General features: G+C 47.4%; 1 protein-coding gene across 2 annotated transcripts; it reads left to right on the plus strand.

Moving 5' to 3' along the window:
- The first annotated feature begins 2,664 nt into the window (after positions 1 to 2,664).
- On the plus strand, positions 2,665 to 197,503 carry LOC134933179 (organic cation/carnitine transporter 2-like). Of its 2 annotated transcripts, XM_063928191.1 has the most exons (10): positions 2,665 to 3,355; positions 89,148 to 89,251; positions 92,989 to 93,143; positions 128,642 to 128,813; positions 163,626 to 163,752; positions 191,502 to 191,602; positions 193,038 to 193,252; positions 193,565 to 193,747; positions 194,343 to 194,478; positions 196,066 to 197,503. In XM_063928191.1, the coding sequence occupies exons 1-10, from the start codon at positions 2,963 to 2,965 to the stop codon at positions 196,145 to 196,147; spliced, it is 1,668 nt and encodes a 555-aa protein (XP_063784261.1). In that variant the 5' UTR covers positions 2,665 to 2,962; the 3' UTR covers positions 196,148 to 197,503. The 2 variants fall into 2 exon arrangements, with proteins under 2 accessions (XP_063784261.1, XP_063784262.1); XM_063928192.1 differs by lacking the exon at positions 193,565 to 193,747.
- Positions 197,504 to 288,358: the final 90,855 nt, after the last annotated feature.

The following is a 288,358-nucleotide window of genomic DNA, read 5'->3' on the forward strand; positions in this document are numbered from 1 at the left end:
CTATACCTCTGTCACTGTCCCTGCTGTCACCGCTGTCACTGTCCCTCTGTCACTGTCCCTGCTGTCACTATACCTCTGTCACTGTCCCTGCTGTCACTATACCTCTGTCACTGTCCCTGCTGTCACCGCTGTCACTGTCCCTCTGTCACTGCACCTCTGTCACTGTCCCTGCTGTCAGTATACCTCTGTCACTGTCCCTGCTGTCACTATACCTCTGTCACTGTCCCTGCTGTCACCGCTGTCACTGTCCCTCTGTCACTGCACCTCTGTCACTGTCCCTGCTGTCAGTATACCTCTGTCACTGTCCCTGCTGTCACTATACCTCTGTCACTGCTGTCACCGCTGTCACTGTCCCTCTGTCACTGCACCTCTGTCACTGTCCCTGCTGTCACTGTCCCTCTGTCACTGTCCCTCTGTCACTGTCCCTGCTGTCACTCTCCCTGTCCCTGAATTTTGGATAATACTGTGTGCTTTAATGTGAATTTTGGCTCAGTCAGTGTGCTACAATGTTAGTTTCGGCTCATTCAGTGTGCTACAATGTGAATTTCGGATCATTCAGTGTGTTACAATGTGAATTTCGGCTCATTCAGAGTGCTACAATGTGAATTTCGGATCATTCAGTGTGTTACAATGTGAATGTCAGCTCATTCAGTGTGCTACAATGTGAGTTTCGGCTCATTCAGTGTGCTACAATGTGAATGTCGGCTCATTCAGTGTGCTATAATGTGAATTTTGGATCATTCAGTGTGCTACAATGTGAATTTCGGCTCATTCAGTGTGCTACAATGTGAGTTTCGGCTCATTCAGTGTGCAACAATGTGAGTTTCGGCTCATTCAGTGTGCTATAATGTGAGTTTCGGCTCATTCAGTGTGCTATAATGTGAATTTCGGCTCATTCAGAGTGTTACAATGTGAATTTCGGCTCATTCAGTGTGCTATAATGTGAATTTCGGCTCATTCAGTGTGCTACAATGTGAATTTCGGATCATTCAGTGTGTTACAATGTGAATTTCGGCTCATTCAGAGTGCTACAATGTGAATTTCGGATCATTCAGTGTGCTATAATGTGAATTTTGGATCATTCTGTGTTCTATGATGTGAATTTCGGCTCATTCAGTGTGCTACAATATGAATTTCGGATCATTCAGTGTGTTACAATGTGAATTTCGGCTCATTCAGAGTGCTACAATGTGAATTTCGGATCATTCAGTGTGCTATAATGTGAATTTTGGATCATTCTGTGTTCTATGATGTGAATTTCGGCTCATTCAGTGTGCTACAATATGAATTTCGGATCATTCAGTGTGCTATAATGTGAATTTCGGCTCATTCAGTGTGCTATTATGTGAATTTCGGATCAATCTGTGTTCTATGATGTGAATTTCGGCTCATTCTGTGTTGTATAATGTGAATTTCGGCTCATACTCAATTATGGACATTATTCTGGTTGCATTTAATTTTAGCAATAAAATTGCTAAAATGCGCCACGCTGACAGTGAGCATGCAATCAAAGTGCGGTCGCATCCCTGAGGGACTGCACTTTCATTGGGGGCCGGCGTAGCAGGGTGTGGTTGGGAAAGGGGATCAGAGCTTTTTTGGGGCGGCTATGTGACATCACACGCACCCACTGCAACCCGAAAAATGGCGGTGCATTGCCTGCATACGCAGCCTAGCTACGTCTGCAGGGGGTCATCCTTCGTATCTGCTTCAGCGATGTGATCGCAAAATAATTGAAATCGCATCGCTGGATGCCAATTAGCATCCTGGACGGACCCCAGCATGCTACAGAAACGATTGCAGATTCTGCTTTTAAGCAGAATATGCAAACCAACCTAAATAGGGTCCTATGTCACTACTATTGCCATCGCATTCAGTGATATACAGGAATTATGACTTACAAGTAAAACTAGTACAAAAACATTTCTAAGGATTGCGTGTGGTGTGATATGGGAGAAGGTCCATGGGGGGGTGACACCATGAGTTACCACACCGGGTGACACCAACCCTAGTGACGCCTCTGCCCCAGCCCACCTATAAAATTTGTTGAATTAACTTCTGTCAATTGGGACGGTTTTTATTAAATATTTATAATTCTAATGCAGCAAAGTTAGGTATTGAAATCAATTGTTTCATTATTTATACACAGTATATCAACTTTGTTTTTATATTAACTTGTTATTTATCAGAGGGTGTCTACATTACACCTGTTCTTTTGCTACATGCTAAATGTTGCATTTATTTTGTTTTATGAGTAAGAATAAATATTTTTAATAAGACCGGTGTTGAATACATTTAATTGGTTCTATAGCGCGACCCCGTACAAACCTATTGCAATTTGTTTCTTTTTGAAGCCACTACAGATAGGCTTCTGGGGTCAGACGAAATAGAACCATTTAATGATTTTTAATTGGTTATGAGATGACAGTAGTTAAAGACTTACTATGTACATCAACTTGCGCCATCAGGCATTTTCATTCTGCGTATGTAATTATTTTTCAAACACAGCAAACACGTACACGTATGTTGTATCACATGGGAATAACTGTTTCTCTCTGTGCAGCGGAATGAGAGGCGGAAGCACTACAAGGCGCATATGAACCTGTCACATGTAGCATGTTATAGTGCACTCAGCTGAGGCTGTGACGCGCAGTGTGTGTGTGTACAGTAGCAGCAGTAGCTATGGGAGGGAGGTGTGTGCAGTACACACACAGCGTCACCCGGCACCGACCGCCCTGCTGCTGCCTGCGCCAGTCCCCGCAGCTCCCCTCCTCCAGCCTCCAAGCGGTCACAGCGGCCCATGTCACCTCTGTGTAAGCGGCGGCCGGGAGCTGCTGCCCGGTGACTGGGAGGAGACCTACTTCCCCGGCTACCGTGTGTCCCGTCCCCATCCGAGCACCCAGCTCCCGCCGCCAGGCACCTCCCCTCCTCCCCCGCCCGGCAGCAGCGTCACCCAGCACCGGCCATGCGCGACTATGATGAGGCGACCTCCTTCCTGGGGGACTGGGGACCCTTCCAGCTCACCATCTTCTTCCTGCTCAGCGCCAGCATCATCCCCAATGGCTTTACCGGCCTCTCCGCTGTTTTCCTAGCTGCCACCCCCGAGCACCGGTGCCTGGTGCCCGACAATGGCACCCTCAGCCTGGCCTGGAGGAATGTCAGCATCCCCTGGGAGGAGAGGGACGGGCAGCAGGTGGAGAGCAGGTGCTGGCGGTACAGGCTGGAGACCCTGAGGACTTACTCTGCCCTGGGGCTGGTGCCCGGGGTGGATGTCAATGTGAGCGGTATACAGAGGGAGAGATGCCTGGATGGCTGGGAGTACAGCAGGGACATCTATCACTCCACCATTGTCACAGAGGTGAGTGGCAGCCAGGACATGGTACAGCATTACTAGGTGTCACCTACAGCTGTGGCTCAAGAGCTTGCACTTTAATACGTGCCGGCCAGTATCAGGCTCTACAACGTGACTCCTTTCATCAGGTATACAATGCTCTGCTCCTGCTACTACTACTGTATGATGGCACTGCAGCCACCACCTGTGCTTAAATGATGACTTGATGAGAAAAGTGCTTACACACAGGTCACTGCAATCAGATATGAAGTGGGACGTCCAGGAGCAGAGCATCATGTATCTGATGGAAGGGGTTATGTTGGAAGATCTGCAGTATCAGGGTCACTGCAGCCACCAACTCGCTGAGAGCAGGATGTACTAAGCATCGCTTCTGCAATGCGGTACATCCCTCCACTTACTGCAACTATACTAATCACATATATGCAATTGTAACGCAAAAGACAGTTCTCCTAATAAGGGCTCTCCTCTGTTATGACATGACTTCTGGGTTTCTGCGCTGGGAGTCCCTCTGCGCATGCGCAATGAGACGCAGCAGCCGCGGAGGTGCTAGGAGGAATTCAATTGGATCCCCCTCAGGGCAGAATGCGGAAAGAAGCCCATAGGTTTCTATAGGGTGCGTTACTCTCTGCATGAAAGTGCGGGATTCCTGGGCTTAGTACATATGGGAAATGTGAATTTTCGGTATCATCATTCAGTTTTCGGTTATCATCATTGGAAGTGAACAAGCCCATTTTGACGGGTGAAACGCGTTTCCCACCGCGGCACTGTTACTCTCGTGGACTCACGGGACGTGTTTCACTCTGACAGGATTAGACCTCTATGGTACCATTGGGTACAGCGGTAACCATATCTTGTCATTGTGAATTTAAATATGACCTCCACTATCTGTATAAATGCGTTTGGGGACTGACAATGGTATATAATTTTGTGCAATAATACTTAGGAGCTTCTATCTTCCCTGCTACACCTAATATATACATCTACTGAATTTATGAGAACAATCTCTTCTCTCTATTTTGGGGATCCCCTCCTATACATGTGAGGTACAATACTGGGGTGTATTCTATCAGAGATTTACACACCTGATTTGTGGTGTAACAACATTGCAGGAGCTGTCTATTTCCCCCTGATTAACAATTATGCATATTTGCTTTGATTATATGAAAGGTATTTTCCTCTGTCAGGCTCTGTTTCTTGCACCTCTTCACTTTTGTATGGTGTAACTATACCAAATATTGTTTTTCTTCCAATACGCTGACATACATAGTCACATGTGCTGAAAAATCTTTTTCTATATATATACAACCTGTCTGAAGCTAAAACCGTACCAACTTGGAGATATGTGATCCACTCAAGATACATACTCATATTTAATGAAATTTTTACAATCACATCAACGTTACCTCCTTTCTCTTACGTGCTAGAGGATACTGGGAATCCATTTAGTACCATTCGATATAGACAGGTCCACTAGGAGCCTTGGGCACCTAGGGCTCCTCCCTCTATGCCCCTCCTACCAGGCTCCATTTAGTAAATGTGCCCGGAGGAGCCGGTCACGTCGCTGGAAGCTCCTGAAGAGTTTTCTGCATTTATTTTATCTATTTGTTATTTCTCTAACGTCCTAAGTGGATGCTGGGGACTCCGTCAGGACCATGGGGTTTAGCGGCTCCGCAGGAGACAGGGCACAATAATAAAAGCTTTAGGATCAGGTGGTGTGCACTGGCTCCTCCCCCTATGACCCTCCTCCAAGCCTCAGTTAGATCTTTGTGCCCGGCCGAGAAGGGTGCAATCTAGGTGGCTCTCCTGAGCTGCTTAGAATAAAAGTTTAAGTTAGGTTTTTTATTTTCAGTGAGTCCTGCTGGCAACAGGCTCACTGCTACGAGGGACTTAGGGGAGAGAAGTAAACTCACCTGCGTGCAGGATGGATTTGCTTCTTAGGCTACTGGACACCATTAGCTCCAGAGGGAGTCGAAACACAGGTCTCACCCTGGGGTTCGTCCCGGAGCCGTGCCGCCGACCCCCCTTGCAGATGCCGAAGTTGAAGAGGTCCAGAGGTCCAGAAACAGGCGGCAGAAGACTTTCAGTCTTCATAAGGTAGCGCACAGCACTGCAGCTGTGCGCCATTGTTGTCAGCACACTTCATACCAGCGGTCACTGAGGGTGCAGGGCGCTGGGGGGGGCGCCCTGGGCAGCAATGTATTATACCTTTTTTATGGCTAAAATACATCACATATAGCCCTTGAGGCTATATGGATGTATTTAACCCCTGCCAGATCTCACAAACTCCGGGAGAAGAGCCCGCCGTTTTAGGGGGCGGGGCCTATTCTCCTCAGCACACGGCGCCATTTTCCTGCTCAGCTCTGCTGTGAGGAAGGCTCCCAGGCTCTCCCCTGCACTGCACTACAGAAACAGGGTTAAAACAGAGAGGGGGGGCACTTATTTGGCGATATGATTACATATGTAAAAATGCTATAAGGGAGAACACTTGTATAAGGGGTTGTCCCTGTATAATTATAGCGTTTTTGGTGTGTGCTGGCAAACTCTCCCTCTGTCTCCCCAAAGGGCTAGTGGGGTCCTGTCCTCTATCAGAGCATTCCCTGTGTGTGTGCTGTGTGTCGGTACGTGTGTGTCGACATGTAGGAGGACGATGTTGGTGAGGAGGCGGAGCAAATTGCCTGTACTGGTGATGTCACTCTCTAGGGAGTCGACACCGGAATGGATGGCTTATTTAGGAATTACGTGATAATGTCAACACGATGCAAGGTCGGTTGACGACATGAGACGGCCGGCAAACAAATTAGTACCTGTCCAGGCGTCTCAGACACCGTCAGGGGCTTGTAAAAACGCCCATTTACCTCAGTTGGTCGACACAGACACAGACACGGACACTGACTTCAGTGTCGACGGTGAAGAAACAAACGTATTTTCCTTTAGGGCCACACGTTACATGTTAAGGGCAATGAAGGAGGTGTTACATATTTCTGATACTACAAGTACCACAAATAAGGGTATTATGTAGGGTGGGAATAATCTACTTGTAGTTTTTCCTGAATCAGATAAATTAAAGTGTGTGATGATACGTGGGTTTCCTCCGATAGAAAATTATTGGAGGTATACCCTTTCCCGCCAGAAGTGAGGGCGAGTTGGGAAACACACCTTAGGGTGGATAAGGCGCTCACACGCTTATAAAAACAAGTGGCGTTACCGTCTCCAGATACGGCCGCCCTCAAAGAGCCAGCTGATAGGAAGCTGAAAAATATCCTAAAAAGTATATACACACATACTGGTGTTATACTACGACCAGCAACCGCCTCAGCCTGGATGTGCAGCGCTGGGGGGGCTTGGTCGGATTTCCTGACTGAAAATATTGATACCCTTGACAGGAACAATATTTTATTGACTATAGAACATTTTAAGGATGCATTTCTATATATGCGAGATGCGCAGAGGGATATTTGCATTCTGGCATCAAGAGTAGATGTGATGTCCATATCTGCCAGACGATGTTTATAGACACGACAGTGGTCAGGTGATGCAGATTCCAGATGGCACATGGAAGTATTGCCGTATAAAGGGGCGGTCCATGGGACCTGGTGGCCATGGCAACAGCTGGAAAATCCACTTTTGTTACCCCAAGTCACATCTCAGCAGAAAAGGACACAGTCTTTTCAGTCTCAGTCCTTTCGTACCCATAAAGGCAGGCGGGCAAAAGGCCAGTCATATCTGCCCAGGGTTAGAGGAAAGGGAAGAAGACTGCAGCAGGCAGCCCATTCCCAGGAACAGAAGTCCTCCACAGCTTCTGCCAAGTCCGCAGCATGACGCTGGGGCCATACAAGCGGACTCAGGTGCGGTGGGGGGTCATCTCAAGAGTTTCAGCACGCAGTGGGCTCACTCGCAAGTGGACTCCTGGATCCTACACGTAGTATCCCAGGTGTACATTGGAAATTCGAGACGTCTTCCCCTCACAAGTTCCTGAAGTCTGATTTACCAACGTCTCCCTCCGACAGGGAGGCAGTATTGGAAAAAAATTCACAGGCTGTATTCCCAGCAGGTGATAATCAAAGTACCCCTCCTACAACAAGGGAAGGGGTATTATTCCACACTATATTGTGGTACTGAAACCAAACGGCTCGGTGAGATCTAAAAGATTTGAACAATTACATACAAGGGTTCAAATCAAGATGGAGTCACTCAGAGCAGTGATAGCGAACCAGGACGATATGGTGTCACTGGATATCAGGGACGCTTACCTACATGTCCAAATTTTGCCCTTCTCACCAAGGGTATCTCAGGTTCGTGGTACAGAACTGTCACTATCAGTTCAGACGCTGCCGTTTGGATTGTCCACGGCACCCCGGGTCTTTACCATGGTAATGGCCGAAATGATGATTCTTCCTAAAAGAAATATGGACGCTTTCCTGATAAGGGCAAGGTCCAGAGAACAGTTGGCGGTCGGAGTAGCACTATCTCAAGTAGTTCTACGACAGCACGAGTGGATTCTAAATATTCCAAAATCGCAGCTTTTTCCGACGACACGTCTAATGTTCCTAGGAATGATTCTGGACACAGTCCAGAAAAGGATGTTTTCTCCCGGAGAAGAAGATCAGGGTGTTATCCGAGCTAGTCAGGAACCTCCTAAAACCAGGAAAAGTATCAGTGCATCATTGCACAAGGGTCCTGTAAAAAATGGTGGTTTCTTACAAAGCGATCCCATTCGGTAGATTTCACGCAAGAACCTTTCAGTGGAATCTGCTGGGAAAATGGTCCGGATCGCATCTTCAGATGCATCAGCGGACAACCCTGTCTCCAAGGACAAGGGTGTTTTCTTCTGCGGTGGCTGCAGAGTGCTCATCTATGAAAGGGCCGCAGATTCGACATTCAGGACTGGGTCCTGGTGACCACGGATGCCAGCCTGAGTGGCTGGGGAGCAGTCACACAAGGAAAAAATTTCCAGGGAGTGTGATCAAGTCTGGAGACTTCTCTCCACATAAATATACTGGAGCTAAGGGCAATTTACAAGGCTCTAAGCTTAGCAAGACCTCTGCTTCAAGGTCAGCCGGTATTGATCCAGTGGGACAACATCACGGCAGTCGCCCACGTAAACAGACAGGGCGGCACATGAAGCAGGAGGGAAATGGCAGAAACTGCAAGGATTCTTCGCTGGGCGAAAAATCATGTGATAACACTCTCAGCAGTGTTAATTCCGGGAGTGGAAAACTGGGAAGCAAACTTCCTCAGCAGGCATAACCTCCACCCGGGAGAGTGGGGACTTCAGCGGGAAGTCTTCCACATGATTGTAAACCGTTGGGAAAAACCAAAGGTGGACATGATGGCGTCCCGCCTGAACAAAAAACTAGACAAATATTGCGCCAGGTCAAGGGACCCTCAGGCAATAGCGGTGGACGCTCTGGTAACACTGTGGGTGTACCAGTCAGGGTATGTGTTCCCTCCTATGCATCTCATACCAAAAGTACTGAGAATCATAAGAAGGAGATGAGTAAGAACGATACTCGTGGTTCCGGATGGGTCAAGAAGGACTTGGTACCCGGAACTTCAAGAGATGCTCACGGAAGAACCGTGGCCTCTACCTTTAAGAAAGGACCTGCTCCAGCAGGGGCCTTGTCTGTTCCAAGACTTACTGCGGCTGCGTTTGACGGCATGGCAGTTGAACGCCGGATCCTGAAAGGGCATTCCAGATGAAGTCATCCCTACCCTGGTCGAAGCCAGGAAGGATGTAACCGCAAAACATTTTCACCGCATTTGGCGAAAATATGTTGCGTGGTGTGAGGCCAAGAAGGTCCCTACAGAGGAATTCCAACTGGGTCGTTTCCTACATTTCCTGAAAACAGGACTGTCTATGGGCCTAAAATTAGGGTCCATTAAGGTTCAAATTTCGACCCTGTCAAATTTCTTCCAGAAAGAACTGGCTTCAGTGCCTGAAGTTCAGACGTTTGTAAAAGGGGTACTGCATATACAGCCTCCTTTTGTGCCCCCAGTGGCACCTTGGGATCTCAATGTTGTTTTGAGTTTCCTAAAGTCACATTGGTGATCCACTCACCACTGTGGAATTAAAATATTTCACATGGAAGGTGAAGATTCTATTAGCCCTGGCTTCAGCCAGGCGTGTGTCAGAATGGGCGGCTTTATCATATAAAAGCCCTTACTTAATTTTTCATTCTGACAGGGCAGAATTGAGGACTCGTCCTCAATTTCTCCTTATGGTGTTTTCTGTTTTTCACATGAACCAACCTATTGTGGTACCTGCGGCTACTAGGGACTTGGAGGACTCCAAGTTACTTGACGTTGTCAGGGCCCTGAAAATATGTTTCCAGGACGACTGGAGTCAGAAAATCTGACTCGCTGTTTAGCCTGTATGCACGCAACAAGATGGGTGTTCCTGCTTCTAAGCAGACGATTGCTCGCTGGATTTGTAGTACAATTCAGCTTGCACATTCTGTGGCAGGCTTGCCACAGCCAAAATCAGTAAAAGCCCATTCCACAAGGAAGTGGGCTCATCTTGGGCGGCTGCCCGAGGGGTCTCGGCTTTACAACTTTGCCGAGCTGCTACTTGGTCAGGGGCACACCCTGACTGAGGAGGACCTGGAGTTCTCTCATTCGGTGCTGCAGAGTCATCCGCACTCTCCCGCCCGTTTGGGAGCTTTGGTATAATCCCCATGGTCCTGACGGAGTCCCCAGCATCCACTTAGGACGTTAGAGAAAATAAGAATTTACTTACCGATAATTCTATTTCTCGTAGTCCGTAGTGGATGCTGGGCGCCCATCCCAAGTGCGGATTGTCTGCAATACTTGTACATAGTTATTGTTACAAAAATCGGGTTATTCTTGTTGTGAGCCATCTTTTCAGAGGCTCCTTCGTTGTTATCATACTGTTAACTGGGTTCAGATCACAGGTTGTACGGTGTGATTGGTGTGGCTGGTATGAGTCTTACCCGGGATTCAATATCCTTCCTTATTATGCACGCTCGTCCGGGCACAGTATCCTAACTGAGGCTTGGAGGAGGGTCATAGGGGGAGGAGCCAGTGCACACCACCTGATCCTAAAGCTTTTATTATTGTGCCCTGTCTCCTGCGGAGCCGCTAAACCCCATGGTCCTGACGGAGTCCCCAGCATCCACTACGGACTACGAGAAATAGAATTATCGGTAAGTAAATTCTTATTTTTCAGGCAGGTCTGGATGGCACCAGCCTGCCTGCTTCGTGGGACTTAGCCTCTCTAACGCCGCTACCCCTAACAGAGCCAGAAGATAGAACAGTGGTGAGAACTAAGCCGGAGTCCCGGTTAGCGGGTAGCCGGCCATTATGGCGGCATGAGGGTACGGAGACGCACGGCTTCTACGGGGGCGGAGTCGTCTCCAGACTCAGTACATAGTGTGGACGCACCGCTTCTGAGGGAGCGAACTGAGTCTCACCAGCGCCATTTTCCCTCTGCAGTGGACACAGACGCTGACAGGGACGTGCAGCTCCTGCGGAGAGACACCAGATTACCTCAGCGGTACCAGGTGGGTTCATAGCAGGGTGGTAGCACTTACTAGTGTACTAAGTCCTCAATCTGGGTACTTAGTCTGCGACCCGGCTAAGCTTGGCATTAGCAGTAAGGGCGCTGTGTGCTGGCTCCAGGCTATCTGTGTCTCTCTTGAAGGGCTCTTTGTGGGTTAATTGTGCATTTAACCTTTTCGAGTGTGTGTGTGCTGTCACTGTCACAGTATGTCAGACAGAGTGTGTTTCATGTAAGGCACAGTGTTCCTCTTCTTCGGGGGGGTTCACTGCAGTGTACTCAGTGCAGTGTTCCTTCCCAAGCTAGCGGGGCGGAGCCAGCTTGGCTGGATTCCATTAGGGGAATGATTTCCAATATTTCTACTAAATTGTCCCGCAATGAGAAAGAGACGCAATACTTGAGAAAATAGATGACTGAGTTTATGAACAGAGACTCAGTACCCAAACTAGCGTCTCAGTCCCCTACCATTTGTCTGCAAAATGTTCTTTGGCCCATATCCTGCCGTCTGACTTGGATGAGGAGTCAGACATGGAGGAGGGGGAGGTGAACTCAGAGGTGGGGGAGGCTACTCTGTCACAGGGAATAGAGGCTCTCATAGAAGCTATCAGAGAAGTTCTCCATATCCCTGATAAGGTAACAGAGGAGACTGAGGAATCTTATTTTAATATAGAAAAGAAATCCTGTGCCACTTTTCCTGTGTCAAAGGAACTAAATATCCTGTTTGAAGAACCGTGGGTTAATCCTGATAGGAAATTTCAAATGCCTTTAAAGGTTGATATAATTTTTTCCATTTCCTCCTGAGGATATGAAAAAATTGGAAAATCCACCGATAGTGGATGCATCAGTATCTAGGCTGTCATAGAAAATTGTATTACCTGTCCTGGGTGCAGCCTCCCTAAAAGACACGGCTGATTGTAGAATTGAGAATACACTCAAATCTTTGTATACAGCTGCTGGGGTGGCCCAGAAACCCACTATAGCATGTGGGTGGATTACTAAGGCCATCGCCAAATGGTCGGGTAACCTAATTGAGGGGTTAGGTACCTTGCCTCAGGGGTGAGATTATTTTACTCCTGCAACATATACAGGACTCTGCAAATTTTATGGTGGAAGCCATTAAAGAAATAGGATAATGCACGCACACCTGCTATGGCAGTGTCAGCACACAGAGGCGTATGGTTACGCCAGTAGACTGCTCACGCGGACTCCAGAAAAGGCGTGGAAGGCCTACCCTTCACAGGAGAGGCCTTATTTGGAGATGAACTAGACAAATGGATCTCCAAAGCTACTGTGGGTAAGTCCACGTATAATTTCTTCTGCAGCTCCCCCAGCCAGGAAGGCCTATTCAGGACCTTACGGACTGCCAAGTTTAAGGGCAAAACCAGAGGTTCTTTTATAGCCACCAGAGGCGCTCGTGGTAAACCACGAAAACCAGCAACTGCCGGTTCACAGAAACAGAACTCAGGCTCTGGTTCCTCAAAGCCTTCAGCATAGCGGTGGACCCGCGATAACAGTAAAATGAAACAGCGCTAAATATATACTTAAAACAATTTAATTCACATTAGCATAAAACAGTTGTCAATAGGAAAACATATCTGTTAAAAAACACACACAGGTAATTAATGGATCTCAGGACTTATCCACCAATAATTGCACTTCTTTGGGAAGCAAATGTCCAATGTTTATGTGGTAATTACTCACACATGGCCATGTTTTACCAGCAGTAGGATATTTCAGCTAGAAGATGTTTCCAAACTGTGTTCCAAATGGAGGAGTCCAATTGATTAAGCTTGTTCGGCGACGGCAGTGGCAGTATTGGATCCTGGTTCACAGAGTGCTTTCGTTACTAGTGCTGGTTAGCTGGAAGTTTCCAATTCAAATGAATGGTGCTAGGTGGAACAGTCCAGTACCTGGTGTTTGAAGATCTGACGCGTTTCGCCGCTCTTGGCAGCTTTTTCAAAGGTGTAATGGCCCCTCCAACTGGCTTCCCTTATAAAGGGTAACTGATGTCATCAATCAGGGACCATAATTAGCTAATTGGCATATACAAATCCTAATTAAATTAAAATAACCAATAAATGAATATAGAAACAGTAGCATAAATGATACCAAAAAGAGCTGTATTAGTTAATCTCTATTATTCCACATAATTGGAAAGTGTAGTGACGCTGGAGACAAAGAATCTATATTGTTTGTTTACATAAATCCGATCACATGATCGGGGTAATGGTCACATGGGCCTATCACAGTGTGACCCCATTGTGACTACTTCCTGTCATGTAATCGGACTTTAAGCTAGAATGCAATAAGACTAATTACAAGTTCATTATATTGAGCTAGACCTTATTTTCAGGCTGCCTAGCTGTGTTTACTAAGATGCAGCCACACTTAAAACCAATATCCTGTATAGGAACCTGGGAGCGCTGATCGGAGCGCCCAATCTCTGGTCACGTGATCGGCACCACGACCACGTGACCGGAAGAATATAGCATCATATATGTTTGTGCCTTTAATAATAGTGTCCCTTTAGGAGCTGGAACGCGCTGATCGTAGAGCCCAGTCCCCGGTCACGTGATTGATATCGTGACCACGTGACCGGAATACTTAGCAAACACATATGCAGGTGCCTCGGATGACTACTTCCGAATCCTTGGTTGGCAACTCTGCATATGGTTGGCAAGCCCTATAGTAAACGGGCTGTTTCTATTTAACACAGAGATGGTCATTTAATTACAAATTATAATTATATACACAAGACAGAAATAGAGATTGTGCAGAATATATATATAAATATAAATCCTCTTAGTAATTTAATGTAACTTCACCATTATTCAACATGCATATATATAGCTCCCTGAGAGTATAATTTAAGGTGCACAAAGGAGTTTAAACCATCAGAACTTATAATTTATTTTATCAACAAGCACAATCAGGATAGTGTGTTAATGAGGATCTAACTTATTTATTTACACACACAGATATATAGTTTACTTATGAGTATATTGTATGATATTTTATTAATCATTTCTATAATATACATTATTAGTAAATATAAGCTGGCAGATAACAAATGGCTATATCAAACGACAGATGAAAACAATGGTTTATAACATATATAATGGAAACCAGACGAACACAATATTATGTTAGAATTTCTATAGCAATATTAGCTGCCCTACAAAATCACATTAAGTTCCAAAGCTTCGTTTAAACCTTCTGGGTGTAATGAATTAAGCTGAAAGGTCCAGCAAATCTCCTTCTTACAAAGTTTTGCAAACCTATCTCCACCCCATTTTGTTGTGGACCCGCGATGCCTGGAGGACCGGCAGGTGGTGGCCCGACTGAAATTTTTCAGTCACATCTGGACAACATCTTGCCAGGATCCCTGGGTCATAGATCTTATTTCCCAGGGCTACAGACTGGAGTTTCAGGAGCTCCCACCTCACAGATTCTTCAAATCAGTTTCACAGGAAGCAAGTATAACTTTGCAGGACGCCATTCAAAAACTGGTGCAGACTCAGGTCATTGTTCCAGTTCCACCACATCTGCAAAACAAGGGATATTATTCCAACTTGTTTGTAGTACCGAAACCGGATAGTTCGGTAAGACCGATTTTTAGCCTCAAGTCGTTGAACCCGTACTTACGAGTGTTCAAATTCAAGATGGAGTCTCTGAGAGCGGTGATCTCAGGTCTGGAGGAAGGGGAATTCCTAGTGTCTCTGGATATCAAGGATGCGTACCTTCACATTCCGATCTGGCCGCCTCATCAGGCTTATCTACGGTTTGCATTGCAGGACTGCCACTACCAGTTCCAGGCCCTGCCATTTGGTTTCTCCACAACACAGAGAGTGCTCACCAAGGTGATGGCAGAGATGATGTTTCTACTCCGCAAACAGGGAGTGAACATAATTCCGTACCTGGATGATCTTCTGATAAAGGCACCGTCCAGGGAGTGGTTGTTGGACAGCATTGGCCTCTCAACCAGACTACGCCTGGATCACGGGTGGATTCTGAATTTACCAAAATCTCACCTAGAACCGACGCAGAGGCTCTCCTTCCTCGGAATGATACTGGACACAGAGTCTCAGAGAGTGTTCCTTCCCTTGGAGAAGGCTATGGAAATCAGTCGATGGTTCGGGCTGTCCTGAAGCCAACCCGGATCTTGGTGCATCTGTGCATTTGCCTTCTGGGGGAAATGGTGGCCTCTTACGAGGCACTTCAGTACGGAAGGTTTCATGCAATCCCTTCCAGCTCGATCTGTTGGACAAATGGTCCGGATCGCATCTTCACATGCACCAGAGGATCTGTCTGTCGCCAAAAGCCAGAATCTCCCTTCTGTGGTGGCTACAGACTTCTCACCTCTTCGAGGGTTGGAGGTTCGGGATTCAGAATTGGATTCTGCTAACCACAGATGTAAGTCTCAGAGGTTGGGGAGCAGTCACCTAGTGGGTGCAGTTTCAAGGAAGATGATCAAGTCGGGAAGTCATCCTTCCAACAAACATCTTGGAACTCAGGGCAATCTACAACGCCCTTCTGCAGGCCTCATCTCTACTTTGGAATCAGACCATTCAGGTCCAGTCGGACAATGTAATGGCGGTAATGTACATAAACCGACAGGGCGAGCAGCAATGTCAGAGGTGTCAAGAATTCTCCTCTGGGCGGAAAAACATGCCATGGCATTGTTGGCGGTCTTCATTCCGGGAGTAGACAACTGGGAAGCAGACTTCCTCAGCAGACACAACCTGCACCCGGAGGAGTGGGGCCTCCACCCGGAGGTGTTCAGGTTGTTGACACATCTGTGGGGATATCCACAGATCGACATGATGGCCTCTCGACTCAACAAGAAGCTCAAGCGGTATTGTTCCAGGTCGAGAGACTCACAAGCAGTGGTGGTAGACGCCCTGACAACTCCGTGGATCTACCAACTGATGTACGTGTTTCCTCCACTTCGTCTGATCCCAAAAATTCTAAAAAGAATAAAAAGGGAAAAGCTTCAAGCAAGCCTCGTTGCTCTGGACTGGCCTCAAAGGGCCTGGTACGTGGATCTTCTCGAGATGCTGATAAAAGATCCGTGGCCTCTACCTCTTCACGAGGATCTTCTGCAACAGGGCCCGTTCGTCTATCAAGACTTACCGCGGCTACGTTTAACGGCATGGAAGTTGAACTGCTCATTCTAGCCATGAAAGGGATTCCTGACAATGTCATTCCGACTATGATCCAAGCCAGAAAGGGGGTAACGTCAAAACATTACCACCGTATATGGAAGAATTACGTCTCTTGGTGTGAGAGCAGACTATATTCTGCGGTGGAATTTCATCTGGGACTTTTTCTGCAGTCGGGAGTGGATGTGGGCCTACGTCTAGGCTCTATTAATATCCAGATTTTGGCTTTGTCTATTTTCTTTAACAAACAATTGGCTTCTCTCCCTGAGGTCCAGACGTTCTTGAAAGGTGTTCCGCACATCCAGCCTCCCTTTGTGCCTCCCACGGCACCTTGGGATCTCAATTTGGTGCTGCAGTTCCTCCAATCGGACTGGTTTGAACCGTTACAGGAGGTTGACGTAAAGTACCTTACGTGGAAGTCTGTCATACTATTGGCCTTGGCCTCAGCAAGACGTGTGTCTGAGCTAGGGGCATTGTCTCACAAGAGTCCGTACTTGATTTTCCATGAGGACAGATCTGAACTCCAGAACTCTTCAGCAATTTCTTCCTAAGGTGGTGTCCGCTTTTCACATCAACCAACCTATTGTGGTTCCGGCTGTGACGGACACCTCTGCTACTTCAAAGTCTTTGGATATTGTGAGGGCTTTGAAGGTGTATGTAAAGAGAACAGCTTGTCACAAAAAATCGCTGTTCGTTCTCTATGATCCAAATAAAATTGGGTGTCCTGCTTCAAAGCAGTCTGTTGCATGCTGGATAAAGCTCACTATCCAGCATGCTTATTCCACTGCACTGTTACTTGGTTAAGTATTCTGGTTTGTTCAGCTGTTGCTGTTCATGTTTCAAGTTTGGTTAGCATGGCTTTCCTATTGTTCTATGTGCTGGTACGTAATCTCACCACTTTCCTTATCTATCCTTCTCTCAAAGTATGTCCATCTGCTCGGGCACAGTTTCCTAGACTGAGTCTGGTAGGAGGGGCGTAGAGGGAGGAGCCATTGCACACTATTAAATTCTTAAAGTGCCCAAGGCTCCTAGTGGACCCGTCTATACCCCATGGTACTAAATCTATTCCCAGTATCCAGTCTACGGACTATGAGAAAAGGATTTACCGGTAGGTAATTAAAATCCTATTTTCGTGGACTCTTACTCCTATCTTACTTCTGCCTAATATTGGCAGCAGATCCACCTTTTGCTTTTTCCTACTATTTCTCTAAAGGCCCGTACACACTGGCCGATATATCGGCCGTTCTCTTGAACGGCCGATATATCGCGGGTCCGTCGGCCAGTGTGTACGGCCGATACATCTGTGAACTCCGTGTGTGTGTACGGGGCGGTCGGGTACACATGTTGCGGTGGCCGGCGGTGATTGACAGCTGAACTGGCACACGCCCGCCCAATTCATGACTTCAGTCCCCATCGGATCGGGCAGTGTATATACACAGCACACTGCCCGATCCGTCCATAGATATATCTGCAGATCAATTGATCTGCAGATATATCTGTCCAGTGTGTACTCACCTTTAGAAACCTTTTACTATAAGGTGATCTCTCATCAATGATCCAAGGAGTGGCTGCGTCAACTATAATCTACTACCATACCACACTGAAGACGTCCAATACCGTCCGATCTTGGAAGCTAAACAGTGTTGGGCTTGGTCCAGTGGCGGATCTAGACTTTACTTTTAGGGGGGGGGGGGGGGGGCGGTTTAAGAAGTCGGACACCTCCCCTCTACTCATAGCTCCTCCCACTTAGTTATGCCCCTCACATTTTCAAGATTGAAGAAGTAAAAAAAAACTCCCACAATATCAAGCAGTCCAGCATTTGATATAGTACCCTTACCATGGCCATGCTGGGATGTTATTAGCTTACGTTTACACAAAAGCCAAACCTTGCTTGTTGTCCTTTAAGCTGGGTACACACCTACAGATATATCTGCAGATCAATTAATCTGTAGATATATCTATTGGTGACTATACACTTGTGCGCTGCCACACGACGCAACATCGCGGGGCTTCGCACCGGCAGTTCATGAACTGCCAAAGTGATTACCATGTGATCATGTGATAAATCGCATGGTAATCACGTGATGGGCACGTCACCTCCGAGTGGGAGCGGCCTCCGTACGCTCCCGGCGGGTGCCGATCGCGCATCGCAGTGCGATATATCGCATGTGTTTTTAAAACACGTGATCGCACTGCGATTCGAGAAATATTAAGTGCAGTACATACTATCTTGAGACGCGAGATTCGACCGGCGTGCCCGCGATTCATGTCACAAGGTACCTAAAATGTGCATACAATCCTTCGATTTATCTCACAGATTCGGTCGAAATCGAAGGTTAGCACCTATTATCTCACAAGTGTATGGGCACCATAAAGCTGGATCGGGCAGTGTGCTGTGCATACAATACCATTTGTTTCAAAGATACTGTACACAACTTTGGTAACACAAAATCAAATTTCATGACTGATTATATGCTCATGCTTGTTCCCAGACAGCCTGTCTTGTAAGACGTGTAGAAAAAGGAAGAAAGGATCTGTTTATGGTGCACAGGGTAATTAATTCTTTAAATAAAATCTAACTATTATGTCATATCTTAAAAAATTGTATATATATTGGCATGTTCTGTTTCATGTCAATATATATACATGTGAAATAGAACATGTCAATATATATATACAATTTTTTAAAGATATGAAATTAAAGTTATATTTTATTTAAAGAATTCATTACCCTGTGCACCATAAACAGATCCTTTCTTCCTTTTTCTGCTACAGTATATGTACTATTACATGATCTGTGGTAGCACCCCATTATCTGTATGACTAATTGATACAGTATCAAGATTTGGGGTACATCGTTATATACATTTACATGAGACAGATACGATCATTCCTGTGCAACAGTTCCTTCCACTTTCCCCTTTGTTGATATTGTAAGACGTGTATACAGATGGGGGTTATGCAAGCATACCTCGATATTTATGCAGAGTTGAAAACAAGGCACACAAATGTCACACACAGCTAAGACTTAAACCCTTGTAAAAACCCTCTCTCCTTCCCAAAACACACACCTTTTTAAGGGGTGTAGTATGGCTGACCAGCGGTCTCCTGACCGCCGGTCAGCTTACCGACGCTGGGATCCCGGCAGCATACCGACGCCGGGATCCCGGCGGGGAGGGGCGAGTGCAGAAAGCCCCTTGCGGGCTTGGTGGCGACCTGCGCTCACCACGGGTTCTATTCCCACTCTATGGGTGTCGTGGACACCCACGAGTGGAAATAGTCCCTGTTGGTCGGCATGCCGACCATCGGGATACTGAGCCGGCGGGATGGTGGAGAACGTCATGTGACTGTCGGTCAGCAGACCGCCGGTCACATGAATACCACCCTTTTTAAGGGTCTGGGCCCGCTCTGCTGCTTTGAAAATGGCGCCTGCCCCTGAATGAGTCTCTCATGTTGGCATCCTCTAATGCCTACTGCGCATGACATTGTTTGTCATCGCGCAGAGGCATGATGACAGAGAGGAGGAGGAGCGGAAAAGGCCATGGGATGGGAGCCGTGCGCGGAGAAGATAGTGAGTTACACACTGCCCCAGCCCGGCCCCCAGCGCTTTGCAAGTTAAGACTCTCAGTGGCGGCGGGCTGTCAGTGGGCTGCCTGCGGCTGCCGCATATCATGATCACCGTGCTGACACACACTGCCCCGGCTCAGCCCCCGGCGCCGCGCCTTCCGAGTTCAGACTCTCAGCAGTGGCCTGTCAGTGCTCCCTGCGGCTGGCTGCAGCCTGCCGCAGATCATGATCAGCGCAGCCACTGCTGGCGCTGGGTGGAAGTACTGTACGGGAACGGATCCCAGCGCCAGCTTTTCAAATGTGCCGGGTCATGTTTAGGGGGGACGATTGCCCTTTCCGCCCCTGTCTGTATCTGCCACTGGCTTGGTCAGTACTTGGATAGGGAGACCACCTTGGAATACCAAGTTTAGTAATACAGGTTGAGTCTCCCTTATCCAAAATGCTTGGGACCAGAGGTATTTTGGATATGGGATTTTTCCGTATTTTGGAATAATTGCATACCATAATGAGAGATCATGGTGATGGGACCCAAGTCTAAGCACAGAATACATTTATGTTACATATACACCTTATACACACAGCCTAAAGGTAATTTTAGCCAATATTTTTTATAACTTTTTGCATTAAACAAAGTGTGTGTACATTCACACAATTCATTTATGTTACATATACACTTTATACACACAGCCTGAAGGTTATTTAATACAGTATTATTAATAACTTGTGTATTAAACAAAGTTTGTGTACATTGAGCCATCAGAAAACAAAGGTTTCACTATCTCACTCTCACTCAAAAAAGTCTGTATTTCGGAATATTCCGTATTTCGGAATATTTGGATATGGGATACTCAACCTGTATAGAGATCTGGTCCAAGACTCCATGCTTAACATTGACCGCATATTCATCGCTCATTTTCCTTCTCCTCTACCTTGAGTAGTGTACACGGTCCTTACAGCAGCCATCCTTCTAACTCATTATATACAATTTAATATTAGACAACACATGTTGACCACAAAGGTTTTTGATGTAATTATCAGTCTGCAGGTGAAGCGGCTTTGGTCCCAATAGTTCAATAGACTAACATATCCAGGGATGGTTGTTTCTATGTTCCCTTCGTGATCAGGACCCGGAAGTGACATAACGAGAGGGCAGGAGAGAACTTCCGCCCTTACGGCACCTAAATGTTTTCTCCGTTCTCCGTTCGTTTGAGGTTATTATTTGCTTTGCTCGCCACAGGTTACTAATCCAAATAGTTTGAGACATGGACCCAGGGGCTTATGAGAAAAGTCCTCTTCACGAAGGGAAACTAGACGCTACCATCCAGGGATCATACACGACTATAAAACCTCAGGCGAAGATATTTCCTAGATAACAGTTATTGTTTGTCCTCATTTTTTTGGATTCACTTATTTTAAACGATATCTATTAAAATGTATGTTTTAATCTGCTAATACATTCAGAACTTTCTATATCTATATTCATTTTTATTTGTGTGCTCATATCTCAGTGACCCTGCAATATGGACACAGTGTATTGATAACTGCGTAATGAGGACAGTGTGAATTAGAGACATGAGGTCCCATTAACACGAAAAGTTCTTAAGACCAATCTAGGTCTCATTAATACAAGCACTGCTTGTACTGGTGTGGCAAGATACGAATGTAGTGCTGTTGGTGTCTACATTTTCCAGCCAATCTATCATTGATATGGACCAAACCAGAACATTTCTTCACCTATTCCTTATTTATGTATGTTGACTCTGCTTTCCCGTCCGTTGAATGCAAAATTGGTATTATGTGCAAAAATAACAAAAGCTACCTCTTAATAATATAATACAATACTTACCTTTGTTTATTGTTAAGCAAATAAGAGTGCGCCCACACAAGAGTCTTCTTTCTCTCTTGAAAAACGTGCTCTTATTTATTATCCTGTGGGAGCGCTGGTGGTTCTGCAGTTCGGCATCAGCAGGAAGACTGCACATAACTAAAAAGCTGACTCTTGTATTTTATAAAAAAAAAATTATTTCTTCTGTTTAAGAAATAGCGAATTACACTTTCTCTGTTTACACTGAAGAGAGGTCTATAAAGAGAGGTGCAGACTGTGCATGGCAGTAGCCTTCCCCATGCAAAGCATAGTAAAACCTACTTAACCAGGATCAAGGTGTTATCATCATTATCAGTGGCGGAACTAGCGAGCGGTGGGCCCAGGTGCGACAAAATGCTTTGGGCCCACACACACACACACACACACACACACACACACACACACACACACACACACACACACACACACACACACACATCCCATCCAAGTCCACCCCCTCACCCCTGGAGAGGATCTGGTGAGGGGGACCTGCTCAGGACCAGAGAAATGGATACCTAGCAACAGTGCCGTAACTAGACATTTTAGCACTGTGTGCAAGAAACGGCATCGGAGCCCCACCCTTGCATGCAAAACAGGGGCAGTGCGCGCCGTAGGCGCGCGCAAAAATACATAGTGGCGTGGCTTCGTGGGGAAGGGGTGTGGCCACAAAATAATACCAAATCATAAAACGGTACACAGTAGTCTCCATTATTCAAATTACGCCGCACAGTAGCACCACTACACCAGGTAGAGACCCTTTTACACCTTACAGCGGACAGATTCCTCTTTTTACACATTACAGCAGACAGCGTCCCCTTTTTACACATAACGGCAGACAGCGTCCCCTTTTTACACATAACGGCAGACAGCGTGCACTTTTTACACATAACGGCAGACAGCGTGCCCTTTTTACACATAACGGCAGACAGCGTGCCCTTTTTACACATAACGGCAGACCGCGTGCCCTTGTTACACATAGCGGCAGACAGCGCACACTTTTTACACATAACGGCAGACAGCATGCCCTTGTTACACATTACGGCAGACAGCATCCCCTTTTTACACATAACGGCAGAGAGCGTCCCCTTTTTACACATTACGGCAGACAGCGTGCCCTTGTTACACATTACGGCAGACAGCGTCCCCATTTTTACACATTACGGCAGGCAGATTCCCCATTTTTACACATTGCGGCAGGCAGATTACCCCTTTTTACACATAGCGGCTGGCAGTCCCCCATTTTTACACATTGCGGCAGGCTGATTCCCCCTTTTTACACATTACGTCAGGCAGTCCCCCCTTTTTACACATTGCGGCAGGCTGATTCCCCCTTTTTACACATTACGTCAGGCAGTCCCCCCTTTTTACACATTGCGGCAGGCTGATTCCCCTTTTTACACATAGCGGCAGGCAGTCCCCCATTTTTACACATAGCTGCAGGCAGTCCCCCATTTTTACACATAGCGGCAGGCAGGCCCAAGAAAAAAGAAAGAGAAAGAAAGAAAGAAAAAGAGAAAAAGAAAGAAAGAAGAATTATACTTACCCTCTCCGCCGGCTCAGGCTCCTCGGTGCAGCCGCGTCAGACGATTCCCGGGCAGTAGAGGAGGTGGAGGACGGAGGTGAAGAAGGGAGCAGCAGCAGCGCTTTGTTACTGGTGGAGGCGCTGCTGCTGCTGCCCCTCTGCTTCCCTATAGGCTGTTCTCGGAACAGAACCTCCCTCCTTCACCTCCCTCCTCCTCCTTCCCCCGTCCGTGCCACTGCTCCTCTCCTCTCCGGGCGGCTGTGCGCTGCGGGCAGCGGTTGCCTGCAGCGCACAGCGGCATGTAATGAATCAGTTTGACTCATTACATGCTTGGGCCCCTGGACAGAGGCGGGCCCCAGTGCAACGCACTGCTTGCACTGCCGGTAGTTCCACCTCTGATCATTATAGCAGAAGGTATTGCTAGATAAAATAAAACTTTTTCTGAGATAGATGCAATTTAATTTTATATATCGTTTTTTTCCCTCCAGTTTATTTTTTAGTAACAAGTGGTTATGGAAACCCAAGTCAGTGTTTCTGATTCTACTGTTCATGTAGGGACCAACGAGACTGGCCGTGGAATGGATTGCAGCGCAGTCTGATAGGGGCCAGTTGAAATCATCCAGGTCGAGCGACCCGGTATTTCAACTTTGGTAGTTTAGCATGGTTGAACACAGGTTCAACCTGGCTTGTGGTGTGGTGTGAACGCGTTAGCCGGGTCGATTCGACCCTTGACCCATTCACACCATAGGAAGTGGTGGAAACTGGAGATCATCTCCAAGTTCCACCACTGGAGGCGTCGGCGATGACATCGCCAACCTGGCTGTAAGACTGGTCGGGCCTCCTGTCTGAAAGAGGTCTTGCTGAGTCACACCTGTAAAGAAGCCCTGTACAAATCTTAAGTGTGACTTGGCTTTAGTGGTGTGAAAGTGGTATTAGTAGCTTGTAGCGATAGCAGATTTTCAGCAGTAGAAAACTTTCTCTAACGTCCTAGTGGATGCTGGGGACTCCGTAAGGACCATGGGGAATAGACGGGCTCCGCAGGAGACTGGGCACTCTAAGAAAGATTTAGTACTACTGGTGTGCACTGGCTCCTCCCTCTATGCCCCTCCTCCAGACCTCAGTTAGAATCTGTGCCCGGACAGAGCTGGGTGCATTTTAGTGAGCTCTCCTGAGCTTGCTAATAAGAAAGTATTTTAATTAGGTTTTTTATTTTCAGAGAGCTTCTGCTCGCAACAGACTCTCTGCTACGTGGGACTGAGGGGAGAGAAGCAAACCTACTAACTGCGGCTAGGTTGCGCTTCTTAGGCTACTGGACACCATTAGCTCCAGAGGGATCGAACACAGAACCTGACCTTGTCGTCCGTTCCCGGAGCCGCGCCGCCGTCCCCCTCGCAGAGCCAGAAGTCAGAAGCCAGCGAGTTGAAACAAGAAGACGTCAAAATCGGCGCCCTGGGCAGCAATTGATTACCTCCTGGCAAAAAGCAGCATATATACAGTTGGACACTGTTATATGCATGAGCCCCCGCCATTCATTTTACACAAAATCGCGGGAGAAGCCCGCCGTTGAGGGGGCGGGGCCTTCTTCCTCAGCACTCACCAGCGCCATTTTCTCTCCACAGCTCCGCTGAGAGGAAGCTCCCCAGGCTCTCTCCTGCAGAAGCACGATAGAGAGGGTGAAAAAGAGAGGGGGGGCACATAAATTTGGCGTAAAAATAATAAACACTGATATCGACACGGAGTTTGACTCCAGTGTCGACTACGATAATGCAAAGTTACAGCCAAAATGGCTGAAAGGTATTCAATATATGATTATTGTAATAAAAGATGATTTGCATATCACTGATGACTCATTTGTCCCTGACACAAGGGTACACATGTTAAGGGGAAGAAAGCTGAGGTAAATTTCCCTCCTCTCATGAGGAAAAAGAGCGGGAATCTCCAGACAAGAGACTGCAGCTTCCCACAAAAAATTCTCAGGCAGTATCCTTTCCCCACTAGGGCCAGGATGTGATGGGAATCTTCCCCTAGGGTGTCACGTTTGCACAGAAGGTAGCACTAGCTATTCTCAGGGATCCTGCAGATAGCGTGCACATTCTAGTACACTACTCAGACCGGCGATTGTGTCGGCATGGGTTTATAGCGCTGTGGCAGCGTGGACAGGTACCTTATCAGCAGAGATTGACACCCTAGTATGCATATAGATATATATATATGTATATATATATATATATATTAAAGATGCTGTCTTAAGAGATAGGTATATATATATATATATATATATATATATATATATATATATAAAACATGCTCAAAGAGACATGAGTATACTGGGTCCTAGAGTCAAAGCTATGTCGATTTCTGCTTGACGTGTCCTGTAGAATGTGCAATGGACAGATGATGCCGACTTAAGAGGCATATGGAAGGCTGAGGATTGTGTGGAGAAGGGTTCTCGGACCTGGTCTCCACAGCTATAGCTGGTCATTCTGATATTTTGCCTTATATTCCTGCACAGCCTAGGAAAGCACGACATTATCAAATGCAGCCTTTCGAATAAAGAAACAAGAAAGTCCGAGGTGCGTGCTTTCTTGCCAGAGGCGGGGGCAGAGGAAAGGAGCTGCACAACACAGCTAGTTCCCAGGAACAGGAGTCCTCCCCGGCCTCTACAAAGATCCACCGCATGTCGCTGGGGCTCCACAGGCGGAGCTAGGCCCGGTGGGGGCACGCCTTCGTAAGTTCAGCCACAAGTGGGTTCACTCCCTGTTAGATCCCTGGGCAATAGATATTGTGTCTCAGGGATACAAGCTGGACTTTGAGAAGATGCCCCCTCACCGACGGCCTTGCCGGCTTCCCCCCACGAGAGGGAAACAGTGTTAACTGCAATTCACAAATTGTATCTTCAACAGGTGGTGGTCAAGGTTCCCCTCCTTCAGCAAGGATGGGGTTATTATTCGACCATGTTGTAGTCCCGAAACCAGACGGTTCGGTCGGACCCATATTGAATTTAAAATCCCTGAACATATACCTAAAAAGGTTCAAGTTCAAGATGGAATCGCTAAGAGCGGTTATTGCAAGCCTGAAAGGGGGAGATTTTATGGTGACTCGGGACATAAAGGATGCATACCTTCATGTCCCCATTTATCCACCTCATCAGGCGTACCTCAGAATTGCGGTACGGGATTGTCATTACCAAATTTCAGACGTTGCCGTTTGGTCTCTCCACGGCCTTGAGAATATTCACCAAGGTAATGGCGGAAATGATGGTGCTCCTGCCGGAAGCAAGGTGTCACTATTATCACGTACTTGGACGATCTCCTCATAAAAGCGAGATCAAGAGAGCAGTTGCTGAACAGCGTATAACTTTCTCTGGAAGTGTAACGGCAACACGGCTGGATTTTATATATTCCAAAGTCGCAGTTGGTTCTTACAGCTCATCTGCCTCTCCTATGCATGATCCTAGACACAGACCAGAAAAAGGTTTATCTCCCGATAGAGAGAGCTCAGGAGCTCGTGACACTGGTCAGGAATCTATTAAAACCAAAACAGGTGTCAGTGCATCACTGCACTCGGGTCCTGGGAAGGAGGGTGGCATCATACGAGGCCATTCCCTTCGGCAGGTTCCATACGAGGACCTTCCAATGGGACTTACTGGACAAGTGGTCCGGATCACATCTTCAGATGCATCGGTTAATCACCCTATTCCCCAGAGCCAGGGTGTCTCTCCTGTGGTGGCTGCAGAGTGCTCACCTTCTCGAAGGCCGCAGATTCGGCATTCAGGACTGGGTCCTGGTGACCACGGATGCAAGCCTCCGAGGGTGGGGGGCAGTCACACAGGGAAGAAATTTCCAAGGGCTGTGGTCAAGGCAGGAAACTTGCCTTCACATCAATATCCTGGACCTAAGGGCCATATACAACGCCCTAAGTCAAGCGGAGACCCTGCTTCGCGACCAACCGGTTCTGGTTCAGTCAGACGATATCACCGCAGTGGCTCATGTAAACCGCCTAGGCGGCACAAGGAGCAGGGTGGCGATGGTAGAAGCCACCAGAATTCTTCGCTGGGTGGAGAATCACGTAAGTGCAGTGTCAGCAGTGTTCATTCCGGGAGTGGACAACTGGGAAGCAGACTTCCTCAGCAGGCACGACCTCCGCCCGGGAGAGTGGGGACTTCATCAAGAAGTCTTCGCGCAGCTTGTAGGTCGGTGGGAACTGCCACAGGGGGACATGATGGCATCCCGCCTCAACAAAAAGCTACAGAGGTATTGCGCCAGTTCAAGAGACTCTCAGGCGATAGCTGTAGACGCACTGGTGACACCGTGGAGGTTCCAGTCGGTTTATGTGTTTCCTCCTTTTCCTCTCTTACCCAAGGTGCCTAAGAATCATAAGGAAAAGAAGAGTGAGAACAATACTCATTGTTCCGGATTGGCCAAGAAGGACTTGGTATACAGAGCTGCAAGAAATGCTCACAGAGGACCCATGGCCTCTGCCTCTAGGGCAGGATCTGTTGCAGCAGGGACCTTGTATGTTCCAAGACTTACCGCAGCTGCGTTTGACGGCATGGCGGTTGGACGCCGGATCCTAGTAGAAAAGAGGGATTCCGGATGAGGTTATTCCTACGCTGATAAGGGCTAGGAAGGACGTAACGGCTAAACATTATCACCGTATACGGCGAAAATATGTTGCTGGGTGTGAGGCCAGGAATGCCTCTACAGAGGAAGTCCAGCTGGGCCGTTTCCTTCACTTCCTACACTCGGGAGTGACTTTGGGCCTAGAATTGGGGTCCATTAAGGTCCAGATTTCGGCCCGATCCATTTTCTTCATACAAAAACTAGCTTCTCTACCTGAAGTTCAGACGTTTGTAAAGGGAGTGCTGCATATTTAGCCCCTTTTTTGTGCCACCAGTGGCACCTTGGGATCTTAACGTGGTGTTGAGTTTCCTGAAATCTCACTGGTCTGAGCCGCTTAAGACCGTGGAGTTAAAATATCTCACGTTGGGTCAACCCCTTCCCGCTCGCTGGGACGGGCAGGGGCCCTACTTTACCTCTAGTATATTTTTTCTTGCATTCCCAACCATCGGTATAGGCTGATATAGCTGACCCTGCTCCTACTCCCCCCGCCGCCGCGGAAGATACCCCACTCCTTGCCTTCAATATAGTATCATGGAATGTGGAGGGCCTTAACGCTCCAGTGAAGCGTAAGAAAGTGCTCTCCCACCTCCACCGTTTGACCCCTCACATCACCTTCTTACAGGAAACACATTGGCTGGACGATCCCCGTAACACTCTACGTGCCCCCTGGATCGGGGATTGTATCTCGGCCCCTTACTCTAATAAGACCAGGGGAGTTGCCATCCTTTTTCACAAGTCCCTACAATATTCGATACGCAGAAAATTTCTCGATCCTAATGGGAGATTTATTTTGCTAGATGTGATTATTGATAATGTCTTGTATACTCTCCTTAATCTATATGCCCCAAATGTCTCTCAACAGGATTTTTTTGCAGTTGTCCTACAGAAACTTTCCTCTTGGGGGAGCTCTAATCTAATCCTAGGAGGAGATTTCAACACGGTCATCGATCCGTCCATGGACAGGTCTGGGGTGAGTACTTCATCCTCCAAATCCGGCTATGATCTTCTTTCTTCCCTCTGTTCACAACTTGCTCTCTCTGACCCTTGGCGTATCCATCACCCTCTTCTTCGTGATTACTCTTTCTACTCTCACCCCCACTCCACACACTCCCGTATTGATTATATTTTCTTATCCCGACACCTCTTTCCTAAAGTCACTCACACATCGATTCAAAATATTATTATCTCAGACCATGCCCCTATTATGATCTCTCTTAAGCTTGCGTTGCCCCAATGCTTTTCCAAATGCTGGCGATTCCCTGCCTATCTTACTCACTCTGAGGATTTTCTCCTACACCTTAGACACACTTGGCACACCTACGTTTCTGATAATTTGACCCAGGCGGAGGATGTCTCACTGTTCTGGAGCGCCTCTAAAGCTGTTATCCGGGGCCACATTATCTCATACGTAAATTCCAAACGCAAAGCATTTAACTCCCGCCTCCATGAACTGAGCTCCCTTCTCACCTCAACTTATAGAACGTATAAGCGTTCCGACACTCCCGCACATAAAGAGGCTTACCTGACTGCTAAACAAGTATATGATACCTTCCTAACAGAGCAGGCCCAGACACGATATGATTACCAGCGGAACAAATTTTTTAGATGGGGTAATAAATCGGGCAGACTCTTGGCAAACCTCGCTCGGGGACCCCGGACGCGCACATGGGTTGAGGTGGTTAAATCTTCAGACACTATTATATCAGATCCGACAGCCATTTGCGCCGAATTTATGCAGTTTTACAAATCCCTATATACAGCAGAGCCAGATAACGTGGAGACAGGTAAATCCTTTCTGTATGACGCTCAGCTTCCTGTCCTCTCTCGAGATGACAGGGACCTTCTCGAGATGTCTATAACTGAGGAAGAGATACTCACAACTATCAAATCTTTACCAAACGGCAAGAGCCCAGGCCCTGATGGCTTTGGGGCTGAATATTATAAATTACTTAATGCTGAAATCACACCCACTCTAGCCAAATTATATAATCATATCTTTACCTCCAGAACTATACCCTTATACTTCAATGAGGCACGGATAATCGTAATACCCAAGCCGGGTAAAGATCCCTCCCTTGTGGGTTCTTATCGCCCTATCTCACTTCTTAACCAAGACTTCAAATTGCTTACCAAACTAATGGCCAACCGTCTACAGTCTTGTCTGCCTCATCTCATTTCCCCGGCCCAACTAGGCTTTATTAAAGGCAGACAATCTGTACAAGGTATTAGATCGGCGATAGCTGCTATTTCCCATACCCGCCTTCATAATTTGGAAGACAATATTCTTATCAATCTAGACGCCGAAAAGGCCTTCGATAAAATCGCTTGGCCACACCTTTTTAGAGTGCTCTCCCATCAGCAATCTGGCACTAATTTCTGTAGTCTAATGCGGACCCTCTGCACTGCTCCGATGGCCCAGGTGGTAGTTAATAATGTGGCCTCCTCTTCCTTTTTTCTTGAGAGAGGCACCAGACAAGGATGCCCTCTCTCCCCTCTGCTTTTTAATTTGGCCTTGGAACCTTTTATTCGTTATATCCAACTACTACCTGGGTTTAGAGGCATTGTTATTGGGGATCGCGAACTCAAAGTTATAGCCTTCGCAGATGACCTACTTATATGTACCTCTGACCCTAAACGCTCCCTTCCTGTATTGGTAGAGGCAATTGACAGATTTTCGTCTTTTGCTGGCTTCTCCATTAACTTTGCCAAGTCTGAAGCCCTGGCCATATTTGGCCAGGCGAGACTGGGTTGGATTAGACCCTTCCCGTTTAGATGGGCCCCCTCGCATATCACCTTTTTAGGAGTGGCTCTACCACAACATCTCTCCACCCTCTATGCACGTAATATTACCCCGATCATACATAAAATACAGACTGAACTTAGCCTATGGCAAAACCTTCCCCTTAATATGTTAGGGAGATGCAACCTGTTTAAGATGGCAAGCTTCCCGAAACTCCTGTATATTCTCCAAATGACTCCCATTCTTCTCACTAACTCCGACTTTTCTTTACTTAATACCTTGCTTTCCAAGTTTATATGGAACCGTAAGCGCCCCAGGATAAGCCTAAAAAAAATGACGCAATCGGTGCGCCAAGGGGGTGTAAACCTACCAAACATTAAACAATACAATCTAGCGTGCTTACTACGTTTCGCTATGGATTGGCTCAGTGGCAACGATGTATTCACAGATACCAAGTTAGAATCTCAGCTTTGTGCTCCTCTCTCTCTTGCTTACCTCCTACATGCCCGGCCCTCTCAAATAAAATCTTCCCAATTTGATAACCCGCTATTGTCTTCCACTATTAAGGCGTGGAAAATGGCTAGGAAAGCCCTTGGTCTCAAATATTATTACTCAGTATCTCTACCTTTGCTTGGAAACCTGGAGTTCCAAAATGGTACTGCCTCTTTGCCTTTTGGTGCTTGGTGCTCCTCTGGTTTAAAGACTCTACGTAATCTGATGACACCTACTCACACTCCTTTGCCATTCCAGGAGGCTATTGAGAAATATGCAATTTCACCCCTGCATGGATTTTACTACTCCCAGGCTATACATTATCTTACATCCGTTCTCCCTCACCTCACGGGAAAAGACTTTGTTAACCCCTTAGACTCCCTTTTACGCTCCAACACATACTCCATATCTTCTATCTATGCACGCATCCGCACTGAACTGGACCCCCACACTGATTTTCCTGATCTGGCTAAATGGATCTCCCAAGTTCCTACACTCACAGTAGACACCCTACTAGATACTTTTTTTATGACCCTTAAACTAATACCGGCTAGTATATATCAGGAAATGGCCTATAAACTGCTACACAGGGCATATATTTCGCCCAAACAAGGTTTTCTAATGGGTATATCAGATAGGGCCGGATGTAATAAATGCTCAACGGTAGAAGCTGACCTTTTCCATTGTCTCTGGGCCTGCCCTGTCATCCAAAAATTCTGGCATACCTTACACCACTATGGCACCTCAACGCTAGGCATCCCCTTTCAATGCACTGCTCCCTGGGCCCTCTTTGGTCATCTGTCGGACCAACCTGGAATTCCACGCACTGATAAAAAATTGATAGTGCTACTTTCAGCAGTGGGGAAAAAAGCTATATTGCAACAGTGGATCCATCCTACCTCTCCTACTCTCCCTATGGCTACTTCTAGGCTACTCTTCTTATTTAATATGGACTGGCTGGAGGCCTCTATCCACAAGGAAACCCTGACTCCTGCACTCTTTAAGTGCTGGGATAAATACATTTGTACCCTCCCTGCCCACACTAAACTAGCAATACATAAATGTTTCCAATCTAACTTTTGGTACTCTCTCCGACAACTTGATAGCCAACTTTCTCTAACTGACTGAGCCTCCTATCTTCCCCTCCCCCTCTTCTTCTTCATCCGTACTTCCCTCTCCACACACTTCTTCTTTTCTTTCCCCTTTCTTCTTATTTCTCCTGTTTCTTCCCTGGCGGATTGGTTGGACACTTCTATGGACGGATCGGTGGCCTGTGGCTCTTGGTAGGTGTTTTTGCCTATTTTTGTTCTAACGTTTTTGTGATGTTCTTTTTTACCTCCCCTTTTTTTTTTTTTTTGTTATTTGAACTGCCGGAATTGAGTGTCAGTTTTTAGTCAGTCATATTCAGTCCCATTCTCAATATATTATAGCCTGACCGCCGCTCTTCTGGTGGTTTACAGTTTGTTCTTGTTGATTGTTTTGGAAAATTGGAAAATTTCCTCCACCTACTCATATATGCTGTGTACTTTTACCTTTCTTATTTGCCTACTTTGATGTAGATATGTTTGATATGTATGCGGTTTTTTCCTTACTTCTGTACCATGTTTTGGAGGTATTTAATAAACATATTTGGAAAAAATATCTCACGTGGAAAGTGGTCAAAAATTGGCGGCTTTGTCATGTAAAAGCCCCTATCTGGTTTTCCATATGGACAGGGCAGAATTACGGACTCGTCCGCAATTTCTGCAAAAGGTGGTGTCATCTTTTCATGTGAACCAACCTATTGTGGTGTCTGCAGCTACTCGTGACTCGGAGGATTCCAAGTTACTAGATGTAGTCAGGGCTTTGAAGATTTATGTAGCCAGATCGGCTGGTGTCAGGAAACCTGACTCGCTGTTTATCCTGTATGCATCCAACAAGCTGGGTGCTCCTGCTTCAAAGCAAACTATTGCTCGCTGGATCTGTAACACGATTCAGCAGGCTCATTCTGCGGCTGGCTTGCCGCCTCCAAAATCAGTAAAAGCCCATTCCACAAGGAAGGTGGGCTCTTCTTGGGCGGCTGCCCGAGGGATCTCGGCATTACAACTTTGCCGAGCAGCTACTTGGTCGGGTTCAAACACTTTTGCAAAGTTCTACAAGTTTGATACCCTGGCTGAGGAGGACCTTGTGTTTGCTCATTCGGTGCTGCAGAGTCATCCGCACTCTCCCGCCCGTTTGGGAGCTTTGGTATAATCCCCATGGTCCTTTACGGAGTCTCCAGCATCCACTAGGACGTCAGAGAAAATAAGATTTTACTCACCGGTAAATCTATTTCTCGTAGTCCGTAGTGGATGCTGGGCGCCCATCCCAAGTGCGGACTTCTTTTGCAATACTGGTATATAGTTATTGCTTACATAAGGGTTATGTAATGGTTGCATCAGGTTTGTCTGATGCTCTGTTGTTGTTCATACTGTTGACTGGGTATGTTATCACAAGTTATACGGTGTGATTGGTGTGGCTGGTATGAGTCTTACCCTGGATTCCAAAATCCTTTCCTTGTAATGTCAGCTCTTCCGGGCACAGTTTCCTTAACTGAGGTCTGGAGGAGGGACATAGAGGGAGGAGCCAGTGCCCACCAGTAGTACTAAATCTTTCTTAGAGTGCCCAGTCTCCTGCGGAGCCGCTATTCCCCATGGTCCTTACGGAGTCCCAGCATCCACTACGGACTACGAGAAATAGAATTACCGGTGAGTAAATTCTTATTTTTTAACACCGTATAATAGTAAATCGTGGTCCACTTAGATCACTGATATTTGCAGTTTACAAATGATTGAATGTTCCTTTTGAATAGACATTGCCCATATATGATGTTTTATGTCATGACACATAGGGCCTGATTCAGAGTTGGGCGCTGGACCGATTTGGTCGAAGCTGTCCAAGTTTTGTTTCACTGTGCAGATGTGCCGGGATGCTGCTGTGGCTTCAATATCGTTCTAGTGATTGCCTCCCTACAAGACATAGATATCATATTTCTGTCATTCATATTGGCTTCAAAACTTAGAAAGCAAAAGTGGGGTGTTTTTATCAGTGGAGTCATTCCTGTTGGAGAATCCCTCCTCTATGGACTTTTCAAGTGGTGGCTTCCTTTTAGTATTAATGGGCACTCCCTTTTTGTTCAACACATTGGTAAATTAGCATTACCGCCAACATGCAAAGGGCCTCATTTACAGCCTGACGCAATACCTGCAAAAAACTCTGACAATGACAGTTTGAGTCACGGGTATCTTGAGATACATTGGGGCCGATCCAATTGTTTTGTGGGCGCCCAAACGTATTGGGCTCCCACTGGGGCTATTCAATTGTTGTCCCAACCATTGAATTGCTACATTGGCTGCCATCTAATGGCAGAGGAGACAAATAATTGAATCGCCCCCAATTCATCTAGGTAATGGACTCCGTTACCTGGCTTGTATATAAATTATGGGGAAAATGCGCTGTTAGTGTGTCCTGAAGACTGGATTTGAGAAACACTGTTTTAGACTCTTACATATTAGAAGATCATATTTACAAAAGCCAACAGCTAGCTAGAATTATAACAAGCATTGGTCAACCTGTAAATATTTTAGTCTAAAGCTAGGTACACACTTGAGCGACGGGGATTCGTTCTGACATTGAAACGAATACCCGTCAGTCTAGATTGTGTGTACACACTGGACAGATCATGTTCCGTCCTTCATAAGCATACTACAGGACGCTAGCAATATCATCAGGTTTAATGTTCAGCACATCAAACCTGACGACGTCGCTAGCGATCGCGGGAGCGCGCATATAGTGCACATCAAATCTGACGACGTCGCCAGCGATCGCGGGAGCGCGCATATAGTGCATTCACACTGAGCGATATGTTGTTCCAGTTTCGCATATTGGGCCGATATTGCTCCAGTGTGTACCCAGCTTTATGATAATAATGAGAAATATATTATATTATAAATTATGAATGTGCAGTATATTATATTCAACATATAACACAGTGCCTCCACTAAAATATGTATCTACTGTGCACCTTATTCAATAAAGAACAAAATTATTAAATATATCCTTGCTTGCGGCATCAGCAGTTGATTTACAGTGTAAAGCAGAAGTATATTAGTTATGACTAGAATTGCCATAATATTGCTTTAATCTCGGACACCTATGATTTACACAGGTTCCGTGACTAATTAAAACCAGGTGAAATACAGTCTTGGGTTTTGCCAGCCACAGAACCTGTGTAAATCATAGTTGTCCCAGATTAAAGGGATATTATGGCAAGCCTAATTGAAACCCATTGTAAAGTAAATCTAAAATACAGCTTTCAGATAGGAGAGGAGTTTAAATAAAAGTCTATGGGGCAGATTTATTAAGCTCGGTGAAGGGATGAAGTGGAAGGTGATAAAGGACCAGCCAATCAGATCCTAACTACCATGTCACAGGCTGGGTTTGAAAAATGACAGGAGCTGACTGGCTGGTGCGTTATCACCTTCCACTTTATCACTTCACCAGGTTTAATAAATCTGCCCCAATGTTTTTTGCCCCTTAATAGTTCATAAGTGCCTGCTATGATTCCCTATTATTTCCATTTATCTACTATATAAAGTGAAAATTTGTCCTTCTGTCTGTATTTCTATACAAATCCACAGTTTACAAGCGAAGATCGTGAAATTTGACATACAAGCGTATTAAAACACGGCGGAGGCAACTAAAAAAATTAGAAATCCCTAGTACCCCTAGGGGGGCAGACAGCAGCACAGAGTATATCAGGAGACAGCATAACTCCAGAATTGCTGGAGCAATGTACTCAGAGATTGGTACACATATGCCTTACAATCTGGGAACAAACACTGTGGGGGTCAGACACCCCTAGCACCCCTAGGGGTGGGACAGCAGCACAGAGTACGTCAGCAGACAGCATAACTGTGGAAGGCTTGGAGCAATGTACACCAAACTTGGTACACATCTGACTTACAATCTGGAAACAAACTCTGTGGGGGTTAGGCACCACTAGCACCCGTAGGGGTGGGACAGCAGCACTGAGTATTTCAGCAGACAGCATAATTTTGGAATGCCTGCAGCAGTTTACAACAAACTTGGTACACTTATGACTTACACTCTGGCAACAAACACTGTGGGGGTCAGACACCCCTAGCTCCCCTAGGGGTGGGACAGCAGCACAGAGTATGTCAGCAGACAGCATAACTGTGGAAGGGCTGGCACAATGTACACCAAACTTGGTACACATCTGACTTACAATCTGGAAACAAACTCTGTGGGGGTTAGACACCCCTAGCGGTGGGCCAGCAGCACAGAGTATTTCAGGAGACCGCATAACTCCCGAATGCCTGGACCTATTTACAACAAACTTGGTACACATATGACTTACAGGCTGGGAACAAACACTGTGGGGGTAAGACACCCCTAGCCCCCCTAGGGGTGAGGCAGCAGCACAGAGTTTTCTCTGACGTCCTAAGTGGATGCTGGGACTCCGTAAGGACCATGGGGAATAGCGGCTCCGCAGGAGACTGGGCACAACTAAAAGAAAGCTTTTGGTCTAACTGGTGTGCACTGGCTCCTCCCTCTATGACCCTCCTCCAGACCTCAGTTAGAATCTTGTGCCCGGCTGAGCTGGATGCACACTAGGGGCTCTCCTGAGCTCCTAGAAAAGAAAGTATATTTTAGGTTTTTTATTTTCAGTTAGATCTGCTGGCAACAGACTCACTGCTACTAGGGACTAAGGGGAGAAGAAGCGAACCTACCTGATTGGAGATAGTTTGGGCTTCTTAGGCTACTGGACACCATTAGCTCCAGAGGGATCGAACACAGGACCCGACCTCGATCGTTCGGTCCCGGAGCCGCGCCGCCGTCCCCCTTACAGAGCCAGAAGCATGAAGATGGTCCTGGAAATCGGCGGCAGAAGACTTCGGTCTTCAACAAGGTAGCGCACAGCACTGCAGCTGTGCGCCATTGCTCCTCATGCACACCTCACACTCCGGTCACTGATGGGTGCAGGGCGCTGGGGGGGGGGGGCGCCCTGAGCAGCAATATTCATACCTTGGCTGGCAAAAAATCACAATATATAGTCCCAGAGGCTATATATGTGATAAATTCCCCCGCCAGAATCCATAAAAAAAGCGGGAGAAAAGTCAGCCGAAAAAGGGGCGGCGCTATCTCCCTCAGCACACTGGCGCCATTTTTCCCTCACAGCTCCGCTGGAAGGATCGCTCCCTGGCTCTCCCCTGCAGTTTCAAGCATCAAAAGGGTAAAAAAGAGAGGGGGGGCACTAAATTTAGGCGCAGCAATATATATATAAGCAGCTATAAGGGAAAACACTCAGTTATAGTGTTAATCCCTGTGTTATATAGCGCTCTGGTGTGTGCTGGCATACTCTCTCTCTGTCTCCCCAAAGGGCTTTGTGGGGTCCTGTCCTCTGTCAGAGCATTCCCTGTGTGTGTGCGGTGTGTCGGTACGGCTGTGTCGACATGTTTGATGAGGAGGCTTACGTGGAGGCGGAGCAGATGCCGATAAATGTGATGTCACCCCCTGCGGGGTCGACACCTGAGTGGATGGTTATGTGGAAGGAATTACGCGACAGTGTCGACTCCTTACATAAAAGGTTTGACAACATACCAAATATGGGACAGCCGGCTTCTCAGCCTGTGCCTGCCCAGGCGTCTCAAAAGCCATCAGGGGCTCTAAAACGCCCGCTACCTCAGATGGCAGACACAGATGTCGACACGGATACTGACTCCAGTGTCGACGACGATGAGACTAATGTAACTTCCAATAGGGCCACACGTTACATGATTGAGGCAATGAAAAATGTGTTGCATATTTCTGATGTTACCCCAGGTACCACAAAAAAGGGTATTATGTTTGGAGAGAAAAAACTACCAGTAGTTTTTCCTCCATCTGAGGATTTAAATGAAGTGTGTGAAGAAGCGTGGGCTTCCCCCGATAAGAAACTGGTAATTTCTAAAAGGTTACTAATGACGTACCCTTTCCCGCCAGAGGATAGGTCACGTTGGGAAACATCCCCTAGGGTGGATAAAGCGCTCACACGCTTGTCAAAGAAGGTGGCACTACCGTCTCCGGATACGGCCGCCCTAAAGGAACCTGCTGATAGAAAGCAGGAGGCTATCCTGAAGTCTGTATATACACACACAGGTATTATACTGAGACCAGCTATTGCTTCAGCATGGATGTGCAGTGCTGCAGCTGCGTGGTCAGATTCCCTGTCGGAAAATATTGATACCCTAGACAGGGACACTATATTGCTAACCGTAGAGCATATTAAAGACGCAGTCTTATACATGAGAGATGCACAGAGGGATATTTGCCGGCTGGCATCTAAAATAAGTGCAATGTCCATTTCTGCCAGGAGAGGGTTATGGACTCGGCAGTGGACAGGTGATGCAGATTCTAAAAGGCACATGGAAGTTTTGCCTTATAAGGGTGAGGAGTTGTTCGGGGATGGTCTTTCGGACCTAGTTTCCACAGCAACAGCTGGGAAGTCTGCATTTTTACCCCATGTTCCCTCACAGCCAAAGAAAGCACCGTATTATCAGGTACAGTCCTTTCGGCCCCATAAGGGCAAGCGGGTTAAAAACTTCAGCAATCAGTGTGCTCGCTCACGGGTGGATCCCTGGATCCTTCAAGTAGTATCTCAGGGGTACAAGCTGGAATTCGAGACGTCTTCCCCCCCCGCCGTTTCCTCAAATCTGTCTTGCCAACAACTCCCTCAGGCAGGGAGGCAGTGTTAGAGGCAATTCACAAGCTGTATTCCCAGCAGGTGATAGTCAAAGTGCCCCTACTTCAACAAGGACGGGGTTACTATTCCACAATGTTTGTGGTACCGAAACCGGACGGTTCGGTGAGACCCATTTTAAATTTGAAATCCTTGAACACATATATAAAAAAATTCAAGTTCAAGATGGAATCGCTCAGGGCGGTTATTGCAAGCCTGAACGAGGGGGATTACATGGTATCACTGGACATCAAGGATGCTTACCTGCATGTCCCCATTTACCATCCTCACCAGGAGTACCTCAGATTTGTGGTACAGGATTGTCATTACCAATTCCACACGTTGCCGTTTGGTCTATCCACGGCTCCGAGGGTATTTACTAGAGATGAGCGCCGGAAATTTTTCGGGTTTTGTGTTTTGGTTTTGGGTTCGGTTCCGCGGCCGTGTTTTGGGTTCGACCGCGTTTTGGCAAAACCTCACCGAATTTTTTTTGTCGGATTCGGGTGTGTTTTGGATTCGGGTGTTTTTTTCAAAAAACCCTAAAAAACAGCTTAAATCATAGAATTTGGGGGTAATTTTGATCCCAAAGTATTATTAACCTCAAAAAACATAATTTACACTCATTTTCAGCCTATTCTGAACACATCACACCTCACAATATTATTTTTAGTCCTAAAATTTGCACCGAGGTCGCTGTGTGAGTAAGATAAGCGACCCTAGTGGCCGACACAAACACCGGGCCCATCTAGGAGTGGCACTGCAGTGTCACGCAGGATGTCCCTTCCAAAAAACCCTCCCCAAACAGCACATGACGCAAAGAAAAAAAGAGGCGCAATGAGGTAGCTGTGTGAGTAAGATTAGCGACCCTAGTGGCCGACACAAACACCGGGCCCATCTAGGAGTGGCACTGCAGTGTCACGCAGGATGTCCCTTCCAAAAAACCCTCCCCAAACAGCACATGACGCAAAGAAAAAAAGAGGCGCAATGAGGTAGCTGACTGTGTGAGAAAGATAAGCGACCCTAGTGGCCGACACAAACACCGGGCCCATCTAGGAGTGGCACTGCAGTGTCACGCAGGATGTCCCTTCCAAAAAACCCTCCCCAAACCACATGACGCAAAGAAAAAAAGAGGCGCAATGAGGTAGCTGACTGTGTGAGAAAGATAAGCGACCCTAGTGGCCGACACAAACACCGGGCCCATCTAGGAGTGGCACTGCAGTGTCACGCAGGATGTCCCTTCCAAAAAACCCTCCCCAAACAGCACATGACGCAAAGAAAAAAAGAGGCGCAATGAGGTAGCTGACTGTGTGAGAAAGATAAGCGACCCTAGTGGCCGACACAAACACCGGGCCCATCTAGGAGTGGCACTGCAGTGTCACGCAGGATGTCCCTTCCAAAAAACCCTCCCCAAACAGCACATGACGCAAAGAAAAAAAGAGGCGCAATGAGGTAGCTGTGTGAGAAAGATAAGCGACCCTAGTGGCCGACACAAACACCGGGCCCATCTAGGAGTGGCACTGCAGTGTCACGCAGGATGTCCCTTCCAAAAAACCCTCCCCAAACAGCACATGACGCAAAGAAAAAAAGAGGCGCAATGAGGTAGCTGTGTGAGTAAGATTAGCGACCCTAGTGGCCGACACAAACACCGGGCCCATCTAGGAGTGGCACTGCAGTGTCACGCAGGATGGCCCTTCCAAAAAACCCTCCCCAAACAGCACATGACGCAAAGAAAAAAAGAGGCGCAATGAGGTAGCTGACTGTGTGAGTAAGATTAGCGACCCTAGTGGCCGACACAAACACCGGGCACATCTAGGAGTGGCACTGCAGTGTCACGCAGGATGTCCCTTCCAAAAAACCCTCCCCAAACAGCACATGACGCAAAGAAAAAAAGAGGCGCAATGAGGTAGCTGTGTGAGTAAGATTAGCGACCCTAGTGGCCGACACAAACACCGGGCCCATCTAGGAGTGGCACTGCAGTGTCACGCAGGATGTCCCTTCCAAAAAACCCTCCCCAATCAGCACATGATGCAAAGAAAAAGAAAAGAAAAAAGAGGTGCAAGATGGAATTATCCTTGGGCCCTCCCACCCACCCTTATGTTGTATAAACAAAACAGGACATGCACACTTTAACCAACCCATCATTTCAGTGACAGGGTCTGCCACACGACTGTGACTGATATGACGGGTTGGTTTGGACCCCCCCCAAAAAAGAAGCAATTAATCTCTCCTTGCACAAACTGGCTCTACAGAGGCAAGATGTCCACCTCATCTTCACCCTCCGATATATCACCGTGTACATCCCCCTCCTCACAGATTATCAATTCGTCCCCACTGGAATCCACCATCTCAGCTCCCTGTGTACTTTGTGGAGGCAATTGCTGCTGGTCAATGTCTCCGCGGAGGAATTGATTATAATTCATTTTAATGAACATCATCTTCTCCACATTTTCTGGATGTAACCTCGTACGCCGATTGCTGACAAGGTGAGCGGCGGCACTAAACACTCTTTCGGAGTACACACTTGTGGGAGGGCAACTTAGGTAGAATAAAGCCAGTTTGTGCAAGGGCCTCCAAATTGCCTCTTTTTCCTGCCAGTATAAGTACGGACTGTGTGACGTGCCTACTTGGATGCGGTCACTCATATAATCCTCCACCATTCTATCAATGTTGAGAGAATCATATGCAGTGACAGTAGACGACATGTCCGTAATCGTTGTCAGGTCCTTCAGTCCGGACCAGATGTCAGCATCAGCAGTCGCTCCAGACTGCCCTGCATCACCGCCAGCGGGTGGGCTCGGAATTCTGAGCCTTTTCCTCGCACCCCCAGTTGCGGGAGAATGTGAAGGAGGAGATGTTGACAGGTCGCGTTCCGCTTGACTTGACAATTTTGTCACCAGCAGGTCTTTCAACCCCAGCAGACCTGTGTCTGCCGGAAAGAGAGATCCAAGGTAGGCTTTAAATCTAGGATCGAGCACGGTGGCCAAAATGTAGTGCTCTGATTTCAACAGATTGACCACCCGTGAATCCTTGTTAAGCGAATTAAGGGCTGCATCCACAAGTCCCACATGCCTAGCGGAATCGCTCCGTGTTAGCTCCTTCTTCAATGCCTCCAGCTTCTTCTGCAAAAGCCTGATGAGGGGAATGACCTGACTCAGGCTGGCAGTGTCTGAACTGACTTCACGTGTGGCAAGTTCAAAGGGCATCAGAACCTTGCACAACGTTGAAATCATTCTCCACTGCACTTGAGACAGGTGCATTCCATCTCCTATATCGTGCTCAATTGTATAGGCTTGAATGGCCTTTTGCTGCTCCTCCAACCTCTGAAGCATATAGAGGGTTGAATTCCACCTCGTTACCACTTCTTGCTTCAGATGATGGCAGGGCAGGTTCAGTAGTTTTTGGTGGTGCTCCAGTCTTCTGTACGTGGTGCCTGTACGCCGAAAGTGTCCCGCAATTTTTCTGGCCACCGACAGCATCTCTTGCACGCCCCTGTCGTTTTTTAAAAAATTCTGCACCACCAAATTCAAGGTATGTGCAAAACATGGGACGTGCTGGAATTTGCCCATATTTAATGCACACACAATATTGCTGGCGTTGTCCGATGCCACAAATCCACAGGAGAGTCCAATTGGGGTAAGCCATTCCGCGATGATCTTCCTCAGTTGCCGTAAGAGGTTTTCAGCTGTGTGCGTATTCTGGAAAGCGGTGATACAAAGCGTAGCCTGCCTAGGAAAGAGTTGGCGTTTGCGAGATGCTGCTACTGGTGCCGCCGCTGCTGTTCTTGCGGCGGGAGTCCATACATCTACCCAGTGGGCTGTCACAGTCATATAGTCCTGACCCTGCCCTGCTCCACTTGTCCACATGTCCGTGGTTAAGTGGACATTGGGTACAACTGCATTTTTTAGGACACTGGTGAGTCTTTTTCTGACGTCCGTGTACATTCTCGGTATCGCCTGCCTAGAGAAGTGGAACCTAGATGGTATTTGGTAACGGGGGCACACTGCCTCAATAAATTGTCTAGTTCCCTGTGAACTAACGGCGGATACCGGACGCACGTCTAACACCAACATAGTTGTCAAGGACTCAGTTATCCGCTTTGCAGTAGGATGACTGCTGTGATATTTCATCTTCCTCGCAAAGGACTGTTGAACAGTCAATTGCTTACTGGAAGTAGTACAAGTGGGCTTACGACTTCCCCTCTGGGATGACCATCGACTCCCAGCGGCAACAACAGCAGCGCCAGCAGCAGTAGGCGTTACACGCAAGGATGCATCGGAGGAATCCCAGGCAGGAGAGGACTCGTCAGACTTGCCAGTGACATGGCCTGCAGGACTATTGGCATTCCTGGGGAAGGAGGAAATTGACACTGAGGGAGTTGGTGGGGTGGTTTGCGTGAGCTTGGTTACAAGAGGAAGGGATTTACTGGTCAGTGGACTGCTTCCGCTGTCACCCAAAGTTTTTGAACTTGTCACTGACTTATTATGAATGCGCTGCAGGTGACGTATAAGGGAGGATGTTCCGAGGTGGTTAACGTCCTTACCCCTACTTATTACAGCTTGACAAAGGGAACACACGGCTTGACACCTGTTGTCCGCATTTCTGGTGAAATACCTCCACACCGAAGAGCTGATTTTTTTGGTATTTTCACCTGGCATGTCAACGGCCATATTCCTCCCACGGACAACAGGTGTCTCCCCGGGTGCCTGACTTAAACAAACCACCTCACCATCAGAATCCTCCTGGTCAATTTCCTCCCCAGCGCCAGCAACACCCATATCCTCCTCATCCTGGTGTACTTCAACACTGACATCTTCAATCTGACTATCAGGAACTGGACTGCGGGTGCTCCTTCCAGCACTTGCACGGGGCATGCAAATAGTGGAAGGCGCATGCTCTTCACGTCCAGTGTTGGGAAGGTCAGGCATCGCAAACGACACAATTGGACTCTCCTTGTGGATTTGGGATTTCAAAGAACGCACAGTTCTTTGCGGTGCTTTTGCCAGCTTGAGTCTTTTCAGTTTTCTAGCGAGAGGCTGAGTGCTTCCATCCTCATGTGAAGCTGAACCACTAGCCATGAACATAGGCCAGGGCCTCAGCCATTCCTTGCCACTCCGTGTGGTAAATGGCATATTGGCAAGTTTACGCTTCTCCTCCGACAATTTTATTTTAGGTTTTGGAGTCCTTTTTTTTCTGATATTTGGTGTTTTGGATTTGACATGCTCTGTACTATGACATTGGGCATCGGCCTTGGCAGACGACGTTGCTGGCATTTCATCGTCTCGGCCATGACTAGTGGCAGCAGCTTCAGCACGAGGTGGAAGTGGATCTTGATCTTTCCCTAATTTTGGAACCTCAACTTTTTTGTTCTCCATATTTTATAGGCAGAACTAAAAGGCACCTCAGGTAAACAATGGAGATGGATGGATTGGATACTAGTATACAATTATGGACGGACTGCCACGGTTAGGTGGTATAAAAAAACCACGGTTAGGTGGTATATATTATAATAATAATACAATTATGGATGGACGGACTGCCTGCCGACTGCCGACACAGAGGTAGCCACAGCCGTGAACTACCGCACTGTACACTGGTTGATAAAGAGATAGTAGTATACTCGTAACAACTAGTATGACACTATGACGACGGTATAAAGAATGAAAAAAAAACCACGGTTAGGTGGTATATATTATAATAATAATACAATTATGGATGGACGGACTGCCTGCCGACTGCCGACACAGAGGTAGCCACAGCCGTGAACTACCGCACTGTACACTGGTTGATAAAGAGATAGTAGTATACTCGTAACAACTAGTATGACACTATGATGACGGTATAAAGAATGAAAAAAAAACCACGGTTAGGTGGTATATATTATAATAATAATACAATTATGGATGGACGGACTGCCTGCCGACTGCCGACACAGAGGTAGCCACAGCCGTGAACTACCGCACTGTACACTGGTTGATAAAGAGATAGTAGTATACTCGTAACAACTAGTATGACACTATGACGACGGTATAAAGAATGAAAAAAAAACCACGGTTAGGTGGTATATATTATAATAATAATAATACAATTATGGATGGACGGACTGCCTGCCGACTGCCGACACAGAGGTAGCCACAGCCGTGAACTACCGCACTGTACACTGGTTGATAAAGAGATAGTAGTATACTCGTAACAACTAGTATGACACTATGACGACGGTATAAAGAAAGAAAAAAAAATACCACAGTTAGGTGGTATATATTATAATAATAATACAATTATGGATGGACGGACTGCCTGCCGACTGCCGACACAGAGGTAGCCACAGCCGTGAACTACCGCACTGTACACTGGTTGATAAAGAGATAGTAGTATACTCGTAACAACTAGTATGACACTATGACGACGGTATAAAGAATGAAAAAAAAACCACGGTTAGGTGGTATATATTATAATAATAATACAATTATGGATGGACGGACTGCCTGCCGACTGCCGACACAGAGGTAGCCACAGCCGTGAACTACCGCACTGTACACTGGTTGATAAAGAGATAGTAGTATACTCGTAACAACTAGTATGACACTATGACGACGGTATAAAGAATGAAAAAAAAACCACGGTTAGGTGGTATATATTATAATAATAATACAATTATGGATGGACGGACTGCCTGCCGACTGCCGACACAGAGGTAGCCACAGCCGTGAACTACCGCACTGTACACTGGTTGATAAAGAGATAGTAGTATACTCGTAACAACTAGTATGACACTATGACGACGGTATAAAGAATGAAAAAAAAACCACGGTTAGGTGGTATATATTATAATAATAATACAATTATGGATGGACGGACTGCCTGCCGACTGCCGACACAGAGGTAGCCACAGCCGTGAACTACCGCACTGTACACTGGTTGATAAAGAGATAGTAGTATACTCGTAACAACTAGTATGACACTATGACGGTATAAAGAATGAAAAAAAAACCACGGTTAGGTGGTATATATTATAATAATAATACAATTATGGATGGACGGACTGCCTGCCGACTGCCGACACAGAGGTAGCCACAGCCGTGAACTACCGCACTGTACACTGGTTGATAAAGAGATAGTAGTATACTCGTAACAACTAGTATGACACTATGACGACGGTATAAAGAAAGAAAAAAAAATACCACGGTTAGGTGGTATATATTGTAATACAATTATGGATGGACGGACTGCCTGCCGAGTTCCGACTGCCGACACAGAGGTAGCCACAGCCGTGAACTACCGCACTGTACTGTGTCTGCTGCTAATATAGACTGGTTGATAAAGAGATAGTATACAATACATACAACAATATACTACTATACTGGTGGTCAGGCACTGGTCACCACTAGTCACACTGGCAGTGGCACTCCTGCAGCAAAAGTGTGCACTGTTTAATTTTAAATTAATATAATATTATGTACTCCTGGGGGCTCCTGCTATAACAACCTGCAGTGCTCCCCAGTCTCCCCCACAATTATTATAAGCTTTGCCTTTTATACATTGATGTGCAGCACACTGGGCTGAGCTGAGTGCACACAGACTGAGTCACACTGTGTGACTGGCTGCTGCTGTGTATCGTTTTTTTTCAGGCAGAGAACGGATATAGCAGAGAACGGATATATTATATTAAAATAAATAAAAGTTAACTAACAACAACTGCACTGGTCACTGTGGTAAACTCTGTCTGACTCTGCACAATCTCTCTCTCTCTTCTAATCTAATTTCTAATGGAGAGGACGCCAGCCACGTCCTCTCCCTATCAATCTCAATGCACGTGTGAAAATGGCGGCGACGCGCGGCTCCTTATATAGAATCCGAGTCTCGCGAGAATCCGACAGCGTCATGATGACGTTCGGGCGCGCTCGGGTTAACCGAGCAAGGCGGGAGGATCCGAGTCTGCTCGGACCCGTGAAAAAAACATGAAGTTCGTGCGGGTTCGGTTTCAGAGAAACCGAACCCGCTCATCTCTAGTATTTACATAGGTAATGGCCGAAATGATGATACTCCTTCGAAAGAAGGGAGTTTTAATTATCCCGTACTTGGACGATCTCCTGATAAAGGCGAGGTCCAGGGAGCAGTTGTTGGTCGGGGTAGCACTATCTCGGGAGGTGCTACAACAGCACGGCTGGATTCTGAATATTCCAAAGTCACAGCTGGTCCCTACGACACGTCTACTGTTCCTGGGGATGGTTCTGGACACAGAACAGAAAAAAGTGTTTCTCCCGGAGGAGAAGGCCAAGGAGCTGTCATCTCTAGTCAGAGGCCTCCTAAAACCAAAACAGGTGTCGGTGCATCACTGCTCGCGGATCCTGGGAAAGATGGTAGCTTCCTACGAAGCAATTCCATTCGGCAGGTTCCATGCAAGAACCTTTCAGTGGGACCTGTTGGACAAGTGGTCCGGATCGCATCTTCAGATGCATCGGCTGATAACCCTGTCTCCAAGGACCAGGGTGTCTCTGCTGTGGTGGCTGCAAAGTGCTCATCTTCAAGAGAGCCGCAGATTCGGCATACAGGACTGGGTCCTGGTGACCACGGATGCCAGCCTTCGAGGCTGGGGGGCAGTCACACAGGGAAGAAACTTCCAAGGACTATGGTCAAGTCAGGAGACTTCCCTACACATAAATATTCTGGAACTGAGGGCCATTTTCAATGCCCTAAGTCAGGCAAAACCCCTGCTTCAAAACCAGCCGGTACTGATCCAGTCAGACAACATCACGGCAGTCGCCCATGTAAACCGACAGGGCGGCACAAGAAGCAGGACGGCGATGGCAGAAGCCACAAGGATTCTCCGATGGGCGGAAAATCACGTGTTAGCACTGTCAGCAGTGTTCATTCCGGGAGTGGACAACTGGGAAGCAGACTTCCTCAGCAGACACGACCTCCACCCGGGAGAGTGGGGACTTCATCCGGAAGTCTTCCAACTGATTGTAAACCGTTGGGAAAAGCCACAGGTGGACATGATGGCGTCCCGCCTCAACAAAAAGCTAGAAAGATATTGCGCCAGGTCGAGAGACCCTCAGGCGATAGCTGTGGACGCTCTAGTGACACCGTGGGTGTACCGGTCGGTTTATGTGTTCCCTCCTCTTCCTCTCATACCAAAGGTACTGAGGATAATAAGGAGAAGAGGAGTAAGAACTATACTCATTGTTCCGGATTGGCCAAGAAGAGCTTGGTACCCGGAACTTCAAGAAATGATCTCAGAGGACCCATGGCCTCTGCCGCTCAGACAGGACCTGCTGCAGCAGGGACCCTGTCTGTTCCAAGACTTACCGCGTCTGCGTTTGACGGCATGGCGATTGAACACCGGATCCTGAAGGAAAAGGGCATTCCGGAGGAAGTCATTCCTACGCTGATTAAAGCTAGGAAAGAAGTGACCGCAAACCATTATCACCGCATTTGGCGAAAATATGTTGCGTGGTGTGAGGCCAGGAAGGCCCCAACGGAGGAATTTCAGCTGGGCCGTTTTCTGCACTTCCTACAGTCAGGGGTGACTATGGGCCTCAAATTGGGTTCCATTAAGGTCCAGATTTCGGCTCTATCGATTTTCTTCCAGAGAGAACTGGCTTCACTACCTGAAGTTCAGACTTTTGTTAAGGGAGTGCTGCATATTCAGCCCCCTTTTGTGCCTCCAGTGGCACCTTGGGATCTCAACGTGGTGTTGGATTTCCTAAAGTCACATTGGTTTGAGCCACTTAAAACCGTGGAATTGAAATATCTCACGTGGAAAGTGGTCATGTTGTTGGCCTTGGCCTCGGCCAGGCGTGTATCAGAATTGGCGGCTTTGTCATGTAAAAGCCCTTATCTGATTTTTCCATATGGATAGGGCAGAATTGAGGACTCGTCCCCAGTTTCTCCCTAAGGTGGTATCAGCTTTTCATCTGAACCAACCTATCGTGGTGCCTGCGGCTACAAAAGACTTGGAGGCTTCCAAGTTGTTGGACGTAGTCAGGGCCCTGAAAATTTATGTTTCCAGGACAGCTGGAGTCAGAAAGACTGACTCGCTATTTATCCTGTATGCGCCCAACAAGTTGGGTTCACCTGCTTCAAAGCAGACTATTGCTCGCTGGATCTGTAGTACGATTCAGCTTGCACATTCTGCGGCTGGACTGCCGCATCCTAAATCAGTGAAAGCCCATTCCACGAGGAAGGTGGGCTCTTCTTGGGCGGCTGCCCGAGGGGTCTCGGCTCTACAACTTTGCCGAGCAGCTACTTGGTCGGGGTCAAACACATTTGCTAAATTCTACAAGTTTGACACCCTGGCTGAGGAGGACCTAGAGTTTGCCCATTCGGTGCTGCAGAGTCATCCGCACTCTCCCGCCCGTTTGGGAGCTTTGGTATAATCCCCATGGTCCTTACGGAGTCCCAGCATCCACTTAGGACGTCAGAGAAAATAAGAATTTACTCACCGGTAATTCTATTTCTCGTAGTCCGTAGTGGATGCTGGGCGCCCATCCCAAGTGCGGATTGTCTGCAATACTTGTATATAGTTATTGTTTAACTAAAGGGTTATTGTTGAGCTATCTGTTGAGAGGCTCAGTTGTTGTCATACTGTTAACTGGGTATTGTATCACGAGTTATACGGTGTGATTGGTGTGGCTGGTATGAGTCTTACCCGGGATTCAAAATCCTTCCTTATTGTGTCAGCTCTTCCGGGCACAGTATCCTAACTGAGGTCTGGAGGAGGGTCATAGAGGGAGGAGCCAGTGCACACCAGTTAGACCAAAAGCTTTCTTTTAGTTGTGCCCAGTCTCCTGCGGAGCCGCTATTCCCCATGGTCCTTACGGAGTCCCAGCATCCACTACGGACTACGAGAAATAGAATTACCGGTGAGTAAATTCTTATTTTTTAGCATACAGCATAACTCTGAAATGCCTGGAGCAATTTACACCATACTTGGTACACAAATGACTTACACTCTGCGAACAAACACTGTGGGGTTAACACACCACTAGCACCCCTAGGGGTGGACCAGCAGCACAGATTATATCAGGACATGCATGATATGTCAGTTATGACAGGGCTGCATGGGACAGGGGCAGTGACATGATGTGAGGAGGGGAATGGAGGTAGCACGAACCCACATACGGACAGTTATATAGTGGAAGTAGCACGGTCCCCCAGCAGCACAGAGTATATCAGGAGACACATAATGTGCTGCGCTATATAATAAACTATGAAAAAATCTATAATTTCACAGGGGCACTAACATGATGTGAGGAGGGGAATGGAGGCAGCAGGAGGCCACAGACTGAGAGTTGTATAGTGGGAAGAGCAGGGTTCCTTGGTGGACCAAAAAGGGGTCCGGCCACTACACAAAGTGCGTCAGGGAAGCAAGATGTATATATATATCTGACTGTGCTCAGCTCACACAGCTTATAATTGTGGGGGAGACTGGGGAGCACTGCAGTGCCAGTTATAGGTTATAGCAGGAGCCAGGAGTACATAATATTATATTAAAATTAAACAGTGCACACTTTTGCTGCAGGAGTGCCACTGCCAGTGTGACTAGTGACCAGTGACCTGACCACCAGTATATATAATATTAGTAGTATACTATCTCTTTATCAACCAGTCTATATTAGCAGCAGACACAGTACAGTGCGGTAGTTCACGGCTGTGGCTACCTCTGTGTCGGCACTCGGCAGCCCGTCCATAATTGTATATACCACCTAACCGTGGTTTTTTTTTCTTTCTTTATACATACATACTAGTTACGAGTATACTATCTCTTTATCAACCAGTCTATATATTAGCAGCAGACACAGTACAGTGCGGTAGTTCACGGCTGTGGCTACCTCTGTGTCGGCACTCGGCAGCCCGTCCATAATTGTATATACCACCTAACCGTGGTTTTTTTTTCTTTCTTTATAGTCATACTAGTTACGAGTATACTATCTCTTTATCAACCAGTCTATATTAGCAGCAGACACAGTACAGTGCGGTAGTTCACGGCTGTGGCTACCTCTGTGTCGGCACTCGGCAGCCCGTCCATAATTGTATATACCACCTAACCGTGATTTTTTTTTCTTTCTTTATACATACATACTAGTTACGAGTATACTATCTCTTTATCAACCAGTCTATATTAGCAGCAGACACAGTACAGTGCGGTAGTTCACGGCTGTGGCTACCTCTGTGTCGGCACTCGGCAGCCCGTCCATAATTGTATATACCACCTAACCGTGGTTTTTTTTTCTTTCTTTATACATACATACTAGTTACGAGTATACTATCTCTTTATCAACCAGTCTATATTAGCAGCAGACACAGTACAGTGCGGTAGTTCACGGCTGTGGCTACCTCTGTGTCGGCACTCGGCAGCCCGTCCATAATTGTATATACCACCTAACCGTGGTTTTTTTTTCTTTCTTTATACATACATACTAGTTACGAGTATACTATCTCTTTATCAACCAGTCTATATATTAGCAGCAGACACAGTACAGTGCGGTAGTTCACGGCTGTGGCTACCTCTGTGTCGGCACTCGGCAGCCCGTCCATAATTGTATATACCACCTAACCGTGATTTTTTTTTCTTTCTTTATACATACATACTAGTTACGAGTATACTATCTCTTTATCAACCAGTCTATATTAGCAGCAGACACAGTACAGTGCGGTAGTTCACGGCTGTGGCTACCTCTGTGTCGGCACTCGGCAGCCCGTCCATAATTGTATATACCACCTAACCGTGATTTTTTTTTCTTTCTTTATACATACATACTAGTTACGAGTATACTATCTCTTTATCAACCAGTCTATATTAGCAGCAGACACAGTACAGTGCGGTAGTTCACGGCTGTGGCTACCTCTGTGTCGGCACTCGGCAGCCCGTCCATAATTGTATATACCACCTAACCGTGGTTTTTTTTTCTTTCTTTATAGTCATACTAGTTACGAGTATACTATCTCTTTATCAACCAGTCTATATTAGCAGCAGACACAGTACAGTGCGGTAGTTCACGGCTGTGGCTACCTCTGTGTCGGCACTCGGCAGCCCGTCCATAATTGTATACTAGTATCCAATCCATCCATCTCCATTGTTTACCTGAGGTGCCTTTTAGTTGTGCCTATTAAAATATGGAGAACAAAAATGTTGAGGTTCCAAAATTAGGGAAAGATCAAGATCCACTTCCACCTCGTGCTGAAGCTGCTGCCACTAGTCATGGCCGAGACGATGAAATGCCAGCAACGTCGTCTGCCAAGGCCGATGCCCAATGTCATAGTACAGAGCATGTCAAATCCAAAACACCAAATATCAGTAAAAAAAGGACTCCAAAACCTAAAATAAAATTGTCGTCGGAGAAGCGTAAACTTGCCAATATGCCATTTACCACACGGAGTGGCAAGGAACGGCTGAGGCCCTGGCCTATGTTCATGGCTAGTGGTTCAGCTTCACATGAGGATGGAAGCACTCAGCCTCTCGCTAGAAAAATGAAAAGACTAAAGCTGGCAAAAGCAGTAGCACCGCAAAGAACTGTGCGTTCTTCGAAATCCCAAATCCACAAGGAGAGTCCGACTCCAATTGTGTCGGTTGCGATGCCTGACCTTCCCAACACTGGACGTGAAGAGCATGCGCCTTCCACCATTTGCACGCCCCCTGCCAGTGATGGAAGGAGCACCCGCAGTCCAGTTCCTGATAGTCAGATTGAAGATGTCAGTGTTGAAGTACACCAGGATGAGGAGGATATGGGTGTTGCTGGCGCTGGGGAGGAAATTGACCAGGAGGATTCTGATGGTGAGGTGGTTTGTTTAAGTCAGGCACCCGGGGAGACACCTGTTGTCCGTGGTAGGAATATGGCCGTTGACATGCCTGGTGAAAATACCAAAAAAATCAGCTCTTCGGTGTGGAAGTATTTCACCAGAAATGCGGACAACAGGTGTCAAGCCGTGTGTTCCCTTTGTCAAGCTGTAATAAGTAGGGGTAAGGACGTTAACCACCTCTGAACATCCTCCCTTATACGTCACCTGCAGCGCATTCATAATAAGTCAGTGACAAGTTCAAAAACTTTGGGTGACAGCGGAAGCAGTCCACTGACCAGTAAATCCCTTCCTCTTGTAACCAAGCTCACGCAAACCACCCCACCAACTCCCTCAGTGTCAATTTCCTCCTTCCCCAGGAATGCCAATAGTCCTGCAGGCAATGTCACTGGCAATTCTGACGAGTCCTCTCCTGCCTGGGATTTCTCCGATGCATCCTTGCGTGTAACGCCTACTGCTGCTGGCGCTGCTGTTGTTGCTGCTGGGAGTCGATGGTCATCCCAGAGGGGAAGTCGTAAGCCCACTTGTACTACTTCCAGTAAGCAATTGACTGTTCAACAGTCCTTTGCGAGGAAGATGAAATATCACAGCAGTCATCCTGCTGCAAAGCGGATAACTGAGGCCTTGACAACTATGTTGGTGTTAGACGTGCGTCCGGTATCCGCCGTTAGTTCACAGGGAACTAGACAATTTATTGAGGCAGTGTGCCCCCGTTACCAAATACCATCTAGGTTCCACTTCTCTAGGCAGGCGATACCGAGAATGTACACGGACGTCAGAAAAAGACTCACCAGTGTCCTAAAATATGCAGTTGTACCCAATGTCCACTTAACCACGGACATGTGGACAAGTGGAGCAGGGCAGACTGAGGACTATATGACTGTGACAGCCCACTGGGTAGATGTATGGACTCCCGCCGCAAGAACAGCAGCGGCGGCACCAGTAGCAGCATCTCGCAAACGCCAACTCTTTCCTAGGCAGGCTACGCTTTGTATCACCGCTTTCCAGAATACGCACACAGCTGAAAACCTCTTACGGCAACTGAGGAAGATCATCGCGGAATGGCTTACCCCAATTGGACTCTCCTGTGGATTTGTGGCATCGGACAACGCCAGCAATATTGTGTGTGCATTAAATATGGGCAAATTCCAGCACGTCCCATGTTTTGCACATACCTTGAATTTGGTGGTGCAGAATTTTTTAAAAAACGACAGGGGCGTGCAAGAGATGCTGTCGGTGGCCAGAAGAATTGCGGGACACTTTCGGCGTACAGGCACCACGTACAGAAGACTGGAGCACCACCAAAAACTACTGAACCTGCCCTGCCATCATCTGAAGCAAGAAGTGGTAACGAGGTGGAATTCATCCCTCTATATGCTTCAGAGGTTGGAGGAGCAGCAAAAGGCCATTCAAGCCTATACAATTGAGCACGATATAGTAGGTGGAATGCACCTGTCTCAAGCGCAGTGGAGAATGATTTCAACGTTGTGCAAGGTTCTGATGCCCTTTGAACTTGCCACACGTGAAGTCAGTTCAGACACTGCCAGCCTGAGTCAGGTCATTCCCCTCATCAGGCTTTTGCAGAAGAAGCTGGAGACATTGAAGGAGGAGCTAACACGGAGCGATTCCGCTAGGCATGTGGGACTTGTGGATGGAGCCCTTAATTCGCTTAACAAGGATTCACGGGTGGTCAATCTGTTGAAATCAGAGCACTACATTTTGGCCACCGTGCTCGATCCTAGATTTAAAGCCTACCTTGGATCTCTCTTTCCGGCAGACACAAGTCTGCTGGGGTTGAAAGACCTGCTGGTGACAAAATTGTCAAGTCAAGCGGAACGCGACCTGTCAACATCTCCTCCTTCACATTCTCCCGCAACTGGGGGTGCGAGGAAAAGGCTCAGAATTCCGAGCCCACCCGCTGGCGGTGATGCAGGGCAGTCTGGAGCGACTGCTGATGCTGACATCTGGTCCGGACTGAAGGACCTGACAACGATTACGGACATGTCGTCTACTGTCACTGCATATGATTCTCTCAACATTGATAGAATGGTGGAGGATTATATGAGTGACCGCATCCAAGTAGGCACGTCACACAGTCCGTACTTATACTGGCAGGAAAAAGAGGCAATTTGGAGGCCCTTGCACAAACTGGCTTTATTCTACCTAAGTTGCCCTCCCACAAGTGTGTACTCCGAAAGAGTGTTTAGTGCCGCCGCTCACCTTGTCAGCAATCGGCGTACGAGGTTACATCCAGAAAATGTGGAGAAGATGATGTTCATTAAAATGAATTATAATCAATTCCTCCGCGGAGACATTGACCAGCAGCAATTGCCTCCACAAAGTACACAGGGAGCTGAGATGGTGGATTCCAGTGGGGACGAATTGATAATCTGTGAGGAGGGGGATGTACACGGTGATATATGAGGTGGACATCTTGCCTCTGTAGAGCCAGTTTGTGCAAGGAGAGATTAATTGCTTCTTTTTTGGGGGGGGTCCAAACCAACCCGTCATATCAGTCACAGTCGTGTGGCAGACCCTGTCACTGAAATGATGGGTTGGTTAAAGTGTGCATGTCCTGTTTTGTTTATACAACATAAGGGTGGGTGGGAGGGCCCAAGGACAATTCCATCTTGCACCTCTTTTTTCTTTTCTTTTTCTTTGCGTCATGTGCTGTTTGGGGAGGGTTTTTTGGAAGGGACATCCTGCGTGACACTGCAGTGCCACTCCTAGATGGGCCCGGTGTTTGTGTCGGCCACTAGGGTCGCTTATCTTACTCACACAGCTACCTCATTGCGCCTCTTTTTTTCTTTGCGTCATGTGCTGTTTGGGGAGGGTTTTTTGGAAGGGACATCCTGCGTGACACTGCAGTGACACTCCTAGATGGGCCCGGTGTTTGTGTCGGCCACTAGGGTCGCTTATCTTACTCACACAGCTACCTCATTGCGCCTCTTTTTTTCTTTGCGTCATGTGCTGTTTGGGGAGGGTTTTTTGGAAGGGACATCCTGCGTGACACTGCAGTGCCACTCCTAGATGGGCCCGGTGTTTGTGTCTGCCACTAGGGTCGCTAATCTTACTCACACAGCTACCTCATTGCGCCTCTTTTTTTCTTTGCGTCATGTGCTGTTTGGGGAGGGTTTTTTGGAAGGGCCATCCTGCGTGACACTGCAGTGCCACTCCTAGATGGGCCCGGTGTTTGTGTCGGCCACTAGGGTCGCTTATCTTACTCACACAGCGACCTCGGTGCAAATTTTAGGACTAAAAATAATATTGTGAGGTGTGAGGTATTCAGAATAGACTGAAAATGAGTGGAAATTATGGTTTTTGAGGTTAATAATACTTTGGGATCAAAATGACCGCCAAATTCTATGATTTAAGCTGTTTTTTAGGTTTTTTGGAAAAAAACACCCGAATCCAAAACACACCCGAATCCGACAAAAAAAATTCGGTGAGGTTTTGCCAAAACGCGGTCGAACCCAAAACACGGCCGCGGAACCGAACCCAAAACCAAAACACAAAACCCGAAAAATTTCCGGCGCTCATCTCTACTAAGGATATATGATTGACAATTTCATCTATATTATATAAAAAAAAATAGTTTTTTTAGATGTCTGAATTACATTTCACAAGTCTTACCACTTTCACACATTACTCTCTTCACTAGCTTTTAAGTGTAGCTTCATATTACACTATGCTCTGCTAAACTGGCTTTACGAAGAAGGGTAAAGCACAACCTAGTGACAGTGTATCTTCTATTACTGTGTTCTGTATTATCTACCTAGGTCACTGGTTCTCAACTCCCAGTCTTGTCCTCAAGTACCCCCAGCAGGTCATGTTCTGTGGATTTCCACATGTGAGTTAATCTAGTTTGTTGGGCCAGTACTTTATCTCACCTGCTTCCACAGACAGAACTCCTCAAGTTAGGACCTGTTGGAGTTGAGATCCACAAGCTAGGTCATCCCCAACTGCTACCAATTTTTAGTATGTTATGGTAATATGATAGCAGTTCCTGTGTTTCCCTTTCACGTGTAATGACCATTTATGACCTCGTGTGGAAGTGCACTGGTGTAAGTAATAAGGGTGTGGTATGGGTCGACAAGAGTTAGGTCAACAGTGTCTAGGTTGACCACTATCGGTCGACAGTAAGTAGGTCGACAGGAACTCTAGGTCAAACAACAGACAGAGAGGGGGGAGGTGCAAATCCCCAGACCTAAATTTCCCTTCAGCACACTTAATATTACCTGTAACCATACCTGAACCTATCTGGTAATAGAAATTCAGAGAATTAGTCACACATGTTTGCAAACACGTTTAGCTGCTAAGCCACTTCGCTGCTTCTCCGATATCAGCAGTCATAACACTACATAATAGCAGTGCCCACATAGGGCCATGTAATTTGTCACAGTAGGCCTCATGATAAAGGCTACTGTATTTCTAAAACACATCCAGGAACTCTAGGTCGACATGACATAAGGTCTACATGTTTTTTTCCCACTTTTTTGGTGTCGTGTTCTCCGTACAGTGACCGGGAACCCCAATTAGTGCACCGTGTCCCCTCGCATGGCTCACCTCGCTCTGCTACCGCTGCGCTCGGCACAGGTTACCGATCCCAGTTGTAGTCCACGTGAACCGTAGAGTATGAAAAAGTTCAAAGAATGAGGAAAAAATATGTGAAGAACTCATGTCGACCTTTTGTCATGTCGACATAGAAACCATGTTGACCTATTTACTGTCGACCAATAGTGGTCGACCTAGGCACTCGACCTAAGTCTTGTCGACCTATAGACCGGATACCACTAATAATGTTTGAACACTGCATCACATACTACATTTGTGTTCTTAATTATAAGTATTGATGGATTTGTAAGTTTAATAGACACAATTCAGAAATAGTCTGAAAGCCACTTATACAGCTAGCGCTTGGCGGACAAGTGAGGCACATCTAATTATTAGACCAGAGGTTCTCAAACGCTGTCCTCAAGGCACCCCAACGGTCAATACATGCTTAGCCACAGGTGACTTAAGAGGCACCTCAGTCAATTTGATTTAACCTTCTGTGCTGAGCCATGGATATATAACCTGGACCGTTGGAGAGCCTTGAGGAATGCGTTTGAGAACCTCTGGATTAGACTACAATTCCTTGTATTATAGCATTCCTCCCAACATGACCCTCTCCAGGAGGGACAATATGCTCTGCTTCTGTACTTTTCACTTAATCTATGATTGCCGGCACCTGTGTTGAGCAGGTTAATGCAGGCATTCCCAACCACAGTCCTCAAGGCACAGCAACAGGGCAGGTTTTAGTGATATCCAGGCTGCAGCAAAGATGGTTAAATCAAAATAACTGAGCTACTAATTAAGTCACCTGTGCTGAAGCCTGGATATCACTAAAACCTGCACTGTTAGTGTGCCTTGAGGACCGTGGTTGGGAATTCCTGGGTTAATGGATAAGAAAGGTGTTTCAGCACAGGTGATGGCGATCATAAATTAAGATAAAAGGCAAGGAGCAGCGCATTGTGTCCCTCCTGGAGAGGGTCATGTAAGAAAGGTATGTTATAGTAAAGCCAGAGTTGGCAGATTATGTTACTTGCTGAGTCTTAACTATGTAATCCTGCAAATTGGTGATAGGAAAATATTTACTACTAAAAGGGGTTACTGGTACCACTGTCCAAGATCCAGCACCCTAATGTATAAAGTTTGAATCTTCGTAGCCAGTATACAGTTCTCCACAAGGTGAAAAAGACAAAACCAAACATATTTCATTCTATATTTAAATGAAAACATAATGATAGCACCAGCTGTCCTCTATAAGACATTTGTTCCCTCTCCACTCTGGCACTGTCTTGTAGCACAAACCTCTCCACCTTCTCTGTCGCTCATGTTCTCCTATTGGTAGTCACTACTGCTGTACTTCTGTCCCTAGTAGTATATGACATGTGGCCAAGTATCGCATGCATTACTCATTGTACTTGTGGTGTTGTTCCTGTTAAATAATGGCTGTGTGCACTCTCACCTACTTCCCGGGGTTCTCTGTGCAATCAGCTTTTCCTGAGTCTAAAGTGCACAGTAATTGTGATGTTCAGAACTTGAACTTGTACATATTGATGGATTTCTAGTATTTACAGTACTTCGCACTGATTTTTGTGGCACAGTCAAAAGCGAATACAATATAACACACACAAATTATATAAAAAATAAACAAAATCAATAGATCCTCCTGGACTGTCAGGTAAAAGTTTCTTGTTCTGAAGCACATGCAGTTTTTTTTCTCTAACGTCATAGTGGATACTGGGGATTTCTCTGACGTCCTAGTGGATGCTGGGACTTCCGTAAGGACCATGGGGAATAGCGGCTCCGCAGGAGACTGGGCACAAAAAGTAAAAGCTTTAGACTAGCTGGTGTGCACTGGCTCCTCCCCCTATGACCCTCCTCCAAGCCTCAGTTAGATTTTTGTGCCGAACGAGAAGGGTACATGCTAGGTGGCTCTCCTGAGCTGCTTAGAAGTAAAAGTTTAAATAGGTTTTTTATTTTCAGTGAGTCCTGCTGGCAACAGGCTCACTGCATCGTGGGACTAAGGGGAGAAGAAGCGAACTCACCTGCGTGCAGAGTGGATTGGGCTTCTTGGCTACTGGACATTAGCTCCAGAGGGACGATCACAGGTTCAGCCTGGATGGGTCCCGGAGCCGCGCCGCCGGCCCCCTTACAGAGCCAGAAGAGCGAAGAGGTCCGGAGAAATCGGCGGCAGAAGACGTTCCTGTCTTCAGATAAGGTAGCGCACAGCACTGCAGCTGTGCGCCATTGCTCTCAGCACACTTCACACTCCGGTCACTGAGGGTGCAGGGCGCTGGGGGGGAGCGCCCTGAGACGCAATAAAACATGTTTAAACCTTATATGGCTAAAGAAATACATCACATATAGCTCCTGGGCTATATGGATGCATTTCACCCCTGCCAGTTTTCCTAAAAAAAGCGGGAGAAAAGGCCGCCGTGAAGGGGGCGGAGCCTATCTCCTCAGCACACAAGCGCCATTTTCCCTCACAGTTCCGCTGGAAGGAAGGCTCCCAGACTCTCCCCTGCAGTCCTGCTACAGAATCAGGGTAAAACAAGAGAGGGGGGGCACTATTGGCAGCTAATATAAAACAGCAGCTATAAAGGGAGTAACACTTACATAAGGTTATCCCTGTATATATATATATATATATATATATATATATAGCGCTCTGGTGTGTGCTGGCAAACTCTCCCTCTGTCTCCCCAAAGGGCTCGTGGGGTCCTGTCCTCTTTCAGAGCATTCCCTGTGTGTGTGCTGGGTGTCGGTACGATTGTGTCGACATGTATGAGGAGGAAAATGATGTGGAAGCAGAGCAATTGCCTGTGTTAGTGATGTCACCCCCTAGGGAGTCGACACCTGACTGGATGGTCGTATTTAAAGACTTACGTGACAGTGTCAGCACTTTGCAAAAAACTGTTGACGACATGAGACAGCCGGCAAATCAATTAGTGCCTGTTCAGGCGTCTCAGACACCGTCGGGGGCGCTAAAACGCCCGTTACCTCAGATGGTCGACACAGACCCAGACACGGATACTGAATCCAGTGTCGACGGTGAGGAGACAAACGTAATGTCCAGTAGGGCCACACGTTACATGATCACGGCAATGAAGGAGGCATTGAATATTTCTGACACTACAAGTACCACAAAAAAGGGTATTATGTGGGGTGTGAAAAAAACTACCAGTAGTTTTTCCTGAATCAGATGAATTAAATGAGGTGTGTGATAAAGCGTGGTTTTCCCCCGATAAAAAACTGCTGATTTCTAATAAATTATTGGCACTATACCCTTTCCCGCCAGAGGTTAGGGCGCGTTGGGAAACACCCCCTAGGGTAGATAAGGCGCTCACACGCTTATCAAAACAAGTGGCGTTACCGTCTCCCGATACGGCCGCCCTTAATGAACCAGCTGATAGAAGGCTGGAAAATATCCTAAAAGGTATATACACACATACTGGTGTTATACTGCGACCAGCAATCGCCTCAGCCTGGATGTGCAGTGCTGGAGTGGCTTGGTCGGATTCCCTGACTGAAAATATTGATACCCTGGATAGGGACAGTATATTATTAACTATAGAGCATTTAAAGGATGCATTACTATATATGCGAGATGCACAGAGGGATATTTGCACCCTGGCATCTAGAGTGAGTGCGATGTCCATTTCTGCCAGAAGAGCGTTATGGACGCGACAGTGGTCAGGTGATGCGGATTCCAAACGACATATGGAAGTATTGCCGTATAAAGGGGAGGAGTTATTTGGGGTCGGTCTATCGGACCTGGTGGCCACAGCAACGGCTGGAAAATCCACCTTTTTACCCCAGGTCACCTCTCAGCAGAAAAAGACACCGTCTTTTCAAACTCAGTCCTTTCGTTCCCATAAGGGCAAGCGGGCAAAAGGCCACTCATTTCTGCCCCGGGGCAGAGGAAGGGGAAAAAGACTGCACCAGGCAGCCTCTTCCCAGGAGCAGAAGCCCTCCCCCGCTTCTGCCAAGTCTTCAGCATGACGCTGGGGCCTTACAAGCGGACTCAGGCACGGTGGGGGGCCGTCTCAAGAATTTCAGCGCGCAGTGGGCTCACTCGCAAGTGGACCCCTGGATCCTGCAGGTAGTATCACAGGGGTACAAATTGGAATTCGAGACGTCTCCCCCTCGCCGGTTCCTGAAGTCTGCTCTACCAACGTCTCCCTCCGACAGGGAGGCGGTAGTGGAAGCTATTCACAAGCTGTATTCCCAGCAGGTGATAATCAAGGTACCCCTCCTACAACAGGGAAAGGGGTATTATTCCACGCTGTTTGTGGTACCGAAGCCGGACGGCTCGGTGAGACCAATTTTAAATCTAAAATCCTTGAACACTTACATAAAAAGGTTCAAATTCAAGATGGAGTCACTCAGAGCAGTGATAGCGAACCTGGAAGAAGGGGACTATATGGTGTCTCTGGACATCAAAGATGCTTATCTCCATGTCCCAATCTACCCTTCTCACCAAGGGTACCTCAGGTTTGTGGTACAAAACTGTCATTATCAGTTTCAGACGCTGCCGTTTGGATTGTCCACGGCACCACGGGTCTTTACCAAGGTAATGGCCGAAATGATGATTCTTCTTCGAAGAAAAGGCGTCTTAATTATCCCTTACTTGGACGATCTCCTGATAAGGGCAAGGTCCAGGGAACAGTTAGAGGTCGGAGTAGCACTATCTCAGGTAGTGCTACGTCAGCACGGGTGGATCCTAAATATCCCAAAATCACAGCTGATTCCAACAACACGTCTACTGTTCCTGGGGATGATTCTGGACACAGTCCAGAAAAAGGTTTTTCTCCCGGAGGAGAAGGCCAGGGAGTTATCCGATCTAGTCAGGAAACTCCTAAAACCAGGCCAAGTGTCAGTGCATCAATGCACGAGAGTCCTGGGAAAAATGGTGGCTTCTTACGAAGCGATTCCATTCGGAAGATTCCATGCAAGAACTTTTCAGTGGGATCTGCTGGACAAATGGTCCGGATCGCATCTTCAGATGCATCAGCGGATAACCCTATCTCCAAGGACAAGGGTGTCTCTCCTGTGGTGGTTACAGAGTGCTCATCTTCTAGAGGGCCGCAGATTCGGCATTCAGGATTGGATGCTGGTGACCACCGATGCCAGCCTGAGAGGCTGGGGAGCAGTCACACAGGGAAGAAATTTCCAGGGCTTGTGGTCAAGCATGGAAACGTCTCTTCACATAAATATCCTGGAACTAAGGGCCATTTACAATGCCCTAAGTCAAGCAAGGCCTCTGCTTCAGGGTCAGTCGGTATTGATCCAATCGGACAACATCACGGCAGTCGCCCACGTCAACAGACAGGGCGGCACAAGAAGCAGGAGGGCAATGGCAGAAGCTGCAAGGATTCTTCGCTAGGCGGAAAATCATGTGGTGGCACTGTCAGCAGTGTTCATTCCGGGAGTGGACAACTGGGAAGCAGACTTCCTCAGCAGACACGACCTCCACCCGGGGGAGTGGGGACTTCACCCAGAAGTCTTTCAAGTGATTGTAAACCGTTGGGAAAAACCAAAGGTGGACATGATGGCGTCCCGTCTCAACAAAAAACTGGACAGATATTGCGCCAGGTCAAGGGACCCTCAGGCAATAGCGGTGGACGCTCTGGTAACACCGTGGGTGTACCAGTCGGTGTATGTGTTCCCTCCTCTGCCTCTCATTCCAAAAGTACTGAGAATCATAAGAAGGAGAGGAGTGAAGACTATACTCGTGGCTCCGGATTGGCCAAGAAGAACTTGGTACCCGGAACTGCAAGAGATGCTCACGGAGGACCCGTGGCCTCTACCTCTAAGAAAGGACCTGCTCCAGCAGGGACCTTGTCTGTTCCAAGACTTACCGCGGCTGCGTTTGACGGCATGGCGGTTGAACGCCGGATCCTGATGGAAAAAGGCATTCCAGATGAAGTCATCCCTACCCTGATCAAAGCCAGGAAGGATGTAACTGCGAAACATTATCACCGCATTTGGCGAAAATATGTTTCCTGGTGTGAGGCTAAGAAGGCCCCCACAGAGGAATTTCAACTGGGTCGTTTCCTGCACTTCCTGCAAGCAGGACTGTCTATGGGCCTAAAATTAGGATCCATTAAGGTTCAAATTTCGGCCCTGTCGATCTTCTTCCAGAAAGAACTGGCTTCATTGCCTGAAGTTCAGACGTTTGTCAAGGGGGTACTGCATATACAACCTCCTTTTGTGCCACCAGTGGCACCTTGGGATCTCAATGTAGTTTTAGGGTTCCTAAAATCACATTGGTTTGAACCACTCACCACTGTGGAATTAAAATATCTCACATGGAAGGTGGTCATGCTGTTAGCTCTGGCGTCAGCCAGGCGTGTCTCAGAAATGGCGGCTTTGTCATATAAAAGCCCTTACCTAATTTTTCATTCAGACAGGGCAGAATTGAGGACTCGTCCTCAATTTCTCCCTAAGGTGGTTTCAGCGTTTCACATGAACCAACCTATTGTGGTGCCTGTGGCTACTAGGGACTTGGAGGACTCCAAGTTGTTGGACGTAGTCAGGGCCCTGAAAATATATGTTTCCAGGACGGCTGGAGTCAGAAAATCTGACTCGCTGTTTATCCTGTATGCACCCAACAAGCTGGGTGCTCCTGCTTCTAAGCAGACGATTGCTCGTTGGACTTGTAGTACAATTCAGCTTGCACATTCTGTGGCAAGACTGCCACAGCCAAAATCTGTTAAAGCCCATTCCACAAGAAAAGTGGGCTCATCTTGGGCGGCTGCCCGAGGGGTCTCGGCTTTACAACTTTGCCGAGCAGCTACTTGGTCAGGGGCAAACACGTTTGCAAAATTTTACAAATTCGATACCCTGGCTGAGGAGGACCTGGAGTTCTCTCATTCGGTGCTGCAGAGTCATCCGCACTCTCCCGCCCGTTTGGGAGCTTTGGTATAATCCCCATGGTCCTTACGGAAGTCCCAGCATCCACTAGGACGTCAGAGAAAATAAGAATTTACTTACCGATAATTCTATTTCTCATAGTCCGTAGTGGATGCTGGGCACCCATCCCAAGTGCGGATTGTCTGCAATACTTGTATATAGTTATTGTTACAAAAAATCGGGTTGTTTATTGTTGTGAGCCATCTTTTCAGAGGCTCCTACGTTTATCATACTGTTAACTGGGTTCAGATCACAGGTTGTACAGTGTGATTGGTGTGGCTGGTATGAGTCTTACCCGGGATTCAAAATCCTTCCTTATTATGTACGCTCGTCCGGGCACAGTATCCTAATTGAGGCTTGGAGGAGGGTCATAGGGGGAGGAGCCAGTGCACACCAGCTAGTCTAAAGCTTTTACTTTTTGTGCCCAGTCTCCTGCGGAGCCGCTATTCCCCATGGTCCTTACGGAAGTCCCAGCATCCACTACGGACTATGAGAAATACAATTATCGGTAAGTAAATTCTTATTTTCTACTTTAGTACCATGGGGTATAGATCGGGTCCACTGGAGCCTGGCACTTAAAACCTTTAGTGTGTGTATGTGTGGGCTGGCTCCTCCCCTCTATGCCCCTCCTACCAGACTCAGTTTAGAAAAATGTGCCCAGATGTGTTCCATTTCTCTGGAGCTCCAGAGAGTTTCCTTTAATTTCTCTAACGTCCTAGTGGATGCTGGGGACTCCGTAAGGACCATGGGGAATAGACGGGCTCCGCAGGAGACAGGGCACTTTAAGAAAGAATTTGGATTCTGGTGTGCTCTGGCTCCTCCCTCTATGTCCCTCCTCCAGACCTCAGTTTGAATCTGTGCCCGGACGAGCTGGGTGCTGTTTAGTGAGCTCTCCTGAGCTTGCTATAAGAAAGTATTTTGTTAGGTTTTTTTATTTTCAGAGAGATCTGCTGGCAACAGACTCCCTGCATCGTGGGACTGAGGGGAGAGAAGCAGACCTACTCTCTGAAGCTAGGTCCTGCTTCTTAGGCTACTTGACACCATTAGCTCCAGAGGGATCGTACACAGGATCTCACCCTTTGTCGTCCGATCCCGGAGCAGCGCCGCCGTCCCCCTCGCAGAGCCGGAAGACAGAAGCCGGGTGAAAGAAGCAAGAAGACTTCAAAATCGGCGGCAGAAGACTCCAGTCTTCAAACTGAGGTAGCGCACAGCACTGCAGCTGTGCGCCATTGCTCCCACACTACACCCACATACTCCGGTCACTGTAGGGTGCAGGGCGCAGGGGGGGGGGGGCGCCCTGGGCAGCAATTAGGACCTCTTGGCAAAAGTTGGGCATATATACAGTTGGGCACTGTATATATGCATGAGCCCCTGCCATTATATTGTACAGAAACGCGGGACAGAAGCCCGCCGCTGAGGGGGCGGGGCTTCTTCCTCAGCACTCACCAGCGCTATTTTTTCTCTGACGTCCTAGTGGATGCTGGGAACTCCGTAAGGACCATGGGGAATAGCGGCTCCGCAGGAGACTGGGCACAACTATAGAAAGCTTTAGGACTACCTGGTGTGCACTGGCTCCTCCCTCTATGACCCTACTCCAGACCTCAGTTAGAATTTTGTGCCCGGCTGAGCTGGATGCACACTAGGGGCTCTCCTGAGCTCTTAGAAAAAGAAAGTTCATTTTAGGTTTTTTATTTTCAGTGAGATCTGCTGGCAACAGACTCACTGCTACGAGGGACTAAGGGGAGAGAAGCGAACCTACCTGCTTGCAGCTAGCTTGGGCTTCTAGGCTACTGGACACCATTAGCTCCAGAGGGATCGAACACAGGCCCAGCCTCGGTCGTCCGGTCCCGGAGCCACGCCGCCGTCCCCCTTACAGAGCCAGAAGCAAGAAGAGGGTCCTGAAAATCGGTGGCAGAAGACTTCGGTCTTCATCAAGGTAGCGCACAGCACTGCAGCTGTGCGCCATTGCTTCCCATGCACACCTCACACTCCGGTCACTGATGGGTGCAGGGCGCTGGGGGGGGGGGGGGGGGGGTGCCCTGGGCTGCAATATTGAGTACCTTGGCTGGCATATAACACATAATATAGTCATAGAGACTATATATGTGTAAAATACCCCTGCCAGATATACATAGAAAAAAGCGGGAGAAGTTCGCCGAAAAAGGGGCGGGGCTATCTCCCTCAGCACACTGGCGCCATTTTCCCTCACAGCTCCGCTGGAAGGATCGCTCCCAGGCTCTCCCCTGCAGTTTCAAGACTACATAGGGTAAAAAAGAGAGGGGGGGGGGCACTAAATTTAGGCGCAATATTGTGTATACAAGCAGCTATTGGGAAAAATCACTCAGTTATAGTGTTAATCCCTGTGTTATATAGCGCTGTTGGTGTGTGCTGGCATACTCTCTCTCTGTCTCCCCAAAGGGCTTTGTGGGGTCCTGTCCTCAGTCAGAGCATTCCATGTGTGTGTGCGGTGTGTCGGTACGGCTGTGTCGACATGTTTGATGAGGAGGCTTATGTGGAGGCGGAGCAGGTGCCGATAAATGTGATGTCACCCCCTGCGGGGTCGACACCTGAGTGGATGGTTATGTGGAAGGAATTACGCGACAGTGTCGACTCCTTACATAAAAGGTTTGACGACATAGCAGATGTGGGACAGCCGGCTTCTCAGCCTGTGCCTGCCCAGACGTCTCTAAAGCCATCAGGGGCTCTAAAACGCCCGCTACCTCAGATGGCAGACACAGATGTCGACACGGATACTGACTGCAGTGTCGACGATGATGAGACTAGTGTACATTCCAATAGAGCCACCCGTTACATGATTACGGCAATGAAAAATGTGTTGCATATTTCTGATATTACCCCAGGTACCACAAAAAAGGGTATTATGTTTGGGGAGAAAAAACTACCAGTGGTTTTTCCCCCATCTGATGAATTAAATGAAGTGTGTGAAGAAGCGTGGGCTTCCCCCGATAAGAAACTGGTAATTTCTAAAAGGTTTCTAATGGCATACCCTTTCCCGCCAGAGGACAGGTCACGTTGGGAGACATCCCCTAGGGTGGATAAAGCGCTCACACGTCTGTCAAAAAAGGTGGCACTACCGTCTCCGGACACGGCCGCCCTAAAGGAGCCTGCAGATAGAAAGCAGGAGGCTATCCTGAAGTCTGTATATACACACTCAGGTATTATACTGAGACCGGCTATTGCTTCAGCATGGATGTGCAGTGCTGCAGCTGCGTGGTCAGATTCCCTGTCTGAAAACATTGATACCCTAGACAGGGACACTATATTGCTAACCGTAGAGCATATTAAAGACGCTGTCTTGTACATGAGAGATGCACAGAGGGATATTTGCCGGCTGGCATCTAAAATAAACGCAATGTCCATTTCTGCCAGGAGAGGATTGTGGACTCGGCAGTGGACAGGAGATGCAGATTCTAAAAGGCACATGGAAGTATTGCCTTACAAGGGTGAGGAGTTGTTTGAGGATGGTCTCTCGGACCTCGTTTCCACAGCGACAGCTGGGAAGTCAGCATTTTTACCCCATGTTCCCTCACAGCCAAAGAAAGCACCGTATTATCAGGTACAGTCTTTTCGGCCCCAGAAAGGCAAGCGGGTTAGAGGCGCGTCCTTTCTGCCCAGAGGCAGATGTAGAGGGAAAAAGCTGCAACATACAGCCAGTTCCCAGGCACAAAAGTCCTCCCCCGCTTCCTCTAAGTCCACCGCATGACGCTGGGGCTCCACAGGCGGAGCCAGGTACGGTGGGGGCCCGTCTCAAGAACTTCAGCGACCAGTGGGCTCGCTCACGGGTGGATCCCTGGATTCTACAAGTAGTATCTCAGGGGTACAAGCTGGAATTCGAGACGTCTCCCCCTCGCCGTTTCCTCAAATCTGCCTTGCCGACAGCTCCCCCGGACAGGGAGGCAGTGCTGGAGGCGATTCACAAGCTGTATTCTCAGCAGGTGATAATCAAGGTACCCCTCCTTCAACAAGGACGGGGTTACTATTCCACAATGTTTGTGGTACCGAAACCGGACGGTTCGGTGAGACCCATTTTAAATTTAAAATCCTTGAACACTTATATAAGAAGGTTCAAGTTCCAGATGGAATCGCTTAGGGCGGTGATTGCAAGCCTGGACGAGGGGGATTCCATGGTATCACTGGACATCAAGGATGCTTACCTGCATGTCCCCAGTTACCCTCCTCACCAGGAGTACCTCAGATTTGTGGTACAGGACTGTCATTACCAATTCCAGACGTTGCCGTTTGGTCTGTCCACGGCACCGAGGGTATTTACCAAGGTAATGGCCGAAATGATGATACTCCTTCGGAGAAAGGGAGTTTTAATTATCCCGTACTTGGACGATCTCCTTATAAAGGCGAGGTCCAGGGAACAGTTGTTGATCGGTGTAGCACTAGCTCGGGAAGTGCTACAACAGCACGGCTGGATCCTGAATATTTCAAAGTCGCAGCTGGTTCCTACAACGCGTCTACTGTTCCTGGGGATGGTTCTGGACACAGAACAGAAAAAAGTGTTTCTCCCGGAGGAGAAGGCCAAGGAGTTGTCATCTCTAGTCAGAGACCTCCTAAAACCAAAACAGGTGTCGGTGCACCACTGCACGCGAGTCCTGGGAAAGATGGTGGCTTCTTACGAAGCAATTCCATTCGGAAGGTTCCATGCAAGGATCTTTCAGTGGGATCTGTTGGACAAGTGGTCCGGATCGCATCTTCAGATGGCAGTTTCGGCACGCAGAGCTCTGTGGTCGCGTCAATGGTCAGCGGATGCTGATTCAAAAAAGGGTGTAGAAAGTCATCCTTTTACAGGTGATGCCTTGTTTGGCATTGAATTAAATAAATGGCTTTCCCAGGCTACGGCAGGTAACTCTACCTATCTGCCGTCGGCTGCGCCACCTGCTAGACGTTCTTACACAGTATCCTCCTTGCAGTCCTTTCGTGTGGCAAGGTTCAGAGGCAGGGGCCGGGGAGTCTCCACCACTCCGAGAGGATCTCGTGGTAAGTCCCGTAAACTTGCAACTGCTGCATCCCTGGACCAGACCACCGGATCCCCTGCTGCTAAGCCTTCCACGTGACGGTTGGCCCCAGCAGCAAGGCGACTTTCAGGTGGGCGCTCGCCTTCAACACTTCGCCCACGTGTGTTCTGCCGGGATCCTTGGGTGAGGGATCTCATTTCCCAAGGATACCAGCTGGAATTACAATCCCTTCCTCCTCCCAGATTTTTAAAATTGGTTTTACCAGTTTTGCCCACTGCAAAAGTTACCTTGCAAGAGGCAATTCAAAAACTTTTGCAGACAGGCGTGGTGGTTCCAGTACCTCCTCCGATACACAAAAGGGGGTTTTACTCCAGTTTTTTAGTTGTTCCAAAACCGGATGGTTCGGTGCGACCCATCTTAAACCTGAAGTCTCTAAACCCGTATCTGCGGGTGTTCAAATTCAAGATGGAATCACTATGGGCAGTGGTGTCCGGTCTTGACGTCAGGGATGCTTACCTACATATTCCCATGTGGCTCCCTCCTCAGGCTTACCTCAGGTTTGCCATCTTGGACGACCATTTCCAGTTTCAGGCCTTGCCCTTTGGCCTATCCACAGCTCCGAGGGTCTTCACCAAAGTCATGGCGGAGATGATGCTGCAACTGCGCAGGATGGGAGTCAACATAGTCCCCTACTTGGACGATCTCCTGATAAAGGCTATGTCCAGGTAGAATCTATTGCACAGCATCGATCTAACAACTCGCCTGCTTACGGATCATGAGTGGATTCTAAACTTCCAGAAGTCTCACCTGGAACCGACCCAACATCTCCAATTCCTGGGAATGATACTGGATACAGTGTCTCAAAAGGTGTTTCTTCCGATGGACAAGGCCTTGGCTATTCAGGCTGTGGTCTGCTCAGTGCTACGACCACACATCTTTGCATACGCTTTGCTGGGCAAGATGGTTGCTGCTTTACGAGGCAATCCAATATGGCAGATTTCATGCCGGGCCATTTCAGCTGGATCTGCCGGACAAATGGTCGGGGTCTCACCTTCACATGCATCAGGAAGTGACCTTATCGCCGAAAGCCTTGATTTCTCTATTATGGTTGCTACAAGTTCCTCTCCTGGTAGAAGGCAGGAATTTCAATATCCAATCATGGATTCTACTGACAACTGATGCCAGCCCCTGGGGTTGGGGGGCTGTGACCCAACGGGCCTAATTCCAGGGGATATGGTCAAGTCAGGAATTTACTCTGCCAATAAACGTTCTGGAAGTCAGGGCAGTTTACCCTGCTAGCGTCCCATCTCCTGAGGGTATCAGGCGATCCAGGTTCAATCGGACAACGCCACGGTGGTGGCGTACATAAACCAACAAGGGGGTCCAAGAAGCAGAGCAGTGATGCAAGAGGTGTCAAAAATCCTCCTCTGGGTGGAGGCCAACGCAAGGGCCCTCTCAGCCATATTCATTCCAGGAGTGGAGAATTGGGAAGCGGACTTCCTCAGCAGACACGACATCCATCCGGGGAATGGGACCTACATCCCCAGGTGTTTCAACAGTTAATTCACCGGTGGGGCTGTCCGCAGATAGACCTGAGGGCTTCTCGTCTCAACAAGAAGCTATGCTGTTACTGTTCCAGAACGAGGGATCAGCAGGCTGTAGCAGGGGACGCGCTGACGACACCTTGGACGTACCAGTTTGTGTACCCTGTTCCCTCCTCTACCGCTAATCCCAAAGGTTCTAAAAAGACGAAGAAGGGAAAGCGTTCAAGCAATTCTAATTGCCCCTGATTGGCCTCGACAGGCGTGGTACTTGGACCTCCTAACCATGGCTCTGGAGGATCCCTGGCTTCTACCGCTCCAAAAGGATCTTCTTCAACAAGGTCCGTTCATCTATCCAGATTTACAGCGGCTACGTTTGACGGCTCGGAAGTTGAGAGGGAGATTCTAGCAAGGAAAGGTCTTCCCTCACGGGTTATTTCCACCATTGTCCAATCCTGGAAGATGGTGACGTCAAAACATTATCACCGTATCTGGAAAAAGTATGTTTCCTGGTGTGAAAGTAGAAAGGTGTCTCCCGTGGAATTTAGAATCGTTGTTTTCTACTTTTCCTGCAAGAGGGAGCGGATATTGGCCTACGTTTAGGCTCCATCAAAGTCCAGATTTTGGCGCTCTTTATCTTCTTCCAGAAACAACTTGTCATGTTGCCGGAAGTACATACTTCCCTGAAAGGAGTGCTTCATATGCAACCACCCTTCGTGCCTCTCATGGCTCTGTGGGATCTCAATGTGTGTCACGATCCTGACTGTAGTTCTCGTATTTGGTGACTTACCCCTGCCATCTGTCCTGGATCCTGTGCCGTTTTGCTCACTGAGATAAACATCTTGTCAGCATCATGAGTTTCCCGAGTCCTGAGTTCTCTGCCTGGAAGGTAATGGTTAACGAGCTTTACCTGTGATTAATCTTTGGTGTGAGTCTGAATTCAGCAATCTGAAGTTTAGGCCTAAAAGCCAGCATCCTCTGTTTGTTTGCAGAAGTTCAGGCTTCAGTGTTCTTTCGGCCTGCTAGGCCTCGCTCCACTTCACAGCCTAGTCTAGAGTACTCACATGGCAGTGACTGTTCACCTGACCCAGAGCTGTCCAATCCTGTGCCAGCTCTGAATCACCTGACACTGCTCACCAATCACCAAGGACCAGGAAGTATAAGTCTGAAGGCTGGAGTTGGAAACTCTGCCAGTTCCTCGTGTCACACACAGCTCTGTGTGAGCTTTGAAGCTGAGCTCCCTAAAGGTAACCCTTGTACTTTAGTTCCTTTGTTACCCAGTTTGGATTACATTTGTGTTGCCATTGATATCCAGTATTTCCACCAGTCTCAACTTAAAGGCACAGTTGCAGTGTTTCATCTTAAAGGCACAGTACAGTATTCCACAGTCTCAACTTAAAGGCACAGTTGCAGTGTTTCATCTTAAAGGCACAGTACAGTATTCCACAGTCTCAACTTAAAGGCACAGTTGCAGTGTTTCATCTTAAAGGCACAGTACAGTATTCCACAGTCTCAACTTAAAGACACAGCTGCAGTGTGTCATCTTAAAGGCACAGTACAGTATTCCACAGTCCCAACTTAAAGGCACAGTTGCAGTCGCAGTATTCCAGTCTCAACTGAAAACCACAGCTGCAGTATTCTACCATCACAGCCGCAGGGTTCTTCAGCCTCGTACTAGAGTTATAGCCACAGTCATCGCTCTACTTTCAGTTGCGTTTCCAGTTATTTCCGGTCCCAGCCTGCATTACAGTTGCATCCCAGTCTCACCAGTAACCAGTCCGTCTTACTATCTTGCCAGTAACCTTGAGTACATAAGCACCTACTTCTGTGACACTATATCCAGTACAGTCTCACCTATACATTCATCATCCTGCTATCAAAGTCCCTGGTGATCCAGTGGTCAGGATACGGTTCCCTCTGCCGAGGCCCGCGTTCGATCCCTGGTCAGGGATTGCTCCTTCTTCTCACTGATTCCTACAGACCAGCCTAATATTTACATAGTCCTCCAGTTGCCCGCACAGACTTCACTAACACCGGGTTCACAAAACCACAGTCATGACAGTAGGAACTGGCCTGATGGACCCGGCCGAAAGTGTTTGTCTGACGCAGGACCTCCTTAGCAATATTGCAGGACGTTTGGAGGGTTTAGAGTCGACTCCGCATCAACTGGCACCGTGTCTGCAGCGGAATTCGTTCTCCAGAGATTCTCTGACCTTCTGCACTAAGACTCCTGACCAACTGCAGATTTTCTACCAGATGTTATTACAGTTACAAGAACTTTTGTCTGGTATTCTTTCTGTGATGCCTGATCTCTTCAGGAATACTACCAATGTTGTTGATCCTGTTTTGTCCCATCCAGTTAATAGAGTCTCTTCCTCTGTGCAAGGAAACGTTTTTCATCAGAGCTATCCACGGCCTAAGCTCTCTGAAGCTGAACGTCAGCGGCGTAGGGAGCTACACCTCTGTCTTTACTGTGGAAATTCCGGTCATTTTGTTAAAGACTGCATTCTTCGCAAGCCAGGGAATGGTGACAAATCTCAGTATCATAGTGCTCATGTCTACAAGTCATCCACAGTAGCCGATCCTGCTACTGCTGACGGGGGTATCAAGAAGGCTACTCTGAAAGAGACTCAAATTTATGACTGGCGTCCGTGATTAAAAGACCTTATCCCAAGTTAGGTGTCCAGAGAAGAATGTTCAAGCCATTTAGAGTCACAGAGGAGTCCGTGTCTACAGCCCAAGGAGGGGCATCCGTGTCTACAGCCCAAGGAGGGGCGTCCGTGTCTACAGCCCAAGGAGGGGCGTCCGTTTCTACAGCCCAAGGAGGGGCGTCCGTGTCTACAGCCCCAGGAGGGGCGTCCGTGTCTACAGCCCCAGGAGGGGCGTCCGTGTCTACAGCCCCAGGAGGGGCGTCCGTGTCTACAGCCCCAGGAGGGGGTTCTTCAGAGTGTCCAGCCCCAGGAGGGGTTTCTTCAGAGTGTCCAGCCCCAGGAGGGGGTTCTTCAGGGAGGGGGTTCTTCAGAGCGTCCAGCCCCAGGAGGGGGTTCAGAGCGTGCAGCCCCAGGAGGGTTATCCAGTGTTCAGGCTCTAGTAGGGGCATACGAGTCTTCTACTCAGGAAGGAGTGTCTGATCTGTCAACCCCAGGAGGGGTGCTGGAGATAGCAACCCTGAGAGAGGTGTCTGATTCGTCAACCCCAGGAGGGGTCACCACAGTTTCAGCCCCAAGGGAAGTATCCAGAGTCAAGTTTCCAGATGCGAATCTTTGTGCTACAGATATAGTTATGAACTCCTGTTTGCCATCTTCTGAGAGCACCACCATGTTGGCATCCAGCATGGTTCAGGTCCAGGATGGACCATCTGAACACTTGGATTCTACTCACTCCGGTTCCAGCCGGAATCCGTCTCCCCCGGTTCCAGCAGGTTCAGCAATACTCCAGGCCCAGCCTGGTCAGTCCGTCCCGGTTCCAGCCGGTCCAGCAATACTCCATGTTCCACCTGGTCAGCCCGTCCCGGTTCCAGCCGGTCCAGCAATACTCCAGGCTCCACCTGGTCAGTCCGTCCCGGTTCCAGCCGGTTCAGCAATACTCCAGGCCCAGCCTGGTCAGTCCATCCCTTTTCCAGCCGGTCCAGCAATACTCCAGGCCCTGCCTGGTCAGTCCGTCCCGGTTCCAGCCGGTCCAGTATACCCCAGGCCCAGCCTGGTCATTCCGTCCCGGTTCCAGCCGGTTCAGCAATACTCCAGGCTCCACTTGGTCAGTCCGTCCCGGTTCCAGCCGGTCCAGCAATACTCCAGGCTCCACCTGGTCAGTCCGTCCCGGTTCCAGCCGGTCCAGCAATACTCCAGGCCCAGCCTGGTCAGTCCATCCCGGTTCCAACCGGTCCATCAATACTCCAGGCTCCACCTGGTCAGCCCGTCCCGGCTCCTGCCGGTCCAGCAATACTCCAGGACCAGCCTGGTCAGCCCGTCCCGGTTCCAGCTGGTCCAGTAATACTCCAGGACCAGCCTGGTCAGTCTCCTTTGGTTCCAGCCAATTCAAGTGTCCTCGGATCCAATCCGGTCCTACTTGTCCAGCCCAAGATTTCTCCAGTTTTAGTCAGTTCAAGCTCATCTGGACTCAAACCGATTCCAAGCATTGGTCCGAGTAAAGAACTTTTGTCAGTTGGTCCCAGTAAAGGACTTCCACCATCTATTTCTAAAATTAGTCTTCAGTCTGTCTCTGATTCTGTTTCCTTGTCTTCCAGCACTGAGTCCACAGCTTCCGCTGGGAATTCTAATACCTCATCTCCTCGATGTTGGGATAATTCTGCTGTAGCATCGAAAGTCAAGAGAAATACCAAGGCTATTGACCTAATGTCTGAATGTGTACCTCAGTCTAATGTTGTTTCAGTGGCATCTGTTTCCTTGAGTCCAATTTTATCCTCCACTTAGTCTTCAGAACATTCAGCCGATGCTCCGTTTTCTGACCCATCGCTTTATGAGCAAGATAATGCCTTGATGAACCAATACATTAGGAATTTCAGGAATGCCAAGAATTGGAAAACAGTACAAAGACAACAGCCTGTTGATTTAAGAGTTGGTTATGTTTCCATTGATTCCACTCCAAGTTCCTTGTGTTGTTCTGAACTTGTTAATGCAGCTTACAAAACGGATGTAGCTACTCCCAAAGTAGACTGGTATCTTCCAATAGACTTGGACTCAGACTCTGAATTTGATCCAGTTTATGATGCTACTCCTTTCCTGGGAGGTCCCGTTCGTTCCTGTTATGCTTTAACGCATGAAGAGGTTCCAGAATTACCAAAAAACTCTACAGGTCTCTGTATGAAAAGTCCTCGTTATAGAACAAGAATTAATGTAAGCCTCAGTGGAGTGCTAGCTTCAAAAGCACAATCCTCTCGTACTACTAATCTAGGAAAGGAACCTTCTACAGTTTATTCCTCAGTCCTTTCAGATGAAGGAAATTCCAGTTTTGTCAATGATGGATGGTCTACCTGTTCAGAAGATGAAGATCAGGAAGACTTCTGAAGAATCCAGCTTAAGTTTTGTTTCTGGACCCTCTGGTTTCCACTTTTCTGAATCTTTGTGTACAAGTTATTCATCAAGTACCTCTAAGACCAAAGATGGGTGTTCGGAGTCCACCCTTGAAGAGAGGGGTACTGTCACGATCCTGACTGTAGTTCTCGTATTTGGTGACTTACTCCTGCCATCTGTCCTGGATCCTGTGCCGTTTTGCTCACTGAGATAAACAGCTTGTCAGCATCATGAGTTTCCCGAGTCCTGAGTTCTCTGCCTGGAAGGTAATGGTTAACGAGCTCTACCTGTGATTAATCTTTGGTGTGAGTCTGAATTCAGCAATCTGAAGTTTTGCAGAAGTTCAGGCTTCAGTGTTCTCTCGGCCTGCTAGGCCTCGCTCCACTTCACAGCCTAGTCTAGAGTACTCACATGACAGTGACTGTTCACCTGACCCAGAGCTGTCCAATCCTGTGCCAGCTCTGAATCACCTGACACTGCTCACCAATCACCAAGGACCAGGAAGTATAAGTCTGAAGGCTGGAGTTGGAAACTCTGCCAGTTCCTCGTGTCACACACAGCTCTGTGTGAGCTTTGAAGCTGAGCTCCCTAAAGGTAACCCTTGTACTTTAGTTCCTTTGTTACCCAGTTTGGATTACATTTGTGTTGCCATTGATATCCAGTATTTCCACCAGTCTCAACTTAAAGGCACAGTTGCAGTGTTTCATCTTAAAGGCACAGTACAGTATTCCACAGTCTCAACTTAAAGGCACAGTTGCAGTGTTTCATCTTAAAGGCACAGTACAGTATTCTACAGTCTCAACTTAAAGACACAGCTGCAGTGTGTCATCTTAAAGGCACAGTACAGTATTCCACAGTCTCAACTTAAAGACACAGCTGCAGTGTGTCATCTTAAAGGCACAGTACAGTATTCCACAGTTCCAACTTAAAGGCACAGTTGCAGTCGCAGTATTCCAGTATCAACTGAAAACCACAGCTGCAGTATTCTACCATCACAGCCGCAGGGTTCTTCAGCCTCGTACTAGAGTTATAGCCACAGTCATCGCTCTTTCAGTTGCGTTTCCAGTTATATCCGGTCCCAGCCTGCATTACAGTTGCATCCCAGTCTCACCAGTAACCAGTCCGTCTTACTATCTTGCCAGTAACCTTGAGTACATAAGCACCTATTCCTGTGACACTATATCCAGTACAGTCTCACCTATACATTCATCATCCTGCTATCAAAGTCCCTGGTGATCCAGTGGTCAGGATACGGCTTCCTCTTCCGAGGCCCGGGTTCGATCCCCGGTCAGGGATTGCTCCTTCTTCTCACTGATTCCTACAGACCAGCCTAATATTTACATAGTCCTCCAGTTGCCCGCACAGACTTCACTAACACCGGGTTCACAAAACCACAGTCATAACAATGTGGTTCTGTTCTTTCTTCAATCGTACTGGTTTGAACCGTTACATAGGGTGGAGTTAAAATTTGGTGTTTAAAATTTAGCATTGGCGTCTGCAAAACGTGTCTCTGAATTGGGGGCATTATCCTGTAAGAACCCTTATTTGCGTTTTCATGAAGACAGGGCGGAACTCAGGACCCGTCCTCAGTTTTTTGCCAAAAGTGGTTTCAGCTTTTCATGTCAATCAACCCATTGTGGTTCCGGTGTTGTCTGAGGCTACCATTGGGCCAGAGTCCTTGGATTTGGTGAGGGCTCTGAAGATTTATGTCAAGAGGACGGCTCGTCATTGGAAATCTGATTTGCCGTTTGTCCTTTATGATGCCACCAAGATTGGTCGTCCAGCTTTACAAGCAATCCATTGCTCGTTGGCTCAGGTTGACCATTCAACAGGCCTATACTTCGGCGGCACTGCCTTTGCCGACGTCTATTCAGGCCCACTCAACGAGGTTGGTGGGCTCTTCCTGGGCGGCTGCCCGGGGTGTATCGACCTTACAGTTGTGCTACTTGCTCTGGTTTGAACACTTGTGAAATTCTATCGGTTCGACACTTTGGCCGAGGATTACCTTCAGTTTGGTCAGGCGGTTTTACAGGGTTCTCAGCACTCTCCCACCCATTTGGGAGCTTTGGGACTTCCCCATGGTACTAAAGTACAGATCCCCAGTATCCACTAGGACGTTAGAGAAAATAGGAATTTAATACCTACCGGTAATTCCTTTTCTCGTAGTCCATAGTGGATACTGGGCGCCCACCTCAGTGCTTCGATTCCTGCTTACCTGAGTAAGTTTTTGGTTGGCCGCCGTTGCGGTCCCGTTATGTTGTTGGGATAGCTGTGCTATCCTGGTTGGGTTGGTGTTGCTACCCTCCGTTCTGGTTAGCACCCTCCTTTTGGTTATGGTTGTGTGTTGGCTTGTTGCCTCACCGCTGTTGTATTTATTCCTTCTCTCATGGTATGTCCGTCTCCTCGAGCACAGTTTTCCTAGACTGAGTCTGGTAGGAGGGGCATAGAGGGGAGGAGCCAGCACACATATACACACACTAAAGGTTTTAAAGTGCCTGGCTCCAGTGGACCCGATCTATACCCCATGGTACTAAAATACAGATCCCCAGTATCCACCACAGACTACGATGAAAAAGAATTACCGGTTGGTATTAAATTCCTATATCTTTACAGGAATAAGTATATCTTATCGGTATCCGGTCTCTAGGTCAACCACAGTTAGGTCTACAATGTCTGTCGACCACTATTGGTTGACAGTAACTGTCGACATGCTCTAGGTCGACATGAGTTTTAAAAAATCTTTTTTTTAAAACTTTTTCATACTTAACAATCCACATGGATTACGACTGGGAATAGTAACTTGTGCCGAGCGCAGCGGAGCGAGACACCTTGCCCATTGCTCACCATGTGAGGGGACACAGTGCACTAATTAGGGTTCCCAGGCACTGTATGGAGAAAACGACACCAAAAAAAACAAAAAAAAACTCATGTCGACCTTTTGACCTGATGACCTAGTACGTGCTGACCTAGAAACCCTGTTGACCTAGAATCCCTGTCGACCTAGTTACTGTTGACCAATAGTAGTCGACCTAAACACGGTCAACTTAAATGTGGTTGACCCTCCATACCACACCCATCTTATTTATGGGAATAGTCCACTATGATCTCAAACCTTGGGAAGACACAGTACAGATTTCACGTGATGTTCGATATAACAGCACTTGCAACGGAATTAGAATCTTAAGGGGGTATCCAATTATCAGCGGTTAATTACCGCGGCTAATTGTCTCTCCGGGGGCTATCCAATTAGCCCCAATCAGCCGGCGTGAGCTGCGACTTATCAGGGATTTTGGTCCACCTGTCTCAGGCAGGCAAAACCAAATCCCTGGAAACACTCCCATTTTCACCCACAAATGGGGCTGTTTCTACCGAAAATACAGTGTCTCTCCCAAAAACACACAGGTTTAGTGAAATCTGTGTGCTTTCAAACCTACCTCTGTGCATTTTAATGTGTGTGTGTTCCATACAACTAGTATCCTGGGATGTCCTCTTGGTCAGGTGGAAACTACTGTAGTGGCACTAGTGATAAGAAAATTAATGATTTTAAAGACAGTCTACAGACAACATAGGCGGGATGTAATGGAGTCCGAGCTCCATGCCTTGTAAGTGATTGCCCCTTTGAAAAAAAGTCAGAGATTGGCTGGCATGCCGCACCTCCAGCGATCTCGGACTTCATTACATCCTGCCGTATTAGTTTAAAGGTCCTTATAATTGTTAGTTTATTTTTGGTCTCCATTTGAGCTTTTAAATGTGAACATCTTGAGATATGTAAAAAAAATAAAATAAAAAATAATGTAACTGTGATGAGATTTCTTGTGCCTTTTGCAATTGTTAATAGAGCTGCTTGCAGATTTTGCTATTTCTTTATAGCAGACTCCTAAAGCCACCCTGACCATCTTTTATGTGTTTGTAAAATCACAATAAAATAACAACTGTTCCGCCTGTCATCAAGCAATCCAGATTTCCTCCACTGGTCAGAAGGGAAGGGGAAGAGCAATTTTCTAACGATAATGTCTGTAATTGGCCTATGTGTGCAGACGTCTTCTGGCCATGCTAACACAACAATATGCTGGGATAGATCCATTTACTCGTTTCACATGCCAGGCTACCAGATCTTGTCCAGTTTATCAGTTTCCTGGTGGTGTGCAATGCATAGCTAAGAGGGGTACACACAGAGCGATGTTCAGCTAATTTCTAAGCAATCTGACGAGATTGCTTAGAAATTAGCTGAACATCGCTCCGTATGTAGGGGTGCCAGCGACAGCGAGCTATCGCTGGTGCTAGATTGGCCTGCATGTAGGCACAATCTAGCAGGTCACTCATTTCACCGCTGGGTGAAATGAGCGGCCCCCGTGTCCGTTTCCCCCCCCCCCCCTCGCTCAGCACATCGCGCTGTGCAGAGCGGGGGGAGAGATGTGTGCTGAGAGGTCTGTGCTAGACCGCTCAGCACACATCTCTGGGAAAATCTCCCCGTCAGTACGGCCCTGTAAAGTAGACACAATGTGACTGGTTGTGAAATTTAATTTCTCTAACGTCCTAGTGGATGCTGGGGACTCCGAAAGGACCATGGGGAATAGCGGCTCCGCAGGAGACTGGGCACAAAAGTAAAAAGCTTTAGGACTACCTGGTGTGCACTGGCTCCTCCCCCTATGACCCTCCTCCAAGCCTCAGTTAGATTTTTGTGCCCGAACGAGACGGGTGCAGGCTAAGGGGCTCTCCTGAGCTGCTTAGTGTAAAAGTTTAAAGTAGGTTTTTTATTTTCAGTGAGACCTGCTGGCAACAGGCTCACTGCACCGAGGGACTAAGGGGAGAAGAAGCGAACTCACCTGCGTGCAGAGTGGATTGGGCTTCTTAGGCTACTGGACATTAGCTCCAGAGGGACGATCACAGGCCCAGCCATGGATGGGTCCCGGAGCCGCGCCGCCGGCCCCCTTACAGAGCCAGAAGAGTGAAGAGGTCCGGAAAATCGGCGGCAGAAGACATCCTGTCTTCAATAAGGTAGCGCACAGCACCGCAGCTGTGCGCCATTGCTCTCAGCACACTTCACACTCCGGTCACTGAGGGTGCAGGGCGCTGGGGGGGGGCGCCCTGAGACGCAATAAAAAACCTTTTTTTTGGCAAAAAATACATCACATATAGCTCCTGGGCTATATGGATGCATTTAACCCCTGCCAATTTTTCCATTAAAAAGCGGGAGAAAGGCTCCGCCCCCTTCACGGCGGCCTATCTCCTCAGCACACTGGCGCCATTTTTTCCTCACAGCTCCGTTGGAGGAAGGCTCCCTGACTCTCCCCTGCAGTCCTGCACTACAGAAACAGGGTAAAACAAGAGAGGGGGGGCACTAAATTGGCATATTAATATATACAGCAGCTATATTAGGGAAAAACACTTATATAAGGTTATCCCTATATATATATATATAGCGCTCTGGTGTGTGCTGGCAAACTCTCCCTCTGTCTCCCCAAAGGGCTAGTGGGGTCCTGTCCTCTATCAGAGCATTCCCTGTGTGTGTGCTGTGTCGGTACGCTGTGTCGACATGTATGAGGAGGAAAATGGTGTGGAGGCGGAGCAATTGCCTGTGTTAGTGATGTCACCCCCTAGGGAGTCGACACCTGACTGGATGGTCTTATGGAAAGAATTACGTGATCGTGTCGGCACTTTACAAAAGACTGTTGACGACATGAGACAGCCGGCAAATCAGTTAATACCTGTACAGGCGTCTCAAACACCGTCAGGGGCTATAAAACGCCCGTTACCTCAGGTCGATACAGACACTGACACGGACACTGACTCCAGTGTCGACGGTGAGGAAACAAACGTATTTTCCAGTAGGGCCACACGTTACATGATCACGGCAATGAAGGAGGTTTTGAACATTTCTGATACTACAAGTACCACAAAAAAGGGTATTATGTGGGGTGTGAAAAAACTACCCGTAGTTTTTCCTGAATCGGATGAATTAAATGAGGTGTGTGATGAAGCGTGGGTTTCCCCCGATAAAAAACTGCTAATTTCTAAAAAATTATTGGCATTATACCCTTTCCCGCCAGAGGTTAGGGCGCGTTGGGAAACACCCCCTAGAGTGGATAAGGCGCTCACACGCTTATCAAAACAAGTGGCGTTACCGTCTCCTGATACGGCCGCCCTCAAGGAACCAGCTGATAGGAAGCTGGAAAATATCCTAAAAAGTATATACACACATACTGGTATTATACTGCGACCAGCAATCGCCTCAGCCTGGATGTGCAGTGCTGGGGTGGCTTGGTCGGATTCCCTGACTGAAAATATTGATACCCTGGACAGGGACAATATATTATTGACTATAGAGCATTTAAAGGATGCATTTCTATATATGCGTGATGCACAGAGGGATATTTGCACTCTGGCATCAAGAGTAAGTGCGATGTCCATTTCTGCCAGAAGAGGGTTATGGACGCGACAGTGGTCAGGTGATGCGGATTCCAAACGGCATATGGAAGTATTGCCGTATAAAGGGGAGGAGTTATTTGGGGTCGGTCTATCGGACCTGGTGGCCACGGCAACGGCTGGGAAATCCACCTTTTTACCCCAAGTCACCTCACAGCAGAAAAAGATACCGTCTTTTCAGGCTCAGTCCTTTCGTCCCCATAAGGGCAAGCGGGCAAAAGGCCACTCATATCTGCCCCGGGGCAGAGGAAGGGGAAAAAGACTGCAGCAGACAGCCTCTTCCCACGAACAGAAGCCCTCCCCCGCTTCTGCCAAGTCCTCAGCATGACGCTGGGGCCTTACAAGCGGACTCAGGCAAGACGGTGGGGGCCCGTCTCAAGAATTTCAGCGCGCAGTGGGCTCACTCACAAGTGGACCCCTGGATCCTGCAGGTAGTATCTCAGGGGTACAAATTGGAATTCGAGACATCTCCCCCTCGCCGGTTCCTGAAGTCTGCTTTACCAACGTCTCCCCCCGACAGGGAGGCGGTATTGGAAGCCATTCACAAGCTGTATTCCCAGCAAGTGATAATCAAGGTACCCCTCCTACAACAGGGAAAGGGGTATTATTCCACGCTGTTTGTGGTACCGAAGCCGGACGGCTCGGTGAGACCCATTTTAAATCTGAAATCCTTGAACACTTACATAAAAATGTTCAAGTTCAAGATGGAGTCACTCAGAGCAGTGATAGCGAACCTGGAAGAAGGGGACTATATGGTGTCTCTGGACATCAAGGATGCTTACCTCCATGTCCCAATTTGCCCTTCTCACCAAGGGTACCTCAGGTTTGTGGTACAGAACTGTCACTATCAGTTTCAGACGCTGCCGTTTGGATTGTCCACGGCACCCCGGGTCTTTACCAAGGTAATGGCCGAAATGATGATTCTTCTTCGAAGAAAAGGCGTCTTAATTATCCCTTACTTGGACGATCTCCTGATAAGGGCAAGGTCCAGAGAACAGTTAGAGGTCGGAGTAGCACTATCTCAAGTAGTACTACGACAGCACGGATGGATTCTAAATATTCCAAAATCGCAGCTGATTCCGACGACACGTCTGCTGTTCCTAGGAATGATTCTGAACACAGTACAGAAAAAGGTGTTTCTCCCGGAAGAGAAAGCCAGGGAGTTATCCGACCTAGTCAGGAACCTCCTAAGACCAGGCCAAGTGTCAGTACACCAATGCACAAGGGTCCTGGGAAAGATGGTGGCTTCTTACGAAGCGATTCCATTCGGCAGATTCCACGCAAGAACTTTTCAGTGGGATCTGCTGGACAAATGGTCCGGATCGCATCTTCAAATGCATCAGCGGATAACCCTGTCTCCAAGGACAAGGGTGTCTCTCCTGTGGTGGTTACAGAGTGCTCATCTCCTAGAGGGCCGCAGATTCTGCATTCAGGATTGGGTCCTGGTGACCACGGATGCCAGCCTGAGGGGCTGGGGAGCAGTCACACAGGGAAGAAATTTCCAGGGCTTGTGGTCAAGCATGGAAACGTCACTTCACATAAATATCCTGGAACTCAGGGCCATTTACAATGCCCTAAGTCAGGCAAGACCTCTGCTTCAGGGTCAGCCGGTGTTGATCCAGTCGGACAACATCACGGCAGTCGCCCACGTAAACAGACAGGGCGGCACAAGAAGCAGGAGGGCAATGACGGAAGTGGCAAGGATTCTTCGCTGGGCGGAAAATCATGTGATAGCACTGTCAGCAGTGTTCATTCCGGGAGTGGACAACTGGGAAGCAGACTTCCTCAGCAGACACGATCTTCACCCGGGGGAGTGGGGACTTCACCCAGAAGTCTTCCACATGATTGTGAACCGTTGGGAAAAACCAAAGGTGGACATGATGGCGTCCCGCCTCAACAAAAAACTGGACAGATATTGCGCCAGGTCAAGTGACCCTCAGGCAATAGCTGTGGACGCTCTGGTAACACCGTGGGTGTACCAGTCAGTGTATGTGTTCCCTCATCTTCCTCTCATACCAAAAGTACTGAGAATCATAAGAAGGAGATAAGTAAAGACTATACTCGTGGCTCCGGATTGGCCAAGAAGGACTTGGTACCCGGAAATTCAAGAGATGCTCACGGAAGACCCGTGGCCTCTACCTCTAAGAAAGGACCTGCTCCAGCAGGGACCATGTCTGTTCCAAGACTTACCGCGGCTGCGTTTGACGGCATGGCGGTTGAACGGATCCTGAAGGAAAAAGGCATTCCGGATGAAGTCATCCCTACCCTGATCAAAGCCAGGAAGGATGTGACCGTACAACATTATCACCGTATTTGGCGAAAATATGTTGCGTGGTGCGAGGCCAGGAAGGCCCCTACAGAGGAATTTCAACTGGGTCGATTCCTGCATTTCCTGCAAACAGGACTGTCTATGGGCCTAAAATTAGGGTCCATTAAGGTTCAAATTTCGGCCCTGTCAATATTCTTCCAAAAAGAACTAGCTTCTGTTCCTGAAGTTCAGACGTTTGTCAAGGGAGTACTGCATATACAGCCTCCTTTTGTGCCTCCAGTGGCACCTTGGGATCTCAATGTAGTTTTGGGGTTCCTAAAATCACATTGGTTTGAACCACTCACCACTGTGGACTTAAAATATCTCACATGGAAAGTGGTAATGCTGTTAGCCCTGGCTTCAGCCAGGCGTGTCTCAGAATTGGCGGCTTTATCCTATAAAAGCCCTTACCTAATTTTTCATACGGACAGGGCAGAATTGAGGACTCGTCCTCCATTTCTCCCTAAGGTGGTTTCAGCTTTTCACTTAAACCAGCCTATTGTAGTGCCTGCGGCTACTAGGGACTTGGAGGATTCCAAGTTGCTGGACGTAGTCAGGGCCCTGAAAATATATGTTTCCAGGACGGCTGGAGTCAGAAAATCTGATTCGCTGTTTATCCTGTATGCACCCAACAAGCTGGGTGCTCCTGCTTCTAAGCAGACGATTGCTCGTTGGATTTGTAGTACAATTCAGCTTGCACATTCTGTGGCAGGCCTGCCACAGCCAAAATCTGTAAAAGCCCATTCCACACGGAAAGTGGGCTCATCTTGGGCGGCTGCCCGAGGGGTCTCGGCTTTACAACTTTGCCGAGCAGCTACTTGGTCAGGGGCAAACACGTTTGCTAAATTCTACAAATTTGATACCCTGGCTGAGGAGGACCTGGAGTTCTCTCATTCGGTGCTGCAGAGTCATCCGCACTCTCCCGCCCGTTTGGGAGCTTTGGTATAATCCCCATGGTCCTTTCGGAGTCCCCAGCATCCACTAGGACGTTAGAGAAAATAAGAATTTACTTACCGATAATTCTATTTCTCATAGTCCGTAGTGGATGCTGGGCGCCCATCCCAAGTGCGGATTGTCTGCATTACTTGTACATAGTTATTGTTACAAAAATCGGGTTATTGTTGTTGTGAGCCATCTTTTCAGAGGCTCCTTCTGTTATCATGCTGTTAACTGGGTTCAGATCACAAGTTGTACGGTGTGATTGGTGTGGCTGGTATGAGTCTTACCCGGGATTCAAAATCCTTCCTTATTGTGTACGCTCGTCCGGGCACAGTATCCTAACTGAGGCTTGGAGGAGGGTCATAGGGGGAGGAGCCAGTGCACACCAGGTAGTCCTAAAGCTTTTTACTTTTGTGCCCAGTCTCCTGCGGAGCCGCTATTCCCCATGTACTTTCGGAGTCCCCAGCATCCACTACGGACTATGAGAAATAGAATTATCGGTAAGTAAATTCTTATTTTATTATTACCAGTTATTTATATAGCGCACACATATTCCGCAGCGCTTTACAGAGACTAAAGTTCTTGTGTAATGTCAAGGCACAGAAGCGTATATAAGATACACTGCACACCGAAGATGTCACCATGTTCACTTCCTTCATGAACTCATTATGGAGCTCAACAGAAGCCACTGGAGAGCCATGATCTTCTACGACTACAAGAGTTGTCTGCGACAGCAGGAGAATTTTGACTTACTGCAAGCTGCTTTTGGGAAGAAGCACTGTCACCAAACCAATGTGTTTGAGTGTATTTTGGTGCAAGAGACGGAGACGGCTTCTGGAAGACATGGGATGCTGTGGCCACCATCACTAAGGACAATGGGCCTAATTCAGACCTGATCGCTAGCAGGCAATTTTTTGGACTGCTGCGATCAGATAGTCACCGTCTACAGAGGAATGTATGTTAGCTTTGCAGGTGTGCGATCGCATGTGTAGCAGAGCTGTTCAAACAGATCTTGTGCAGTCTCTGCGCAGCCGAGGACTGACTTAGCCGCTGCGATCACTTCAGCCTGTCAGGGGCCGGAATTGACGTCAGGAGCCCTCCCTGCAAACGCTTGGGAACGCCTGTGTTTTTCCAACCACTCCCTGAAAATGGTCAGTTGCCACCCACAAACGCCTTCTTCCTGTCAATCGCCGTTCGAACGGATCCGTTGGACAAAACCATCGATGAGCGGCGATCTGCTTTGTACCCGTGCGTGTCGCTTTGCATATGCATGCGCAGTTTAGACCTGAACGCAGGCTGTATGAAAACGCAGCCTAGCGATCAGGTCTGAATTAGGCCCAATGTTGCTTCCATACAGACCCTAGTTTAGGTGGATGCCAGGGTTACCGTGGCCTAGTTAGAGAAGGCAATGGGTATCTCATGGGGATCAAGCCGCTTGATCCTTCTGAAAAGCCTGAACAAGGTTTCTGAATTCTGGGGGCTCCATCAGCTTACACGAGAGCAGAAGGAGGCTCGGGTTACTTGGTGTCTCAACATGCTGGCCAGGTTTGTTGGCGGTTGCTCCGCCTCTGCCTGGGAGATCACAGTGGCAATGAATTCTGAATCTACAGTTTCGACCCCAATGACGAACAACAGTTGGCCCGGTGGACCCCAGTTGGAGGTGCGTCGCCACAGAAGTTTCAATGTGAGTGCAGTGTGGCCAAGACTGGTCATGTAGCTACCATACTACTGGTGCAGCAGGCAACAGTCACTGTAGACTGGTATGCCAACCAGATCCTAAGTGGTGGATTTTCTTTACCATGAACGTATGCAGGAGCTTGGTCATCCACCGTAAAGACCAGACCTAGCCCCTTGCGACTTCTTCGTATTTCCACAAATCAAGTTCAAGCTGGCAGAGGCAGAGTAGAGACCTTCATACAGCATTTAGCAGACATACCTGGACTGGTCTAGCTGTTTCACCAAGTGGTTTGAGTGCATGCAACTGTGCAAAGACTCCTCTGTTGAATACTTTGAAAAAAAAATAATGTTCACTTGGTTTGTAACTATAATATTTTTTATGCATTTAGAAACTTATTGCACACCCCTCGTAGATGTGTAAAGTCTTACGCTGTTCCTGTTCAATCCAAGCAGTAGGATTGGTCCAATGTGTCTCACCGCTTTGGTGACTTCTCTTATGTCGCTCAGTAAGGTCACAGACATGCATTTCAGTCTTTTGATCAATGAAGTATAAATCTAGCCAAATCAAACGGATATATACTTTTATTGTTGCTGCAGTCACGTTAAACAGCTCTTCTAGTTGCGCTTAGTCATGAGCGTCTTGCGCTGGGCGTCTTTTTGTGCATTTTTCCCACATCTGATTTGCATCGTTATGTGAATAAGACGTACAAGCAGACTATGCTGATTAAAATGATATGCAGAATGCCTATATTCTGTGTGCGACTGCAGCTCAAACTGTATATGAAATGCTACGTTAATGTTTTCCATTTTGTATGCAGATACCACCGCAGTCGCACACAGCGATGCAAATAATACGCATTATCGGCAAGAAAAAGACACCTGACATTAGAGTTGTACGTGAACTGCCAGCTCACTCATGCCAGGCATCTGAAGGCGCAAGTCTTGGAGAAAAATCTTAGAAGTAATGTACTTGTCTAATGTCTCTTTGAAGGTTTGGCAGGAAGAAAGTTCTGTTTTTTTTACTACGGCTGTTTAGACCGGCTTCAGCTTAGTACAAGTCTTCTCCATCAACTGGGAAATGTTTACAGTGTTGTTTCTCATTATTGGAATGGGAATGAGGGTTAAAGGGAGAGAGGGGGAAATCTGTTGCACAAGAAAAGAGATGTTTATGTCTATGTCTATATCTATATCGTATAGATTTGTCTAAACATACCCCTAATATTAATCGAATATCAGTTAATCAATCAGGTACAGATCATATAATAAATAAAAAACATCATATAATAATAAAAAACATGTATGACAATAATGTCATACAATTATTGTCATACATGTTTTTTTAATATTTCGCATAGGTCTTTTTGGCAGCCATGAGACATTAAAACATGTCACCGATTGTTAAAGCATGAATAGAAGGTTATATTTTATATATAAAATCAAAAATTCCTTTTGTGCACCACGAAACAGATCCTTTTCTTTTTTCCTTTCCATTATTGGAATGAGGCAGATCTCCAATTATGTAGCAGCTTTCATACTTTGTAAGAATGCAGCATGAATCCCATTTACCTCTACCAACCATTACAAGCTCTGGCTAATAAGAATACATGCTATATATAAGTATTATTATTGGCAGTAATTTGCACCACAGTACTCCACAGTGCAGTGTCCTCATTGCTAGTTGATGCATAAACAAAGACGATCCTTGTTTTTTAGAAATTACAATCTAGTGCAGGCCTGGCCAACCTGTGGCTCTCCAGCTGCTGCTAACCTACAAGTCCCACCTGCCAGCTCACTCTCACCAGGCATATCAGGGCGCATGGCTTACTGAGGCTAGATGTATGCGGACACGTCTGTATATAATAATGCACAGTAGATACAATTGCCCCTTGAAGCAGTTTTTGGTGCTGAGGTGTGTCCTAGTCTAGATCTGTAAGTGCGATATTTTCTATTCCTACAGTTCCCTAGAAGCACTGTAACAAATAAATTGTAGAGTTTATATGGTTTGAACAAGCTGCATATAATACAGGTGTTTACAGTATTTCTATCACTTCAAAATACAGTATTTGTGTTCTTTAGACACACAGGGAACTGCAGTCTGGTCATGTAAATCATGGGAATAAGCATTTCATTTTGGGACTTGTAGACCTGTCAGGTTAGCTTTGTTTAAAGGATACTGCAGTTCAAATATCAGCTTTCTTAGCAGCAGCACCAACGCTGGCAATAACCTGTGGTAGCACTGATTATATTGTATGATTACGTTTTCTACTGGAGTCCTGCACCTTGTGCAATACAGAGCCCAGGCATCTGGGTTTCCGTACTCGTGTAGAGGAACAAGAACAAAACAACTTATGCCTGGAAAGGTTCATTCTTGTCACTTATTTCTTTCAGTGGGATCTGATCTGCGATAATGACTGGAAAGGGCCATTAACTACCTCACTCTTCTTTTTGGGAGTGCTCCTTGGCTCCTTTGTGTCGGGACAGATGTCAGACAGGTATAGTATATTCTCTCTAATATTCTTCCCCACAGTGCATTACATCCGTAACCGCTCAGCACAACCTCTACATCATACTGTGCACACCTGCTCTTCACTACAAACATGCTTTTCATCCTTTTTACAACTTCAAATAGGATTTTGCTGGTACAGTGGGGGGTCATTCCGAGTTGTTCGCTCGCAAGCGGATTTTAGCAGATTTGCTCATGCTAAGCCGCCGCCTACTGGGAGTGAATCTTCGCATCTTAAAATTGCGAACGATGTATTCGCAATATTGCGATTACACACCTCGTAGCAGTTTGAGTAGCTCCAGACTTACTCGGCTTCTGCGATCAGTTCAGTGCTTGTCGTTCCTGGTTTGACGTCACAAACACACCCAGCGTTCGCCCATACACTCCCCCGTTTCTCCGGCCACTCCTGCGTTTTTTCCGGAAACGGTAGCGTTTTTTCCCACACGCCCATAAAACGGCCTGTTTCCGCCCAGTAACACCCATTTCCTGTCAATCACATTACGATCGCCAGAACGATGAAAATGCCGTGAGTAAAATTCCTAAGTGCATAGCAAATTTACTTGGCGCAGTCGCAGTGCGGACATTGCGCATGCGCATTAAGCGGAAAATCGCTGCGATGCGAAGATTTTTACCGAGCGGACAACTTGGAATGACCCCCAGTGATAGATGAACCGGAATAGAGATCCCAACAAAGTGGGGTTTAGTAAATGGTGCATGACACAATTTGTGTCTCACAGTGTAGTGTAGTGTATTTGTAGTAACACAGAACTGTAAATAGGGTTATGGGTTGTGGTCAAACGAAACAAAACCCGTATAAGAACGCCCCCTTGTGCTCATGTGACCCTGCGTATTGCATCATATGACAGAAGCGTAATCTGCCACAGAGCAAGTCTCCGTTACATGTCATTTGTGCTTGTTTCATGACAGCAATGTGAATTGCTTATGCCCTGACACTCCATCTCTCATATCCTGCTGTTAATGGACAGTAACTAACCTCACCCTAAGCATGTACATCCGTATCCATAGTCATTATTATTGATCAAATAAAATAGAGGGATAATGTGCAATAGAAAACACATTTGCTTTTTCTGTTTGTTTTGCGCTTGTGTTTCATATTCCAGGTTGTGTTGGCGTCAGTGCCCTCTTTAGGGAGAAATGTTTTCACTTCATGCCCCCTGACTGCATTTTCTGCTTCATGGTAACAGAAATTGTCCACTTTTGTAAAACCCCTTTTCAAAAACTGATGAGCCCTTAATACAATGAATGATAGGCATTTGAGAAGGTAATAAGTGGCTGGTGCTGCATGGCTCGTCGGTGGCATGCTAAGGTCCTGATTCAGAGCTGCACACTAATGTACTACTGGCTGCAATCCCGCAAATATGCTAAAATATGCAAATGACACAGATGCCTGGACTTAAGTTGAGATTCCCATTGGCGGCTTTGCAGAACCAAGCAGCTGCATACAAATACACAGCAGCGGTTGCAGATCCTATGACTAGCAACTCCTTGAGTAACCCCATGTTTGCACAGAACTGCTATGCTGGCACCATGGGGTTCATTCCGACCCATTCGCATGCTGCTGTTTTTCGCAGTGGTGCGAACGGGTTGGTTCTGCGCATGCGCGGCGGCCGCAATGTGCAGGCGTGTCGTCGCCCGCGACGGCCGTCGCTGGGCAACGACAAGAACGAAGAAAGAGATCGCTGCCGCGATCGCAAGAATATTGACAGGAGGAAGGCGTTCCGGGGCGTCAACTGACCATTTTCTGGGAGTGGTGCGGCGAATGCAGGCATGTCCAGGCGTTTGCAGGGTGGGTGTCTGACATCAATTCCGGGACCTGACAGGCTGAAGACATCACAGCGGGTAAGTAACTCCAGAGCTACTCAGAAACTGCACAAAATGTTTTTGCATTGATCGGCTGCACAAGCGTTCGCAGTCTTGCTATGCAAAAAAACCCTCCCCCATAGGCGATGTCTAGTTGATCGCACGGGCAGAAAAAAGTTGCTACGTGCGATCAACTCTGAATAACCCCCCATGTTTTGTGTGTATGGGATCGCAGTTGCAGACTGAGACACGGCATGAAAGCGATTGCGACACACCTGTGTTTTTGCCAGCAGTCCCAGTCACCTCCCCCAAAACGGTCCCTGGCTGTCAATGACTTTGTGAATAAATCCTCTCTGTGAGCGACATCGCTAATGTACCTTGGTGCATGCACCGTGCAGCCATGACGCATGTGCAGTGGGACAATGGGGGTCATTCCGAGTTGCTCGCTAGCAGTTTTTAGCAGCCGTGCAAACGCTATGCCGCCGCCCACTGGGAGTGTATCTTAGCTTAGCAGAAGTGCGAACGAAAGGATCGCAGAGCGGCTACAAAAAATATTGTGCCGTTTCAGACCTACTCAGCGCTTGCGATCACTTCAGACCATTCAGTTCTGGATTTGACGTCACAAACACGCCCTGCGTTTGGCCAGCCACGCCTGCATTTTTCCTGGCACGCCTGCGTTTTTTTCGAACACTCCCTGAAAACGGTCAGTTGACACCCAGAAACGCCCACTTCATGTCAATCACTCTGCGGCGGCCATTGCGACTGAAAAGGTTCGCTAGACCTTGTGTAAAAATACATCGGCTGTTGTGAAAGTACGTCGCGCGTGCGCATTGCGCCGCATGCGCAGAAGTGCCGCTTTTTCACTTAAGCGCTGCAAACATTTTTATCTAGCAATCAATTTGGAATGACCCCCAATAATCGCTCAACTCCATAAACATCGACATTGCAAGCAGCTCTGAATCAGGTTCCATAACTCACCACAGAGCTCTGTTGTTGCACTATGCGCAATATGTAATTCACGTGTTGTCTTGCAGTGGTCCAGCACCTACCTTCCAGTAATGGCATAAATCATAGCATGTTTTTCTTTTGAGAATAGGTTGCGTAAAAATGGACAATCCCCAACTTTTTTCCAAGTGAAAAGAAAAAAAAACATTTCTGAGTAATCTTTGCAGTACTAAGCGCTGTCATGCAGACTGCAGCAAGATTGTATTCTTACAATAAGAAACACTAACTGTTGGGCCACATTAGTGGTAGACTCACTTGTGTGTGCAAGCCACGGGAATGTCTCTGATTCTGCTCGCAGCTTATGGACGTAAGAGGAGAATCCGCTTACCGGCATCTCACTTGCAAATGATTCTGTCCCTAGTGTTCTGCAACCAGTTTTGGGTCAGAATTTTCCTTAAAATCGAAGCCAGCAAAAGTCAGGTGACAGGTGTCAGGTGATTTCTGAAATCTCAGACTTGTAACATCATTATTAATACACTTCTGCTGAATTATCCAACAAACAAGAAGGTATCATAACTCGCTTTATGACATGCTCATTGTTTCACTAGGAGGCAGCGGAAACATTGTAGCACTGATTTAAGTAATAATAATAATAATAATAATAATAATAATAAAAAACTGGGGGATGTAAAAGAAAAATTCTTTGTATAAATATATATAAAATACATAGATTTCTTATTTCAATTTATAAATATATAGAGTTCCTTTAATGCTTACTACAGTTAGAATTGAAGCTTACAATGAGTGACAAGCAATGTCTCATATACCTGCCTGCGTGTGAATGGTAATGTAAAACTCGAAAAAGTGCGATTAGGACGATTCTGTTTCTTATATAACCACTAGGTCAAGTCTTGATGCAAAATCTTAGAAGTAATGTACTTGTCTAACTTCTCTTTGAAGGTTTGGCAGGAAGAAAGTCCTGTTTTTTACTATGGCTGTTCAGACCGGCTTCAGCTTAGTACAAGTCTTCTCCATCAACTGGGAAATGTTTACAGTGTTGTTCCTCATTGTTGGAATGGGCCAGATCTCAAATTATGTGGCAGCTTTCATACTTGGTAAGAATGCAGCATGAATCCCATTCACCTCTACCATTCATTACAAGCGCTGGCTAATAAGAGTACATGCTATACAAGTATTAGTATTGTCAGTATTTTGCACTACAGTACTCCACAGCGCAGTGTCCTCATTACTAGCTGATGCATAAACAAAGACGCTCCTTGTTCTGGAGAAATTACAATCTAGTGCATGGATGGGGAACCTGCGGCCCTCCAGCTGTTGTTGAGCAACACATCCCAGCATGCCCTGCAACAGTTTTTAGCATGGCCAAATAGCAAAACTGTAGTAGGGCATGCTGGTATGTGTAGTTCAACAACAGCTGGAGGGCAAAAGGTTCCCCATCCCTGATCTAGTGGTAGAAAGGGCAGAGTTGAGAAAAGCAAGTGTGACGTTGAGTGGAAATTGGGGCAGCAGTGGGGTATCTGTGTGAGTACTGTAGGTTGGCGTAGTTTCAGAGAGGATGTAGTTAAAATCTTGGCAGTCACCAGCCCGACTGTCAGAATGCAGACAGTGGAATGCTAACGGTAAGTACTGAGCTTACTTGTAGGCACTGGGAGGAGTGTTAGGCTGCAGGAGGGGTGGATTAGGATTAGAATGCTAAGGTAATAATAGGGGAAGGGTTAAAATGCTAGCTCTGGGAGGAAGAAGGATGCCCTATATTGTAGTCTTTTTAAGACTTAAGCAGTTTTAGGATATTTTTATGGAAAAAATAATGGGGACAGTTGGTCGGACAATGTAGTGGAAAGGAGGAGAGGTTAAGGGAGAAGAGAGATTGGGTGTCATCAGTGTTGAGATGGTCCTAAAGGAATAATTTCACCAATAGCTATGGTATACAGTGGGAAAATTAGAGAGCAGAGATCAGTGCCTTGTGTGATCCACAATGGGAGTAAAGAGAACATGTGCCAGGTGTAGAGACACTAAAGGAGTGTTTGGATTGGTGGTAAATTGACCCGGAGGATAGCTGTGCCATAAAGGCCAATAAAGTGCCTAGAGTTGAAGAGAGTGTGCTGTACAGCTTTATCGAGTCCGGGTTGGGTAATTATGGTAAAGTAGATTGTGTTGAGTGTATTGAAGGTGAGACTGAAATTAAGGAGGTTGTGGCTAGGTAGTTTGGTGGATGAGTTGTAGAAGCTACAGGTGTATTAAGGAGAGGTAAAATGCAAAGTCTTGATACAGTCTGTCAGTGAATGAATGAAAGGTAAAGCCCATTGTGTCCAAAGAAGAACATACAGAAAGTTTTGTTGCTGCAGAGACAGTGGGGTTCTTAGAACAAATGGAAATTACTCTGCGCTATGAAACACTCTATAAATTACATATGTGTGGTCTGTCATGGAGAATAATTGACTCAGTGGGACTCAATATAGATAAAAATTAGTTGTTTTATCCAAAATATTTATAAACAACATATAACATGTAACAAGACACACAATTAGTAGCAAATTAGAAACTCTTAAGCAAGAGATGGCAAGTTAATAATGAACATGCAGATTAAAGCTGATAAATAAGCAGTTAGAGCTATTCAGTTTCTCTTAAGTAAGAGATAATGGTGGTCATTCCGAGTTGTTTGCTCGCTGCTATTTTTAGCAGAATTGCTAATAGGCTAAAATCCGGCAGTTCTGCACATGCGTATGCACCGCAGGGCGCACGCGCTAAGCAATTTTACACAAAACTATGCTATTTTACTCACAGGCGAACACAGCTTTTCAGTCGCTCTGTTAATCGGAGAATGATTGACAGGAAGTGGGTGTTTCTGGGTGGTAATTGAGCGTTTTCCGGGAGTGTGCTAAAAAATGCAGACGTGCCAGCAGAAAACGCAGGAGTGGCTGGAGAAACGGAGGAGTGGCTGGGCGTGTTTGTGACGTCAAACCAGGAACTAAACGGACTGAGGTGATCGCAATCTAGGAGTAGGTCTGGAGCTACTCAGAAACTGCAAGGAAATACTTAATAGCAGAATTGCTAATCTTTCGTTAGCAATTCTGCTATGCTAAAATACACTCCCAGAGGGCGGCGGCTTTGTGTTTGCATTTCTGCTAAAAGTAGCTAGCGAGCGAACAACTCGGAATGACCACCGATGATATATAGATATTTGCAAAGCATGCAGTAAAATCAAACTGAAAATAATGCTCTCTCAATTGGTATCAAAATCATTACACTGGCGTCCCAGTGTGTTTATGAGATAAATGTCCCGCAAAGAGTTCACAGTAATTTCAATATGATGGAAACAACGTGTGCTTAGATAATATTTACCCACGTGTTGGTTCCTGATTTGATGCAGGGTCCCGTTAGCAATATTGCACGTGGTGTAGCTGTTATAGTATAATTACTGCTTAATAGCACTGAGAGTGACAGCCCCGCTGGGAGATTTGATACGTCCCTGCTCTCTGGTGAGCGCTGCCCGCTGGTACGCTGTGCGGCTGTCAGTAATTAAGCTGTATGTTCTGGACCTCACGGCGGAGGTCAAATGAAGCTCAGCCGATGTACAGCAATGAATTCTTGCAGCGGTGTATGAGAGCGCTGCCCGCTGATGTGCTGTGTGGCCACCGGCAATTGCACTGGATAGTCTGGACCTCACAGCAAGGGTCAGGCAAAGTTTCAGCCGATTGACAGCCGTGTGTACTTACAGCGGTGTGCGGGAGCTGTCAGAAACTGTGGATGGTTGATGTGGCGGTTTAAACCAAATGGAGAGCACAATTGGAAGAGGTGGGCGTATCAAATCTCCCAGCGGGGCTGTCACTCTCAGTGCTATTAAGCAGTAGTTATACTATAACAGCTACACCACGTGCAATATTGCTAACGGGACCCTGCATCAAATCAGGAACCAACACGTGGGTAAATATTATCTAAGCACACGTTGTTTCCATCATATTGAAATTACTGTGAACTGTTTGCGGGACATTTATCTCATAAACACACTGGGACGCCAGTGTAATGATTTTGATACTAATTGAGAGAGCATTATTTTCAATTTGATTTTACTGCATGCTTTGCAAATATCTATGTATCATTATCTCTTACTTAAGAGAATCTGAATAGCTCTAACTGCTTTTCTCTAACGTCCTAGTGGATGCTGGGACTCCGTCAGGACCATGGGAATAGCGGGCTCCGCAGGAGACAGGGCACATCTAAATAAAGCTTTTAGGATCACATGGTGCGTACTGGCTCCTCCCCCTATGACCCTCCTCCAAGCCTCAGTTAGGTTTTTGTGCCCGTCCGAGAAGGGTGCAATCTAGGTGGCTCTCCTAAAGAGCTGCTTAGAAAAAGTTTTTTTAGGTTTAAATCTCAGTGAATCCTGCTGGCAACAGGATCACTGCATCGAGGGACTTAGGGGAGAGATTTCCAACTCACCTGCGTGCAGGATGGATTGGAGTCTTAGGCTACTGGACACTTAGCTCCAGAGGGAGTCGGAACACAGGTCCTCCTGGGGTTCGTCCCGGAGCCGCGCCGCCGATCCCCCTTACAGACGCTGAAGACGGAGGTCCGGAAAGCAGGCGGCAGAAGACTCCTCAGTCTTCATGAAGGTAGCGCACAGCACTGCAGCTGTGCGCCATTGTTGCTGCACGTCTCACTGATTCAGTCACGGAGGGTGCAGGGCGCTGCTGGGGGCGCCCTGGGCAGCAATATTAAATACCTTTAGTGGCAAAATAAATACATCACATATAGCCATTAAGGCTATATGTATGTATTTAACCCAGGCCAGTTTTCTTAAAACCCGGGAGAAAAGCCCGCCGAAAAAGGGGCGGCGCTTATTCTCCTCAGCACTCAGCGCCATTTTCCTGCTCAGCTCCGCTGGTGAGGAAGGCTCCCAGGACTCTCCCCTGCACTGCACTACAGAAACAGGGTAACAAAGAGAAGGGGGGCATAATTTGGCGATATTGATATATTAAAAGCGCTTATATCAAAAACAACACCTTCTAGGGTTGTTTATATACATTTATAGCGCTTTTGGTGTGTGCTGGCAAACTCTCCCTCTGTCTCCCCAAAGGGCTAAGAGGGTCCTGTCTTGGATTAGAGCATTCCCTGTGTGGCTGCTGTGTGTCGGTACGTGTGTGTCGACATGTATGAGGACGATGTTGGTGTGGAGGCAGAGCAATTGCCGGTAATGGTGATGTCACCCCCTAGGGAGTCGACACCGGAATGGATGGCTTTAGTTATGGAATTACGTGATAATGTTAGCACATTACAAAAGTCAGTTGACGAAATGAGACGGCCGGAAAACCAGTTAGTACCGGCTCAGGCGTCTCAGACACCGTCAGGGGCTGTAAAACGTCCCTTACCTCAGTCAGTCGACACGGGTACCGACACAGATGAATCTAGTGTCGACGGTGAAGAAACAAACGTATTTTCCAATAGGGCCACACGTTATATGATCACGGCAATGAAGGAGGCTTTGCAGATCTCTGATACTGCTGGTACCTCAAAAAGGGGTATTATGTGGGGGGTGAAAAAACTACCTGTAGCTTTTCCAGAATCAGAGGAATTGAATGACGTGTGTGACGAAGCGTGGGTTAACCCAGATAGAAAACTGCTAATTTCCAAGAAGTTATTGGCATTATACCCTTTCCCACCAGAGGTTAGGGCGCGCTGGGAAACACCCCCTAGGGTGGATAAGGCGCTCACACGTTTATCAAAGCAAGTGGCGTTGCCGTCTCCTGATACGGCCGCCCTCAAGGATCCAGCAGATAGGAGGCTGGAAACTACACTGAAGAGTATATACACACATACTGGTGTTATACTGCGACCGGCAGTAGCCTCAGCCTGGATGTGCAGTGCTGGGGTAGTGTGGTTGGATTCTCTGACTGAAAATATTGATACCCTGGATAGGGACAGTATTTTATTGACTCTAGAGCAATTAAAGGATGCTTTTCTTTATATGCGAGATGCTCAGAGGGATATTTGCACTCTAGCATCAAGAGTAAGCGCGATGTCCATATCTGCCAGAAGAAGTTTATGGACGCGACAGTGGTCAGGTGATGCGGATTCCAAAAGGCATATGGAAGTATTGCCATATAAAGGAGAGGAATTATTTGGGGTCGGTCTTTCGGACCTGGTGGCCACGGCAACTGCCGGCAAATCCACTTTTTTACCTCAGACCCCCTCCCAACAGAAAAAGACACCGTCTTTTCAGCCGCAGTCCTTTCGCTCCTATAAAAACAAGCGACCAAAAGGACAGTCTTATCTGCCGCGAGGCAGAGGAAAGGGTAAGAGAGGGCAGCAAGCAGCCCCTGCCCAGGACCAGAAGCCCGCCCCGGGTTCTACAAAGCCATCAGCATGACGCTGGGGCTTTACAAGCGGACTCAGGAGCGGTGGGGGGTCGACTCAAGATTTTCAGCAATCAGTGGGCTCGCTCACAAGTGGACCCGTGGATCCTGCAGATAATATCTCAGGGTTACATGTTGGAGTTAGAAAGGTCTCCCCCTCGCCGGTTCCTAAAGTCTGCTTTACCAACGTCTCCCTCAGAAAGGACGTCGGTTTTGGAAGCCATTCACAAGCTGTATTCTCAGCAGGTGATAGTCAAGGTACCCCTCCTACAACAGGGAAAGGGGTATTATTCCACACTATTTGTGGTACCGAAGCCGGACGGTTCGGTAAGACCTATTCTAAACCTGAAATCCTTGAACCTGTACATACAGAAATTCAAGTTCAAGATGGAGTCACTCAGAGCAGTGATAGCGAATCTGGAAGAAGGGGACTTCATGGTGTCCCTGGACATAAAAGATGCTTATCTGCATGTCCCAATTTACCCCTCACACCAAGGGTATCTCAGGTTCGTGATACAAGACTGTCATTATCAGTTTCAAACGCTGCCGTTTGGTTTGTCCACGGCCCCTCGGGTCTTTACCAAGGTAATGACCGAAATGATGGTTCTTCTACGAAGAAAAGGCGTATTAATTATCCCTTACTTGGACGATCTCCTGATAAGGGCAAAGTCCAGAGAACAGCTGGAAGTCGGTGTAGCACTAACCCAGGTAGTGCTTCAGCAACACGGGTGGATTCTGAATCTTCCAAAATCTCAATTGACCCCGACAACTCGTCTGCTGTTCCTGGGAATGATTCTGGACACGGTTCAGAAAAAGGTGTTTCTCCCGGAGGAGAAAGCAAGGGAGTTATCCGAACTTGTCAGGAACCTCCTAAAACCAGGAACTGTGTCAGTACATCAATGCACAAGAGTCCTGGGAAAGATGGTGGCTTCTTACGAAGCGATTCCATTCGGCAGATTCCATGCACGGACATTTCAGTGGGATCTGCTGGACAAATGGTCCGGATCGCATCTGCACATGCATCAGCGGATAACACTGTCACCAAGAACAAGGTTGTCTCTCCTGTGGTGGTTGCAGAGTGCCCATCTGTTAGAGGGCCGCAGATTCGGCATACAGGACTGGGTCCTGGTGACTACGGATGCCAGCCTACGAGGCTGGGGAGCAGTCACACAGGGAAGAAACTTCCAGGGCGTGTGGTCAAACCTGGAGACGTCCCTTCACATAAATATACTGGAGCTAAGAGCGATCTACAATGCTCTAAGCCTGGCAAAATCGCTGCTTCAGGGTCAGCCGGTGTTGATCCAGTCGGACAACATCACGGCAGTCGCCCACGTAAACCGACAAGGCGGCACGAGAAGCAGAAGAGCAATGACAGAAGCTGCAAGGATTCTGCGCTGGGCGGAGAATCATGTCATAGCACTGTCAGCAGTGTTCATCCCGGGAGTGGACAACTGGGAAGCAGACTTCCTCAGCAGACACGACCTTCACCCGGGAGAGTGGGGACTTCATCCAGAAGTCTTCCACATGATTGTGAACCGTTGGGAAAGACCAAAGGTGGACATGATGGCGTCTCGCCTCAACAAAAAATTGGACAGATATTGCGCCAGGTCAAGAGACCCTCAGGCAATAGCTGTGGACGCTCTGGTAACACCGTGGGTGTACCAGTCAGTGTATGTGTTCCCTCCTCTGCCTCTCATACCAAAGGTACTGAGAATTATACGGAAAAGAGGAGTAAGAACAATACTGGTGGCTCCGGACTGGCCAAGAAGAACTTGGTATCCGGAACTTCAAGAGATGCTCACGGAGGATCCATGGCCTCTACCTCTAAGAAGGGATCTGCTTCAGCAGGGACCTTGTATGTTCCAAGACTTACCGCGTCTGCGTTTGACGGCATGGCGGTTGAACGCCGGATTCTAAAAGAAAAGGGCATTCCAGAGGAAGTTATTCCTACCTTGATTAAGGCTAGAAAGGAAGTGACTGTACAACATTATCACCGCATTTGGCGAAAATATGTTGCGTGGTGTGAGGCCAAGAAGGCTCCAACGGAAGAATTTCAATTGGGTCGATTCTTACATTTCCTGCAAGCAGGATTGTCTATGGGCCTAAAATTGGGGTCCATTAAAGTTCAAATTTCGGCCTTATCAATCTTCTTCCAGAAGGAATTGGCATCAGTGCCTGAAGTACAAACTTTTGTCAAAGGTGTACTACATATACAACCCCCAATAGTGCCTCCAGTGGCACCGTGGGATTTGAACGTAGTTTTGAATTTTCTCAAATCTCATTGGTTTGAGCCTCTAAAATCGGTAGATTTAAAATACCTTACATGGAAGGTAACCATGCTATTGGCCTTGGCTTCAGCCAGGAGAGTTTCAGAGTTGGCGGCTTTATCATACAAAAGCCCATATCTGATTTTCCATTCGGACAGGGCAGAACTGCGGACACGTCCTCATTTTCTCCCTAAGGTGGTTTCGGCTTTTCACTTGAACCAGCCTATTGTGGTGCCTGCGGCTACTAGCGACTTGGAGGACTCCAAGTTACTGGACGTTGTCAGAGCATTAAAAATATATATTTCAAGGACAGCTGGAGTCAGAAAATCTGACTCGTTGTTTATATTGTATGCACCCAACAAGATGGGTGCTCCTGCGTCTAAACAGACGATTGCACGTTGGATCTGTAGCACAATCCAACTTGCACATTCTGTGGCAGGCCTGCCACAGCCTAAATCTGTAAAGGCCCACTCCACAAGGAAAGTGGGCTCATCTTGGGCGGCTGCCCGAGGGGTCTCGGCATTACAACTTTGCCGAGCAGCTACGTGGTCAGGGGAGAACACGTTTGTAAAATTTTACAAATTTGATACTCTGGCTAAGGAGGACCTGGAGTTCTCTCATTCGGTGCTGCAGAGTCATCCGCACTCTCCCGCCCGTTTGGGAGCTTTGGTATAATCCCCATGGTCCTGACGGAGTCCCAGCATCCACTAGGACGTTAGAGAAAATAAGAATTTACTTACCGATAATTCTATTTCTCATAGTCCGTAGTGGATGCTGGGCGCCCATCCCAAGTGCGGATTGTCTGCAATACTTGTACATAGTTATTGTTACAAAGATCGGGTTATTACTATTGTTGTGAGCCATCTTTTCAGAGGCTACTTCGTTTTTTGTTATCATTCTGTTAACTGGGTTCAGATCACAAGTTGTACGGTGTGATTGGTGTGGCTGGTATGAGTCTTACCCGGGATTCAAGATCCTTCCTTATTGTGTACGCTCGTCCGGGCACAGTACCTAACTGAGGCTTGGAGGAGGGTCATAGGGGGAGGAGCCAGTACGCACCATGTGATCCTAAAAGCTTTATTTAGATGTGCCCTGTCTCCTGCGGAGCCCGCTATTCCCATGGTCCTGACGGAGTCCCAGCATCCACTACGGACTATGAGAAATAGAATTATCGGTAAGTAAATTCTTATTATTAATAAGCTTTTATCTGCATGTTCATTATTAACTTGCCATAACTATATAACAATATATAACTATATTGAGTCCCACTGAGTCAATAATTCTCCATGACAGACCACACATATGTAATTTATAGAGCGTTTCATAGCGCAGTGTAATTTCCATTTGTTCTAAGAGTCTCTGGGGTATTTTTACGAAGCTCCCGATTTTGACCGAGATGGTGTTTTTTCTTCAAAGTGTCATCTCGGGAATTTACTAAACACAAATCTCGGCAGTGATGAGGGCATTCGTATTTTTTTTGAAGTAAAAGGTAAAAAATACGAATGAATACACCATCGGTCAAATACGCCTGTTATTTGGTAGAACTCGGTAATTTACTAAAAATTGTAATTCACAAACACTGCCGGCAATAGCCAAACACTGCCGTGAAAAAATACAATTCGTAAAAAAAAGCAGTTTTAAAACAGACCTGCTTTTTTTTACCGTGTTCTGATAGGCATGCACGGATCCGTGAGATCCGTGCATGTTTATCAGTGGGAAGGGGTGGGAAAGTGATAAATTTGGATAAAAAAATGCGTGGGGTCCCCCCTCCTAAGCAAAACCAGCCTCGGGCTCTTTGAGCCGGTTCTGGTTGAAAAAATATGAGAAAAAAAATGACTAGGGTTCCCCCATATTTAATCAACCAGCACCGGGCTCTGGTCCTGGTTCAAAAAATACGGGGGACAAAAAGCGTAGGGGTCCCCCGTATTTTTTAAACCAGCACTGGGCTCCACTAGCCAGGTACATAATGCCACAGCCGGGGGACACTTTTATTGTGGTCTCGGCGGCCCTGGCATTACAAACCCAACTAGTCACCCCTGGCCGGGGTACCCTGGAGAAGTGGGAACCCCTTAAATCAAGGGGTCCCCCCCTCCAGCCACCCAAGGGCCAGGTGTGAAGCCCGAGGCTGTCCCCTCCCCTCCCCCCCATCCAAGGGCGGCGGATGGGGGGCTGATAGCCTTGTGAAAAAAAAGAGAATTTTGTTTTTAGTAGCAGTACTACAACTCCCAGCAAGCCTCCCCCGCAAGCTGGTACTTGGAGAACCACAAGTACCAGCATGCGGTGGAAAACCGGGCCCGCTGGTACCTGTAGTACTACTACTAAAAAAATACCCAACAAAAAACAGGAGACACACACCGTGACAGTATAAGTTTATTACATACATGCACACCTCCAAACATACATACTTACCTATGTTCACACGAGGCTCGGTCCTCTTCTCCATGTAGAATCCTCGGGGTACCTGTGAAAAAAATTATACTCACATAATCCAGTGTATCTTCTGTTCTTTGTATAATCCACGTATTTGGCAAAATAAAAAAACGGAAACCCGACCACGCACTGAAAGGGGTCCCATGTTTGCACATGGGACCCCTTTCCCCGACTGCCAGGACCCCCCCTGACTCCTGTCAAAGAGGGTACCTTCTGCCAATCAGGGAGCGCCACGTCGTGGCACTCTCCTGATTGGCTGTGTGCTCCTGTAGTGTCTGTGAGGCTGCACACGGCAGAGATACAATGTAGCGCCTATGCGCTCCATTGTATCCAATGGTGGGAACTTTGCGGTCAGCGGTTGACCGAAAGTAACCTCACCGCTGACCGCAAAGTTCCCACCATTGCCCTGATTGCGCCCATATAGGTCGGCTTTAGCTGCTTAAAGGGGCTAAACCCGATCAAAGTGCTGTTTCAGTGCCTTTTTGCGCATTTTAGCTTGCCCCCCCCAGGGGGAGCGAGCTGAAATGCAGACGCAGGTAGCCATCGCACCCGAGCTACAATTGAATAGCTCCGTTGGGCACCATCTAATGGCTACTGGCGAGAAAAATAATTGAATCTTGCCCATAGAGTCTGTAGACCTGTCTATTAGGGGGGAATAGAAAAAGCAATGTCCATTTTCCCTGTGCACTGTATATAAGGGTTAGAAACACCCCTTTTAAAATTAAAAGACACTTTCACTGAATGCAGACAAATATAATCATGCAGACAATTCCAGTATAATATCCAGCAGACAGGAGATTGTTACCCAGTCACTGAATCAATGAGCCGTGCAGTCCCTGCTTGCAAGAAGTCCTCGCTCCAGTGTTGCAGGAAAACAGTGAATCTGGGATGGAGAATGCCCTCCAAAAGTTGGTGCTGTTGAAGTGCCCACATCTTCTTTAGGAGCTGTAAAATGACAGGAGCTGATTAGCTGGTACCTTATCTCTCTCCAAGTTTTGATAAATCTCCCTCTGGGACATTTACATTTGTCCTTAGTGGGTACAACATTGGACAGCAATGATATTTGCGGTCAGTGGGTCCAACAGCTGCTCAAAGATGATAGAACAGTAGATCCCTGAAACAACCTTGTTTTTGGTGTAATGACTTTCTCAGCATTACTTTTACATTTCTTGTAGTTTTGTTTTCTCTTCCGTCCCAGAGGCTCAGATGCTGGGGTCCATATTAGTACCATGGGTATAGGCGGGTCCACCAGGAGCCATTGGAACTTTAAGAGTTTAATAGTGTGGGCTGGCTCCTCCCTCTATGCCCCTCCTACCAGACTCAGTTTAGAAAATGTGCCTGGAGGAGCCGGTCACAGCTAGGGGAGCTCTACAGAGCTTTTCTAGTAAAGTTTATATTTAGAGTTATTTTTTTTTACAGGAGGCTGTTGGCAACAGCCTGCCTGCAACGAGGGACTGAGGGGGGGAGCAGTGTCCTCCCTGCGGGGTCTGAGCCACTGTCTCAGCTGACTGGACATTGAGCTCCAGAGGGGATAGATCGCGCCCCGCCACACGGGAACGCTCACCCCAGCAGCATGCCGCCACCCCCTTGCAGAGCTGAAGTGTGGCGAGTAAGTCCACGTCCCCCCTAACAAGCGGGGGGTCGGTGTGAAGATGGCGGCTTCAGGGTAGGAGCGCAGTATTAACTGCGCTTCCGGACGGCTCAGCGGTACTTCGGTGCGGCGCTGTGAGGGACGCACTGAGCAAGCACCTGACCCTACACTGACCTAACAAGCCTGTCGGGGTCTGCGGATCTCAGCCAGCACAAAATCCTCAGGCCAGTATAATCTCAGAAGAGCGGGAAGTCAGCGCCATTAAAGGGGCGGAGCTTCTCCTCAGAGCGGAAGCAGCGTTTCAGTGCCATTTTCCTGCCTGCAGTCAGATGCAAATGGAAGATCAGTCCCTCCAGTGCAACTCCAGCTATTTGTACGGTACCAGGGGGTTGTAGAAGGGAGGCTGTGTAAAGACTGTGTCGCCTATTAAGGGACACAGTCAGCGCTGGTTTAGGGTCTCCCTATACCTATAATAGCGCTGTCTGTGGGTTGGCTCCAATCTCTTTGTCTCTCTGCCATTCTTGGAGGGGAAACTGTCTGCCCAGTACCCCCCTGTGTGTATGTAGGGTGATTGGTGTGTATTTGCAAACATGTCTACAGACTCTGTTTCATATGCTGCAGAGGATTTATCTTCCCAGGAAGACTCCATACCATGTAATCAGGATTGCACTGTTGTAGCGCAGATCCCTGCTAGAGAGCCGGAGTGGTTAGCCTCTCTTACGGGGATTATTTCTCAGATTTCTGAAAGGGTTGCTAGAACTGAGCATGCCACTCAGGTACTGCAATCCTCTATGGTTGTATGGTCTGATACTGCTCCCTCAAGGTCCCCTGCGGTACATTCTCACAAACGTGCACTTGCCATTATGCAGGATGACACGGACACCGATTCTGACACTGCAGGCGGTGATGGGGATGTGTCGAGGGGGACGGCATTACTTGCTAAGGGGGTGCAGTTGATGATTGAGGCCGTACGGGATGTGTTGCACATTTCTGACACAACTACTGAGCAGGTTGAGGAGGCCCTTTACACGGATAGTAAAAAGCCCCCCCTCACCTTCCCAGCATCTAAGGAATTAAATGCTATCTTTGAAAAAGCCAGGGAAAAAATTCCAGATCCCTAAGAGGGTCCTAGTTGCTTTTCCCTTCCCAGAGGAAGATAGAAAAAAGTGGGAGTCTCCGCCGATAGTTGACGCCTCTGTCTCTAGACTGTCAAAACAGGTGGTTCTACCAGTCCCGGGATCTACCGCGTTGAAGGACCCGGCAGATCGCAAGGTGGATGCTACGCTCAAATCCATTTACACGGCTTCAGGGGCTATACTGCGGCCTACTATTGCCTGTGCATGGATTTCTAAAGCTATTGCCAGGTGGTCAATCACTCTGCAGGAGGACTTGACTACGATGGATACGTAATATTCAGGATTCTGCAGGGTTCCTGGTAGATATGAAGGACCTGGGTTCCATGGCTGCGGGGATCTTCTCAATGTCCATCTCGGATCGCAGGGGTCTCTGGCTGCGCCAATGGTCTGCGTACGCGGAATCCAGGAAAAGTGTGGAGGGCCTTCCATATACGGGTCAGGCTCTATATGGGGAGGCGCTGGATGCGTGGATTGCCACGGCTACCGCGAGTAAGTCTCCTTTTCTCCCCTCAGCTGCACCGGCTACGAAGAAGCCTTTTACACCAGCCACGTCACACTCCTTTCGGCCCGCTAGGCCTAGAAAGAACAAGCCTTCTCACACCTTCTTCAGAGGTGGTCGTGCTAAAGGAAAGAAGCCTGCTCCCGCAGGTTCCCAAGACCAGAAGCCTGCTTCTGGTACCCCAAAGTCCTCCACATGACGGTGGACAGCTCAGCCTGGAGGAAGGTCAGGTGGGGGCAAGACTCCGGCATTTCCGCCGCGTCTGGATTTCGTCTGGCCTGGATCCTTGGGTACAAGATATTGTGTCCAGGGGATACAGGCTGGAGTTTCGAACTCTCCCACCTCACCGTTTCTTCAAATCAGGCTTGCCAGCTCTGCCGGCAGACAGAACAATTCTTCTGGAAGCTATCCAAAAATTGGTAGTGTCCGAGGTCATGTTTCCAGTTCCGCCTCATCTGTGGAACAAGGGTTACTATTCAAACCTTTTCGTGGTACCCAAGCCGGATGGTTAGTAGTCCAATTCTGAACTTAAAATCTTTGAACCCTTATCTCAAGGAGTTCAAATTCAAGATGGAGTCTCTGAGAGCTGTCATCTCAGGACTGACGGAGGGGGAGTTCCTGGTGTCCCTGGACATCAAGGATGCGTACCTCCACATTCCCATTTGGTCGCCACATCAGGCATATCTCAGGTTTGCACTGTTAGATGATCACTATCGGTTTCAGGCGCTGCCGTTTGGCCTCTCCACAGCATCAAGGGTCTTCACCAAGGTGATGGCAGAGATGATGGTTCTCCGCATCCAAGGGGTGAACATAATTCTGTATCTGGACGATCTCCTGATCAACGTGTCGTCCAGGGAGAAGTTGTTAAGATCCATTGCTCTCACGACACAACTGCTCAAGGAGCACGGTTGGATCCTAAACCTTCCAAAGTCTCATCTGGAGCCGACAAGGAGGCTGTCTTTCCTGGGGATGATCCTAGAGACGGAAGTGCAGAGGGTGTTTCTACCGGTGGATAAAGCATTGGTGATTCAAACAATGGTACGGGATGTCTTGAAGCCTACCCGGTTATCGGTTCATCTGTGCATCCGCCTTCTGGGGAAGATGGTTGCCTCCTACGAGGCTCTGCAGTACGGAAGGTTTCATGCTCGCTCCTTTCAGCTGGATCTCTTGGACCAGTGGTCGGGATTTCACCTACATATGCACCAGAGGATACGTCTGTCACCGAAAGCCTGGATTTCGCTCCTCTGGTGGCTACAACTACCACACCTTCTGGAAGGCCGAAGGTTCGGAGTTCAGGACTGGATCCTTCTAACCACAGATGCAAGTCTAAGGGGTTGGGGAGCAGTCGCTCAGGGGAAAACCTTCCAAGGAAGGTGGTCGAATCAAGAATCCCTTCTCCCAATAAACATCCTGGATCTAAGAGCCGTGTACAACGGCCTTCTGCAAGCAGCACACCTTCTACAGGATCGGGCTGTTCAGGTGCAGTCGGACAGCATGACCACAGTGGCCTACATAAACCGACAAGACGGAACGAAGAGCAGGGCTGCAATGTCAGAGGTGTTGAGAATCCTCCACTGGGCAGAAAGACACGCGGTGGCGATGTCAGCAATCTTCATTCCGGGAGTAGACATCTGGGAAGCAGACTTCCTCAGCAGACACGATCTCCATCCAGGAGAGTTGGGAACTCCACCCGGAGGTGTTCGAGGAGGTAACCGGTTGGTGGGGGGTTCCTCACATAGACATGATGGCCTTCTGCCTCAACAAGAAGCTGCGGAGGTACTGTTCCAGGTCGAGAGACCTGCAGGCAGTGGCGGTGGATGCACTGGTAACACCGTCGGTGTTCACATCAGTGTATGTGTTCCCTCCACTTCCTTTGATACAAAAAGATATTCAACTGGTAAGGAGAACAAAGGTTCTAGCAATCCTCATTGCTCCGGACTGGCCAAGGAGGGCTTGGCACGCGGATCTGCTGGATCTTCTGCTGGAAGATCCAAGGCCCTTACCTCTTCGGGAGGATCTGCTACTGCAGGAGCCGTTTTCTTATCAAGACTTACGGCTACGTTTGACGGCATGGCGGTTGAACGCCAGATCTTAGCTCGGAAAGGTATCCCGAGTGAGGTTATTTCTACCCTGATACAGGCTAGGAAGGGGGTAACGTCTAAACTAAATTTGGAAAACATTTGTTTCTTGGTGTGAATCCAAGAAATTTTCTGCGGTGGAGTTTCAACTTGGACGTTTTCTCCTTTTCCTGCAAGCAGGTGCAGATATGGGCCTGGGATTGGGCTCCATCAAGGTCCAGATCTCTGATTTGTCCATTTTCTTCCAAAAACAATTGGCTGTCCTCCCTGAGGTTCAGACCTTTTTGAAAGGGGCTCTGCACATTCAGCCTCCCTTTGTGACGCCAATGGCACCCTGGGATCTTGATGTGGTGTTGCAGTTCCTACAATCAGCTTGGTTTGAGCCTCTACAGAAGGCTGACATCAAGTTTCTCAAGTGGAAGGCGCCGACTTTGTTGGCCTTAGCTTCTGCTTGACGCATGTCGGAATTGGGGGCTTTGTCTTGTATAAGTCCCTATCTTCTCTTCCATGAAGATAGGACGGAACTTAGGACTTGTCCGCAGTTCCTGCCTAAGGTTGTATCGGCTTTAAATATCAACCAACCTATTGTGGTGCCAGTGGCTACTGACTCCTCATTTGCTCCAAAGGCCTTGGATGTTGTGAGGGCTTTGAAGATTTATGTGAAGAGGACGGCTCGTCATAGGAAATCTGACTCTCTGTTTGTCCTCTATGATCCCAAGACACTTGGGTGTCCTGCTTCTAAGCATTCAATTTCACGCTGGATCAGGTTCACCATCCAGCATGCATATTCTACGGCAGTATTGCCGTGTCCAAAATCTATTAAGGCCCACTCTACTTGTAAGGTGGGCTCTTCCTGGGCGGCTGCCTGGGGTGTCTCGGCTGTACAGCTTTGCCGAGCAGCTACTTGATCTGGGTCGAACACGTTTGCTAAGTTTTACAAGTTCGATACTTTGGCCTCTGATGACCTCAAGTTTGGTCAAGCAGTGTTGCAGGAGCGTCCGCGCTCTCCTTCCCGTTCTGGAAGCTTTGGTACATCCCCATGGTACTAATATGGATCCCAACATCCTCTAGGACGTAAGAGAAAATAGGATTTTAATTACCTACCGGTAAATCCTTTTCTCGTAGTCCGTAGAGGATGCTGGGCGCCCACCCCGCGCTTCGTTTTCCTGCATTGGTTTTATAGTTCAGTACTGCCTGGTTCCTAGGTAAGTTCTGCATTGTTACTGTTTCAGTACTGTTTCAGCTGTTGCTGAGTTTTCCGGTATGTTAGCCGGATTTGCCTGTTGTGTGAGCTGGTATGAATCTCGACACTATCTGTGTATTTCCTTCTCTCGAAGTATGTCGTCTCCTCGGGCACAGTTTCTAGACTGAGTCTGGTAGGAGGGGCATAGAGGGAGGAGTCAGCCCACACTATTACACTCTTAAAGTGCCAATGGCTCCTGGTGGACCCGTCTATACCCATGGTACTAATATGGACCACAGCATCCTCTACGGACTACGAGAAAAGGATTTACCGGTAGGTAATTAAAATCCTATTTTTCACACATCTTTCTCTGTCCACTGATTGCATACCACAAATGGTAACATGTATGCATTTTAATAATACTTTTGAATACATTATTACATCATTCTGCTTATACATTCATAATTTTTACATTTTAAAGAGGCTTTACATCTTTTTGGATAGTTCCTGCTATATAGGTACGTCTCCCTATTGTGTCTTCAGTCGGGCCTATGGGAACCCACCATTAAGCAAGTTCAGTCTTCAGTCCAGTATTCTTACAGCAGGCACAGTATAAGAGTTGGCATGGGTGTATGTAGTAAATTCAGACTGTTGACAGATTTGTAAGAAGAGACTTATCAACACTGACAGTGCTGTTCTTTTCCCTGTAAGTCATTTAGAGGGCAGTAGGTGCCTTTTATGTACCACAGCTCGTGCTCTTCTGTGGCGTCACACGCATACTTTCCAGTCTGCTTTACAGGGAAGTTATAGATAGCATCTGCATGAATGGGAACATTTGCACCAGCTGATGTGAGGAGTTAGGCGGATCAGAGCATCCTGTGGGGTGTAAGGCATAGGTGCATATGTGTGTGTACTGTACTTCTGCAACAACTGAGATGGTTTTGTGGGACTAGATTATATCAATTAGGTGGAATACCTGCATTTACAGAGGCGTTCCCTCCTTTATGGGTGGGCGGGAACCACCACCCGAAAAAAAGGATTGGGCAAGAGGCTTTTGCTTCATCCTACAGTATACTTGATGGGGCAGATTTTGTCCCTTACTGTTACACTTTAGTCACTGTACAGATCACAGAAGCGACACATCTATATAGTAATCCTCTAAGTGTCTGTCCAGTCTCCTACATGCATTCACACCATCCATCCAACAGCTCCCACTGCCAGTGTGACGGGACTGACTGTAGCGGAGAGCACCCACTGTGAACGGGTAAGTTAGATATGCAGCCATGCGAGGAAGGGGGGTGGGGGGTTAGTATGTGAGGGATGGAGCGAGGCACAGGATTGGGTAGAGCAGTGGGCAGAGCAGGATGGAACAGAGCAGCAGATAGGGGGGGGGGGGGGGCGCAGCAGGCAGATTGAGGTTTCTGTTTACTAGCAATAAATAGTCTTATGCCCCTCATGCAAATGATTAAGTTATTACTTATTACTTAAATGAGCAGTATTTTAGGGGCCAAATGTAAAATATTGTAGAAATAAAGTGTAATTCGGTTGAACTTTAAAGTGATTTTTCCACCTGTGCATTTTAGCCCACACAGCTGGATTCAGAAAGTTTTTTTTTTTTTTTTTTTTTGCATTGGGCAGGTCCGTGGACTGTGACATGAGTATGTACCTGGAATTGTGCTAAGCAGTTGTGCACACAGAGAACCATTGTGAGCCAATACATAATTTCTCCTGACTAAATTTGTCTTGAAATGATCAGGATAAAATGCGAGGAATAGGATGCGGTAGTATAAATAGAGCCCTCTTGGCTCATTGGAAAAAGGTGCTTATGAGCCAGCGACACAAAGCTGTAAATGTTGCAAATAGGGAAGCTACCCCCGGGATTCCAGACTCCATGATTCCAGATATTTTTGAGTCCCCAATATACCTAAATTTATAATCCTTAAATTCCAGGTATTACAGGATTCAAAACGCCCTGTGTACTGTGCCTGGAGCTGCTGGATAATACTTAACTTCTCAGTTTCCATTGCATCATTTGGTCCTCTCAGGTTCTCCCAAGTGCCCGTAGAGTTCCATGATGTAGCTGCTGTCAGTCACTGACTGATTGCTGTCGGTCACGCAGCGACATTATCACTGGAGAGCAGCAACATTACAGGACTACGGCTCTTCCCCCAATTCACGGACCAGACCTCATGTCGGCCACCCAGGACGCTAATAATGGTGCTGTGTAGAAGGCTTAAATCCCCTGCCTGCAGGCTTTTACAACCATGCTAGTCAGGAGCTCTCTCACCAAGCATCTGCTCCTGTTGCCTGCCAGGCAGTTGGGAATACAACTGATTTGCCTGAGCCAGGAGGCGGGGATATATGGACGGGCCCGTTGCATGCTGGAAAGCTGAAAAGCTTTGACCGATTGGTGCAAATCCGCTGTTGCTTCATCATATCCCAATGTTATCCTGTGGACTTAGGAGAAATACCGTTATCAACGGTAAGTTCTTACCATAACGTATATTTTTAAATGTGGAGCAGAATTCCTCAGTAAGAGGGGCGTGGCCAGGAGCAGACGCCCGGTGAGAGAGCTCCTGACTAGCATGGTTGTAAAAGCCTGCAAGCAGGGGATTTAAGCCTACTACACAGCACCATTATTAGTGCCCTGGGTGGCCGACACAAGGTTTGGTCCGTGAATTGGGGGATCGCCTCCACGAGCTGCGGCCTACCTGGCCCCCTGGAGCTGTGGACTCAATTTATTGCTGTGGCCGACGCAGACACCTGTACCTGCCGGAACCTTAGGGGTACCCACATATCTTCTGTTGTTTTTATTTTTTTAAACATAGAGTGGAGTGGATGAGTATATACTTTCTTGTCAAACAATTGTCACTAGTCTCAGCACCCCAATCTTGAGATATATTATATGATATTTTCTCCCCTTGTTTTACATTGATATTAGAGCTCAGTTAATACTGATATTTGCTGGCGCGGCTGCACTGGGATGCACCGGCTCCCGGCCTGGCAACCGGGGACGACAGGCGGCCGCTCTCAGTCCCAGCTGTTACTAAGCAGCCGGGACGCTCTGTGTAAGCGCGCCGGACCACAGCTGGTACTATTAGGTGATAGCTTCCTGCAAGCCTGTTGCTGGTGGTTCCTTGTCCCTGTCCGCAGTTCCTGGTTCCAGTCAGCTGTTGCTGGTGATCCGGTCCCGGCCTCTGCTCATATTGTGTCCAGCTTAGTGTCCAGTTCGGCTTCCAGTTTTATCGGCCAGTCTCCGGAACTCCTCTGTATCCCGGTGGAGTCTGAGTCCATCCCTCGTAGTGCCATGAGTCTGTGGCTCTGCCGCATCTTTTGTTGCTTCTGCGGTGGGTTCCATCCAGTTCATTTACTATTTTGCGACGGGGTAGCTTTGGGCGGCTTGGCCACAATACTTTGGTTACTTCTCTTATAGCGACGGTGTGGAATTTTGTGGGTCTTCTTACTTGCCTTAGTTTTGTGCTTGCGTTCTGCCGGCAGCGCCGCACATAACTTGTTTGTTATTTTCTCGTTTTTGTAGTCTTCATTAGCTTTAGCTAGCCTTCCCCTTATTCACTTGCAGTCTTGGTTGGTGCCTTGTTACCTTATAAGACCTGGGGGCATCGGAGTCTGGGCGGACCTAATTCACCCATTCAAACATGGCTGCTAAAGGCAGAAGACTCGCTCTGCAGGCACCATCCAACCACTGAGAGGAGTAACGGAGCCAGGAGTAGAGTAGAGTAGAGTAGGTGTAGCTGCGACTATCCATCCCCAGCCGCAGCTCCACACACGAGTTCTGGAACTCCCCAGTAGTCACCCGATCTCCAGAGTTCCAGTTACTTATTTCCTAACATTATCACTGGACAGAACAAACGGGGTGGCCTTTCGTTTTTCCCATGAATCCCTCTGCGCAAGGTCAGAATCCCAGCCAAATTCTGGCTAGTCAGATCCAGAACCTTACCCAAATGGTGCAGGATCTTACCTTACGGGTTAGGTCTCAGGAGGATCTTCTACGAACTTCTCCAAGTGTCTCTCCTGAACCTAAAATGAACCTCCCTGACCACTTTTCGGGCAACCGAAAAGATTTGTTTAACTTTCGGGTGAGTTCTAAGCTTTACTTTCGGTTAAGGCACCGATTCTCAGGGTCAGTGTCTCAGCGGGTCGGCATAGTGATGTCTTTACTACAGGGGGATCTGCAAACATTGGCCTTTGGTCTTAGTTCTGATGACCCAGCTTTACTCTCTGTAGATCCCTTTTTTAAGTCTTTAGGTCTTTTGTATGACGACCCAGACAAAGAAGCTTCTGCAGAAAGTCATTTACGTGCTTTAAGATAGGATTAAAATCCCGCTGAAGTTTATTGTATGGAGTTTCGCCTATGGTCAAACGACTATGGCTGGAATGATCCTGCTTTGCACAGTCAATTTCGACTTGGCTTTTCTGAACATATTAAAGATAGTCTCATTCAGTATCCCGTTCCGGAGACTCTGGATAAGCTCATGGAGCTTACGATTAAGATCAACCGACGTCTCAGGGAATGGAGAACTGAAAAAGTTATGAGTTTTAGGTCTAGTTCTTGTGTGTATGCTCTCTTTGCGAAAGCAGAGGAACCTCTGCAAGTAGGTATGTCCAGAATTTACTCTGAAGAGAGAACTCGGAGAATTAACATAGGGCTCTGCTTATACTGTTGCAGCAAGCAGGGAAACGCACAAGTGATCTTTGAGGGCCTTCAGTTAGTCTCCTCACACGACTCTTTGCTGGTTCCTGCTGGGATATTTTTTGAGGGTCGAGATTCTTCTGTTTCTGCATTTATTGATAGCAGGGCTGCTGGAAATTTTTGGGATATCACTTGGGCCCGGGCACGTGGAATTCCGCAACTCCAGCGTAATAGACCTAATACTATGTGGGGTCTGGATGGAAGCCCTCTTTCCAACGGGGTAGTTACCCACCAGACGCCACCTTTGCAGTTGACGGTGGGTGCATTGCTTTCTGAGAAAATTGAGTTTCTTCTCACCCATTGTCCGGCTGTTCCATTAGTTTTGGGTCACCCCTGGCTCACTAACCATAATCCGACCATCGACTGGAGGCCAGGGGATATTTCACATTGGGGCTCCAACTGCCTTACGAGATGTATCACTCACCCGGGTCGAGACACTGTAGTTGCCCCAGAGGGTATTCCACCCGCTTACCGGGACTTTGCAGATGTATTTTCCAAAGATAATGCGGATGTCCTTCCGCCCATCGTCCCTATGATTGTGCAATAGATCTGATTCCTGATACTTGTTTACCAAAGGGGAGACTTTATGCGCTCTCCGGCCCTGAAACTAAGGCCATGGACGACTATGTACAAGATACAGTAGTCTTAAGAAGGGGTTTATTAGACCATCAAAGTCTCCTTTGAGTGCAGGGTTCTTCTTTGTAGAAAAGAAGGACGGATCCCTGAGACCCTACAATGACTATCGGGCCTTGAATAAGATAACGGTCAAAAACACTTATCCGTTACCCCTCATTTCCATGTTGTTTGACCAACTCCGCACGGCAGTCATTTTTTCTAAAATTGACCTACATACAATCTCATCTGAATAAGATCCAGGGATGAGTGGAAAACGGCTTTTAGTACCCAATCAGGGCATTACGAATACCTTGTGATGCCATCTGGCCTTTCCAACGCCCCCGCCGTGTTCCAGGACCTGATTAACGATGTCCTGGGGAAATTTGTGGTAGTGTATCTAGATGATATCTTAATCTTTTCTGAGTCCCCAGAACAGCATTGTCTCCATGTTCGGCAGGTGCTCCAAAATTTGTGGGAGAATTATTTCTATGCTAAGAAATGCGAATTTGCTGTCACAGAAGTGTCCTTTTTAGGGTATATTATTTCGCCTGAGGGGTTTTGTATTGAACCTAAAAACCTCCAGTCAATCCTGAATTGGGCTCAACCCACTAACCTGAAGGCTATTCAGAGGTTTTTGCCAATTATTATAGACGCTTTATTCATGCTTTTTCAGAATTGGTTGCTCCCATTGTGGCATTGACTAGAAAGGGTGCGGATCCATCGAAGTGGTCGCCACAGGCGGAGTGTGCTTTCCAGGCGTTGAAACAGGCATTTGTTTCCGCTCCCATCCTGAGACATCCTAACCCTGATCTACCTTTTATTGTTAAGGTAGACGCCTCAGAGGTAGGAGTGGGTACAGTGCTACCCCGGGAAGACCCCAAGTCTTTAGAACTGCATCCTTGTGCCTTCATGTCCAAAAAGTTCTCTTCTGCTGAGGCCAGCTATGATGTTGGTAATAGAGAACTGTTAGCAGTCAAGTGTGCTTTCGAAGAATGGAGGCACTGGCTTGAGGGGACAAAGCATACCATAACTGTGTTCACGGATCATAAAAACCTACAGTAATTGCAGTGGATGCACTGGTGACACCGTGGGTGTTTCAGTCGGTGTATGTATTCCCTCCACTTCCTCTCATTCCAAAGGTTCTTAAGATCATAAGAAGAACAAAGATCCGGACGATACTCATTGTCCCAGAATGGCCAAGGAAGGCTTGGTATCCAGATCTTCAGGAATTACTCATAGGAGATCCCTGGCCTCTTCCTCTGCGCGAGGACCTGTTACAACAGGGGCCGTGCGTGTATCAATACTTACCGCGGCTACATTTGACGGCATGACGGTTGAGCGCAAAATCCTAGCCCGTAAGGGTTTTCCCAGTGAAGTCATTCCCACACTTATTCAGGCCAGAAAAGGGGTAACGTCTAAACATTACCACCGTATTTGGAGAAAATATGTTTCTTGGTGTGAATCCAAGGGGGCTCCTACGGCAGAGTTTCGGCTAGGACGTTTTCTCCATTTTCTACAAGCAAGTGTGGATGCGAGCCTAAAATTGGGCACAATTAAAGTACAGATTTCGGCCTTATCGGTTTTCTTTCAGAAACAATTGGCCTCCCTTCCAGAAGTTCAGACTTTCGTGAAAGGTGTGTTGCACATCCAACCTCCGTTTGTGCCTCCAGTGGCACCATGGGATCTTAATGTGGTGCTGCAGTTCCTTCAATCACATTGGTTTGAACCTTTACGGATGGTGGAGTTGAATTTCCTCACTTGGAAAGTGGTCATCCTGTTGGCCTTGGCATCTGCAAGGCGGGTGTCTGAGTTAGCGGCCTTGTCTCACAAGAGCTCTTATTTGATCTTCCATGAAGATAGAGCTGAATTGAGGACACTTCAACAGTTTCTACCGAAGATGGTTTCCTCTTTCCACATGAACCAACCTATTGTGGTGCCTGTGGCTACTGACACCTTCGCTGAGTCAAAATCTCTGGATGTGGTCAGAGTTTTGAAGATTTATGTCACCAGAACGGCTCAGATTAGGAAAACAGAGGCTCTGTTTTCCTGTTTGCTCCCAACAGGGTTGGGTGTCCTGCTTCCAAGCAGACCATTGCACGCTGGATCTGTAACACGATTCAGCATGCTCATTCCACGGCTGGATTGCCGTTACAAGAATCAGTGAAGGCCCATTCTACTAGAAAGGTGGGCTCATCCTGGGCGGCTGCCCGGGGGGTCTCGGCATTGCAACTTTGCCGAGTAGCTACTTGGTCGGGGTCAAACACATTTGCAAAGTTCTACAAGTTTGACAACTTGGCCGATGAAGACCTTAAGTTTGGTCAGTCGGTGCTGCAGAGTCATCCGCACTCTCCCGCCCGTTCTAGAGCTTTGGTATAACCCCACGGTTCTATGATGACCCCAGCATCCTCTAGGACGTATGAGAAAATAGGATTTTAATACCTACCGGTAAATACTTTTCTCTTAGTCCGTAGAGGATGCTGGGCGCCCGTCCCAGTGCGTACTGTATCTGCAGTTATTAGTTGTGGTTACACACATGTGTTACGTTATTGTCAGCATGTTGCTGCAATTGTTCATGCCGTTGGCTTGTGTTCTGTTGAATGCTACGTTCTGCGGCATGCTTGAGGTGTGAGCTGGTATGAATCTCACCTTAGTTTAACAATAAATCCTTTCCTCGAAATGTCTGTCTCCCATGGCACAGTTCCTATAACTGGAATCTGGAGGAGGGGCATAGAGGGAGGAGCCAGTTCACACCCTTTCAAAGTCTTAAAGTGTCCATGTCTCCTGCGGATCCCGTCTATACCCCATGGTTCTATGATGACCCCAGCATCCTCTACGGACTAAGAGAAAAGGATTAACCGGTAGGTATTAAAATCCTATTATTTACAGGTCACTCACAACGGTAAAGCCATTACCCTCTACAAGACAGCAGATTTACTGACTTTCTTTACCTCGTTGGGTATGCAACCTATAGATCTTGCTGATTAGGAAACTTATCACCATCAAACGGAGATGCCTTCCCTCAGGTTTCAAAATGACCTCTGGAAACGTGCTCATCCTTCAAGAAGAAGAGCTAAGTTGCCTCTCTAGCCAACCATCTCTGAAGTGACTTGATCCACTTAAATGTCCCATGGTTGGTGAGATAACTTTGGCTTATAATATGTTGGACTTATCTATATTGGTTCTACATGAGACGCTATCAATAGACTTAACTAGCCCAACTATGTTATAGCAAATTGTTTGCATGTTTTCACTCTTATTAAGAGTCTTTAGACCTAACAGTGGTAATCCTTCTTAGTTTTATATACCTACGAGAGTTTCGCAACATGGCTATTTTTTGTCTCCTACACTGTTATTTTGTTTCAGGTTTACACATGTAAACAGATTGTTTCTTGTTTAATTAAGACATGTTTTAGCGTTTGGATTGTAGCTGTTGTTGACCCCCTAAATAACCCCCATTATGCTGCACCTGGAAGAGTATTCGGTCAGGAGTAGGCAGGATTTTTTTCTTGGTCCAATTGCAGCTAAATTCCTATTTTTTATTTTCATTCTAACACAATTTATTAACTACTTATGGTGGCAGAATTACTATATACCATTCATGTTATTACTCTTAACATCATTCTCTCTTTTTCTTTATTATTCATCCATCTTTCATTCTATTTCTAATTCATTCCTTTTTCTTTCTTCTCTTTCCCCAGGTGGAAACTATTTAAAGTTTTGTCTAAACATTTGTGTTTATGGTATTGGGTTCTTGACTCGTAGGCTTCATCTGTAACTTTACTTTATGACAGGTCCTAATAATTAAAAGATTGCCACATTTAATGTTAATTGATTAAATATCCTTTAAAAAAAAAGGTCCAAGCTACTCAAATGCCTTAGGGATTATAAGATCGACATAGCTCTTGTCCAAGAAACGCACTTTAAGTTAGGAAACGCTCCTTCATTCAAGTGTCATTGTTTCCCAAGTCTTTACAGCTAACAATTCAGCTGGGAAGAGTCTGGATGTAGCTATATTACTTGACACTTACCAATCGGTAACGTAACGTCTCATAAATTGGTGGAAGGTAGAGGTCTGTTGGTTAAATGTGATATTTATAATCAGCGTTTCTCCTTGCTTAATATATACGCCCCTAATGTGAAACAACCAAACTTTATTTCTTCTGTACTAGAGAAATCTGAACCACTACTAGAAGGGATAGTGGTGATGGGGTGGTGATTTAAGTTGGCCTCTTGATCCTACTCCTGATACCTCAAACAAGGCCTTTTATAGGCCTGGGAAGGAATCTAGGCGGATGAGACACGCCCTTTTGGACCATCAGCTGATTGACACCTGGAGACTCTCCCATCCCTCAGAATTAGATTACTCATATTTCTCATATGCTCATCAGGCATATTCTAGAATTGATTATTTGGTTCTTCGCTATCGACTCCTCCATGTTTTCGTTTTTATTAGACACCTCTATAGGACTGATCATGTGGTCTGACCATGCGCCTGTCTACCTCCAGTTAACGTTCCCTCAACAATCAAAAAAGCCATGGACTTGGCGCTTTAATTATGCTTTTTTTACAAGACATTTACTGTAAATCCCAATTAGAATCCGCTATTGATACGTATATCCGAAACAATGATCTAGAGGGAACATCCAAAATATCACTTTGGGAAGCTTATAAATGTTGATACATATATCAGCAACAATAATCTAGAGGAAATATCCAAAATATCACTTTGGGAAGCTCATAAATGTGTATTAACAGGTACTTGTATACAACTTCTTATTTAAAAAAGAAAAAAAGAGATGAGTTGCTTGATAAAATTAAACTGTTAAAAATTTCACACAAGGCTTCTCAGTCCCCCAAGTATCATGTTGAACTTGAAGAGGCTCATGTCTCCATCAACAGGCTTCTCTCAGACAAAATTGAATTATCATTTAGAAAATGCAGAAGTCGCTATTACCAATGGTGAAACAAACCTGGTTGACTTTTAGCCAAGGTGCATCGTGAACAGCGAGCAATAACCTTTACCCATACCATAAAAGATGAACATGGTCATACACATAACGAAATACTGAAAATAGCTGAGGCCGTCAGATCCTATTACACCAAATTATACAATCTATTGGGGGGGTGGGGGGGAGAATGTGAGATAGACAAGCTGGCCCACCAAGCTTCAATCGCCTCATATTTAAAATCTCTGAACTGTTCTACTCTATCTCAGGAAGATGTGGACTTTCTTGATGAGCCCTGTCTTACTGACGAAGTGGTTAAGATTCTTAACCACTAGGCAACAGCCCGGACCAGACGGCTTCTCTATGGCGTACTATAAAACATTTAAAGAGAAGTTGTCTCCTCTTCTTACATGCACATTTAATTCCATATCAGACGAATCCCACTTCTCTAAACATTCTCCGGAAACATACATCACTGTTATCCCGAAAGAAGGTAAAGACCCTAGTATCTGCTCGAGTTATAGGCCAATTTCTTTATTAAATATAGATAGAAAATTATTTGCCAAACTAATATCAAATTGTTTAAAACTTTTATTGCCTAAATTGATCCATGGAGCCCAGGTTCGCTTTGTGTTAGGCCATGAAGCTAGAGACAATACGACTAGTCATCAACTTGACTCACTATGCTTCATTGTCCTCAGAACCCTCTATATTATTGTCAACAGATGCAGAAAAAACATTTGATAGGGTTGACTGGGGATTTATGAATGGAGTTTTGCATCACCTGGGACTGGGCCATACTTGTCTCCATAGAATCATGGCTCTGTACAACACACCTATGGCGAAAGTAAGAACAAATGGTTCACTGTCAGACTCATTTAAAATATCAAATTGTACAAGACAGGGGTGCCCCTTATCACTCCTACTGTTTGTATTATTTATAGAAGCTGTCACTATAGCTATACGACTAAACCCAAATATTTCAGGCTTACAAGTAGGAGGACAAGAACATAAGCTTGCCCTTTTTGCCGATTACTTATTGGCTCTGAGTTCAAAACCAACAATATCCCTCCCAAACCTAGTAGCTGAATTCCCTAGATTTGGAGATCTTTCAAATTTTAAAATAAACTACTCAAAATCAGTTGCTATGAATCTAACAGTGTCAACTAGTGCAGCTGATAGTCTGAAACAATCTTTTCCTTTCCTTTAGAATTTCAGTAAGTTGAGATGTTTGGGTGTTCAAATTTCCAACGATTTATCTAAACTCTTCTCTTTAAATTTCAGACCTCTTCTACAATCTCTCCGTTCAGATTATCAGAGATAGAGATCTCTATGCCTGTCATGGATTGGCAGGAATTCACTTCCAAAGATTTTATACAAACTGTAGACCCTTCCTATACACGTTCCTCCTGCGTGGTTTCAGTCTGTCCAGGGTCTTATACGTAAATTTATATGGAGTCATACCTTCCCCTGATTTAAACATGATACTCTGTTTAGACGGAAACGCAATGGAGGAATGCAACGCCCCCATATCCCTAGCTATTACCAAGTGGTTTTACTATACTGAGTTTTGGAGTGGACTCGTGCAAAGGATACAAAGCTTTGGGTCTCATTAGATTAAAGGTACTTTTCTAATTATATAGAGATCATCCCTTGGTTACCTTCCCTAACAAAAGTGGAACAGCCAACCGTTTCCTCTTCTCAGATTCTGGAAAAAACTTCATATATCTTTTCTTTTTAACCATAACTTCTCGCCGGATCTCCATAGCACCTCTTTTAAGACATGGGCAGAGGCTGGGATTTTTAGGTTGGGTCAGCTGGTGTGTCCAGATGGAGTGTGTTCCTTTTCTGATATTCAAAAATAATTTTATAACGTTCTCACTTAAAATGTCGGAGATAACAAGGAATCTTCCTTCTTCCAAGCGACTATGGGGTGTATTCAATAGATGTCTGATCCTTTCCGACGGAAAGGATCCGACATCTCAGTATTCTATGAGCAGCCAAATCCTGTCGGATTTGGCTGTTCCCGACAATGCCCATCCGACTTTTTTTATAGGCGGATTGACATTGTCTAAAACGGGGCTAAAACCTGTCTGATTTGGCAGCGGAATCCGACAAAACACGTGGATTCGCGGCTAATCCGCCGACCCACGTGTTTTCTGACAAGTCGGAATTGCAGACTTGTCGAAAAAAAGCAGGGGCATTGAATAGGTTGGAACAGTAACTACTGTAGAAATCTTTCTTCCCCAAGCCAAAACATTCTCTGGCGCGCCCCTGTTGGCACCCTTAACACCTGCCAGCACCGGGATTGCTGCCCACGTTCGTCATCCACGGGCAACGGAGATAGAGGTGGGCAAGTGGCTACGTTGCCCGGCTCCCCACCGCTATGTAAGAGCCGGAATCAGAGCGTCTGGAGAGACACTACACAGCGGGCGCCATTTTGCAGCCCCCATCTTCCCCTAGCAGTGACACTGACTGCTGCTCCGGAGACTGAGGGGCCACCCCTTACCTTCTCGCAAGCGGGTGTGAAAGATCCAGCTTGCCGGCATCCCGCTGTCTCTGACTCCTTACCGCTCTGCAAGTGCGGGTCATGCGTCACCTTTTGGGAGCCTGTCAGCGGGCGCCATCTTACAGCCCAGGTTATAATCGCTCCTTCCCTGTGTGAGGAGGACCCAGCTGACCAGCATCCCACCGTAGCGGCATTAGGCCCCCGCACCTGTCCTGGCTGTGTCCGTCCTGTGTCTCCAGCAGCATGTCTGTCAAATGAAGTACCAGTTCTTGAGCCAATCAGAGCTCACGGACTGGCAGCTGCGGCTCCTGATCGCCGGTCCGCGAGCTCTGATTGGCTCACGAACCGGCACTTCGTTTGACAGACACGCCGCCACCGGAGACCCAGGCGCCCCCACGCCACGGCGGGGTCTGCAGGGCAGAGGCGTATCTACCTATTGGTAAGGATGGCACTCGCCAGGGGCGCCAGCCAAGGAGGGGCGCCACCCGATGGTGCCACTCGCGGCCAGGAGGTAGATACACTTCGTATCCCCTACCCCTGCCAGTTCCTCACCTGCCCCGGCATCGACCACGGAAGGCAGGAGCTGGAGCCACTGTAAGGCGCTGGAGTCCGGCGCCGCACCGCATTTCAATAAAGAAACGCTGCATAAACTACAGCTCCCAGCAACCCTTGCGGCCGCAGCTCACAGAAGCAAGGCTGCTGGGAGCTGTAGTTTATGCAGTGTTTCTTTATTGTAATGCGGCGCGGTGCCGGACCCCGGCGCCTTACAGTGGCTCCAGCTGCTGCCGTTTTAGGGCACATGGATGGCTGGCTGCCGTAGCTCAAAACGCAGCGCAGCAACTGGGAGCAGACATGGGTCCTCGGTTGACGTCGTGTGTGGGCGGAGCGGTCTCTGGGAGACAACTGAGTTCTAGGGGTCAGGGAGGAGGATGCGCAGAGGCAGCGTGCTGTCCGGGAAGATGAAAGTGGCGGCAGCACTGCAGGGACAGAATGGTGAGAGGAGGGAGCAATGCCAGAACCAGGAGTGCAGGTTTCCTGTCCAGCAGCGACACTCCCACCCTGCCCTGGACGAGGTAAGCTGCCACACCGCTGAGTAGAGCCACTGGCCTGTGTACCTGCATGGTGAAAGGGATCTGTGCAAACCTAGGAAGGTCCTGGGGGTAGGGGGTGCCGTGGGAGTACTTTGCTGGGTCGAGGGGGGGGGGGGGGGGAGGGGGTCGTCTCGTAGGTGCTGGGTCTGTGTGTGTGGAGGTGCTCAATTTGGTGCTTCTGGGGGGGGTGCTATTCTGTAGGGTGACCATATTATCCCTTTTACCTGGGACGCTTATGGATTACACTGGTTCTGTGGCTGGCTGACTTCAAGCCTACATTTCAGCTGGTTTTAATCAGCCACAGAACGTGTGTAATCCATAAGCGTCCCAGGTAAAAGGGATAATATGGTCACTCTATATTCTAGATGTGTGTGGGGTAGGTGTAGGGGTGCTGGGTCTGTGGGGGACAGTGCTACTCTGGATGATGGGTTTGTGGTGGTGGGGTGCTCCTCTAGATGCTGGGGACTCCTGGGTGCTGTAAGGATGACACAACCCCACTCTTGTGTTATGCTGTGATACAGTGCTTAAAGTGGTCCTAGAGAGGTGGTGGAACTCACCCCCCTCCCCACGGTGCCCATGTACTAAAGGTATTGTGCGAGCCGTAGGCGCGCGCTCAAAAAGGGGGTGTGGTCTCAAAAAGAAAGGGGCGTGGTCACACAATAGTAATAATGCCCACAGTAGTAGTACCCAAGTGGAAATTTTGAAGTGGGGGTATGGAAAAGTGAAGGGTGCAATTATGTGCGCGCCGAAGGCGCGCGCACTCCTGACAAGGGGGCGTGGCCTTCAGTGTAGTTTACCACACCATATACCCCTTATACACATTATGCACCACAATAGTAGGACCCCTTTCACATTATACCTCACGGTATGAGCCGAAATTCACATTTATACCACACAGTATGAGCCACATTCATATTACACCACACAGTATGAGCCAAATTCACATTACACCACACAGTATGAGCCAAATTCACATTACACCACACGGTATGAGCCGAAATTCACATTACACTTCACAGTATGAGCCGAAATTCACATTATAGCACACGGTATGAGCCGAAATTCACATTACACCACACAGTATGAGCCGAAATTCACATTATAGCACACAGTATGAGCCGAAATTCACATTATAGCACACAGTATGAGCCGAAATTCACATTATAGAGTGACAGAGTGACAGGGAGAGTGACAGCAGGGACATGGAAAGTGACAGCAGGGACATGGAAAGTGACAGCAAGGGAATACAGTAGGGACTAGGGAGAGAGAAAGGCAGCAGGGTAAGATTACCTGTTTAGCAGCGGCGGTGGTCTGCGGTGCTGTAGATGAGTAGGCTGTGGTAGGCGTGAAGTGGAGGAGGCTGTGGACCTCGGAGATAGTGCGGACGAGGAGGCTGTGGGTGCGCAGAGGTCCGAGGGCGGGGCGGCAGAAGAGGCTGAGGGCGGCTGCAGTGGATCTGGAACCAGGCTGGCTTTATTATCCCTACCGCCGCATCGAGCTCCTGTGACCACGGCGCTAATATTTCAAAACTGCTGCGGACCGGCAGCCAATCAGCGACAGATTTGAACTAGTAGCGCCGCGGTCACAGGAGCCCGATGCAGCGGCAGGGATAATAAAGCCAGCCTGGTCCCAGATCCGCTGCAGCTGGGAGTCTGGAACCAGGGCTCCCAGTGCGGCGGCGATGGTAGGGGCGGAGCGACGGAGGGCGGACCGGGAACGCAGCTTCTTTGTCGGCCCATACAGTAATGCCCCCAGCAGTAGCACCCCTTATACAATGCCCACAGTAGTATTGCCCCTTATGCAATGCCCCCAACAGTAGTGCCCCTTATGAAGTGCCCCCTTTACAATGCCTTCATTAGCTGTGCACCCCATCAGTAATGCCCTTAATGGTAATGCCCCTGTGTAGTATTGCCCCTAGTCGTTTAGCCCCAGTAGTCATGCCCATACTGGTAATGCCCCTGCAGTTATGACCCCAGCAATTTACTCCCCCCCCCCCCCCCCCCTTTAGTTTAGCCTCTGAGTGGTAATGCCCCCAGTAGTTTTGCCCTCATGTAGTTTGCCCCATGTAGTTTATCCCCCAGTGGTAATGCCCCCTGCAGTTGTGCTCCCAGTTGTTTAGCCCCTGTAGTTTAGCTCCCATGTAGTTTGCCAAAGTTAGTAATGTCCCCAGTAGTTTGCCCCCTTGTAGTTATACCCCCAGTAATTTAGCTCCTGTAATTATGCCCCCTTGTAGTTTAGCCCCCAGTAGTAATGCTGCCAGTAGTTTGCCCCTTTGTAGCTTGCCCCCTTGTAGTAAAAATGCCCCCAGTAGTTTAGCTCCCGTAATTATGCCCCCTTGTAGTTTAGCCCCCAGTAGTAATGCTGCCAGTAGTTTGCCCCTTTGTAGCTTGCCCCCTTGTAGTAATGCCCCCAGTAGTTTGCCCCTTGTAGTTTGCCCCAGCAGTAAAGCCCCCCAGTAGTTTGCCCCCAGTACTAAAGCCCCCCAGTAGTTTGCCCCTCTGTAGTTTGCCCCAGTAGTAAAGCCCCCCCAGTAGTTTGCCCCTCTGTAGTTTGCCCCAGTAGTAAAGGCCCCAGTAGAAACGCCGCTAGTGGTACACATATAGGAGGGAGGGGGGGGGGCACCATACTTACCAAGCCCCGCTCCCGCTGCAGTCCTCTCTCGCCGCCCGCTCCTCGGCACTATGGGAGAGACGTCAACGTCATGACGTCTCTCCCATAGCGCGCACTGACAGAGCCGGAAGCAGGAGCTCAGTACTGAGTTCCTGCCTCCGGCTGCCGCTGCGGAGAGGGAGACGGGCGCCCGCTGGTAACGCGATCTCAGCGGGCGCCCGGCATCTCCCTGCAGCGCCGCCCAGGACATCGGGTTAGGTGAGCCGGGGGAGGCGGAACTGCGTTCCGTCTCCTGGTGGAACTGACGGAACGCAGTTCCGCCCCGTTCCGGCTCACTTTAACCCCTGCTGTGATATGTGCCATGCAGTGCCCAGTGACCCTCTGTCAGGGACGGGTTGGGTATGGGAGACCAGCAGTAAGGATGTCGGCAGTAAAAATACTGACACAGGCATCCCAACTGCTCGGAATCCCAACAGAGGCACCACACTTAAGTAACCCTAATCAAAACTCTCCCCCTAACCCTCCCTCTAGTGTGTAAAACTAACCTCACATAATACACATGGACACACACACACACACACACACACACACACACACAGAGTTACACGCACTTTCCCTATATCAAATGGGGGGGGGGGAGGGGGCGCCAGTCCCTTACTTTGCCAGGGGTGCTCAGACCCCTAGATACACCCCTGCTGCAGGGGCAGTAGTTACGCCAGTGCCCATAAGATAAAATACTGTAATATGTTTCCAAATGTATCCAATAAGTGTTCGGTAGTTTTTTTACATACAGTATATGGTGGGAATGCCCTTCCCTTAATACTTTTTGGTCTAACATATTTAAGGGCTCAGAAGTAATTTTAAACGGTGAAGTAACAAAGGATTCTGGCTTTTGGTTACTTAATATTACATCAGTTAATACTAAAACCTACAAAAACTCCATGCTGAGGCATTTTAACAATGCGGCGAAAGCTGTAATACCTGTTTACTGGAGATCAACCAAAACTCCCTCAATAAAGGACTGGTTTAAAAAGATTGCATACTATATGGAGATGGATGCTTTTATTTCCTTCTCATCAGATAATACTTCAAGCTTTATCGCTACCTTGGTTGGAGTTCAGAGTCTCCATTATATCTATCCTTACTGGCCAACCATAACCTGTCCTGATGTTTGATATTTATTACGGCTGGACTCGTTTCAACAACTTAAAGACACTGGGGGTCATTCCAACCCTTTCGCACGCAACGGTTTTTCACTGCGGTGCGAACGGGTCGAGACTGCGCATACGCGTCGTTGCCTGGCAATGGATGTCGCCGGGCAACGGCGCACACAGCGGAAAAAGATGCAGCACCGATCGCAAGAAGATTGCCAGCGGAGAGGCGTTCTGGGGCGGATACTCACCGTTGGATGCTGTTTTCGAGGAGTGGTCGTCCGAATGCAGGTGTGTCCAGGCAAACGGAGGGCGGATGTCCGACGTCAAAGCCGGGAGGAACGTCGCTGGATCCGTCGCACAGGGTAAGTATAACCAGCCTTACTCTTCAGCAGCACAAAACTTTTTTAGCTTAGCAGGGCTGCACAAGCGTACGCAGCCCTGCTAAGCTAAAATACACTCCCCCATAGGCGTGGATTAGTTGATCGCACCAGCAGCAAAAAGTTGCTGGCTGCGATCAACTCTGAATGACCACCATAGACAATTATTTTACAATGAATTTTGCTTTCAGAATCTACTTAGTTTCCACTCCTTCTCCCCTTCTAGCCTCTCTTTTTTTCTCCTTTGCCGTCTTCTAGCTTCTTTCTGCTTTTCTCTTAAAATTGTGGTTTAGACAGTTTTTATTGTACCAACAATATTTTTTAAGTGTCATATACCTTGTGTTCAAATAACAATAATGAGGAAGTCGTTATCTTTTAGATTGAATGTTACCTCTAAAGACATCACTTGTAATTGCTCAATTAATGCTCTAAAACTTTTGTAATATTTAAAGCTTTATTGTATTTATATGTACAATTTGAATAAGACAAAATCAGTAAAAACTGAATAAAAAAATTCCTCATGTTAGTAATGTAATTTCTCTCTACAAACAGCTACTTTTAACATTTTCCTGAACCACTTGCCAGGGGCAGATAAATTGGATGCTTGCACTGTAGGTCTTTCTTGCTCTGTTCTATATTTCTTGTCCAGCAAACAACAATACCGTTAGTGCCTGGGGAGTATGCTTATATATTAAGGATGCCAACAGCTCCTAGTGATGTAGTAGTGCTGAATGGCTTAACCTGAAAAAATGGCAGCCAATACTGATTGTAGTTCACCTTAAAATCAATTAATGACCCCCATGACTGATTCCATTTACACCAGGTTATATATGTATTACCACCAATTAAGGAAAAGAAAAAAAGCTACTTGCTCTTTTTCTGTGTATTGTGCTGTGCAATGTGACGTGGCTGTAATTTCATACACAGTAACTGTTTCTCTACTGTAGCATGTTTCACTGTCTCTTTCTTATGCTTGTCATATTATAATTCTTGTCCACTGTAGATCATTTTATAACTATCTTTCTTTTATAAAAAAAAACAGGTGCAGAGATACTCGGCAAGTCTGTGCGCATTATCTTCTCTACGCTGGGCGTGTGCATATTCTATGCGGTGGGATACATGTTGTTGCCACTGATTGCGTTCTTCATCAGAGACTGGCGGATTCTCCTGCTGTCCCTCACTGTTCCAGGCCTGTTCTGTATTCCTTTGTGGTGGTAGGTGTCATGTTTACTGATGCAGGGGCGTTCATTAGGGGTGAGAAGACTGAGTTTGCATGTCTGTACTAGAGTATGTTGATGCTATGGCAATGTGGTCCTTCTCTATAGAACCATGGCTCCAAATGGACTAAACTTGGATTTACTGTCCTTAGTTTTCATGTTGAGAGCATCCTCATTCAGCAAGGGATTAGCATGCAGGAATAGCTACAAATACAGGGAGGATGGGATGAAATGATTTTACAACATCCACAATATTGACAAATGACACAGTGACGGTAGTGTTATGTCGACATGGTACTAATGTTATTTAGACCAAACAGCCCTGTTGTAGCCACATACGTAACACCCATTCTTTACTCTTCACTGGCTGCCAGTAAGATGACAAATCTATTTCAAGATTGGCTTACCAGGTTCTGATTCCTTGCTGTCCCTCTCGCTTACTGCAGTCTGTAGGTCAAGGACTGTTAGTAATACCTAGGATCTCCCTGAATTCATCTGGGTGTCATCCTTTTAGCTTTACAGCTCCGACTCTGTGGAACTCTTCTTCCCCTCAACAGGGCCGGATTAACAATGGGGCGGGTGGAGCTGCAGCTCCAGGATCCCCATGAAAATACATGTATCCCCCTTCTATTTCTCTCTCTCTCTGTCTGTATCCTCCTTCTCTCTCTCAGTATCCCGACTTCGCTCTCTCCCTGTGTCCCCTATCTCTGTGTCCCCATCTCTCTCTCTGTCTCCCCCATCGCTCTCTCTCTCTGTCTCCCCCATCGCTCTCTCTCTCTGTCTCCCCCATCGCTCTCTCTCTCTGTCTCCCCATCGCTCTCTCTCTGTCTCCCCCATCGCTCTCTCTCTCTGTCTCCCCCATCGCTCTCTCTCTCTGTCTCCCCCATCGCTCTCTCTCTCTGTCTCCCCCATCGCTCTCTCTCTGTCTCCCCCATCGCTCTCTCTCTGTCTCCCCCATCGCTCTCTCTCTGTCTCCCCCATCGCTCTGTCTCCCCCATCGCTCTCTCTCTGTCTCCCCCATCGCTCTCTCTCTGTCTCCCCCATCGCGCTCTCTCTGTCTCCCCCATCGCGCTCTCTCTGTCTCCCCCATCGCTCTCTCTCTGTCTACCCCCATCGCTCTCACTCTGTCTACCCCCTTCTCTCTCTCTCTCTGTCTACCCCCTTCTCTCTCTCTCTCTGTCTACCCCCTTCTCTCTCTCACTCTGTCTCCCACCTTCTCCCCTACTATCTCTCTCTGCATCCCCCTTTCTCTCTGTGTGTGTATCACCCCTCTCTCCCCCTTCTCTCTCTCCCATTTCTCCCCTTCTCTCTCTCTGTGTCTCCCTATTCTTTCTCTCTCTGTCCCCTTTTTTCTCTGTGTCTCTCCCTTCTCTGTCTCCCCTTTCTCTCTTGCTGTGTCTCACCCTTCTATCTCTGTGTCTCCCTCCCCCCCCTTCTCTCTCTCTCTATCTCCCCCCCTACTCTCTCTCTGTCCCCCTCCTTCTCTCTCTGTCTTCCCCCTCTTCTCTCTCTCTCTCGCTCTCTCTCTCTCTCTCTCTCTCTCTCTCCCCCCTTCTCTCTCTGTCTCCCCCCCTTCTCTCTCTCTCTCTGTCCCCCCTCCTTCTCTCGCTCTCTGTTTCCCCTTCTTTCTGTCCCCCTCCTTCTTTCTCTCTCTCTCTCCCTCTCCACCCTCCTTCTCTGTGTCTCCCCCCCTCACTCTCTCTGTGTATCCCCACCGTTCTCTCTTCCCTCCTCTCTATCCCCCTCATCACTACTCTCTTCCCCCTTTCTCTCTCTCCCACTTCTCCCCCTCTCTCTCTGTCTACCCCCCCCTCTCTCTCTCTCTACCCCCTGCTCTGTCTCCCCCCTTCTCTCTTGCTCTCTCTCTGTCTCCCCTTCTCTCTCTCTCTCTCTCTCTCTCTCTCTCCGTTTTCACTAATAGAAGTATAGCAGGGAGGGTTAGGATTAAGCACTAGGGTGAAGGTTAGTGTTAGGCTGTGGGAGGGAAAGGTTAGAATTAGGGTGTGGAAGGGGGAGGTTAGGGTTAGACTGCATGAGGAGAGGGTTAAGGAGAAGGTAAAGTGTAGGGTTAGTTTACTTACCAAGTAGTGTCAGTAATCCGACCGCCGGCACCCTCACTGTTTGGGTTCCCATACCCAACCCATAGACTGGCACATTCAGACATAGGCACATAAACATATAGCGGAGCACATATAGGCATAATGCAGGCACATACGTACATACAGTAGCACACATGGACATAAAGGAACACATACGGATATAGGCACGTACGAACATAGATGGGCACATTCAGACATAGAGGAGCACATACAGACAGACATAGGCACATTCAGACATAAAGGAGCACATACAGACATAGGCACATGGAAGACTTGGGTCTATTTACTAAGCCTTGGGTGGAGATAGATAAAGTACCAACCAATCGGCTCCTAACTGACATTTTTCAAACACCGCCTGTGCATGGCAGTTAGGAGCTAATTCGCTGGTACTTTGTCTCCGTCCACTTTAACTCCATCCAAGGCTTAGTACATAGACCCCATAGGCACATACAGACAGGCAGATATGGACATAGCGGAGCACATACAGACATAGTCATATATGGACATAGAGGAGTACATACAGACACATAGGACCACATGAGCTCCAAATTCTAACTTGCCACTGGAATTACTTTACACCCCACAGCACAGGTCACACCCCCACATCACTAGTCACCCCGCCACAGCACTGGTCACACCCCTGTGGTGGCACACAATAAGCCCTTCAGCAATTTCAGCTCCAGGCCCATGTGGACCTTAATCTGGCACTGCCCCTCACAGTTCAAGAGGCCTTCACTCTAGAATCCTTCAAAAACAGACTCCGACTAACCTGTTTACTCAGCATTTCAGTAATGAACCTTTAGTTCCTAAGCAACCCAAATGCTTATTTCTCTTTTCTGGTGATCTTATGTATTTTGTGCTGTAAATGCAAATGTAAAACTCTTTGGGTGGAATGTTTATTTTTAGATGGTGGCCAAACGGTGCTAGTCAATTGTAGCTCCATTTTGGTGCAATGGCTGCATTTCAGCTCGCACCCCCAGAGGTGACATGAGAACGGTGAACCTAACATGCCAACCTGCATAGAATTTTTCTTGTAAAACAGATTCCCTTCTTTCTCTGACGTCCTAGTGGATGCTGGGAACTCCGTAAGGACCATGGGGAATAGACGGGCTCCGCAGGAGACTGGGCACTCTAAAAGAAAGATTAGGTACTATCTGGTGTGCACTGGCTCCTCCCTCTATGCCCCTCCTCCAGACCTCAGTTAGAATCTGTAGCCGGCCAGAGCTGGGTGCTCCTAGTGAGCTCTCCTGAGCTTGCTAGAAAAGAAAGTATTTGTTAGGTTTTTTATTTTCAGTGAGATCTGCTGGCAACAGACTCACTGCTACGTGGGACTGAGGGGAGAGAAGCAAACCTACCTGCTTGCAGCTAGCTTGTGCTTCTTAGGCTACTGAACACCATTAGCTCCAGAGGGTTCGAAAACAGGGCCTGACCTCGATCGTCCATTCCCGGAGCCGCGCCGCCGTCCCCCTTGCAGAGACAGAAGAGAAGCGATGAAATCGGCGGCAGAAGACTCCTGTCTTCATTAAGGTAGCGCACAGCACTGCAGCTGTGCGCCATTGCTCCCACTGCACACCACACACTCCGGTCACTGTAGGGTGCAGGGCGCTGGGGGGGGCGGGCGGGGCGCCCCCTGGGCAGCAATTATAATACCTTTTGGCATAAAATACACATAATACAGTCTGAAAACTGTATATGTGTAAAAAACCCCGCCATTAAGTACATAAAACGCGGGACAGAAGCCCGCCGCTGAGGGGGCGGGGCCTTCTTCCTCAGCACACCAGCGCCATTTTCCCTTCACAGCTCCGCTGGAAGCAGCTCCCCAGGCTCTCCCCTGCAGTTTCCTGATACAAGAAGGGTAAAAAAGAGAGGGGGGGCACATAAATTTAGGCGCAAATAAGATATTTAAGCAGCTATTGGGTAAATCACTTTTTATAGTGTAAATCCCTGTGTTATATAGCGCTGTGGTGTGTGCTGGCATACTCTCTCTCTCTGTCTCCCCAAAGGACTTTGTGGGGTCCTGTCCTCAGTCTGAGCATTCCCTGTGTGTGTGCGGTGTGTCGGTACGGCTGTGTCGACATGTTTGATGAGGAGTGTTACGTGGAGGCGGAGCAGGGGCAGATAAGTATGGTGTCGCCCCCGACGGGGCCGACACCTGATTGGATGGATATGTGGAAGGTCTTAACCGACAGTGTCAACTCCTTACATAAAAGGTTCGATGACGCAGCAGCCTTGGGACAGCCGGGGTCTCAGCCCGCGCCTGCCCAGGCGACTCAGAAGCCGTCAGGGGCTCATAAACGCCCGCTAGCTCTGATGGTAGACACAGATGTCGACACGGAGTCTGACTCCAGTGTAGATGAGGATGAGACAAATGTACAGTCTACAAAAGCCATCCGATGCATGATTACTGCAATGAAAGATGTATTGCACATTTCTGATATTAACCCGGTTACCACCAAGAGGGGTATTATGTTTGGGGAGAAAAAGCAGCCAGTGACTTTTCCCCCATCTGATGAATTAAATGATTTGTGTGAAGAAGCCTGGAGTTCCCCTGATAAGAAACTAGTGATTTCTAAGAGGTTACTGATGGCGTACCCTTTCCCGCCAATGGATAGGTTACGTTGGGAAACATCCCCTAGGGTGGACAAGGCGCTAACACGCTTATCTAAAAGGGTGGCACTGCCGTCTCAGGATACGGCCGCCCTAAAGGATCCTGCGGATAGAAAGCAGGAAGCTATCCTGAAGTCTGTGTATACACACTCTGGTACTCTACTGAGACCTGCTATTGCTTCAGCCTGGATGTGTAGTGCTGCAGCAGCATGGACTGATACCCTGTCAGACAACATTGATTCCCTCGACAGGGATACTGTTTTGCTAACCATCGAACATATAAAAGACGTCGTCTTATATATGCGGGATGCCCAGAGGGACATTTGCCTGCTGGCATCTAGAATTAATGCAATGTCCATTTCTGCCAGGAGAGTATTATGGACTCGGCAGTGGACAGGTGATGCTGATTCTAAAATACACATGGAGGTTTTGCCTTATAAGGGTGAGGAATTGTTTGGGGACGGTCTCTCGGACCTCGTATCCACAGCAACTGCTGGGAAGTCCACTTTTTTACCTCAGGTTCCCTCACAGCCTAAGAAAGCACCGTATTATCAAATGCAGTCCTTTCGGCCTCAGAAAGGCAAGTGGGTCAGAGGAGCATCCTTTCTGGCCAGAGGCAAGGGCCAGAGGCAAGGGTAGAGGAAAGAAGCTGCACCAGGCAGCCAGTTCCCAGGAACAAAAATCCTCCCCTGCTTCCACTAAGTCCACCGCATGACGTTGGGGCTCCACAGGCGGAGCCAGGTGCGGTGGGGGCGCGTCTCCGAAACTTCAGCAACCAGTGGGTTCGCTCACAAGTGGATCTTTGGGCGGTACAAATTGTATCTCAGGGATACAAGCTGGAGTTCGAGGTGACTCCCCCTCGCCGTTACCTCAAATCAGCCTTGCCAGCTGCTCCCAGGGAAAGGGAGGTAGTACTGGCGGCAATTCACAAGCTGTACCTCCAGCAGGTGATAATCAAGGTCCCCCTCCTTCAACAGGGCAGGGGTTACTATTCCACAATGTTTGTGGTACCGAAACCGGATGGTTCGGTGAGATCCATTCTGAATTTAAAATCCTTGAACACTTATATAAAGAAGTTCAAGTTCAAAATGGAATCGCTCAGGGCAGTTATTGCAAGCCTGGAAGAGGGGGATTTTATGGTGTCGCTGGACATCAAGGATGCTTACTTGCATGTCCCCATTTACCCACCTCACCAGGAATACCTCAGGTTTGTGGTACAGGACTGTCATTACCAATTCCAGAGGTTGCTGTTTGGTCTCTCCACGGCACCGAGAATATTTACCAAGGTAATGGCCGAAATGATGATACTCCTTCGGAAGAAGGGAGTTATAATTATCCCGTACTTGGACGATCTCCTCATAAAGGCGAGGTCCAGAGAGCAGTTGTTGGTCAGCGTAGCACTCTCTCAGGAAGTGTTGCAACAGCACGGCTGGATTCTGAATATCCCAAAGTCGCAGCTGATTCCTGCGACGCGTCTGCTTTTCCTGGGCATGATTCTGGACACAGAACAGAAGAAGGTGTTTCTCCCGGTGAAGAAGGCCCAGGAATTGTCATCTCTGGTCAGGGACCTCCTGAAACCAAAACAGGTGTCGGTGCATCACTGCACGCGAGTCCTGGGAAAGATGGTGGCTTCTTACGAAGCAATTCCCTTCGGCAGGTTCCATGCAAGGATCTTTCAGTGGGATCTGTTGGAAAAATGGTCCGGATCGCATCTTCAGATGCATCGGTTGATTACCCTGTCCCCAAGGGCCAGGGTGTCTCTGCTGTGGTGGCTGCAGAGTGCTCATCTTCTCGAGGGCCGCAGTTTCGGCATACAGGACTGGGTCCTGGTGACCACGGATGCAAGCCTCCGAGGATGGGGGGCAGTCACTCAGGGAAGAAACTTCCAAGGACAGTGGTCAAGTCTGGAGACTTCACTACACATAAATATACTGGAACTAAGGGCCATTTACAACGCCCTGAGTCAAACAGAGCCCCTGCTTCAAAACCACCCAGTACTGATTCAATCAGACAACATCACGGCGGTCGCCCATTTAAACCGACAGGGCGGCACGAGAAGCAGGATGGCAATGGCAGAAGCCACAAGGATTCTTCGATGGGCGGAGAATCACGTGCTAGCACTGTCAGCAGTGTTCATTCCGGGAGTGGACAACTGGGAAGCAGACTTCCTCAGCAGGCACGACCTCCACCCGGGAGAGTGGGGACTTCATCAAGAAGTCTTCACACAGGTTGCAAATCGATGGGAACTGCCACAGGTGGACATGATAGCGTCCCGCCTCAACAAAAAGCTAAAAAGATATTGCGCCAGGTCAAGGGACCCTCAGGCGATAGCTGTGGACGCGCTAGTGACACCCTGGGTGTTCCAGTCGGTATATGTGTTCCCTCCTCTTCCTCTCATACCCAAGGTACTGAGAATAATAAGAAAAAGAAGAGTGAGAACAATACTCCTCGTTCCGGATTGGCCAAGAAGGACTTGGTACCCAGAACTACAAGAGATGATCACAGAGGACCCATGGCTTCTGCCTCTCAGACAGGACCTGTTACAGCAGGGGCCCTGTCTGTTCCAAGACTTACCGCGGCTGCGTTTGACGGCATGGCGGTTGAACGCCGGATCCTAACGGAAAAGGGCATTCCAGATGAAGTGATTCCTACGCTAATAAAAGCTAGGAAGGATGTGACAGCAAAGCATTATCACCGCATATGGCGGAAATATGTCGCTTGGTGTGAGGCCAGGAAGGCCCCAACAGAGGAATTCCAGTTGGGTCGATTTCTGCACTTCCTACAGTCAGGGGTGACTATGGGCCTAAAATTGGGGTCCATAAAGGTCCAGATTTCGGCCCTATCTATTTTCTTTCAAAAAGAACTGGCTTCACTGCCTGAAGTTCAGACGTTTGTTAAGGGAGTGCTGCATATTCAGCCCCCTTTTGTGCCTCCAGTGGCACCTTGGGATCTTAACGCTGTGTTAGATTTCCTGAAATCACACTGGTTTGAGCCACTTAGGACCGTGGAGCTAAAGTATCTCACGTGGAAGGTGGTCATGCTGTTGGCCTTAGCTTCAGCTAGGCGTGTGTCAGAATTGGCGGCTTTGTCATGTAAAAGCCCGTATCTGATCTTCCATATGGACAGGGCAGAATTGAGGACTTGTCCCCAATTTCTCCCAAAGGTGGTATCAGCGTTTCATTTGAACCAACCTATTGTGGTGCCTGCGGCTACTCGGGACTTGGAGGATTCCAAGTTGCTGGACGTAGTCCGGGCTTTGAAAATTTATGTTTCCAGGACGGCTGGAGTCAGGAAAACTGACTCGCTATTTATCCTGTATGCCCCCAACAAGCTGGGTGCTCCTGCTTCAAAGCAAACTATTGCTCGCTGGATCTGTAACACTATTCAGCAGGCTCATTCTGCGGCTGGATTGCCGCATCCAAAATCAGTAAAAGCCCATTCCACAAGGAAGGTGGGCTCTTGGGCGGCTGCCCGAGGGGTCTCTGCATTGCAGCTTTGCCAAGCTGCTACTTGGTCGGGTTCAAACACATTTGCAAAATTCTACAAGTTTGATACCCTGGCTGAGGAGGACCTTGAGTTTGCTCATTCGGTGCTGCAGAGTCATCCGCACTCTCCCGCCCGTTTGGGAGCTTTGGTATAATCCCCATGGTCCTTACGGAGTTCCCAGCATCCACTAGGACGTCAGAGAAAATAAGAATTTACTCACCGTTAATTCTATTTCTCGTAGTCCGTAGTGGATGCTGGGCGCCCGTCCCAAGTGCGGACTCTCTGCAATACATGTATATAGTTATTGCTTCACTAAAGGGTTATTGTTATGAGCCATCCGTACAAGGAGGCTCTGTTGTTGTTGTTCATACTGTTAACTGGGTATGGTTATCACAAGTTGTACAGTGTGATTGGTGTGGCTGGTATGAGTCTTACCCTGGATTCCAAATCCTTTCCTTGTTGTGTCAGCTCTTCCGGGCACAGTTTCCCTAACTGAGGTCTGGAGGAGGGGCATAGAGGGAGGAGCCAGTGCACACCAGATAGTACCTAATCTTTCTTTTAGAGTGCCCAGTCTCCTGCGGAGCCCGTCTATTCCCCATGGTCCTTACGGAGTTCCCAGCATCCACTACGGACTACGAGAAATAGAATTACCGGTGAGTAAATTCTTATTTTTTCTTTACGCTTATCCAGTAGTTTTCCAGTTGTTCTTTTCCTACCTTTAGGGAGATTACACGGTGGTTAATTTCCCCTCCAAGGCAAAGGTCTAAATGCTGATATTGATGTAAGACACTTTGTGCACCATAAGCTGTATTAGTAATGCTTACTTACAGAACATTAACCATGCTCACAAATCTCATTCATGTTCTAATCCTCATGTTGCTCACCCACCAGTGACCGCACAGCACTTGTACTTTGCCTGTCCAACAGGGATAATCACTCTCACGCATGACTTGCACTCCACCCCTATGTTATTGGCCTTTCATTATTTTCCAAATGCTGATGATACACAATTAATAATCTAGAGTTAAATAGTGATTTATTGGAATCCTAAAGCTTTGTTTGCCAAATCGTTTTTAAAAGGGACCTAGAGTACTAATGCAAATCTCTTGCCTGTCCATGACAAAAAAAAAAAAAAAGACTTAGCATCAACATTATCTGTAGTTTTATAATAGCCTTAGAATGTAGAACATGTTACTGTCCATGGTCATCCTGGGTGTGGATCATTGGGTCGACCTTAGCTAAGTCGATGGTCGATGCCTAACAAAGGTCGTGTCAACACAGAAAAGGTCTACATAGGATTTTTTTTGTTTTTTGGGTGCCAAGTACCATTTTAAACCACATTGATCCCAATTAGTATGTCGTTTCCATTACCACGCTTTGGGCAAGGTTACTATGAATAGTAGTAACCATAGATGGTAAAAGAGGAAAAATATGTAAAAAAAAATATTTTAAAAAATGGTGTCAACCATATGTGGGTCGATCATTGTCCTGTCGACTTTTTGACCATTTAAACCTGTCGACCATATGGGGTTGACATATAGACTGTCGACCTATTAACTTCAATCATATCATCCAGAACCCATCACCCTTAAACCCAGCTACTGGTATGGAAAAGTTGAATTTGCAGCACAGGAATGATTTGTAGCTGGCTTCCGTGATTGCTCACATATAGCTTATATTTACCCATTTGTAGAGTATTATACATCTCTGCGGCCAAGTCACATGACTTAAGTTCAACTCTAAATCAGCTTTTCTATGCCCAGAAATGAAAGAAACAAAATGTGGTTTCTCCCCACAAGGGGGCAGCACTATTCTTGTAGTAATCTTGTGATATACTGTACCAGTTTAAACAAGAAGCTCTAAGTGTTTTTAGATTGCATTATCAGCAAGTCTGTTAAGGTTATGCCACAGGCTAATGTAGTCATGTAGCAAATTGTGTTATTTGTATGGGGGTCTTTTTTTTTTTTTTTGACAATTAGTTACCAGGATTATAGTTTGCTTAAAGCAGGGCTGGGGAATGTCCGGCCTGCACAGTCTCTTCATCCGGCCCGGCGACCAGTGCTGCAGCCGCTGCTATCTGAGGGGAGGAGAGCGCAGTGCCTCTCCTACCCCTCAATGTGCTCAGTGATGTCTGGTCTCCGGCGGCGGCGGGATGAATTTGTTAGTCAAACAGAGCTCACGGACCGGCAGCCCCGGCTTCTCATTGGCTGCCGGTCCATGAGCTCTGATTGGATAACGAATAGGCGCCTCATTTGAGATACCCGCCGCCGGAAACCGGACTTCACAGAGCATTGAGGGACAGGAAAGGTGCTACGCTGTCCTTCCCTCGCACAGCAGCAACAGCAGAGACAGTGGTGAGCAGCAGGGGAGAGGGGCGGGGTCACTGTGGGGCAATGTGTATCTGGCAATATAGGCGGATCCAGGGGGGGCACTCTCCCCCCCCCCCCCCCCCCCACCTGTCATTTCTGACCTCTTTTTTTCAAAAGGAGAACAGCAGCAGCACTACTGCTATTTCTCTAACGTCCTAGAGGATGCTGGGGTGACCCAGTTTAGAAATTGTGCCTGGAGGAGCGGGTCACAGCTAGGGGAGCTCTCCTGAGCTTTCCTAGGAAAAGTTTAGTTTAGAGTTTTTTATTTTACAGGGAGACTGCTGGCGACAGCCTCCCTGCAGCGTGGGACTAAGGGGGGAGCAGTGTCCGCCCTGTGGGGTCTGAGCCACTGACTCCGCTGAGTGGACACTGAGCTCCAGAGGGGCTGATCGGTCCCCCCGCAGGGCATGCTGCCGACCCCTTACAGAGCTGAAGAAAGTGGTGAGTTAGTCACCGACCCCCCTAGCAAGTGGGGGGCCGGTGTGAAGATGGCGGCAACAGGGGAGGGAGCGCGGTATTACCGCGCTCCCGGATGGTTACCAGAGGCACACTGTGCGGCGCTGTGAGGGGCGCACTGGGCCAGCGCTTACCCCTCACACTTGGTCAGCAAGCCTGTCGGGCCCCTGGGATCCAGCCAGCACAACTCCTCAGACCAAGATTTAAACACTGCAGAGCGGGAAGACAGCGCTGGGAAGGGGGCGGAGCTTCTCCTCAGAGCAGACCTGCAGCGTTCCAGCGCCATTTTCCTCCATGCTGCATGCTGAAGGAAGATCCTCATCTACTCCACAGCAGCTCCAGTTACTGTACGGTACCAGGGGGTTGTAGAAGGGAGGGGAGGCTGAATACTTGACTGTGTGTCCTATTAAGGAGCACAAGTCAGCGCTGGTAAGAGGTTTCTCTTTGTATAGAAAGCGCTGGTGTGGGTTGGCTCCAATCTCTGTCTCTCTCTTGCCATTCTTGAGGGGGAAACTCTGTCCTACCCCATCCTGTGTGTGTGTGGTGTGTTTGGTGGTAACTAGCAGCGATGTCCAGGGATACTGTGTCTTATGCTGCTGAGGATTTATCCTCCCAGGATGATCCCATTCCATGCAATCAGGGTAGCACTGGTTTAGCACAGATTCCAGCAAGGGAACCAGAGTGGTTTTCCTCTATCAGGACTTGGATGTCCCAGATTGCTGACAGGGTTACCAGTACTGAGTTGGCAACCCAGGTATTGCAGTCCTCTATGGCTGTGTGGCCCTTGTCGGGTACCTCGGGCCCCGCTATATATCCCCACAAACGTGCGCTTGTGCAGGTAACACAAGACGACACGGATACCGATTCTGACACTACAGATGGTGACGGGGATGTGTTGCGGGGGTCCGCATCTCTTGCAAGGGGGTTGCAGCTGTTGATAAAGGGCGATCAGGGATGTGTTAAATGTTAATGATACCACACCTGAGCAGGTTGAGGAGGCTTTCTTCACTGAAAACAAGAAAGCTTCGCTAACCTTCCCTGCGTCAAAAGAGCTGATTGCTATATTTGAAAAGGCCTGGGTGAACCCTGAAAAGAAGTTTCAGATCCCTAAAGGGTTCTGGTAGCTTTTCCTTTCCCTGAGGAGGACAGGAAAAAGTGGGAAAACCCGCCAATCGTTGACGCTTCTGTATCTAGACTCTCAAAGAAGGTGGTTTTGCCGGTACCGGGATCTACAGCCTTGAAGGAGCCGGCAGATAGGAAGATTGATAATACTCTGAAATCAGTGTACACTGCTTTAGGGGCCATATTACGTCCCACTATTGCTAATGCGTGGATTGCTAAGGCTATAGTGAAATGGTTGGCTGCCTTGATGGAGGATTTGGATACGATGGACATTGCATTGTATTTACTTAACATTCATGATTCTGCAGGTTTCATGGTGAAATCTATGAAAGACCTGGGTTCCATGTCTGTTTCAGCTCGTCGGGGACTGTGGCTTCGCCAATGGTCGGCTGACGCGGAATCCAGAAAAAGTGTGGAGTCGCTGCCCTATACAGGTCAAGCTTTCTTTGGGGAAGCCCTAGACGCATGGATATCTACCACTACTGCAGGTAAGTCTCCGTATCTTCCCTCAGCAGCTCCTGCTCCGAAGAGGTCCTTCTCCTCAGCTTCACAGCAGTCCTTTCGGCCCAACAAGACCAGAAAGGCCAAGTCTTCCGGTTGCTTCTTTAGGGGATGTAAGGTTAAGTCCAAGAAGCCTGCCGCTGCAGGATCCCAAGAACAAAAGCCTGCTTCGGGTACCACTAAGTCCTCCGCATGACGGTGGACGGGACGGCCCGGAGGTGGGGCCTGTGGGTGCGAGACTCAGACAGTTCAGTCATGTCTGGGTCTCCTCCGGCCTGGATCCCTGGGTGTTGGATATTGTCTCTTAGGGATACAGGCTGGAATTTCAAAGTCCCTCTCCTCATCGGTTTTTCAAGTCGGGCTTGCCAACTCTGTTGGAGGACAGCACAGTACTACTGGAGGCTGTTCAACGGCTGGTAGAGGCACAAGTCATTGTGCCGATACCACCGCACATGCAGGCGAAAGGTTACTATTCAAACCTTTTCGTGGTACCGAAATCGGATGGTTCGGTCAGGCCCATCCTGAACCTGAAATCATTGAACCCCTTTCTAAAGGAGTTCAAGTTCAAGATGGAGTCTCTCAGGGCGGTAATATCAGGTCTGGAAGAGGGGGAATTCCTGGTATCCTTGGATATCAAGGATGCGTTCCTTCACGTTCCGATCTGGTTGCCGCATCAGGCATCTCCGCTTTGCATTGCAGGACTCTCATTTTCAGTTCCAGGCCTTGCCGTTCGGCCTCTCGACAGTGCCGAGGGTGTTTACCAAGGTAATGGCGGAGATGATGGTGCTGCTCCGCAAGCGGGGGGTGAACATCATTCCTTATCTGGACTATCTCCTGATAAAGGCGTCGTCCAGGGAACAGCTGCTGCAGTCCATTGCTCTCACAACACGGCTGCTTCAGAGTCACGGGTGGATTCTGAACTTTCCAAAGTCACATTTCGAACCAACACGGAGATTGTCTTGATTGTCTCTTCTGGGAATGATCCTGGATACGGAAATACGGCCTGTATTCCTTCCAAGGGACAATGCGTTGGTGATCCAATCTATGGTCCGGGATGTCTTGAAGCCTCCCCGGGTGTCGGTTCATCAATGCATTTGCCTTTTGGGAAAGATGGTGGCCTCTTACGAGGCTCTCCAGTACGGGAGGTTCCATGCTCGGACCTTCCAACTGGATCTACTGGGCAAGTGGTCGGGATCTCACCTCCACATGTATCAGAGAATTCGTCTGTCGCCAAGGGTGAGGATTTCACTCCTATGGTGGCTCCAATTGCCTCACCTGCTGGAGGGCCGCAGGTTCGGGATTCAGGACTGGGTCCTGCTAACGACGCATGCGAGCGTTTGGGGCTGGGGAGCAGTCACTCAGGGGGTGACATTCCAGGGAAGGTGGTCAAGCCTAGAAGCCAGCCTGCCCATCAACATTTTGGAACTAAGACCCGTCTACAACGGTCTTCTTCAGGCGGCCCCTCTTCTAAGAAACAGGGCCATTCAAGTACAGTCGGACAACGTAACGACAGGGCGGAACGAAGAGCAGGACGGCGATGTCAGAGGTCACAAGAATACTCTTCTGGACGGAAAAGCACGCGTTGGCGCTGTCAGCCATCTTCATTCCGGGAGTAGACAACTGAGAAGCAGACTTCCTCAGCAGATACGATCTCCATCCGGGAGAGTGGGGCATCCATCCGGAGGTGTTCAAGCAGGTAACAGATCTTTGGGGTCTACCCCAAATAGACATGATGGCCTCTCGTCTCAACAAGAAGCTTCGGCGTTATTGTTCCAGGTCGAGGGACCCTCAGGCAGTGGCGGTGGACGCCCTGGTGTCTCCGTGGGTGTTCCAGTCAGTGTACGTGTTTCCACCACTCCCAAGAATCTTAAAGCTCATAAGGAGGACAAGGGTTCAAAGCGATCCTCATTGCCCCAGACTGGCCAAAGCGGGCTTGGTACGCGGACCTTTTGGATCTACTGCAAGAAGAGCCGAGGCCTCTTCCTCTTCGGGAGGACCTGCTGCAACAGGGGCCATTCGCCTATCAAGACTTACCGCGGCTGCGTTTGACGGCTTGGAATTTGAGCACCTGATTCTTGCTCGGAAGGGTATTCCGATAGAAGTGATTCCTACCCTCATACAAGCTAGGAAAGGGGTAACGTCTAAACATTACCATCGTATTTGGAAGAAATATGTCTCTGCGGTGGAATTTCAACTGGGACGTTTCCTCTTCTTCCTGCAAGCAGGAGTGGATATGGGGCTGAGATTGGGATCTGTGAAGGTCCAGATTTCAGCCGTGTCCATTTTCTTTTAGAAACAATTGGCTGCCCTCCCGGAGGTTCAGACCTTTTTGAAGGGAGTTTTGCATATCCAACCTCCCTTTGTACCGCCTACGGCACCTTGGGACCTTAACGTGGTGTTGCAGTTTCTCCAGTCAGATTGGTTTGAGCCTCAACGGGAGGTGGAGCTCAAATTTCTTACATGGAAGGTGGTCACTTTGTTGGCCTTAGCTTCTGCTAGGCGTGTCTCTGAGCTAGGGGCTTTGTCATGCAAAAGCCCTTACTTAATCTTCCATGAGGATAGAGCTGAGCTCCGGACTCGTCAGCAGTTCCTTCCAAAGGTTGTGTCGGCATTTCATATCAACCAACCTATAGTGGTGCCAGTGGCTACTGACCCCTCGATTACTTCAAGGTCCTTGGATGTCGTGAGGGCTCTGAAGGTTTATATGAAGAGAACTTCTCGTCACAGGAAATCGGACTCTTTGTCCTGTACGATCCCAAGAAAATTGGGTGTCCTGCTTCTAAGCAGTCTATTTCTCGCTGGATTAGGTTCACTATCCAGCATGCCTATTCTACGACAGGACTGCCGTGTCCAAAATCTGCTAAGGCCCACTCTACTCGTAAGGTGGGGTCTTCCTGGGCGGCTGCCCGGGGTGTCTCGGCAACGCAGCTTTGCCGAGCGGCAACTTGGTCGGGGTCAAATACGTTTGCACGGTTCTACAAGTTCGATACTTTGGCCTCTGATGATCTGAAGTTCGGTCAATCAGTTCTGCAGGAGCCTCCGCGCTCTCCCTCCCGTTCTGGGAGCTTTGGTACATCCCCATGGTACTAATGTGGACCCCTGCATCCTCTAGGATGTTAGAGAAAATAGGATTTTGGTACCTACCGGTAAATCCTTTTCTCGTAGTCCGTAGAGGATGCTGGGCGCCCGCCCAGCGCTTCGTTTTCCTGCATATGTTATTTGGTTTAGTACCACTTCGTTTAGTTGCGTACTGCATAGTTACTGGGTAAGTAATGTTTCAGCCGTTTGCTGATTAGTTCAAGCTAGTTGACTTGATGTGCCTTGTATGTGTGACCTGGTATGAATCTCACCACTATCTGTGTTAAGTACTTCTCTCGAAGTATGTCGTCTCCTCTGGCACAGTTTCTGGACTGGGTCTGGTGGGAGGGGCATGGAGGGGGGGCAGCCCACACCCTTAGACTCTTTGGGTGCCGGTGGCTCATGGTGGACCCGTCTGTGCCCCATGGTACTAATGTGGACCCCAGCATCCTCCTACGGACTACGAGAAAAGGATTTACCGGTAGGTACCAAAATCCTATTTTCTGTCAGTCAGATTTGAGAAAAGAGCCGGCAGGCACTAGGACCCGCCGTGGCTTTAACAGCAAGTCCGTGTGGTAACCAATGGGGAGGCTGGAGCTGCAGTTCCAGTTCCAGCCTCCCCCTGCTCACACCGCAACCTACCTCCCCAACTGCCAGCCGGCCAGAGTCCAGCCCAGGCGTGGGGTTCAAATGCCAGCATCGAGTAAAGGTGGGTACACACACTTATCGCGAGTCCGTCGGCCAGTGTGTACGGCTGATATGTCTGTGAACTCAGTCGTTCACAGATATATTGTGACGGCCCCACAGCAAAGCCGACAGCCAATATATCTACTGATATATTGGCGCATCGCTGTGTGTGTACGGGCGACCAGCCGCCCGCCCGTACACATGCTGTGGCGGCCGGCGGTGATTGACAGCAGAACTGGGCGTGTGTGTGTACATGCCCACCCAGTTCATGACGTCAGTCCCCGACGGATCGGGCAGTGTGTATGCACAGCACACTTCCCGATCCGTCCATAGATATATCTGCAGATCAGTTGATCAGCAGATATATCTATCAGTGTGTACCCACCTTTAGAATGTTACATATGATGGCGCAGAAGGATTCATTAGCCCTCACTGCACCGCACAGTTTCCCAGCACTTTCTCCTCCACTTCCTTTACCACCATGCTAGGTGCAGTCAAACTCAGCCTCAGCTTTGAGAAGGAGTGATTGTGACAGGGCTGTCCTGCAGATGTCTTATGCTGCTTGTTAGAAATCCAGCTGGCTGCTTCTGCTAATCAAAGATGGGCAGTTCGTGTCCTGCAGTCTGAGTCTCCGTGCAGTGCCCAAAACAAGGTATGCTGCACCTGCCACCACCAACTAAAAACGTTAATAATGATATTATGCTGGGGTGCCTTCCAGGATGCGCTCCTACAGCCAATCATTACCTGATGGCGTATTCTGTGAGGCCACGCCCAGTGTGATACCACGTGTGCCTTAGGTGCATGGAAATATAACTATTACCGTTCCCCTATCATGGTGCCCCCCCCTTTCATTTTCTTCTGGATCCGCTCCTGTCTGGCACTGTGGGGCAATGTGTATCTGGCAGTGTGGAGCAATGTGTATCTGGCACTGCACTACTGGGGACATATGTGTATCTGGCACTGTACTTTTGGGGACATATGTGTCTCACGCCCCATTTTAATTGGCCACTCCCCGTGTGGCATGTGACCACACCCATTTTTTGGGCATGCGCGCACATAGTACCACTAAGGGGCATAGCTACTGGGGCACAACTACTGGTGTCAGGCTAATTTTCAAGTTGATTATTTTTGTATGGCCCCCGAAGGATTTTATAAATATCCAAATGGCTCTTGGTAGAAAAAAGGTTCCGCACTCCTGGCTTAAAGGAACCTTCTACTGTGGTAATATATCTTTTTTAGATACCATGTTTCACTGAATTCTCCTTGCGAAATTAACAATGGGGCAGATGGAGCTCCAGCTCCAGGCCTCCACATATAAATAGGCCCATCATCATGACACCATGATGACCAGTCACCAGCTGGTTAGACTTTAGGCCACAAATCATGTTTTAAACTTGTTTTTCTATTTTTCTCACAAATTATGCAATTCTTAGACTTTTACATATTTAGGGGACATTGGGGCTGATAGTGTAGGGGGTGCACACACCCACAAGGCACTAATCACAGCTTCTGTAGTTCTTATAATTGGTCCTGGAATGTATTCAGCCTCAGCACCAGGCCAACGTGGACCTTATTCCAGTTCTGAATGGTCACTATATAGAAGATACTAGGAGTAAATATAACAGCATGCAACTTGCAGGCATCGGCGAGACCCCGGTGAGTCCGCCCAATATTTTAAAGTGGCAATCATGTAAAAGGCAACCTGTTAAGGTTCTCTCTTGCTCCTCCATACATTTCTCTAATGAGCCTGTATACTAGACTTAATGGAAACATTTGAATGTGCTGTTAATTTGTGTCTGTCACCTAATTATGTACAGTTTTTCGATAAACTTAATTTGATTTCATGTTTTCTGTGTGTGGGGGAGGGGGGGTTGTATTCACTGGGTATCCAGATATTTTAGGATTAGATAGACACTTCGGGGAGTATTTAATTCATATGGGTGTGCCAGCGGATGTCGCTGCTATGCTGGCTATGTGCATTTTCGCACAGCAGGCGATCAGGTCCAAACTGCGTATGCACCGCAATGCGCAGGCGCGTCGCACGGGTACAAAGCAGATTGCTGCTCAGCGATGGGTTTAGAGCCATTCGCACGGGTGATCGCAAGGAGATTGACAGGAAGAAGGGGTTTGTAGGTGACAACTGACCGTTTTCAGGGAGTGTCTGGAAAAATGCAGGCGTGCCCATGCATTTGCAGGGAGGGTTCCTGACGTCAATTCCGGTTCCTGTTCACAGTGGCTGAGTAAGTCCTGGGCTGCGCAGAGACTGCATAAAAGCAGTTTGTACAGCTCTGCTACACATGCGTTCGCACACTTGCACAGCTAAAATACATCCCCCTGTAGTCAGTGACTATCTGATCGCAGCTGTGCAAAAATCGCCTGCTAGTGATCAGGTCTGAGTTAGGCCCCATATCCACTCACACTGCTAATACGTCACCCAACAGCATAGTGCCAGCCATTTTCCTTAAAAGATGACTACACATTCTGTAATCTTTACAGTCCCATGTTAGCAGCCTATCTCATCTTCTTCTTTGCTGAATCCAGACACACATTTCAGAGATGAGGCAGGCTACAGACCAGTTAGTTTAACATCTATAGTGGGGAAAATATTGGAAGGAATTCTAAGGGACGTCATACAGGAGTATCTAAAGTCCGCTAGGATTATTAGCAAGAACCAGCATGGGTTTGTGAGGGACAAGTCATGTCAGACTAACTTAATTAGCTTCTACGAGGAAGTGAACAATAAACTTGATCAAGGAAAAGCAGTAGATGTGGTCTTCCTAGATTTTGCAAAGGCCTTCGATACAGTTCCTCACAGGAGACTGATGATCAAATTAAAGGAGATTGGCCTAGGAAAAACTATTTGCACATGGATAAGCAGCTGGTTGGATAGCAGGGTACAGCGAGTAGTGGTTAACGGGAAGTCCTCAACCTTCTCACCAGTAGTCAGCGGAATACCACAAGGGTCCGTACTCGGACCACTACTGTTCAACATATTTATCAATGACCTAAAAATAGGCCTGGAAAGCACAGTGTCAATCTTTGCAGATGATACTAAACTGTGTAAGGTAATTTAGTTCAGAATTGGATGTGGAGCCCTTGCAGAATGATCTATCTAAACTTGAACTCTGGGCGTCTAAATGGAAAATGAGGTTCAATACAGACAAATGCAAGGTTATGCATTTTGGGACTAAAATCAAACTTGCATCCTACATATTAAATGGGGAACGCCTAGGGGAAACAGAGTTGGAAAAAGGTTTGGGGGTACTCATTGATAATAGGCTTAATAACCGTACACAATGTCAAAACGCAGTAAAGAAGGCAAGTAAGGTGCTAGCGTGCATAAAAAGGGGAATTGAGGCAAGGGACTCGGATGTAATCATGACGCTTTATAAGGCATTGGTATGTCCGCACCTGGAATATTGTGTTCAGTTTTGGGCACCATTGTATAAAAAAGACATCAGTGAACTCGAAAGTGTTCAAAGACGAGCTACTAAATTGATTAAAGGCCTAGAAGGACTGGACTATAAGGAAAGACTTACTAGGCTGAATATGTATACACTAGAAAAGAGGCGCCTAAGAGGAGATATTATTAATATCTTCAAATATGTAAAGGGACATCACAAAGAGTTGTCGGAGGAATTATTTATTAAAAGAACATAGTTTAGGACACGTGGGCACTTGCTGCGACTGGAAGAGAGAAAGTTCCGAACGCAACGTAGGAAAGGGTTCTTCACTGTTAGGGCAATCAGGATGTGGAATTCCCTGCCAGGGAAGGTGGTAATGGCGGACTCTGTAATTGGATTTAAAAAAGGAATGGATACATTTCTGAATGAAAAAGCTATCCAAGGTTATAATACTTAAAATATCAACTTGGTTAATCCGGGGGTAACATGAGTTATAGTAGCTAACTAATCATAAAACATTATTTCTCTGACGTCCTAAGTGGATGCTGGGACTCCGTAAGGACCATGGGGAATAGCGGCTCCGCAGGAGACTGGGCACAACTAAAGAAAGCTTTAGGACTACCTGGTGTGCACTGGCTCCTCCCACTATAACCCTCCTCCAGACCTCAGTTAGAATCTTGTGCCCGGCTGAGCTGGATGCACACTAGGGGCTCTCCTGAGCTCCTAGAAAGAAAGTATATTTAGGTTTTTTATTTTACAGTGAGATCTGCTGGCAACAGACTCACTGCAGCGAGGGACTAAGGGGAGAAGAAGCGAACCTACCTAACAGGTGGTAGTTTGGGCTTCTTAGGCTACTGGACACCATTAGCTCCAGAGGGATCGACCGCAGGACCCGACCTTGGTGTTCGTTCCCGGAGCCGCGCCGCCGGCCCCCTTACAGAGCCAGAAGCAAGAAGTGTTCCGGAAAATCGGCGGCAGAAGACTTCTGTCTTCAACAAGGTAGCGCACAGCACTGCAGCTGTGCGCCATTGCTCCTCATGCACACCTCACACTCCGGTCACTGATGGGTGCAGGGCGCTGGGGGGGGGGCGCCCTGAGGGCAATATAAGACACCTTGGCTGGCAAATCATCACAATATATAGTCCCAGGGCTATATATGTGATAAATTACCCCTACCAGAATCCATAAAAAAGCGGGAGAAAAGTCAGCCGAAAAAGGGGCGGGGCTATCTCCCTCAGCACACTGGCGCCATTTTTTCTTCATAGTGCAGCTGGAAGACAGCTCCCCAGGCTCTTCCCTGTAGTTTTCAGGCTCAAAGGGTTAAAAAGAGAGGGGGGGCACTAAATTTAGGCGCAATATATGTATACAAGCAGCTATTGGGGGAAAAATCACTCAGTTATAGTGTTAATCCCTGCATTATATAGCGCTCTGGTGTGTGCTGGCATACTCTCTCTCTGTCTCCCCAAAGGACTTAGTGGGGTCCTGTCCTCAGTCAGAGCATTCCCTGTGTGTGTGCGGTGTGTCGGTACGGCTGTGTCGACATGTTGGATGAGGAAGGTTACGTGGAGGCGGAGCAGAGGCCGATAAATGGGAGGTCGCCCCCTGTGGGGCCGACACCAGAGTGGATGGATAGGTGGAAGGTATTAACCGACAATGTCAACTCCTTACATAAAAGGCTGGATGACGTAACAGCTGTGGGACAGCCGGCTTCTCAGCCCGCGCCTGCCCAGGCGTCTCAAAGGCCATCAGGGGCTCAAAAAACGCCCGTTACCTCAGATGGCAGACACAGATGTCGACACGGAGTCTGACTCCAGTGTCGACGAGGTTGAGATATATACACAATCCACTAGGAACATCCGTTACATGATCTCGGCAATGAAAAATGTGTTACACATTTCTGACATGAACCCAAGTACCACATAAAAGGGGTTTTATTTTTGGGGAGAAAAAGCAGCCAGTGTTTTGTTCCCCCATCAGATGAGTGAATGAAGTGTGTAAAGAAGCGTGGGTTCCCCCGATAAGAAACTGGTCATTTCTAAAAAGTTACTGATGGCGTACCCTTTCCCGCCAGAGGATAGGTCACGTTGGGAGATATCCCCTAGGGTGGATAAGGCGCTCACACGTTTGTCAAAAAAGGTGGCACTGCCGTCTTAGGATACGGCCACCTTGAAGGAGCCTGCTGATAAAAAGCAGGAGGCTATCCTGAAGTCTGTATATACACACTCAGGTTCTATACTGAGACCTGCAATTGCCTCAGCATAAATAGTGCTGCTGCAGCGTGGTCTGATACCCTGTCAGATAATATTAATACCCTAGACAGGGATAATATTTTGCAAACATAGAGCATATTAAAGACGTCGTCTTATATATGAAGGATGCACAGAGGGATTTCTCTGACGTCCTAGTGGATGCTGGGACTCCGGAAGGACCATGGGGAATAGCGGCTCCGCAGGAGACAGGGCACAAGAATAAAAGCTTTAGGATCAGGTGGTGTGCACTGGCTCCTCCCCCTATGACCCTCCTCCAAGCCTCAGTTAGATTTTTGTGCCCGAACGAGAAGGGTGCAGGCTAGGTGGCTCTCCTGAGCTGCTTAGAATAAAAGTGTATTTTAGGTTTTTTATTTTCAGTGAGTCCTGCTGGCAACAGGCTCACTGCATCGTGGGACTAAGGGGAGAAGAAACGGACTCACCTGCGTGCAGAGTGGATTGGGTTTCTTAGGCTACTGGACATTAGCTCCAGAGGGACGATCACAGGTTCAGCCTGGATGGGTCCCGGAGCCGCGCCGCCGGCCCCCTTACAGAGCCAGAAGAGCGAAGAGGTCCGGTGAAATCGGCGGCAGAAGACGATCCTGTCTTCAGACTAAGGTAGTCAGTACGGCCCTGTAAAGTAGACACAATGTGACTGGTTGTGAAATGTAATTTCTCTAACGTCCTAGTGGATGCTGGGGACTCCGAAAGGACCATGGGGAATAGCGGCTCCGCAGGAGACTGGGCACAAAAGTAAAAAGCTTTAGGACTACCTGGTGTGCACTGGCTCCTCCCCCTATGACCCTCCTCCAAGCCTCAGTTAGATTTTTGTGCCCGAACGAGACGGGTGCAGGCTAAGGGGCTCTCCTGAGCTGCTTAGTGTAAAAGTTTAAAGTAGGTTTTTTATTTTCAGTGAGACCTGCTGGCAACAGCTCCAGAGGGACGATCACAGGCCCAGCCATGGATGCGTCCCGGAGCCGCGCCGCCGGCCCCCTTACAGAGCCAGAAGAGTGAAGAGGTCCGGAAAATCGGCGGCAGAAGACATCCTGTCTTCAATAAGGTAGCGCACAGCACCGCAGCTGTGCGCCATTGCTCTCAGCACACTTCACACTCCGGTCACTGAGGGTGCAGGGCGCTGGGCGGGAACGCCCTGAGACGCTATATAACAGATAATACCTTAGGTTGGCAAAAGAATACATCACATATAGCTCTTGGGCTATATGGATGTATTTTAACCCCTGCCATTTTTACAGAAAAGAGCGGGAGATAAGGACGTCGTGAAGGGGCGGAGCCTATCTCCTCAGCACACAAGCGCCATTTTCCCTCACAGCTCCGCTGGAAGGACGGCTCCCTGACTCTCCCCTGCAGACTTGCTACAGAATCAGGGTAAAAAAGAGAAGGGGGGGCACTATTGGCAGCTAAAAATAATATAAACAGCAGCTATAAGGGAATAACACTTATATAAGGTTATCCCTGTATATATATATAGCGCTTGGTGTGTGCTGGCAGACTCTCCCTCTGTCTCTCCAAAGGGCTTGTGGGGTCCTGTCCTCTATCAGAGCATTCCCGGTGTGTGTGCTGTGTGTCGGTACGTGTGTGTCGACATGTATGAGGAGGAAAATGATGTGGAGGCGGAGCAATTGCCTGGGTTAGTGATGTCACCCCCTAGGGTGTCGACACCTGACTGGATGATCGTATTTAAAGAATTAAGTGATAATGTCAGCACTTTGCAAAGAACGGTTGATGACATGAGACAGCCGGCAAATCAATTAGTGCCTGTCCAGGCGTCTCAGACACCGCCAGGGGCCCTAAAACGCCCGTTACCTCAGTGGGTCGACACAGACCCAGACACAGATACTGAGTCTAGTGTCGACGGTGAGGAGACAAACGTAATGTCCAGTAGGGCCACACGTTACATGATCACGGCAATGAAGGAGGCATTGAACATTTCTGACACTACAAGTACCACAAAGAAGGGTATTATGTGGGGTGTGAAAAAACTACCAAGTCAGATGAGTTAAATGAGGTGTGTGATAAAGCGTGGGTTTCCCCCGACAAAAAACTGCTAATTTCTAAAAAATTATTGGCACTATATCCTTTCCCGTCAGAGGTTAGGACGCGTTGGGAAACACCCCCTAGGGTAGATAAGGCGCTCACACGTTTATCTAAACAAGTAGCGTTACCGTCTCCTGATACGGCCACCCTCAAGGAACCAGCAGATAGAAGGCTGGAAAATATTCTTAAAAGTATATACACACATACTGGTGTTATACTGCGACCAGCAATCGCTTCAGCCTGGATGTGCAGTGCTGGAGTCGCGTGGTCGGATTCCCTGACTGAAAATATTGATACCCTGGATAGGGACAATATACTGTTAACTATAGAGCATTTGAAGGATGCATTACTATATGTCACAACTGAGGGCCTGAGCTGACGGGAGGCAGCCTCAGTTGTAGGGGCTGAGATGTAACGGAACCTGGGAGGTTGTATCAGACCCCTAGACATGTAAGTAACATGTAGAATAACTGCCCGAAGGCGTGACCACGACAACCAGGATAAAAGTCAATGATGTTTATTATGACAAACTCCGTAACACAGCAGCAGTAAAGGAAACATAAAAGTCAACAGAGGATAAATACAATTCCTGGGTACTACAGGGTGGCAAGGGCCACAGGCACTGGTAGAGTGAGACAGTTCTTATAATCTTCTAGTTGGAAAGTCCTTACCAGGCCTGACTGTAGCAATGGAGAGAACCCAGGATCGTACCAGCTGGTGTTCCAGGAAAGGCTGGGTTGCTGAAGATAAAACGGCTGCTGTGGATACTGGCTGGAACCAGACTGTTGTTGGTACGGAGTGGATACTGGCTGGAACCAGTTAAATAATAAACGAACTTGAGAGCGATGAAATAATAATGAAGTTTGGAGTTTGAGAGCGGTGAAATAATAATACCGGTGGAGAGTGGTAAACTGCAGAAAGGACACCGGCCCTTTAAGAGAAGCTGTACACTGCTGGAAGCTGGGCTGGAAGCAGGTGATTGATGAAGTTTGGAGTTTGAGAGCGGTGAAATAATAATACCGGTGGAGAGTGGTAAACTGCAGAAAGGACACCGGCCCTTTAAGAGAAGCTGTACACTGCTGGAAGCTGGGCTGGAAGCAGGTGATTGATGTAACTGGAAACAGGTGAGTCCAGAATGGATCGGAGAGTCAGGCTACACCGCAGATGGAATGCTGGTGCGGGTCTCTATAGCAGAAGTCTGGAGACAGGAGCTGGAACCTGGAAGACAACCACAGGAGAGAGACAAACTGGAACTAGGTTAGACAACCAAAGCACTGACGCCTTCCTTGCTCAGGCACAGCTTACTTATACCTGCAGCAAGGAAGGGGTTGGCTAGGCAATTATGCAAATCAACAATACAGACAGCAGATTGGTGGAAATGCTCAGATGACAAAATCCAAGATGGCTGCGCCCATGCAGACACTTGGAGGGAAGTTTGGTTTGTAATCCATGTGAGAATTGAAACAGTAATGGCGACGCCGGCCACAGGAGACAGGAGACGCCAGACTGACAAGCGCACATTTAACCACGCGGGCACAGCGGAGGCCGCGGCTGATGGAATCACCACTCTGACATTCTGCATGTGGAAACTCAGGAACAGCGGGATCCGGTCCTGGAACGCTGAGCCAGCCTTAGGAGGCCTCTGAAGGGTAAGTAATGGCGTCCAGATACCCGGATCGTGACACTATATATGCGTGAGGCACAGAGGGATATTTGCACCCTGGCATCAAGAGTAAGTGCTATGTCCATTTCTGCCAGAAGAGCGTTATGGACGCGACAGTGGTCAGGCGATGCGGATTCCAAACGACATATGGAAGTATTGCCGTATAAAGGGGAGGAGTTATTTGGGGCTGGTCTATCGGACCTGGTGGCCACGGCAACGGCTGGAAAATCCACCTTTTTACCCCAGGTCACTTCACATCAGCAGAAAAAGACACCGTCTTTTCAAACTCAGTCCTTTCGTTCCCATAAGTACAAGCGAGCTAAAGGCCATTCCTTCCTGCCCCGGGGCAGAGGAAGGGGAAAAAGACCACCATGCAGCCGCTTCCCAGGAGCAGAAGCCCTCCCCTGCTTCTGCCAAGTCTTCAGCATGACGCTGGGGCTTTACAAGCAGACTCAGACATGGTGGGGGCCCGTCTCAAGAATTTCAACGCGCAGTGGGCTCACTCGCAAGTGGACCCCTGGATTCTACAGGTAGTATCGCAGGGGTACAAACTGGAATTCGAGGCGTTTCCCCCTCGCCGGTTCCTGAAGTCTGCTCTACCAAAGTCTCCCTCCGACAGGGAGGCAGTTTTGGAAGCCATTCACAAGCTGTATTCCCAGCAGGTGATAATCAAGGTACCCCTCCTACAACAGGGAAAGGGGTATTATTCCACGCTGTTTGTGGTACCGAAGCCGGACGGCTCGGTGAGACCAATTTTAAATCTGAAATCCTTGAACACTTACATAAAGAGGTTCAAATTCAAGATGGAATCACTCAGAGCGGTGATAGCAAACCTGAAAGAAGGGGACTATATGGTGTCTCTGGACATCAAGGATGCTTATCTCCACGTCCCAATCTACCCGTCTCACCAAGGGTACCTCAGGTTTGTAGTACAAAACTGTCATTATCAGTTTCAGACGCTGCCGTTTGGGTTGTCCACGGCACCTCGGGTCTTTACCAAGGTAATGGCCGAAATGATGATTCTTCTTCGAAGAAAAGGCATCTTAATTATCCCTTACTTGGACGATCTCCTGATAAGGGCAAGGTCCAGGGAACAGTTAGAAGTCGGAGTAGCACTATCTCAGGTAGTGTTACGTCAGCACGGGTGGATCCTAAATATTCCAAAATCGCAGCTGATTCCTACGACACGTCTACTGTTCCTAGGAATGATTCTGGACACAGTCCAGAAAAAGGTGTTTCTCCCGGAGGAGAAGGCCAGGGAGTTATCCGAGCTAGTCAGGAACCTCCTAAAACCAGGCCAGGTGTCAGTGCATCAGTGCACGAGGGTCCTGGGAAAAATGGTGGCTTCTTACGAAGCGATTCCATTCGGAAGATTCCATGCAAGAACTTTTCAGTGGGATCTACTGGACAAATGGTCCAGATCGCATCTTCAGATGCATCAGCGGATAACCCTGTCGCCAAGGACAAGGGTGTCTCTTCTGTGGTGGCTGCAGAGTGCTCATCTACTAGAGGGCCGCAGATTGGCATTCAGGATTGGATCCTGGTGACCACGGATGCAAGCCTGAGAGGCTGGGGAGCAGTCACACAGGGAAGAAATTTCCAGGGCTTGTGGTCAAGCATGGAAGCATCTCTTCATATAAACATTCTGGAACTAAGGGCCATTTACAATGCCCTAAGTCAAGCGAAACCCCTGCTTCAGGGTCAGGCGGTATTGATCCAATCGGACAACATCACGTCAGTCGCCCACGTAAACAGACAGGGCGGCACGAGAAGCAGGAGGGCAATGGCAGAAGCTGCAAGGATTCTTCGCTGGGCGGAAAATCATGTGATAGCACTGTCAGCAGTCTTCATTCCGGGAGTGGACAACTGGGAAGCAGACTTCCTCAGCAGACACGACCTCCACCCGGGAGAGTGGGGACTTCACCCAGAAGTCTTCCACCTGATAGTAAACCGTTGGGAAGAACCAAAGGTGGACATGATGGCGTCCCGTCTAAACAAAAAACTAGACAGATATTGCGCCAGGTCAAGGGACCCTCAGGCAATAGCGGTGGACGCCCTGGTAACGCCGTGGGTGTACCAGTCAGTGTATGTGTTCCCTCCTCTGCCTCTCATACCAAAGGTACTGAGAATCATAAGAAGGAGAGGAGTAAGAACTATACTCGTGGCTCCGGATTGGCCAAGAAGGACTTGGTACCCGGAACTTCAAGAGATGCTCACGGACGAACCGTGGCCTCTCCCTCTGAGAAAGGACCTGCTCCAGCAGGGGCCTTGTCTGTTCCAAGACTTACCGCGGCTGCGTTTGACGGCATGGCGGTTGAACGCCGGATCCTGAGGGAAAAAGGCATTCCAGATGAAGTCATCCCTACCCTGGTCAAGGCCAGGAAGGACGTAACCGCAAAACATTATCACCGCATTTGGCGAAAATATGTTGCGTGGTGTGAGGCCAAGAAGGCCCCTACAGAGGAATTTCAACTGGGTCGTTTCCTCCATTTCCTGCAAACAGGACTATCTATGGGCCTAAAATTAGGGTCCATTAAGGTTCAAATTTCGGCCCTGTCGATTTTCTTCCAGAAAGAACTGGCTTCAGTGCCTGAAGTTCAGACATTTGTAAAAGGGGTACTGCATATACAGCCTCCTTTTGTGCCTCCAGTGGCACCTTGCGATCTCAATGTTGTGTTGAGTTTTCTAAAGTCACATTGGTTTGAACCACTCACCACTGTGGACTTCAAATATCTCACATGGAAGGTGACGATGCTGTTAGCCCTGGCTTCAGCCAGGCGTGTGTCAGAATTGGCGGCTTTATCATATAAAAGTCCTTACTTAATTTTTCATTCTGACAGGGCAGAATTGAGGACTCGTCCTCAATTTCTACCTAAGGTGGTTTCTGCATTTCACATGAACCAACCTATTGTGGTACCTGCGGCTACTAGGGACTTGGAGGACTCCAAGTTGCTTGACGTTGTCAGGGCCCTGAAAATATATGTTTCCAGGACGGCTGGAGTCAGAAAATCTGACTCGCTGTTTATCCTGTATGCACCCAACAAGCTGGGTGCTCCTGCTTCTAAGCAGACGATTGCTCGTTGGATTTGTAGTACAATTCAGCTTGCACATTCTGTGGCAGGCCTGCCACAGCCAAAATCGGTAAAAGCCCATTCCACAAGGAAAGTGGGCTCATCTTGGGCGGCTGCCCGAGGGGTCTCGGCTTTACAACTTTGCCGAGCAGCTACTTGGTCAGGGGCAAACACGTTTGCAAAATTCTACAAATTTGATACCCTGGCTGAGGAGGACCTGGAGTTCTCTCATTCGGTGCTGCAGAGTCATCCGCACTCTCCCGCCCGTTTGGGAGCTTTGGTATAATCCCCATGGTCCTTACGGAGTCCCAGCATCCACTAGGACGTCAGAGAAAATAAGATTTTACTTACCGATAAATCTATTTCTCGTAGTCCGTAGTGGATGCTGGGCGCCCATCCCAAGTGCGGATTGTCTGCAATACTTGTATATAGGTATTGTTACAAAAATTCGGGTTATTATTGTTGTGAGCCATCTTTTCAGAGGCTCCTTTTCGTTTTATCATACTGTTAACTGGGTTCAGATCACAAGTTGTACGGTGTGATTGGTGTGGCTGGTATGAGTCTTACCCGGGATTCAATATCCTTCCTTATTATGTACGCTCGTCCGGGCACAGTATCCTAACTGAGGCTTGGAGGAGGGTCATAGGGGGAGGAGCCAGTGCACACCACCTGATCCTAAAGCTTTTATTCTTGTGCCCTGTCTCCTGCGGAGCCGCTATTCCCCATGGTCCTTACGGAGTCCCAGCATCCACTACGGACTACGAGAAATAGATTTATCTGTAAGTAAAATCTTATTATTTGCCGGCTGGCATCCAGAATTAATGCAATGTCCATTCTGCCAGGAGGGTATTAGAAACCAGGCAGTGGACAGGTGATGCTGCCTTTAAAAGGCACATGGAGATTCTGCCTTATAAGGGTGAGGAATTGTTTGGGGATGGTCTCTGGGACCTCGTATCCACAGCAACAGCTGGGAAGAAAAATTTTTACCTCAGGTTTCCTCACAGCCTAAGAAAGCACCGTATTTTCAGGTACAGTCCTTTCGGCTTCAGAAAAGCAAGCGGGTCAAAGGCGCTTCCTTTCTGCACAGAGACAAGGGAAGAAGGAAAAAGCTGCACCAGACAGCCAGTTCACAGGATCAAAAATCTTCCCCCGCTTCCTCTGAGTCCACCACATGACGCTGGGGCTCCACAGGTGGAGACAGGTGCGGTGGGGGCGCCTCTCGGGAACTTCAGGGACCCACAGGTGGATCCCTAGGTTCTGCAAATAGTATCACAGGGATACAGGCTGGAGTTCGAGGCGACTCCCCCTCGCCGTTACCTCACATCAGCCTTGCCTGCTGCCCTCGGAGAAAGGTAGTACTGGCGGCAATTCACAAGCTGTACTTCCAGCAGGTGAAATCAAGGTACCCCTCCTTCAAAAAGGCCGGGGTTACTATTCCAAAATGTTGTGGTACCGAAACCAGACGGTTCGGTGAGACCCATTCTAAAATTGAAAGCCTTGAACACTTATAAACGAAGGTTCAAGTTCAAAATGGAATCGCTCAGGGCGATTATTGCAAGCCTGGAGAATTTCATGGTATCACTGGACATCAAGGATGCTTATCTGCATGTCCCTATTTACCCTCTTCACCAGGAGTACCTCAAAATTGTGGTACAGGATTGTCATTACCAATTCCAGACGTTGCCGTTGGTCTGTCCCCGGCACCGAGGTATTTACCAAGGTAATGGCCGAAATAATGATCCCGTACTTGGACGATCTCCTTATAAAGGCGAGGTCCAGGGAGCAGTTGTTCGTCGGAGTAGCACTATCTCGGGAAGTGCTACAACAGCACGGCTGGATTCTGAATATTCCAAAGTCGCAGCTGGTTCCTATGACGCGTCTACTGTTCCTGGGTATGGTTCTGGACACAGAACAGGATAAAAAGGGTTTCTCCCGGAGGAGAAGTCCAAGGAGTTGTCGTCTCTAGACAGAGACCTCCTAATACAAATACAGGTGTCGGTGCATCAATGCACGCGAGCCCTGGGAAAGATGGTAGCTTCTTACGAAGAAATTCCATTCGCCAGGTCCCATGCAAGGATCTTCCAGTGGGATCTGTTGGACAAGTGGTCCGGGTCGCATCTTCAGATGCATCGGCGGATAACCCTGTCTCCAAGGGCCAGGGTGTCGCTGTTGTGCTGGCTGCAGAGTGCTCATCTTCTAGGGGGCCGCAGATTCGGCATACAGGACTGGGTCCTGGTGACCACGGATGCCAGCCTTCGAGGCTGGGGGGCAGTCACACAGGGAAGAAACTTCCAAGGCTATGGAAAAGTCAGGAGACTTCCCTACACATAAATATTCTGGAACTAAGGGCCATTTACAATGCCCTAAGTCAGGCTAGACCCCTGCTTCAACACCGGCCGGTGCTGATCCAGTCAGACAACATCACGGCGGTCGCTCATGTAAACCGACAGGGCGGCACAAGAAGCAGGATGGCGATGGCAGAAGCCACAAGGATTCTCCGATGGGCGGAAAATCATGTGTTAGCACTGTCAGCAGTGTTCATTCCCGGAGTGGACAACTGAGAAGCAGACTTTCTCAGAAGACACGACCTCCACCCGGGAGAGTGGGGACTTCATCCAGAAGTCTTCCAAATGATTGTACACCGTTGGGAAAGGCTACAGGTGGACATGATGGCGTCCCGCCTCAACAAAAAGCTACAAAGATATTGCGCCAGGTCAAGGGACCCTCAGGCGATAGCTGTGGACGCTCTGGTAACACCGTGGGTGTACCAGTCGGTGTATGTGTTCCCTTATCTGCCTCTCTTACCCAGGGTAATGAGAATAATAAGAAGAGGAGGAGTAAGAACTATACTCATTGTTCCGGGTTGGCCAAGAAGAGCTTGGTAACCAGAACTCCAAGAAATGATCTCAGAGGACCCATGGCCTCTGCCGCTCAGACAGGACCTGCTGCAGCAGGGGGCCTGTCTGTTCCAAGACGTACCGCGGCTGCGTTTGACGGCATGGCGGTTGAACGCCGGATCCTGAAGGAAAAGGGCATTCCGGAGGAAGTTATCCCTACGCTATTTAAAGCTAGGAAAGAAGTGAACGCAAACCATTATCACCGCATATGGCGGAAATATGTTGCGTGCTGTGAGGCCAGGAAGGCCCCAAAGGAGGAATTTCAGCTAGGTCGATTTCTGCACTTCCTACAGTCAGAGGTGACTATGGGCCTAAAATTGGGTTCCATTAAGGTCCAGATTTCGGCTCTATCGATTTTCTTCCAAAATAGAACTGGCTTCACTGCCTGAAGTTCAGACTTTTGTTAAGGGAGTGCTGCATAGTCAGCCCCCGTTTGTGCCTCCAGTGGCACCGTGGGATCTCAACGTGGTGTTGGATTTCCTGAAGTCGCATTGGGTTGAGCCACTTAAATCCGTGGAGCTACAATACCTCACGTGGAAAGTGGTCATGCTGTGGGCCTTGGCGTCGGCCAGGCGTGTATCAAAATTGGCGGCTTTGTCATACAAAAGCCCTTATCTGTATTTTATATGGATAAGGCGGAATTGAGGACTCGTTCCTAATTCCTTCCTAAGGTGGTATCAGTTTTTCATGTGAACCAACCTATTGTGGCGCCTGCGGCTACTTGGGACTTGGAGGATTCCAAGTTACTGGACGTAGTCAGGGCCCTGAAAAGTATATGTTTCCAGGACAGCTGGAGTCTGGAAAACTGACTCGCTATTTCTCCTGTATGCACCCAACAAGCTGGGTGCTCCTGCTTCTAAGCAGACTATTGCTCGCTGGATCTGTAGCACGATTCAACTTGCACATTCTGCGGCTGGACTGCCGCACCCTAAATCTGTAAAAGCCCATTCCACAAGGAATGTGGGCTCTTCTTGGGCGGCTGCCCGAGGGGTCTCGGCTTTACAACTTTGCCGAGCTGTTACTCGGTCGGGTAAAAACATTTTTGTAAGAGTCTACAAGTTTGATACCCTGGCTGAGGAGGACCTAGAGTTTGCTCATTCGGTGCTGCAGAGTCATCCGCACTCTCCCGCCCGTTTGGGAGCTTTGGTATAATCCCCATGGTCCTTACGGAGTACCAGCATCCACTTAGGACGTCAGAGAAAATAAGATTTTACTCACCGGTAAATCTATTTCTCGTAGTCCGTAGTGGATGCTGGGCGCCCATCCCAAGTGCGGATTGTCTGCAATACTTGTTTTTAGTTATTGCCTAACTAAAGGGTTATTGTTGAGCCATCTGTTGAGAGGCTCAGTTATATTTCATACTGTTAACTGGGTATAGTATCACGAGTTATACGGTGTGATTGGTGTGGCTGGTATGAGTCTTACCCGGGATTCAAAATCCTTCCTTATTGTGTCAGCTCTTCCGGGCACAGTATCCTAACTGAGGTCTGGAGGAGGGTCATAGTGGGAGGAGCCAGTGCACACCAGGTAGTCCTAAAGCTTTCTTTAGCTGTGCCCAGTCTCCTGCAGAGCCGCTATTCCCCATGGTCCTTACGGAGTCCCAGCATCCACTACGGACTACGAGAAATAGATTTACCGGTGAGTAAAATCTTATTTTAGCAAGTATGTAGAATCATCACAACTTAAAACAGGTTGAACACGATGCGCAATTTGCCTCTATTCAACCTCAATTACTATGTTACTATGTTACATCTGTACTGTAATCATTACATTCCCATGTTATCAGCCTATCTCATCTTCTTGTTTTCTGAGTCTAGACACACACTTCTAATGTCATTGGTGTGCCCACTTACAGGTCCCCAAATGCCCAAATGTGTCACTATTCTTGTTGCTTGGGTTGGGCAGCAGCATCTGCCTATGATGACCAAGTACACTGTTGGACATGAGAGGAAGTTTTTTTTGTTTCTGCAGCTGTTAAGATTAGTTATGATGCAATTTCAGCCTTGCAGTATTACTTTATATTGAGACACAGGGCCTGGTTCAGAGTTAGATGGAATTGCACAACTGCTGCGACTTTGCATGAAGCGGGTGTGCAATAATATGCTAATACAGCAGGAGGCTTTTGTGTTAATGGACACCTCCTTCTGGCTTGTCTGCTCCGCTGCTGCATCCAAAGGCGCATCTGATCATCTACGCAGCAGAGGCCAGGAAATCTGCTTTGGAGGATGCAGACCCTGGCCTCCACACACCCACAAAATGCGGCAGAGATGCTCGCCAGCTCTTCCCCACCCCCAAACGGCTCTGCTGCTTAGAGGGCACTGCGACCGTTGTCACATCCACTGATCTGATGTACGCAAACCGGGTTTGCATACATCTCTGAATACAGTCTACAGAATGGTGACTGGATCTCCTAGGGTTAAGTGGGGTAATTCAGACCTGATCGCTAGGGTGTTTTTTGCATCCCTGCGATCAGGCAGTCGCCGCCTACAGGGGGAGGGTATTAGCTGTGTTCAGGTGTGCGATCGCATGTGTTGCAGAACTGCACAAACATAAGTTTGTGCAGTTTATGCTCAGCCCAGGACTTACTCTGCTGCTGCAATGATCGGGGCAGGAGTTGTCGTCAGAATCCCTCCCACCATATGCCTGGTCCCTCCTGCGTTTTTCCGGACACTCCTTGGAAACGGTCAGTTGCCACCCACAAACTCCCTCTTCCTGTCAATCTCCCTGCGATTGCCGTTGCATTTGGATTTTTCGCAACATCCCATCGCTGACCGGCGCTTCCCACTGCTGCGGTCCATCGCGCCGCCTGTGCATTGCGGTGCATGCGCAGTTCAGACCTGATCGCAGGCTGTGTGAAAACGCACAGCAGAGATCAGGTCTGAATTACCCCCAAAGTCCTTTCTATTGGTACTTTCTTATCATTATCCCTGAATTAGGATTGCAGTATAGGTTTAGATACACACTGTAACTGAACTAAAGGTTAGATACTAATTTCTAATACTGTAAGTGATTGCAGTAAATATGTGAACTAGACTTTGTATTAGGAGTAACCTTCTATTTGTTTTCAGGATTATCCCAGAGTCTCCTCGATGGCTGCTGTCTCAGGGCCGAGTGAATGAAGCAGAAGACATAATAAGAAGAGCTGCCAAGAAAAACGGCATAACAGCACCTGAAATAATATTTAGTGTATCGGAGGTAATTGGTTTTATTTTGGAATTGAAAATGTACAAACTCAGTGAATTGTCAGAAAATCTTTTTACCTAAGGGCAGCAGTGGGCAAAACGATATACTCCCGCCTTCAATAGGGCTGCACACTTCCCATATCAGAATTGCCCCAATGCCATTTAAGGGCGGTACAGATTGGAGATGTGTGCTGAGCGAACCACTCAGCACACATCTCTCCCCACGCTCAGCACAGCGCGAGGGCGGACACGGGGGGCTGCTCATTTCACCCAGCTGTGAAATGAGCAACCTGCTAGATTGTGCCTAGCACCGGCGATAGTGACGCGTGGGACCGTGCATCGCTGTCACCGACACCCAGAGCGATGTGATCTTAATTTCTTTTTTTTGTATAATCTGTTTTTATTTAGGAAAATATAAAGATTACATCTCATTAGACAAAAGAGCTTCAAGACACATAATTAAAGTCAATTGCAGTCTAGCCATAAGGAGCATGATAGCTTAACACTCTAGACACTGGAAGTCGATGCGAATGCAGACATTGATAGAGTGTTCTATGGAATCATCGCAATACCTACTCGCTATTTGTCTAAACAGAGAGTGTAATCATAATAACATAAGTAACAGTAGAAAAACTATAGAAAAGAGCAAGATGTGATATGGAGGAAAGGATAGAAGAAAAACATAGTGTGACCAAGCCTGGGGGGCCTTCGGACTGAGGGGGAGGGTAATGCAATCTCTTTAATCGATCAACTGCGAAACTCAAATCATTTAGTGGCACAAATGTAGTCTTTGTATTCTTTGGAGGACGTATATTCTATCCAAGGTAACCAAGTGGCCATGAATTCTGGGAGTTTATCTCTGGAGACCAGGAGGATGTTCTCCATATTCATGTAATAATTGATTCTAGTGAACCATATTTTCCTTGTGGGTGGAGATGGAGACCTCCATAGAGTGGGAATAACTGCCCGTGCTGCATTAGACAGGTGGCGGAGTAATAATGTTTTATGCTGAGCCAGTGATATAGAAGAGTGGGAAAGCAACCAAAAGGCCGGGTCAGAAGGGACAGGGGTATGAAGTATGTCTTGGGAAATAGAGATGACATCAACCCAGTATGACCGGAGTAGGGAGCAATTCCACCAGATGTGCAGTAGGGAACCAGTGGCATTAAGACATCTCCAGCACCTATCAGTCACTCCGGGGTACATGAAGTGGAGGAGGGAGGGGTGTCTGTACCATCTCATTAAAAGTTTATATTGGGTTTCCCTAACTTGTATACAGACTGAACTATTGTGGGATTTGAGAAATATCATCCGCCAGTCTATGTCTGATAGTTGAATCCCGAGATCTCTCTCCCAAGCTAACTGGTAGGGTGGGGGCGCCTGAGCACCGGGGCTCTGTAATAATTTGTAAAGTGTGGAAACAGTGTGCTGGGGGTTGCACGTAGAGACACACAATCTCTCAAACTGTGTTAGTTCCCTAGAGGCTAGAAGATATCTGTGTTTGGAATGCAGAAAATGTCTAAGCTGTAAATATTTCCAGAAGTCGTGTTGTGGAATTTCCCATTTAGATCGCACTTCCGAAAACTGTCTAACTCCTGAGGAGATCGCCAGCTGGCCTACTCTGAAGAGCCCCTCAAGGGCCCAGTCGCGAAAGTGAGAGAGTGTTCAGCCGGGTAGGAAGTCAGGGTTGGCTAGAAAAGAGGTCAACGGGCCGAAATCAGAAGAGAGGAAGGGCCAGCGGCGCGCTTTTTTCCAAAAGGAGAGGGTCGCGGTGACAGTTGGGTGAGGGGAGGGAGGCTTGGGGACGGAAGGGAGCCAGGGGAAGATCTCGGGGAATTGTTGCATATAAAGCCCCTCCAGAACTACCCACTGCTTTGTGTCCCGCCTCCTCGTCCAATCCTAGACCCTATTAAGCAGAATTGCCCAATAATAGCCTCTGATATCAGGTAGCTGGAAACCACCGCATTGGGTGGAGCGAATCATAGTGGACCGGCTAATTCTAGGCCGTTTCCGGGACCAGATAAATTGTTGTATCAAGAGTTGGATGGACTTGAACCAGGAGTCTGGGATCCGTATGGGAAGAGCCTGAAGTTTATAGAGTAGCTTAGGGAGAGTATTCATCTTCACAACTTTCACCCTCCCAGCCAGGAAAGTGGTTTGAGGTACCATCTACTGTAATCAGCCCTGAGAGTTCGGAGAAGGGGCATAAAGTTCAATGAAACCAAACGGGAAAGATCACTCGGTAATTGTATTCCCAAGTAGGACAGATGGGAGGTATTCCAAGTAAAGGGGAAGGATTGTTTAAGTTTAGCCACTGTGTCGGTAGGGGTGGAGATGTTCAAGGCGCAGGATTTGGACATATTAATCTTGAAATTGGAAAGTGACCCGAAATTGGACAACGCCTTCTTAAGATGGGGGAGGGAGGAAACCGGGTGCGTTATTGTAGCTAATAAATCATCTGCAAACAGGGAATGTTTGTGCTCTGTATCACCGACTCTCAGACCAGTAATGCAATCATTGGCCCTGATAGCTCTAGCAAGAGCTTCGATACAAAGGACAAAGAGTAAGGGGGACAGTGGGCAACGCTGTCGTGTCCCGTTACCTATGGAAAAGGGGTCGAATAAGGAACCGTTAACTCGAACCCGAGCTGTGGGTGATCTATAAAGTCCCATAATCCTACCAAGTGCTAGTGGTCCCAATCCAATGTGCTCCAGTACAGACCTCATAAAACCACAACTGACTCTATATCAAAGACCTTTTCGGCGTCAGTGGATAGCAGCACAGTGGGGGAGCTACCCTGGGATGCTATGTGGATTAGGCTCAATACCTTGGTGGTATTATCCTTAGCCTCGCAGTTCGGGACAAAGCCCACCTGGTCGTTATGAATTAGAGAAGGCAGGAATACATTCAGTCTGTTCGCCATCAGTTTTGCGAAAAGTTTGACATCGACATTTAGAAGAGATATGGGCCTATAACTGGGGCACACCGAGGGGTCTTTACCGGGTTTAGGAAGAACGGAAATGTAGGCTTCTAAGGTCTGGCCTGAAAAATGGGTATCTGCGGAGATAGAGTTAAAGGCCTGGAGGAGATAAGAGGAAAGGAGACCCTTAAATTGTTTATAGTAAGTAAGCGTGAAGCCGTCCGGCCCTGGACTCTTACCAGAGGGTGTCGAGGTCATAGCGCTTTCCAGCTCTTGCAGGGTAAAAGGTAATTCCAAAGCTTCCCTATCTGAAGGAGATAGGACGGGGTAAGATACCTTTTCTAAATACGCCTTCGCCTTTAGAAAGTCAAAAAGAGGGGTAGCTCCATCGGATCGGTTCTCTAGGTTATATAAAAGGGAATAATACTGTTTGAAGCATGCAGCTATTTCAGGGGTTTTGAAACGGAGAGCGCCCCCAGGGTCCTTCACGCTATTTATAAACAAAGATGAGCGGGGGCATTAGAGGATGAGTCTAAGGATGGATCCATTATCCAATTCAAATCACCCCCCAAAACAACAACGCCTGAAAGGAGAGGTTCCATTTGGGAAAGGGCGGAGCGAAAAAATGGAACCTGGTCCCTATTTGGGGCATAAAGTGCAACAAATGTGTATGGGCACATGCATATTTTACACCGCACTATCAGGAGACGACCCGGGATCAGCTTATGAACTGATATGTCAGACAGCTGAAGGGTCCTAGAGAATAATATCGCTACACCTTTTGATTTAGAGTCTGGGTTGTTATTATAAAAGGCCTGAGGGAAACGATAGTTAGTCAAGGAGGGACTACTAGCTGAGATTTTAAAATGCGTTTCTTGGACCAGTGCAACATCTACTCTATCGGCCCAAAGAGACCGTAGAAGGGAGGCTCTTTTCTCCGGTACATTAAGGCCCTTTGCGTTGATCGATGTTATTTTGACTCTACCAGGGGATGTCATGGGAGGCATATTAGAAGGCGGTGGGCCCGGAGTGGTCAACAAGAGGAAAGAGGAAGGAACAGGGAGGAAAGAGAAAGAAACAGAGCAAGTAGAAAAAACAACAATAACAGTCAAAAAACCCGCAATGGGGTAGCTGATCCATCTAAGGATCAGAAACCCAAGAGGCAAAACAGCCAGGAGTGGGTAAGGGGCGAGTGAGGGAGCCACCGCCAGAGGCATATTGAAAGATGGGGAAAAATAATGCAATAATCATTACACATACTTAGTTTTAACTAACTGTAAACTGTAAACCTCGTTAACATGAAGACATCTTCAAATGGTAGGATGGAAGAAATCTCATAGTCAGGAAATAGGAGCCGACAATCAACGGCCCAATATATAATGGGAGGGGCATAGCCCCAGTGACAGCAAAATATTGGATGAAGGCTAATCAGTGGTGAGAAATAGTATAACGCTGTAACCTAGAGAGATAGTTTAAGGAGAACAAGAACAAACAAAAGATCACAAGTTATCAATCAGGTAGCATTTGAGTCATTGTCAGAGGGGGATTCATTGGTACTTTTCCTCCCGGCCTTCAGTACCTCCTGCCAGGGGATTCCTGTACTCGGGGGTTGGAGAGATGGCAATGCTGGAGTAGGGAAGTCCCAGTCGCGTAAGTCAAGTTTCGGTAGACCAAGACCTTTACAGAACATAGGGAGATCAGAGTAGGAGTTGATGATGTGGGTTTTCCCCGAGGAGGAAACTTGGAGATTAAAGGGGAAGCCCCAACGGTATTTCAATTGGCGTTTACGGAGCTCGTCCGTTAGGGGCTTGAGGGCTTTCCGTTGTTGGAGGGTGTGCCAGGACAAGTCTTGGTAGATATGGATCATTGAACCATTGAAATCAACTCCATCGAGTTGGCGTACCTTGCGCATGATGTCGTCCTTCTGAGAAAAATAATGCAATCTGCAGATGACATCACGTGGTCTGTCTGCGGAGAGACCTCTTGGTTTCAGAGCACGATGGGCCCTATCGAAGGTGATAGTATCGTTGGGATCGTTACCCAATATCTCGTTAAAGATTTTCGTAAGAGCATCAATCAAGCCTGTTTGAGGGACGTCTTCCGGCAAACCCCGCACACGGATGTTGTTTCTCCTCCCTCTGTTATCCAAATCTGTTAACCGTGTTTGGAGAGAGCGAATCTCTGTCGACTGAGCTTCAATGACATTCGTCAATGACTTCAGGAACGTGTCGGAAGAGACCTGGTGATCCTCCAGATTCGACACCCGGTCAGAGATGTGGGAAATGTCCTGTCTCATGGTAGCCAGTTCACATCTCACAGTATCTTGTAGATCTTGTTTAGTGGGTAGATTTTTCATATAGGCTAAGATATCTTGTAGATCCCTACCTCCTGGAGGGCAGGTATGTGGTACGTCCGCACCTGAAGGGGATGGGTGAGGGGCAGGCGGGGAGAGGGGGGAGTTTGAAGCAGAAGGGTTTTCTGTTAATGCGGGCGAGGTGGATTGTAAGAATGATCTCATAGCGGACTGCGACATGGTCCCCCGCGGAGTTGATGTACCGGTCTTTTGAGAAGATTTCTTGTTCCTGGGCATCACTCAATCAGCATCGAGAAGCTTAGATTCATTAAGGTCAAGATAACGAGGTGAAATAAGGTTGCATAACTCACATAAGAATGCCTTCAGCGGTGTAGCTCCCTGTGGGTTGGCATCAGCAGTTGATCTTAATTTCTAAGCAATCTAGTCAGATTGCCTAACCCTAACCCTCCCGGGTGGTGCCTAACCCTAACCATCCCCATTTGGTGCCTAACCCCCCCTTCCCCGCTGCCTACACCTAACCCTCCCCGCTTGTTGCCTAACCCTATCCTCCCCTTCTATGTGCCTAACCCACCCTCCCCGGTCTCTAACCTTCCCAGGCCTGCACTCTAACCCTAACCCCCCCTTCTGCCTAATTCTAACCTCCCGCTGTGAGGACAATCGGGATGCCAGCTGTCAGTAATGTGACGTTGGCATCCCAGGCGGCGTCGGTGTCTAGACGCCGGCATTGCGTCCTACTTTGGGATCCCGGCGTTGGTATATCAACCGCTGGGATCCCATCTGTCGGGAAGCTAACTGCTTCCCTTATGCCGCCTGCTTGGCTCCCTTATCTGCACAGCCAGAGCCTGTTATAGGAAGCGGAGGGGGCAGGATGCACTGCACCCTGCTCCTCTGATTGGATGGGCTGGGTGTCATTTCTGCAGTGCATAGAGGAGGTTACAGTGGCTGAAACCCGGTCACTCCAATTTTCGGATCTGTAGCTCAGCATAGGATCTGTACATCTGGAGCAGCCGGCTGGGGGCTGCAGCCATCACTGCTGTAGGGTCTTATGTTTACTATAATTTGCAAATTTGTTTCATGTAATGTGGTTTGGGGACAAATAATAAAAATGCTCAAACAATTGCTGGTATGAATGAAAAATGTAGGCATAAATTACAGTTCTATAAAATGTATACATTGAAGTAGGGCTGGGGAATTGGTTCACACAACCTTCAACTCTGCATACTCTATTTGCAATGTCAAAAATCCATTTTAAATATATGCTATTCCTCACCCCTGTTCAAAGGCATTTTAAGAGATTACCATGCAGCGTGACCCTGCCTCTATATACCTGTTATGGTAGGGACCAGGGGTTGGTTGGATCCTTGCGATGTTCCCCTCCTATTCTAGCTCCCAGCATCTTGGAGAACTTTTTGGCTAAGTATTTGGATGGATGGCTCATACTTCAACAACCATGGTGCTGTGCACTCTTTCTTAATACATACTGTACCTGTGGCCCTGTGAACTAGAAGGTGGGATGGGGCAGCTGCACAGACAATGATAAACCATCCTGTACCCATCCTAGATACACCACTGGCCAGGAGCATAATTTCATCCCAGTCACCCAGAGGCAAAGTTGGAGTTTGGTTCCCCTTCCTTAAAAAACAAACAAAAAGGTAGAACAAATATGGGCTGTAATGAAGTCAGAATACAGCGGATGAGCAGGATGTCAGCCGCACTGGGACGTTTTTTTTTTAAGGGGCAATCATGTACGAGGCATGGATTAGCCTTTTACATGATTGTCCTTTAAAAAAAAACGTCCAAGTTTGGCCAGCATCCCTCTCAGCCGCCAAACTCTGACTTCATTACATCCCACCATTGGTGTGTGTGTGTGATGGGTTACTTAATTCTATAGATAGCGCTATCTATATAATATATAAATTATCAGCTGGTCTACAGAGACCGGGACCCACAGTGAATTGGCAGGTCTCCAGCTATGCTGTGTGACAACGACTAGTGGGTCAGGATCAGACTCCTGAGATTCAGCTGGCTGCAGCATGCAGGATCAGCGCTCACCGGTGGGTCCCATCTCACAGTCCAGTAGCAGCGGTGGGAGCACCCTCACTTGCTGCACCGCAGGCTGGGCGGTACCAGGCAGGGGCTATCCTGTCCCCTATTGCAGGTGTTAGCAGGGCTCCTGGGATAGAGCAGATTAACTATGCAGCAAGTGTTCCGCAGAGCTCCATTGGAAGAGCAGCAGAAACCAGCCGCAGTTGTAGTGGTGGGATCCAAATGACTAATAGGCCCTACACACTGGCCAATAACACTGAAAGATATGAACGATCTCATTCATTAATGAATGAGATATCGTTTATATCTTTCAGTGTAGGCACCAACGATGAACGATGCGCGGCCCCGCGCTCGTTCATCGTTGGTGCCGGCTCGTTTATATATACATGCCAGTATGGACAATCTCGTCCATATTAGCATGCAGGGCTGTGGGGCCGGGTGACGTGGGGAGTGAAGAAACTTCACTCCCCCAGTCACTGCCGCAGGGACACCCGTCGGCCATCAGGCACCTTGTCGGCCAGTAGCCTGTGTGTAGAGCCCTTAAGGTTCTGCAGCCTCCTCCACGGGGCTGCTGCAGGTTATTTTTATTCTATTTTAATTTTTAACTTGTTGTAATCCCCTCCTTCCCCACATCAACTCCCATTGCTATAATTTGATCTTTTCATACAGGATATATCAGCCTATTACACGTCAGTTGTCCCATATATGCCTCGGGTCCTTGTATGGATTATCTCCCACAGCATAACCTTAGTAGTGTGCCCAACATGGTTGCTTCACCTGGTATGCTCGTGGATGGGATGAAAAATACATGGACCTGTCTGTTGGGAACCAGTTACTTACAGAAGAATGTTGTGTTAAATTAGATTTATGCACCATTGATCCAGGGATGTAACACTACATCCACAGGCACCATAGCACCAGATCATCCTTTGTGTGTCCACCATTTCACAGAGTGTACATAGAAGAAATGTACAGTATAGGCTTGCTATGAACTTCTACTGTGTGTAGGGTTATGAGGTTATGTGACCACCGGTCACTATACCGACACCGGATCCCACCCGGGTGAAAAACAGACAGTCGGCATGGCAACTGACAGGGACTATTCCCACCCGTGGGAGTTCACGACACCCAAAGAGTGGGAATAGAACCTGTGGCGAGCCACCGAGCCCGCACGGGACTTTGTTCCATTCTGCCGGCAACTTAAACTCCGGGATTCCAGTGTCGGTATGGTGACCGGTAGTATCCCAACTGCCGGTCACCCATACCCAACCTGTTTGTAGGTAGTGGCGGCTTTACCATAATTGTAGGGGATGTGGTGGGTATGAGCCCCCCTCAGCTGCACCCCATGCATCAGGAGTAGTTCCAGATCTGTATGCCTAAACTGTGGGTAGCTGACTTCTATTCTTGTGCAAATTTCTTATTAAGCATATTAAACTGACTTCTCCGACTTGACCACTCTTAAAAACACCTATGTTTCACTTACCTGTAGACAATGTTTTTTTAAACATGTTTATTTAGAATTTTTCGGTCAATACAGAAGCAGAGGCAAGTGTACACTGGTAAAAATTGGTAATAAAGTACATAAAAACCGAGCAGTGAGGAACTCTTAAATATGTATGATTGTGGGTTAATCTAGAGTACATAGCATACAGGCTATGGCGTGTATCCTGAACATATTACAGAAAAAATAGTACTCAGCTATAAAGAAACATAGGATAATAATCAACCCTAAGGTATGGAGACATGAACGGGTTAAACAGACATGTTTAGACACGAAAGCGTAATGGAGGGAGAAGAGAAAGGGAGAGAGGAAGAGTGAAAGAAGATGAGAAAGAAGACATGAGGAAGGTAGATCAAAGGAAGAAAGCAAAAAGCATAGGCCTAGTCCGGGTCATTAATGTAAATGAAAATAGGAACCCAAGGGGTGTATATAGCTAATTCAGTCAGGGGTTGAGGGATTGCAACATACTCCTCAAAGCAGGAGGCCTGAGAAACCTGAAGGGAGAGCGCCATGTGGGGCTGTGTTGTTGTACAGAAGCCAGTCATGCCAAATTGTGAGGAATCTAGGGGAAGAATTGCGGAGATAGGCCAGTATTTTCTCCATAGCTGCAACATACCATATTTTATGTATAAGTTGCTGCCGGGAGGGGGGATCAGTACATTTCCATTGTTTGGCTATTAGACAACGGGCTGCATTTAAAATATGTATAGAGAGTTTATCCGCGAAGTTATCATAGCCGTCTATCGGGCAACCAAGGAGAAATGCCTAAGGGGATTTAACTATAGGGGTCTCAAGGACCTCATGCAAGATGTGGGAAACCTCGTCCCAGAATTTAGCAATTTTATGGCAAGACCACCATATATGTAAAAATTTTCCCTCCCGTCCACAACCTCTCCAGCATCAGTCTGAGACAGAACTATACATTTTACGTAGCCGCTTAGGTACCAGGTACCATCTAAAATAAAGCTTATAGGCATTTTCCTCAATTAGAGAGGAAATAGATGTTTTAGAGCCTCTTTCACGGACTGTAGTCCGTGGGGTAAATTTACTAACATTCGTAATTTTCCGTTTGAGGTCAAAGTTCAATCACGAATGACATCGAAAGTGTAAATATGCAACTTTTTGAATTGATTACGACTAATTTACTAAGCTGCCGTATTCTGCATTTTCGGTTTTTCCGATGTCGATGTCATTCGTTTTTTTAGGCAGTGTTTTACGTGAGTGACTTGTAAAACACTGCCGACTTTAATACAATGAATCTCGGCCGGATCTGAGAGATCCGTGCTGGGCTTCATTGTGCACCTTGTAAAAAAAAATAAAAAAAAATGTTTAAACTTTAAAAAAAAATAGCGTGGGGTCCCCCCTCCTAAGCCAAACCAGCCTCGGGCTCTTTGAGCCGGTCCTGGTTGCAAAAATATGGGAAAAAAATTGACAGGGGTTCCCCCATATTTAAACAACCAGCACCGGGCTCTGCGCCTGGTCCTGGTTCCAAAAATACGGGGGACAAAAAGCGTAGGGGTCCCCCGTATTTTTGAAACCAGCACCGGGCTCCACTAGCTGGACAGATAATACCACAGCCGGGGGTCACTTTTATACAGCGCCCTGCGGCCGTGGCATTAAATACCCAACTAGTCACCCCTGGCCGGGGTACCCTGGAGGAGTGGGAACCCCTTAAATCAAGGGGTCCCCCCCCTCCAGCCACCCAAGGGCCAGGGGTGAAGCCCGAGGCTGTCCCCCCCCCATCCAATGGGCTGCGGATGGGGGGCTGATAGCCTTTGTTGTAAGTTATGAATATTGTTTTTAGTAGTAGTACTACAAGTCCCAGCAAGCCTCCCCCGCAAGCTGGTACTTGGAGAACCACAAGTACCAGCATGCGGCGGAAAACCGGGCCCGCTGGTACCTGTAGTACTACTACTAAAAAAATACCCCAATAAAGACATTACACACACACCTTGAAAGTATAACTTGAATGCATACATACACACCACCATATACACATACTTACCTTATGTTCACACGAGGGTCGGTCCTCTTCTCCATGTAGAATCCATGGTGTACCTGTTGAAAAAATTCAACTCACCAAATCCAGTGTAGAGGGCTCCTCGGGTAATCCATCTGTAATCCACGTACTTGTAAAAATAAAAAAAACGGACACCCGACCTCGCACTGAAAGGGGCCCCATGTTTTCACATGGGACCCCTTTCCCCGAATGCCAGAAACCCCCTCTGACTTATGTCTAAGTGGGTTTCTTCAGCCAATCAGGGAGCGCCACGTTGTGGCACCCTCCTGATCGGCTGTGTGCTCCTGTACTGTCTGACAGGCGGCACACGGCAGTGTTACAATGTAGCGCCTATGCGCTCCATTGTAACCAATGGTGGGAACTTTGTGGTCAGCGGTGAGGTTACTTTCGGTCACCCGCTGACCACAAAGTTCCCACCATTGGTTACAATGGCCCCCTTGGGTGGCTGGAGGGGGGGGACCCCTTGATTTAAGGGGTTTCCACTCCTCCAGGGTACCCCGGCCAGGAGTGACTAGTTGGGTATTTAATGCCACGGCCGCAGGGCGCTGTATAAAAGTGACCCCCGGCAGTGGCATTATCTGTCCAGCTAGTGGAGCCCGGTGCTGGTTTCAAAAATACGGGGGACCCCTATGCTTTTTGTCCCCCGTATTTTTGGAACCAGGACCAGGCGCAGAGCCCGGTGCTGGTTGTTTAAATATGGGGGAACCCCTGTCAATTTTTTTCCCATATTTTTGCAACCAGGACCGGCTCAAAGAGCCCGAGGCTGGTTTGGCTTAGGAGGGGGGACCCCACTCAATTTTTTTTCAAAAAATTAACACTTTCCCATCCCCTTCCCACTGATAAACATGCACGGATCTCATGGATCCCTGCATGCCTATCCAAACACGGGATAAAAAAGCAGGTCTGTTTTTTTTTAGCACTTTTTTACGATTTGTATTTCTGCACGGCAGTGTTTGTGATTTGCACTTTTTAGTAAATTCACGATTTCTACCAAATTGCAGGCGTATTTGACCGATGGTGTATTGATTCGTGATTTTTTTCCTAGGACTTCCAAAATATTACGAATGCCCTCATCACTGCCGTGATTTTTGCTTAGTAAATTACCGAGATGACACTTTGAAGAAAAAACGGCATCTCGGTCAAAATCGGGACCTTAGTAAATATACCCCCATGTGTCCTCATCCGGTGGCGGTCCCAGATCTTTTTCCCAGTGAAGCTTGTGGTTCGGGGAAGTAGGGGTTTTAACCTGACGCAAGTGGTTGTAAAGTGTTGAGTTGACACCCTTGCGTAGGGGACAGTTTAAACGAATAGACTCAATATCAGTCAGGGGTCTGGTTATCGAGGTACTAGGGAGTGAATTAAAGAAGTGACGAATTTGGATGTATGTGAAGCAATTGATGGCGGGGGAGAGAGTGTTTGTTCTGTAAGAGATCCAGAGAGGCGCAATCTTTTGAGTATAATAGATTGTGTATGACCCTAATGCCCCCTTCGTACCACGGATAGAAATGGCTACAGTTGAAACTGCGGGGAAACGCCGGGTTGTGTCAGAGGGGGGTGATGGGGGAAGGGTAGGAAGTAGCTGCAAAGTGAGTTTTGCATTACTCCCAGATTGAACAAGTGAAAGCGATAACGGGATGCATACGGGCTTGGACGGATCTGTCTGAAGGAGCCAACCCAATGACCGAGGACATTGAGAAAACTTTGCATGAGTTAGCCTCTAATGTGACCCACCGAGGAGCTTAAGAAAATGTGAACCAAGTTATAGCTTGGCTAAAGTGAGATGCATAATAGCATAGAGTAATATCAAGGAACCCAGTTCCACCATTAGAAGTCGGATGTTGAAGGGATAAGAAGCTAATACGAGGTGGTTTAAGCTTCCACACAAATTGAAAAAGCCACTTTTGCAGTTGTAGTAGGGAAGCTCTAGGTACCTGAACAGGAAGAGTCTGAAAGACATAGAGTAGTCTTGGTAAGATGTTCATTTTAATTGTTACTATTATTATTTCGATGGCTTCTCCATCGAAAGAGATCTAGTTTGATAGTCTTGAACAAAGGTATAAAGTTAGCAGCAGGTATTGTAGTGATTCATTATATAGTTTCCCAAGTATTTGATTTTCTCTTACGTCCTAGAGGATGCTGGAGTCCATATTAGTACCATGGGGTATAGATGGGTCCACCAGGAGCCATTGGCACTTTAAGAGTTTAATAGTGTGGGCTGGCTCCTCCCTCTATGCCCCTCCTACCAGACTCAGTTTAGAAAATGTGGTAAAAGAGTTTTATTTCTATCTTTCAGGATTTTTTGTTTTACAGGGAGGCTGTTGGCGACAGCCACCCTGCAGCGTGGGACTGGTGGGGGGCGAGCAGTGTCCGCCCCGCGAGTCCTGAGCCACTGCTCCCGCTGACTGGACATTAGCTCCGGGGGGTCCGATCGCGCCCCGCCACAGGGGAATGCTCGCCCCAGCAGCCGGCCGCCACCCCCTTGCAAGCGGGGGGACAGTGTGAAGAGGGCGGCTATTAGGGCGGGATCGCGGCCTTGACCGTGCTCCTGGGCGGCTCAGTGTACCTTGGTGCGGCACTGGGGGGAGCGTCCTGGGCCTGCTCCAGACTCCACACTGGTCATCTCCTGACTGGGTGTGCGGATCTGGGTCAGCCACTGTTTCTCCAGGCCAGTATAATCTCTTTACAGAGCGGGAAGCCGGCGCCATTGAAGGGGGTGGAGCTTCTCCTCAGAGCGGACCCAGGACCGTTCAGTGCCATTTTTCCTGTCTGCTCTCACTGCCAAGTGGATCCAGGTCCCTCCAGAGCAATCTCCAGCTATCTGTACGGTACCAAGGGGGTTGTAGAAGGGGGGGAAGCTGTATACAGACTGTGTCACCTATTAAGGGACACAGTCAGCGCTGGTTAGGGACTCCCTATACCTTTAATAGCGCGGTGTGTGGGTTGGCTCCAATCTGTGTCTCTCTGCCATTCTTTGGGGGGAAACTCTGCCTTCATAATACCCTGTGTGTTTGTGGGGTGTTGTGTGTGTGTGTGTGTGTGTGTGTGTGTGTGTGTGTGTGTGTGTGTGTGTGTGTGTGTGTGTGTGTGTGTGTGTGACAATGGAGGTAATTCCAAGTTGATCGCAGCAAGATTTTTTTTAGCAATTGGGCAAAACCATGTGCACTGCAGGGGAGGCAGATATAACATGTGCAGAAAGAGTTAAGCCCAGTACCCACGGGCCGATGCAGGAGAGATGTGTGCTGAGCGTGCGGGGGAAGACGGGGGGCCGCTCATTTCACCCAGCGGGTGAAGTGAGCAACCCGCTAGATTGGCCTGCATGCAGGCCAATCTAGCAGCAGCGATAGCGATGCGCGGGGCTGCGCATCGCTATCGCTGTAAGGGCTACTCACGGAGCGATCAGGCTGATATTCTAAGCAATCTAGTCAGATTGCTTAGAATATCGCTCCGTGAGTACCCCCCTTTAGATTTGGGTGGGTTATTTTGTTTCTGTGCAGGGTAAATACTGGCTGCTTTATTTTTACACTGCAAATTAGATTGCAGATTGAACACACCCCACCCAAATCTAACTCTCTCTGCACATGTTATATCTGCCTCCCCTACAGTGCACATGGTTTTGCCCAATTGCTAACAAAAATCCTGCTGCGATCAACTTGGAATTACCCCCAATGTATCATATGCTGCAGAGGATTTATCCTCACAAGAGGACTCCATTCCATGTAATTAGGATTGCACAGTTTTAGCGCAGATCCCTGCTAGAGAGCCAGAATGGTTAGTCTCTCTGAGGGGGACTATTTCCCAGATTTCTGATAGAGTTGCTAGGACTGAGCACGCCACTCAGATCCTTCAGTCCTCTATGGTTGTTTGGTCTGATACTGCCTCCTCGGGGTCCCCTGCTATTCATTCTCAGAAACGTGCACTGGCAATATTGCAGGATGACACGGACACCAACTCTTACACTGCAGACGGTGACGGGGATGTGTTGAGGGGAACGGCATCACTTGCCAAGGGGGTACAGTTGATGATTGCGGCTGTTAGAGATGTTTTGCACATTTCGGACACAGCTCCGGAACGGGTGGAGGAGGCCTTCTTTACAGAAAACAGGAAGCCCCCCCTTACCTTCCCAGCATCCAAAGACTTAAACGCTATCTTTGAAAAGGCCTGGGATACTCCGGAAAATAAATTTCAGATCTTAAGAGGGTTTTGGTTGCTTTACCCTTCCCAGAGGAAGATAGGAAAAAATGGGAGTCCCCGCCTCTGTATCTAGGCTGTCCAAACAGGTGGTGCTGCCGGTACCAGGATGTACCGTGTTGAAAGACCCGGTGGATGCTACGTTAAAATCCATGTACACGGCTTCTGGGGCTATATTAAGGCCTACTATAGCCTGTGCTTGGATTGCAAAAGCTATTGCCATGTGGTCTATCACTATGCAGGAAGAATCGGCTACGCTGGATAAAGATGACGCAGATATGTTTTTACGCCATATTCAGGATTCTTCAGGGTTCCCAGTGGATTCCACGAAGGACCTGGGCTCCATGTCCGTCTCGGCTCGCAGGGGTCTCTGGCTGCGCCAATGGTCTGCGGATGCGGAATCCAGGAAGAGCGTGGAGGGCCTACCCTACACGGGTCGGGCTCTCTTTGGGGAGGCGCTGGATGCGTGGATTGCCACGGCTACCGCGGGTAAGTCTACTTTTCTCCCCTCAGCTGCACCGGCAACGAAGAAGCCTTTTACACCAGCCGCGTCACAGTCCTTTCGGCCTGCGAGGCAAAGAAAAAACAAGCCTTCGAACACCTTCTTCAGAGGTGGTCGTGCAAACGGAAAGAAACCTGCTCCCGCAGGTTCCCAGACCCAGAAGCCCGCTTCTGATGCCACTGAGCCCTCCGCATGACTGTGGACGCTGGGCCTGGAGGACAGTCAGACTCCGACAGTTCAGCCACGTCTGGGTGTCGTCTGGTCTGGACCCCTGGGTCCTGGATATAGTATCCATGGGGTACAGACTGGAGTTTCAAGATCCCCTGCCTCACCGTTTCTTCAAGTCAGGCTTACCAGCTCTGCTGGCAGACAACGAGATTCTTCTGGAGGCCATCAGAAAATTGGTGGTGTCGGAAGTCGTCGTTCCGGTTCCGCCTCAGCAGTGGAACAAGGGTTATTATTCAAACCTTTTCGTGGTACCGAAACCGGATGGTTCGGTACGGCCTATTCTGAACTTAAAGTCTCTGAACCCTTATCTCAGCGAGTTCATATTCAAGATGGAATCTCTTGAGAGCTGTCATCTCAGGGCTAAGGGAGGGGGAGTTCCTGGTGTCTCTGTACATCAAGGATGCTTACCTCCACATCCCCATTTGGTCACCGCATCAGGCGCTGTTGGACGACCACTATCAGTTCCAGGCGCTGCTGTTTGGCCTCTTCACAGTACCAAGGATTTTCACCAAGGTGATGGCGGAGATGATGGTTCTTCTCCGCAAGCAGGGGGTGAACATAATTCCTTATCTGGACGATCTCCTGATCAAGGCGTCGTCCAGGGAGAGGTTATTGCGATCCATTGCGCTCACGACACAGCTGCGCAGGAAACACGGTTGGATCATGAACCTTCCAAAGTTTCATCTGGAGCCGACGCAGAGGCTGTCTTTCCTGGGAATGATCCTCGACACAGAGGTGTAGAGGGTGTTTCTCCCGGTGGAGAAGGCATTGGTAATTTAAACAATGGTCCGGGAGGTCTTAAGGCCTACCCGGGTGTCTGTTCATCAATGCATCTGCCTTCTGGGGAAGATGGTTGCCACCTACGAGGCTTTGCAGTACGGCAGGTTTCACGCTCGTCCATTTCAACTGGACCTCTTGGACCAGTGGTCGGGCTCTCACCTACACATGTCTCTGAAAGCCAGGATTTCACTCCTCTGGTGGCTACAACTTCCACACCTTCTGGAAAGCCGAAGGTTCAGAATTCAGAACTAGATCCTCTTAACCACAGATGCAAGTCTAAGAAGTTGGGGAGCAGTCACTCTGGGGGAAACCTTTCAAGGAAGGTGGTCGTTTCAAGAATCCCTTCTCCCGATAAACATTCTGGAGCTAAGGGCCATGTACAACGCCCTCCTGCAAGCAAAACATCTGCTACAAGATCGGGCTGTTCAGGTACAGTCGGACAATGTGACCACTGTGGCCGACAAGGCGGAACGAAGAGCAGGGCTGCAATGTCAGAGGTGTCAAAAATCCTTCTCTGGGCAGAAAGGCACGCTTTAGCGATGTCAGCAATCTTCATTCCGGGAGTAGACAACTGGGAAGCAGACTTTCTCAGCAGACACGATCTCCATCCAGGGGAGTGGGGCCTCCATCCGGAGGTGTTCGAGGAAGTAACCGCTTGGTGGGGGGTTCCTCACATAGACATGATGGCCTCCCGCCTCAACAAGAAGCTGGGGAGGTACTGTTCCAGGTCAAGAGACCCTCAGGCAGTGGCGGTGGACGCACTGGTAGCACCGTGGGTGTTCCTGTCAGTGTATGTGTTCCCTCCACTTCCTCTGATCCCAAGGGTTCTTCAGCTGGTAAGAAGAACAAGGGTTCGGGCAATCCTCATTGCTCCGGACTGGCCGCAAAGGGCTTGGTATGCAGATCTGCTGGATCTTCTTCTGGAAGATCCAAGGCCCTTACCTCTTCGGGAGGACCTGCTGCTGCAGGGGCCGTTCGCCTATCAAGACTTACCACGGCTACGTTTGACGGCTTGGCGGGTGAACGCCAGATCTTAGCTCGGAAAGGTATCCCGAGCGAGGTTATTCCTACCCTGATTCAGGTTAGGAAGGGGGTAACGTCTAAACATTACCACCATATTTGGAAAAAATATGTTTCCTGGTGTGAATCCAGAAAATTTCCTGCGGTGGATTTTTAACTCGGACGTTTTCTCCTTTTCCTGCAAGCAGGAGTGGATATGGGCCTGAGATTGGGCTCCATCAAGGTCCAAATCTCAGCCTTGTCCATCTTCTTTCAAAAGCAATTGTCTGTCCTTCCTGAGGTTCAGACCTTTTTGAAAGGGTTCTGCACATCCAACCTCCTTTTGTGGCGCCAACGGCACCCTGGGATCTTGATGTGGTGTTGCAGTTCCTACAATCAGCTTGGTTTGAGCCTCTATTGGAGGCTGTCATCAAGTTTCTCACGTGGAAGGCGGTCACTTTGTTGGCCTTGGCTTCTGCTCGACGCGTGTCGGAATTGGGGGCTTTATCTTGTAAAAGTCCTCATCTGATCTTTCATGAAGACAGGGCGGAACTTAGGACTCGTCCGCAGTTCCTGCCTAAGGTTGTATCGGCTTTTCATATCAACCAGCCTATTGTGGTACCAGTGGCTACTGACTCCTCAATTGTTTCAAAGGCCTTGGATGTTGTGAGGGCTTTGAAGATATATGTGCAGACGACCGCTCATCATAGGAAAACTGACTCTCTTTTTGTCCTCTATGATCCCAAGAAAATTGGGTGTCCTGCTTTTTTCACGCTGGATCAGGTTCACTATCCAGCATGCCTATTCTATGGCAGGATTGTCGTGTCCGACATCGGTTAAGGCCCACTCTACTCGTAAAGTGGGTTCTTCCTGGGCGGCTGCCCGGGGTGTCTCGGCACTACAGCTTTGCCGAGCTGCTACTTGGTCTAGTTCGAACACGTTTGCCAGGTTTTACAAGTTCGACACTTTGGCCTCTGATGACCTCAAGTTTGGTCAAGCGGTATTGCAGGAGCCTCCGCGCTCTCCCTCCCGTACTGGGAGCTTTGGTACATCCCCATGGTACTAATATGGACCCCAGCATCCTCTAGGACGTAAGAGAAAAATCACGGTTCAACCGATTAGCAAGCTGTAAACAATGTTTTAATTGTTTGTGGACTCAATCATTTATACTGTAGCTGAGATTGTCATACAGGGCAAAGTGTCAGCCAATGAGTAACATTACATTAGTAACGTATGTAAAGCTAAACTGTTTATTTGTTCCACATTTGAAACCGTTAAATAATGTATAATTACTATGACATGAAAGGCATATTACATTTGAGCTTAAACGTCCATAACATGTATAATGCACATGCATACAAGACACTGATCTCCATGGAGATTACTGACATTACGCTGTGCTGTACAGCCGGATGATGATTGGTCACTAATATCAGTCCCTGCCCCACTATTGATACATAGGCCCTCATTCCGAGTTGTTCGCTCGCTAGCTGCTTTTAGCAGCATTGCACACGCTAGGCCGCCGCCCTCTGGGACTGTATCTTAGCATAGCAGAATTGCGAATTAAAAATTAGCAGAACTGCTAATAAATAATTCTTAGCAGTTTCTGAGTAGCTCCGGACCTACTCACGGTTCAACCGATTAGCAAGCTGTAAACAATGTTTTAATTGTTTGTGGACTCAATCATTTATACTGTAGCGAGATTGCGATCAGCTCAGTTCGTTTAGTTCCTGGTTTGACGTCACAAACACGCCCCGCGTTCGGCCAGCCACTCCCCCGTTTCTACAGACACTCCCGCGTTTTTGCAAACGCCGGGAAAACGCTGAGTTGCCGCCCAGAAACGCCCCATTCCTGTCCATCTTTTACCGAACAGCAGTGCGACTGAAAAGCGCAGCAGAATCCACAGCAAATCTGCTAAGCTTTAAGTTAAATAACTAAGCACATGCGCCCTGCGTGCCTTGCGCATGCGCAGTTTGCAACAAATCGCAGCATAGCGAAAATGGTCAACGAGCGAACAACTCGGAATGACCCCCATAGTGCACACCTACCAGCATGTCATTGGACTGTGGGATGAAATCCCAGCCCCTTCAGAAAACCTGTGCAGTCATGGGGGGAGATAATGCAAATATGTCCCTGCTCTGATTGTAATTCTCATCCTCTGTGTTCAGATATAGCAATGATACATGCAGTTCCGCTTTGTAAAGTCATACATTATTCTTAATGTGTTTTGACAATGTTTTAACTAGGTCATGGTTCTGCCGGCTTTTTCTTCATTCTATACAGCACGGGTCTTCAACCTGTGGCCATCCAGATGCTGTGGAACTACACATCCCAACATGCCCTGCCTCAGTTTTAGCATGCCTTAATAGCAAAACTGTGGCAGGGCATGCTGGGATGTATAGTTCCACAGCAGCTGGAGGGCCACAGCTTGAAGACCCATGCTATACAGAATAACATGCTTTACGGTTTGTTGTTTGTTTTTTTCCCATGAAAGCCAAAAAGATCCATTTGCCTTCTTGGCAAAAGTTGTAGATCAAACCATGTTCCCAGATGGCAGGAGACCTGCCAGAAGCACATCTGGAAGTTGTACGTTACACAATGAAACAACACAGCATCCCTGTGAGAAATATAAAGGCTAAATTTGAAGTTGTATTTTTTCCGTTTGCAAAGAGATGTGGAAAATGCCAAGGCAGAGAAACATGTGACTTGAGTTTAAATAAATGTTTTGTAAAGAGCTTATACACTATATGAATTTTATACAACGCAAAGTTTAGTCAGCTCTCAGAGAAGCTTTAACCAAAGATTGTGGACTTTGAAAGTGTATTCCTAATGGGCCCTACAGACTGGGCGACCCGCTGCCAAGCTGCCCGACCGCCAATACGGCAGACGGGCGGCGCGGATGGTGACGGGGGGAGTGAAGTTTCTTCACTCCCCCCGTCACCCGGCTCCATAGCAGTGCATGCAAATATGGACGAGATCGTCCATATTGGCCTGCATGCACAAGCGACGGTGCACCAGCGATGAACGAGTGCGAGGACGCGCATCGTACATCGTTGGTGCCTCCACACTGAAAGATATGAACAGTATCTCGTTCATTAATGAACAAGATCGTTCATATCTTTCACTGGTATCGACCAGTGTGTAGAGCCCTTAATTAAAAGCACAATGTGGGAGATTTTATTTTTTCACAAATAATATAATATTGTTGCAGAACAGTACACAATTTCTAGGGGAAACAAATTCTTAAGGAAGTATTGGGCAACTAAGGCAGAGAAAGAACATTTAGATTGCAAAAAAAAAAAAAACTAGAAGGGCTGAAAATTCAGCGTGGAAATACAAGAAGTGTTGCAAAATATGTAAAAGAGGAAACTAAGCAGAGTTACAAAAGATAAAATGTCTAATCCCAAAATAAATTAACAGCAAGAAAAATAAAACCTCAAAATTGTGGCAAGTGATAAAGTAGAAAGTAACTGTAGAAGACACAGAGAGAGATGATCTTTTTAACTGTTTTTCACATATAGGAGACAAGAAAATAAATTCCGTAGCCTGTACTCTCCATTAAATGTTATGTATCTAACTGCGGAGATGCAGTTACTGTATGCCTAAATAAGGTGGGTACAGCGCCTTTCTCTGATGGCATTCATTCTTTGTACTAAAGCATGGGTAGGAAATGTGTGGCACTTCATCTGCTGTAGAACTACACATCCCAGAATGGTCTGCCGCATGTTCCTCAGCAGCTGGAGTGCCACTTGTCTCCCACCCTTGTAGTAAAGGAACTAAGGGCCTAATTTAGCATGGGTTAGTTAGGAGCTGATTGGCTGGCACTTTATCACCGTGACATTTATCACTTTTCAGGCTTCGTACATCTCCCCCTTTGTGCGAACGCGCAACGCGGGTTCTGCATGTGCTCACACAGCACAGGGCATCAGCATGTGAACGCTGCTGCAGCAGCGTTCCATGCTGAATAAGATCCTAATTTTGGAATTTGATAGACCACTAACCGTCGACATCCATCCTGTTGGGATCCTGTACCCAGCCACAGCTGAACATCGCAGGGTATTCAGCAGAACATTGACGCTCAACAAATCAGCCCCTAAGATAGTCATTCCTTTGGTTCTCTAATTTTGCATTGGCTGGAGTACATGGTTGCAAAATGACAGAGTATATGCAGCTCACCTGTGGGCTGACTGTGTAACCTTGTGATTTGTCCGGTCACTGACCGCTGAGATCTGTACAATAATAGCAGAGGAAATGCAACCAATCTATCAGTACCATGCTGAAGACATCGAATATCATTACTATTTCCTACGTTACATGTCACAGGTAAATCCAGATCCTGTCCAGCACATTGGAACCAGGCAGACATTTGCTAAATAATAACCCTCTGTAGGACATGTATAGTAGGAAAAGATTTGTTATCCCCATTTCTTATCTATTTCTCTTACGTCCTAGAGGATGCTGGGGACTCCAAAAGGACCATGGGGTATAGACGGGATCCGCAGGAGCTTGGGCACACTGAAAAGACTTAAACTGGGTGTGAACTGGCTCCTCCCTCTATGCCCCTCCTCCAGATCTCAGTTAGACTTTGTGCCCAGGACTGACTGGACACTCACTAGGGCAGCTCTCCTGAGTTTCTCTTGAAAAGACTTTTGTTAGGTTTTTTATTTTCAGGGAGACCTGCTGGCTACAGGCTCCCTGCAGCGTGGGAGTGAGGGGAGAGAAGCAGACCTACTTCTTCTTAGTTTAAGGGCTCTGCTTCTCGGCTACTGGACACCATTAGCTCCAGTGGGTTCGATCACTTGGTGCGCCTAGCTGCTTGTTCCCGGAGCCACGCCGTCACCCCCCTCACAGAAGCCAGAAGACAGAAGTCTGGTGAGTATGAGAAGTACAGAAGACTTCAGGACGGCAGAAAACTTCAGTAACCAGGTACAGCGCAGCGGTAACGCTGCGCTCCATGCTCCCACACACTGTCACTAACGGCACTCACAGGGTGCAGGGCGCTGGGGGGGGGGCGCCCTGGGCAGCATGTTACTGGGGTCCGGGAGCCGGCAGAAGCCTTTTCGGTGCCTCGGCACCGTTTCGCAGACCCCTGCCGGCACTTTTACAATTTTCAAATCTGGCGGGCTGAAGCGCGCCGGGAAGGGGTGGAGCTTAGCCGCGCGGCTCACAGCGCCATTTTTTCCACCAACACGCGGCTGAAGGAGACGCTGGTCCGGGACCTCCACAGCTCCTCTCGAGTAACGGGGAGCTAATCGAGGGGGGGGGGGGGGGGGGGGCAGTTGTGGTGCATTCTTATTATAATAAGCAGCGCTGGTGACATCCCTTGATGGGATATTGGGGCGCTGGGGTGTGAGCTGGCATACTCCCTCTGTGTCCTCTGTCTGGGCTTCATTGTGGGCCTGTCCCCTAGCTGAGACATTTTGTGTGTGTCCGTGTGTCGATAATACGTGTCGGCATGTTTGAGGCTGAATGTTATTCACCGGAGGAGGTTGTTGGGGGAGCGGATGCGGGTCTAGATTTGGGCCTGTCGGCACAGCCGACACCTGATTTACTCACATTGCTAAGTACAATCAATACGAATGTAGCTTCTTTATCAAAGAGATTGGATAAGTCTGAGTCACAGACGCAGGTGTGGAAAAAGTCCATGGAAGAGGCTTTGTCTCAGGTGCAGACCCGTCGGGGTCGCAAAAGCGGCCATTTACTTAAGTGGTAGATACTGATACCGACACGGACTCTGATTCCGAGGTCGATTTCACTGGGGCTGCTTTGCATCCACGTTTAGTGAAGAGTATTCAATACATGATTGTGGCTATAAAAGATGTTTTACGCATTTCTGATGAACCTGCGGTACAGGAAACAAGGATTTGCTTGTTTAAGGGAAAAAAACCTGAGGTGAAGTTTCCTCCCTCTCATGAAATGAATACTCTTTGTGAAAAGGCTTGGGAGTCGCCGGACAAGAGGTGGCAGATTCCCAAGAGGATTTACATGGCGTATCCTTTCCCCTCTGATGACAGGGAAAAATGGGAGTCGTCTCCAAATGTTGACAAAGCTCTATCTCGTTTGTCTAAGAAAGTGGCGCTTCCGTCTCCTGACACGGCAGCTCTCAAGGATCCGGCGGATCGCAAGCTGGAGACGTCTCTGAAGTCCATTTTCGCTAATTCGGGTGCATTGCTCAGACCTGCGGTGGCGTCGGTATGGGTGAGTAGTGCTATCGCTAAATGGGCTGAGAATTTAGCTAATGATATGGATACCCTTGATAAAGATAATGTTCTTTTGACTCTTCGTTATATCAAGGACGCTGCAGATTATCTGAAGGATGCGGCGAGGGATGTTTGTCTCTTGGGATCAAGAGCCAATGCCATGTCGATATCGGCCAGGAGGGCGTTGTGGATCCATCAATGGAATGCTGATGCCGACTCCAAGAGAGCTATGGAAGCTTTACCCTTCAAAGGTAATGTCTTGTTTGGGGACGGCTTGGGGGACCTAGTCTCTACCGCGACGGCGGGTAAGTCCTCTTTTCTTCCCTATGTTCCCACACAACACAAAAAGGCACCACATCAGCAGATGCAGTCCTTTCGTCCCATTAATACAGACGTGGGAAAGGTTCGTCCTTCCTCGCTTCTAAGGTTAGAGGAAGGGGAAGGAAGTCGCCTGCCATGTCCGGCGCCCAGGACCAAAAGTCCTCCCCTGCCTCTACCAAGTCCACCGCATGACGCTGGGGCTTCCCTGGGGGAGTCCGGACCGGTAGGGGGCCGTCTGCGAGTCTTCAGTCAGGTCTGGATTCAATTAGACCTGGATCCTTGGGTCCTAGAGATTGTGTCTCAGGGGATACAAGCTGGAGTTTCGGGAGGTGCCCCCTCACCGGTTTTTCATTTCGGCCTTACCAGTGTCTCCTCCGGACAGGGAGGTGGTGCTGGCAGCGATACAAAAATTGTATCAACAGCGGGTCATTGTTCCCGTTCCCCCGTCACAACGGGGGGAGGGGTTCTACTCGAGCCTATTTGTTGTGCCGAAACCGGACGGTTCGGTCAGACCGATTCTGAATCTAAAATCCCTCAATCCATACTTGAAAGTTTTCAAGTTCAAGATGGAATCTCTTCGAGCGGTGATTTCCAGCCTAGAAGGGGGGCGGGATTTTATGGCGTCAGTCGACATAAAGGATGCCTACTTACACGTCCCGATATATCCTTCGCATCAGGCCTTCCTCAGGTTTGCGATACAGGATTCTCATTACCAATTTCAGACGTTGCCGTTTGGGCTTTCCACGGCCCCGAGGATTTTCACCAAGGTCATGGCAGAAAGGATGGTTCTCCTTCGCAAGCGAGGGGTTACAATTATCCCGTACTTGGACGATCTCCTGATAAAGGCGAGGTCCAAGGAATTGTTGCTGAGGAGTGTAAATTTGGTGCTGTCGGTGCTGCGACAGCACGGTTGGGTGCTCAATTTGCCGAAATCTCAGTTGATTCCGACCACTCGACTGTCCTTTCTGGGCATGCTTCTGGACACGGAGTTACGGAGAGTATTTCTTCCAGAAGAAAAGCTCTGGAACTGCAGTCGATGGTCAGGGAACTTCTGAGGCCGACGAGTGTGTCAATCCATCACTGTACTCGGGTTCTGGGGAAAATGGTTGCGGCGTACGAAGCCATTCCGTTTGGCAGGTTTCATGCCCGGGTGTTTCAGTGGGACTTACTGAGCAAATGGTCCGGGTCTCACCTGCACATTCACCGGAAGATAAGTCTATCTCCCAGAGCCAGAATTTCTCTCCTGTGGTGGCTGCAAAGTTCTCACCTCCTAGAAGGTCGCCGGTTCGGTACTTCTGACAACAGATGCAAGTCTCCGGGGCTGGGGTGCAGTCACCCAAGGAAGAAACTTCCAGGGAAGATGGTCGCTCCAGGAAGCGTGTCTCCACATAAATGTTCTCGAGTTAAGAGCCATTTACAACGGCCTGCTACAAGCAAGAAGCCTTCTTCAGGGTCGACCTGTTCTGGTACAGTCAGACGACATCACAGCGGTGGCACATATAAACCGTCAAGGCGTAACAAGGAGCAGAGCGGCAACGGCGGAGGCCACAAGAATCCTTCGCTGGGCGGAACAACACGTGAGCGCCCTGTCAGCAGTCTTCCTACCGGGAGTGGACAACTGGGAAGCAGATTTCCTCAGCAGACACGATCTCCATCCGGGAGAGTGGGCTCTTCACCAAGAGGTATTTGCAGAGGTGACAAAGCGCTGGGGAATACCGTTAATCGACATGATGGCGTCTCATCTCAACAAGAAGCTCCCGATGTATTGTTCCAGGTCAAGGGACCCCCAAGCCAGTGCAGTGGACGCCCTGGTGTCTCCGTGGGTGTTCCAGTGGTGTATGTGTTCCCTCCACTTCCTCTCATTCCAAAGGTACTGGGGATCATTCGACGAGCAAGGGTTCAGGCGATTCTCGTCATTTCAGATTGGCCAAGAAGGGCCTGGTACCCGGATCTTTAGGAGTTACTGGTGGAAGATCCTTGGCCGCTTCCTCTAAGAGAGGACCTGTTGTTGCAGGGTCCATGCGTGTTTCCAGACTTACCGCGGCTGCGTTTGATGGCATGGAAGTTGAGCGCCAGATCTTAGCTCGTAAGGGTATTCCCGGGGAGGTCATTCCCACTCTCATTAAGGCTAGGGAGGAGGTTACGGCGAAACATTATCACCGTATTTGGAGAAAGTATGTTTCCTGGTGTGAGACTAAAATGGCTCCTGCGGAAGATTTTCACTTGGGTCGTTTTCTCCACTTTTTGCAGGCAGGTGTAGATGCAGACCTGAAATTAGGCTCTATCAAAGTGCGGATTTTGGCTTTGTCTATTTTCTTTCAAAAGGAATTAGCTGTCCTCCCAGAGGTTCAGACTTTTGTGAAAGGAGTAATGCATATCAATCCTCCGTTTGTGCCTCCTGTGGCTCCATGGGATCTTGAGGTGGTCTTACAGTTTCTCATGTCTTCCTAGTTTGAACCTTTGCGTAAGGTTGAGTTGAAGTTTCTCACTTGGAAGGTAGTCATGCTGTTGGCGCTGGCGTCTGCCAGGCGAGTGTCAGAGTTGGCGGCCTTATCTTATAAGAGCCCGTACTTGATTTTTCATTCGGATAGGGCGGAATTGAGGACTCGTCAACAATTTCTGCCGAAGGTGGTTTCTTCGTTTCACATTAACCAACCTATTGTGGTGCCGGTGGCTACGGATGCTGTGGCGGTTCCAAAGTCTCTGGATGTTGTGAGAGCTTTGAAGATCTATCTCGCCAGAACGGCTGTTTCCAGGAAAACTGAGGCGCTGTTTGTCCTGTATGCTTCCAACAAGATTGGTCATCCTGCTTCAAAACAGACTATTGCACGCTGGATTTGTAGTACGATTCAGCAGGCTCATTCTTCGGCCGGGCTACCAGTGCCAAAGTCGGTAAAAGCCTATTCTACCAGGAAAGTGGGCTCATCTTGGGCGGCTGCCCGAGGCGTCTCGGCTTTACAGCTTTGCCGAGCGGCTACCTGGTCGAGTTCAAACACTTTTGCTAAGTTCTATAAGTTTGATACCCTGGCTGATGAGGACCTTGCGTTTGCTCAGTCGGTGCTGCAGAGTCGTCCGCACTCTCCTGCCCGGTCTGGAGCTTTGGTATAAACCCCATGGTCCTTTTGGAGTCCCCAGCATCCTCTAGGACGTAAGAGAAAATAGGATTTTAGTACCTACCGGTAAATCCTTTTCTCCTAGTCCGTAGAGGATGCTGGGCGCCCATCCCAGTGTGGCCTGTTACTTGCAGTGTATTCTTGTTGGTTAAATTAGTTTGTACACGGGTTGTGTATTTCTGGTTTTCAGTTTGTTGCTGTTGTTAATTCATACTGTTATCTGGTTTACTGCTACTCCGGTTGTACGGTATGTTTGTGGTGTGGGCTGGTATGGTTGTAGCCCTTAGTTTACACAAAAATCCTTTCCTCAAAATGTCCGTCTCTCCTGGGCACAGTTCCTATAACTGAGGTCTGGAGGAGGGGCATAGAGGGAGGAGCCAGTTCACACCCAGTTTAAGTCTTTTCAGTGTGCCCAAGCTCCTGCGGATCCCGTCTATACCCCATGGTCCTTTTGGAGTCCCCAGCATCCTCTACGGACTAGGAGAAAAGGATTTACCGGTAGGTACTAAAATCCTATTTTTTTTTTTAAGATGATTAAGTTGGATCATAAAGTAAAACCAAAATGATTGCACTGATATTATAAGTAACCACTTCACACCTAATCTTCATTTTCTGTGTTTGGTTTAATAGCTAGAAGATCTGAAACGCCAGTCTCACAAGACTTACACCTTTTATGACCTGCTGAGAACCCGGAACATCCGTATCATCACATTTCTATCAATTTTACTCTGGTAGGTAACAGAACGCATAGAGGCCGACACAGACTGAACATTAACGTTTTATTTCTTGTGTTATTTCAGCAAATTCATAGGAGACCGCCCTAGTCAGTCCTTAATAATATGTCTTTATTTGTCTTTATATTTTGATACTTTACATGTACCTTCACCTGAACAAAGTGGTAGTATTTGTATTATACTACTGTAGTGTTACTTGTTTCTATTGATAGTTTAAAGCGGTTTAGTATCTTTCTGTTTGCTAGCTTTCCCCCCAGTAATGTTGTATTTTCTCCATGCGGCCGCCTGCATGGTGGCAGTTTGAGGTTTTTTGCAGACCTGCATTTGCGGGTCGTTCTCCTGATCACCTTGCAGTAGCGTAATACGTTACATGGAGCCAGGGCCATAACTAGGTGTGCGCGGAGTGTGCTCCGCACACAGCGCTGCAGGGTAGAGGGCGCTGTTGGAAGCACTTGTCAATTATGTATTATCTAATGACTTTCACTTGCAGCTTCCCCCCTTTTTGAAGCCAAGCATCTCCTGAAAGCCCGTCTCCTGCCCCCACCCCTTCTGTCACTAATACCTATGCAGCATTCATGGACTTGACTTGAGAACTCTTTGTTGTTCAGTTGCATGTTCAGTTGTCCTTTATTACATTTTGGGATGTGCCAGGGGTTCAAACCCGATGCCTTTAACATTGCAGTCAGATACTCTATTCATTGAGGTATCTGCCCTTGCATAGAAAGCTAGAGAATTCCAAGCTGGAGCGTTTTAACTATTTGAAGCTTACCTTGTACTTTGTGAAGGGGTTTTCAGCACTGCGGCTGGGTAGATCTACAGTATGTAGTGTGTGGCTGCAAGGGATTGGATGTGTGGCCGCACACTGCATATATATATATATATATATATATATATATATGTATATTGTGTGGGTGGATAGGGGCATCATAGTATGGGCTTTCTCTGGGGTCAGTTTTGTCATGCCTCTTCTCTGCGAGGCATGCGCATTATGTCCCTATTGGAAAAATGAGGAGGGGCGCCAATTCTCTTTCTGGCACAGGGCACCAAAAAGTCTAGTTACGGCTCTGCACGGAGCCGCTGTAATAGAGTCTAATATATCATCAGGTATAGTGCAATATACACAGACTGCTGCATGGAACACAGGTCTGCAAACCTAAGAAACTATCTGCATGCAGACTTTAAGCAGGGTGCACAGTGGTGTATTGTGCATTTTGCTTGTTAGGTGGATATAATAAATAACAATAATTTTAATTAGAAAACGCCAAATATTATTATTATTAAAAAAAAATATATATATATAACTAGCTATATAATATATAACTGGAACCTGTAGGAGATGCTGCCAGGCTTTTGGTATTATGTCATGTCATATCTTTTTGTAAGGAATTTTTCCTTGAATTTCTGTCCTTGAAATATGTTGTTTCTTTTGCAGGATGGTAATATCAGTGGGATACTTTGGCTTATCCCTGAACACTCCCAATTTGCACGGCGACCCGTATGTGAACTGCTTCCTGTCTGCTATCATTGAAGTCCCTGCTTATATCATAGCCTGGGTGCTCCTCCGCAAATTCGCCCGCAGATACTCCACAGCTAGCACACTGTTTCTCGGGGGAGTTGTTCTCCTCTTCATACAGCTAGTGCCTCAAGGTAAGACAACGGAACAAGCCGTGTTACAATGCAAGGGGTGAAAATGTATTATCTCTGCGTGCAGCCCACATATGCTGCTCAGCTTAATCTTCACACTGCACGTTAGCTGTGAGTTTGGACACACTCCTCTCACATCTGTATCGCTCTGCAGATAATATATCTGCCCCCACGTGCAGTGCAGTATGGTTCCTTGCTCTTTCTTTGCTCAGCCCCTACTGTATAGTATATGTATTTGTGTATGTATGTATATAGAGTATATATGTGCAGCATTAAGTTCAATAACTCTACAATGTGATGTATGTTTCACTGCAGAACTTAACATCCTGTCCATCGTGCTGGTCATGCTCGGGAAATTTGGAATCACATCTGCGTTCTCCATTGTGTACGTGTACACTGCCGAGCTTTACCCTACTGTAGTAAGGAACATGGGACTTGGTGCCAGTTCTATGGCATCCAGATTGGGCAGCATTTTATCCCCTTACTTTGTTTACCTTGGTGAGGCTGCTGCTATATAACTATTTTTCAAATGGCAAACCTGATAATGTGATTCATTTATAGCTAGTAGTAGTAGTTTTGCACATATTATTTTTTTACACATTATGTTTACACACGACATGAATTGCTAAGAATTAATATACATTGTTTTAAAGCCTAATCGCAGTATTGTTGCTAGAGGTGTAATTAAGGACTGTAAGTTCTCGCTATTTTATGTTTTACAAAGACTTCTGAATCTTGCACAAAGGGAAGAAACAAATGTTACATTTAAAGTAAAGCACAGCTCATTGGCTGACTAAATTATAGCTGGGTTCATTTTTCCCTCTAGTAGTGACTCTGTTATTAATGTTATTGTTATTCCTTCAATACTTGCGGGTTGATGTATCAAGCAGTGAAAGTGGATGAGTGGAGAGTTTGCCCATAGCAACCATTCAGCTTTGAACATTTATCAAGTAACTGGGTAGTTGCGGTGGGCAACTTCTCCATTGGCCCACTTCTCCGCTCTCATCAACCCTATGTCCAATAATTACTCTGTGTACAAAATAGTAGTACTGTAATTGCCATTCACTTTGGAATTATTGTTTTTGTCCCTTAGGTGCGTATGACAGGCATTTGCCTTTTGTATTGATGGGCAGTCTCACAGTCCTTGTTGGCATTTTTACCTTATTTCTCCCAGAAACATATGGCATGCCACTGCCAGACACCATTGAGGAGATGCTCAGAATAAACGGGTGTGTAACTTGTATGCTCATTGCTCATTCTGCCTGTGTGTTTCTCAATCTCATGTCCTCATTTCCAGCATGGCCGCCTTCTTCTTACCGTGCTTCTGACTAGGAGCACAATGCCAACATTTTATTCATCTTCATAGGTCATCTGAACTATTTGAGGTGGAAGGAGAGAGAATATCCTAGCCAGTCAAGTGATCAGAGTATTCACTGCAGCCCAGTCATTATTTTATTGGAAGACGGTGACGATTTATTTGCAAAGTGATTGACAGTCAGGGACAATTTGTGGGAGGGGACGGGATTGGCAGCTCAGACACAAGCATGTTGGGAACATTTCATGGACGTGCCACAGCTTGCTACTGCAATCCCATATGCAGCTACAATGGCGCTAGTATATTGCTTTCTGCCAATCACGAAAGGTCGATCTCTGACTCCAGGTCACACTGCAGGTCTCCAGTCAAAGTGTGTCAGAGGACACCTTCATAAGGTAATGCCGTAAAATACACCCATTCCCTGAAAGTACCAAAAAGGCACTTATTACCACGTAATTAGTGCGCCCCGTCACCGCCCCCCTGCCGGCACTTAATGCTGCCGCGTCACCGCCCCCCTGCCGGCACTTAATGCTGCCCTGTCAACACCCCCTGCTGGCACTTAAACTGTGATCGCAGTTTAAGTCCTTGCGCATGTATGTATGCTAGGGTGGCCAATCCTGGGATAGGGATCAGCGGGATCCCAGGATTTAGGCCAAAAATCGTCCGGGATTCAATCCCGGGATTGGAAGGTCCAATCTCGAGGATTGCGGGAATATGCGGCCCTTTGTGTTTTTAAAGCCTGGCAGCATTGAGTGTCCTCAGGATGCTCAGATGCTGCCCGGCTCCCCCTGCGCAGCGTGACGTGAAGTCAGCCATCCGCCATCACCCGCCGCCGAGCCCAAAGGATGTGTCCCATCCTCCAGCCCCCTTCATATGGTGAGCTGTGTGGGCAGGGCGGGGCGAGAGGGGCAGACAAATAGGAAAAAAGCCAATCCCGGGATTGACCGTTTTTCAATCCCGATACCTGGAATTGAAAAAATGGTCTGGGATTGGCCGCCCTAGTGTATGCACAGACGTGCGGAAATCGCTGAACAGGGATTCACACACTTTTTGCTAATGAAGCTGAATCAGCCCCAAAAAGCAAATCTTGGTGTGTGGTCTCTATATTTCTTTCTCAGACAGCAACCGAGTCCCTATGTACTGCAATGAACAATACGTCATTGCAGTACATAGGGATTGGGTGTCTATCTGAGAAAGAAATATAGAGGTCATCCTGGTGAAAACTTGAACACACCGGAGCACTACGAAAGCCCAGTGAGCAGAGACACACAGGAAGTCCAGCTGATAGGTAGCTGGCAGCATGTTCTATGGTGATGGCAGGAAATAGTATCAGATGCTTGCACACACGAATAGGTAGAACATAAAAACCAAATCTTTACCTTTCCAGTCACAAAACTAACAGCTCCTAGGCCTTGTGTAGGCGTGTGAGAGATTCATTGAGGAGGAAAGAGCTTTTTATTGGGTTCATTTTTCATTTCCTTTTTTTTCTTCTCCCATATAGATTTACAAAGTACAAAAGAGGAGTTAGACATTCACGACAGAAGAATGGAAACGTGAGGGAGCTTTCTAACACTGCATTATGAGACTAAGCTGCTGTCATCTCCACGCAGAATGGATCTTTAACTGAAGGTGTTTGTCCAAAACTGAACTGCCGTGTTGTTTAACCCACAGCTCTAGAGACTATAGGCTATGGGCTCAATGATACACACGCCAGCTCCTAACACTGCATTTCTCAGTAACACCTCCTATGCCAGGAGAGCCACTGCGGTGTGCATTATCTTCAACACAGATCTGCTGCAGATTGCATCGGAGGGAAAAGCTGCTGTCATTTATGTGCCAATTTATTTTTATTTAATTCTCTTCATAAAATTGGCACTTTGTAAGTGTCCAGACACAGAAGATTGAAAGATCATAAAGCAACAGGGATTTGGGGAATTAGAGGGTCATGTGGAAACGCACAAAACTGATAATACGTTATAACTACTAATTATGTTTTGTTTTTTTAAATATATTATGTCCTTTTATTTCATTTATATGCAGCATTACTGACCACTCTACTTGCACCTTTACTAAAACTGGGCCACCTGCATTCCATTGTCCTAGAGTACTTTATTTAGTGGGGAGTTTTGGACAGGGCTTTTACAACCCAATACTTGGCAACCAGTAACACACTGGTGGGAATTCATTTGCCCGTGGTAAAAATGTGACTATACCACGATTTTTGTTTTTGGGAGGGGTGTGAAAACACACAGGTCCGTGAGCTTATGTGTTTTCGTGGCCGTTATCACGAAAACAGGACACTTATTGTGGATTTCCCTAATAAGTGCTAGCGTCTCCCTTCCTTCAGGGCTAATTGAATATCCCTGGAGGATCAATTATCCCACTGTAATTGAATCCCACCCCCATAACCTTTTAACAATATCGAGCAGATTTGGGCACCTACAGAAAAATGTACCCTGTTGATCACAGTTGCTGATGGATGGGATTCAATTCAGATACCAAAGTTATATAATGTTTTTCTCCTTAAGAAAAACTTTTTCCTTGGGTTGTATTCTCTAAAAGTCATTGCCTATTGCCAATAATGGAGTAATCTAAAACACAAAATGGGCATACAGTATTTATGAAAACTGGTACCTATAGCAACCAAATAATTTCTGTAATTTTTCCAATGTAGCTGATAGTTAATGAATGAAAGCTGTAGATTACCTCATTACACCTTATTTATGTGTATGTCCCCCCACAGTGCGTGCAGCAACTTCTAGTGTAGACAAACAAGAAAGTGCTGTCAGCATTTTAACGTCAGATAGTTCAGATGAATTCATGAATTGTAGCTGTTTTGTTGATGCTTCCATGTACTGTGTTGGCTGACATTTTGAATAATGCTTTTTCTCTTACGTCCTAGAGGATGCTGGGGTCCACATTAGTACCATGTTGTATAGACGAGTCCACTAGGAGCCATGGGCACTTTAAGAGTTTAATAGTGTGGGCAGGCTCCTCCCTCTATGCCCCTCCTACCAGACCCAGTTTAGAAAATGTCCCCGGAGGAGCCGGTTACAGCTAGGGGAGATCCATAGGAGTTTTTCTAGTTTTATTGTTTTTCTAAAGTTAGGCACAGGGAGGCTGCTGGCAACAGCCTCCCTGCTTTGTGGGACTTAGGGGGGAGTAATGTCCAACTCTGAGGTTAAATGGCCACTATCTCCGCTAACAGGACACTGAGCTCCTGAGGGTGTCGATTGCAAGCCCCCGAGGCGACCGCTCGCTCCCGCAGCACTGCCACCACCCCCTAACAGAGCCAGAAGACGTCGGTGGTGAGTTGGACATCGGTGACCCGACAAGCGGGGATCCAGTGAGAATGGCGGCATCGGGGTGGGAGCACAGCGCTGAGCTGCGCTCCGGAGGGCTCAGAGACACAGAGATGCGGCGCTGTGAGGGGTGCCTTGGGCCAGCTCAAACACCTCTACACTGGTCACAGCAGCTATCAGGGATCAGCTATCAGCTACTGCTAGCAACATTTACCGCAGGCCAGTATAGTCCCCTGGTATATGCCCCCAAAAGCGTGCTCTTGCCCAGGTAATGCAAGTCGACACGGATACGGACTCTGATGCAGGTGATGGTGATGGGGACGTACTTCCCTCAGCCATTACGACGCCAATGAAATCCTTTTCTGCGTCGACAATGCAGTCCTTTCAGGCCGCTAAGGTTAAGAAGTCCAAATCCCCATCCACCTTCTTCAGAGGTGGTCGGAGAAAATCCACAAAACCTGCACCGGCAGGTTCCCAGGAACAGAAACCAGGTTCTGTTTCCTTAAAATCCACAGCATGACAGTGGACCTCCCAGCCTGGAGGTCGGACAGGTGGGAGCACGTCTACGAAAGTTCAGTCCAGTTTGGGCGTCCTCAGGCCTGGACCCCTAGGTTCAAGATATTGTATCTCAGGGGTACAGACTGGAATTTCAAGAGCTCCCACCTCACCATCAAATTGGAAAGGGCAAATGTCATTGTTCCAGTTCCGTCTCACCTGGAAAACAAGGGTTACTACTCAAACCTTTTTGTGGTACCGAAGCCTGATGGTTCGGTCAGACCAATATTGAACCTCAAATCGTTAAATCCATATTTGAGGGAATTCAAGTTCAAGATGGAATCTCTGAGAGCGGTGATCTCAGGTCTGGAGGAGGGGGAATTCCTGGTGTCCTTGGATATCAAGGATGCATACCTTCACGTTCCCATTTGGCCGGCACACCAGGCTTATCTCAGGTTTGCGCTGTTGGACTGTCACTATCCGTTCCAGGCGCTGCCATTCGGCCTATCCACAGCACCGAGGGTGTTCACCAAGGTGATGGCAAAGATGATGCTTCTACTCCGCAAGCAGGGTGTGAACATATTCCATATCTGGACGATCTACTGATAAAAGCATCGTCCAGGGAGAAGTTGTTGCAGTCCATTGCTCTCACAACTCGACTGCTCCAGGATCATGGTTGGATCCTGAATCTTCCAAAATCACATTTGGAACCGACGAGAAGACTGTCCTTTCTGGGGATGATTCTCGACACGGAAGTGCAGAGGGTGTTTCTGCCAGTGGAGAAAGCATTGGTGATCCAGTCAATGGGTACGGGATGTCCTGAAGCCAACCCGAGTATCGGTTCATCAGTGCATTCGCCTTCTGGGGAAGATGGTTGTCTCCTACGAGGCTCTACAGTACGGAAGATTTCATGCACGGTCTTTCCAGCTGGATCTCCTGGACAAATGGTCAGGGTCCCATCTTCACATGCACCAGAGGATACGTCTGTCGCAGAAAGCCAGAATATCACTCCTCTGGTGGCTGCAAACTTCTCACCTACTGGAGGGCCGCAGGTTCGGGATTCAGAATTGGATCCTTCTAACCACGGATGCAAGACTCAGAGGTTGGGGAGCAGTCACCCAAGGGGAATACTTCCAAGGAAGGTGGTCAATTCTGGAATCCAGCCTTCCGATAAACATTCTGGAACGAAGAGCCATGTACAACGGTCTCCTCCAGGAGGCTCATCTTCTAAAAGATTGGGCCATTCAAGTTCAGTTGGACAATGTAACGACAGTGGCCTACATAAACTGACAAGGCGTAACGAAGAGCAGAGCTGCAATGTCAGAGGTAGCAAGAATCATCCTCTGGGCGGAATGACACGCAGTGGCGCTGACGGTAATCTTCATTCCGGGAGTGGACAACTGGGAAGCGGACTTCCTCAGCAGACACGATCTGATCTCCATCCGGGAGAGTGGGGCCTCCACACAGAGGTGTTCGCAGAGGTGACAAGTCTTTGGGGCGTACCTCAAATAGACATGATGGCCTCACGTCTCAACAAGAGGCTTCGGAGGAATTGTTCCAGGTCGAGGGACCCCAAAGGCAGTGGCGGTGGACACCCTGGTAACTCCGTGGGTGTTCCAGTCAGTGTATGTGTTCCTTCCACTTCCACTCATCCCAAGGATTCTCAAGATAATCAAAAAAACAAGAGTTCAGGCGATCCTCATTGCTCCGGATTGGCCAAGAAGGGATTGGTACACGGATCTTTTGGAGTTACTACTTGACGATCCGAGACCTCCTCTTCGAGAAGACCTTCTGCAACAGGGGTCGTTCGTTTATCAAGACTTACCATGGCTATGTTTGACGGCATGGAGATTGAACGCCAGATCTTAGCTCGGAAGGGCATTCCGAAAATGGTTATTCCAACCCTGATACAGGCTAGGAAAGGAGTAACATCTAAACATTACCATCGCATTTAAAAAAGTATGTGTCTTGGTGTGAATCCAAGAGGTTTCCTACGGTGGAGTTTCAACTTGGGCGGTTTCTCCTTTTCCTGCATGCAGGTGTGGATGTGGGCCTATGTTTGACTCCATAAAAGTCCAGATTTTGGCCTTGTCCATTTTCTTCCAGAAACAGTTGGCTTTCCTCCCTGAGGTTCAGATTTTCTTGAAAGGAGTGCTGCACATCCCTTTTTGCCTCCTACGGCACCTTGGGATCTTAACGTGGTGTTGCAGTTCCTGCAATCAGATTGGTTCGAGCCTCTACAGGAGGTTGAGGTCAAGTTTCTCACTTGGAAGGCAGTCACACTGTTGGCATTAGCCTCGGCTAGGCGTGTGTCTGAATTGGGGGCTATGTCCTGCAAGAGCCCCTACTTGATTTTCCATGAAGATAGAGACACGGTGCACTAATTGGGATTCTCAGTCACTCTACGAAGAAAACGACACCAAAAAAACATAAAAAAATCATGTTGACCTTTTGACCTGTCGACCTAGACCATGTCGACTTAAAGACCCTATCGACCTAGAGACCATGTCGACCTAGTTACTGTCGACAAATAGTGGTCGACCTAGACACTGTCAACCTAGTTATCTACCTTCCATACCACACCCGTCGGCTTTTCATATCAACCAACCTATTGTGGTGCCAGTGGATACTGACTCCTCAATTACCTCGAAGTCCTTGGATGTTGTGAGGGCTTTGAGGATTTATGTGAAGAGGGCTTTACGTCACAGAAAGTCGGACTCTCTGTTTGTCCTTTATGATCCCAACAAGATTGGGTGTCCTGCTTCTAAGCAGACGATTTCTCGCTGGATCAGGTTCACTATTCAGCATGCTCATTCTACGGCAGGCTTGCCGTGTCCACAATCTGTTAAGGCCCATTCTACTCGTAAGGTGGGTTCCTCCTGGGCGGCTGCCCGGGGTGTCTCGGCTTTACAGCTTTGCCGAGCAGCTACTTGGTCGGGGTCGAACACGTTTGCTAAGTTCTAAAAGTTTGATACTTTGGCCTTTGAGGACCTAAAGTTTGGTCAATCAGTTCTGCAGGAACCTCTGCGCTCTCCCTCCCGTACTGGGTGCTTTGGTACATCCCTATGGTACTAATGTGGACCCCAGCATCCTCTAGGACGTAAGAGAAAATAGGTTTTTAATTACCTACTGGTAAATCCTTTTGTCGTAGTCCGTAGAGGATGCTGGGCGCCCGCCCAGCGCTTTGTTTTCCTGCAGTTGTTACTTGGTTCAGTACTGCCTTGTTACTTGGTTGAGTACTGCATTGTTACTTGGTTAAGTACTGTTGTTCAGCCGTTGCTGAATTGTTTCAAGCTGGTTAGCTTGGTTTGCCTTGTATGTGTGAGCTGGTGTGAATCTCACCACTTTCTGTGTATTTCCTTCTCTCGAAGTATGTCCGTCTCCTCGGGCACAGTTTCTAGACTGAGTCTGGTAGGAGGGGCATAGAGGGAGAAGCCAGCACACACTATTAAACTCTTAAAGTGTCCATGGCTCCTAGTGGACCCGTCTATACCCCATGGTACTAATGTGGACCCCAGCAGTCTCTACGGACTACGAGAAAAGGATTTACCAGTAGGTAATTAAAATCCTATTTTTTTCTAGTTCTGTGTCACATTGTCCTAGGGGTCCTTATAAAAAAAATTACTTGTACGTTGGGTGCTATTCTTATATCACTATTTAGCCACTATGAACTCTGTTATTCAACAAACCTCGGCCAGCTTTTCATATTCCCATTTATCATGAATCACTTGCCAACATATGAATTTAATATATTGCCTAGAACGTCCGTTTTTATCAATGAACTCATATATACATGTCATTCCCCTAAGATATTTCTATGGTTTCCCCAATATGTACAAATGGTAACGGTTGTTTAATACAGAATATCTCATTTTTGCATGACCTACAAAGAGATATATAACAGATAAGACAACTGGTTCCCAACCCTTTGCTATTGTGACACACAGCTGTCATTCACATCATTTTCTCATGACGCACCAATGGTGGACTGTAATAAAAAGTAATGACTAAGTAGAAGTAGATTTTGAAACCAAAGTTAATTATAGTTTAATTTACAAATTTACATAGTGTTCACATGCAGTATTGCTGCAGTATGCCTATGTCAACTTGTTTTGTTAATTTTCCTCTATTACCATAAATTCTTATGGCACATCCTTCCTGACGCCATGACACCCTAGTTGGGAACCAACAACCTATACTTAATTTGGCTGCTGATATTTGGATTTATTTTATTTTGGGTTCAGTAAGAAAATATTAAAAATAAAATAAAAAAAATGACCCATAAAATTTCCAGTTTAACGTGTTATTAAATAGATTTGATAGTGATGTGCACATCTCGGGAAAACCTCTCCAGACGTGTTCCCCACTTCACCACAGAAAGCACTGGCAAACAATTTCTGATTTGATCGCAAAGAATGTAGTGTTGTCTTTTAAATGAAATACAAATACATCTATTGTAAGTAGAGTTGTACTGCAAACCACATAATCTTAACTGTTCTTAATGTCACAATTTTTGAAACTCATGTATTTATTTCGTAAGGAAAAGCTATTTAGAACATTTGGATTTGAATTGTGAACCCATTTATATGTTATGGTTATTTTTTGTTGAGGTTCCTATTTGTATTGAATGTAATGCCCTTTTTGCACATTTATGGACCCTACACACTTACAGATCTCACTGCACGATATGAACATTCTCGTTCATTAATGAACGAGAACTCATTCATATCATGCAGTGTGTAGGCACCAACGATTAATGATGCGCGGCCCTGCGCTCGTTAAACGTTGGTGCCGGTTCGCTTATGCCTGCAGGCCAATATGGACAATCTTGTCCAGATTAGCATGCACTGCTATGGTGACGGGGGAGGGAAGAAACTTCATTCCCCCCTTCCGCCGGGTCGCCCGTTGGCCGTATCCGCCGTCAGGCATCTCGGCAGGCTGATCGCCGAGTGTGTACGGCCCATAACTATTGAACCCAAACTTAGATATGTCTTATTTAATAAAAGTGGATTGATTTAAAGATGTATATAGGCTCTATGTTAGTACCAACAAATAACATCCTTTATCATTCTTTTTTTCATTGGAGACTTTGGTTGTTAAAGTAACAGATTTTCCAGTTAAATCACTTTTTGAAACGTGATTCCTTTCTGAGCTTTAGTAATGAAAATGCTCAATATCATATGTTGCACATTCAACCTCAGGTATATGAAAAACGTCACACTTGGTACAGTGAGCAGGATCATATGTGCTCCTGTGTTCATGCTGTATTGAATTTATATACAGGTTGACTATCCCTTATCCAAAACGCTTGGGACCAGAGGTATTTTGGATATGGGATTTTTCCGTATTTTGTAATAATTGCATACCATAATGAGATATCATGGCGATGGGAGCCAAGTCTAAGCACAGAATGCATTTATGTGTCATACACACCTTATACACACAGCCTGAAGGTAATTTTAGCCAATATTTTTAATAACTTTGTGCATTAAACAAAGTGCGTCTACATTCACACAATTCATTTATGTTTCATATACACCTTATTACACACAGCCTGAAGGTCATTTGATACAATATTTTTAATAATTTGTGTATTAAACAAAGTTTGAGTACATTGAGCCATCAGAAAACAAAGATTTCACTATCTCACTCAAAAAAGTCCGTATTTCGGAATATTCCATATTTCTGAATATTTGGATATGGGATACTCAACCTGTACCTGCAAAGGAAGGCATTCAAGTTGCCGGCTGCCGGAATCCTGGCGGTCAGGATACCGACACCGGAATCCCAACACCCAGTGAAATACCGGCAGTTGCAATCCCGACCACCACTCAGAATCCCCACTCAGGTGGTGGTCCAATATAACCTTGTGGTGACACCTGGCCTAAAGTGTGGCGAGCCGGTGAGGGGACACGCTGCACTCGCCGCCAGTATTCCTGCTGTCGGGATCCCGGTGTCGGTCTCCTGACCGCCGGGATATCATACTGAATTCCCTGCAAAGTGTTAAGGAAAAAATAGCAATGGATGTAAGACCAACATTTCGTTTGCATGCAATGTGTTTGCATTTCATTTAATTAGATTAGTGTAGTATTGCTATTGCTCCTCACTGCTTCCCCTGGCTTAACACTGTATATTTGGACTGGAGTAATTTGATCACATCAGGTTCAGCAATTTGGAAATAATTATTAACCACTCGCCTGGCATCGTCGCTTCAGATGCAAGCCCACTATGCCGGGCTTTCTCAGACATGGTCTAATCTGATACGACCAGTCAGAAACACCTCAGAGCAGCTGCTAGAAGATAATACCCCCAGCAGTCGCAAATCTCAGAGGTGCCTACTGGCCCCTCTGCACCTAATAATTTGATATACAAAAAAATATATATATTAGCCTGTAAGTGGTTAAAGGACAATTCCTCAGAAATTTTATATTTATTTTGTGAGTTTTTTCCCTGTCCAAACTAAAAGCTGCAGTATTCCCATACACTGTACAGAACTCTGCCACAGCAGGTTGTTTACAGCCTACAAAGTAGGCTGGAGCTCAAAACGTTTTCTGCAAATATGCTCTATTCCGCCTCACCAGTAACAAGGGGATGTAGTTATGTGAACGGTGGTCAGGAGACCGCCAGTCACAATACCTATGCCTACACCCTGCCCCCTCAAAAACCTGACCCGCAAGGGGCTTTGTTGCGCTTGCGCACACACACACGCCCACACGCCGGCATTCTCATCCCCAGGATCCCGGCGTCGGTATGGTGACTGGCGGGATCCCAAACGCCGGTCACCCATACCCAACCCGTAACAAGTATAACAGTCTGCTTTTGGACTTCCTTTAAAAGAATCTTCTCCACAATATTCTGCAAGTCTAGCTGGTAGTACACAGGGACGATGCACTGTAATATAATTCAACATTCACTACTTGTCCTAAAATACTGCTCCATGTAGCTTAATTTTTATCTTAAATGAATCACAATAGTAAGAGCTTGTCAGGCTGTGCTAGGGCCTTACCTTATAGTATTTGTTAATGCACTGAGAGAAATGTGCTATACCATATATAGGTTGAGTATCCCAAAATGCTTGGGACCAGAGGTAATTTGGATATCGGATTTTTCCGTATTTTGGAATAATTGCATACCATAATGAGATATCATGGGGATGGAACCCAGGTCTAAGCACAGAATGCATTTATGTTTCATATACACCTTATACACACAGCCTGCGGGTAATTTTAGCCAATATTTTTAATAACTGTATTAAAGTTTGTGTACAAACACATAATTAATTTATGTTTCATATACACCTTATACACACAGCCTGAAGGTCATTTAATACAATATGTTTAATAACATTGTGTTTTAAACAAAGTTTGTATACATTGAGCCATCAGAAAACAAAGGTTTCACTATCTCACTCAAACAAGTCCATATTTCCGAATATTCTGTATTACGGAATATTTGGATATGGGATACTCAACCTGTATAGTGTGCCCTGAAGATGCAGAAGACATCCCATTGACAGTATAGGGCAAGGCCTGCTTTCCACCTCACCTTCCTTTTGCAGGGGAAAGAGTCTGCATCAGCCAAGAAATCCAGGGAACAAGTTACATTCACTGTTTTTCAAAACTAAATCTTGTTTTCCTACATGAGTGTAAATTGTGGTGCCTAGCCTATTATCAAGTCCTTAATTCACCCAGCACCTTACTTACACAGAGTGCTGCATGCTCACAATCTTCACCTTCAAATCCATTCACATCCTCCAATACCTACAGTAGGTGCAACTTGGACCTCACATAACATTTGTGCAGGGGTACCTGTGGGTTTGCAGTCTTGTGAGCAACTTTTATGGCCTGTAGCTTGAATGGGATGGGAATTACTCAGCACACAGTTTGTCCAGTCTGTTACATCAACAGCCTGAATGTGTAGGAGTTTATTTTCAGACTCTAGGCTGTGAGTTCTGAAGCATCATGCAGATTCAGGCATGAGCTGCAGTATTCCTGACTGAGGGCCTTAGTTTTTGGATTTTTATTGCAAACCTAAAACTTAAATGTTTTTGCCTTAAAAGCTGAGTTCACTATGGTTATTCCATTGTACAGTGAATAGCAGATGATCAGTGCAACTTGTTACGGTCGGGGTTCGATAACACGAACAACTTCTAATGAGAATGCACAAGTTGTGTCATTTGCATTTTATTGCATAGACATTATGTCCTGATTTTAAAAACATTTTTTTATAGCTGTAAAGGGCACATACAGGCCGGGTATCCATTATCCGGATACCAGTTAACCGAAATATTCTGAAAACTGACGGCAGTTTTGGAGTCCGGGGCCAATCACAGACAGATGGGGGAGTGGCTTTGCAGCCATTCCCTCACCGTCACTGCTACCAGGACCTGCCGCTGACGCACCAGACACGCCGTGGCTGATGCACTGGACCCGCCGTGAACCCCCGGGACCCGTTTGGATAACAGGCATTCTGTTATCTGGAAAAATTCCATATCCGGAATGCTCCTGGTCCTGAGCATTACGGATATGGGATACTCGACCTGTACTACATTAATTTGTATTTAGTTGCAGAATAATATAGTACAATTTTGTAATAGTATTGTAATTTAAAATGTTATGTTACCACTTCACAAAGTAAAGGATGTCTTTAACTTGGCTAATTTCATGATAGCTAATTGGGATAATTTCAGAATACTAGTTTTAATAGAAATTAATATTAAATACTAAATTGTCAAGGGTAAAATTTTAAATTCTATTGTCTAAAGCCGTAAAAGATCAAAATTATGTGTATCATGCCATAGAAACCCATCTCTACTGGAGCCATATCTATGATGTATTTAATGATTATTTTATATAGTGATTTCCAGGTTGAATATTTTAGCATAATAGTTAAAAACAAAAAAATAATGTGGTTTAAAAATTGTGCTGGCATTTTGCTGTATTCAACGTTTTCAGTCTTATGACTTGTTTATGCTGAAAGGTGATAGTGGACATGAGGTTATTACCGAAACCTAAATACATTGTTTAATATCTCATCACGCATTCAAAACCATTCCATTGTTCTGAAAATTCTGAAGACACAATTTTGTTGAGAATAATGTATACATATACCAATACTCCATTTTCTGTGATGTATTTTTCTCCTTCAATAATTGTTAAAATTAACTTTTTTTTTTTTAGCTTATATTTATTTACAATGTTACTTGAATTGTATGAGCACATCAATGCAAAATGTATAAATTAATGTTCTTATATTTGTAATATGAATTTTAACTAATATAGTATTTAGCAATTTTTTATGAAATAACATTTTTGTAATTATGATAATTTATGATGCATATTTGGAGGAAGGCAGGGTGATTAATTGCACTGAATTAAAATAAAAAAATGTTTTAAAAAATGGTTCATGTTGGTCTATATTTTGAAACATTCTATTTAATCAATTACTTATTGTAGACTTGTTAATAAATGAAGGAAAATGTATTTGTGGAAAAATAAACATTTAAGGGGTATATTCAATTCGTGCCGGTTTTTTCGACAGTCGGAGAAACTGCACTTTTCCGTCGGAGAGGTTCCAACTTCAATTGAATATACCTGTAAATGTCTTTTAAAGGTCATATGAAAAAAAAAGAGAAAGTAAAGAAAGATTAACTGTATTCTACCCTAAACCCAGAATAATTCTGAACAAAAGAAACAATTTTAATAAAAAAAATTATCCAAACACTAGAAAATAGAGAGGTAAAAGCTCCAGAGTCCTTAATATCAGACACCTACATCTCAACGGATCCTGGAAAAATGTATATATTAGGAGAAAATATTGTCATAAGCCCAAAGCAATTGGCTCAAAAAACTTATGAACATGCAAAAATAATTTACAATTTAAAAATGTACAATTTAAAAAATTATAATTTTTAAGTAAGATAATATGTAATATCAGGGCTGCCTGGCTACCAGATTATGGTGGGAGGAAGCAGATCTTCAGCCCCAGCGGAGATTCGTGGCCATGCCTGTATTGTGGCGGCCATTTCATGCACAGGAGTGCATGTGCTAAGTGTCCGTCCAGGCCTGCGTTGCCTGCTGTGCCTGTCTGTCCCAACTTGCGCTGACTGTTGTGCCTGCTTTGTCTGCTGTCTCCAATTCCAGCAGCATAGAGCTCACCGATAAGAGGAGGGTAGTGATGTGGCTACATGGCCACAGGGGTTGTTTGCCATGGGGATGGGAGGAAGCTGCTCAATGTGGCTGCAAGGGGGAGGGTTCAGTTTTTTGGGGGACGGTGGACTGGCTCCAACACTTGCATCATGGCTCCTAGATTTTAGAAAAAATTGTCGAACCCTGTGTAAATGTACTATAACTACTACTATAAAAGTGCATAAACACTTGTCACATGCCGACATTAGGGATACATCAATAGACAGGAATTCACAATAAGAGGTCTCCTAGTTGTGTATTGGCACCAGCCCTCAGTCACCCGCCATTGATATGGCTTTTAGAGACATATAACCACCTTGTGCAGGTTGCCTCTGATTGCAAATACGTTAGATCGCCATTTCCTGGCCCTGTCCTGCCTCTCCATTAGTAAGTGGATGTACAGTAAGTCCAACAGAGCATAAGCCCGTCTGCCTGTAACAAACTAACCTCTATCCATGACTACCTTCTGTCAAATAACAATCTCCCCAGCAATAACAGAAAGATTACATATCCCCAATCAGACACTGTCTCATCTGCGCTACCTTTCCCCACTGGTTATCCTACTTCTCTACCCATTCCCTGAAGAACATACTATTAGATTTTCAAACCCGTCTCTCTTGATTTTGTCATCTTTCATTCCTTTGACATGACCGCCTGTATCTTTGTTGTGTTCATCAGTCTGATAGATGACCCATACTACTGCCTCCACATTCTCTCTCAGATCGAATATTGGGCTCTACCCGTAAGGTGACATTTCTACAGATTCTAATTTCTCTTACACTCTTTCTGAGATTATCACCCAATCATCTGCAATTTGTTCTCAATACTTTAATCTCTTTGTACTTTGAGGAGTCTATTTACTAAGCCTTGGATGGAGAGAGTGGACGGAGATAAAGTATCAGCTCCAAACTGTCATTTATCAAACCCAGCCTGTGACATGGCAGCTAGGAGCTGATTGGCTGGTACTTTATCTCCATCCAAGGCTTAGTAAATAGACCCCTAACTCATCCCAGCATTTCCATAGCTGCAGAAATGTCAGGCCCTGACTACGAGATGCATGGTCCTGTACGCAGCGGATGTGTCAGAATATAGTGATGCTGTAGCTGACTGGAAATGTACTGAGACACCCGCTGGCGGTATCGCAAATCCAAGCAACCGTGTACACAACAACGGTCATAGATCCTATACAGGTTGAGTATCTCATATCCAAAATGCTTGAGACCAGAAGTATTAGTATTTTGGATATAGGATTTCTCTGTATTTTGGAATAATTGCATACTATAATAAGATATCAAGTCTAAGTACAGAATGCATTTGTTTCACCTTATACACACAGTCTGAAGGTAATTTAATAGAATATTTTTAATAACTTTGGGCTTAATTTAGACCTGGTCGCACGCAGGCTATTTTTTACACTGCTGCGACCAGGGAATCGCCGCCTACAGGGGAGGGGGAAAGCGCTTTGTAGGGGTGCGATCGGCTGTGCAGTGAGCTGCACAAACAGGACTTACTCAGCCGCTGCGACGATCCGGACAGGTGACGTCAGGAACCCTCCTCCTGAACGGCTGGGCACGAATGCATTTTTCCAGACAGTCCTAGAAAACGGTGAGTTGCCGCCCATGAACACCTTCTGCCTGTGATTCTTCTTGCGATCGCTGGTGCGATCGCTTTGTTCATTAGATATGTCACTGCCCGGTGGCGACCGATGCGCCTGCGCATTGCGGGCTACGTGCGCTGTTCAGACCCGATCGCACGGTGTACGATAGGGTCTGAATGACCCCCATTGTGTTTTAATCAAAGTTTGTGTCATTTGAGCCATCAGAAAACAAAGGTTTCACTACCTCAGTCTCACTCATAAAGAAATCCGTATTTCGGAATATTTGGATATGTGAAACTCAACCTGTAAGAGACTCCCTGAATAATCCTATTGTAACGTAGAATGGGCATGGGAATTGAGACACTGACTCCATGTTCTCTGCATATGGGACCACAGTTGTACGCTGAGACACGCCTCTTCCCTCCGGTTACCTCCTCCAAACACTCCCTAACTTTCAAACTGTCAGTTACTCTGAAGAAATTCTCACTGCAAGCAACATTGCTAAGGTACCTTAGTGCATTGTGTAGTGCGACCGAGTCGCATGTGCAGTCCGCAGATAATTGATCAGCTCTGTAAATATCGCCATTATTGCGTACATCCCTAAAACAGGCTTTGATTCTGTTCTTTTTCAAAAACCTTCGGCCCCCCTGAAACAGCTTGTCTCCGTAATGTGCAAGTTTCACATTTTAATTACTCCCAGCTCAACTACCGTTTCCCTTTACATTTTTTCCCACACTCACCTGATAAACCTATTGCCCACTATTCGGTTAAGCACTAGTTCCCAACACTACACTAAGATTGTCTGAGATCATTGGGGGTGATTCCGACCCGATCGCACGCTGCCCTTCTTCGCAGCCGTGCGATTGGGTCGGAACTGCGCATGCGCTGGCACCGCAGTGCGCTGGCGCATGGCAGTCATCGTTGCCTAGCGATCGCCTCTGAGACAGAGGCGGTCGCTAGGCAGGAGGGGGCTGAATGGCGGCGTTTAGCAGCCGTTTAGGGGGGAGGTCCGGCCAACGCAGGCGTGGCCGGACCGTTTGGGGGGGGCGAGCCATGGCGGCTGCGTGACGTGTCACGCAGCCGCTGCGGTCAACAGGAGTGACGAGTAACTCCCGGCCAGCCGCAGAAGCTGCGCTGGCCGGGAGTTACTCCTCAAATACAAAGGCATCGCCTCTGTGAGATGCTTTTGTATTTGTGCGGGGGGGGGCGGCACTGACATGCGGGGTGGACTAGCCATGTGCTGGGCGTCCCCCCACATGTCTGAGTTAACGATCGTAGCTGTGCTAAATTTAGCACAGCTACGATCAACTCGGAATGACCACCAATGTTCTATAACAGTAAATGCTATCTGTCAAGCACCCTGTAAAGGTTTCACCTTTGGCTAAGAACTACTGTATGGGTTTTCCCTCATATTTTTATTACCCCTTTTACCATATGTGTAAAGTTTTCCCCACACATCTTTTAAACTCATTTTGGCAGGGATATCTATTGTTCCATGTCATTGTGTACACTTTGTGAATTCTGAGTTTGAAACAGCAGCAGGTCAGTATTCTAAGTATTCTCTGTCTATATAGGAATTGTAATATTGTGGGATAAAAACTGAGTGTGAATTTGGTTGTGTTTGGCATTAAAAGGAGAGGTAATATAATCATGGGAGACTTTAATCTTCCTGATGTAAACTGGGAGGTGTCTGTCGCTAGTTCCACTAGAAGTATGGACATTTTAAATTCCCTTCAGGGAGCATCCCTCCACCAATTGGTGAGGAAGACCACTCAGAAAAATGCAATATTAGACTTAATACTTACAAATGGAGACAGAATATCTGACGTAAAAGTGGGTGAAAACCTGGGATCCAGTGACCATCAAGCAGTATGGTTCAGTATAAAGACAGAGATTGACTCATCTCATGCAAAAACAAAGGTGTTGGATTATAGGAAGGCTGATTTTGTAGTGATGGGGAAATGTGTAAGCAATTCTTTGGTAGAGTGGAGGAACTTGGAAGCCGTGCAGGAGAGGTGGGCAACATTAAAAAGTACAATAATAAAGGCAACAGACCTTTGTATCAAAAGTGTTAGGAAAAGCACAAGGAAAAGAAAAGCCAGTGTGGTTTATGAAAGAAGTAGAAAATATTGTGAAAGCAAAAAAGATAGCTTTTAGGAAACATAAGCAGACACAAAATAATAAAGACGAAAAGATATATCTTGTTAGACAGAAGGAGACTAAGAAGGTAATCAGATGTGCAAAGGCACAAGCTGAGGAGAAAATGGCCCAGTCAGTGGGTAAAGGAGGCAAAACTTTTTTTTAGGTATATAAGTTAAAGGAGAAAAACAAAAGGAGGAATAATAAAATTAAAGACAGACACTGGGAGTCTTGTTGAGGGAGACAATGTAATAGCAGATCATCTTAATAATTATTTTTGCTCAGTATTTACTACTGAAAGAGAGGGGAACGGGCAACAGTTAAGTTGCAGGCATATTCAGGAAAATGAGAAGGGTGGTCATTCCGACCCGTTCGCATGCTGCAATTTTCGCAGCCGTGCGAACGGGTCACAACTGCGCATGCGCGTGGGGGTGGCAATGCGCAGTGGCAGAGTAAGTACAGAGCTACTTAGAAACTACACAAAACTTTTTTGCCCCGCTCCTCTGCACATGCGATTGCACACTTGCTAAGCTACAATACACTCCCCCATAGGCGGCGTCTATCTGATCGCACGGCCTGCAAAAAGTTGCAGCGTGCGATCAACTCGGAATGGCCCACAAGGTCCTAACAGAACTCTTCAAGCTGAAAGTGGACAAATCAATGGGGACAGATGGTATACATCCAAGGATACTAAAAGAGCTTAAATAGGTGCTGGTAGCACCATTAACAGAATTATTCAAGCAGTCATTAGCTACAGGAGTAATTCCATACGACTGGAAAAGAGCTAACATAGTCCCACTGCACAAAAGTGGAAGGAAGGAAGGAAGGAAGGAAGAGGCAAACAACTACAGACTAGTGAGTATTACATCAGTAGTAGGGAAATTGATGGAAGCAGTTGTAGATTATCTCAAATCCAGCAATTTACAGGATCCCAAATAGCATGGATTCATTGGGGAGGGAGATCATGTCAAACAAACCTTATTGACTTTTTTGACTGTGTGACTAAAGTGATGGATAAAGGTGGAGCCATGGATATAGATTATCTAGACTTTAGTAAGGCTTTTGACACTGTTCCACATCGCAGACTGCTAAATAAACTTGAAAGCTTAGGATTGGATACCAAGATTGTTGAATGGATAAGATCTTGGTTGCAGGATAGAAAACAGAGAGTTGTAGTAAATAGAGTGCTAGGAGGTAAAGGGGGTAATTCAGAGTTGATCGCAGAGTTGGGTGGGGTGTGTTCAAACTGAAATCTAAATTGCAGTGTAAAAATAAGACAGACAGTATTTACCCTGCACAGAAAGAAAATAACCCACCCAAATCTAACTCTCTCTGCACATGTTATATATGCAACACCTGCATTGCACACGGTTTTGCCCAACTGCTAACAAATTTGCTGCTGCGATCAACTCTGAAATAACCCCAATGTTACCAGTGGAGTACCCCAGGGATCTGTACTTGGACTAGTGCTTTTTAATAACTTTATTGGTGACATTGCAAATGGCATTAAAAGGAAAGTATGCCTTTTTGCAGATGACACAAAGGTATGCAACAGGGTAGACACACCAGGAGGGGTAAAACAATTGATTGATTTAGGTAGACTAGAGGAATGGTCAAGAGTGTGGCAATTACAGTTAAATGCCAAAAAATGCAAAATCATGCACTTGGGTCTCAAAAATCCAAAGGCTACAGTAAATATAGTATTAATGGCACTATACTGGAAACTACTGAGGAGGAAAGGGATCTAGGAGTCACTATTTCAGGTGACTTAAAGGCAGGTAAGCAATGTAACAAAGCAATGAGGAAAGCTAGTCAGAAGCTCGGCTGCATTGGGAGAGGAATCCGCAGCAGAAAGAATGAAGTAATAATGCCACTGTATAGGTCATTGGTACGGCCTTATCTAGAATACTGTGTTCAATTCTGGAGGCCATATCTTCAAAAGGATATTAATACATTAGAAACTGTACAAAGAAGGGCAGCTAAAATGGTGCATGGCCTACATCACAAAACATACCCAGAAAGACTAAAAAAAATCTCAATATAGTTTGGAACAGATAAGGGAAAGTGGGGACATGATAGAAATTTTCAAATATATCAAGGGTTTTAACAAAGTCCAGGAGGGAAACTTTCTTCAAATGAAGAGAAGCAATAGGACAACAGGTCATGCATTGATAGTGGAGGGAGGTAAGTTCATGTTAAATTTGAGGAAAAATAAGTTCACGGAAAGGGTAGTGGACAAGTGGAATAGCCTCCATCAGAGGTGGTAGAGGTTAAAGGTGTGTACACACAGTGAGATAAATCTGTAAGATTTTGACTATATAGTCAAAATCTTAAGGAAAGTTAGTGCAAATCTCAAGGTGTTAGGCTGCTTGCAATACCGATTTGATCCCGATGCGCACTCCCGTGGGGTCAGTATCGTAAGGCTAGATAGACTGTGCAGGCAAGTCAATCTTGACTATATAGTGTACGATCTAGTATAAAGTATAGTCAAAATTGGCACTTAGTCAAAATCGTACATAGACAAAATCAAATGTACACATAGTCAAAATCTGTGCTATCTGGGCTCTGGGGAAGTTCAAGGGAAATCATATAGTCAAAGTCGGGCATAGCAAGGATCTCACCGTGTGTACACACCTTAAGCCAATAGAGCAAGTTAAACATGCATGGGATAGACATAAGGATATCCTTACAAAGAAATATGGATCAAATAAGGTTTACGATAAAAATATGGTTAAAAAAAAGCAGTAGACTAGATGGGCCAAGTGGTTCTCTATGTTTCTGTGTGTCATGATCGCAACTTTGTACAGTGCTGCATAATGTAATAATGTTATATATAGCAACTTAACAATAATATCCAATCAGTCTCCAAATCCTGTGACACACATTTAATAAGCATCTCCAGAATATACACATTCATGCAGAACACTGCAAAACCTTTAAGTACTCGTAAGCATGTACTCAGTTCTCCATAATAAGTTCGGCCGCACACATGCTAGAATACGGTACCCCAACATCCCCGTTCTTTTCTATGGGTTGCAAGAGAAAATTGTCACCCGTCAATGCTAATTTTGCTTCCTTAATCTTCCGCACTGACTACTGCAATTCAGTCCTTCACTGGTCATCTCCTAATCAGACTCATTTATTTCAAAACCACAGCAAACATAATTTACCTCCCCACACCCCATAGTTTAATGCTGCATAGTTCTGCTAATACCTACATTGGTTGATGTAAATTACAGAATTTAATATAGAATACTTCCACTAACATACAGGGCCATTAACAAAACAATTGACAACTTAAATCTCTTCACTTAGCATGTATTTTTTCAGTGCATAACAGTATGACATCCCCCCCCCCCCCCCCCATATTATGTGTCTCACGTGATATGGCAGGCATGTTCTCATCATTTCTACAGGATAATCCTGTTTACATAATCTATCAAGAATTAGTTTGCGTCTAAGAAATGTCTCATTTTAGTTTTATTTTCACTGCAGAATGCACTGGTTGATCACCTGATCGCAGTCATGACCACAACAGGGAGCCTGGTACTGCAAGCAGGGAAATTCTTGTTTGTTCAGAAGGAACAACATTTTTGCTTTAGAAGGAGTATGCCAAATATTTGGATCTTCAGAAGGCCAGCATGGAAGGGTACGGAGAGGGTACGGGAAGAGAGAAGCAAAATATTTCATGTCCAGGCTTCAGAAAGTACAGCAGCCTCTGGTAGATAAGGCTTTTTGTTGTTGTTGAAGTTGATGTTGTAGATCCCACTATTAACATGCAGTAGAGAGAAAGAAGGTGATGACCAAATCAGATGTTGGTTAGGAGGGATTTTGGTTGCACTGAGGGATTCAAGAATTCTGGAGTGGTTGCTATAATGGCTATTCCCTGGAGCAGAGGAATACAGTGGACAAGCTGTTGCCCCAGTGTGGCTGGGAGAATCAGCAGTGGGGAACCAGTAAGATGAAGGAACAACTTACAGAAGGGAATCTGCTTTTAGGCTGATGTCTTCGGATTCACAGTAGAAGAGGCAGTTAGAGAAGAAAAGGATAGGTCATCCCATCAAGGTACTCTGAATAAAGTGAGGATTCAATAGCATTCGTTACGGAATAGGGCAGAGGGCTCAGGGATTATCTCTACCCTCAAAGGTACTAAGAAAGTGCAGTTGAAGAGAAAGAAGTAATAGAGGTGAAGCCAAATGGTCTGAAGTGCAGTGTCAACCTGATACACCAGCAGGCAAAAACGACCATGACATTGGCAATTTGAAGTTCTTAAAATGCTATAGTACAAATTCCCATAAAGAAGGTTCCAAGTGCATAAACAAGAACTCTGTGCCAAGAGCAAAATGAAGCCTCATAGTAAGCAATGCTATTGGTTTGTTTTCTGACCTTTTTCTAGCAAACCATGGAAGTACTAGTTGGTGAATAGAGGTTCCTGCTTCAGGAAAATAAGAATTTACTCACCGGTAATTCTATTTCTCGTAGTCCGTAGTGGATGCTGGGAACTCCGTAAGGACCATGGGGAATAGCGGGCTCCGAAGGAGACTGGGCACTCTAAGAAAGAATTAGGACTACCTGGTGTGCACTGGCTCCTCCCTCTATGCCCCTCCTCCAGAACTCAGTTAGGGAAACTGTGCCCGGAAGAGCTGACACAATAAGGAAAGGATTTGGAATCCCGGGTAAGACTCATACCAGCCACACCAATCACACCGTACAACTCGTGATACTATACCCAGTGAACAGTATGAACAACAACTGAGCCTCTCGAATAGATGGCTCCAAACAATAACCATTTAGTTAGGCAATACTATATACAAGTATTGCAGACAATCCGCACTTGGGATGGGCGCCCAGCATCCACTACGGACTACGAGAAATAGAATTACCGGTGAGTAAATTCTTATTTTCTCTGACGTCCTAGTGGATGCTGGGAACTCCGTAAGGACCATGGGGATTATACCAAAGCTCCCAAACGGGCGGGAGAGTGCGGATAACTCTGCAGCACCGAATGAGCAAATTCAAGGTCCTCCTCAGCCAGGGTATCAAACTTGTAGAATTTTGCAAACGTGTTTGAACCCGACCAAGTAGCAGCTCGGCAAAGTTGTAAAGCCGAGACCCCTCGGGCAGCCGCCCAAGAAGAGCCCACCTTCCTCGTGGAATGGGCTTTTACAGATTTAGGATGCGGCAGTCCAGCCGCCGAATGTGCAAGTTAAATCGTGCTACAGATCCAGCGAGCAATAGTCTTCTTTGAAGCAGGAGCACCCAGCTTGTTGGGTGCATACAGGATAAATAGCGAGTCAGTTTTTCTGACTCTAGCCGTCCTGGAAACATATATTTTCAGGGCCCTGACTACGTCCAGCAACTTGGAATCCTCCAAGTCCCGAGTGGCCGCAGGCACCACAATAGGTTGGTTCACATGAAAAGCTGATACCACCTTAGGAAGGAATTGGGAACGAGTCCTCAATTCCGCCCTATCCATATGAAAAATCAGATAAGGGCTTTTACATGACAAAGCCGCCAATTCTGATACACGCCTGGCCGACGCCAAGGCCAACAGCATGACCACCTTCCACGTGAGGTACTTTATCACCACGGTTTTAAGTGGCTCAAACCAATGCGACTTTAGGAAATCCAACACCACGTTGAGATCCCAAGGTGCCACTGGGGGCACAAAAGGGGGCTGAATATGCAGCACTCCCTTTACAAAAGTCTGAACTTCAGGCAGTGAAGCCAGTTCTTTTTGGAAGAAAATCGACAGAGCCGAAATCTGGACCTTAATGGAACCTAATTTTAGGCCCATAGTCACCCCTGACTGTAGGAAGTGCAGAAATCGACCTAGCTGAAATTCCTCCGTTGGGGCCTTCATGGCCTCACACCAAGCAACATATTTCCGCCATATGCGGTGATAATGTTTTGCAGTCACATCTTTCCTAGCTTTAATCAGTGTAGGAATGACTTCCTCTGGAATGCCCTTTTCTTTTAGGATCCGGTGTTCAACCGCTATGCCGTCAAACGCAGCCGCGGTAAGTCTTGGAACAGACAGGGCCCCTGCTGCAGCAGGTCCTGTCTGAGCGGCAGAGGCCATGGGTCCTCTGAGATCATTTCTTGAAGTACTGGGTACCAAGCTCTTCTTGGCCAATCCGGAACCACGAGTATAGTTCTTACTCCTCTCCTTCTTATTATTCTCAGTACCTTGGGTATGAGAGGCAGAGGAGGGAACACATAAACCGACTGGTACACCCACGGTGTCACTAGAGCGTCCACAGCTATCGCCTGAGGGTCCCTTGACCTGGCGCAATATCTTTTTAGTTTTTTGTTGAGGCGGGACGCCATCATGTCCACCTGTGGCCTTTCCCAACGGTTTACAATCATTTTGAAGACTTCTGGATGAAGTCCCCACTCTCCCGGGTGGAGGTCGTGTCTGCTGAGGAAGTCTGCTTCCCAGTTGTCCACTCCCGGAATGAACACTGCTGACAGTGCTATCGCGTGATTTTCCGCCCATCGGAGAATCCTTGTGGCTTCTGCCATCGCCAACCTGCTTCTTGTGCCGCCCTGTCGGTTTACATGGGCTACCGCCGTGATGTTGTCTGACTGGATCAGCACCGGCTGGTGTTGAAGCAGGGGCCTTGCCTGACTTAGGGCATTGTAAATGGCCCTTAGTTCCAGAATATTTATGTGTAGGGAAGTCTCCTGGCTTGACCGTAGTCCTTGGAAGTTTCTTCCCTGTGTGACTGCCCCCCAGCCTCGAAGGCTGGCATCCGTGGTCACCAGGACCCAGTCCTGTATGCCAAATCTGCGGCCCTCTAGAACAGTGTTTCCCAACCACGGTCCTCAAGGCACACTAACAGTCCTGGTTTTAGTGATATCCAGGCTTGAACACAGGTGACTTAATTAGTACCTCAGTTATTTTGATTTAAGCATCTGTGCTGAAGCCTGGATATCACTAAAACCTGCACTGTTGGTGTGCCTTGAGGACCGCGGTTGGGAATGCCTGCTCTAGAAGATGAGCACTCTGCAGCCACCACAGCAGAGACACCCTGGTCCTTGGAGACAGGGTTATCAGCCGATGCATCTGAAGATGCGATCCGGACCACTTGTCCAACAGATCCCACTGAAAGATCCTTGCATGGAACCTGCCAAATGGAATTGCTTCGTAGGAAGCTACCATCTTTCCCAGGACTCGCGTGCAGTGATGCACTGACACCTGTTTTGGTTTCAGGAGGTCTCTGACTAGAGATGACAACTCCTTGGCTTTCTCCACCGGGAGAAACACTTTTTTCTGGTCTGTGTCCAGAACCATCCCCAGGAACAGTAGACGTGTTGTAGGAACCAGCTGCGACTTTGGAATATTCAGAATCCAGCCGTGCTGTTGTAGCACTTCCGGAGATAGTGCTATGCCGACCAACAACTGCTCCCTGGACCTCGCCTTTATAAGGAGATCGTCCAAGTACGGGATAATTAAAACTCCCTTTTTCCGAAGGAGTATCATCATTTCGGCCATTACCTTGGTAAATACCCTCGGTGCCGTGGACAGACCAAACGGCAACGTCTGGAATTGGTAATGACAGTCCTGTACCACAAATCTGAGGTACTCCTGGTGAGGAGGGTAAATGGGGACATGCAGGTAAGCATCCTTGATGTCCAGTGATACCATGTAATCCCCTTCGTCCAGGCTTGCAATAACCGCCCTGAGTGATTCCATTTTGAACTTGAACCTTCTTATATAAGTGTTCAAGGATTTCAAATTTAAAATGGGTCTCACCGAACCATCCGGTTTCGGTACCACAAACATTGTGGAATAGTAACCCCGTCCTTGTTGAAGGAGGGGTACCTTGATTATCACCTGCTGAGAATACAGCTTGTGAATCGCCTCCAGCACTGCCTCCCTGTCTGGGGGAGCTGTTGGCAAGGCTGATTTGAGGAAACGGCGAGGGGGAGACGTCTCGAATTCCAGCTTGTACTCCTGAGATACCACTTGTAGAATCCAGGGATCCACCCGTGAGCGAGCCCACTGGTCGCTGAAGTTCCGGAGACGGGCCCCCACCGCACCTGGCTCCGCCTGTGGAGCCCCAGCGTCATGCGGTGGACTTAGAGGAAGCGGGAGAGGACTTTTGTTCTTGGGAAGTGGCTGTATGGTGCAGCTTTTTCCCTCTACCTCTGCCTCTGGGCAGAAAGGACGCGCCTTTAACCCGCATGCCTTTCTGGGGCCGAAAGGACTGTACTGATAATACGGTGCTTTCTTTGGCTGTGAGGGAACATGGGGTAAAAATGTCGACTTCCCAGCTGTTGCTGTGGAAACGAGGTCCGAGAGACCGTCCCCAAACAATTCCTCACCATTGTAAGGCAAAACCTCCATGTGCCTTTTAGAATCTGCATCACCTGTCCACTGCCGAGTCCACAATCCTCTCCTGGCAGAAATGGACATTGCATTAATTCTAGATGCCAGCCGGCAAATATCCCTCTGTGCATCTCTCATGTATAAGACTGCGTCTTTAATATGCTCTATGGTTAGCAATATAGTGTCCCTGTCGAGGGTATCAATGTTATCAGACAGGGAATCTGACCACGCAGCAGCAGCACTGCACATCCATGCTGAAGCAATAGCCGGTCTCAGTATAATACCTGAGTGTGCATAGGCGTGCGCAGGGGGGGTGCCTGGTGCGCACAGGCACCCCCTAATGTCTGTAACCCCCTCACACACACCTGCTGCTGCTGCAGTATCAGCGATCACCGAGTGTGCTCATTTCTGTCCTCCCGCCCATTGCGCCCGCCACCCCCTCTGCTCAGTCTGGCTGTCATTCATTTGTATGGTGCAGTATCACTGACGTAATCCTACTCCCAGTTCCTCTAACCTGTGGAATGTGTCGTGATGATGTCATGCCGCGTGCATGCCAGCTTATGCTCCCACCCACGCTCTCTCTCTCCTCATTATGTGCCAACGCCACAGAATACAGCGTTCCTCTTGGAGGAGGACAAGTTAAAATTCAATATCAATATATATTTTGAGAGATTAGGATATAATCTATGGTAATAAAATATACAAATTGAACATATATTAAACAGATTTTATATATCTATGTATGTATGTATGTGTATATATATATATATATATATATATATATATAAAATCTGTGCATCAATTCTCTATATTATTTAGTTTGCATTGAGTGCCAATATGTGGTGGTAACACGCCTTATAGGTGGTGCTAGACACGCCCATTAGGTGGTGTTAGACGTGCCCAATAGGCGGTGCTAAACACTCCCTTCTATTCGTGCACCCCCTAATAAAATGTCCTGCGCACGCCTATGTGAGTGTGTATATACAGACTTCAGGATAGCCTCCTGCTTTCTATCCGCAGACTCCTTTAAGGCGGCCGTATCCTGAGACGGTAGTGCCACCTTCTTTGACAAGCGTGTGAGCGCTTTATCCACCCTAGGGGATGTCTCCCAACGTATCCTGTCCTCTGGCGGGAAAGGGTACGCCATTAGCAACTTTTTAGAAATCACTAATTTCTTATCGGGGGAAGCCCACGCTTCTTCACACACATCATTCAACTCATCAGATGGGGGAAAAACCACTGGTTGCTTTTTCTCCCCAAACATAATACCCTTTTTTGTGGTACCTGGGTTAATGTCAGAAATGTGCAACACATTTTTCATTGCCGTAATCATGTAACGGTTGGCTCTGTTGGAATGTACACTAGTCTCATCGTCATCGACACTGGAGTCAGTATCCGTGTCGACATCTGTGTCAGCCATCTGAGGTAGTGGGCGTTTTTGAGCCCCTGATGGCTTTTGAGACGCCTGGGCAGGCACGGGCTGAGAAGCCGGCTGTCCCACACCTGCTATGTCGTCAAACCTTTTATGTAAGGAGTTGACACTGTCGCGTAATTCCTTCCACATATCCATCCACTCAGGTGTCGACCCCGCAGGGGGTGACATCACATTTATCGGCACCTGCTCCGCCTCCACATAAGCCTCCTCATCAAACATGTCGACACAGCCGTACCGACACACCGCACACACACAGGGAATGCTCTGACTGAGGACAGGACCCCACAAAGTCCTTTGGGGAGACGGAGAGAGAGTATGCCAGCACACACCACAGCGCTATATAATGCAGGGAGTTACACTACACAAGTGATTTACCCTATAGCCGCTATATATAAAGTATTTGCGCCTAAATTTAGTGCCCCCCCCCCTCTTTTTTACCCTATTGAGCCTGGAAACTGCAGGGGAGAGCCTGGGGAGCGTCCTTCCAGCGGAGCTGTGAGAGGAAATGGCGCCAGTGTGCTGAGGGAGATAGCCCCGCCCCTTTTTCGGCGGACTTCTCCCGCTTTTATAATAATAATGTGGCAGGGGTATTTTACACATATATAGCTTCTTAGGCTATATTATGTGTGATTAGCCACTTTAAGGTACTCTAATTGCTGCCCAGGGCGCCCCCCCCCCCCCCCCAGCGCCCTGCACCCATCAGTGACCGGAGTATGTGGTGTGCACAGGGAGCAATGGCGCACAGCTGCAGTGCTGTGCGCTACCTTAATGAAGACCGGAGTCTTCAGCCGCCGATTTCCGTGAAGATCTTCATGCTTCTGGCTCTGCAAGGGGGACGGCGGCGCGGCTCCGGGACCGGACGACCGAGGCTGGGCCTGTGTTCGATCCCTCTGGAGCTAATGGTGTCCAGTAGCCTAGAAGCCCAAGCTAGCTGCAAGCAGGTAGGTTCGCTTCTCTCCCCTAAGTCCCTCGTTGCAGTGAGTCTGTTGCCAGCAGATCTCACTGAAAATAAAAAACCTAATAAATACTTTTTTTACTAGAAGCTCAGGAGAGCCCCTAGTGTGCAACCAGCTCGAGCCGGGCACAGATTCTAGCTGAGGTCTGGAGGAGGGGCATAGAGGGAGGAGCCAGTGCACACCAGGTAGTCCTAATTCTTTCTTAGAGTGCCCAGTCTCCTTCGGAGCCCGCTATTCCCCACCACTAGGACGTCAGAGAAATAAAGGAAACAAACATGGCCTGTAGGTGTATGGAGAATGCAGGAGTGGGACAATGCAGCACCAAGTAATAGCTGGCCTTTAGTTCCTTTAGCAGGGTCACTATATGGAGCAGATGAGAGACTGTACCCAGAACATCTGCCACATTCACAGAGGTTTTTACATTGCTGCAGTATATTCAGTGGTCTAATAGATACTTTCAGGGATATTCAATTTGGCCCGGGGTGCCGGGTGATAAGTATCGGCCGGCGGGGGCTATTTAATTGGCCCCGATAAGCCGGAGCGTGCCGCGGCTTATCGGGGGTTTTGCTTCACCTGCCTCCGGCAGGCGAAGCAAAATGCCCGATAACAGCCCCGTTTTCAACCGAAATGGGGCTATTTCACCCGAAAACACACAGGTTTCACTGAACCTGTGTGTTTTCGGGTGTAAGAAGACTTGTTACCGGCCGAGCAAATTAGATATCCCGACAGCAGCACCCGAAGAAACATTGGGGGTTTTTACTCCTGATGTCTCTTCGGGCCAAATTGATTTAAGAGGCAAAGGGGGATATTCAAATCCCGACAAGGTCAAAATTCCGACATGGACAAAATACCGACATTTAAAATACCGACAAGGTCAAAATACCGACAGGTCAAAATGCCGACATGAGTTTTTCATGATTTTTTTCATTGAAACTGACTTGTTCATACTTTACCATCCCAGTGGACCTGGAGGAATATAACAGTGTGCTGAGTGCAGCGAGGCACCGTGCCCGAAGCATGGTGAGCGGTACACTTATATGGTGTCCATGTTGACCTATGTCGACATACACACAAAAAACAGTGAAAAAAGCATGTCGGTATTTTGACCTGTCGGCATTTTACATGTTGGTATTTTGACCTTGTCGGTATTTTTAATGTCTTATTTTGTCCATGTCGGGATTTTGACCGTCGGCCAATTGCTGTCAGGATTTCGACCGTCGGGATTTTGATTGGAGGTATTTCATACCGATCCCAGTAATAGACCTATAGGGAAATGAGCCAGTGACTAGCCAGGTGGTGTTCTAGCCTGATTATGTCATCTTCAGTGGTAGATTTATTGCACACTATATAATGCTGATAAGCAGGTGAGGGCACAGTACGTTACTCTGTGTTAGTGCTGAGCTAGCAAATGCGTTGACACATTTTTTACAGTTTCACCTTGGTTTCACAGGCAGATGCAGCACTTTTCACCTCTGGGAGTTGTCACAGGAGTGTGACCCTAATTGGGGTAGTATTGGCTTACAAAGGTTGGGGATACATGGACATCTACTGCATACACTGATATTCCTGTGTAGCTTTTTCATAGGCTAATGGGTTATTTTATATATATATATATATGTAATATATATAAAAACAACTCTGTCCCATACAGCGGCACTCGGAGACTGGTTCAAAAATGCAGAAAAGTGCTTTTAATGAATCATAATTACGGTTTGCAGTCCAACGTTTCGGGGCATAGACCACCCCTTTGTCAAGGTGTTTGTTTGCTCACCTTGACAAAGGGGTGGTCTATGCCCCGAAACGTTGGACTGCAAACCGTAATTATGATTCATTAAAAGCACTTTTCTGCATTTTTGAACCAGTCTCCGAGTGCCGCTGTATGGGACAGAGTTGTTTTTAGTAATGGATTTCCAGAGGGCACCGGAGCATACTATTACCAAGTAGGTGAGTGCCGATCCGTGTATAGCAGATATATAGATATATATATATATATATATGTATATATATATATGTATATATATATATGTATATGTATATATATATGTATATATGTATATATATATGTATATATGTATATGTGTATATATATGTGTATATATATATATGTATATATATATTGCTATTTCTATTAGATGTCTGGCAGGCTGGAGGCCTTATAGGGCCCGATTGTACGCAATTGCTTTTGTTGCAGTTGTGTCTGAGATTGGGAACTAAAAGTGGCCCTGTAACAATTTGTAGAAGCGGCCCGACATGAGCAACACAAGAGATATAGCATACCGTGTAGCTATGGCGGCAGTATCACTGGATGGCAGAGTTGCTGTACTGCAGACATGGAATAATAGTATGATGGGAACAATGCAGTGTACTGAGTGTGGTGGGCTGCCTGTCATGTGGGGGGGTGGAGCCACATGACAACACACAAAACAGGTCACACAGACACTTTGGCCTAACAGGAATCTTCCTGGTGAGTCCTATAGCCAATCCGCCCCTGGATAGGTGTAGTGCTAGCATCTCCCTCCAGGCAGTGATTAGTGGGTTAAGTTGCAGTTCACAGGTGCAATGTTTAATAGGCAATTGTGCATGTGTCTATCTAATCTATTTAATGGAAACCACATGTTTAAAAGTGAATTATCTATGTTTAAACACCTGAGTTACAAAGATCAAAGTGTCCATGCTACTCTTTGTAAACGCTTCACAGAACAGGTCTATGTGAAACTAATGGTCGCAATAATTATTTTTTCATTGTAGAATTGTGCATAATGGGGGTCATTCCGAGTTGTTCGCTCGCTAGCAGTTTTTAGCAGCTGTGCAAACGCTATGCCGCCTCCCTCTGGGAGTGTATTTTAGCTTAGCAGAAGTGCAAACGAAAGGATCGCACAGCAACTCCAAAAAGAAATTGTGCAGTTTTAGAGTAGCTCCAGACCTACTCCTAGCTTGCGATCACTTCAGACTGTTCAGTTCCTGATTTGATGTCACAAACACGCCCTGCGTTCTCCCAACCACGCCTGCATTTTTCCTGGCACGCCTGTGTTTTTTTAAACACTCCCTGAAAACGGTCAGTTGACACCCACTTCATGTCAATCACTCTGCGGCCAGCAGTGCGACTGAAAACCTTCGCTAGACCTTGTGTAAAACTGCATCGGCCGTTGTGAAAGTACGTCACATGTGCGCATTGCGACGCATACCAGGGACGTGCAGTGAGCTAAAAGGCTAAGGGGGCACTAGCTAGCACAAGAGCCAGATTTACATACAAAATATGTGCCAAAGGGTACATCTGGGCATTATACACAGATACAACACTATAAACTCTTGGAAATTTTGTGAGTTTTGATCAGAGATGTGTGGGAAAGATACACAGGGGAGGCACTGCCTCACCTACCCTAGACTTTTTACTCCAGAGTTTTAAAATGAATAGAATAATGCAAAGAAGATACAGTATTTCAAACATATTCTTTATATTTTTTATATACTTTATACAATCAAAACTCTTGTACAAATGCAAGTATGACAGGAAAGGCTCTGCCTCACCTGCCTCACCCCACCGCACGTCACTGCCGCATGCGCAGAAGTGCCGTTTTTTTTTTTCTTCATCGCTGCGCAGTGAACATTTTCAGCTAGCGAGCAACTCTGAATGACGCCCAAAGTGCTTTTCTTAGATGTATTATGCCGGCTTATATAATCCTCAATCCTGTAGGGCAGATTTCTTTCTTTTCACCAGCCCTCACTTTATTAAACAGCTAAATGATCCTATTAGTTAATAAAAACAAAATGAACTACCGACCAGAGTCTCAAGTCCTCTGCCATAAAAAGAAAGTTATTAAGGTTGTTGTATAACTTTCAAGTTAGCAATAACTGCTGAAAAGTGTATAGATAAATACATCCGGTTAACCTTTCCCGTGTCTGCAGCTTTGTCAGGCTGTTGGTTACAAAAGTGCGATGCTACAGAATTCTTTCTTTGGGCACGATTCAGTAAGGATTGCAAATTCTGCTAATTAGCAGAATTTGCAATCCTTTTGTTAGCATGCGGGGGGTCGCCCATCGCAGGGCAAGGCCGCCCAGCATGCTGACCGCCGCCTCCCCCCCTTCCACAAGCAGAAGATGCGAATACATCGCAATTTGTGCTTGTTAGCAGAAATTAAGGATGCCTTCTGCTGGCGCAACTTAGCTAGGCCCGCAGAACGCCCGCCGCCTCTACCCCTGCATTGCTCCTTCTCCGCCCAGGAAAGGGAGCATTGCTGCCCCCCCCCCCCCGTCCCGCGACCTACTGTGCCTGGTTGACACGCAGAGGCGACCGCATTTTCTGCGCCCCTCCCACAGAAAATGCGGGCGCATGGACATGATGAGCGCTGCGCACGTGCCTACATGTTTTTCTCAGTTTCTGCAGTTGGATCGCACGCTTCGATCCAACCTAAATCAGCCCCTTTGTCTTAAATGTTTCTAAAGCTGAGTAATAGTATTTGGTGATACTTTTTATAGGCGGACTTGTAACAATGAACTCCATCCAAAAAAACAACAAATACTATAGTGCTGAACTCTACATTTTTACAATTGGTTGATTATTTACTTTTGATTTAGGGGCCTATTAATTAAGCTTATCATTATCATTATCACCGATTCACCCCCTAATGTGAAGTCTCCATAAAATGTATTACTTCTAGTTATTAATGAAATAACAAGCTGGTTGCTACTTCTTTTCAGTGGGCACTGCAGTCATCTCCAATTTAGCAAGACTTGATTGAACCTCGACCGCGAATGCCATCTCAGCTGTATGGCGCATTTTTAGAGAGGCCCCGGACACCTTACACTGGCTGCATATGTACAGTAGGAAAGCTGTATAGATCACGTCAGTAACATGATAGCATAAGCTACAAGTTTATTTATTACTCATTGGGAGGTGCCATTGGCCTACCCATAAGGTGTGCGGTGTCGGTTGGTCCCTGAGTGCAGGGGGGCCCACAACGCACATTCTGAATCCATATAATTAAGCTTACCTGTCTGCTGTCCAATGGTAGCCAGCGCATCAGAGAAGCAGAAATCAATGGGAAATGGCACGGCTGCCATTTTCCCCCGGTGATTTGCGCATGTGCAGTAGAGAATTCCTGGGAACAAGGTGCAGGTGTCATGTTCTGGGGAAATGCGCAGTAAATTGTTGCACAAATCCAGAGTCTGTGGCGCTCAGTGCGCTGCCAGAGAGGAGGGAGCACGCATAGAGTCTGCACACAGGCCCTCTCATCTCATATACCACCCCTGGGAGGTGCTCTTATCACTGCTTATTGCAGAAATATATACAGTACAGAGCCAACTGCCAATGATAAATAGAAACTAAATATAACCACAAGTATTTCAGGAGTGTTTTAGTAACATGATTCAGGTTTCTACGTGCAGCTGGGGTAGGTAAGCATATCACTCTAAAGTAGTGATGTGCACCGGACATTTTTCGGGTTTTGTGTTTTGGTTTTGGATTCGGTTCCGCTGCCGTGTTTTGGATTCGGACGCGTTTTGGCAAAACCTCACCGAAATTTTTTTGGCGGATTCGGGTGTTTTTTTCAAAAACCCTAAAAAACAGCTTAAATCATAGAATTTGGGGGTCATTTTGATCCTATAGTATTATTAACCTCAATAACCATAATTTCCACTCATTTCGAGTCTATTCTGAACACCTCACACCTCACAATATTATTTTTAGTCCTAAAATTTGCACCGAGGTCGCTGGATGGCTAAGCTAAGCGACACAAGTGGCCGACACAAACACCTGGCCCATCTAGGAGTGGCACTGCAGTGTCAGGCATGATGGCACTTCAAAAAAATAGTCCCCAAACAGCACATGATGCAAAGAAAAAAAGAGGCGCACCAAGGTCGCTGTGTGACTAAGCTAAGCGACACAAGTGGCCGTCACAAACACCTGGCCCATCTAGGAGTGGCACTGCAGTGTCAGGCAGGATGGCACTTCCAAAAAATTGTCCGCAAACAGCACATGATGCAAAGAAAAAAAGAGGCGCACCAAGGTGGCTGTGTGACTAGGCTAAGTGACACAAGTGGCCGACACAAACACCTGGCCCATCTAGGAGTGGCACTGCAGTGTCAATCAAGACAGGATGGCACTTCCAAAAAATTGTCCCCAAACAGCACATGATGCAAAGAAAAAAAGAGGCGCACCAAGGTGGCTGTGTGACTAAGCTTAGCGACACAAGTGTCCGACACAAACACCTGGCCCTTCTAGGAGTGGCACTGCAGTGTCAATAAAGACAGGATGGCACTTCCAAAAAATTGTCCCCAAACAGCACATGATGCAAAGAAAAAAAGAGGTGCACCAAGGTCGCTGTGTGACTAAGCTAAGCGACACAAGTGGCCGACACAAACACCTGGCCCATCTAGGAGTGGCACTGCAGTGTCACACAGGATGGCACTTCCAAAAAATTGTCCCCAAACAGCACATGATGCAAAGAAAAAAAGAGGCGCACCAAGGTGGCTGTGTGACTAAGCTTAGCGACACAAGTGTCCGACACAAACACCTGGCCCATCTAGGAGTGGCACTGCAGTGTCAATAAAGACAGGATGGCACTTCCAAAAAATTGTCCCCAAACAGCACATGATGCAAAGAAAAAAAGAGGTGCACCAAGGTCGCTGTGTGACTAAGCTAAGCGACACAAGTGGCCGACACAAACACCTGGCCCATCTAGGAGTGGCACTGCAGTGTCAGACAGGATGGCACTTCCAAAAAATTGTCCCCAAACAGCACATGATGCAAAGAAAAAAAGAGGCGCACCAAGGTCGCTGTGTGACTAAGCTAAGCGACACAAGTGGCCGACACAAACACCTAGCCCATCTAGGAGTGGCACTGCAGTGTCAATCAAGACAGGATGGCACTTCCAAAAAATTGTCCCCAAACAGCACATGATGCAAAGAAAAATGAAAGAAAAAAGAGGTGCAAGATGGAATGGTCCTTGGGCCCTCCCACCCACCCTTATGTTGTATAAACAGGACATGCACACTTTAACGAACCCATCATTTCAGCGACAGGGTCTGCCACACGACTGTGACTGAAATGACTGGTTGGTTTGTGCCCCCACCAAAAAAGAAGCAATCAATCTCTCCTTGCACAAACTGGCTCTACAGAGGCAAGATGTCCACCTCATCATCATCCTCCGATTCCTCACCCCTTTCACTGTGTACATCCCCCTCCTCACAGATTATGAATTCGTCCCCACTGGAATCTACCATCTCAGGTCCCCGTGTACTTTCTGGAATTGCTGCTGGTGAATGTCTCCACGGAGGAATTGATTATAATTCATTTTGATGAACATCATCTTCTCCACATTTTCTGGAAGTAACCTCGTACGCCGATTGCTGACAAGGTGAGCGGCTGCACTAAACACTCTTTCGGAGTACACACTGGAGGGTGTATTAGGTAGAATAAAGCCAGTTTGTGCAAGGGCCTCCAAATTGCCTCTTTTTCCTGCCAGTATACGTACGGACTGTCTGACATGCCTACTTGGATGCGGTCACTCATATAATCCTCCACCATTCTTTCCATGGTGAGAGAATCATATGCAGTGACAGGAGACGACATGTCAGTAATCATTGGTAGGTCCTTCAGTCCGGACCAGATGTCAGCACTCGCTCCAGACTGCCCTGCATCACCGCCAGCGGGTAGGCTAGGAATTCTTAGCCTTTTCCTCGCACCCCCAGTTGCGGGAGAATGTGAAGGAGGAGATGTTGACGGGTCACGTTCCGCTTGACTTGACAATTTTCTCACCAGCAGGTCTTTGAACCTCTGCAGACTTGTGTCTGCCGGAAAGAGAGATACAACGTAGGTTTTAAATCTAGGATCGAGCACGGTGGCCAAAATGTAGTGCTCTGATTTCAACAGATTGACCACCCGTGAATCCTGGTTAAGCGAATTAAGGGCTCCATCCACAAGTCCCACATGCCTAGCGGAATCGCTCTGTTTTAGCTCCTCCTTCAATGTCTCCAGCTTCTTCTGCAAAAGCCTGATGAGGGGAATGACCTGACTCAGGCTGGCAGTGTCTGAACTGACTTCACGTGTGGCAAGTTCAAAGGGTTGCAGAACCTTGCACAACGTTGAAATCATTCTCCACTGCGCTTGAGTCAGGTGCATTCCCCCTCCTTTGCCTATATCGTGGGCAGATGTATAGGCTTGAATGGCCTTTTGCTGCTCCTCCATCCTCTGAAGCATATAGAGGGTTGAATTCCACCTCGTTACCACCTCTTGCTTCAGATGATGGCAGGGCAGGTTCAGGAATGTTTGGTGGTGCTCCAGTCTTCTGTACGCGGTGCCTGAATGCCGAAAGTGGCCCGCAATTCTTCGGGCCACCGACAGCATCTCTTGCACGCCCCTGTCGTTTTTTAAATAATTCTGCACCACCAAATTCAATGTATGTGCAAAACATGGGACGTGCTGGAATTTGCCCAGATGTAATGCACGCACAATATTGCTGGCGTTGTCCGATGTCACAAATCCCCAGGAGAGTCCAATTGGGGTAAGCCATTCTGCGATGATCTTCCTCAGTTGCCGTAAGAGGTTGTCAGCTGTGTGCCTATTCTGGAAACCGGTGATACAAAGCGTAGCCTGCCTAGGAACGAGTTGGCGTTTGCGAGATGCTGCTACTGGTGCCGCCGCTGCTGTTCTTGCTGCGGGAGGCAACACATCTACCCAGTGGGCTGTCACAGTCATATAGTCCTGAGTCTGCCCTGCTCCACTTGTCCACATGTCCGTGGTTAAGTGGACATTGGGTACAACTGCATTTTTTAGGACACTGGTGAGTCTTTTTCTGAGGTCAATGTACATTTTCGGTATCGCCTGCCTAGAGTAATGGAACCTAGATGGTATTTGGTACCGGGGACACAGTACCTCAATCAAGTCTATAGTTGCCTCTGAATTAACGATGGATACCGGAACCACGTTTCTCACCGCCCAGGCTGCCAAGGCCTGAGTTATCTGCTTTGCAGCAGGATGACTGCTGTGATATTTCATCTTCCTCGCAAAGGACTGTTGGACAGTCAATTGCTTACTGGAAGTAGTACAAGTGGTCTTCCGACTTCCCCTCTTGGATGACGATCGACTCCCAGCAGCAACAACAGCAGCGCCAGCAGCAGTAGGCGTTACACTCAAGGATGCATCGGAGGAATCCCAGGCAGGAGAGGACTCGTCAGACTTGACAGTGACATGGCCTGCAGGACTATTGGCTATCCTGGGTAAGGAGGAAATTGACACCGAGGGAGTTGGTGGTGTGGTTTGCAGGAGCTTGGTTACAAGAGGAAGGGATTTAGTGGTCAGTGGACTGCTTCCGCTGTCACCCAAAGTTTTTGAACTTGTCACTGACTTATGATGAATGCGCTGCAGGTGACGTATAAGGGAGGATGTTCCGAGGTGGTTAACGTCCTTACCCCTACTTATTACAGCTTGACAAAGGCAACACACGGCTTGACACCTGTTGTCCGCATTTGTGTTGAAATAATTCCACACCGAAGAGCTGATTTTTTTTGTATTTTTGACCAGGCATGTCAATGGCCATATTCCTCCCACGGACAACAGGTGTCTCCCCGGGTGCCTGACTTAAACAAACCACCTCACCATCAGAATCCTCCTTGTCAATTTCCTCCCCAGCGCCAGCAACACCCATATCCTCATCCTGGTGTACTTCAACAGTGACATCTTCAATTTGACTATCAGGAACTGGACTGCGGGTGCTCCTTCCAGCACTTGCAGGGGGCGTGCAAATGGTGGAAGGCGCAAGCTCTTCCCGTCCAGTGTTGGGAAGGTCAGGCATCGCAACCAACACAATTGGACTCTCCTTGGGGATTTGTGATTTAGAAGAACGCACAGTTCTTTGCTGTGCTTTTGCCAGCTTAAGTCTTTTCTTTTTTCTAGCGAGAGGATGAGTGCTTCCATCCTCATGTGAAGCTGAACCACTAGCCATGAACATAGGCCAGGGCCTCAGCCGTTCCTTGCCACTCCGTGTCGTAAATGGCATATTGGCAAGTTTACGCTTCTCCTCAGATGCTTTTAATTTAGATTTTTGGGTCATTTTACTGAACTTTTGTGTTTTGGATTTTACATGCTCTCTACTATGACATTGGGCATCGGCCTTGGCAGACGACGTTGATGGCATTTCGTCGTCTCGGCCATGACTAGTGGCAGCAGCTTCAGCACGAGGTGGAAGTGGATCTTGATCTTTCCCTATTTTAACCTCCACATTTTTGTTCTCCATTTTTTAATGTGTGGAATTATATGCCAGTATCAATAGCAATGACCTACTACTATATTTACTGCGCACAACTGAAATGCACCACAGGTATAGAATGTAGATGGATAGTATACTTAATGGATGACGACACAGAGGTAGGTACAGCAGTGGCCTACCGTACTGCTATATATAGTATACTGGTGGACACTGTCAGCAAACTGCAAAACTAAAATGCACCACAGGTTTAGAATGTAGATGGATAGTATACTTAATGGCTCACGAAACAGAGGTAGGTACAGCAGTGGCCTACCGTACTGCTATATATAGTATACTGGTGGACACTGTCAGCAAACTGCAAAACTAAAATGCACCACAGGTATAGAATGTAGATGGATAGTATACTTAATGGATGACGAGTGACGACACAGAGGTAGGTACAGCAGTGGCCTACCGTGCTGCTATATATAGTATACTGGTGGACACTGTCAGCAAACTGCAAAACTAAAATGCACCACAGGTATAGAATGTAGATGGATAGTATACTTAATGGATGACGAGTGATGACACAGAGGTAGGTACAGCAGTGGCCTACCGTACTGCTATATATAGTATACTGGTGGACACTGTCAGCAAACTGCAAAACTAAAATGCACCACAGGTATAGAATGTAGATGGATAGTATACTTAATGGATGACAACACAGAGGTAGGTACAGCAGTGGCCTACCGTACTGCTATATATAGTATACTGGTGGACACTGTCAGCAAACTGCAAAACTAAAATGCACCACAGGTATAGAATGTAGATGGATAGTATACTTAATCGATGACGACACAGAGGTAGGTACAGCAGTGGCCTACCGTACTGCTATATATAGTATACTGGTGGACACTGTCAGCAAACTGCAAAACTAAAATGCACCACAGGTATAGAATGTAGATGGATAGTATACTTAATGGATGACGAGTGACGACACAGAGGTAGGTACAGCAGTGGCCTACCGTACTGCTATATATAGTATACTGGTGGACACTGTCAGCAAACTGCAAAACTAAAATGCACCACAGGTATAGAATGTAGATGGATAGTATACTTAATGGATGATGAGTGACGGCACAGAGGTAGGTACAGCAGTGGCCTACCGTACTGCTATATATAGTATACTGGTGGACACTGTCAGCAAACTGCAAAACTAAAATGCACCACAGGTATAGAATGTAGATGGATAGTATACTTAATGGATGACGAGTGATGACACAGAGGTAGGTACAGCAGTGGCCTACCGTACTGCTATATATAGTATACTGGTGGACACTGTCAGCAAACTGCAAAACTAAAATGCACCACAGGTATAGAATGTAGATGGATAGTATACTTAATGGATGACAACACAGAGGTAGGTACAGCAGTGGCCTACCGTACTGCTATATATAGTATACTGGTGGACACTGTCAGCAAACGGCAAAACTAAAATGCACCACAGGTATAGAATGTAGATGGATAGTATACTTAATGGATGACGACACAGAGGTAGGTACAGCAGTGGCCTACCGTACTGCTATATATAGTATACTGGTGGACACAATGTCAGCAAACTGCAAAACTAAAATGCACCACAGGTATAGAATGTAGATGGATAGTATACTTAATGGATGACGACACAGAGGTAGGTACAGCAGTGCACTCTGCACTGTACTCCTCCTATATAATATTAATTATACTGGTGGTCCCCAGTCCCCACAATAAAGCAGCACACTGAGCACAGATATGGAGTGTTTTTCAGGCAGACAACGTATACTGGTGGTCACTGTCAGCAAAACTCTGCACTGTACTCCTGCTATAGCTGCTCCCCAGTCCCCACAATTAAGCAGTGTGAGCACTCAGCACAGATATATCATGCAGCACACTGAGCACAGATATGGTATGGAGCGTTTTTTTCAGGCAGAGAACGGATAAAAAACTGGTGGTCACTTATCAGCAAAACTCTGCACTGTACTCCTCCTAACAGCTGCTCCCCAGTCCTCCCCACAATTAAGCAATAAACCAATCAACTTCTACAATAAACGGAGAGGACGCCAGCCACGTCCTCTCCCTATTATCTCCAATGAAAATGGCGGCGACGCGCGGCTGCTTATATAGAATCCGAATCTCACGAGAATCCGACAGCGGGATGATGACGTTCGGGCGCGCTCGGGTTAGCCGAGCAAGGCGGGAAGGTTCGAACCTGCCTCGGACCCGTGTAAAAAGGGTGACGTTCGGGGGGGGTTCGGTTTCCGAGAAACCGAACCCGCTCATCACTACTCTAAAGCAACATAATTCAAACATGCAGAAAACAAAGTGGTATTTGCTCTGTCAGACAGTTGCCAGTGATACTAGTAAAGGAAAAAGGAAACTTACAGCACACCTTTTTATATATACAACGGGAAGTACAGTAGAGTGTGTACAGATTCTAGGTAAGGCATTGCTGAGTCACAATGAGGCATGGCTGCACCCAATTGTATGAATGTCACTTCCTAACCAATAGGGTGACCCAAACATTCTCCACTCCATTCCCAATCTACTGGAGGGTATATTTACAAAGCGGTGGTTGCTTCTTGGCAGGGGCGTCTTAAGAGAGGAGGAGGCTTGTGTGCAGTCTCCTTCTGGGCCCTCTTCTCTCTAGCCGGCAGCGCTCTTGACTCTGGCCACTAGGGGACCCTAGCGCTGTCCCAGAGTCTAGTACACATGCACAGGTCTCCGGGAAGATGGCGCTGTGGCCATTCTCACAGTAATTTTTTCTACTGCGCATGCGCAAAATGCTGGTAAAATTGGTGCCGTGTCACTTTCCCAGTGATTTCTGCAGAGCCGTTGCTGCGACATGGGACTCCCGGGAGTAAATATTGGAAAAAAAATGAGTGCAGGGTGTGTGGTGTGGGCCACACACACTGCACCTTTTATAAATATACTAGTGCTTCTTGGCGGGTTTTAGTTCTAATAGATATTTCACAAATATCAAGTGTAAAACTCAGGCTTTGAGCTCAAACCTACCATAGGTTCGGCTATGGGATACCAGTTGGCCAAAAGACTACCCCTGCAGCCTAACCCTAACCCTCCCCCCCCCCCCCCGCAACCTAACCTATCCCTCCCCGCAGCCTAACTCCCTCCACATTCTAACCCTTCCCGACATCCTTACTGTATGTTCGAGATCCCATCCGTCAGGATGCCAAGTACATCCCCTAAAAAGAAGTGGCTTCATAAATTCTCCCCATGGGATAGGACCATTGGCATTTCTACCATGGGTGCAATGTGCGTGATACACACGGGCCCCTGGGTCCAGGGGGGGGCCCACACCGCACACACTGCACCCATGTTGTTTATACTTACCTTTCCGGAGTCCCGCGACTAGCGCCACAGCCGCTGCATTTGCGGCAAAAACTATGGCTGAGAGCATGTGCAGTTCAAAATTTGTCTCCGGACCATGGCGGTCGCCATGTTTCCAGAGACCTGCGCGTGCGCATTAGACTCCGGCTCAATGCCGGAGCCTATGGCGCTGTGAAGAGGAGGGGCCCCACCCGGAGTCTGCCCTTTCCTCTCTTAAAACGAGGTTATCATCCTCATCCTCTATCAACGTGTATGTGTTCTACAGGATCCTTTATCCTAGGTTTTAGCTGAAGCGGCGATCTAAAGAAAATATAAGGAACTTGCTTGTACTATAATTATACTGTAACCCAGGGAAGCAAAATTATATTATTATTATTATTATGATGATGATGATGATGATGATGATGATGATGTAACTTTATACTTGGTATCTTTCATTTTCATGATTCTTTTTTTGTCTGCTACTAGTACAGCTTTTTTGTCAAATCGTTTTTCATTATCTTTAGATTAATAACTAATTATTTGCTGATAACTTTACTTGGTATGGAATCTCTGAATTTCTAATCTTCACAATAACATGTAGTGACTTGCTGCATGCATAGATTAACCTACATTCTTAGTCTAACTGGCAGTGACCTTGCTTTAAGAAGTTTGTTTATGTAAATGTGTGTGTATGTATATATATATATATATACACACACTCAGAGTAGGGCGGCACTCCCAACAAGAAGCTGTAGACATTCCTCTGTAGGTGCTCAGGCTTAGTGCCCACAATACAGTAACAATTTTGGCAGCACTATGGTAATAAAATAGTCCTCACATGAAAATGGATGCTGACGCTTCAATTTTGCTTTATTACATCGTCATCAGGGAATCCCTGATATAAAAACGATTAATATTAAGTAAAAGAATAACCTTATTAAAATAATGTTATTGCCATTTAAAACTCAAGGTATACTGTATAATAATAAAACGGAAATAAAATAATAAGGATATCATGCATTTACATGGTAATCTGGGGGGTGGTATTCATGTGACCGTCGGTCAGCTGACCGACAGTCACATGACCTCCTCCACCAGCCCGACGGGTCACTGTCCCGATGGTCGGCATGCCGACCAACAGGGACTATTTCCACTCGTGGGTGTCCACGACACCCATAGAGTGGGAATAGAACCCGTGGCGACCGCAGGTCGCCACCGAGCCCGCAAGGGGCTTGCTGCACTCGCCCCTCCCCGCCGGGATCCCGGCGTCGGTATGCTGCCGGGATCCCGGCTGGGTACCCGAGCATAACATGTTTTGGTTAGTGTAATTCATACTTAACCATTCTGGCTGATTCCTGTGGGTAGTGGGGTCGGGATAGTATTATCATTAGACCCTGCCCCATCGCAGGGAAAATGCCATGATTGGCACTAATTTGCATAGGGGTTTAACCAAAAACCATGCGTCTCCCGCGGGATCCGGGAGAGTAGGCAAGCATGGTGAAATTATAGATGCCGCTACAAAGTGAGCATAGACCAGGTTCTGTGGGCTTGAAGACGTTGGGTCTGTGGTGGATACAATGCAGTAGCAGCTGCGATGGTTGCCACCTGCGCTACTGCAAATGTATGTTAATGGCACAGGAGGCATCTTGTGTAAATAGACACATGCTACTGGCTTCCATGATCCGCTGCTGTGTCTGCGGATAGCACATAGGATCATCTGCAAACACATCACCATCTGAGTTGCCCTCAGCTTACTCGGTATGGCCCGTGTTGTTACGCTGCCAGAGCCAGAAAATCTGCATTAGAAAATGCCACCCCCCATGTTGTACACATGCCCCTGTTTTGTGACGCACTCACCTTTGCCGCCCCTATCCTGCCAATAAATGGTAGTGGAGGCCAGAGCCGTAACTAGGTGTGTGCCAGTGGTGTCTGCATATGTACTATGGGCACAGTACCGCTTGCAACACCTGTAGTTCCAAACGACAATGCGTGGTAGTACCAGTGCACCCACGGGCAGTACTGGCCAACCCCCACCCCAACAACTGGAGCTTACAGTACAGCCAACCACCCTCTCATCCCCTGTCCCCCACCCCCACCAGATGTTACCATGCCCAGACACCCCCCCCCCCCCCATGGAGGTTATAATGAGCTGCAGCCCAAACACACCCTACTCCAACATCAGACGCTTACAGATGGGAGGTTACAGTGAGCCAAATGCAATATTGCCTGATCCACCTTCCCCACCTCCGCCGGAGTTTACAGTCCTCCTGGAGGTTACTGTGAGACGCGGGCTGTAATGCCCAATCCCACCCCGCCGCCAGAGTTACAGTGCACACCGTCAGCTCCCACTGCACTGTAGGCGGCAGTCATGTCTCCCCTCCCTTCTCCCTGTAGGAGACAGATGGTGGCCATACTGCCTAATTCCCCCCTCTTCGGCGTCACCGGAGTTTACATTCCCGGGGTTACAGTAAAGCCCAACAACAGTACCAGGGTGCGGAGACAGATGGTGGGAACCGTCCTCTCTAATCTTCAGCACAACCAGAACTTAGAATTTGTTTTACAACACAAAGGGGGTTATTCAGAGATGGAGCAGCTGCTACGTTCGCATGTAGTGGCCGCGTGCATTTGGTCTGCACACTCGCAATGGCCGTAGTGCACGTGCACTACCCTTCACCATGCGAACCCATCCCAGAAGGATGCGTCCGCAAGGTGATTGACAGTGGCGGCCGTCGGTGGGAGTGTCAATGCAGCATTTGGTGGGCATGGTCTGGACAACGCAGACATGTCCGGACTATTTTAGGAGCGGCTGCATTACTTCTCTCTATACAGTGCATTGCTGTTATTAATCTGGTACACTATCATGCATGCACTAGCAGTGCTTACTGTATATATTTATCAAAAGGCCCAGACCATGCATTCAACAGGCAATTCTCTGTGGTGACTGACCACAGCCCAAAACATGGGCCCCTACCACCGCATTCCCCCCCGTGGGCCCTTCATGCCACAGTCCAACACTGGATCTGGACAGGAGCGTAGGTAGGGCAGTTCTAGCGGAGCACAAGATCTAGGTGCCAAAACCACCAGAGGGTGCCGGCGGGTCTTGGAGCTGCAGGAATGGTGATCAGCGGTGCGGCAGGTCCCGTAGCTGCAGGGATGGTGATCAGTCGATCAGCGGGTCCCGGAACTGCAGGAAGGGTAAGCAGTACAGCAGTGGAGTGGTGGGTCCCAGAGCTGCAGGGAGGGTGAGACACACATATTCTCACTCTCTCCTTGCTAGTGTATATGGGGCTACCTGGTGTAAAATGTATATGGAGCTACCTGGCGTAGAGTATTTATAAGGGCTACCTGGCGTAATGTTTATGTAAGGGATACCTGGTGTAATGTGTATATGGGGCTACCTGGTGTAATGTGTGTATGGCTCTACCTGGCGTAATGTGTATACGGGCTTCGTGGCGTAATGTGTATATGACTCTACCTGTCGTAATGTATACAGTATATGGTTCTACCTCGCGTAATGTGTTTATAGGCTACCTGGCGTAACGTGTATATGGGGCTACCTGGCATAATGTGTATATAGGGTTACATGTCGTAATGGGCATAGAGGGCGACTTGGCCTAATGTGTATTATGGGCTACTTGGCCTAATGTGTATAAGGGGCTACTGAGGTGTAATGTGTGTAAGGGGCTCCACCATGGCATAATTCAGGTTGCCGCTGCAGTGAAGGTGATGGTGCTGGGGTCTGAGGAAGGTGAAGGCTGGAAATGGTGATAGGGCTGAGGCTGAGGAAGGTGAGGGGACTGGGAGTTGAGGAAGGTGAGGAGACTGGGAGTTGAGGGAGGTGATGGGAGTCCCTCTGGATAGTCTCTCTCTCTCTCTCTCTGTATTACATTCTCTTTCTCTGGCAGACTTCTCTATGAATGAAACTGATATCTCTCTCTCACCCTGGAATCTTTTTCTCTGAAATAGGCAGCTTTCCATGGTAGATTTCACTCTGATAATTGCAGCCTTCTCCCTGTTAAGTTTCTTACGTTGATATCCCTTATGGCAGATCACGGGCATAGAGAGGGAGGACGGGCCTGGGTAACGCAGGGTGTATGGAGCCATGGCCACTCCCCCATTTAAAAAAAAGCCCTTAAGAAAATAATGCTTTCGTGCCACGAAGTGGCAAGTGGCACAGTGGGGTGCTTCCATACCTCAAAGTGATAACACTGCTGTGCCACGAAGTGGCGAGTGGCACATTGGGATACTGTTTGACCCTCAGCCAGGGGCAGATCCATGGAGGGTGCAATCAGTATGATCGGATTCCCCCCCCTTCCCAGCCCCCTCCTGCATGCAGAGGAGGACTGCTGTAGCCCAGCCTCCCCAGACCCATGCAGCCCAGCACACATCAGCATATGGGGGGTCATTCCGAGTTGTTCGCTCGTTGCCGATTTTTGCAACAGAGCGATTAAGGCGAAAATGCGCGTGCGCATGGTTCGCAGTGCGCATGCGCTAAGTATTTTAGCACAAAACTTAGTAGATTTACTCACGTCCGAACGATGAATTTCCATCGTTGAAGTGATCGGAGTGTGATTGACAGGAAGTGGGTGTTTCTGGGCGGAAACTGACTGTTTTCTGGGAGTGTGCGGAAAAACGCAGGCGTGCCAGGATAAAACGCAGGAGTGTCTGGAGAAACAGCGGAGGGGCTGACCGAACGCAGGGCGTGTTTGTGACGTCAAACAAGGAACGAAACGGGCTGAACTGATCGCAGTGTAGGAGTAAGTCTCGAGCTACTCAGAAACTGCTAAGAATTTTCTATTCGCAATTCTGCTAATCTTTCGTACGCAATTCTGCTAAGCTAAGATACACTCCCAGAGGGCGGCGGCCTAGCATGTGCAATGCTGCTAAAATCTGCTAGCTAGCGAACAACTCAGAATGAGGGCCATGGTACACAACACAAAGGGGACTACAGCCAGCTGACATGTGAGGAAGGGGGGAGTGGACCTGAGCCCACCCAGCAAGCCAGGGGCCCAGGTAAATACATACTTGCCTACCTGACCCTCTCCATGAAGGAGAAAATGCTCTGTTCCTGGACTTTCCTGGTAATGTATGATTGCCATCACCTGTGGTGAGCTAGTTAATTGATAATAAAGGTGTTTCACCACAGGTGATGGCAATCATACATTACCAGGAAAGTCCAGGAACAGAGCATTTTCTCCCTCATGGAGAGGGTCAGGTAGGCAAGTATGGGTAAATAGTACCAGCTTCCCCCCTTGTTCTCCGCACTTTTGTGGCAGACAGCCCTCTCCCACTGATAAATGTCTTTCTGTACCAACTCACCTTACTTTAGGCAGGTTCCTGTTCCCCTTGTGTGCTACCCCTACTTCCCTAATATCTCTATCTGTGCTGGCCGCAGTCATAGCAATGGCCGTATCTCCTTTGCATGCACTCCCACACATCTCTCCTTGCAGTAGCTTGTCTTGCTTTGAGTTCATTTCCTTTTCTGCTCCTCATGCAAGCTGGGGCCAGTGCCTCTCCCACTCAATAATGATATTTTGTAATGATAAAATGTAAGTAGGAGCCCAGTTCAAGGTTAATATTAAGACCTATAAATGTATGAGTATGCAATAAAAATGTTCCCATCTATGGGGACTTTAAACGGGATCAGTATGATTTACCTACAATAAAAATCCTGACGGTCAAAATACAGACAACAATTGACCGATGGTCAAAATTCCGACAAGGTCACAATACCGACATGGTCAAAACACTGACATTTAAAATGTTGACAGGTCAAAAAGTCGACACTTTTTTTTTTTTTTAAATTGGGGTGTGTATGTTGACATAGGACAACATGGACACGGTATAAGTGTACCGCGTCCCCTCGCATGGCTCGCTGTGCTCACCATGCATCTGGCACGGTGCCTCGCTACGTTCGGCACACTATTATATTCCCACTCCAGGTCCACTGGGATGGTAAAGTATGAACAAGTTGGTTTCAATTAAAAAAATCATGAAAAACTCATGTCGATTTTTTGACCTGTCGACATTTTAAATGTCGGTATTTTGTCCTTGTCTGTATTTTTACCTTGTCGTTATTTTGACCATCGGTCAATGGTTGTCGGTATTTTGATTGTAGGTAAATTGACTGCATCCCCTTTAAACTATTGATGTCAGCATAACAATCTTTTGGAATGGAACTTTGTTGTGCTTCAGTTTATGGTGGAGTGATATGACACGCAATGAGTGCCTAAACCCTTCCAGGTGTTGAGAACATGCTTTTCCCATTTATATTTTCCAGTTTTGTTTAAGCTATACATTTAATGCTGCATGAGCACTGTAAGTACCCCATGCAGAGGAGTAGACATAACTTTGTGAGCCCCATAGCAACATTGTGAAGGGGCCCATGTCCCAGTGCTTCTAGTGATACACCTCTCTGCAGCAGAACCATAGTAGTGCCCTAGTTCACATTATGTCACATTAGAGGGCTGTCAGTACACATTATGCAACACAGTACCCCCAATGAACATTATGCCAAATTAAAGTGCCCCCAGTTCATAATATACCACACTACAGTGTCTTCACTTCATATTATGTCACATTGTAGGTCTGCCAGTACATATTATGCCACACAGTATCCCTAGTTCACATTATGTCACATTAGAGGGCTGTCAGTACACATTATGCAACACAGTACCCCAAATGAACATTATGCCAAATTACAGTGCCCCCAGTTCATAATGTACCATACTATAGTGTCTTCACTTCATATTATGTCACATTGTAGGTCTGCCAGTACATATTATGCCACACAGTATCCCTAGTTCACATTATGTCACATTAGAGGGCTGTCAGTACACATTATGCAACACAGTACCCCAAATGAACATTATGCCAAATTACAGTGCCCCCAGTTCATAATATACCATACTATAGTGTCTTCACTTCATATTATGTCACATTGTAGGTCTGCCAGTACATATTATGCCACACAGTATCCCTAGTTCACATTATGACATACAGTGTCCCCAGTTCATATTATGCCACACAATAGTGCCTCCACCACAGACGGGATGTATCAAGCATCACATTTTGTATGCTACTGTATATATCCTGGCACTTTTCTCAAACATAACACCATTTATTAATGACTTCTGAGTTTATGCATTGGCTGACATGCACCATGGGGGATGCTGGGAGGATCCAATTGGATCCCTCTCACGGGGAACCGCAAAAAAGAAGCCCATAGGCAGGGGCATAGCCAGAACTTTGTGGGCCCCATAGCAAGATGTATGATACATCTCCCCTTCTGGCACACGTGGCCTTTAATCCATCATTAGTACAATAACCAATCCTGGCAACAAGGTATTAAGGGGTCGATTTACTAAACCTTGGATGGAGATAAAGTAGTAGCCAAACGGCTCCTAACTGCCATGTTACAGGCTGCTAATGTCAGTTAGGAGCTGATTGGCTGGTACTTTATCTCCATCCACTTCATCTCCGTCCAAGGCTTAGTAAATAGACCCCTAAGTAGACTAGCCCTAATCCTCAAACCCACTAACCCTCCTTACCCACAGCCTGACCCTAACCACCCCCCCTCCCCCTCGACGCCTAACTCTAACCCTCCCCGGAGGTGACTAACCCTAACCCCCCTTCGTGCAGCCGAAACCTGACTCTTCCTCCTCTGCAGCCTAACCCTAATCCTCCCTCCCTGTATGCAGCCTAGACCAAAACTCCCCCCCCCCCACCCCCCCCTGACAGACCTCGCTCATTCCAATTCATGTTGGAATGCCGGGGTCAGCACTCCGCACAGTGTCAGGAATCTGGCGTTGGGGTTTCTGACTGCCGGGATCCCGAGCGCAGGAATCCTCTCTGGATCCCGTTGCACCTTACTCCCATTATGTGGTTGTTATATTCTGGGGGATTAATAAATCAGTGATGCATACATTCAAATTGGATCAAAAGTGTTATTTCCCTGCATTGGTTATAAGGCACAGTGATTCCTATGGCTACATGTACTTTTAAATAACATTTGTTGTGACCACTTATATGGAATCACTTGTAAAAGACATTACACAAGCAAGCTGTGAAAAATATTAGTGTCTTCCCATTAACATGTAGCTCTCACTGACTGCCGTGGGGCTCATTTACATTTGGATGTAAGTCATTTCTATGACACGTCTCTCAGATGTAGCAGTACATGTCCGCGCTTGTAGGTGTTACTTCCACATTCTCCCTGAAATGCTATTTCAAAAGTAGGCACATATGTTACAGTGGCCCTATATAATGCAGGCTATCCAATTAAACTTGGTGATCTTTAAAACCTCACAGTTGAAATCATGTCTTTAAACTGACTGGAAGGTGCCTCAAATCTTATTTGTAAATTAATGCTGATCAGGTTAAAGTGAAATTTTCCCTTTATAGAGAACGAGTCCCATTATTTGGCAAGAAGCGAGCGATGTACATAGGGCCCGATTCAGCATGAATCGTAGAAGTGTGGAAAAAGCTATATGGCAATTTGCGCACTTCTGCGCATGGTGTAAGCGCAAGGATTTCAACTGCGATTGCCTGCGTTCGCAGTCTAAGTCCCGGCGGGGAGCAGAGTGGCCCAGTAGCGTTTTGGGGGCGTCGTGGCAGCATTGGGGGGCACAGTCCGGATAACAGAGGCATGTCTGGACAATTTGAGGGGTGAGCCGCGGTGGATGCGTAACGTCCCAAAACATTGCAGCCCCGTGACTGACTTCGCAGCTAGGCTACAAAGGCAGGGGACAACCCTTAAGATGTGAACGCATTGCTGTTTAGTGATACACTCACATTTCAGCAGGAGGGGAGGGACCAGGCATGCGGGGTGGCCTTGCCCTGTGCTGGGCGGCCACCCATATGCTGGAGAAATGAGTTGTAGTTTTGCGATTTCTTCCAAAACTACAACTCATGCTGAATTAGGCCCATAATGTCTATTTATGGGGGTGATTCCGACCTGATCATTGGTCTGCAAACTTTGCTGTCCTGCGTTCAGATAGTCGTTACCTCAAGGGGGGTGTAAATTCACTGTGTAAGTGTACGATCGCATGTGTATGCAGAGCTGCAAAAATCCACTGTGTGCAGTCTCTGCACAGCCCAGGACTTACTCCTACAGTGTGATGAGAAGAGGCTGATCGGGTCCAGACACCCTCCCTGAAAACGCTTGGGCACGCCTGCGTTTTTTCAGACATTCCCTGTAAACGCTCAGTTGCTACCCACAAACGGCCTCTTCCTGTTAATCACCTTACGAACGCCCATTTGATTGGATTTTTCGCATCATCCCGTCGCTGAACGGTGATGCCCATTGTTGTTGTCCGATGCGCATGCGTACACATGCACAGTTATGACCTAATCGCCTGCTGTTAGAAAAGCCACAGCAGCGATCAGCTCTGTATCACCCCCTATGGCCAGATATGTGCAGGCATGTCCAGTGGCGGATCCAGGGGGGGGGGGGCACGCGGGCCCGTGCCCCCCCTGTCATGTCTCGCACACTAGGAGACCCTCCACACTGGGCCGCCCCAACCCTGCACCTTGCTGCCGCAGTTGGTAACAGCTGCCACCCCCCGGGCACCCGCAGCATGCGCTGCAGCCGCAGCCAGTGTGTTAGTGGCTGGGAGCCAGTGGGAGGCGAGCAGAGCGGACTGTCCCTCCAGTTAGGCGATTCCACCATTGAGAGGAGAGAGGCACAGAACGCATACAGCACAAGACAGGAGATTGAGCCTCCCACAACCGCACGGCCCGGCCAAGCCTCCCCCATACAGAAGCGCCCTGTGCCGAGGATCTCTGCACAGGAGTGCCCCCCCTCCCTCATTGCTTCGTTCCCCTGACGGGCAGAGACACGGCGTGGAAGCTACTCAGCCATAACTCCGCACAAAAGAGCTAAGCAAAGAGTGCTTTTAATTGTGGAAATGGCGGAGGGGAGCTGCGGGTACCTAACAGGAGCAGTGGGTACTCGACTTGACTGTACTCCTGGGCACCTGGCTACACAGCAGAAGTGGGTCTGATGTCAGAGGGCTTCCAGTTCAGGTGGAGATGATTAATTCAATGTGTATGTATGTAACTGTATTAATGTGTGTATATATAGCCAGTTGGTGCTTCCCTCCCCTCTGTAGAATAACCCCCACCCCACTATTGGCCTTCCATATGGAGGAGACCCCCTCACTGCTGCCCTACCCTCCATATCCCCCCTTACCTCCTCCCACTGCTGCCCTCCCATATGGAGGAGATCCCCCCCCCCCTCACTGCTGCCCTACCCTCCATATACCCCCTTCCCTCCTCCCACTGCTGCCCTCACATATGGAGGAGATCCCCCCCTCACTGCTGCCCTACCCTCCATATCCCATCTTCCCTCCTCCCACTGCTGCCCTCACATATGGGGGAGACCCCCCTCACTGCTGCTCTACCCTCCATATGCCCCTTCCCTCCTCCCACTGCTGCCCTCTCAAATGGAGGAGACCCCCCTCACTGCTGCCCTACCCTCCTTATCCCCCTTCCCTCCTCCCACTGCTACCCTCCCATATGGAGGAGAGCCCCTCTCTTCTGCCATCGCCTCTGAAGGAAACGCCTCTGCTGGGAGGTCAGGAGGGCAGAGAGCAGGGAAGGCCATCTCTGCACCTACATTCAGGTTATGCCATCCTGAGATGGCGAACCTGAACTCCATGGAGAAGTGGAAAGCTGAGCTTTCCATTTCTTCATAAATCGCACTCACCATACTACCTCTCCCTGTCCCCCTCTCCTTGTTACCCACTGCCACCTCCCCCTGGCATCACCCACTTTTTCCTCGTCACCCTTTCCCCGGTGTTACCCACATGCCTCTCTCTGTTACCCACTGCCTCTGCGTCTTCCACTATGTCTCCTTCACCCACTGCCTCACCCTCTTCCTCTCCCCTTCATCACCATAAACCCATCACCCTCTCTCTCCTGTCACCCTCTGCCTCTCCAAAGTGTCACCCACTTCCCGTTTTACGAATATGACATTCTCTTTGAGGCCATGACCCTTGTTGCTAGGTCATGCCCTTGTTGTGAGGCCACGCGCACCTTCATGGGACCGCACGCTGAAAGCGTGCACAAGGTGCCCCCCCTGTCACTTTTTCCTGGATCCGCCCCTGGGCATGTTAGTAGCAGTATGTGCCTGGCATGTGTCCTGTACATCTGTGTCCCGTGCAGTATGTGCCCAGCAGCATGTGCCTGGCATGTGTCACCTACATTTACTACATTTATGTTTTTAACCATTTATTTTTGAAAATATGCAGTCCCTATTAGGCACCAATAAAACTTCAATAAACCCCCTAATACAGCAGAAACAATATCCTATAATAAGCCTATTAAACAAAATGTATGTCATCTTAATGAAGAAAGCACCTACAGTACCAAAACAAGCGTTGCATTCCGACACAGCCAATCACAAGCTTCTGGCTAATGCTGGCTGCCATGGTCATCATCATCATCAGGTGTTTGCACCTGCCCTAACCACCTGCCAATATTATGTACTTCCAGGACCCTCTGCACGCCGATGGTGCGTGTGCCTGAAAAAATAGGAATTCAATACCTACTGGTAATTCCTTTTCTCGTAGTCCGTAGTGGATACTGGGGATATGTACTTTAGTACCATAGGGTATAGATCGAGTCCACTGGAGCATGGCACTTTAAAACCTTTAGTGTGTGTATGTGTGTGCTGGTTCCTCCCCTCTATGCCCCTCCTACCAGAGTCAGTCTAGGAAACTGTGCCCGAGGAGACGGACATACCACGAGAGAAGAAACAGGTACAACAGCGGTGAGGCACAAAGCCAACACACAACCATAACCGAAAAGGAGGGCGCTAACCAGAACGGAGGGTAGCAACACCAACCTAACCAGGATAGCAAAGCTATCCCAACAACATAACAGGACCACAACCAAATCCTTACTCAGGTAAGCAGGAATTGAAGCGCTGAGGCGGGCGCCCAGTATCCACTACGGACTATGAGAAAAGGAATTACCGGTAGGTATTTAGGGGCCAATTCAGTAAGGTTAGCAAATTCTGCTAAACAGCAGAATTTGCTAACCATTAGCACACATGCTGGGGGACGCCCAGCGCTGGGCAAGGCCGCCCAGCATGCTGACCGGCGCCTCCCCCCCTGCTTCAAGCAAAAATTGCAAACAGCACACAATTTCTGCTTGTTAGCAGAAATTAAGGCTGACTCCTGCCGACGCAGCTTAGCTGCGGCCGCAGGAGTCCCGGCACCATTTTTGTTGTCGCAGCGGCTGAGTGTGACATCACGCAGCCGCTGTGGTCACACCCCCGACACGCCCCCATTCGCGAATACCAGCCCACCATTTGGCCTGGAACGCCCCCCAACGCTCCGTTTCCACCCAGAAAATGGAGCGTTGCCGCCCCCTCCTGCCCTGCGACTGCCTCTGCCTGATTGACAGGCAGAGGCGATCGTAATTTCTGTGGCCCCCCACAGAAATTGCGGGTGCATGCGCAATAGGGCCTGCTGCACATGCGCCCACGGCCCCTCAGCAAAAATTCCATACGAATCGCTACTTGCGATTCATACTGAATAGCCCCTAAATTCCTATTTTCTCTAACGTCCTAGTGGATACTGGGGATCTATACTTTAGTACCATGGGGAAGTCCCAAAGCTCCCAAATGGATGGGAGAGTGCTGAGACCCCTGTAAAACCACTTGACCAAACTGAAAGTCATCCATGGTCAAGGTGTCGAACCGATAGAATTTCATAAAAGTGTTCAAACCAGACCAAGTAGCAGCCCGGCACAACTGTAAGGCCGAGACACCCCGGGCAGCCGGCCAGAAAGAGCCCACAGACCTCGTCGAGTGGGCCTGAATAGACGACGGCAAAGGCGAAGTCGCCGTAGTATAGGCCTGTTGAATGGTCAACAGGAGCCAACGAGCAATTGATTGCTTAGAAGCCGGATGACCAATCTTGGTGGCATCATAAAGGACAAACAGCAAATCAGATTTCCGATGACGAGCCGTCCTCTTGCTATAAATCTTCAGAGCCCTCACCACATCCAAGGACTCTGGCCCGATGGAAGTGTCAGACAGCCCCGGAACCACAATGGGTTGATTTACATGAAAAGCTGACACCACTTTTGGCAAAAACTGAGGTCGGGTCCTGAGTTCCGCCCTGTCTGCATGAAAAATCGAATAATGGCTCTTACAGGATAAGGCCCCCAATTCAGAGACACGTCTGGCAGACGCCAATGCTAATAACATCACTGTCTTCCAGGTGAGAAATTTTAACTCCACCCCTATGTAAGGGTTCAAACCAGTCTGATTGAAAAAAGGACAGAACCACATTGAGATCCCACGGAGCTGTGGGATGTATGAAGGGCGGCTGCATATGAAGAACTCCTTTTAGGAAACTTTGTACTTTCGGCAACATGGCAAGTTGTTTCTGGAAGAACATAGCGCCGAAATCTGGACTCCCGCTTGCAGGAAAAGTAGAAAACGACCAATTCTAAATTCCGTTATTCCTGCCGTTGCTGGTCAACAACACGCGTGTGCATTGCGGCCATGCGCAGAACCTGACCCGTTTGCACCGCTGCGAAAAACAGCAGCGTGCGAACGGGTCGGAATGACCCCCCATGGACCTAATTCAGACCTGATCGAAACAGCACATTTGTTAGCTAATGGGCAAAACCATGTGCACTACAGGTGGGCATTTCAATTCATTTCCAGTCGGCAGCACTGGCATATCAGCATACAGTAGCTGCGTACGGGATCGCAGCTGCGATTACATTATTGTACAGTTCTGATTCAGGCCATGAGTACATGTGTGGCTGCAGTACTCTTACAGCAGTTATCCAATGAGTAACATAACTTGCTGATATGTCTTCCTAAGCAGTATAAAGCAGAGCTATTTCCATTTTATGAGTCCCCATTGCCAGATCAGATAGATTATTTTATAACACTTTGAAGACAGCCCTGTTAGAAATATTTATAAGAATTCTTTCCTGTTTGCATTAGAGCATAAATATAGCACATCTACAACTGGCATTGTGGTGAAGGCTAACTCTAGGCAGACACAACAGGGTGCGGGAATGTATGTAAGAGGAACTTGTGATACTCTGTGAAAGACATTCTTTGAGGCCTGAAATGAAGAATTGGCTGGAGGCGTTAGTGTACTGGCATTGTGAACATGCTTTCAGAGTGTCTGCGCTCACCATAAATGGCTCATGAGGAAAGGCTATTTCATAGCCTGAGGGTTAGGTTTTACTTGTGGTTAGTTTTGTGTGGATGTTGTCATGTTTCAGTTACCACACACTGGTCATTGCACAATATGAATCTGAAACGTTCTGAATGGTCCCTATTTAGAAGCAGATCTAGTGCTGTCCTAATGTGCACGTCTGGGTACAAGGAGTTCCAGGAACCGTTAATATGTATCTGGCAAAGTGATGTACAACTATAACGTTAGGTTAGTTTATGAATGATTATTTATAGTACACAACCTGCCAGAATATTGCTGAAAAAAACCTCCATTAAATATTTATACAGGCCGCTATGTTTGGGTCGCCTTTAAAAATAAAAATAAATAAATAATGGTCAGTAAACTGCCTAAAGGGCATCATGTGTTTTTCTATGACGTTTTGCATAATTGTGCACTGACCATCTCACATTTACTCAGATTTCCCGGTGCTTTTCCATATTTTTCAAAATGAAATTCTTCTGTTCTGCATGTTAGCTGTAATCTCAGGGCCGGCGCTACCACTAGGCAGCTTTAGGCAGCTACCCATGGGCGGCGACCACTGGAGGGCGGCACCACACACTGAATGAAAGATAGAACGCTTTCTTTATCACCCTCCTCGCCTCATTTAAGCCAAGCTCCTCCTCTTCTTTAAGAGACGAGCCGAGGAGCAGCCAGAGATGTTGTGGGCGCCCACCGTGTCTGTGTTCAATGTGAGTCAGTGAATTATGCATCGATTCCTTTCTAAACACTGACTGTCCTTACTCCTGTTTCTGCAATCCTGCCGCCCCCCCCCCCCCCCCCACCTCCGCTGGTAGCATAGCACCCACCCGGCATAGATATACCTGCCTGCATAGTGGAATGCCCCCAACCGTTTTTAGGATCCCGAGTCCTGCGTATTACCAGCTGGCAGCTCCCCCCGTGATTGGCTCCCGTGTCATGTTGCCCGCTCCCCCCCTGCGATTGGGCTCCTCAATGTTACTCGCTCCCCTCCCGCATATCTCCACCCCCTCACCCCCGCAAACGGTCTCCCGCTCCCGAATGTTACCCACTGCCTCCCCCCTCCTGCATCTTAATCTTACTACCAGCTCCCCCCCCCCCCCCCCCGGCTACCGCATGTTACCCGCTGCCCTCCCTCCATCATCGTTACCAACTCCCCCCCCCCCCCCCCCCCGCAATTGGGCTTCCTTTACCAAATGATACCCGCTGCCTCCCCCCCTCCTGCATCTTCATCTGGCTACCGGCTTCCCCCCCCCCCGCCCGCTACCGCATGTTACCCGCTGCCCCCTCCAGCATCGTTACCAGCTCCTCCCCCCCCCCCCGCAATTGGGCTCCCTCTACCAAATGTTACCCACTGCCTCTCCCCCTCCTGCATCTTCATCTTGTTACCAGCTCCCCCCCCCCGCTACCACATGTTACCCGCTGCCTCCACCTCCAGCATCGTTACCAGCTCCCCCCCGAAATTGGGCTCCCTCTACCAAATGTTACCCGCTGCTTCCCCCCCCTCCTGCATCTTCATCTTGTTAACAGCTCCCCCCCCCGGCTACTGCATGTTACCCGCTGCCCCCCCTCCAGCATCGTTACCAGTTCCCCCCCCCCCGCAATTGGGCTCCCCCTACCAAATGTTACCCGCTGCCTCCCCCCCTGCATCTTCATCTTGCTACCAGCTCCCCACGCTACCGCATGTTACCCGCTCCCCCCCCTCCGGCATCGTTACCAGTTCCCCCCCCCCCCCCGCAATTGGGCTCCCCCTACCAAATGTTACCCGCTGCCTCCCCCCCTGCATCTTCATCTTGCTACCAGCTCCCCACGCTACCGCATGTTACCCGCTCCCCCCCCTCCAGCATCGTTACCAGCTCCCCCACCCCCGCAATTGGGCTCCCTCTACCAAATGTTACCTGCTGCCTCCCCCCCTCCTGCATCTTGTTACCAGCTCCCCCCTCGTTACCTCTTGTGTTTCTGCTTCTGCCTTGTTTTCATCCTGGATATTAATACTATTAAGAAAAGTGGTTGGACAATTTTATAGCAAAGTTCAAGCATCTCAGCTCCACGTAATGAGCTGATTGAAATCATCAAACCCACAACACGTGGGGGAGATAGATACAGAAAATTATGCCTTAGAGAAAACTATTGGATACATAAGTTGAGAACCCTTACACCGGAAGGGCTCAATGAAAGTATCGAATTTATTCTATCATAATAATTTAATTGTATCTTTATGCCTTGTTACTATCCCTGAGTTATGATGATCTCTCAATACTGCGCAGTGAATCTAGTTCTAGAAACCATTCAGTATTCATTTTGTTTAGCAGTTGAAGTATATATCGTTTGGATATAATACACACATTACCGATATCCATTTAATATTCTGCCATTGATAAACTGATTGGTCACGATTAATTCTGAGACGCTTGGAGACATATGGAAGAGGTTCACCTATATAAACCCCTCCCTTCATATAGAGCCAATTATAGTGTGGGTTATACCCATGCCATTCATCATTACCTTGTTCAGAATATCTACGAGGATGAATAAATTTAGTTTACAGTGACACTATATACAAAGTGTAACTAATAATTATTAGATCTTTCATGGGGTCTTTATATATGTCTTCCCTGCATTATTTGTATATCTAGGCATCTGTTACAAAGTTACTGTGCTTCTAGACTACATTGGAATATGCACAGAGCAAAACTTTTACTGTGATATCCCTTTAGTCTGTTCTCTATACATTCAACAAACCCAGTGGCGTGTATGGTTAGACGGCAGACTAATAACACCATAGGGCCCGCAGTTCGAATACAGACGAGAATATAAGGGTGTTAATTTTTTCGAATTCTATGAATTTTTATGTCCCCCGGTTTATTAGTTCTATTTTTATTATTTATTTTATTCCAAGGTGGTACTACCTGTATATAGTTAGAAGTGTCTGTCTAGAGTTGCTTTATATCCCTCCGTTAACCACCATGTGGCAGGTTAGTTGCGGAGAAGATGTGCCGCTAATTAATGTGTCTTCTCTATAGTATGTTTAGAAAACAGGTTTTCCAATTCTCCCATGTCGCTAAATATATAATATCTATTATAAGAATATGTATATGTTCTATTGGTGTCCGTTCTGGACCTCACTAGAATAAATCACAAATAGGTTATTGTTATTTATTATTAGTCACCTCTGCCAGTTATTATTAGTGTTTGCTGTTCATGTGTAAGAGAGCCTTCGTTCTTGCATTTCATCTGTTATTACTAATTGCTGATGATAGACATCTGTTTATACTGATCTGATCAGACCTTAAATACCGGACACTCTGGAGGCAGGAATCTACCTTTGAAAAAGTTACGTGGAGCGTGACGAAACGCGTCAGGACCCGCCCCCATACACACCTAGCTCAGGTGCAACTACAAGGTGCACATCGATCTCCATCTACATTGCACCCTCCGTTTACATCTCCCGTCGCTAGCGGCTTCAACACGCACGCCGCTACAGTCAGCTTGTGAATAGACGGCTATCTCCCCTCCGCTGCACAGCTCATGTGGGTATTGCAGGACTCTTATGCCGAGGACGCTCGGCTTTGACCAGCCCACCGGAGAGGTATTGAGATTTGTTCTAACCGAGGGACCTATACCCAATTGGGAAAGTATCCGTGCACCCTGTTCTTTTGTCTTTTTAATAGTAATCAATCTTACTAAGTGGAATACGGTCTTTCTCCATCAAGGATATGTCCGCCATCTCAATATTAACCATGAGCTACTATCAGACATCATGAGTATACTATAATGTGACTCTCTTTTAATATTACTCTTACCGGTATACATGTTTTATATCTATTTTTATTAATTAATAAATACTGCATTTATTTATGTTGGCTCTCTTTACACTTATACATATTTTCCTGACATCCAGCGCAGCCGTTTGTTTTTTCTTTTTTTTTCTCACGTAATGAGCTAGCACTGAAAATTGGATTTGTGGTCTTGGTAGTTTACACCAGCGTCTTCACACCAACGCTGAATTGTTATGACATGCTTCAAAACAGCAGCCTTGGACATACATCAAAGATTACATCAAAGGTGACATCTGATGCAAAAGGTAGTGTCTGTGTAGTTTGTGTGTGTCAGTAAGTGGTGTCTGTGTGCATTTGTGTCAGTAAGTGGTGTGTGTGTTTGTGTCAGTAAGTGGTGTCTGTGTAGTTTGTATCAAAAAGTGGTGCCTATGTGTGTTTGTGTCAGTAAGTGGTGTTTGTGTCAGTAAGTGGTGTGTGTGTGTGTGTGTCTCAGTAAGTAGTGTGTGTGTGTGTGTGTGTGTGTGTGTGTGTGTTAGTAGTGTGTATGTCAGTAAGCGTTTGTGTCGGTAAGTGGTGTCTGTGTAGTGTGTGTCAGTAAGTTGTATCATTGTCAGCAAGGGGTGTCCATGTACAGTACATGCCAGTAAGTGGTGTCAGTAAGGGGTATACTGTATATCACTAAGTAGTGTGTGTCACTATAGGGTATATGTCAGTAAGTATCTGTGTCAGTACATTTTTGTGTCAGTAAGGTATGTCTGGGTATGTATTGTATGTGCCAATAACTTGTGTCTATGTCAGGGGTATTTGTCAGTAAGGGTCATCTGTGTCAGGAAGAGGTATCTGCCAGTAACTAGTGTCTATATCAGTTAGGGGGTGTCTGTCAGTAAGTATGTATGTGCCAACAAGTGATGTCTGTGTCAGTAAGTGGTGGTAGTGTATCTGTGTCAGTAAGTGTGTATGTGTCAATGGAATCTGTGTCAGTAAGCGTGTCTTTTTTTACATATTTATTTTTAGGGGACAATTTCTTTTTGACAGCTGTGGAACTTCTAAGAAGCCACTGCCACACTTTTACCTGAGGGGCGGGTCGGTGTGTGTAGTGTGAGGGGGAGGGCAGCAGGCAAAAGTTTTGCCTAGGGTGCTGAGAAGCCTTGCACCGGCCCTGTGTAATCTACACCGCGGAGTCCTCATTTTCTGATCGTTAGGAGTTATTACTTAAAATGCAAAGACGGTATGTTCTAGTTAAACTCAGGACATTTTGATTTTTGGCAAAATTAAAGGTATGGCCACATGTTCACCACAACTTATGCCCAATGCCCTGTAAGTGATAATGATTGTAGTGTTGTGCTAATAATACAGGGCCTGATTAGAATTCACACACAGTGCCGATGTACGTGGTGGCCGTGATGTTTGCTGCTACGTGTGCTCGAATATCCGTAAGACCTTGTATATAAGTAGTGATTGAGACACATAGCGCCAGACATAATGACGCCCTAGATTGCCGGAGGTGCATGATGCCGGCCGATATCAGATATTTTTTTAAAGGGGCAATCACTTATAAGGCATGGTTTAGCTTTGTAAGTAATTGCCCCTTTAAAATAAAAAATCAGAGATCAGCCGGCATCTCGCACCTACAACGATCTTGCGTGTCATTACATCTGGCCCTTGGTATCAGAAGTGTCACATAGCTGTACAGCAGGGGAAGGGCTGACACTAGCACCAGCATATATTCACAGACACACAGCTGTACAGCAGGGGAAGGGCTGACACTAGCACCAGCATATAGTCACAGACACACAGCTGTACAGCAGGGGAAGGGCTGACACTAGCACCAACATATAGTCACAGACACACAGCTGTACAGCAGGGGAAGGGCTGAAACTAGCACCAACATATAGTCACAGACACACAGCTGTACAGCAGGGGAAGGGCTGACACCAGCACCAGCATATATTCACAGACAACCAGCTGTACAGCAGGGGAAGGGCTGACACTAGCACCAACATATAGTCACAGACACACAGCTGTACAGCAGGGGAAGGGCTGAAACTAGCACCAGCATATAGTCACAGACACTCAGCTGTACAGCAGGGGAAGGGCTGTCACTAGCACCAGCATATAGTCACAGACACACAGCTGTACAGCAGGGGAAGGGCTGTCACTAGCACCAGCATATAGTCACAGACACACAGCTGTACAGCAGGGAAAGGAATGGCACTAGCACCAGCATATAGTCACAGACACTCAGCTGTACAGCAGGGGAAGGGCTGACACTAGCACCAACATATAGTCACAGACACACAGCTGTACAGCAGGGGAAGGGCTGAAACTAGCACCAGCATATAGTCACAGACACACAGCTGTACAGCAGGGGAAGGGCTGTCACTAGCACCAGCATATAGTCACAGACACACAGCTGTACAGCAGGGAAAGGAATGGCACTAGCACCAGCATATAGTCACAGACACTCAGCTGTACAGCAGGGGAAGGGCTGAAACTAGCACCAGCATATAGTCACAGACACACAGCTGTACAGCAGGGGAAGGGCTGACACTAGCACCAACATATAGTCACAGACACACAGCTGTACAGCAGGGGAAGGGCTGAAACTAGCACCAGCATATAGTCACAGACACACAGCTGTACAGCAGGGGAAGGGCTGTCACTAGCACCAGCATATAGTCACAGACACACAGCTGTACAGCAGGGAAAGGAATGGCACTAGCACCAGCATATAGTCACAGACACTCAGCTGTACAGCAGGGGAAGGGCTGAAACTAGCACCAGCATATAGTCACAGACACACAGCTGTACAGCAGGGGAAGGGCTGTCACTAGCACCAGCATATAGTCACAGACACACAGCTGTACAGCAGGGAAAGGAATGGCACTAGCACCAGCATATAGTCACAGACACTCAGCTGTACAGCAGGGGAAGGGCTGGCACTAGCACCAGCATATAGTCACAGACACACAGCTGTACAGCAGGGGAAGGGCTGTCACTAGCACCAGCATATAGTCACAGACACAGAGCTGTACAGCAGGGGAAGGGCTGGCACTAGCACGAGCATATAGTCACAGACACACAGCTGTATAACAGGGGAAGGGCTGACACTAGCACCAGCATATAGTCACAGACACACAGCTGTATAGCAGGGGAAGGGCTGGCACCAGCACCAGCATATAGTCACAGACACACAGCTGTACAGCAGGGGAAGGGCTGACTCTAGCACCAGCATATAGTCACACACACACAGCTGTACAGCAGGGGAAGGGCTGGCACTAGCACCAGCATATAGTCACAGACACACAGCTGTACAGCAGGGGAAGGGCTGTCACTAGCACCAGCATATAGTCACAGACACACAGCTGTACAGCAGGGAAAGGACTGGCACTAGCACCAGCATATAGTCACAGACACTCAGCTGTACAGCAGGGGAAGGGCTGGCACTAGCACCAGCATATAGTCACAGACACACAGCTGTACAGCAGGGGAATGGCTGTCACTAGCAACAGCATATAGTCACAGACACAGAGCTGTACAGCAGGGGAAGGGCTGGCACTAGCACCAGCATATAGTCACAGACACACAGCTGTATAGCAGGGTAAGGGCTGACACTAGCACCAGCATATAGTCACAGACACACAGCTGTACAGCAGGGGAAGGGCTGGCACTAGCACCAGCATATAGTCACAGACACACAGCTGTACAGCAGGGGAAGGGCTGGCACTAGCACCAGCATATAGTCACAAGCACACAGCTGTACAGCAGGGGAAGGGCTGACACTAGCACCAGCATATAGTCACAGACACACAGCTGTACAGCAGGGGAAGGGCTGGCACTAGCACCAGCATATAGTCACAAGCACACAGCTGTACAGCAGGGGAAGGGCTGGCACTAGCACCAGCATATAGTCACACACACACAGCTGTACAGCAGGGGAAGGGCTGACACTAGCACCAGCATATAGTCACAGACACACAGCTGTACAGCAGGGGAAGGGCTGACACTAGCACCAGCATATAGTCACACACACACAGCTGTACAGCAGGGGAAGGGCTGACACTAGCACCAGCATATAGTCACACACACACAGCTGTACAGCAGGGGAAGGGCTGACACTAGCACCAGCATATAGTCACAGACACACAGCTGTACAGCAGGGGAAGGGCTGGCACTAGCATAAGCATACAGTCACAGGCACACATAGGCATGCACACGGGTGGTGCCTGGTGCACACAGGCACCCCCTAATATCTGACACCCCCTCACACATACCTGCTGGCAATTACTGCACCCCCCACGTGCGGCACCTGGTCAGGACTGTATTACAGACCACCGGCGGCAGTATGGGTTAATCACGGGCAGGGACGGATTGATTGTGCTAACGCAAGTCAGTCATCTCAAGAACCAGCATGTGCCGTCCAGTATCTCCTTCCTCAGCCTCCACCTCCATTCACTCCCCGATATGAGGCTGCTGGATCAAAGAAGATCTGTCTGTGCTGATGGGACTCGTGAGTCACAAGTAGGAGCCGGAAGGAGCAGGACGCAGCGGGAGATTTCAACTAGGCACATTCACTCCTGCTATCTGTCCTGGCTCCTGTGTGAGGCTTTTGCCACTGTCCAAGGAGGGAGCAGCGGCGGCCAGGACCCGGGAGCTAAAGGGAGCAAGTGACATTCTAGTTTATCTGAGTGAGCGAGTCCCTTTCACTGCCATCCTGCCCGCTTCTTCCAAGCACTACTCCCATCCTGCCCCCCGGCTCCACAGCACTACTCCCATCCTATCACCCCCTACTCCACAGCACTACTCCCATCCTACCCCACCTGCTCCGCACCACTGCTCCCATCATGCACCCCAGAGCCAGCCCTAACCAATATGATGCCCTAGGCAAGATTTTGACTGGTGCCCCCTAGCGCTGCCGCTAGTTCCACCTCTGACCCTGCACCTCTTTACCAGCACAATCACTCCTCACCCATTGCAGTCCTCATTTTCGTTCTCCTACCTCCTATATTTTAATTAGGAACAGTGCGCACATTCGGCGCACAGCCCAAAAAGGGCTAGGAAGGGGCATGACCACACAAAAGTACCCCCAATTCAAATTAGGCCACACAGTACTGCAACTTTATTCACATTTTATCAGGCGATAGTGTCCCTAATTCATGTTATATCACACAGCAGTACCACTTTACCTTATATACGTTACTCTTTACAGTAGTGCTCCTTATTCACTTTACGTCACGCTGAATTACCCCTTATTCACATTACACCACACCATATTGCTCTTTATTCACATTAGACCACACAGTAGTGCCCTTTCTATACATTACACCACACCACACAGTAGAGCATCTTATACACATAATGCCACACATTAGTAATGCATTTATACACATAATACCACACAGTAATGCCCCTTACACATATGACACACATTATTAATGTCCTTATAAACATAATGCGCCTTACACATTATGCTAACCTTTATTAATGCCCTTATACATATAATGTAGCTTACACACATATGCCGTACATTATTAATGTCCTTATACATAATGACACACACAGAGGCGGATTGGCCATAGGGTCTACAGGGAAGAATCCCGGTGGGCCGACGCACCTGTGGGGCCTGTTTGGTTTGAGGACATGTGGTCATTTTTATAGACATAATGAATAAGATGCAAAATCATTTGCATATATGAAAATGACTTTGCCACTTAGCCTGTGATTGCAGATGATCTGGTGTATGCTCTGTCTGCCTGCTTGGCGGACATATAAGATTGAGTGAATAGTGATTGGGATACGGTTGGTGTAATGAGCAAGAAAATATATCTTTCTAAAGAATGATATAGTTTCCTAAATTCTGAAGGTGTATCATATAATGGGCTCATAATATTTAATTTTATTTCTTTTTAACTTCCCCCTTGATGCTGGACATCCCCACTATCTGGAAAGTCTTGGGGGGAGCGTGCTGTTGCCATGGCCCATGGCTAGACCTTACACCTCTGGTGCTGCCCAAGTGGGGCCACTAGTACAAATTTTTCCAGGGCCGTTTTTTGTTCCCAATCCGCCCCTGGACACACATAATGTCCCTTACACATAAGACGCACATAGGGGGTCATCCCGAGTTGATCGTAGCTGTGCTAAATTTAGCACAGCTATGATCTTCTTTCCTGACTTGCGGAGGGATGCCCAGCACACGGCTTGTCCTCCCCGCATGTCAGTCGGGCCCTCCCTCGTAGAAGTGCAAGGGCATCGCACAGTGGTGATGCCTTTGCACTTCAAGAGTAGCCCCCGGCCAGCGCAGCTTTAGCGTGCTGGCCGGGAGCTACTAATTGCTCCCCGGCCCGCAGCGGCCCGCCCCCCATTTGGTCCGGCCATGCTTGCGTTGGCCGGTCCAAACCCATGAAATGGCGGCCAAGTGCTGCTGTTCCGCCCCCTCCCGCCCAGCGATCGCCTCTGCCTGTCAATCAGGCAGAGGCGATCGCATCCCTGCTATGGCCTTCGGCCATCTGGCATGCGCAGTAGGGACCCGTTTGCTCTGCTGCGCTAAAACGCAGCGAGCGAACGGGTCAGAATGACCCCCATTATTAGTGCACTTACACACATAATGACACACATAGTGCCCTTTACACATATGCAGCACATTATTAATGCATTTATGCACATGACACACATAATGCCCCTTACACATATGCCAACCCACCCGCACACAGCACTCACACAGCAGCTAACACTGTGACCTCTGCCTATGTGCAGTGCTATGTGGCTAGGATGCACAAGCAGCTTCTGTTGATAAAAATTATATGTGGCATGCCTATATTCTATGTGCGACTGTGGCTGTATCTGCATATGAAATTCTATGTTACAGTGATTTCCAGGAATACACTGTAACATACCATTTCATATGCAGATGCAGCCACAGAATATAGGTATGCCGCATATCATTTTAATCAGCAGAAGCTGCTTGTGCCTAGTTTACCTATGCCTAAGGCCGGCTCTGATGCACCCCCCCCCCCACTCTGCACATCACTGCACCACTGCGCCAACCCTACCCCCCCGCCCCACACTACTCCCGTCCTATCACCCCTGCTCCACACCACTACTCCCATCCTGTCCCACCTGCTCTGCACCACTACTCCCATCCTACACCCCCCCTCACTCTGCACAAGACCACACCACTGCTGCCCTGCTCTGCACCCAGAGCCAGCACAAACCGCTCAGCAAAGGGATGCAAAGCAGGGATGCGCTGGCATGGAGAGGCGCTCTCCCTTCTCTGCATCCCTCCTGAGCAGTAATGCTGTCCTCTGACTTCTGACGGAGTGGCGCCGCAGCAGTGGAAGCAAGGCAGTGCAGCCGCAATCACAATGAGTGAGCTCTGTGTAGAGATGTGCACCGGACATTTTTCAGGTTTTGTGTTTTGGTTTTGGATTCGGTTCCGCGGCAGTGTTTTGGATTCGGACGCGTTGTGGCAAAACATCCCTTAAGAATTTTTGTCGGATTCGGGTGTGTTTTCGATTTGGGTGTTTTTTTCAAAAACCCCTCAAAAACAGCTTAAATCATAGAATTTGGGGGTAATTTTGATCTTATAGTATTATTAACCTCAATAACCATAATTTCCACTCATTTCCAGTCTATTCTGAACAACTCACAGCTCACAATATTATTTTTAGTCCTAAAATTTGCACCGAGGTCGCTGGATGACTAAGCTAAGCGACCCAATTGGCCGGCACAAACACCTGGCCCATCTAGGAGTGGCACTGCAGTGTCAGACAGGATGGCACTTAAAAAAATAGACCCCAAACATCACATGATGCAAAGATAAATTAAAAAAAAGAGGTGCAAGATGGAATTGTCCTTGGGCCCTCCCACCCACCCTTATGTTGTATAAACAGGACATGCACACTTTAACAAACCCATCATTTCAGCGACAGGGTCTGCCACATGACTGTGGCTGAAATGACTGGTTGGTTTGGGCCCCCACCAAAAAAGAAGCAATCAATCTCTTCTTGCACAAACTGGCTCTACAGAGGCAAGATGTCCACCTCCTCCTCATCGTCTGATTCCTCACCCCTTTCACTGTGTACATCCCCCTCCTCACAGAGTATTAATTCGTCGCCACTGGAATCCAATATCACAGGTCCCTGTGTACTGGTAAATGTCTCCACGGAGGAATTTATTATAATTCATTTTGATGAACATCATCTTCTCCACATTTTCTGGAAGTAACCTCCTACGCCGATCTCTGACAAGGTAACCAGCTGCACTAAACACTCTTTCGGAGTACACACTGGAGGGGGGGCAACTTAGGTAAAATAAAGCCAGTTTGTGCAAGGGCCTCCAAATTGCCTCTTTTTCCTGCCAGTATACGTACGGACTGTCTGACATGCCTACTTGGATGCTGTCACTCATATAATCCTCCACCTTTCTTTCAATGGTGACAGAATCATATGCAGTGACAGTAGACGACATGTCAGTAATCGTTGGCAGGTCCTTCAGTCCGGACCAGATGTCAGCTATCGCTCCTGACTGCCCTGCATCACTGCCAGTGGGTGGTTTTGGAAATTTTATCCTTTTCCTGGCAGCTCCAGTGGCGTGAGAAAATGAAGGAGGAGCTGTTGGCAGGTCACGTTCCACTTGACTTGACAATTGTCTCACCAGCAGGTCTTTGAACAGAGAGATACAACGTAGGCTTTAAACCTAAGATCGAGCATGGTGGCCGAAATGTAGTGCTCTGATTTCAACAGATTGACCACCCGTGAATCTTGGTTAAGCGAATGAAGGGCTCCACCCACAAGTCCCACATGCCTAGCGGAATCGCTCTGTTTTAGCTTCTCCTTCAATCTCTCCAGCTGCTTCTGCAAAAGGAATGACCTGACTCAGGCTGGCAGTGTCTGAACTGACTTCACATGTGGCAAGTTCAAAGGGTTGCAGAACCTTGCACAACATTGAAATCATTCTCCACTGCGCTTGAGTCAGGTGTATTCCCCCTCCTTTGCCTATAACATAGGCAGATGTATAGGCTTGAATGGCCTTTTGCTGCTCCTCCATCCTCTGAAGCATATAGAGGGTTGAATTCCACCTCGTTACCACCTCTTGTTTCAGCTGATGGCAGGGCATGTTCAGGAGTGTTTGCTGGTGCTCCATTCTTCGGCACTCGGTGGCTGAATGCCGAAAGTGGCCCGCAATTCTTCGGGCCACCGACAGATGCTGCTACTGGTGCCGCAGCTGCTGTTGTTGCTGCGGGAGGCAATACATCTACCCAGTGGGCTGTCACAGTCATATAGTCCTTAGTCTGCCCTGCTCCACTTATCCACATGTCCGTGGTTAAGTGGACATTGGGTACAACTGCATTTTTTAGGGCACTGGTGACTCTTTTTCTGACGTCTGTGTACATTCTCGGTATCACCTGTTTAGAGAAGTGGAACCTAGATGGTATGTGGTACCGGGAACACACTACCTCAAGCAATTCTCTAAGTCCCTGTGAACTAACGGCGGATACCGGATGCACATCTAACACCAACATAGTTGCAGCGCCAGCAGCAGCAGACGTTACACTCAAGGATCCATCGGAGGAATCCCAGTTTGGAGAGGACTCATCAGACTTGCCAGTGACATGACCTGCAGGACTATTGGCGTTCCTGTCTAAGGAGGAAATTGACACTGAGGGAGTTGGTGGTGTGGTTTGCAGGAGCTTGGGTACAAGAGGAAGAAGGGATTTAGTTGTCAGTGGACTGCTTCCGCTGTCACCCAAAGTTTTTGAACTTGTCAATGACTTCTGATGAATGCGCTCCAGGTGACGTATAAAGGAGGATGTTCCTAGGTGGTTAACATCCTTACCCCTACTTATTACATCTTGACAAAGGCAACACATGGCTTGACACCAGTTGTCAGCATTTCTGTTGAAATAATCCCACACCGAAGAGGTGATTTTTTTTTTGTATTTTGACCAGGCATGTCAATGGCCTTATTCATCCCATGGACAACACGTGTCTCCCCGGGTGCCTGACTTAAACAAACCCCCTCTCCATCAGAATCCTCCTTGTCAATTTCCTCCTCAGCACCAGCAACACCCATATCCTCATCCTGATGTACTTCAACAGTGACATCTTTAATTTGACTTTCAGGATCTGGACTGTGGGTGCTCCTTCCAGCACTTGCAGGGGGCGTGCAAATGGTGGAAGGAGCCACCTCATCCCGTCCAGTGTTGGGAAGGTCAGGCATCGCAACCGACACAATTGGACTCTCCTTGGGGATTTGTGATTTAGAAGAACGCACAGTTCTTTGCGGTGCTTTTGCCAGCTTAACTCTTTTCATTTTGCTAGCGGGAGGATGAGTGCTTCCATCCTCATGTGAATCTGAACCACTAGCCATGAACATTGGCCAGGGCCTCAGCCGTTCCTTGCCACTCCGTGTCGTAAATGGCATATTGGCAAGTTTACGCTTCTCCTCAGAAGCTTTTAATTTAGATTTTTACTGAACTTTTGTTTTTTGAATTTTACATGCTCTCTACTATGACATTGGGCATCAGCCTTGGCAGACGACATTGATGGCATTGAATCATCTCTGCCATGACTAGTGGCAGCAGCTTCAGCACTAGGTGGAAGTGGTTCTTGATCTTTCCCTATTTCACCCTCCACATTTTTGTTCTCCATTTTTTTAATGTGTGGAATTATATGCCAGTAATATATCTGGAATTAGACGGCGGTAATTTCTGGAATTAGATACCACTAGATAGATACCAGATACCACTGTGACTGGAATGATGACCTATGCAGAGTGACAGGACACTACCACAGCACCCTACAGCAGCAAGATGCAGCACAAGACACTGGACTTTTAGTCACCACAATGCAGCACTGATACTGAGCACAGATACTGAGCACTGTTCAGGATAATAGAACTGACACTGGGCAGCAAGAACAGCAATGGACTACTGTACTGTACTACTATATACTGGTCAGTGGTCACCACAATGCAGCAGTGATAATAATGAGCACAGATACTGAGCACTGTTCAGGATAATAGAACTGACACTGGGCAGTGAGAACAGCACTGGACTACTGTACTGTACTACTATATACTGGTCAGTGGTCACCACAATGCAGCAATGATAATAATGAGCACAGATACTGAGCACTGTTCAGGATAATAGAACTGACACTGGGCAGCAAAATACAGCAATGGACTACTGTACTGTACTACTATATACTGGTCAGTGGTCACCACAATGCAGCAATGATAATAATGAGCACAGATACTGAGCACTGTTCAGGATAATAGAACTGACACTGGGCAGCAAAATACAGCAATGGACTGCTGTACTGTACTACTATATACTGGTCAGTGGTCACCACAATGCAGCAATGATAATAATGAGCACAGATACTGAGCACTGTTCAGGATAATAGAACTGACCCTGGGCAGCGAGAACAGCACTGGACTACTGTACTGTACTACTATATACTGGTCAGTGGTCACCACAATGCAGCAATGATAATAATGAGCACAGATACTGAGCACTGTTTAGGATAATAGAACTGACACTGGGCAGCAAAATATAGCAATGGACTACTGTACTGTACTACTATATACTGGTCAGTGGTCACCCCAATGCAGCAATGATAATAATGAGCACAGATACTGAGCACTGTTCAGGATAATAGAACTGACACGGAGAAGCAAAATACAGTAATGGACTACTGTATTCTAATATCATATACTGGTCACCACAATGCAGCAATGATAATAATGAGCACAGATACTGAGCACTGTTCAGGATAATAGAACTGACACTGGGCAGCGAGAACAGCACTGGACTACTGTACTGTACTACTATATACTGGTCAGTGGTCACCACAATGCAGCAATGATAATAATGAGCACAGCTACTGAGCACTGTTCAGGATAATAGAACTGACACTGGGCAGCAAAATACAGCAATGGACTACTGTACTGTACTACTATATACTGGTCAGTGGTCACCACAATGCAGCAATGATAATAATGAGCACAGATACTGAGCACTGTTCAGGATAATAGAACTGACACTGGGCAGCAAAATACAGCAATGGACTACTGTACTATACTACTATATACTGGTCAGTGGTCACCACAACGTAGCAATGATAATAATGAGCACAGATACTGAGCACTGTTCAGGATAATAGAACTGACACGGAGCAGCAAAATACAGCAATGGACTACTGTACTCTAATACCATATACTGGTCCCCACAATGCAGCAATGATAATAATGAGCACAGATACTGAGCACTGTTCAGGATAATAGAACTGACCCTGGGCAGCGAGACAGCACTGGACTGTACTACTATATACTGGTCAGTGGTCACCACAATGAAGCAATGATAATAATGAGCACAGATACTGAGCACTGTTTAGGATAATAGAACTGACACGGAGCAGCAAAATACAGCAATGGACTACTGTACTGTACTACTAGATATATACTGGTCACCACAATTCAGCACTGATACTGAACACAGATATTGAGCTGAGATTTAGCTGATATTGGGCTATTCAGGCAGAGAACGTAGCCACGTCCTCTCGCTATCTCGACAATGCACGAGTGAAAATGGCGGCGACGCGCGGCTCTTTATATGGAATCCGAATCTCGTGAGAATCCGACAGCGGGATGATGACATTTTCCCCCGTTCGGGTTTTGCGTGTAAGGCGGGAAGAACCAAGGCTGCCTCAGACCCGTGAAAACCACGTGAAGTTCGAGGGGGTTCGGATCTCGACGAACCGAACCCGCTCATCTCTAGCTCCGTGTTCTGGGAGCAGGGGCAGTGTGTGGGCAGGGCGGAAGATCGGGAACCAATGACGTCAGGGCATGGGTGCGAATGGGAGGGAAGCTGCTGCTGTTTGAAGTACAGAGAGTACTTTCAGAGGCAGGCTGACCCGGGCAAGGCAAGGCAGAGGGGGAGATTCAAAGGCTAGTGCCTGTACAGTACCTGAGCTGCCCAGTGAGTGCGGGAGACCTGGAAGGCACTACAATGGGCGGCCCACCACAGACACTGAATGGCGCAGCTATACCTTGTCTAATGGATCAGGTAAGCAGCTCAGTTCAACAGGCAGCACTGAATCGACAGGGAAGGGGGGGAGTGGGGAGGTGACACTGGCTGGGAAAGAACACTGGGGTGGGGAGGATACACTGGCTGGGAGAGAACACTGAGGTGGGGAGGTGACACTGGCTGGGAGCACTGGCATCACAAGGGGGGTGCGGCCCACTCCCAGGTGTCACCCGCCGAGGGGTGACACCAAAATGCTGGCTCCTGCTCATTGACAGGAGCCGAGTGCTGCACTCTTACATTATGTGCAGCACTCAGCTCCTGTCACTGCAGAAACAGCACTCCGAGGGAGGTAGCCTGCACCTTCCGATCCCCCCAAGTGACGAAAAACAGGGGGTTGGGACACGAAGGCCCATCCCTTCCGCCAAAGCCCCGCCCCTCCAGTGACACCCCGCCCCTTACTACAAGGCTCCTTCTCTCTTTTTCCGCTGCACCGGGTGTCCACAGGGTAAGAGACGCCTCTGGCTGTGAGAGAACACTGGGGTGGGGAGGTGACAGTGGCTGGGAGAGAACACTGAGGTGGGGAGGTGACACTGGCTGTGAGAGAACACTGGGGTGGGGAGGTGACACTGGCTGGGAGAGAACACTGAGGTGGGGAGGTGACACAGTGGCTGGGAGAGAACACGGGGGTAGGGGGTGACACAAAGGCTGGGAGAGAACACGGGGGTAAGGAGTGACACAATGGCTGGGAGAGAACACAGGGGTAGGGGGTGATACAGTGGCTGGGAGAGAACACGGGGGTATGGGGTGACACAGTGGCTGGGAGAGAACACAGGGATAGGGAGTGACACAGTGGCTGGGAGAGAACACGTGGGTAGGGGGTGACACAGTGGCTGGGAGGTAAGATGGGTAAGGGGTGACAAAATGGCTGGGATATAACATGGGGGTAGGGGGTGGCACAGTGGCTGGGAGAGAACACGGGGGTATGGAGGTGACACAGTGACTGGGAGAGAACATGGGGGTATGGGGTGACAGTGGCTGGAAGAGAACACATGGGTAGGGGGGTGACACAGTGGCTGGGAGAGAACATGGGGGTATAGGGTGACACAGTGGCTGGGAGAGAACACAGGTGTATGGGGTGACATAGTGACTGGGAGAGAACACAGGTGTATGGGGTGACACAGTGGCTGGGAAAGAGCACAGGTGTATGGGGTGACACAGCGGCTGGGAGGGAACACAAGGGTAGGAATTGACACAGCGGCTGGAAAAAAATACGGGGCTATGAGGTAGACACAGTGGCTGGGAGAGAACACAGGGGTAGGGGGTGAAATAAATAATGGATAACGTACAATGGGGAAAGAGGCACAAAGAGGATAAAGTTAGAGGCACAGAGAAGCAGAAGGGGGCAGAGAGAGGAAGTAGTACATATAGAGGCACAGGCAGAACAGAGCATAGGTTGAAGCACAGACAGAAGGGAGCACGTATAGAAGCATGGACAGACAGACAGAAGGGGATACAGATAGAAGGAAATATCTAATTGGTTGGTTTAGGTAACAACAAATTACCTCAAAGTGGTCTTGAGTGATATATTTTAAAATTAAAAAGTGTCATAGAATCAGGTGCGCCTGGATTCAGAGAGTGGGAGGGGGGGTCAGGTGTCTGCCAGATGTACCAACAGGCCAGCACCAATATGGTTAATAGTGCCAAAATTATATAGGTTGGGCTATACTGACATTCCAGGGATGAATAAAAGCTGGAAGGGCCCCCAATCTACATCTTGCCTAGGGTGACACAAAATGATAATCTGGCTCTGCTGCTGCTGTCCGCTGTTGCTGCCAGCTGCCACTGTGCCTGACTGGAGAGTTGGCAGCATAAATCACGGCTCCTCAGTCTTCAGTCCACCTGGTGCTGTTCTCGAGAGTCAGGTCTCTCCCTCCTTCTCCTCCCCACTGCACCTGTATAACAGGCAGGCAGCAGCAGGTACTTCAGCACTGCACCCCCCTTCTCTTCCCTCCCTTCCTATGGACATTATGTGTATTAGCGGCGCTACTTCTGTGGACATTATGTGTATTAGCGGCGCTACTTCTGTGGGCATTATGTATTGACAATGTTAAATTCCCTTGTCGTATAAACAACCCTTTATGAAGCTAAGAACACTGTACGCTGTTTACTTAAGAAGTACCGTAATGGTACGCTAGTTGCGTAACGATCGCTCAGCCGTAGGCGAGACGCTCAAGCGTCACGTTCGCTCACGGCCCAGCGATCACAGGACACGTTATTGGCTATGACTAGAGTAATGATTCGCTATGGCGTAGCGGACGCTCGAGACCACGAGGAGATCACCAGCGGCGCAGACGCTCACAACGCTATACCTTTATGTCTAAACCTTATACCAATGAAATACACGGAATACCTTAATGTGAATACAGGGTGTAAGTGCAACCTTGTGTAACCTGACTAACTACAAAGCTGCTAGAGCGTCACCGACGCTCAAGTGAACACTTAACACTATAGAAAATACACAGATACTGGTTTAGGTTCCAAAGCCTATTAACTGTATTATATCTAGTATACTTGTAAAAAGGGGATAACAGTACAAATGATACACTACAATATAACAAAGACTTCCTAACCAAAATACAATACTATCTAATACAATACAATACTAGTCTAGGGGAGATACGAGAGAAAGAGAAGGGAAAGAGAGAGAGAGACGGAGAGAGATGAGAGAAATTGGCTCACAGAAAGACAATGATTACGGAGAGAAACTTACGCACAAAGGGTATGATCGCCTGCGCCTCGATATCCAGCTCCCGGCTATCAGCAGATAACCGTTGATGAGAGAGTGAGAGCTGGATGTGGTCGGCCTGCCTATTTATGCCCCACACACACTGCAATCTCCTGGTCTTACAATCCCATTGTCCATTGGCCGAAGGAATTCGGCCCTGCATCATAACAAAAGGTCATAGGGTGATTCATACAGGTGGGCTGTGACGATTTCCAACAGCTCAGGTGGGTGGGAAACTGGGTTTCCCGCCGCATACCTGAGTATGTGTAAATAATAGAAATGGACATAAACTTCTTATGTCCATAACTATTCGCACGAGCGATTAATACGCTCCAAACCAACACCGGAATATTGCTAATTAAATACTCTTCCGATGGGTACCAAACACTGCTGTATGATTCCTGTTAGACCCTCCGTACGATACAAAGAGGGATTCCTTAGCTCAGGGACCTTCTATATTAACCAAACTTTCAGAAACTATCAAAGGGATCATGATCTATAAACTACATTAATTGTGAAAATATGTAACGAATGAGTCGCACGCTACGACTACATAAACTCTACCGTAAATACGCATACCGCGCCTGCGAGTGCACGCTATTGCGGGTATGCGCCTTCACGGGAGAGCGTACGCATGCGCAGCACGGACCAGTGTGCGGTGCAAATATGGCAACGTGCATAGAGACATTTTTCTGACTTTGACAGTCCACCCTTTGGCAGTCAATAATAACTGCCACAAAACATTTAAGGAGAAAAATGCAAGTCAGGGGTTAATTGATTTCCATGGTGGGGTAAGGAAGAAGAGAGGAGTAGGTGTGAAGAGGGTATGACCTAGTGAGAAAGTAGAAGCATGTGTGTATGAGTCCATGTTTGGAGGGTCATGTATCATCGTGCCGTACGTGTTGTAAATCAAGCTTCGAGGTATTGCGAAGTATACATTTGAATTCCTTCTTATCCTGTGGTACAGGTCTGTGGATGGGCTGTCAAACTTTACCGAGCTCTTTTCGGATTTTGAACAAAATGGGGAGCACATTTTAGTTGATGATACATGAATGGGGGAGGTATGTGGTTGCTGATATCTGTGCCTGTATTCCCTATCGTCTATGTGTGTCATTACCTGAGGGTTGTAGAGATGAAGATAAAGAACACTTATGGAAAATGCAATGATATTCTATGTCAGGGAAATGTACATCTGTCGTCGAAGTTGTGTTCGGTATCTGTTGAGAGTCGTCTTCTTTGCGCTGTATTGCTCCTTGGGCATGAGCAAATAGCTTTGTCTGAGCCATCAGATTTACAAAAAATGTTGGGCTAGCGTGAGTTTAAAAATACTAGGGAAACTGGGGATCCATGGCAAAGTTCATCAAGTGTCCATATTTAAAGTTGTCAAATCTTCTTCTTTGGTCGATCCGTTGTCTGTATACATCTCGTCTCGTCAGCTTCCTCGTCCAAGGGGGTCTTTGTATCTTGGAGAAAAGCAGAAAAACAGGTGAAAGAAACGGACCGTATAATCGCATTTTCATCACATTCTGGTTTCTATCATTGGGTCATAAATCAAATCCAGGTTAATTACGGTTTCCTCGCTCCTCAAGCTCATCACTCTTGTACTTTGTTTGCACCTCATTAAAGCCTGCCCGCATCTAAATATCAATCCAATCGATATAACGACACCCAAGATACATAGTAGAAACTTTCCAACATCCATTATGACTCCTTGAGCCCAGTCTCCCAAACCGGAGAACCAATTTCGCGGGTTCAACCATGACACCCAACCAGTCAGCTCATTACCTACAGCAGCAAGGGTGAGATTGTGTTTTCGACGAAATTCCCACTTCAATTGGAGAATATCGTCCATCTTTTGGTCTATGACCTCTACCGGATCCTCGGTGCTATTCGTGATATACGTGCAACACTTTATGCCGTACTGTGTTGCCAATGTAACACAATATCCGCCAGTTACTGCTGTAAGATAATTAAGAACCATCCTATGCTGAACTAGTTCTGTTTTATAGGCTTGAAGTTCTCTTCCAGTGTATCTAAACGTGTCATCATACATTTCAGTGATATTATCTAACAAATTGGCGAGTGCGGAAATGTATCTATAATTCATCACTCCTCGAGCGGTACGAGTGAAATCTAACGCTACCAGAACCTGAATCCCGGTGGATTCATGGATAAGATCAGAGGCCGGATGCTCTAACCTTTCTGACAGTTGTCTTTTAACTCGGTGCTCGTAATGAGTGTGAGTATAAGGAGCTTGGGCACCACGGTGTATGTCCTTCATTTTGTCATGTGTAACAGTCATCACTTCAGGCAATACTTTTCCAATATAACACAATCCTTCAGAGTTTGGGGCAAGCCACTTGTACGCCTTTCTCCCGCATATGAAATATGCATCATCGGGGAGAACATAAGGGACGGAGAAGGACATGATCATGTTACAAACCTTCCAGGTGAAATCTCCTGACCCTAATTCTTCCATCTGCTTAATGCACGTATCGGTTTGTACGATATGTGCACAGTATCCTGGTGATACCTCTCCAACTCTAGTAATCCTATTTCCTAAGGTATATCGATACCGGAAAGATTTTCCTCTACTGGCTATGTGGCGTACGAGCTCTGTATCTGTAGGCATTCTATCTGCTCTGTGTGAAAAGGTCATGGTAAGGTTGCTCCATGACACTTCCCAATTTCCCGGTTTTCTGGGATTGGAGATGTTAAAACATATGAGGGACCTATCCACATGGTATTGGTGGAGCTTCAAACTAGGAGGGCTGGAGATGTTAAACCTCCGATCCACCGGTCTCCCACCACTTAGCTCAAGTACCTCCCCTAACGTTAAAGGAAATGGTACTAGCCCTGATTTGCTGTGACCCTGAGGTACTTGAGAGCATACCCAACAATCTGTTTGGTTTAACACGTTACCCACTAAGGAGTGATAGTCACTCAATGGATGCCGGTCCATATGGATATTAAAACTAGATTGGCATTTCTTTATGCATCCATCTTCAACCAGATTATCACAGAGCCTACAGATACAATTTTCTTCAGCTAACAATCCATCACAATTTCTTCTATCGGATCGTTTTCTGATACTCGCCTTTGCTTGTTGGTTTGGTTGATCTTGGAAAACTACGCCTCCATCATCATAATCGGAACCCATTCCAGAACCTCTTTCGACCTCTATGGTACTCTCGCCGGAACAGACTGCTCTGGTCAACATCATGGTTAACATCAAAATCCGGATCACAGTCTCTTGGGGCAAGTCCATCTTTGAGGAAAAAATAGAGAAGAATGAGAAGGGGGAAAAAGAAATCTTAAGGGAGAGGGGCTGGGAAGTGGAGAAAAACAATAAAAGGGAGAAGGGAGTCGACAACTGCTTTCGGTCTTCAAGGCTCAGGTGCCGCCTCAGTCCTCCTGGAACAGACACTCCAGTGATACAACCTCTACCGTCTGTTCCTTATCACGGGACTTCTCTGGATCGGCCACCTTTTTGCAGTGGGATGAATGGACCCAAGTCTCTCTCTCAGCAACCTTCAATGCTGTGGTGCTAGTCAATAAGACCTGGTATGGTCCTTCCCATCTATCAATAAGACAACCTGAGCGTAGAAAATTTCGTATCATTACATAATCCCCAGGTTCAATGTCATGACAATTACTACCTGGTAAATCAGGAATCACCAACTTCAGATTATCATTTTGATTCCTCAACTGTTTACTCATGTTAATCAAGTACTTTACAGTTACTTCATTGTTACATTTCAAATCATCCTGAGGGTTAATCATGACATGCGGTTGTCGACCAAACAAGATTTCAAAAGGAGACAGATTAAGGGGGGACCTGGGAGTGGTTCTGATGCTATACAAAACAATGGGTAAAGCTTCTGGCCACGTCAATCCTGTCTCTGTCATTACTTTACTCAATTTATTTTTAATAGTGCTGTTCACTCTTTCGACCTTCGCACTCGCCTGTGGACGGTACGGAGTGTGCAGCTTACTATCAATTCCCATCAACTTACACATTCCTTGAAAGACATCACCTGTAAAATGGGTACCCCTATCACTTTCAATGATTCTAGGGATACCATATCTACATACAAATTCCTGCACAATTTTCTTAGCAGTAAACATAGCGGTATTTGTAGCTGCTGGGAAAGCTTCGACCCAATTCGAGAAAACATCTATACAAACAAGTACATATTTCAAATTTCGACATGGGGGTAATTGAATGAAGTCAATTTGTATTACCTGGAAAGGGCCGCCGGCAGGTGGGATATGGGATGGTTCTGTAGGTATTGCTTTTCCAATATTCTTTCTCAGACAGGTAAGGCATGACATTGCTCTTTTACTCGCATGAGAGGAGAATCCTGGGGCGCACCAGTATGCTCTTACTAATTTGCACATCCCCTCCCTGCCTAGATGAGTCAGCCCGTGAGCTGCTTCAGCCAGACATGGAAGGTATGCCCTGGGGGCCACTGGTTTACCATGTCCATCCGTCCAGAGCCCTGAGGACTCCTGGCCATATCCCTTTGCCCTCCAGACTGCTCTTTCCTGTGTGGAACACAAATTCTGCATCTCACACAACTTCTGTGTGTTGATGGTATTAAATACCATCAGTTGTGTGGTGTCTGTCCGTATGGGGGTAGCAGCTGCAAGCTTTGCGGCTTCGTCTGCTCGGCTGTTACCAAGGGATACTGGGTCTTGGCTATATGTATGTGCTTTACATTTGATAACAGCCACTCTGTCGGGTTCCTGTATCGCTGTTAGAAGCCTTTTTATATAAGCTGCATGCGCTATCGGTGTACCAGCCGCCGTCATGAAATTTCTGAGCCGCCATAGCGCTCCGAAATCATGTACTACCCCGAAGGCGTATCTAGAATCGGTGTAGATATTGGCTGACTTACCCTTAGCCAATTCACATGCTCTGGTTAGGGCGACCAGTTCAGCAACCTGGGCTGAGTGAGGTGGGCCTAGCGGTTCCGCTTCTATGGTGTCTTGGTCATCTACGACTGCGTATCCAGTACACAAGTCTCCCGAGTCTGACTGTCTGTGACAACTACCGTCCGTGTAGAACGTGAGTTCTGCATCTTCCAGTGGATTGTCACTGATGTCAGGCCTTGCGGTAAAATTTTGGGTCAAATATTCCATACAATCATGTGTATCTTCCTTTGCATTAAATCCTCCTTCCCCATCACTCTCATCTTCCACCCTTTGTGCCTGACCAGGCACACCTGGGAGAAATGTTGCAGGGTTTAATGCGCTGCATCTCCTTATGGTGATGTTTACTGGGGCCATTAATGCCAATTCCCATCTCGTAAACCTTGCTGATGAGACGTGTCTGGTTTGGGCAGAATTCAATAAGGCAGATACCGCATGCGGTGTATGGATTGTGAGGTTGTGGCCTAGCACGACATCTTCGCTTTTTGTCACTAGCAATGCTATCGCCGCAACGCTACGCAAGCATGTGGGGAGGGATCGCGCTACCGTATCTAGCTGAGCGCTGTAATATGCAACTGGCCTGCTGGCATCACCGTGTTTTTGTGTTAGTACACCTGCTGCGCACCCAGCACTTTCTGTTCCGTATAGTTCAAAGGGTTTCCCATAGTCTGGCATACCTAGTGCTGGTGCCTGCGTTAGGCATTGCTTGAGTCTCTCAAATGCTGTTTCAGATTCGTCTGTATGCGAAATCCGATCAGGTTTGTTTGAAGAGACCATTTCCTGCAAAGGTAGCGCCAATATGGAAAACCCTGGGATCCAATTACGGCAATACCCACACATTCCTAAAAACGTCCTGATCTGTTGCTGGGTTTGTGGCAGTGTCATGTCTCTAATGGCTTGGATTCTATCAGCGGTCAGGTGTCTCAGTCCTTGTGTTAGACAGTGTCCCAAATATTTTACCTTAGCTTGGCATAATTGCAACTTGTCTTTGGAAACCTTGTGACCTGTGTCTGAAAGATGAAACAGGAGCTGTTTCGTATCCTTCAGAGATGCTTCCAGTGAATCTGAACACAGTAATAAATCGTCCACATACTGTATCAATACTGATCCACTGTCTGGTTGGAAAGACTGTAAACAATCATGCAAAACCTGAGAAAATATACTTGGACTATCTATGAAACCTTGGGGTAACCGAGTCCACGTGTATTGGACTCCTCTGTATGTGAATGCAAACAAATATTGGCTGTCAGGGTGCAGAGGTACCGAAAAGAATGCGGAGCAGAGGTCAATAACAGTGAAAAATTTGGCAGTGGGAGGAATTTGCATTAGGATGACAGCTGGATTAGGCACTACGGGGAACTGACTCTCAACTATTTTGTTAATCCCCCTTAGATCCTGCACTAGCCTGTAACCCCTCCCCCCACTCTTTTTAACAGGGAAGATGGGACTATTGGCTGTGCTGGACGTTCTTACCAGAATGCCCTGTTGCAGCAAGCGTTCTATTACTGGGAAAACTCCTAACTCCACCTCTGGCTTCAGAGGATACTGTGGGATTTTTGGAGCTATCCTACCATCTTTTACTTGTACAACTACTGGAGCTACATTTGCCATTAATCCAGTGTCCTGTCCATCTTTTGTCCAAAGTGACTCTGGTATCTGAGATGTCATCTCTTCTACTTGGGATGGGTTCCTATTTGTCATAATGGAATGTGACATTAATTTTGATGGGGAGTCTAACATGTCTCGTACTTCCTGAGCGTGATTCTCAGGGATGTCCAAGAATACACCTTCAGGAGTACAATAAATGACGCAACCCATTTTACATAGTAAGTCTCTTCCCAGGAGATTAGTTGGTGCCGATGCAGCCAGCAAAAAGGAATGCTTGGTATGCAAAGGCCCTATTGTAATCTCGGCTGGTTTGCTAACAGGGTAGTGCTGGACTACTCCTGTTACTCCCATGGCTGGAATTGTCCTACCAGTAGTTCTCATGCCCACTGTCGAATTTATCACTGACTTGGCCGCCCCTGTGTCTACAAGAAAGTTTAAAGTTTTACCAGCTACATTGATTGCAATCTCTGGTTCACTTCCAAGACTGGCAATCAACTTAACTGGCTGCAGATTACAGGTATGGCCACACCCCTAGTGGGTATGCTGACCTCCCTGAATCCCGCTGGCAGCGACTACTTGTGCGGGGGTTAGCTGGGAACTACCAGAGGCATGCCAATCTCTGTTCGGGGGATATCTTTTGGTTTCCCCTGTATGTGGCTCAAAACTCCGCCTCTGTGGACCCTGCTCCCAATGTCGTGTGTCGTGTCGTTGTCTAGGGGGTTGAAAAGATCTTTGTACATTCTTTGTTCTACATTCTCGTGCAAAGTGTCCCGGTCTGTTACAAGAAAAACATGTTATTACACTTGCCTTACCCACAGGATTCGGTGGTACATACGCAGGCTGCCTTGTGGTCAGCGCCTGTATACTTACGGACATCAACTTATCACTTTGCGATTCCCTGTGCCTAGTGATGTTTCTGTCGTGATCAATAGCAGCCTCTCTCAATGTGGACACTGACAGACCTCGCCAACATGGCTGCGTGGTCTGTACCCTAGCTTTTAATGTTTCTTTCAAACCATCCATCAGTACAGATACTGCTACTTCTCGATGGTTTGGGTTGGTCTTAATGTCTTCTATACCAGTGTATTTTGCCATTTCTAATAGTGCCCGGTGAAAATATTCTGTTGCCGTTTCGGACTCCTTTTGCTTAATGGAAAATATTTTATTCCATTTAACAACGGCTGGGAAATACTCTTTTAGCTGTAAATTTATCCTTTTTACATTATCCTTGTTGTACACGTCTGTAAGCGGTACATCTTTATCCAAGGCGCAGTCAACTAAGAATTGAGTTGCGTCGACATTGGAAGGTAAACAAGCTCTTAGCAGTATCTGCCAATCCTTGTTGTTGGGTTCTACAGTGTTACCTAGATCCCTGATGTATTTTTGGCTAGCAACTAAGTCCTTTCTGGGGTCAGGTAATTCGGACACTATTGTTCTTAATTCCATTCTGGAAAATGGAGTGTACATGGCAATGTTCCTTATGGGAGTGGCTCCAGACACATCTGTTTTTCCATTGGGAACTGCTATTACCCTTACAGGAGCAATTCTAACAGCCTCTTCCTGTGTAGATTCTACTGCTTGTTGTGGTACAATTGTTTCAGTGTAGTGCATGGTGCCGTACTTACCCGTTGACACGACCTCACCTATCCCTCCGCTAGGGGCTTTCACTAATCTCGTGGGTGTCGCGGTGCCTACTGTGGTCTCTGCTATGGTGGCTGCAAGAGAGAGAGCTGAAATTGTTGCTGAATCGTCTTCTTGATCACACTCCTGAGGAAGGTTCAAAACAGGGTACATCTTGCACGGGTTAATACTTGCATGAGTTATTTGGTTAACATCATTAACATTTACAGGGTTACTAAGAGTTTGTGTTTTACAACCCAGTGCGTTTCTCTCCGTAATCAACTTCTCTCCTGCAATGTATGGTGGAGGAGGAGCTGTGGCTATCAGCTTCCTGACTGCCCCAGATCCTGCCGCCAGAGCCAAACCTCTCTGTATCTCACCTTCCTGGTGCCATAACTGTAAATAATCATGATGCTGAATTCGTCTCTTTGTTGATTTTACGAGACATATCCTCCTCCTTAAATTTTGTAACACGTCTGGACTGAAGCTACCTATTCTTGGGAATTTGTCCCTGTCTTGTACAGTCATTCTCTCCCATTCATCACATAAAGATTCTGTGTGACTTCCGTATTTTTCACACATCACATATCGTGCCGACCCAACTGGTCGGTTCACAGAATCAACCTGAACCAAGGTTGATCGCCCCCTACCTGAGCAACTGGCCCCCATAGTCTGCAGGTGTTGCTTAGTCCTCCTTGGATTTCTGTATCAAGGTTTTCGGCAAGCCTTTACAGACAACCAAATTACTCCACAGTAGGCCGGCGGTGGCGGTTTACCGAGTACCCCACTCACTCGCCCACCTCGACCAATACGACCTGATCACACCGACGTGGTGCTGGCGTACTCGATACAGGGCCCCTATGGAACCTTCAGTTTACTGGAACATATGAGGGTTACCCGCAGGACACTTACTCTTTCCAGTAAAGTTGGGGTTGTTAGATAGTTCCTGAGTGACCAGCGAACTTCCCTTCCAAAAATAAAAAATTACACAAATCACGTCAGAATGTACAAATAGCGTTTGTGACCACTTTACTCTAATGGTATTAGGTCAGATTACTAACTACTGCACACAATTACGTGTGGTCCAATCGTTCAGTACACAAGCACTACTTGTCATGTACTGAAAGATCAATGGAATCGATGTTTCCGGCCGCGATTCCTTCAGCAAGAGCTTATGGCCTATATGGGTTCTGCACCAACACCCCAGGCGTTGTGCCACTGGACTTTTATAGCGGACCTCTTTAGTACCTTACGACCTCCTGGTCTTGTTACCTTCTGTTAATGACCTCCTGGTCTGTTACCTTATGGTCCGCTATACTCTAATGCTCAAATATTATTTAACCAGGGATGCCTCCCTAGCCACCGTATATGTCACTTACACGTGTGTCCCTTGACGAGTACCCGACTTTCCTTTTGGTTCCACCTTAAAGTTATATAAACTTTTGTATACAAAACCACACTCACTCAACACATGTACACTTTTGTTTCTATATCTATTTCTGCGCAGAAATTGTCTTCAGTCCAACAGTGTTACCAATTAGGAGCAGGATCTGTTAAACTAAATTTCAGATTTTTTTTTTTTTTCAAAAATAGATTTGCGTTATTTACCGCTTCGCGTTATCTACCGCTGTGCGTTACTTATCGCCTTTGCGCTAATTATCGCTTTGCGCTAATTCAACTTTTCGTGACTTGAGCTACGTTGCGTAACCAGACGCTACGTTGCGTAATGTACGCTGCGTGCGTCTGCCGTTTGGATTGCGTACGCAAGTCTTTTGTTAGGGACACGTGTACGCAAAACAAAGATCCACCGTAACACAATTTCTACCTTTATCAATGTAGGTGATCCCTGATCATCTACCGCACACCACACTGACTGTCTTATCTCCCAGACAAGCCGTGTGTTGGTCTATACTTTAACTATTACCTCTACTATGAAATAACAGCAAATCTCTTTTTGCACTTTCTATCAACTATAAAACTTGGCAAACAGGAATAGTGATATACGAAATTTGAAAAAGAAATGCAGATAAATGTATGCGTGCGTGTATACGCAAGACAGAAGAGAAATAAAACAGTTTTAAAAGACACAAGCGTTTTGTTCTTACTTCCGGTTCCCGGATTCCTTCAGCACTCTTTATCTAAGCGAAGCAGACGCTTATCCCGTCAGCACAGCGAGACAACCTCCCACCCTTTGCTGGGGGGATAATGTCTGCTGATCTACCTAGTGCAGATATGAGAAGGATAGGACGAGTCCCCAATTGACAATGTTAAATTCCCTTGTCGTATAAACAACCCTTTATGAAGCTAAGAACACTGTACGCTGTTTACTTAAGAAGTACCGTAATGGTACGCTAGTTGCGTAACGATCGCTCAGCCGTAGGCGAGACGCTCAAGCGTCACGTTCGCTCACGGCCCAGCGATCACAGGACACGTTATTGGCTATGACTAGAGTAATGATTCGCTATGGCGTAGCGGACGCTCGAGACCACGAGGAGATCACCAGCGGCGCAGACGCTCACAACGCTATACCTTTATGTCTAAACCTTATACCAATGAAATACACGGAATACCTTAATGTGAATACAGGGTGTAAGTGCAACCTTGTGTAACCTGACTAACTACAAAGCTGCTAGAGCGTCACCGACGCTCAAGTGAACACTTAACACTATAGAAAATACACAGATACTGGTTTAGGTTCCAAAGCCTATTAACTGTATTATATCTAGTATACTTGTAAAAAGGGGATAACAGTACAAATGATACACTACAATATAACAAAGACTTCCTAACCAAAATACAATACTATCTAATACAATACAATACTAGTCTAGGGGAGATACGAGAGAAAGAGAAGGGAAAGAGAGAGAGAGACGGAGAGAGATGAGAGAAATTGGCTCACAGAAAGACAATGATTACGGAGAGAAACTTACGCACAAAGGGTATGATCGCCTGCGCCTCGATATCCAGCTCCCGGCTATCAGCAGATAACCGTTGATGAGAGAGTGAGAGCTGGATGTGGTCGGCCTGCCTATTTATGCCCCACACACACTGCAATCTCCTGGTCCTACAATCCCATTGTCCATTGGCCGAAGGAATTCGGCCCTGCATCATAACAAAAGGTCATAGGGTGATTCATACAGGTGGGCTGTGACGATTTCCAACAGCTCAGGTGGGTGGGAAACTGGGTTTCCCGCCGCATACCTGAGTATGTGTAAATAATAGAAATGGACATAAACTTCTTATGTCCATAACTATTCGCACGAGCGATTAATACGCTCCAAACCAACACCGGAATATTGCTAATTAAATACTCTTCCGATGGGTACCAAACACTGCTGTATGATTCCTGTTAGACCCTCCGTACGATACAAAGAGGGATTCCTTAGCTCAGGGACCTTCTATATTAACCAAACTTTCAGAAACTATCAAAGGGATCATGATCTATAAACTACATTAATTGTGAAAATATGTAACGAATGAGTCGCACGCTACGACTACATAAACTCTACCGTAAATACGCATACCGCGCCTGCGAGTGCACGCTATTGCGGGTATGCGCCTTCACGGGAGAGCGTACGCATGCGCAGCACGGACCAGTGTGCGGTGCAAATATGGCAACGTGCATAGAGACATTTTTCTGACTTTGACAGTGTATAAGCAGCATTACTACTGTGGGCATTATGTGTATATGAGGCATTACTACTGTGGGTATTATGTGTAAGGGGCACTTCTACTGTGGGCATTATGTGCACAAGCGGCATCACTACTGTGGGCATTATGTGTATAGGTGGCACTACTACTGTGGGCATTATGAATAATGGGCACCACTACTGTGGGCATTGTGTATAAGGAGCATTACTGTGGTCATTGTGTATGAGGGGCAATACAGTGTGTCGTAACGTGTATAAGGGGTACTACTGTGTGTCGTAACATGTATAAGGGGTACTACTGTGTAGTGTAATGTGTATAAGGGGTACTACTGTGTAGCGTAATGTTTATAGGGGTACTACTGTGTAGCGTAATGTGAATAAAGGGTACTACTGTGTGACATATTTTAATTGGGGTTACTATTGTGTGGACACTCCCCTTCCTTGTGATACTACACTCATTTTTGCAGTGCGTGCTATTCATGAATGAAATCTGGGAAGGCGCAAATTTATAGTTTGCAGGAGGGCACCAAACACCCCAGCACCAGCCCAGTGTGCACCACTATTCCAACCCTGCCCCCCCCCCCCGCTACGCACCACTACTCCCTTCATGCCTCCCTGCTCTACTCCCATCCTCAATGTACAGCATGATGTGATCTGATGACGTCATAGCTGTACACCAGGGGGAGAGCTGACACTAGCACCAACATGTAGTCACAGACACAGATGTACAGCAGGGGAAGGGCTGAAATTAGAATTAGCATATAGTCTCAGACATGACTATGGTGAAAAGACACAAAAGCGGTCGCAGCAGAATGCAAGTCGTACAGGTCAACACAATGGGGCAATGCGTACTGTTTATGTGCAACTGTAAATGAAACACTGCTTGCTACTATGGGGGTCATTCTGATTGACAGGCAGAGGCGGTCAATGGGTGGGGGACGGAACGGTGGCGTTTGGCCGCCGTTTTGTGGACGCGGTCCGGCCGACGCAGGCGTGGCCGGACCATGCGGGGGGCAGGCTGCAGCAGCTGCGTGACGTCACACACAGCCGCTGCGGGATGGGGAGCGACGAGTAGCTCCCGGCCAGCACGCTTAAGCTGCGCTGGCTAGGAGCTCCTAAAGTGCAAAAGCATCGCCGCTGTGCGATGCTTTTGCACTTCTGCAGGGGTTAGGGGGGCCAGCACTGACATGCGGGGTGGGATAGCTCTGTGCTGGGCGTTCCCCTGCATGTGTATTGTCATGATCGTAGCCCTGCAAAATTTTGCAGGGCTACGATCAACTTGGAATGACCCCCTATGTACACTGAGGTTCTAGGTTGAAGTCCACATAGGACATGATATTATTTTCGAGGATTTTTGCACTATGAAGTGTACCAGCTGTACGGGTAACTCGCAGGCACAGACTCACAGCGAGAAAAACACTGACCTAGGTATGTAAGTCTAGGATTTTGGCAGCAGTCTACACTTACAGTTTTATTGTTTTGTCCTTGCTGTTATCCTTTCCTCATTGGTGATTTCATTAATTTATTCTGTTTTATTTGGTTACTTGATACAATTAGTTGAATTGAACAGTAACTAAAAAAAACCTGTAAATAGCATAATTATAATCAATATGCAATCATTAAAAAACACAGAAAACCTGGTATATAAGGAAAACCAACAGAATAACAGCAATAGTCACATGTGTATATTCAGAAAAATATTAGAAATTATTTCTTTAATTAATCTACAGAGCAATTATTGGATATTACGTACATATGTTTGCCAAACCATCAGTGTAAATGTATATGGGCATAGTGTTTATACAAGTATACGTGGTAAAACAAACTGGGAGAAACATCAATGAATAACATAGAAGCCTTCTATCTAAGTGGGAAGAAAATTACATCTACGGACAGACAGGCAGGAAGCTCCTGTTCTTGCAGCCGCACAGTGAGCTTTCTGACAAATGCGACCATTTCAGGGAAAGCCCAGCCTTGTGTGGTTATATCTGATGCGACCATGCCAGGCAAGTGGTTAAATAAAGGAGGATGTGACTGAAGGTCCTGGGTATGACAATACCTCCCAATGCCCCCAATTTTGGCAGGTCAATTCTAATTTTCAACCATCCCACCCACAGGCCGCAGTATCCAGCGGTGGTGGTGGTGGTGGGGGTTTTGGAGACCCCTTTTCAGTTGCTGAGCAGTGGTGAATAGATGCTGTGCGCACACGCATATTCATGGGGGATAGGGAGTTGGGGCATAGCCAACAGTTCCCGAAGCTCTGGCCATGCCCGCACAATGACAAAAAGGGGGAATGGCTCGCAATCGCACATTCCCATGAGGCCATTGTCCCTAACCACAAAGCCACACCCCCTGAATTTGCCTCCTCAATAGCTCTGTTGTGCTCACTGAAAATGTCCCAGCGGTACCCGGCGCTCTAGGCGCACGCTGTGTCCTAGTGCTACTCATTTTTGCCCTGCAGCATCGGCCTCCGGATGTTAGTGCCCCTCTCTGTTCTCTTATTGTTCTGCTGGGGTATCACATACAGCCTACTGTATTAAGTATATACACAGGGTCAAAACATACGTGGAAAGCCTAATGGTAATGGTTTTAGTTTTGCTTAGCCTTATATTAGATTTTTAAAAGGTGCTAAAACCTTCATATTGGTTTTGTATTTGTAGAAAAAGGTTTGAAGTGAATAATGAATAAGCATTAGTATGTGTTAGTAGAAGTAAAATAAATCTGTTCTGCAAGCAAATTTTTTTAAAACCTGCCCTCTTTAATAGATGTTAAATAGTGTTATCAGGGGCGTAACTGAACTTTGTGGGCCCCATAGCAACATTTTGAAGGGTGCCCCTTTCCCAATGTTTCCAGTGATACACCTCTCCACAGCAGTTGTTCATTTTATGCCCCATAGTAGTGCCCTATTTCATTTTCTAAACCACAGTCATGCTTTAATTAATGCTATGCCCCATTGTAGAGCCCACGTTTATTTTATGAACCATAGTAAGGCCCTAGTTCACGTTTATGTCACACTGTAGGGTGGAAAGTACACATTATGCCACACAGTACCCCAGGGCCGGACTGGGACCAAAAATAGGCATTTTTGAAGCACACAGGCCCACCTCGGTGTCAGCATCTGACTCCTCCCCTTACTATTCCCGACTCCTCCTACCTCTTAGTCTATGCTCTTACAAATATAAATTAATATTATAACAACATACAAGTGTACATCATTCTGTATTAAAATACACACAACCATTGGTTGAAGTGGAAATGTTGAAGTGGGGGTATGGAAAAATAAAGGTTGTAACTAAGCGCGCGCACTCCAGAAAAGGGGCGTGGACACGCACGCGCCCCATTCACTAGAATGAGAGCGTCTGTGTGCAGTTGCGGTGGGGCTAAGCGGTGACTAATCAGACAGAGAGTGTCCCATATAGGTACTGTGTGCACGCGCCAAAAATATGGGTGTGGCCAATTAAATGGGACGTGATACACAGACATATGCCCCCAATAGTGCAGTGCCAGATCCACAATTGCCCCCACAGTGCCAGGTATACAAATGCCCCCACAGTGCCAGGTATACAAATGCCCCACAGTGCCAGGTATACAAATGCCCCCACAGTGCCAGATCCACAAATGCCCCCACAGTGCCAGATCCACAAATGCCCCCACAGTGCCAGATCCACAAATGCCCCCACAGTGCCAGGTATACAAATGCCCCCACAGTGCCAGGTATACAAATGCCCCCACAGTGCCAGATCCACAAATGCCCCCACAGTGCCAGATCCACAAATGCCCCCACAGTGCCAGGTATACAAATTCCCCCACAGTGCCAGGTATACAAATGCCCCCACAGTGCCAGGTATACAAATGCCCCCACAGTGCCAGATCCACAAATGCCCCCACAGTGCCAGATCCACAAATTCCCCACAGTGCCAGATCCACAAATGCCCCCACAGTGCCTGATCCACAAATGCCCCACAGTGCCAGGTATACAAATGCCCCCACAGTGCCAGGTATACAAATGCCCCACAGTGCCAGGTATACAAATGCCCCCACAGTGCCAGATCCACAAATGCCCCCACAGTACCAGAACCACAAATGCCCCACAGTGCTAGGTATACAAATGCCCCCACAGTGCCAGGTATACAAATGACCCCACAGTGCCAGGTAAACAATTGCCCCCACAGTGCCAGCCAATTGGCCCCACAGCGCCAGGTATACAAATGCCCCCACAGTGCCAGGTAAACAATTGCCCCCACAGTGCCAATTGCCCCCTTACCGCTGCTGCTGCTCCTCCGGCTCCTCCGGCTGGGATGTGACTGTCAGCAACTGAGAGCGCGCCAGCTTGGCTATGTCTGGTGGCGTGTAGCGGACTTCAAACCAGCCGCCGGTTCGTGAGCCAATCAGACCTCGCGGACCGGCAGCGGCGGCTCCTGATTGGCTGCCGGTCCACGAGCTCTGATTGGCTCACGAACCGGCAGCTGGTTTGAAGTCCACTATATGCCGCCAGACATAGCCGCGCTGGCGCGCTCTCCTCCCCTGACAGCTGAGACACACTGCCGCTGGACTAGCGCCAGCGTGTCTCAGTGAGCGCTGGACCGGCCCACGTGGCCATCGGCCCTGCAATACCCCTATTCACATTATGACACACAAGGCGATAATCAATTATTTTCACCCCCTTCCACATCCATTCTGTTTCTGCTGACGGGTGTGGTATTATCATTTCAATTCGCTACCCCCAGGATAGTGAGGCGCCCTAACCCTTTACTCAGCTAAACCTGATTACTTTGGGCGCAATTTGCATGATAACGGGGATCACTTTAGAAAGGAGATTGGGCATGATATATCATTTGAATACCGCCCAGTGTCAGCAGTTCATATTATGCCACATTACAGTGCCCCAGTTCATATTATATGTCACACTATAGTGTCTCTACTTCATATTGTGCCACTTTACAGTGCCCTAGTTCATAAAATGTAACACTATAATGCCCTCCAATTCACACATAGATATATTATTTGCAGGCCCCAAAGCAAAACTTTTCAAGGGCCCCTATGTACCACCCAATAGTGTGTCGAAGTCAAAAAAATATTACATAAAGAGAACATACAAACTACACACATATAAGTCACTATACTTGCAAATACGCGCAGCGAGCACAGCAATATATGGTAACACGCGCATTTACACGGACATGCCACAGAGATGGATTCGACACTTATTTCATACAGTACATAATTATAATAATATCAAGCGCCAGACATCATGATGATTTAGAATTGTATATTATGGAGTGGTGTCATGTATGTGTATTATTTCAACGAAGCAAGATAGACCTGTCATATTTACTATTAAAACAACCAGCTTAATGTGTAGATTAATTTGATACTTGTTATTAAGTTGTAGGACATTGCAACAAATAGTTATGATTATATGTATAAAAGCTAAAATCACTTTTATTAGAACAATAGATATTCCAAACAGGAAACTCAGGCCAGACCCTTTGGACGTCCCCAAGGCTGAACCTGTTCAGCATATACAAAGGAACTGGTGACTCATCGTGAATCCCTCCCCCAGAAACTATATAACACATTGACCACATAGGAAGTGAGTGGCTGTAAGGTCTGAGAAGATGATGGACTTGCTGGCAGATCAGTTCCTGTATTTATTTACAGAGAGAGAGATATGGAAAGACGAATTTATATAACTTAAGGATAATGGTATTGTATGCTGGCATGTAACTGTATGTAACTTTATGTATTAACTGCTTACTGTGTGAGTTGTAATCATGTAACTATAAGTATACTGTACTTTGTAATATATATTGAATCCATATCCTTTTAATAACAAATATATACATCAATGAGCTTTGGAACTCAGATAATGTGTGGGTGTATTGTTTTCTCTTATGGGATACAGTGTTTTACGATGTATAGCGCACATTCATGGGATATGGTAATAAGAGATGCAGGCATTTACAATATATATTAGAGCGGGCATTTTAAATATTTGTGAGAAATCAATTTGGCATTCTTAGATGGGAGCTAGTCCGCGATATCACGTTCTTAATGATGCACTGTACATTATAAACGCGACGCTGTGGTCGATCAGCTTGTGATGGACGCATCCTAAAGCTGAGAAAATCATCATATCCGTGTGTATTGTTGTGTTATTAGTAAGACGCTGATATGAAATTCAAGGACAATGCGTTTCTCATAA

This window comes from Pseudophryne corroboree, chromosome 6 (genome assembly GCF_028390025.1).
Source record: "Pseudophryne corroboree isolate aPseCor3 chromosome 6, aPseCor3.hap2, whole genome shotgun sequence".
Classification (NCBI taxonomy): domain Eukaryota; kingdom Metazoa; phylum Chordata; class Amphibia; order Anura; family Myobatrachidae; genus Pseudophryne; species Pseudophryne corroboree.

Excerpts from the sequence above, each read along its gene's own strand:
- LOC134933179 (XM_063928191.1), top strand. The coding sequence starts at position 2,963 with ATGCGCGACTATGATGAGGCGACCTCCTTCCTGGGGGACTGGGGACCC. Across the intron at positions 193,748-194,342 it reads CCCTTACTTTGTTTACCTTG|GTGCGTATGACAGGCATTTG; the intron begins GTGAGGCTGCTG and ends TTTGTCCCTTAG. Across the intron at positions 194,479-196,065 it reads GAGATGCTCAGAATAAACGG|ATTTACAAAGTACAAAAGAG; the intron begins GTGTGTAACTTG and ends TCTCCCATATAG.